At 44.6% G+C, this 260375-nt stretch overlaps 5 protein-coding genes and 1 pseudogene across 6 annotated transcripts; all 6 read right to left on the bottom strand.

Moving 5' to 3' along the window:
- Nucleotides 1–26720: 26720 nt before the first annotated feature.
- Nucleotides 26721–28605, bottom strand: LOC149301610 (uncharacterized). The gene has a single exon (XM_089484053.1). It carries the CDS (start codon nt 28530–28532, stop codon nt 27207–27209), a length of 1326 nt encoding a protein of 441 aa, XP_089340179.1. The 5' UTR covers nt 28533–28605; the 3' UTR covers nt 26721–27206.
- A 17563-nt stretch (nt 28606–46168) lies between these two features.
- Nucleotides 46169–51766, bottom strand: LOC149301611 (uncharacterized). The gene is made up of 2 exons (XM_089484054.1): nt 51638–51766; nt 46169–48155 (listed from the first exon to the last, which is right to left on the bottom strand). Exons 1-2 carry the CDS (start codon nt 51669–51671, stop codon nt 46918–46920), a joined length of 1272 nt encoding a protein of 423 aa, XP_089340180.1. The 5' UTR covers nt 51672–51766; the 3' UTR covers nt 46169–46917.
- A 13100-nt stretch (nt 51767–64866) lies between these two features.
- On the bottom strand, nt 64867–186986 carry LOC149301612 (uncharacterized; annotated as a pseudogene). The gene is made up of 4 exons (XR_016272215.1): nt 186791–186986; nt 87862–87982; nt 85110–85991; nt 64867–65468 (listed from the first exon to the last, which is right to left on the bottom strand). The product of XR_016272215.1 is annotated as an uncharacterized LOC149301612 (transcript).
- On the bottom strand, nt 148841–162890 carry LOC149301613 (uncharacterized). The gene is made up of 2 exons (XM_089484255.1): nt 162750–162890; nt 148841–150118 (listed from the first exon to the last, which is right to left on the bottom strand). Exons 1-2 carry the CDS (start codon nt 162888–162890, stop codon nt 148937–148939), a joined length of 1323 nt encoding a protein of 440 aa, XP_089340381.1. The 3' UTR covers nt 148841–148936.
- Nucleotides 183458–185936, bottom strand: LOC149301614 (uncharacterized). Its single transcript, XM_089484065.1, has 3 exons — nt 185928–185936; nt 185446–185566; nt 183458–184601 (listed from the first exon to the last, which is right to left on the bottom strand). The coding sequence occupies exons 2-3, from the start codon at nt 185492–185494 to the stop codon at nt 183616–183618; spliced, it is 1035 nt and encodes a 344-aa protein (XP_089340191.1). The 5' UTR covers nt 185495–185566; nt 185928–185936; the 3' UTR covers nt 183458–183615.
- Nucleotides 186987–198677: 11691 nt separating the features above from the next.
- Nucleotides 198678–203723, bottom strand: LOC149301615 (uncharacterized). Its single transcript, XM_089484321.1, has 4 exons — nt 203652–203723; nt 202725–202879; nt 198923–200410; nt 198678–198691 (listed from the first exon to the last, which is right to left on the bottom strand). The coding sequence occupies exons 2-4, from the start codon at nt 202771–202773 to the stop codon at nt 198678–198680; spliced, it is 1551 nt and encodes a 516-aa protein (XP_089340447.1). The 5' UTR covers nt 202774–202879; nt 203652–203723.
- Between the last annotated feature and the right edge of the window lie 56652 nt (nt 203724–260375).

Below are 260375 nucleotides of genomic sequence, written 5' to 3' on the forward strand. Positions count from 1 at the left end.
AAAGTGACCCGAAGGAGCTTTATTTTGACCTGTCTCTATTGGCTCTAAGTAAGATAGATTACAAAAGGAAAAATGGGCTAAAATTTGGGTGGAGAGGCTGAGAGGAGAATGTCTATCTCTGCAAGGTAGCCGGGGTATCGGTATCAATAACAGTGTCAGTGACAGTGAAAAGCCCTAATCTGGAAAGGCCTGCCGAAAGAGATCCATCTTAACAGCCTTTTTAAAGGATTCTAAGGTGGTGATGTGACTCATCTCTTCCAGAAGGTCATTCCAAAGCCTAGGAGAGGCAGAAGAAAAGGTCCTCTGGGTTGTTGTAGCCAATCTAATCTTCTTAGGCTTTAGGAGACTTTTTCCAGTGCGGGAGGATTGTGTGGAAGAAGGCTCTCCTGAAAGTAGTCTGGACCCAAGCCATGTAAGGCTTTAAGATTACAACCAACACCTTGTATCTTGCCCAGACACTAATGGGCAGCCAGTGGAGGGATTTAAGAACCGGTGTAATGTGGGCAGTTCTAGAAACTACAAATTCCATGATTTCACAAGATGTTGCTATAATAATTAAATTGGAACCAGTGTTGCCTGCAATGTAGCTTTCTAGAGCACTTGCCCCCATTCTATAGGAAGGGCAATGGGTCCTTACCCACAGAGGACACATTTTCATAGGTTTCCATCATCACCTCGTTGTACAGAAATTTCTGCTTTGGACTCAAGAGTGGCCATTCCTCCTCTGTGAAGAACACTGCCACATCTCAAAAGGTAATCTGCAATAGAAAACAGCCTTTGCTTAAAGACAGAGGATTGTAAATAACAGCCCCATTGCTTCCTAGTCAGTCAAATTCCCAATGGCTCCACCACAAAAAAGGAGGTCTGGGCACTAACCTGTCCGGAGATCTTCTTTCCTCCAGTTTCTTCCACAAAGGAGGAATTGAGGGTCCTTTCTCTTCTCTCCCTTCCTTTGGAAGCATCTTGGTTCTTTCCACACCTGCAGAAAATACAAAGTGTTTTTATGTGCACACATTTATGCACATTTCACAGACCACGGAAAGTACAATTCAACAGCGCTAAGGGCAAATCAAACCTGAATCTTCCCTAAATTCAAAATAAATCCTTTGGAAAGCAGGATATAAATTATTGATGATATTATTATTATTATTATTATTATTATTATTATTACTATTATTAGTCTCACCTCCAAACCCTCAGAGAGAGAATCTTGTCAATGCTGGAAGACTAAGACAGTTCACTGGGCCTTTCAAGGTGTAGAGACCAGCATCCTTAGCCGGCATGAGGGCGAAGATGGCGTCTGCACAGCGCACTCCCTGATTCTTCCCACATGCCAGTGTGACCCTGCACACTTCACCACATCGCAGGTGACGGCACGGCTTTCCTCTAGCACTACATCCAGATGACGCAGTGCCAAAAGAGTGTGGAAAAGCCACACCATTGGCAGATATGGCACTTTTTCCCCGGCGCAGAAAGGAGCTCCTTTTTGCACCACAGAAAGGCCAGATCAGGGCCACAGCGTAGCCTTATCATAGTGCAAAAAGGAGCTGCAAAAAGCAGCATGTTTGCCATGGTCCTGATCTGGTGCTAAAAGGGGCGGCCTGTACATCCCTTTAATTTCCAGAAAATGGGGCTAGGATTGGAGTCCTAGGGTTGGCCCCAGCCTTCCTCACTCCCAAAGAGGTCAATAGGAGGAGGGCTGGGTGGGACTCATGTGTCTGATTGATTTTAATGGGTCTATTTTTTTCTTCCGATAATCTACATAAAATCATAATGTATAGATGGACAGCAATAACAACAACAACCCAATAACAACAACCATAGCAATTGCAATAATTAAATGTCTATATTTAATGTTACCCATTGCCTTCCCCTAAGGCTGAGACAGTGTGAGCTGGGATTCAAACCCTGATCTCCAGAGTCCTAGTTCCACTATGCTCAAACCACTGGGCCACACTGGCTCCTACAACATGGACATCGTTTCACTGGGCCATTGTATGCCATGGACTTGGCCCAGCTTCCTCATCCATGGAGGGCATTTTAGAAGCCCCCTTCTCCTCCTCCATTTCCAGGCCCAACTCCTTCTGCATACCCTCCAACTCTCCCAGTTTGGCAGGGACCCTCCCCGGTTCATCCTCTGCCCTCCCATCTTTTCAGCTGCTCTTCAAAGGCCACAGTTTCCTCCTCCTCCTGCTGCCATTTCTCCCCTTCTCTTCAGCTCACTGCTATTGCTGCAAACTGAGTCCAAAGGGCAAAAGGAGTCTGCCCTCCATGAAGACAGCCAAGGAGAAAGGAGAAGAGGGGCCCTTCCCAGAGGCTCAGGCAAAAGCAAACAGCTGCAGCCTCTCCTAGTTTGCTTCTCTTTCCTCAGAAAGAACCTTGCAGTCTTGATCATATTCTGAGGTTGTTTAGTCCCAGCCTCCCTTTGATTCTCTTGGATCCCTCTCCAAAATCTCAGGGTCCCACAGAGACTCCCAAGAGAGGAGAGGAGGCCTGGCAGCCGGAGAAGAGGGGAGGAGGAGGGGGGCTTCCTTCCTTCCAGCCCCCAAAGGCTGCCTCCCTACAGAAGACCCTCCAGACCCCCATCCTTGGCTCCAAAATGGGGGCTCTTCCCCCTCAGCCATCCTTCTCACAGAAGAACCAAATTTGAGGGTCTCCCATTGCCATCTCGAGGCCCCCACCTTCCCTTTCCTGCCAAGGAAACCCAGAAGGAGCCCTTCTTCTTCCTAAGCAGCCAACGGTCAAAGCCACCAGCGTTCTAGAACCCTATTCAGGCTCCAAGCCAACCGCCAGCCTTTCCCAGAATTCCACACTCTCCCTCCTCCCAGCGGAGGAGACTGGGAGACGGAGCAATGGGTGCAAACGCCAGGGAAAGAGAGTTTATTGTCTTAAACTTGTAATTCCAGTTGTGTCCCTTTATGAGGGAGAATGGGATATTATTATTATTATTATTATTATTATTATCATCAACAATTATGGTAATTAGCTTCTTGTTCCCAAAACCACAGAGCCTTGTGAAATCTCAAAGACTGTGTTTATCACATGGAGGGGTTTTGCAGCTCTTTGCAGCTCAGATCCGAAGCCACTGCGGGTCCAACAATGCGAATTCAGGCGGCAACGTTTTGTGTTATCAAACGCAATTGCTTTCTATTGGGGCTCTTTCCGTGGGGCTTCCGCAGTGATTCCAAAGTGACCCCTCATTTTGGTGAAATCCGTAACAAGAGAATGCACAGAAACCGCTTCCAAGCTCACCCCGGTTCCACTCCGAATTGGTCTGGTGTGGAATGCAGCTTTGCTTCTGCTCTGTTGCAACACCGCAAACCCCTCAGTTGCAAATTTCCCATGATGCAGGGCTGCAATTCCCCCCCATTTCCTTCCAGTGGTCTTTTCACTTTCAGGGTAACCGAGGGGGGGGGGGGGGAATAGGCAGCCAATGGGAGCGGAGCAAGGTCTAGGGAAAGGGAAGGAGGCCACGGCCCCTCAGGAATGGGGAGCCAATGGGAAAATCACATTAGTCCCTATACACTTCGGTTTTATCAATAAAAAACATTCCTAATACAATGCCGCCCTCTTGTGGATACTCAGGGCACTGCAGCCTCCTTGGGCTTCTCACCAACTTCTATCCTGGAACGCCATCTGGTGGCCACTCTGGGCAATTCACTAATAGCAGTTAACCAAATTAAACAGTATATAAAACAAAAACATGAAACAATCTAGACAAGGTAACTGTTACATGGATTTGTAATTGGTTGACTGGCCAAACCGAAAGGGTGCTCAACAATTACTCCTTTTCATCCTGGAGAGAAGTGACCAAATGGGGTGTTCAACGGGGTTTTCTCCAGGGCCCAGTGTTATTCAACATCTTTATCAATGACTTGGACGACAGAATTGGTAGCATACGTATCAAATTTGCAGATGACACCAAATTATTAGGAGTAGCTAATACCCCAGAGGACAGGATCAAAATTCAAAATGACCTGAATAGACTAGAAAGCTGGGTCAAAGCTAACAAAATGAAATTCAACATGGAGAAATGTAAGATACTGCATTTAGGGTGGAAACATGAAATGCACAGATATAGGATGGGGGTCACCTGGATGAATGAAAGTACGTGTGAAAGGAATCTAGGAGTCCAAGTAGACCACAAGTGGAACATGAGTCCACAGTGCAATGCAGCAGCTAAAAAGGCAAATTCGATTGTAGGCTGCATCAATAGAAGTATAGTGTCTAGATCAAGGGAAGTAATAGTGCCACTCTATTCTGCTCTGGTCAGGCCTCACCTGGAATATTGTGTCCAGTTTGGGTGTCCCAATTCAAAAAGGATGTTGAGAAACTGGAGCAGGTCCAAAGGAGGGCAACTAAAATGGTGAAGGATTTGGAAACCGCAATGGGACAGTCTCAAAACTTCAGGCAAAGAGCATCAGACTGAAGTCACAATGGCACAGTCTCAATGCTTCAGGCAAGGAGCATCAGACTGAAGTCATAATGGCACAGTCTCAATGCTTCAGGCAAGGAGCATCAGACTGAAGTCACAATGGGACAGTCTCAATGCTTCAGGCAAGGAGCATCAGACTGAAGTCAAAATGGGACAGTCTCAATGCTTCAGGCAAGGAGCATCAGACTGAAGTCACAATGGGACAGTCTCAATGCTTCAGGCAAGGAGCATCAGACTGAAGTCAAAATGGGACAGTCTCAATGCTTCAGGCAAAGAACATCAGACTGAAGTCATAATGGGACAGTCTCAATGCTTCAGGCAAAGCGCATCAGACTGAAGTCACAATGGGACAGTCTCAATGCTTCAGGCAAGGAGCATCAGACTGAAGTCACAATGGGACAGTCTCAATGCTTCAGGTAAGGAGCATCAGACTGAAGTCACAATAGGACAGTCTCAATGCTTCATTCAAGGAGCATCAGCTGCCCTCAGTTCGCCTCTGACATCTTCCTCCTCCACATCTTTGTTATGCCCAAGTTTGTAAGGGAAACCTGTTTAACCTGAGAGCATGTAATGAAAATTTCTCTATCTGTGGACTTGTTCAGAGCAGGGCTAACACAGATAGTGAGACACCAAATTTGGGTTTAAACACTATACATGTAACATTTATTAAATCACAAAAATAATACAAGCATTGATTATCAAGAGCTCTTTCATTCACTCACAGATTCATACAATACTCTCACACACTTTCCTTCCACCGGACATAGATCATTTGTCCTCAAAGGCTGGGGATGACATTGTTGCCACACTTTTGGTGCCAACAAAATTAGGGTGAAAGCCAAGGATCCTTATACTTTTCTTCTCTCTCGTTTTTGGCTGCTGAAGTCTTGCAATATTGCAGCCCATTACTCAACTTCTTCTTTTCGGGAGGAGACAGCTGTTCAAAGGCAGGTCGTTCTGTTCAAATTAGTCCATTGTCCTGTCAGTTCCTCTTTATTGCGACTCAGGAGAAAAGGCACCTTCCAGGTCATAGTTCGACACACCTGAACAGCACCCAGCTTCAGCTTCCAAATTCCTCAGCCTTTCCTCGTCTCAGTTGCCAAATCCCTCCTTCACATCAATGCTCTGCGCAGAACCATCTTGTTTAGTTCTTTAGCTTGTTTTAAAACACCATTCCTTGGTTCTTTGGTTCTTCAGCTCTGGGTTTAAGTCAGAACTCACACATTTGTCTTACATCTTTAACTTTATTTCCTTTCTGTCTTCCTCCATTCAATAAACTTCTACCTGGGGTTCTTCTTTGCTGGGGTTCTTCTATCAAGCGACTCCCCCACTGCCAGGTCCCAGGCTGTCACTGTGCCCCCCCCACAGCCTTCCTTTCCCCAGTCTGGGGCCAGAAACCTAAATCCTCCAGTGGCGGCCTGGGTGCTGTGAGCTTCAGGAGGTTTCCCAGTCTTGGGCTTGGCCCTAGTTACTCTGAAGAAGGCACCTGCTCCTCCACCACCAGGATCTCCAGAACTTCCGGGTTCTCCAAGAACTCTTCTTGTTCCTGGGTCTCCATTGGACTCAAAACTGTGAGACTTTGCAAACGGTGAGATCTGGAGTCAGTCCTGTGCTCAAAAAATCAAACTCATTTGAAACAAAAGGAGCTTTATTGATGAATCCAGGCAGAAACATCCATTAACACCTTTTTGCAAAGTCTGAAGTCCAAAGGAACTTGCTCAACCCCTCCCTGAGCCAGCCCCCAATTCCCAAGCTAAAGCAACACAAGCGGAGGTTGCAGAGATACCAAGGTTGTCTATACTTCCCTTCCCTTCTCTCAGACAGCCTCACCTTGAAGAGCGGTGTTCCCAAGCCAGCTTCACTCCTCCTTGAGAACCAGTCTTCAGATGCAACCCCATCCCTCTCTCCAAACGCCCTCCTTCATCTAAAAGCCACTCTATCATTTTCCATGACATGCTTTCTATAACCCATCACTCTACACTACCTACTATGAACTACAACTTTAACTCCTACTTTAATAACCAAACCCTAATATTTTTACTCTTTATGACAGAACCCTTATATACTGTTTCTGACACACAATGAGCCAGTCCCTATCCTTCAGGTACATAGCACTAGTCTGAAGTGACAATTCTCTCGTCTCAATCTTTCAGGCAAGGAGCATCAGCCTGAGTTGCAATGGGCCAGTCTCAATCCTTGAAGTAAAGAGCACCACCCTGAAGTCACAATAGTACTGTCTCAGTCCTTCATCCAAGGAGCACCAACCTGAGGTTGCAATGGGCCAGTTTCATTCAGGTAAGTAGCACCAGCCTGAAGTCACAATATGTCATGAATACCTTTATTCATGCATTTATTCATTTAGGGATTCATGCCATAAAAATTATAGGTTTAGGTTTAGATTAGAGTTAAGATAGATGGGATTTATGGTGGGTTAAAATAATATGTTTTAATATGTGCTTTAATAGTACAAGCTTTTATTATTGACTTTCAAAGCCCTCCATGGGTTGGCCCCTCCTTACTTATCTGACCTTTTTTCTCCTTACATTCCTACTCGCACCCTCCGCTCTGGTAGACAGGGTCTCCTGTCACAGTGTAGGACTACCACTGCCCCCTCCCGAATTCGTCCCTTCTTGCTTGCTGCCCCTTACTCCTGGAACCTTCTTCCACCACATACATACCTCATCACTTCTCTACCCAGTTTCAAATCTGAATTAAAGACTATATTGTTTAGAGAAGCATTCCCAGAGTTGAGCCCCTCTCTGACCCAAGAAGCCTCCTTTTAACCATCCATTAAGAAGCCAAGCCCTTCCTCCAGTCCATCTGCCTTGGTCCAGGCCTCGGAGGTGGAGAAGATCTGCTGGACCTGATCCTATTCCCGACCACCATTCCCTTCTCCTTTTGTGTCGTGTCTTTTAGATTGTAAGCCTGAGGGCAGGGAACCGTCTGACTAAAAAATATATGTACAGCGCTGTGTAAATTTACAGCGCTTTATAAATAAAAGATAATAATAATAATAATAATAATAATAATAATAGAAGATGCTAGAAAGAGGTAGGGAGATCATGGCCAAAGAATGTGATTGTTTGCTAGGATTGGAATATGCAGGAATCATCCTTCTAACAGAGGCTTAGGTTTAAAAAACTGGTCTCTGTAAAAGGAGGGGGAACATAGAGAGTTATTGGTATTGTTATATTGTATTATGTTGTTACGTGTTTATGCTTATTATATTTTTATACAGTATCATATTAGATTGGGATTGATGGTGTGTGTGTGTGTGTGTATTATATATATAATAATAATAATAATAATAATAATAATATGATTTATTTGTATACCGCTTTTCCTACGATCAAAGCGGTTTACAGCATACATATGCAGATACAACAACAAAGAAAGTAACAAAAAAAAACCCAAAAAAAACCCTCTGCTTCTCTCCCCTCAAGATGGAGGTCGGGGGGAGGGCTCTTCAACTTGGCAGGCGGAGGCCTGTTGTTTCTTGCCCGCTTCTCTCCCCTCAAGATGGAGGTCGGGGGGAGGGCTCTTCAACTTGGCAGGCGGAGGCCTGTTGTTTCTTGCCCGCTTCTCTCCCCTCGAGATGGAGGTCGGGGGGAGGGCTCTTCAACTTGGCAGGCGGAGGCCTGTTGTTTCTTGCCCGCTTCTCTCCCCTCGAGATGGAGGTCGGGGGGAGGGCTCTTCAACTTGGCAGGCGGAGGCCTGTTGTTTCTTGCCCGCTTCTCTCCCCTCGAGATGGAGGTCGGGGGGAGGGCTCTTCAACTTGGCAGGCGGAGGCCTGTTGTTTCTTGCCCGCTTCTCTCCCCTCGAGATGGAGGTCGGGGGGAGGGCTCTTCAACTTGGCAGGCGGAGGCCTGTTGTTTCTTGCCCGCTTCTCTCCCCTCGAGATGGAGGTCGGGGGGAGGTCTCTTCAACTTGGCAGGCGGAGGCCTGTTGTTTCTTGCCCGCTTCTCTCCCCTCGAGATGGAGGTCGGGGGGAGGTCTCTTCAACTTGGCAGGCGGAGGCCTGTTGTTTCTTGCCCGCTTCTCTCCCCTCGAGATGGAGGTCAGAGGGAGGGCTCTTCAACTTGGTAGGCGGAGGCCTGTTGTTTCTTGCCCGCTTCTCTCCCCTCGAGATGGAGGTCGGGGGGAGGGCTCTTCAACTTGGCAGGCGGAGGCCTGTTGTTTCTTGCCCGCTTCTCTCCCCTCGAGATGGAGGTCAGAGGGAGGGCTCTTCAACTTGGTAGGCGGAGGCCTGTTGTTTCTTGCCCGCTTCTCTCCCCTCGAGATGGAGGTCGGGGGGAGGGCTCTTCAACTTGGCAGGCGGAGGCCTGTTGTTTCTTGCCCGCTTCTCTCCCCTCGAGATGGAGGTCGGGGGGAGGTCTCTTCAACTTGGCAGGCGGAGGCCTGTTGTTTCTTGCCCGCTTCTCTCCCCTCGAGATGGAGGTCGGGGGGAGGTCTCTTCAACTTGGCAGGCGGAGGCCTGTTGTTTCTTGCCCGCTTCTCTCCCCTCGAGATGGAGGTCGGGGGGAGGGCTCTTCAACTTGGCAGGCGGAGGCCTGTTGTTTCTTGCCCGCTTCTCTCCCCTCGAGATGGAGGTCAGAGGGAGGGCTCTTCAACTTGGTAGGCGGAGGCCTGTTGTTTCTTGCCCGCTTCTCTCCCCTCGAGATGGAGGTCGGGGGGAGGGCTCTTCAACTTGGCAGGCGGAGGCCTGTTGTTTCTTGCCTGCTTCTCTCCCCTCGAGATGGAGGTCAGAGGGAGGGCTCTTCAACTTGGCAGGCGGAGGCCTGTTGTTTCTTGCCCGCTTCTCTCCCCTCGAGATGGAGGTCGGGGGGAGGGCTCTTCAACTTGGCAGGCGGAGGCCTGTTGTTTCTTGCCCGCTTCTCTCCCCTCGAGATGGAGGTCGGGGGGAGGTCTCTTCAACTTGGCAGGCGGAGGCCTGTTGTTTCTTGCCCGCTTCTCTCCCCTCGAGATGGAGGTCGGGGGGAGGTCTCTTCAACTTGGCAGGCGGAGGCCTGTTGTTTCTTGCCCGCTTCTCTCCCCTCGAGATGGAGGTCGGGGGGAGGTCTCTTCAACTTGGCAGGCGGAGGCCTGTTGTTTCTTGCCCGCTTCTCTCCCCTCGAGATGGAGGTCGGGGGGAGGGCTCTTCAACTTGGCAGGCGGAGGCCTGTTGTTTCTTGCCCGCTTCTCTCCCCTCGAGATGGAGGTCGGGGGGAGGTCTCTTCAACTTGGCAGGCGGAGGCCTGTTGTTTCTTGCCCGCTTCTCTCCCCTCGAGATGGAGGTCGGGGGGAGGTCTCTTCAACTTGGCAGGCGGAGGCCTGTTGTTTCTTGCCCGCTTCTCTCCCCTCGAGATGGAGGTCGGGGGGAGGTCTCTTCAACTTGGCAGGCGGAGGCCTGTTGTTTCTTGCCCGCTTCTCTCCCCTCGAGATGGAGGTCGGGGGGAGGGCTCTTCAACTTGGCAGGCGGAGGCCTGTTGTTTCTTGCCCGCTTCTCTCCCCTCGAGATGGAGGTCGGGGGGAGGGCTCTTCAACTTGGCAGGCGGAGGCCTGTTGTTTCTTGCCCGCTTCTCTCCCCTCGAGATGGAGGTCGGGGGGAGGGCTCTTCAACTTGGCAGGCGGAGGCCTGTTGTTTCTTGCCCGCTTCTCTCCCCTCGAGATGGAGGTCAGAGGGAGGGCTCTTCAACTTGGCAGGCGGAGGCCTGTTGTTTCTTGCCCGCTTCTCTCCCCTCGAGATGGAGGTCAGAGGGAGGGCTCTTCAACTTGGCAGGCGGAGGCCTGTTGTTTCTTGCCCGCTTCTCTCCCCTCGAGATGGAGGTCGGGGGAGGGCTCTTCAACTTGGCAGGCGGAGGCCTGTTGTTTCTTGCCCGCTTCTCTCCCCTCGAGATGGAGGTCGGGGGGAGGGCTCTTCAACTTGGCAGGCGGAGGCCTGTTGTTTCTTGCCCGCTTCTCTCCCCTCGAGATGGAGGTCGGGGGGAGGGCTCTTCAACTTGGCAGGCGGAGGCCTGTTGTTTCTTGCCCGCTTCTCTCCCCTCGAGATGGAGGTCGGGGGGAGGGCTCTTCAACTTGGCAGGCGGAGGCCTGTTGTTTCTTGCCCGCTTCTCTCCCCTCGAGATGGAGGTCGGGGGGAGGGCTCTTCAACTTGGCAGGCGGAGGCCTGTTGTTTCTTGCCCGCTTCTCTCCCCTCGAGATGGAGGTCGGGGGGAGGGCTCTTCAACTTGGCAGGCGGAGGCCTGTTGTTTCTTGCCCGCTTCTCTCCCCTCGAGATGGAGGTCGGGGGGAGGGCTCTTCAACTTGGCAGGCGGAGGCCTGTTGTTTCTTGCCCGCTTCTCTCCCCTCGAGATGGAGGTCGGGGGGAGGGCTCTTCAACTTGGCAGGCGGAGGCCTGTTGTTTCTTGCCCGCTTCTCTCCCCTCGAGATGGAGGTCAGAGGGAGGGCTCTTCAACTTGGCAGGCGGAGGCCTGTTGTTTCTTGCCCGCTTCTCTCCCCTCGAGATGGAGGTCAGAGGGAGGGCTCTTCAACTTGGCAGGCGGAGGCCTGTTGTTTCTTGCCCGCTTCTCTCCCCTCGAGATGGAGGTCGGGGGGAGGGCTCTTCAACTTGGCAGGCGGAGGCCTGTTGTTTCTTGCCCGCTTCTCTCCCCTCGAGATGGAGGTCGGGGGGAGGGCTCTTCAACTTGGCAGGCGGAGGCCTGTTGTTTCTTGCCCGCTTCTCTCCCCTCGAGATGGAGGTCGGGCGGAGGGCTCTTCAACTTGGCAGGCGGAGGCCTGTTGTTTCTTGCCCGCTTCTCTCCCCTCGAGATGGAGGTCGGGGGGAGGTCTCTTCAACTTGGCAGGCGGAGGCCTGTTGTTTCTTGCCCGCTTCTCTCCCCTCGAGATGGAGGTCGGGGGGAGGTCTCTTCAACTTGGCAGGCGGAGGCCTGTTGTTTCTTGCCCGCTTCTCTCCCCTCGAGATGGAGGTCGGGGGGAGGTCTCTTCAACTTGGCAGGCGGAGGCCTGTTGTTTCTTGCCCGCTTCTCTCCCCTCGAGATGGAGGTCGGGGGGAGGTCTCTTCAACTTGGCAGGCGGAGGCCTGTTGTTTCTTGCCCGCTTCTCTCCCCTCGAGATGGAGGTCGGGGGGAGGTCTCTTCAACTTGGCAGGCGGAGGCCTGTTGTTTCTTGCCCGCTTCTCTCCCCTCGAGATGGAGGTCGGGGGGAGGTCTCTTCAACTTGGCAGGCGGAGGCCTGTTGTTTCTTGCCCGCTTCTCTCCCCTCGAGATGGAGGTCGGGGGGAGGTCTCTTCAACTTGGCAGGCGGAGGCCTGTTGTTTCTTGCCCGCTTCTCTCCCCTCGAGATGGAGGTCAGAGGGAGGTCTCTTCAACTTGGCAGGCGGAGGCCTGTTGTTTCTTGCCCGCTTCTCTCCCCTCGAGATGGAGGTCAGAGGGAGGGCTCTTCAACTTGGCAGGCGGAGGCCTGTTGTTTCTTGCCCGCTTCTCTCCCCTCGAGATGGAGGTCGGGGGGAGGGCTCTTCAACTTGGCAGGCGGAGGCCTGTTGTTTCTTGCCCGCTTCTCTCCCCTCGAGATGGAGGTCTGGGGGGAGGGCTCTTCAACTTGGCAGGCGGAGGCCTGTTGTTTCTTGCCCGCTTCTCTCCCCTCGAGATGGAGGTCGGGGGGAGGGCTCTTCAACTTGGCAGGCGGAGGCCTGTTGTTTCTTGCCCGCTTCTCTCCCCTCGAGATGGAGGTCGGGGGGAGGGCTCTTCAACTTGGCAGGCGGAGGCCTGTTGTTTCTTGCCCGCTTCTCTCCCCTCGAGATGGAGGTCGGGGGGAGGGCTCTTCAACTTGGCAGGCGGAGGCCTGTTGTTTCTTGCCCGCTTCTCTCCCCTCGAGATGGAGGTCGGGGGGAGGGCTCTTCAACTTGGCAGGCGGAGGCCTGTTGTTTCTTGCCCGCTTCTCTCCCCTCGAGATGGAGGTCGGGGGGAGGGCTCTTCAACTTGGCAGGCGGAGGCCTGTTGTTTCTTGCCCGCTTCTCTCCCCTCGAGATGGAGGTCGGGGGGAGGGCTCTTCAACTTGGCAGGCGGAGGCCTGTTGTTTCTTGCCCGCTTCTCTCCCCTCGAGATGGAGGTCGGGGGGAGGGCTCTTCAACTTGGCAGGCGGAGGCCTGTTGTTTCTTGCCCGCTTCTCTCCCCTCGAGATGGAGGTCGGGGGGAGGGCTCTTCAACTTGGCAGGCGGAGGCCTGTTGTTTCTTGCCCGCTTCTCTCCCCTCGAGATGGAGGTCGGGGGGAGGGCTCTTCAACTTGGCAGGCGGAGGCCTGTTGTTTCTTGCCCGCTTCTCTCCCCTCGAGATGGAGGTCGGGGGGAGGGCTCTTCAACTTGGCAGGCGGAGGCCTGTTGTTTCTTGCCCGCTTCTCTCCCCTCGAGATGGAGGTCGGGGGGAGGGCTCTTCAACTTGGCAGGCGGAGGCCTGTTGTTTCTTGCCCGCTTCTCTCCCCTCGAGATGGAGGTCGGGGGGAGGGCTCTTCAACTTGGCAGGCAGAGGCTTGTTGTGTGGCTGAGTTCTGTGGTCCAAGGCCAGAGGTGCAGTGGTTGAGAAAAGGCACATGAGAGCTTGTTTTTAGAAACGCTGCCAGAATCCCGGATGGAAGGACACTGCGTGGGAAAGGGCTATCTAATTAATTATCTTTATAGCCTAATGGGGTGGGGTTAATTGATATGGTTATAAAAGTGATATGTTTATGCTTTCTTTCATTCCTGACAAAAAAGTAACTTTTATTAGTAGGCCCTCGCCTTACGCGGGGATCCGTTCCGGATCCCGCCGTGTAAGGCAAATTCCGCCTATGCTCAAGCCCCATTGTTTCCAATGGGGCTCGTGCACGGCAGCGCGCGGGGCGTAACGGGTGCCCCCACCCACTCAATTGAATGGGACCCGCCGCCCCTTTCCGCCCCGCGTGCTCCCCTTGGCTTGAGCACGTATGCTCAAGCCGCGTATGGGGCGCCCACTTATGGTGCGGGCGCGCTGTACCTGTATCTTCTTCAATGAAAGCTGTTCCTTTTTCAAAGTACTGCCTTTTCTGTTGCAAGAAGGGCTGCAATTAGGAGCCTGGCAAATATCTCTCTCCCCTTCCATTCCCCCTGCTATTCCAAAAGGGCTGGAGAGCATACCAAACCAGCCACAGACCCTTTCCCTGCTCTTGTGTAATGCCAGGTCAGTCAAAAATACAACGCAGATAGTCCATGATCTCCTTCTGGACCAAGAGGCTGACCTGGCTTGTTTCACGGAGACCTGGCTGGGTGATGATAGCTCAGCCTCCTGGGCTCAGGCCTTACCAGCCGGGTTCTCCCTCAGTGAGCAGGTAAGGGGATGTCGCTTTGGTCCATAAAGACAATCTTGCCTTGAGCAGGATACCTATCCGTAAGATGGACCACATCGAATGTGTTTGCCTCAGCTTAAAGACTAGTCACAATTGCTTAACAGACTCCCCCTAGCAGAGCTGCTGCTGGAATCGCCTAGGCTTTTGGTCCTGGGCGACCGCAACATCTCCCTCGATGCCCCTCCTCAGCATGCGCAGGGATTGCCAGGGCCTAGATGCTGCTGCTTATTCTGCTGGTGCCCTTTGCGGGATAGGAAGGTATGCTCTGGGGGTTCAACGGACTCCCCTTCCTTCACTCATTTCTTCCTTTGAGGAGACCGCAATGGAGCCCAAGGTGCAGAGCTGGACTCAGGAAGGAAAGGCAGGAAAGGAAGGATCTAATTTGGAAATATAGCTGCCCCTGTGTATCCTGTATCTTTGTTTGTGAGTGTGTGTGTTTGCCTCTGCTGTTTTTATGGCTGGGAATGGAGCTGAGGACTGAGGAGAGAATAAAGGGTCAGTTTTGGGCAAATTCAGAACTTCTGTGCATCAAAGAGTCCAGTGTGTTGAAACAACAAATAATTTTAATGAGAACACATAGAAATTCAGTGTTCAAGCCAGAACTGCCCTCCCGAATTAAAAGAATATATTGAAACCCCAACACCTAAAACTCCTCCCTCTTCCAAACCTAGCCCCCACCTCCAATTCCCACAGTCTAAGCCCCACAGGAAACAAGGCCCCCTTTGCCATTCCCACAAACTAGCCCTTTCTGTCAATACCTGCCCCCAACTTTCTTCAGCCAACAACCCCCACATTGCAAAAGCTATCACTGCCATAACTATTCTAGACAGCTCTAACAAATCCCAGCCCCCCATCTACCTAACCTATACCACGACCCACAATCCCCACCCAAATTTACAAACCAAAGTAACTATATTATTAGCAATTAAAACCTAAAAATAACAAAATACAACTTTAAAACACAAACACAAACAGACATATCGACAGACAAAGCTTACAAACAAAATCACAACGGCCTTTTCTTAACCCCACTGGATTGAAAATATATTTTTTGTATTCATTATTGACAAAAATAATATTAGTTCACTATTGGGATTTGTGTGGCTTATCTCCTGTGTGGATTCTCTGATGTCTCACTAGGTCTGACTTCTGAGGAAAACATTTCCCACAATGCTGGCATTTGAATGGCTTCTCTCCTGTGTGGATTCTCTTGTGTGTTACTAGGTGTGACCACTGAGAAAAACCTTTCTCACAATGCTGGCATTTGTATGGCTTCTCTCCTGTGTGGACTCTCTGATGTGTCACTAGGTTTGACTTCAAAGAAAAACATTTCCCACAATGCTGGCATTTGTATGGCTTCTCTCCAGTGTGGACTTTCTGATGTTTCAGTAGGTATGATTTCCAAGAAAAACATTTCCCACAATGCTGGCATTTGTATGGCTTCTCTCCAGTGTGGACTTTCTGATGTTTCACTAGGTATGATTTCCAAGAAAAACATTTCCCACAATGCTGGCATTTGTGTGGCTTCTCTCCAGTGTGGACTCTCTGATGTGTCATTAGGTTTGACCTCCAAGAAAAACATTTCCCACAACCTTGGCATTTATGTGGCTTTTCTCCTGTGTGGACTCTCTGATGTTTCACTAGGCTAGATTTCAATGAAAAACATTTCCCACAATGTTGGCATTTGTATGGCTTTTCTCCTGTGTGGACTCTCTGATGTCTCACTAGGACTGACTTGTAAGCAAATTTTTTCCCACAATGCTGACATTTATGTGACTTCTTTCTTGTGCGGATTCTCTCATGACTGACAAGTGATTCTGTAAACAAGGAAAATGACAAACAAGACAATCTCAGTGTTAAGAGAAGATGTTATCCCAAGATTTAGCCCCACGTTCACCCCTCCCTATTTTAGATTAGATTAATAAAGTTGGTGTGAGTGGCCTGAGCATGACCCTGTTCTGGATGCCCCCAAATCCATATAATGATTGTATCTTTACTCATAGGAGCTACCAAAGAAGAGTTTGAGGGAACTTTGATGAGGGAATCAGTGGAAGCAGATAGTCAAAGGACTGTTGAAATAATATTCCATTAACCTTGTGAAAAAATACTTTGATTGACAGGTGGATTCATGTCCTGTGAGACTGCCATAGAGTACAGAGTCAGAGCCCAAGGCATGATGGAAGCTAACTGCAGAAGTCACTTCATGCTGTTTGGCTCCAGGAGATAACTCACAACCAGTATACAGCTCACATGCAGATTGTTGTGGATTGGATTGGAGTTGTGTGAGCAAGAGATGGTGAAGTTGATGAAAGTCAGAGTAGAGCTTGCAAATATTTGTATTATTTTGCAAATCAAGATAGAGAACTTCCAAGGATTTAAATGAAACCAATTGTGTTTCTGATTTATTTTTAAGTGAAAAGTGGTCAGTGCATTGCCAATATCTATATCTGGATATTTGTTTCCATATTTTGCTATGTTATTCTTGAGCTGCATCTGGGAGTATCACCCTCAGATTACGCTGTATATTGGCTTTTGAACGCAATAGGAATTCAGAGCCAAGAAGGACCCAAGAGCCAATGTGCTAATCCTTTTTGTCTGAGATATTTCCACCAAGCACCCATTGCATTCAGTTTGGTTTCAAACCATTCTCTCCCCCAGGAATCTTTCTAAAATGATATAAACCTTTCTGAACACTTGGTTTCTGACCTCAAGAAACAATTACAGTATAAATATCTGCCCTGACTGGCTGTTCTTTGACATCAGTCCAATTAAAGACAGACAGTCTGTCGGTTTACATTGCTAAACACCTCACTACACTCACCAGCCCCACTTGCCATGGATGTTACTGACTTCTCTCCCCTTTCTAGACCCTCAGCTATTGCAATCAAGATCCATCTAGGTAAAGTTTTACCATTAGCAAAGCCTCACACCTTTCACCCACCTTTGTTACTAGTTCTTGTGTGTGTGGGAACATCTATATCTGTACATGTGTGTATATTGCTTTTCCCCTAAATAAAACATAAAAACCTATTTCACATGCCTTTGGAGTTCTCTGTGCTTCCAGGCCTGGTAGAGTTGAGCTGAATCCCAAGGTTACTTTTGCCCCAACCAAACTATATGTCTACTTTCAGCTAAGTACCACATTCTCCTAAAAACATAGCTCTTGTGGGTGTCCTTCCCAGACTCCAGCATTTTGGGTAACAAAGGGCCTCTGGAATCAACCATGGAGCTAAGCTCAAGTTGGAAAAGAAAGATTAGAGGAAAAGCAGGTTTGTGTCCCCCTTTCCTCCCTTCATAGATATTACTCATAATTGCTTAATGGAACCCCTAAATATGTCTACAAACAAGGATTTGAGTCGATTCTCAGAAGTTCTCTCAAACCACTTCTTAAAATTTGTCAGGTTCGTGGCTGCCTCACAATCCCCAAGGCCCCTCTCCTTTGGTGTCTCTCCAATAGTGCCTCACTAAACTACAAATTCAAATATTCTACATGATGTTGCTATCACAATAAAACTATGCTTGAAAGGGATCTAGGACTCCAAGTAGATCACAAGTTGAACATGGGCCAACAGTGTGATGCGGCAGCTAAAACGGCCAATGTGATTCTAGACTGCATCAATACGAGTATAGTTTCTAGATCAAGGGAAGTAATAGTGCCACTCTATTCTGCTTTGGTCAGGCCTCACTTGGAATAATCCTGTGTCTGGTTCTGGGCTCCACAATTCAGTTGGAACATGCCCAGAGGAGGGCAACCAAAATGGTGAAGGATCTGGAAACCATCAAGCCCTATGAGAAGCACCTTAGAGAGCTGGGTATGTTTACCCTGGAGAAAAGAAAGTTAAGAGTGGATATGATATCCATGTTTAAATATTGGAAACGGTCATCATATTGAGGATTGAGCAACCTTGCTATCTGCTACTACAGAAAAAGGAGACACCACAGTGGATGCAAGCCACATAGAAAGAGGTTCCACCTAAACATTAGGAGGAAACTTGGGACAGTAAGATCTCTTCCACAGTGGAATATACTCCCTTAGAGTTTGGTGGAGTCCTCTTCTTTGGAGGTCTTTAAACAGAGGTGGATGGTGCTTGGAATGTGTATTCCTGCATGGAAGAAGTGGGTTGAACTGGATGGCCCTTGTGGTCTATTCCAACCCTATGATTCTATAATGCTAGTGGATTCCGGTTCCTTACCCACAGAGGCCACGTTCTCATAATTCTCCATCATTATATAATTATACATAAGCCTCTGCTTCTTTGTCAACAGTTGCCATTCGTCGTCGGTGAAATATACAGCCACATCCGCAAAGGTCACCTGCAACAGAAAATAGCCCTCATCCACAGAGTGACTAAGCAAAAGGGGAGGAAAGCACATGGTGCATCCAAATATTTATTTCATCACTTCAGAATTCAGTCCAGGAAATAAACTTTAAATGCTGTCCTCAAGAAAAAAGCTACTGCCTTTGAGATCCATTTTGTCTTGAATCCTTTCAATATAATATACAATATAATTTAGGCCATGGCTGGGATACTGAGGATGGATTAGGATACTGACTATCCCAACAGTTACAGTACACAAAAGAATTATGGTGCATTTAGCCATTTCTTGCCAAATTTTAGAACCAAATGTCATTATTAAAAAACATTTCTGGGAAGCAATCTGGACTTGAGGTCCACTGGGCCCACCCCCAATTTAGATCCAGAGATGTTTTTCCACATCCCCCAACTTTTCACAAATTGGAAAAGCAAGACACATGTGGACAAGTAATCCAGAAGGCGGTGGAGATGGCCAAAGTTATTTATGAGGAAGATCACACAAGCTAGGAAGGGCACAGCAGTTTGCTGTTGCTTCAGCTTCCTGGGAAGGGCAATACCCTGCCTCCGTCTTTCCTCTCTTCTCCCCACTTTTGAGTTGATGGGGGGCAAACTGAATGGCACTCAGGAACTGAAGTGAGCTGAGAAGGGGAAAGTGGGAGGAGGAGAGAGCAACCGGGACATTTTTAAAAGCCCCTGAAAAAGTGGGGTGACAGAGGATTAACCAGGACTGTCTCTGCTAAATTGGAAGAGTATGTTCTTCTCCTGCTTTCAAGAGCTGGCCCAGCAGTGACACAGATGAAACTAATAGTCAAGAACCTTGACTCACCAAAGCGTTCTTGTATCTCTGCATCCTCTTTCTCTTGGAGCCCAACTCCCTCCGCTTGGCCTCTGTGTTGGCCATTAGGTGGGCAGGGGTCCTGGTGGTCTTGCACTTGGGTCACTTCCAGCAAAAAGTGTCCCAAAGCTGTGTCCAAGGGTTCCTGCGATAAGACACCAGAGATTCAAAAAAGGACGCAAAATGGATCTCCTATAAAGAATTAATCCAAATAGACAGAACTGGTTATACAGTAAAGACACGAGAAGATCCTAATGATCAGGGTAATGATCTTTCATGGTTCTTTTACAGACAGTTAAGAAAGCTCTTCCTAACGGATAAAAAACAATATATTATTGGCAAATCAGACACTGATCTAGAACAGGAAATAATGTTGACTAAAGAGAAGAGCATCCTGTTTGTGACATACGCAGGTGACATATGCCTCCTTTGGGCCGATGCAGAGGTGGGTATCCCCTTCCTCCCTGTGCTTCAAAGCCCCCTGGACCTATCATAGATTCACTGCAGATCCCCTACACAGCAGATACTCCATGACTTATTAGAGTGGTGAAGGATGAGGGTATGGGGAATTGGAGAGGGCCCTGGTTATGTCCCTGTAGCTAGATGTGGAATGAGTGCATCATAAATAAACAAACAAATAAATAATCTGCTGAAACCTCCAGAGTTCCCCAGTGCTTTTCTCCATCATCAGCCCCTTTCCCAAGAAGGCTGCATCCACACTGCAGAAATAAGACACTTTGACACCGCTTTAAACACTCAGTGCTATGGAATCCTGGGCTTTTACCTTTAGAACTGGATTATTTCTGCAGTGCAGATACAGCCTGAGTTGGTTGTAAAAGGGCAGAAGCACCAAATACCGGTTTTCCTTTAAAAAAAAAAAAAGCAATCTGCTTATCTGTCTAATCCTTATTTTTGTTGTTCTTGTTTGTTTCTATGTTTATTTGGTCATATGAAATGGTCTGGTCGGTCAGCTTCCTTCTTGCCTGAAAATCTCTTAATAAGGAAACTGAGGAGACTTTTAAAACCTCCCAAAGGAGCTTCTTTTGGCCTTTTTTGGGGGACTAGCCTCCTCTTAGTAGCCAAACAAAGCCCAATGTTTGCAAACAATAACAAGGCTTCTATTAAAACTATCCTTTCCATTTCTGATCCCTTTTAAAACCCTTGTTCCCCAGAAGGAGCACAACTGTATGAGACACACAAAAGACACACAAAGGGACACACTTCCTTCCTTTTGGCCCAAGGAGCCTGGCCTCCTTCTGACTCTGGAGCCTCAGGAGAGAAAGAGAGGCCTCTGTTCAACTGAGGCCTCAGAGAAGGTTCTGGAACATTATTCCCCACAGTCTCACAAGCAGCACAAAATGGCTGCCAGAACACAAAATTGGATTCCATCCAATCAGGGCCAGGGATGATGGGAGGGACGAGGACTCCAGCCAATCAGGGCCAAGGATGATGGGAGGGACAGGGACTCCAGCCAATCAGGGCCAGGGATGGTGGGAGGGAGAGGATTCCAGCCAATGGCAGCCCTCAGAGTCTCCTCAGGAGTCAATCATGTGTAAAATATATATCATAAAACATCACAAAGTATAAATTTCCAATTACAGTAATTGCAGGGCAGTTATGCTGTTATGACTGGAAGTAAATGTATACACAGTTATGATTATATATACATGCTGATGTTGACCATAACATGGGGGGTGTATACATGCACAGGTGCATCCATGTGCATTCATATGTGCCCACATATTTCTCCATGCATTTGCTTATGTTTAAATTGTACACAAGTAGAAGAGTATATATAAATGTGTGTGTTTATTCTAGCCAGCTGCAACAAATCCCAATCCCCATCTACCTAACCCATACCATGACCCACAATCCCCAGCCAAATTTACAACCCAAAGCCATTATCTTTACTATTAGTAATTAAAACCTAATCTTAACAAAATACAACCTTAAAACATAAACAGACATATGGACAGAGAAACCTAACAAGCCAAATCAGAAGGGCCTTTTCTTAGCAACACTGGATTGAAAATATAATCTTTGCATTCCTTACTGACAAAAATAATGCTAGTTCACTACTGGGTTTTTTGTGGCTTCTCTCCTGTCTGGACTCTCTGATGTGTCAATAATAATAATAATAATAATAATAATAATAATTTTTATTTATAACCCACCTTTCTAAAAATAGATCAAAGCGGGGTACAGCAAAGGAAAAAAGTGTAGCACAATATGCAATATAAAAACATACAGTATAAAAAATCATAAAAATAACCCAATACTTTAAAACACTACAAAATCTACAACAAGCGTTAAAACCAAAGAAGACAAACTAGCTAGTTAGAACCATTGCATATCAGGGGAGAACAGCATGTAATCAGGGCACATGGGAAAAGCTTGTCGGAAGAGAAAGGTCTTTCATTCCTTCCTAGAAAGATCAAGGGAGGTGACGGAGCTTGACTTCATAGAAAAACATTCCCCACAATGCTGGCATTTGTATGGCTTCTCTCCCGTGTGGACTCTCTGATGCCTAACTAGGACTGACTTTGATAATATTATATGTACTTATATATTCTTCTATATATTATACTTATACAGTCTGCCCTTCTTAAACATGGATTTTTTATAGCATCCACGGCCAGAAAAAGTTCCACAACAGTATAAATATAAAATATCAAACCTTGATTTTCCACTTTTTATTACGGACTCCATTTTGCTCTCTCATTATAGTCAATGGGACTTGAGCATCCCCGTATTTTGTTATACAATGGGGATCTTGGAACCAAACCCCGGCCTACAACAAGGGTCCACTCTGTGTGTGTGTGTGTGTGTGTGTATTATCATCATATATAATCCATATATCTATATCTATATTTCACATTAAAACCGATCAATAGTTTTTCCAGCAAGCCTGGAGTTTTTGGCGCATGCGCAAAAGCCTCCTACAGCGCCATCTGCTGTCCAGCAAAAAGTTTGCGTGGGAAGGCCCTGTGGCGAATAGAGCCTCAAGCTGACCAATGAAAAGGCAGCTAGAGCTCAGCCAATCAGGTGCTGGATGACAAGAGGGAAAACCCAACCAGTGGCTGACAGTTGGAGAAGAGTCCAGTTGGGACTTTGGACTCTGAGGGGAAGGTTCTAGGCAAGGCAGTGTGAGGGCTTGGGTTGTTAGCAGTCCTCCTGAGGGACTGGAAACGGTGTTTTCCTTGAGTCCAAAGGAAAGGACTTGGGTCCCAAACTGACTCTAGAAAAGAGAGGGATGGGTTGCGTACCTTAACTGTGCGGATCGCCTATGGGGCTTGGGCCCTAGAAGGGAATGTGGTAGCACTAATTATTTATTCATATTGAACAAGCTTTGTTGACAGAGAAGTCTCAATGTCTCCCAAACACTCGCATTCCCAGGATTCCCTAGCACTGAGTTAAAGCAGTCTCAAAGTGGGTTATTATTCCTGCAGTCTGTGAGAGAGATATAAAAGCTAGGGATTGGAGTCATTCATTAACTCACAAAAGGAGGATGTCTGTGTCCAAAACACACTGCTTTGACTGCCAGGGCTCAGTGCTATGGAATCCTGGGAATTGGAGTCTATTGTGTCCTCAGAGCCATCTCTGACAGAGAAGCCTCAATGTCTCCCAAACACTAGCATTCCCAGGATTCCCTAGCACTGAGTTAAAGCAGTCTCAAAGTGGGTTATTACTCCTGCAGAGTGTTAGAGAGATAGAAAGGCTAGGGACTGGATTCATTCATTAACTCACAAAAGGAGGATATCTGTGTCCAAAACACATTGCTTTGACTGCCAGGGCTCAGTGCTATGGAATCCTGGGAATTGTAGTTTATTGTGGCACCAGAGCTCTCCAACAGAGAAGGCTAAAAATGCCTCACAGACACCAGACTTCCAGAGCATTGAGCCCTGGCAGTCAAAGTTAGAAAAAATACACAGGGGCAACATAAATATTGAAAATGGCCACACACCTCCTCCTCATCATCATCATCATCCTCATCATCCTCGCCTCGGTGCCAAAGGAAATGGCCCTCTCCCCCCTGCTGCCTTGCTGGGACCAAACAGAGGAGGAGCTCCTCTTCCTGAGTCTGGCAACCTCCAACAAGCGTCGAAGTCAATTCCCCAAACGTTTGGCCAAAACTCACCAAATCCCCCCATATCTCACCAAATATTCAGTCAAAATCCCTGAAAAGTCCCTGTAATGTTAATATGGCAATAAACCGTAGCCCTAATTGAATAAAAATAATTGGAACTTATTTCAACTCTCAAAATTGCCATTAAAACCAAGCACCAAAATCACACCAAAGGCTTTGAAAAGTACCCATTTTGGTGTGAAAGTCACCAGATTGGCAACAGACCGGGAGTCAAGGAGGAAACCGTGCAGGGACGCCCCCTAGTGGTGAAAAACCGGGAATGTCCCGCCGGCAGGAGGGTTATGGCAACCCTACTCATGGTGAGGTTAAAAACAGCAATGCTACCAATAGTTTAAAATCTTTGGTGTGCCTCACACATATTTTGGTGGCAGTGGTGGGATAACAAAAGTCCCAAGCACCTGCCACAATAGAAAGGTTGACCCTCACAGGCCCAAACTCCTGAGGTGAGTTTTGGGTCCTAAGGCTGGGAGTATTGGTAGTGTGCTTTGCTTTACTCTGCCCAGAGACAATGCCCAGAGAGTGGAATCGCTGGACAGATGGGGAGGTCCAGTACCTCTATCTGGAGAGGAATGTGGACCTGGACCTCATAATGGGGTCCACATCCCACCCTAAGAGGGCAAACTACTCAAAGATTGCCAGAAAGATGAGGAGAAGGGGTCTGAGAGGTCACAGAAGCAGGTGGCCTCCAAAGTGAAGGCGATGAGGACAGCCTTCTATCTTGCCATGCGCGAGCATGGCAACAGCTGTGCACCATGACACAAACCTCCAGTTTTTGATGAGATGTGGGATCTCTGGATGCTGGCTGGGGGTCCTATATTGGACCTCAATGCCACTGTGGGTGAGTCTTGCTTGTTGACATTTCCTGTATGGGGTGCTATGATTGGTTGTCTTGAGGCACCTGAGCTCATTTCTGCACTTGTGTCTCCTGTTCCTCTTTCCTCCACACAGAACACCTGGGGAGGCGACACAGGGCGGCCATGCGGAGTCCACCTCGCCCGGAGGAGGAAGACAATGGGGGTCCACCCCATCACCCTGAAGGTTGGCTTATGAATATATACAGTCAGCCCTCCTTATACACGGATTTATTATACACGGATTCAAGCATACACGGTTTGAAAATGTTCCAAAAAAGTATAAATTTCAAATATCAAACCTTGATTTTCCACTTTTTATAAGGGACACCATTTTGTTCTGCCATTATATTTAATGGGACTTGAGCATACACGGATTTTGTTATACACGGTGGATCTTGGAACCAAACCCCAGCGTATAACAAGGGTCCACTGTATATATATGTATACACACACACACACACAGAGAGTTAATATATATACATATATGATATATATATATATACACACACATTTATGTATATATAAAATATAATTCTATATACATACACATATGTATGTAAGTACGTGTGTGTGAAGATGCACACGTTCAGACAGATATCTATGGTTATGTATGCAAAGACATGTTCTATGCAAGATTTATGTTTAGAGACTTGCAACGGTTATGAGTTGCCTTCAGGCACTGGAGCTCATTTCTGCAGCCACTAGGTGTTCAGATTAAGGTATAAGTCTGAGTGCACTTAGATAGAGATGCCTCCACATATATACATATATGCACACATCCATCTATTGTTGTCCATTGTTCTGGTTCGTTGTTCCAGGTGATGCTGGAGAAGAGGCCCTGCCTCCAGCGGAACCAGAGGCTGCAGGCAATGAGCGAGAGGGACTCCTTGCCCAATGCATTGCTCACCTGGAGGACCAGCACCAGGAAGGTCAGTTCCCCACCTTCACAAAGGCCCCATTCCCACTTGGCCCTGTTTATTTGTTCCTTTCCATGATTTTCCCGTTCCTCTATAGTTATAGATTTATTTATATCACGTGCCCATCTTACCATGCTGTGTTTAATAATTTCATCTTCTAGATCTCTTTCTCTTAATAGTTTATAACATTTGGATATGTGTTTACCTTTTTGGTCCATCATAATTTTATCTATTTCATTGTTATCCATCGTTAACTCAAGAGCTTTATCTGCCTTAAAACGATTGTTTAATTAGTTGTATAAAAACCAATCCTTCATGTTTCCTCTTTCGTTAACTTCTTCCATAGATTTCATATTGTATTTTCCTTCTGGTGTTTTGTTTATTAAATCTCCATACCTTAGCCATGAAGTATCTTTGTCCTTTGTTCTATTGTAATAGGCTTCTTGCAGTGACACCCAAAATTGATGTCTTATTTTATACCATACTTTAAGCAATGATCTTCTTATAACATGATGGTTAAAAGCATTATTATATTTTGGTTTCGTATACCACATATATGCATGAATACCAATATTCAGGTTAGCTTTTTCTATATTCAATAAATTCTTGTTTTCTAATTTGAACCATTCTTCTAACCATTTGAGACAAGCTGCATAATAATACAGCTTAAAGTATGGTATGTTACATCCCACCTTGAAGCAAAGATCATTTACTAAGGCAACCATAACAGTTTCGACTCCGTATCCCATCCTGAGGCCAGTTTGAAATGGGTCCAGATAATCTGTTTCATCCAAGATCGCTTGGAGATGAAGAGCAACTGCCCTCAAAATTATGTTGGTTAGAAATGGAAGATGGGAGACCGGTCTGTAATTGTTCATGTCCAAGGGATCTAGGGAGGGCTTTTCCATAAACGGCCGTAGTGCCGCTTCTTTTAAGCATGATGGAAAATAGCCCTAACTAAGAGATGCATATATGATATATCTCAGGTGATATAAAAAGGGCAAGGGTCGGGAGGACAAGTTCTCCTCTTCACACTTACAAGGAGCTTGTTCATGTCCTCAGTACTCAGATTCAAATTGATCCAGTATGATCTTACTCATGGACACCTCACTTATAGCCTCCACAATAATGCTGATTTCCAATTTGGCTCTTATCTGAGAGATATTATCTGTGAAATAGTCATTTAAAGCATCAATGTGAGCTGTGGAAGGCTCTCATAATGGGTTCCGGGAGGAAGGCGCCTGAAACAGGTCCCATATCCGCCCCCCCCCCCCCCAACTTCAGCAGTCCTTTTATGCTTCTCTTCCCTTGGCACTTTCATTCCTTTATTCCTTCCTTCTCCTCTTTTTACATACATCGCTTCAAGGGGGTCCAAAGATCTTTCAGCATGGTCCCAGAACAGGGAGGTTCCCCCAAATGAATGCGGGCTCTCCCCACTTCCCTCCCTCAGAGCAGCATCAGGGGCTGAGAGTGTGCATGCACAGATGCCCCCAAGGACCCTCTTCAGCATGCGCAGGGATCATAAGGCCTTTGCTGCTGCTGCTGCTGCTGCTGCTGCTGTTTATTCCACTGTTGGCCTTTAGAAGAAGGGAAGGACTACGGCCTTTTTTCCTTCCTTCCGGAATGGAGCCCAAGCTGCAGAGCTGGACTAAGGAGGGAAAGGCTGGGAAGGCTCTCCTTTGTACATATAGCTCTGTCTCTCTGAGTATATATGTGTGTATGTGTGTTTGCCTCTGTTTTTATGGCTGGGAAAGGAGCTGAGGGCTACGAAGAGAAGAAAGGGTACATTTTGTGCAAATGCAGAATTTCTGTACACCAATGAGTCCAGTGTGTTGAAACAACAAAAACTTTATTGCAAACACATAATCAGAAATTCAGCGTTTAAATCAGAGCTGCCCTCCCCAAGCCAAACAATATATTAAAACCCCAAAACCTAAAACATCACCCTCTTCCAAACCTAGCCCCCCTCCAATTCTCACATTCTGTGCCACACAGGTAACAAGGCCCCCTTTGTCATTCCCAGAAAATAGCCCTTTCTGTTAATACCTGTCCTGAACTTTCTTCAGCCAACATCCCACACATTCCAAATGCTATAATTCCCATAACTGTTCTAACCAGCTGCAGCCAATCCCACCCCTCTGTTTAACTAACCTATTCCACCACCCATAATCCCCACTCAAATTTATAAACTAAAGCAATAATCTATAATAATAGCAATTAAAACCTCAACTCAACAAAAGATAACTGAAAAACATAAACAGACATATGGACACACAAACCTAACACACAAAATCACAAGGGCTTTTCCTTATCACCACAGGATTTAAAATATATTCTTTGTATTGCTTATTGACAAATATAATGTTAGTTCATTTCTGGGATCTGTGTGGCTTCTTTCCTGTGTGGACTCTGTGATGTCTCACTAGGCTTGACTTATCAGAAAAACATCTCCCACAATGCTGGCATTTGTATGGCTTCTCTCCTGTGTGGACTCTCTGATGTGTCACTAGGTCTGACCTCCGAGAAAAACATTTCCCACAATGCTGGCATTTGTATGGCTTCTCTCCTGTGTGGACTCTCTGATGTGTCACTAGGCTTGACTTACGAGAAAAACATTTCCCACAATGCTGGCATTTGTTTGGGTTCTCTCCTGTGTGGACTCTCTGATGTGACAATAGGTATGACTTTGAAGAAAAACATTTCTCACAATGCTGGCATTTGTATGGCTTCTCTCCTGTGTGGACTCTTCGATGTATCACTAGGTGTGCCTTTGAAGAAAAACATTTCTCATAATGCTGGCATTTGTATGGCTTCTCTCCTGTGTGGACTCTCTGATGTTTCACTAGGTTTGACTTTGAAGAAAAACATTTCTCACAATGCTGGCATTTGTATGGCTTCTCTCCTGTGTGGACTCTCTGATGTCTCACTAGGTCTGACTTCGAAGAAAAACATTTCCCACAATGCCGGCATGTGTATGGCTTCTCTCCTGTGTGGACTCTCTGATGCATCACCAGGGCTGACTTCCAAGAAAAACATTTCCCACAATGCTGACATTTGTTTGGGTTCTCTCCTGTGTGGCAACTTGCATGTGCCAATAGGTATGACTTTGAAGAAAAACCTTTCCCACAATGCTGGCATTTGTATGGCTTCTCTCCTGTGTGGACTCTCTGATGTATCACTAGGTGTGCCTTTAAAGAAAAACCTTTCCCACAATGCTGGCATTTGTATGGCTTCTCTCCTGTGTGGACTCTCTGATGGATCACTTGGACTGACTTCGAAGAAAAATATTTCCCACAATGCTGGCATTTGTATGGCTTCTCTCCTGTGTGGACTCTCTGATGTTTCACTAGGTTTGACTTCGAAGAAAAACATTTCCCACAATGCCGGCATTTGTATGGCTTCTCTCCTGTGTGGACTCTCTGATGCATCACCAGGGCTGACTTCCAAGAAAAACATTTCCCACAATGCTGACATTTGTTTGGGTTCTCTCCTGTGTGGCAACTTGCATGTGCCAATAGGTATGACTTTGAAGAAAAACCTTTCCCACAATGCTGGCATTTGTATGGCTTCTCTCCTGTGTGGACTCTCTGATGTATCACTAGGTGTGCCTTTAAAGAAAAACCTTTCCCACAATGCTGGCATTTGTATGGCTTCTCTCCTGTGTGGACTCTACGATGAATGACTAGGACTGACATGTAAGCAAAATATTTCCCACAATGCTGGCATTTATGTGACTTCTTTCTTGTGTGGTCTTTCTCGTGACTGACAAATTCTTCTGTAAAGGAGCACAATGACAGACAAGACTGAATCTTAGTGTTAAGAGAGGAAAGGGTTACCCCAACATTTAGCCCCCCCTTTCACACCTCCCTATTTGATATTAAATTAATAAAGTTGGTGTGAATGACCTGAGCCTGACCCTGTTCTAGATGCCCCCAAATCCATATAATGACTGTATTCTTACTCATAGGAGCTACCAAAGAAGTGATTGAAGGGGAACTGCCATGAGGAAATCAGTGGAAGGAGATAGTCAGGTCGTTGAAAAATATTCCATTAAATATATGTAAAACTATTTTAATTGAAAAGTGGCATCATTTCCTGTGAGACTGCCATAGAGTGTTGAGTCAGAGCAGATGGCATGATGCAAGCTAACTGCAGAAGATGCTTCATGCTGTGTGGCCCCAGGAGATGCCTCACAACCAATACAGTATACAGCTCACATGCGGATTGGAGATGAGTGTAGAAGAGATTGTGAAGTTGATGGAAGTCAGAGAGGAGAGCTGGTACATATTTGTTTTCTATTGCAACTCAAGCTAAAGAACCTCCAAGGACCTGGAGGAAATCAACTGTGTCTGTGAGTTATTTTTAAGTGTGGATAGTGGTTAGTGCATTGCCAATACCTATATCTGTTGATTTGCTTCTGTACTCTGCTATGTTATTGTTGAGCTCCAGGAGTGTCGCCTTCAGACTGTGCTATGTATTGGCTTGTGAATGGGACCAGAATTTAGAGCCAAGAAGGACCTGAGAGCCGGTGGGACAATCCTGTTTGGATGAAGTATTTCCACCAAGCACCCATTGCATTTATTTCAGTTTCATATAATTCTTTCCCCTCCCAGGAAACATCCTAAAGCAATTTAAACCTTTTCGAATGCTCGGTTTCTGCCCCCAAGCAACAATTTCAGTATAAATATCAGCCCCAACTGGCTGTTCTTCAGCGTCAGTCCAGTTGCAGACTTACACTCCATTGGTTTACATTGCTAAACACCTCACTACACTCGCCAGCCCCACTTGCTATAGCAGTTTCTGACTTCTCTCCCCTTTCTGGACCCTGAGCAATTGGGATCAAGATCGATCTAGGTAACGTATTACCATTAGCAAAGCCTCACACTATTCACCACTCCCACCTTTGTTACCCAATTCTTGTGTGTGTGCGTGAACACCTATATGTGTATATTTGTGTGTGTGTGTGTGTATTTTGCTATTCCCCCTAAATAAAACAAAAAAACCTATTTGAAATGCCTCTGGAGTTCTGTGTGCTTCTGGGCCTGGTATAATTGGGATGAATCCTGAGGTCACTGTTGCCTCAATCTCTCCTTTGAGCTAAGTATGAAATTCCCCTAAAAGCATAGCACTTGTGGGTGTCCTCCCCAGACTCCAGCATTTTGAGTGACAAAGGGCCTCTGGAATCAACCACGGAGGGAAGGCCTCTCCCTACACAATCCGCCCCACATTCTCAGAACATCTGGGAAGAATCTATTAGATTACCCAAAGGTCAGGCTATGAACAACTTCTCACAGAGCATACACAGCCATGGCCCCCAAGTTATGGAACAACTTGCCGGAGGAGATCTGTCTTATCACCACTTTGGATGCTTTCAAGAAAGCACTTAAGACTGATTCCTTCCGGCAGGCTTACCCACCCGACCTCTTCTAAAGAACTTAAGGAAAAATCCCACTTCTGATCGCAATTGTGCATTTTATACGATGTTTTTATTTGTCCCAAACTGAGTTTTAAGCAACTTGTTTTTTTACTGTGTGTAAATTGGATGCTATTATTGTTTTGTGGCTATTATACAGGTAAATACAAATAAAACCTATTATTATTATCTGTCCGGTTGGTGGCTGCCTCCCAATCCCCAAGACCCCTCTCCTTGCCCTTCCCAGAGGTCCCTGCCTCTCCGTACAGAGCTATGCAATCCTGGCTTTGCTCCTGCCTTCCCCTCCTGGCTCCCAGAGGCCGTATCCCCTTCCCTTTCTCCCTCCGCTCTCCAACCTTCCCTCTTGCCCATCTGCACTGCTTTACCTTTTCTCCTTCAGCATCTCTTTCCTGCCTTTCTGTTTTTCACATTGCCTCCATCGCTCGATCACAGACACACACCCACAGAGTGTGATGCATAAAAGGGACACTTTGAGGCTCATTTCTTGAGAAAGGCAGGGCCATCAATATACAACTAATGCATTAGGAAAGGCAGAACAAGGGGTCTGGTACCTGGTTTTTGATATTAGTGCGGGTCAAGTGCCAGGGTCCACCTTAAATGGGTCTAGATAATCTGTTTCATCTATGACCGCTTGGAGATGAAGAGCAACTGCCCTCAAAATTATGTTGGTTAGAAATGGAAGATGGGAGACTTTAAGACATCTCCAAGACTGGGATGGATTACTGTTGGGGTTTGGGGGGAGGGCATATTGGGCCCCAGGAGATCTCAGAGCGGAGGTGGGGGCCATTTTGCCACTTTTGTACCCTCTCTGATCCATTGCAGGGGCAAGGGAAGTCCTTTTCCCACAAAGCCTCTCCAGAGCCTCAAAAGGCTGGAAGAGGGGCCACAAAAGCCAGGAAACTTGCTCAGGAATGGGCTGAGGACCATTTAGGGGCAAAAAGCATTAATCTCCATGGCTCCTTCCCACAAAATTCCAGAACTGGCAATTTAGGATTGGAGATTTAGAATCCTTACGAAGTGGAGAACAATAGTGCCTCACTAAAATTAGAAATTCCAAGATTCCACAGGAAGTTGTTATGACAATTAAATTATGTGTGAAAGGGAACTAGGAATGGTAGTAGAGCACAAGATGAGCATGTGTCAACATTGTTATGCAGCAGCTAAAAAGGCCAATGTGATCCTAGGCTGTATCAATAGTATAGTGTCAACATCAAGGGAAGTAATAGTGCCACTCTATTCTTTGTTGGTCAGGGCTCTCTTGCAATAATCCTGTGTCCAGTTCTGGACACCACAATTCAAACAGATGTGGAGAAACTGGAGCATGTCCAGAGGAAGGAAACCAAAATGGTGAACAGTCTGGAAACCATGCTCTCTGAGGAATGACTTAGGGAGCTGGGTATGTTTAACTTGGAGAAGAGAAGGTTAAGAGTGGATATGACAGCCCTGTTCAAATATTTGAAGAGATGTCATATTCAGGATGGAGCAGGCTTGCTTTCTGCTACTCCAGAGAAAAGGACATGGAACAATGGATGCAAGCCACAGGGACAAGAGATTCCACTTAAACTTTAGGAGGAACTTCCTGACAGTAAGAGCTCTTCAACAGTGGAATATACTCCCTCAGAGTATGGTGAAGTCTCTTTCTTTGGAGGTCTTTAAACAGAGGGTGGATGGCCATCTCTTTGGGGTGCTTTAAATGTTTATTCCTGCATGGCAGAGAACTGAACTGGATGGTCCTTGTGGTCTGTTTCAACTCTTTGGTTCTATAATTCTAAAGTGGAATCACAACGCTCTGACAGTAAATTATGAAAGGGCCCTCAGTCTTCACAGGAAGGGCAATGGATTCAGGTTCCTTACCCACAGAGGCCACATTCTCATAATTCTCCATCATTACAGAACTGTACATAAGTTTCTGCTTCTTCGTCAACAGCTTCCATTCCTCCTCGGTGAAATATATCGCCACATCCGCAAAGGTCACCTGCAACAGAAAATAGAGTGACTAAACAAAAGGGGAAGAAAGCACATGGTGCATTGCAAATATTATTTCAACACTTCAGAATTCAGTCCAGGAAATAAACTTTAAATTCTGCAAGCAAGAAAAAGCTACAGCCTTTGAGATCCAGTTTGTCTCGAATCCTTTCAAAATAATATATACTATGATAAACAATATAATGTAGGCCATTTCTGGAATATTATTGATTGATTAGGATACTGACTATCACAACATGTATGAATTATAGTACATTTAGCCATATATCACCTAATTTCAGAGGCAAATTTTAAAAAACAGTTTAGGGAGTACTCAAACTTGAGGACCACTTGGCCTACCCTCAATTTAGGTACAGAGATATTTTTCCATCTCCCCCAGCATTTCACAGACTGGGAAAGGAAGACACATGTGGCTAAGCAACACCAGAAGGGGATCAAGATGGCCCAAGTTGTTAATGATAAAGATCACACAAGCGAGGAAGGGTGCAAAAGTTGGCTTTTGCCTCCGACTCCTGGCAAGGGCAAGACCCTGCGCCCTTCTTTCCTCCCCTCTCCCCTCTTTTGAGCGAATCAAATGCACACTCTTTTGAACTTGGAACACATTTTGCAGCAACTGAACTGACCTGAAAACAAGGGGGAAAGTGGGTGGAAGAGAATAAAATAGGACATTTTCAAAGTCCCTGAAAAAAATCAGGTTACAGAGGATTAATCAGGATTCCCTCTGCCAAACTGGGACAGTATGTTTCCCGCTTGCTTTCATGAGCCAGTCCAGACATAGATGAAAGTAATAATCAGGATGGTAACTTACCAAGGAGTTGTACTTCAGCAGCCTCTTTCTGTTGGAGCCCAGCTCCCTCGGCTTGGCCTCTGTGTCGGCCATCAGGTGGGAAGGGGTCCTGGTGGCCCTGCACTTGGTCACTTCCAGAAAGAGAGGCCCCAAAGCCGTGTACAAGGAGGCTGAGATGGAGTTCCTGAGAAAAGGGACCTGGATTAGGATTGACTTGGCAAGAAACCCTGCAGCACTCAAAGACACAGAGAACAGCATCCTGCTGGTGACACACGCAGATGACATATGCCTCATTTGGGCCGATGCAGAGGTGGGCATCCCCTTCCTCCCTCTGCTTCAAACAAAGCTTCCCAGACCTAGGATAGATTCACTGCAGCTCCCCTACACAACAGATACTCCATGCCTTCTTAGAGTGGTGGGGAATTGGAGAGGGCCCTGGTTATGTCCCCGTAGTTAGATGTGAAATGAGGGCATCATAAATAAATAATTCATCTGCTGAAACCTTCAGAGGTCCCCAGTGCTTTTCCCCAGCATCAGCCCCTTTCCCAAGAAGGCTGCATCCGCACTTAGAAATAAGGCACTTTCATACCACTTTAACCGCTCAATGCTATGGAATCCTGGGATTTTACCTTTGGACACATAGCCTTCTCTGCCAGAGAGCTCTCATGCCACAACAAACTACAAATCCCATGATTCCATAGGATGGAACCAGGAGAGTTAACACACTTTAGAACTGGATTATTTCTGCAGTGCAGATACAGCCTGAGTCAGCTTTAAAATAGTAGAAGCACCAAAGTCTTGTTTTTACCCCCCTAATAATGGTTTTTCTTTTTAAAAAAAGTAGTTTCTTTTAGTCTCTAATCCTTATTTTTCTTGTTGTTGTTTGTTTGTACGTTTGTTTGTTTCATTCTTGGTAATATGAGTTATTCTGGTCTGTCTCCTTCCTTCTTGCCTGAAAATCTATTAATAAGGAAACTGGGGAGACTATATTAAAAAACCCCAAAGGAGCTCCTTTTGGCCTTGTTTGGGGGACAAGCCTCCTCTTAGAAGCCAAAGCCCAATGTTTGTGAATAATAATAATAATAAGGCTTGTATTAAAACTATCCTCCCATTTCTGATCCCTTTTAAAACCCATGTTCCCTAGAAGGAGCAGAGCTGTGTAATAACAAAACCCTCTCAGAACAGAGACACAAAAGACCCACAAAGAGACACACTTCCTCCCTTTTGGCCCAAGGAGCCTGGCCTCCTTCTGACTCTGGAGCCTCAGAGAGAAAGAGAAGCCTCTGTTCAACTGAGGCCTCAGAGAAGGTTCTGGAACATTATTCCCCACAATCACAAGCAGTACAAAATGGCCACCAGAAGACAAAATGGCTACTGGAACACAAAATGTCTGCCTCTGCCTGAGCGCTTGGCAGTTTGAGGCCTTCAGGGAACCCAAAATGGAGGATGAAAGGGCTCCAAAGTCAGAAGGGACCCCAAACAGCATTTCCAAACCTTAACAACAGCTGAAATCTTTCCTGATGCTCTAATATAGAGACTCACTGAGATACTCTTTATAAATACGTCTTTCCATGTCTTGATAAATAAAGAAAATTTAATAATACTAATGCTACAAGTACTACTAATAATAGTAATAATAAGGTACAACCAGGAGCTTTCTCCCGGTGGCTTCTTCCCCAGAGGCCTCTGCGTATGCTCAGGAGCCCCTTCTTCTTCTCCTTCTTCTTCCTCTGCAGAATCCTCCAGAGGCCTCTCTGCTCTTCCTCCTCCTTTGGCTCTTCCTCTAAGCCTTCCTCCTCCTCCTCCTCCTCAGGACCTTCCTGTAAGCCCTTCCTCTTCCTCCTCCTTCTCCTCCTCCTCATCAGGCCCTCTAAGCCTTCCTCCTTCTCCTCCTCTTCCTCTAAGCCTTCCTCCTCCTCCAGCCCTTCCTCTAAGCCTTCCTCCTCCTTTTCCTCCCAGACTTTGGGGGGACAATTGTGTGCCTTCAATTCCTTTCTGGGGATCCTAAGGCAACACTGTCACAGGAGTCTCTTTATGGGTTTTGTCGAAGAGTGTTTACCATTGCCATCTTTTGAGGCTGAGAGAGTGTCCCTTGGGGGCTGGGGGTGTGCTGCTTGCCTTGAACTCATGTCTAGTGACCCTATTCCCAGGGTTTCCTTGCCTTCAGGTTTGCCTTCCACTTTGCCCTTTGTCTTCCTCTGAGGCTGAGAGAGTGCTGCCCAAGGTTCTCCCGCAGTGGGTTTCATGGCCCAGAATGAATGCCATTTTCATCATGTAGATGTGTGTTTGTGTGTGTGTGTTGTGTGCCTTCCAGTTGGCCATTGGTGTTCCTCTGAGGCTGAGAGAGTGTGACTTACCCAAGGTCACCCATTTTATATAATGGGACTTGAGCACCCATGGATTTTCTATCCAAACCAAATCCCAAAGGATACCGAGGGCCCATTGTTTTTCCATCTTTTTTTGCAAAGAGCAAAGCAGATCTTGCTTGCCTGATCTTTGCATGTTCAAGAGCAGTGTTGGGCAAATGCTAAGAGCTGCCTTGTGAGGTTAGGAAGAGGGTCCTGGAAAACAGTCCTCTTCTTCTGGACCCACAGACTCAGAAAGACATGGGGCCCCAATCAATGGGACCCCTTTCTTTGAGGCTGCTCTAGGTCCAGGAGGGTCTCTCAGGAGAGATTGGGAAAGTCAGCCTTTGAAGAGTTCTGGTCCTTAAAGGTTAATATCTCCAGGCTTTGCTGAGAGGGCAATATTTGGGATTTGGCCAGATCCAGGCTGCAGGGCTCTCTTCAGATCTGGTTCAAAGACACTGCAGAAATGATGATGATGATGATGATGATGATGATGATGATGATGAATCTTCCCTTCAAACCCACAGAGCCTTGTGGATGCTCAAATAGTAACAGAGGTCAAAAACACATTGCAGAAATAATCCAGTTTGCAGAAATAAACCACTTTAACTGCTCTAGTTCAGTACTCGGGAATCCTGGGAATTTTAGTTTATTATGGCATCTGAGTTGTCTGACAGAGAAGACTAAATATCTCACAAAACTACAGTTCCCAGAATTCCCTAGCATTCAGCCAGACAGCTAAAGCAGCCCTGAACTTGAACCATTGTTAGTGGTTGGCTTGGAGCCTGAATAGGGTTCTAGAAGGCTGGTGGGTTTGGTCGTTGGCTGCTTAGGAAGAAGGGCTCCTTCTGGGTTTCCTTGCCAGGAAAGGAAAGGAAAGGTGGGTGCCTCAAGATGCTGATGGGAGACCCCTAAATTTGGTTCCTTTGTGAGAATGCTGACTGAGGGGGAAGAGAAGGGAGATGGATTTGGTCCCCAGGGAGGCCCCAGGGCAGGCAGGGCAGGCCACATAACATTCGCTAACTCCCAAGTCAAATCCTGGTTTCCCTTCTTTTGCCCAGGACCTAAACCTGGACCAGAAAGGATCAGGTTTTATTTGCTTTCTTCTCCTGTAACAGGTGTTTTTCCTTGCCCTTTTTACACGTGGCAGTAAAGATATGATACAGCAGGGCCTGGCATTGAGCTTCCAGTTTTCATGCATGATCTTCAGACAGGAGATGAGGCTGCCTCTTCTCCATTTTGGAGGGAGCCCAATTCCAGGAAAGAGGAAAGGTCAGATGTGATGTGAGAGCAGTAGCTTATTATAATTTGCAAGGCTTAGTTCATTGGTTTCTTCAACTAGAAAAATTGCAGGGGTCTATGGATTGGTTTAGTTTCTTGCTTTCTCTCAGTTGTGGTGGTACAAGGGCTGACTACTATACTCTGCATTCGCCATCTGGCTAGAAAGAAGAGGCTAAATTAAATGCTTTTTATCCTTAGGTTTTTGTGGATTTTTTGGGCTATGTGGCCATGTTCTAGAAGAGTTTCTTCCTGACATTTCGTCAGCATCTGTGGCTGGAATCTCTGAAGATGCCAGACACAGATGCTGGCAAAACATCAGAAGAAATTCTTCTAGAACGTGGCCAAATAGCCTGAAAAACCCACAAAAAGCTATGGAAGCCGGCAATGAAAGCCTTTGACTTCACGTTTTTTTTCCTGTCTCTCCAGGCAAGTGAGAAAGAATAATTCTCTCATTTCCCCTTGATCTGGGAACAGACCTTTAAAAATTTTTCTGTTCATTTCTTCACAGGAAAGTATATTGAGTAGATTTGAATGACAAACTGTGAGCGACTGTGGTTAGTAATTTATGCATTAGGCTGAATGAGATCTCTAGAGGCCCTGCCCCATGTCCTAAGTTTTAGCTCACAAACCTCAGGACCTGAATTCACAGCCTTATAAGAGAGATGGAGGGACACCAGAAAGTAGGCAACCAAAGTCCTGTACATATTATCCAATTGTACCAGTTTGGTGCCATGCTACTGGCTGTGGATCCATCCTACAGAAACCTGGGAATGGGGTGTTTAGAATTGGATGCTTGGTAGAGAGCCCCAGTGCAGTCCTTCATGAGAGTTGCTATATAATTTTAAGTACTTCATGAAATAAGAAATCCCAGGATTCTGTTGGACAGAGTCCTTTAAGTTTCATGGTATCTAAGTGCTAGGTTTGGGCAATGGAGATACAACCCAGGTGCCAAAAATGACCCATAGCAATTCTGGACAGACTCATTCAGTCTCTGTGTCTATTGGTGGAGGGCTATTTACACCAAGAAACCAATGGATCTTCAAGGGATCTCCAGTTTATTTATTTTATTTATATACATCCATCCTTTCTCCCAATATAGGGACTCAGGGTGGCTAACAATAAATTTAATATGGTACAAATTCAAAACAAAGCAAAGGGATTAAAATTATAACTATTTTTTAAAATTAAACCATTTATATAATTACACCTTGAAAAAACCCATATACAATTTCACCTTGACCTCTGAATTGCACAGCAGTTCAAACCTTATCTCTGTTTTGCTTAGGATCCAGCCCTTGAGGCATCAGCATTTCCAGAAAGGAGAGAAAGTGGATGTGTGAAATACTTTTTGTTTGGAGGGAGAGTCTATCCAGATTCTGTCCTGTAAAACTATTAGAGCCCCTTTGATGCTGTTTTTGATTCAGAACATATGATTTTAAGGCATCTTGCACTTCTATCTCCATCCAATCAACCTTTGAACTCTTTCAAGCATTCTGTTTTCCTGGCTGCCCATCCCAAAAGTATGAAACATAGCACCAGTCATGGAGATTCAGTCTTTTTCTTGATGGGGATACAGAGCGAAGGCCACAGGATCCCCACTCCTGACATAACATTTTGCCCAGTTCATTGCAGATATTTCACATACTTAATGTTAGAGCCAGACTGAGAGTTTTGGGAGTCCCTGTCCCTCCAAAAGCAACTTTCCCAAGAGCAGTCTATGGCCTGTTACAGACTGCCAAAATAAAGCTGCTTCGGGTCTCTTTGGAGGTATGCTATTTAAATGACGCATGGGTCCTAAGAGTCGCAGCTTTGGTGCAGCTTCCGGATTCTTAGGGTGCATGCATCATTTAAACAGCATACCTTCAAAGAGACCCGAAGCAGCTTTATTTTGGCAGTCTGTAACAGGCCTATGTCTCCCTTCCAAAGAGCAGCAGTGGATGGAGAAGGAGGCCTTGGGGAAGCAGAGGAGAGCTTGGCTTGACTCCCAAAGACTCTCCCTTGAAGGTTTCCATCTCTCTAGGAAACAGAGGAGCCTGGGAGGGAGACTGAGGACTAGGGCATGCTGGGAAAAGCTTCAGCGGGAGCTTATGGGAGCAAATGTGGGACTTTGCTTTCTCCCCCCAACTACTTTCCTGCTCTCTTTTGACAGGCTTGAAGACAACACAAAGTAAGCTCAATGGTGGAAAAGACTGCAAAAGCCATCTTCCCTATACGTTCCATGCTCACCTCCATGGCACCTTAGGAGCAAGCAAGTCTCCACTGAGGGCAGCACAGTCAAGGAACAAAATCCAAAATGGGGAGTGGTCTTTGAGATCCTGATGGTCCTCTGAGAGGAAAATGCCAGCCCCTGAAACCAGTCCTGGCCAGCTTTTGGGAAAGGGCCCTCAAGGTTTGCCCTGATGGACTCTGAGCCCCTTGCAGACTGTCCCTTCCCTGAATTTTGCTCTCCTGGAGGCTCAGAGGAGATTCTGGGGGGGCCTGGGCACCTCCTCTTCTTAGGGACCCTGAGCCCCAAGTTCAGCTGACAAATGGTAATTCGCCCACGATGAACCCACCTTCCCCCCTCTGTCCTGGGACATGCCTTAGGAAACCTCTTCCATGGAAATTAGGGAGCTCCTAATCTTAGTGGAAATGGGAACCTCTGGAATTCTCCTCTTTTTCCCAGCTGGGAAGCAAGGCATCGTTGGAAATCTCTTCCAAGGACAAGAGGGGTTGTTGTTGTTTTAATAACATGGCTCCAGTCAATGGAGTTCTTCTTCAGGCAGTAAATGGAGGTTTATGCAAATGCAGAATGACATCACTGCTACGGAAGGCTCTCTTGACCAATCAGAGAGCAAGATAAAGGTTCTTCTGGAAGCTTCCGTGAGAAGGAGATATAAGGCCTGAGAGACCAAGAGACAGTTGGGGGAATTGTGTCGGTTGGAGATCGAGAGAGAGAGAGTTAAAGAGTAGATCTTGGAAGTTAGTCTCAGAATTGGACGCTTAGGTCTATTTTTTAATAGCTTGTATGAATTGAATATTATATACTTACAAATATTGCACCTGCAAGATTCTTAATATCTTGTATGACATATTTTACTTATATTTCGTTATCAATAATAAATACCTCCTTAGAGTATCTACTACTTGACACTCCTTTTACTCGTATTTTGGCTTTGTTAATGATTGTCAGAAGCAAGTCTAACAAAGTCTTCATCAACAAAGTCACATTTCAGAACAGGAGTCTAAACTCAAAACTTTGTTGAAAGAAAGAGATTGCATAAAAGGCACGGTTCATGGCCTTATAGTCAGATCTAAATAACAATAAAGATTTGACCATTTTATATCCCCAATTAACATCCCACCCCACATCAAGATCTATTGGGTATTTTATTCCTGCTAGAAATATAATTGACAAGTTAATTACCTCATCATCCAAAATCTCCCCCCAAATATGTTGTTTTGAGAACCACTGAATGGTGAGCAAGTTCCCAGCAAACCTCCCCAAAACAGTGAGATAATTCCCATCTGCTCCCACCATTTTGCAACCTTAAATTCAACCCAAGTACCAATAAACCCAGTCAAGCAATCTGGCCAAATAATATATATTAAAATTAACTCAAACCAACCCTTTCCCCTTCTCAGCTTTCCCATCAGGGGTGGGGGCGAGGAGGGGGCATGTGGGCGAGTGAGGCTTGGGTGCTTGCTATGGGTCCCATTCCTTTCCCTCCACATTATGTTCACTCCAGGAATCAATCCTTCCGCTATCCAGCTCCACAAACTCAATGAATTAACCTTCCCACCATCCAGTTCCACAAACTTCACTCAACCCCTTTTTCCAAATATATAACACCACTACCATTTTCTATAAACTATATAATTACATCCAGTTCGGATTCTTCCATTTTTCTCCAACAACAAATATGGAAGAATCCAATTATACACCAACATTTATGGAAGAATCCAAATTTCCCATCCTGGTTCTGACACCTGGTTCAACTGGTTCAAGTAATTGGTGTGAACCAGCTCAAGTCCTTGTTTTCCAACATTTTAAGGAGTTCCATTTAGCAACTGTGACTAATATCTATGATAGGAAGGAAAGGGGACACTGAAACTACTTTATCTCTCATCTATTTTCCTAGATGACCTTTGCTTAGCTCCATAGTAGATCCCAGGCGTCCCTCCTCTCTTAATGCTGATATGACTCTTCTCTGTCTTTGCCCTTTTTTATAGAAGAACCTGAGACTCATCAGAGAATAGAAACTGAGGAAAAATCAAAGAAATGTGTGAAATGCTTTGCTTTTATACCTTTAGAGGTATCCACTAGAGAGAAAGTGTAGAAATGTGAGCAGTTGAAAGTACGTTTTTGATTGTTTATAAATTTATTATTTGATAAGACTTAATTAAAAAAATTAAATAGGAAATATTTTTTGGAGAGGCAGCCTTCACACATTTTGTTGTACAGTTGTCACTCCCTTTTTGCGGACTTAGTATCCGCAGGCTCACTCCTCGCGGGAGCGACAGGCGACCATTAATAAAACGGCATGCTCCTGCATACACCTCCCCTCCTGGTGCCATAGGTGTACAGCCCATTATTTTCTATGGGACTTGAATATGTGAGAGTCATTACTTTCGCGAGGGGTCCGGAACGGATCCCTCATGAATTGGGAGGGGCTACTGTATTTTGTAAAGCTCTATTATAATCTTCATTTATGCTACTTCTGCTAAAAAGTTCTTGGTCTGAAAGTATCTTGTCTTTACAGAAACATTAAATAAACCTCTGCCCTATTTTGAGCATCCTGTATTCTATAATGAGTATATAGAATCTGAAGGACAGTGTCAATTACGGAAGCATCAGTTTTAGCATAAATGAGGTGTTTCTACAATTCAGCTGGTTGTGACTATGAGAAAGGATGCTGAAGATGAATTCCTGTCTCCTATCTAGCCCTATATCGACACGCACAACATGCACTGACTCCCAAGTCAAACTCTGATTTCCCTCCCTGTCCCCAGGATCTAAACCTGGGCTAGAAAGGATCAGGTTTTATTTGGGATCTTCTCCTGTAACCTGTGTTTTTCCTTGCCCTTTTTGCATGGAGCAGTAGGGGGGCTGTACATCAGGGCTTGGCATTGAGCTTCCAGTTTTCAGGGATCATTTTCAGGAAGGTGACGATTGTGCCTCTTTTCCATTTTTGGGGCTCCAGTCAAGAGGAAAGGGCTCTGCACTAATCTCCAGCTCATATGGAAGAGCAGTAGCTTAATAGAATTTGCAAGGTTTAATTCATTGGTTGCTTCAACTGGCAAAGATTGCAGTGGTCTATGGATTGGCTGTGGTGTTACAGGGGCTCACTACTCTGCATACATGTCTCTCTTCACTTCCATACAGAAAAGTATATGGAATATATTTGAATGACAAGATGTGAGCAATTCTAGTTGGTACTTTATGCATGAGCTGCCCCAGGACCTAGGTTTTAGCTCACAAACCATGGGACCTAAGACAATCCTGAATTCACAACCTTACTAGAGAGATGGAGGGACACCAGAAAGTTGGCAACCAAAGGCCTAGTCATACTTCCCAATCATAGCAGTTTGGTGCCATATTAACAGCTGTGCTTCCATCCTATATAATCCTGGGGATTGTAGTTTGGTGAATGGGGTGCTTAGAATTGGCTGCTAGGTAGAGAGCCCTAGTGCAGTTCTAGTGAGAACAAAGTTTGTGAGCTAACTTCTAGTGAGAGTTGTACCTCATGAAACAAGAAATCCCAGGATTGTGTTGGACCGAGAAAGTTTCGTGTTATCAAAGTGCTATGTTTGGCAAAAGAGATGTATCCTCAGTTGCCAAAATTGGCCCATAGGAATTCTGGAGAGACTCATCAAGTCTCTGAAGTCTCCGTCTCTGTTGGTGGAGGGGCTATCTAAACCAAGAAACTCTAAGATCTCCATAGGATCTCTAGTTTATTTAATTTAGTTATTTGTATCCAGCCTTTCTCCCAATATAGAGACTCAAGAAGGATAATAACAAATTTTAAACAGCAGAAATTCAAAACAATGCAAAGGCATTAAAACTATAACTATAACTATAACTATAACAACTATAACTATATATATATATATAACTCTCTCTCTCTCTTTCTCTCTCTCTCTCTCTCTCTATATATATATATATATATATATATATAAAACCATTTATAAAGTTGCACCTTGAAAATAATAGTTTATCAAAAAATAAAATAGAAACCTTGACCTTTGAATTATACAGCAGTTCAAACCTCATACCTTGTTTTGCTAACCTTTATAATCCAGCCCTTGAGGCATCAGCATATCCAGAAAGGAGAGAAAGTGGAAGTGTGAAATACTTTTTGTTTGGAGGGAGAGTCTATCTAGATTCTGTCCTGTCAAACTATTAGAGCCCTCTTTGATGCTGTCTTTGCTAGTTTTTAATAGTAAGTCTTCACCAGAGGACCTCAATGTGTGGGGCGGATTATATGGGAGAAGGCGATCCCGTAAATAAGCTGGACCGAAGCCATGAAGGGCTTTACAGGTTAGACCTTGTACTTTGCCTTTACTAAGATCTTGTACTTTGCCCAGAAATTAACAGACAGCCAGTGAAGAGATTTTAGTATAGGTTTAATATGGTCACCTCTAGATCTTCAAGTGACCACTCTGTCTGCCATATTTTGAATTAGATGAAGTTTCCAGACTTGGTGCAAGGGCAGTCCTTTGTAGACCGCATTGCAAAAGTCAAGACGTGAGGTTACCAGCGCCTTCAAGTTCCAGGAAGGGACACAGCTGGCGTATCAACCGAAGCTGATAACAGGCACTCCTGGCCATTTTATCTATCTGACCTGACATCTGGATGGACAGATCCAGGAGCACCTCCAAACTGCAAACACAATCGTTTAGGGGAAGTGTGATCCCATCCAGGACCGGTTGACAAACCTCCATACCCAGATTAGGACTTCCAACAGCAAGGACCTCTCTTTTACCTGGACTCAGTTTTAATCTGTTTTTCCTCATCCAACACATTACTGCCCCAAGACATTCATTCAGAGGGGAGATGCCTTCCTTAGTTGACACTGAGGCCTTGCGTATGAAGAGGTATAGTTGAGTATCTGATCAGTGTACTGATAATACCCCACTCCATGCCTCCAGATGATCTCTCCCAGTGGTTTCATGCAGATGTTAAACAGCATTGGTGACAGGATGCCGCCCTGATTTAAAAGCCAGATTTACACTCCCTTTTAGAGGAACAACTGTCCCCAAGCATCACCATCTGGAATCTGCTTGAGAGATAGGACTAGAACCACCACAATGCATTGCCCCCATCCTCAATTTCCTCAGACCTTTCTGGATGCCATGGTCGATGGTATCGAAAGTCGCTGAGAGATCCAAAAGCACCAGCAGGATCACATTTTCCCTGTTGATATTCAAGAGGAGATCAGCTACTAAGGCAATCATAACAGTTTCGACTCTGTATCCTGTCCTTAAGCCAGTTTGAAATGAGTCCAGATAATCTGTTTCATCCAAGACCGCTTGGAGTTGAAGAGCAACTGCCCTCTCAATCACCTTGTTTAGAAATGGAAGATGGGGGATCGGTCTGTAATTGCTCATGTCCAAGGGATCTAGGGAGGGCTTTTCCATAAATGGCCGTACCACCGCTTCTTTTAAGCAAGATGGACAATAGTTCTCCTTAAGAGAAGCATATCTCAGTTGAGTCCTAAGTGCATCTCCTCCTTGGATGACCAGCCATGAAGGGCAAGGGTCAAGAGGGCAAGTTGTCTTCTTCATACTTCCAAGGAGCTTGTCCATGTCTTTGGTACTTACAGATTCAAATAGACCCAGTATGATCTTATTCACTTATAGCCTCTGCAATAATGCCAATGTCCAATTCGGCTCTTATCTGAGAGATGTTCTCTGTGAAATAGTAATTTAAATTGTCAAAGTGAGCTGTGGAAGGCTCTAATAATGAGTTCGGGGGGGGGGGGGGGAGGTGCCTGAGTCAGGTCCCAGATGTCCCCCCCCTGACTTCAGCACTCCCTTTATGCTTTTCTCTCCTTGGCACTTTCACTCCATTCCTGCCTTTTCCTCCTTTAACATACATCCCTTCAAGGGAGTCCAAGGCCCTTTCAGCATGTTCCCAGAACCGGGGGGGGGGGGGGGCATTCTTTCTGGGGCTGAGGGTCTCTCTGCTGGTCCTCCTCCACAGGGTCGTTTTGAAGGAAAAGGTATGTATGTGGGGTGGGGGGGTGCCTAATCCGGATCCTGTGGACCTTTCAGCCTAGTTCCCAGGTTGCCGGGGGGTGTCAGTATCCCCAGAAGGGGCTTTGAGGTCCCTCCATCTCCCTCCTCTTGGCTTTGGCCTAGATTTGGGTCTTCTCCCCCCCCCCAGACAGAGCCCCATACCCCCAGAGAAAACTCCACCGCTCCCCCCCCCCAATAATGTTGCTTCCAATGTTATTGAAGTACCTCTGCCCCAAGGCCATGCCTCTCTCCAAAGATCCCCCCTGCCCACTTTTCTCATAATAACCCCCCAAGTACCTGGGCCCCAAGGAATCCCCTGAGGAGGGGGCAGGGAAGGGAGTGGGGGAAGAGGAGGACTGGCAGAGCCCCTGCCTTTCTTTGGGGTGAGGAGATCAGGGTTTCCTTCCTTCTTACAACCCCCAACTCTCCCCTCCAAAAGACCCTGCAGCCAAATCTTTGAACGAACGAGGGCTCCCCCCACTTCCCTCCTTCAGAGCAGGCTGTGAGGGCAGCAGGTTCAGGGGCTGAGACTGTGCATGCACATTTGCCACCAAAGGCCCCTCCTGACCATGCGCAGGGACCGCAAGGACCATGCTGCTGCTGCCGCTTACTCCACTGTTGGTCTTTGGAAGAAGGGAAGGAGTCCTGGTGTCGCAGTGTTTAAATGCCTGTACTGCAAAACCATAAGGTTGTGAGTTCAATACCTGTGAAAGGGTTCAAGCTTGACTCAGGCTTGCATCCTTCTGAGGTCGCTAAAATGAATACCCAGATTTTTTTGTTTTTTTTTGGGGGGGGGGATTAGCTTATAATTGGAAACTGCTTAGACACTGTTAGTTCAGTATGAAGCGGTATATAAATGAAGCTGTTTGTTTTCTTTTGTTCCGGAATGGGACCCAAGCTGCGGAGCTGGACTCAGGAGGGAAAGGCTGGGAAGGCTCTGCTTTGTACCTATAGCTCTGATGTCTGTCTGTCTGTCTGTCTGTCTGCCTATAAATATGTGTGTGTTTGCCTCTGTTCTTATGGCTGGGAATGGAGCTGAGGCCTGAGCAGAGAAGAAAGGGTCAATTTTGTGCAAATGCAGAACTTCTGTGCATCAATGAGTCCAGTGTGTCGAAACAACAAAGAACTTTATTAAGAACACATAGTCAGAAATTTGGTGTTTAAGCCAGTACTGCCCTCCCCAATCCAATGAATACATTACAACCCCCAAACCTAAAACTCCACCCTCTTCCAAACCTAGCCCCCACCTCCAATTCCCACAGTCTCTACCCCACAGGTAACAAGACCCCTTTGCCATTCCCAGAAACTAGCCCTTTCTCTTAATGCCGGCCTCAGACTTTCTTCAGCAAACATCCCACACATAGCAAAAGCTATCATTCCCATAACTATTCTAGACAGCTGCAACAAATCCCAGCCCCCCATCTAGCTAACCTATACCACAACCCATAATCCTTAGCCAAGTTTATAACCCAAAGCAATAATCTATACTAATAGCAATTAAAACATAAACTTAACAAAATATAACTTTAAAGCATAAACAGACATATGGACAGACAAACCTTACAAACAAAATCATAAAGGCCTTTTCACTGCTGCATTGAAAATATATTTACTTTTAAAAAAAATATTGAACATTCATTAAAAAGACCTACAAGAAAAAACATTAGTACACACTGAAACATATTTACACAATATACAAAGAATATATAAAAAGAAAAAAGCCAAGTTAGTTTCTGTATCTCTAAACTATGTATACTTCCTAGATGGTGTCTAAACTTCTTAAATTTTCATTTCTTCTAGTTTCCTGTTTTAATCTTTCAGCAAAGAAAAATAGAGCTAGATAAACAAAAAACCAATCTCCATTTTTACTTGGTTCTTGTTTCTACTCTTTAAGAGAAGAGGAGATTAATTCATCCTAATTTATATATGTTTTGATAGTTGATTTGAATTGAAAAATCAAGAAAAGAACCTTTTTTTCTGAAAATATATTTTCTGTATTCCTTCTTTACAAAAATAATATTAGTTCACTGCTGGGATTTTTTTGGCTTCTCTCCTGTGTGAACTCTCTGATGTCTCACTAGGTGTGACTTCGAAGTAAAACCTTTCCCACAATGCTGGCATTTGAATGGCTTCTCTCCTGTGTGGATCCTGCGATGTTCTAAAAGGTGTGACATCTGAGAAAAACCTTTCCTACAATGCTGACATTTGAATGGCTTCTCTCCTGTGTGAACTCTCTGATGTGTCACTAAGTGTGCCTTCTGAGAAAAACCTTTCCCACAATGCTGGCATTTGTATGGCTTCTCTCCTGTGTGGACTCTCTTGTGTGTTACTAGGTGTGACTGCCGAGAAAAACCTTTCCCACAATGCTGGCATTTGTATGGCTTCTCTCCTGTGTGGACTCTCTGATGTGTCACTAGGTTTGTCTTCTGAGGAAAAGATTTCCCACAATGCTGGCATTTGTATGGCTTCTCTCCTGTGTGGACTCTCTGATGCCTCACTTGGACTGACTTCGAAGAAAAACCTTTCCCACAATGCTGGCATTTGTATGGCTTCTCTCCTATTTGAACTCTCAGATGTGTCACTAAGTGTGACTTCGTAGAAAAACTTTTCCCACAATGCTGGCATTTGAATGGCTTCTCTCCTGTGTGGACTCTCTGATGTGTCACTAGGACTGACTTCTGAGAAAAACTTTTCCCACAATGCTGGCATTTGTATGGCTTCTCTCCTGTGTGGACTCTCTGATGTATCACTAGGTTGAATTTCAACAAAAAACCTTTCCCACAATGCTGGCATTTGTATGGCTTCTCTCCTGTGTGGACTCTCTGATGTGTCATTAGGACTGACTTCAAAGAAAAACATTTCCCACAATGCTGGCATTTGTATGGCTTCTCTCCTGTGTGGACTCTCTGATGTGTCATTAGGACTGACTTCTGAGAAAAACCTTTCCCACAACGCTGGCATTTGAATGGCTTCTCTCCTGTGTGGACTCTCTGGTGTATCACTAGGTATGACTTCCAAGAAAAACATTTCCCACAATGCTGGCATTTATATGGCTTCTCTCCTGTGTGGACTCTCTGATGTGTCATTAGGACTGACTTCAAAGAAAAACATTTCCCACAATGCTGGCATTTGTATGGCTTCTCTCCTATGTGAACTCTCAGATGTGTCACTAAGTGTGACTTCGTAGAAAAACTTTTCCCACAATGCTGGCATTTGAATGGCTTCTCTGCTGTGTGGACTCTCTCTTGACTCACAAGTTTTTCTGTAAAGAAGGACAATGACAGATAAGTGAAAATCAGAGTTAAGAGAGGAGGGTGTTACCCCCAGATTTAGCCCCCATTTACCCTTCCCTATTTGACAGTAAATTAATAAAGTTGGTGTGAGTGACCCGAGCATGATCCTGTTGCAGATACCCTAAATCCATGGAACGATTGTATTCTTACTTATAGCAGCTAGCAAAGAAGAGTCTGGATGGGGACTGCCTTGAGGGAATCAGTGGAAGCAGATAGTCAAAGGACTGGTGAGAAAATGTTCCATTAAAAATGTGCAAAAATACTTTGATTGACAGGTGGCATCATATACTCTGAGACTGCCATAGAGTACAGAGTCAGAGCCCAAGACATGATGCAAACCAACTGCAGAGGTCACCTCATGCTGTTTGGCTCCAGGAGATGACTCACAGCCAATACAGTATACAGCTCACATGCGAATCGGTGTGGATTGGACTGGTGTGAACAAGAGATGGTGAAGTTGATGGAAGTTGGAGAGGAGAACTTGCAAATATTTGCATTATTAGGAGCAGGTAACTGTTGAAGTTGCCAGATACTGTGCAGATGTGATTATTTGTCACAGAAATTTTTTGAAACTGATGCAGAAACAACCATGAAATATCGTCCAGTTAGTCTGACATCAATACCAGGAAAGATTCTAGAGCAGATCATTAAACAGAGAGTCTGTGAACATCTAGAAAGCAATGCCATCATCACAAAAAGTCAACATGGGTTTCAGAGAAAGAAGTCATGCCAGACAAACCTGATCTCTTTTTTGATAAAATTACCAGCTTGAAGATGAAGGGAATGCTGTGGATATAGTATATCCTGATTTCAGTAAGGCCTTTGACAAAGTTCCCCATGATATTCTTGCAAAGAAGCTTGTAAAATGTGGACTAGACAAGGCAACTGTTACATGGATTTGTATTTGGTTGACCGGCCGAACCCAAAGGGTGCTCAACAATGGCTCCTTTTCATCCTGGAGAGAAGTGACTAGTGGGGTGTCCAGTGGGGCTCTGTCCAGGGCCTAGTGCTATTCAACATCTTTATCAAGGACTTGGATGACAAAATTGGGAGCATACTTATCAAATTTGCAGATGACACCAAATTAGGAGGAGTAGCTAATACTTCAGAGGACAAGATGAAAATTCAAGATGACCTGAATAGACTAGAAAGCTGGGCCAAAGCTAATAAAATGAAATTCAACATGGAGAAATGTAAGGTATTGCACTTAGGGCAGAAAAATGAAATGCACAGATATAGGATGGGGGACACCTGGCTGAATGAAATTATGAGTGAAAGAGATCTAGGAATCCAAATAGACCACAAGTTGAAAATGAGTCAACAGTGCGACGCAGCAGCTAAAAAGGCCAACGCAATTTTAGGCTGCATCAATAAAAGTATAGTGTCTAGATCAAGGGAAGTAATAGTGACACTCTATTCTGCTTTGGTCAGGACCGACCTGGACTATTGTGTCCAGTTCTGGGCACCACAGTTTAAAAAGGATGTGGAGAAACTAGAGCATGTCCAAAGGACAGTGACTAAAATGGTGAAGGATCTGGAAGCCATGCCCTACGAGGAATGACTTAGGGAGCTGGGGATGTTTAGCCTAGAGAAGAGAAGGTTAAGTGGTGATATGATAGCCCTGTTTAATTATTTGAAGGGATGTCATGTTGAGGAGGGAGCAAGCTTGTTTTCTGCTGCTCCAGAGACAGGGACCCAGAGCAATGGATGCAAGCTACAGGAAAAGAGATTCCAACTCACCATTAGGAAGAACTTCCTGAGAGTAAGGGCTGTTCGACAGTGGAACAAACTCCCCTGGAGTGTAGGGGAGTCTCCCTCCTTGGAGGTCTTCAAGCAGAGGCTGGATGGCCATCTGCTGGGCATGCTTTGATTTGGATTTCCTGCATGGCAGGGGGTTAGACTCTTGCGGTCTCTTTCAACTCTATTATTCTATGATTGTATCTTGAAATAATTATGACATAGAGTCAGTCTACTGTTTTAAGTCTATATTTCTCAAAGTTATTTGGGACAATTTTTACTTGCAAGGTTTAGGATTTCATTTTATGAACTGATTTTACCCTTATTGCTAGGATGCAGTTTACTTATTGTGATTCTTTGTAATACTTGTTTTTACTTTGTTTTTTTAAGCTGGCCATGTGCCGTAATAAATTATTCATTTATTCATTTGTATTATTTTGTAACTCAAGATAAAGAACCCCCAAGGACTTGAATGAAATCTACTGTGTCTGTGACTTATTTTTAAGTGTGGAAAGTGGTCTGTGTATTGCCAATACCTATATCTAGATATTTGCTTCCATACTCTGCCATGTTATTGTTGAGCTGCATCTGGGAGCGTCACCCTCAGATTGTAGTGTACCTTGGATTGTGAACGCGATCGAAATTCAGAGCCAACAAGGACCTGAGAGGCGGTGTGGTAATCCCTTTTGTCTGAGGTATGTGCATCAAACACCCACTGCATGCAATTCGTGTTCACGCCATTCTTTCCCCACCCAGGAAATATTCTAAAGAGATATAAACCTTCCCAAACCCTCAGTTTCTGCCCAAGCACCAATTTCAGTATAAATGTCAGGCCCAACTTGCTGTTCTTCAGTGTCAGTCCAGATACAGACAGACACTCTGTTTGTTTTCTTGGCTAAGCACCTCAATGCACTCACCAACCCCAATTGTCGCAGGAACTACTGACCTCTCCCCATTCCAAATCCTCAACAATTGGGATAAAGCTCTGGATAGGTAATAGATACCTTTAACATCTATTCACCACTCCCACCTTTGTTACCTAGATCTTGAACACTTATATATATAGTATGTGTGTCTGTGTATTTTCCTTTCCCCCTAAATGAAACACAAAAACCTATTTCAAATGCCTCTGACATACTGTTTGATTCAGGACCTGCTATAGCTGGGCTGGATCCAGAGGTCACTGTTGCCCCAGTAAAACTATCTCGTTCTATTGAGCTAAGTACCAAATTCCCCTAAAAGCACAGCACTTGCGGGTGTCCTCCCCAGTCTCCAGCATTTTGGGTAACAAAGGGCCTCTTGAATCAATCATGGAGCTAAGCAAGCTCAGGATGGAAAAGAAACATTAGAGAAAAAGCAGATTTTTTGTTCCCCTTTCTTCCCTTCATAGACATTACTCATAACTGATCATAGAATCATAAAATCGTAGAGTTGGAAGAGACCACAAGGGTCATCCAGTCCAACTGACTGCCCTGCAGGAACTCTCAATCAAAGCATCGCCAAAAGATGGCGATTCAATCTCTGTTTAAAGACCTCCAAGGAGGGAGACTCCACTACACTTTGAGGAAAGAATGTGTTCCAATATCAAACAGCCCTTACTGTCAGGAAGTTGCTTTAATTCTATAATTCTAAAGTGGAACCAAAGCACTCTAACAGTGAATGATGAAAGGGCCCTCGGTCTTCACTGGAAGGGCAATGGATTCAGGTTCCTTACCCACAAAGGCCACATTCTCATAATTCTCCATCATCACAGAACTGTATGTAAGTTTCTGCTTCTTTGTCAACAGTTTCCATTCCTCCTCGGTGAAATATACTGCTACATCCGCAAAGGTCACCTGCAATAGAAAATAGCCTTATCCAGAGAGTAACTAAGCAAAAGGGGAGGAAAGCACATGGTGCATCGCAAATATTATTTCAACACTTCAGAAATCAGTCCAGGAAATAAACTTTAAATTCTGCAAGAAAGCAAAAAGCTACAGCCTTTGAGATCCAGTTTGTCTCGAATCCTTTCAATATAATATACAATATAATAAACAATAAATTTAGACCATTTCTGAGATATTATTGATTGATTGGGATACTGCTTACCCCAACATGTAAAGTATATTTAGTCACCAAGGAATTATAGTGAATTTAGCCATCTCTCTCCTAATTTCAAAAACAGTTCTGGGGAGTACTCTGGGCTTGAGGGCCACTGGGCCTATCCCCAATTTAGGTTCAGAGAAATTCTTCCACATCCCTCAGCATTTCACAGATGGGCAAAGCAAGACACATGTGGACAAGCAACAGCAGAAGGAGTTCAAGATGGCCAGAGTTGTTAATGATGAAGATCGCACAAGTGAGGAAGGGCACAGAAGTTTGCTTTTGCTTCTGACTCCTGGCAAGGGCAAGACCCTGCCCCTTTGTCTCCTCCCCTCTCCCTCTTTTAAGTTGATGGCCTGCACACGTCTTTTGAACTTGGAACACATTTTGCAGCAACTGAAGTGAACTGAGGAGAAGAGGGAAAGTGGGAGCAGGAGAGAGAAATGGGTCATTTTCAAAGCCCTTGAAAAAATGAGGTGACATTAAGCAGGACTCCCTCTGGCAAACTTGGACAGTTGTTCTCCGCTTGTTTCATGAGCCAGCCCAGCAGTGACCCAGATGAAACTAATAGTCAAGATGGCAATTTACCAAAGAGTTGTTGCACCTCGGCAGCCTCTTCTTCTTGGAGCTCAACTCCCTCCGCTTGGCCTCTGTGTCAGCCATCAGGTAGGCAGGGGGTTCCTGGTGGGCCTGCGCTTTGGTCACTTCCAGCAAAAGATACCGCAAAGCAGTGTACAAGGGGGCCAAGATGAAGTTCCTGAGAAAAGAGACCAGGGTTAGGCTTCGTTTGGAAAGAAACCTTGTAGCATTCAAAGCCACAAAGATAGAGTTCAAGCATCCTGCTGGTGACATACGCAGGTGACATATGCCTCCTTTGGGCCAATTGAGAGGTGGGCATCCCTTCCTCCCTCTGCACCAAACAAAGCCCCTTGGACCTAGCATAGACTCACAGCAGCTCCCCTACACAACAGTTACTCCATACCTTGTTAGATTAGCTGGGGAACAGGGGATGGGAAATTGGAAAAGGCCCTGGTTATGTCCCCATAGCTAGATGTGCAATGAGTTTATCATCTGCTGAAACCTGTAGAGTTCCCCAGTGGCCCTCAGAGGAAAATGTCTTCGTTTTGCTTCTGGCTACAGAAACACAGCTGGATTCATCTCCAATACCTCGCACCAAACACTCTCACCAGGCAAGAAATGGTCATGCGGGATGGCTTCCACAACTCCATGGTAATACCTGGGTCAGTGAATGGCCAGTTGTAGCCTGATTCCACCTGGAGCAACACTGGAGCATAGAGGGTTCTGCTGGGTCAGGCTGTCTGGCCTGGTGGCCCCTCATTCTCCCAGTGGCCAAACCAGTTGCCGTCCATCACCCAGGGAGGCCCCCGGTCAGACAGGGCAGGAAAGGAGCTCTCTCTTCTCTAGTTGTCCCATGGGATCCAGCCCTCCTCCCCAATTGCCATGGCAGCCTTCTGCATGCAGAGAAGTCACAATCCCGAGAGTGCCTTTGCCCACATAGAGATTGCCCATTTTCCACACTATTGCCTGGCCATGTTGGCTTGGGAATGTCCTGTTCTTGCCACATAGAATCATAGAATCATAGAGTTGGAAGAGACCCCAAGGGCCATCCAGTCCAACCCCATTCTGCCATGCAGGAACTCTCAATCAAAGCATCCCCGACAGATGGCCAGCCAGCCTCTGCTTGAAGACCAAGGAAGGAGACTCGACTGCACTCCGAGGAAGGAGTCTGTTCAACTGTCGAACAGCCCTTACTGTCAGGAAGTTTCTCCTAATGTTGAGGTGGAATCTTTTTTCCTGGAGCTTGCATCCATTGTTCCGGGTTCTAGTCTCTGGAGCAGCAGAAAACAAGCTTGCTCCCTCCTCTATATGACATCCCTTCAAAAATTTAAACAGGTCTATCATATCACCTCTTAACCTTCTCTTCTCCAGGCTAAACATCCCCACCTCCCTAAGCCATTCCTCATAAGGCATGGTTTCCAGACCCTTCACCATTTTAGTTGCCCTCTATGATTCTATGATGTATATCCCAGGTGGAGAAACTCTGGCCCCTGGGCTGGATAAGAGCTGTATTACTTTATGAATCTGATCCAAGACCTCCCCTCATTTCACCCCCTTTTTCATTTAGACACTGGTGAAAATAATCATTTCATTTTTCCAAAAGAGACAAATCTCTGAGTTTAACTGCTGTGTTAATAATAATAATAATAATAATAATAAATGTATGTATTTACCACCTTTCCAAAAAGATCTGAGCGGTTTAAAAATTGACAATTACAAAATGTGTGTGTTTGTGTGTGTCAGTCGTAGCAGTTGCATGAAGTATGCACCTCCTCCCTCTGCTTGCTAAAGCCACACAGAAATTGAGGCATGTACATTTGTGTGCATTGTTTCTGAACGGATCTATTGTCAATATCACAATTTCTTCACTTTTCCTTGTATATTTTTAAAAAATATGCACACTGCTGAATATGTTGCACTTATACAACAAAAATCTATAAATGTATAAGTTTATGAGTGAAGATTGCATCCTGGATTATGCTCATTTTGGGAAGTGAAGACATAAGTAAATTTATTATATAAACCCAGTGAAACAAATACCTCACAAAACTCTAGTAAACACCACATACACACACAGTCCGCATAAAACGGACTCGCTGGCGCACTGTGTCTCTGGGGTCTGGAAATTTCACTTCCACCTTTTGGAAAGACAATGCTGCCAGAGATTGAATTTGGGGCTTTATGCCTGCAAAGCATGGGCTCACTCTCTCAGCTGCAACCCTTCCACACAATCCTGGTCTAAAGCATTTAAACAAAGGCCCTCTTTCAGCTCCAGGAATAAAGGCCTATCTTCAACACAAGGACCCTGATTCCTGCAGCCCCAGAAAGGACTCTCCTGCAGTCCTTTATGGCCGGAGCTTCCCTGGGTCAGAGGCCGTCTCCTCAGCCGTAGAGAAGGGTTGCTCTGAGTGCGAAGGAGGAGGAGGTCCAAGGGCTGAGGGAGGGAAGGCAATGGGGAAAAGGTCAGTGCCAATGGCCATGGAGGGCAGAAGGTGACAATGCCTAGGAAACTCCTCTGAGTCCCAACCATTCTAGGAATGAGTGGCAGGAGTGAGTCCAGGGGGCTGAGGGGGTCTCCTTTCCCAAAGGGGGAGGCAAGGACCGGTGGGACCCTCCCCAGCTAGGGCCCAAAGGGAGGGTCTTTTTCCCACCTCTCTCCCAGCCCCCAAAGCCCAGCCTCCCCACTGGCCCTGAGTCCCTGCCTCCTCTTCCTCAGACCCCCACAGACCCCTTCCTTCCTTCCTTCCTTCCTTCCTTCCTTCCCTCCCTCCCTCCTTCCTTCCTTCCTTCCTTCCTTCCTTCCTTCCTTTCTCCCGAAATGGACGGCCAGAGGCACAAAGGGACACACTTCCTTCCTTTTGGCCCGAGGTGCCTGGCCTCCTTCTGACTCTGGAGCCTCAGGAGAGAAAGAGAAGCCTCTGTTCAACTGAGGCCTCAAAGAAGGTTCCGGAACAATATTCCCCACAGTTACAAGCAGCACAAAATGGCTGCCAGAAAACAAAATGGCTGCCTCTGCCTCAGCGCTTGGCAGTTAGCAGTTTGAGACCTTCAGTGAACCCAAATGGAGGATGAAAAGGCCCCAAAGTCAGAAGGGACCACAAACAGGATTTCTGATCCTAAAGAAAAGTTTTCCTGATGGCACCCGATGGCTGTGAGAACACAAAAAGTCCCCAAACAGGATTTCCAAACCTTAACAACACCTAAACATTTTCCTGATGCTATTGAAAGGAGGAACCTGATCCCCTCCTTAATTACCATCAATAGTGAGAGATATTAATATTGATATTAAGAGGGCCCATCGTCCACAACCCAGCTCCAGTCTTGACTGCTCAGGGAGGCCAGTCCAGCTGCAGGTGGACCTCCGTCCGTCCTCCTTTCCTTCTGCATTCATCCTCTTTTCCCCATCATCAGCCCCTTTCCCAAGAAGGCTGCATCCGCACTATAGAAATAAGGCACTTTGACCGCTTTAACCGCTCAGTGCTATGGAATCCTGGGATTTTACCTTTGGGACACTTAGCCCTCTCTGCCAGAGAGCTCTCATGCCACAACAAACTACAAATCCCAGGATTCCATAGGATGGAACCAGGAGAGTCAAAGTGGTTTCGAAGTGGATTATTTCTCTAGTGCAGATAAAGCCTAAGTCAGTTGTAAAAGGATAGAGACATCCAAGTCGAATTTTTATCCTGTTAAAAATGGTTTTGATTTTTAAAAATATAAGCAGGTTGTTTTTCTGACTAATCCTTATTCTTGTTGTTGTTTGTTTGTTTGTTTGTCTTGGTCATATGAGTTATTCTGGTCTGGCACCTTCCTTCTCCCCTGAAAATTTCTCAATAAGGAAACTGGGGAGGCTTTTAAAACCTCCCAAAGGAGCCACTTTTGGCCTTTTTTGGTGAACAAGCCTCCTCTTAGAAGCCAAAGCCTAATGTTTATGAAGAAGAAGAATAAGGCTTGTATTAAAACTATCCTCCCCATTTCTGATCCCTTTTAAAACCCATGTTCCCCAGAAGGAGCAGAGAAAAGAGACACAAAAGACACAGAAAGAGACACTCTTCCTCCCTTTTGGCCCAAGGAGCCTGGCCTCCTTCTGACTCTGGAGCCTCAGGAGAGAAAGAGAAGCCTCTGTTCAACTGAGGCCTCAGAGAAGGTTCCGGAACATTATTCCCCACAGTCACAAGCAGCACAAAATGGCCTCCGGAACACAAAATGGCTGGGTCTGCCTGAGTAGTAGATACTCTAAGGAGATGATTATAATAAATAACAAAATATAACTGAAATATAAGTCACACAAGATATTAAGAGTTTTTAAGGTACAATATTTGTAAGTAGATAATGTTCAATTCATACAAGCTAAAAAATAATAAATAGACCTAAACGTCCAATTCTGAGCCTAACTTCCAAGATCCGCTCTTTCACTCTCTCTCTCTCGATCTCCAACCGACACAATTCCCCCAACTGTTTCTTGGTCTCTCAGGCCTTATATCTCCTTCCAGAACCACCTTCATCTTGCTCTCTGATTGGTCAAGAGAGCCTTCCGTAGCAGTGATGTCATTCTGCATTTGCATAAACCTCCCTTTACTGCCTGAAGAAGACCTCCATTGACTGGAGCCCAGTCATTACACTTTCCCAAGGCAAGGCTTGCACCTATTTCCCAATGTTGTTCTTGGGGTCTGCCTTCCAGTTGTTTCCAGGTCTTATGGTGACCTTATGGGAGTCTCTGAAGGGGTTTTCTTGGCAGGTTTCTTCAGAGTGAGTTTCCCATGGCCATCCTCTGAGGCTGAGAGAGTGCAACTTACTATTATTATTATTATTATTATCATCATCATCATCATCATCATCATCATTTATTTCTATAGCGCTGTAAATGTACACAGTGCTGTACATACAAATGGTCAAGTCAATAAAAATAAAACCTGCCAATCTACAAAATATGTATAAAACAATAGGCAATAATATAAAATAGAATTGGTTAAAATAAGCAAGCAACAATTAGAAACATCAACATCAACATGAGGGACCTTTTCGCCATGCTTCTGGGAAGCAAGCAGAGGACACCTCATCTTATGGCGTTATATTGACCCAGGGGTCCCACAAAACATGGCGGAAATGCCCCTCACATCCCAAGATCACGAAAAGACCCCAGACATTTTTGACCGCTGTGGGTTACAGAGAAGTCCCTGATGCATGGAGCCGTGGGTCATGCTTTGCCCACCACATTTTAACCTGAAAGGGAAGCCCAGGCTGGGATGGGAGAATCCGGTGTCACTTTTAAGGCATGTATTACTTAAGCATGAGCTGTTGTACATTATTTCAAATGTGTATTTTTACTTCTTGCAACGTAGTAGGGCCCAGGGCAGTTCACCAATGCTCCCAGAGAGGGATTTCGGAGAGGACTGCTTTGGGTTCTTGGTGGGAAGAAGCCGTTGTATTCCATGGGCACAAAAGGAACGTCCCAGAAGGTCCAATGCTTCAGACAGCGACTCCTCCCCAACTGCAGAAGCCCTGCTCCTAGGTCTCTGGCCTCTCAGCCTGGAGAGACACAGCTTCTTTCCAGGGAGCTCTCCATTCGGCCTCCCTTTCTCCTCTCCCAAAATGGAGGACAAAAGAAGGTTCTGGCTACTAGGGTTGCCATGACTCTCTTCCACAAAACTCCAGACGCAAGTCTACAAAAGCATATGCTACAGCTTTTTTCACTCTGTTAGTCTCAAAGGTGCTACAAGATCCCTTAGGATACTGATATTCCTGAATAACATGGCTTATGGTTGAATCTGCACTGCAGAATTAATGCAGTTTGACATCACTTTAACTGCCATTTCTCAGTGCTATGGGATTCTGGGACTTGTAGTCTCTTTTCACACTAGAGCTCCCAAGAGAGGCTACATAGCTCACAAAACTACAGATCCCAGATCTCCATAGAATTGACCCATGGCTGTTAAAGCAGTGTTGAAATGCATGATTTCTGTAATGCAAATTGGACCTATGTCTTTGAATCCTAGCCCCTTGGAAGAGACCTTAGCAAAGGTAAGTACCCTTGACTTCTATGGGGCAGAGAGGGAGGGAGGGAGGGAGAAAAGCCCCAAACAGCCATGAGACGAAGAGGGATTCCTACTCTAGGGATCATATGCAGAGGTTGCCATGCTGCCCGGACCATACAGCAAACCACAATCACACCCACAATCCACAAAACAGGGAAACCTTTAGTGGCCAACCAAAATGCACAAAATAGTTAAAACAAGCTTTTGAAGCTCAACTGGGTTCTTCATTGGGAAAAAGCGTTAAACATCAAACAGGAGAAAGGTATCACTGTTTTGTGCATTTTGGAGGTTGTTGTTTGCAGTGTGGCCTAAATACCTTCTCCTGGATATGCTTTCTAGATTTCAGGATTCTGTACTTTTTTTAACTTTATTGGTAAAAGGGAAAAAAAACCTATGGGACCAACAACAATAACACAGATACAATTAAAAGACTTGACAAATACAAATATTCACAAGCGACAAAACTTGTAAAACATACTAAATTACATCCAAACTCACCATACATCCAACCTCAGATTCCACAACAAACTAAAAGACTTCCAGTGTATGTTCTTTGCTGTGTCTTTGTTTTCTTTTTATCCGTTTTATGCCCTTCAGTCTTCCTTTCTTTTTTGATATAGTCCAGCACTTTATCCCAGTCTTCTATCAATCTATACATTTTAGTTTTGTTTTGTTTCTGTAAGATCCTTGTGAGTTTATCTGCTTCCAATGCATCAAATAGTCCTAACAGCCTTCCTCTACTTCAAGAACTTTCCTTTGTCTCCATTCTTTTGCTAGGGTCATCCTTGCTGTTTTTGCTAGGGTCATCCTTGCTGTTGTGTCACACCTTTCCCCGTCAATCACTGGGCAGTGAATCCTATCTTTCCCATGGCTCCCCACATTTCTCCTAACCTGATCCCCATTCGGCCTCTCCCTGTCTCCCTGCTTCCCTTCCTCTGTTCCCTCTGGAACTGCCGCTCTGCTGCCCCTAAAGCAACAGCAATTCATGACCTTTTTCTCTCTAAATCCTTTAACCTCCTCGTTCTCACAGAAACCTGGCTCCCAGCCCATGACACTACAACCTCCGCTGCCCTTTCTTTTGGTGGTCTCTCCTTCACCCACTCCAGCCGCCCTGAGGGTCGAGGAGGAGGGGTTGGTATCTTGCTATCTAACTCCTGCCAGTTTCAAGTTCTATCTTCCCCACCAGCTATCATTCCTCTTCTTTTGAGTTTCATCCTATTAGACTCTTTTCTCCTCTACAGCTCCGTGTTGCAGTTATCTATCGCCCTCCTGGTTCTGCCACCCAGTTCCTCTCAGACTTCGAATCATAGCTGACATTCTTTCTTTCAGATTCAGTCCCCACTTTGATCCTAGGTGACTTTAATATCCACGTTGATGATTCCAATAACCCGACAACATCTCGCTTTAACTCTCTCCTGGCTTCTTTTGGCCTCCAACCACACTCCAATGCTTCAACTCATTCTCTTCGTCACTGTCTTGACCTGGTTCTTGCTGCAAACTGCGCCATTTCTGACTACCTGGCACCTGACTTTCCACTTTCTGACCATCATTTAATCTCCTTTCCTCTAGATGGATTAGGGGGGAAAATAGACAACTTAGCTAAAGAGATATCAGGAGTGAAAGTGGAGGTGGAGGAAGTATTAGAAAGAACGGAAAGTCTGGAAAAAAAACAGAAGAATTGGAAAAGGCTCAATTAAGGGAACAACAGAGTAATCTTCTGCAGCAGGTCAGATATAGGGAAAGGGCAATTAAAATTAGGGAAATTAAAGAAGAACAAGACGAAGAAATATATGACAAAATTATACCTATGCTGGCAAAATATGTGGATATTGAGGAGGATTTGATGGAGGCACAGATTGATAAGATATTTAGACTTAGCTCAAAGATAGCAAAGGAAAGGAAATTGGACAGAGACATTACGGTATGTTTTACAAGCTCAAGGATGAGAGAGCAAATATTGCAACGAAATTATGAGAAAAAATTGATTGTGGAAGATAGAATAGTGGAAATTTATAAGGATTTACCATTGCAAATAATTAGAAAGAGACAGGAATATAAATTCCTAACAATATTCTTTTGCAATAAGAATGAGATACTGTACAGATGGGATAAGATAGAAGGAGTGATCTTTCATTACCATCAGAGGAGATATAGGATAAGTACAATAGAACAAGCAACAGCCTTTTATGAGAGATTAAGCAGAGATAACAGAGAGCAAGAAGAAAGAAATAAAGAAAGGGACAAGAAGGAAGGAGAAAGTGTAAATAGACAAAGAGAAGAAAAGACCCAGAGAAAAGGGCAAGGAAGGAGAGATAATCTAGGGATTAAGGAGGTAAATACTGACAATTTGGGAAACAAAAGCTCAGAAGAGGGTTACTCAGGAGAGATAGGAAAGTCTACATAAAAGACATAAGAACCTCTCTAAAAGGAAAATGGGGCTTAAAATAGTTTCGTGGAATGTAAAAGGAATAAGCCAAGAGAGAAAGAGAAAGCATGTAATGCAGTATCTAGGGAAGAATAATTTTGATTTATTGTGTTTACAGGAAACAAAAATAAAAGATGGATATATAAAGAAGAAAGATAAAGACGGTAGATTCTTGTGTGTGGAGATTTTGATAGATAATGTTAAATATGTACTGATTAATGTTTATGGGCCATTAGAGAAGAAGGAAACCTTTTATAGAAATTTGGTGGAGGTTAAGAGAGAAGTTGATAATGACAAATTAATCTTGACAGGAGATTTCAATGGAGTTCTAAATCCAATTTGGGACAGGAAATCCCAGAAAAAAGTAATTAAGAAAACACAAGGAAAATTACCAAGAGGTTTTTTGTTTTAAAAGAGGAATTTAATTTGTTAGATGTTTGGTCACATTGTAATGGGAACAAAGGAGGGTATACCTTCTATTCAGATGCACATAAATCCTTCTCAAGGTTGGATATGTTTTTCGTGACGAAGCAACTGGTTACTAAAGAGAAAAAAATGGAAATTTGGCCAAGGACGATGTCGGATCATAATATGATAGAGCTGGAATTAAATATAAATTAGGACAAAAATATAGGATAGAGAATGAAAGAGGATGACGAAGAATTTGTAAATAAGGTAAAGAGAGAGTTAAAGATGGTTTTTAAAGGAAACAGTGGAAAGGAGGTAAAAATGAAGGTTGTATGGGATACTAGTAAGGCATTTGTAAGGGGTCTATTTATACAAAGAACAATGGAAATAAAAAATGAGAAAAGCAGAAAGAGGAAAAAATTAGGAATGAATTTAAAATTAGAGAACAATAACTACAACAAACAAAAGGGGATAAAAATAATGAATGAAATAAAACTATTAAAAGAACAATTATAGAAAAAAAATGACAGAGGAAATAGCTATAAATTTAAGAAGATCAAAGCAAAATCAATTTGAGAATGCTAATAAAATAAGCCGACGGATGGCTAATAGATTAAAGAATGAGAGAGAAAAGAAAATGATAACTAAAATTAAACAAAATAACACAATCATAACGGAACAAGGGAAAATTAAAAATACTTTCACTACATATTTTGAAAAATTATTTGAGGAAAAAGGTGAGCAGATATATTCAGAAAATCAGTTAATAGAAATAATTGATAAATATAATGAAATAAAATTAAGATCAGAACTATAGTTTTTAGGTCTTCAGCTTCCAGGACTGGGTGCAGTTAGCATATCAACTGAAGGAGATAATAGGCACTCCTCGCCGTCACATGTATCTGAGCTGACATCTGGAGTGATGGATCCAGGAGCATCCCCCAAACTACTAACATAGTCCTTTAGGGAAAGTGTGACCCCTTATACAGGTGGATCACACGTCTCAAACCTCCATACCTGGATTAGGATCTCCAGCATTACGCAGCTCTGTCTTATCTGGATTCAGCTTCATTCTGTTTTTTTCTCACCCAGCCCATTAATTCTTCAAGACATTCATTCAGAGGGGAGATGCCTTTCTTAGTTGATGCTGAAGTCCGGGACATGGAGAGATATATCTGGGATTCCTCAGCGTACTGATAACACCCCATGCCATGTCTCTCCCAGCAGCTTCATGTTTATGTGTCCTAAGGAACATCAGATTTAAGCTCCCTCTTAGAGGACCAACTATCCCCAAGAATCTCCATCTAGAATCTGCCCAAGAGATAGGACCAGAACCACTGCAATGCATTGCCTCCTCGTCCCCAATTCCTTCAGACGTTCAAGAAAGATGCCATGGTTGATGGTATCGAAGGACCCTGAGAGATCCAAAAGCACCAGCAGGGTTGCACTTCCCCTGCCCATACTCAAGCGGAGATAATCTACTAAGGCGACCATAACAGTCTCAACTCCGTATCCCATCCTGAAGCCAATTTGAAATGGGTCTAGATAATCTGTTTCATCCAAGACCACGTGGAGTTGAAGAGCAACAGCTTTCTCAATCACCTTGTTTAGAAATGGAAGATGGGAGACCGGTCTGTATTTGTTCATGTCCAAGGGATTTAGGGAGGGCTTTTTCAGAAGCGGCTGTACCACCGCTTCATTTATGGAAGATGGAAAATAGCCCTCCCTCAGAGATGCATCTATGATATATCTCAGGTGAGTCCTAAGTGCATCTCCTCCTTGGATGACTAGCCATGAAGGGCAAGGGTTGAGAGGGCAAGTTGTCTTCTTCACACTTCCAAGGAGCTTGTCCATGTCTTCAGTACTCACAGATTTAAATTGATCCAGGATGATCCCATTCACAGAGTCACTGGACAACTCACCTATAGCATCAGCAATAATGTCAGCATCCAAGTTGGCTCTTATCTGAGAGATTTTATTTGCAAAATGGTCATTTAAAGCATCACAGTGAGCTGTGGAAGGCTCTAATAATGGGTTCTGGGGGGGGGGGAGTGCCTGAGTCAGGTCCCAGATTCCCCCCTCCTCCCCCCAAGACCCCAGAGAAAACTCCCCCCCCCCCCAAATAATGTTGTTTCCAATGCTATTGAAGCCAAATCTTCTCCAAATGAGGCATCAGAAGGGAGGGACTCTCCTCTGCCCCACTTTCCAGGATGGAGGGGGCTTCTCAAAGCCCTTTTTATCTTTGGACCCCCCTCCATGGTCATGCCTCTCTCTAATGGTCTCCCCTGTCCTCTCTTCTCATGATAACCCCCAAGTACCAGGGCCCCAAGGAATCCCCTGAGGAAGGGGCAGGGAAGGAAAGAGGGAGAGGAGACCTGGCAGGCCCCCTGTGTTTTGGTTGGGGGGAGAAGAGGGGATTCCTTCTTCTTATAATCCCCAAGCCCCCCCCCAGAAGACATTCCAGCCATTCCTCTGAACGAACAACGGTTTCCCCCCATTTCCATCCTTCCTTCCCTCAGAACAGAGTGTGAGGGCAGCAATGGCTTTAGGGCTGAGACTGTGCATGCGCACATACATCCAAAGACCCCTTCTGATCATGCGCAGGGATCACCAGGGCTTTACTGCTCCTGCTGTTTATTCCACTGGCGGCCTTTGAGGGAAGGGAAGGAGTGTGCCGGGGGTTCAGCGACCTCCCCTTCCTTCCTTATTTTGAGGACACTTCGAAGAGGCCACAATGGAGCCCAGGAAAGGCAAGAAAGGAAGGCTCTGCATTGGAAATATAGTCTATGTATACTGTATGTATGTAGATATAATACACACACACACACACACAAATATATACATATATATAAATGTATGTGTGTTTGCCTCTGCTGTTCTTATAGCTGGGAATGGAGATGATGGCTGAGGAGAGAAGAAAGGGTAAATTTTGTGCAAATGCAGAACTTCTGTACACCAATGAGTCCAGTCTGTTGAAACAACAAAGAATTTTATTGAGAACACATAGTCAGAAATTCAGCGTTTACGTCAGAACTGCCCACTCCAATCCAAACAATACATTAAAAACCCCAAACCTAAAACTCCACCCTCTTAAAACCTAGCCCCCACCTTCAATTCCCACAGTCTATGCCCCACAGGTAACAAGCCCCCTTTTGCCAATCCCAGAAACTAGCCACCTTCCTGTTAATATCAGCCTCCACTTTCTTCAGCCAACATCCCACAAATTCCAAACGCTATCATTCCCAAAACTATTCTAACCAACTGCAACAAATCCCAGCCCCCCATTTAGCTAATTTATACCACGAACCACAATCCCCAGCCAAAGTTACAACCCGAAACAATTATCTATCCTATTAGCAATTAAAACCTAAATCTAACAAAATACAATTTTAAAACATAAACAGACAGAAAAACAAAATCAGAAAGGCCTTTTCTTAGCACAGCAGGATTGCAAATATATTTTTTGTATTCCTTATTTACAAAAATAATGTTAGTTCACTGCTGGCATTTTTATGGCTTCTGTCCAGTGTGGATTCTTTGATGTCTCACTTGGTGTGACTTTGAAGTAAAACATTTCTCACAATGCTGGCATTTGTATGGCTTCTCTCCTGTGTGGATTCTCTTGTGTGTCACTAGGTGTGACTGCTGAGAAAAACAGTTCCCACAATGCTGGCATTTGTATGGCTTCTCTCCTGTGTGGACTCTCTGATGTGACACTACGTGTGACTTACAAGAAAAACATTTCCCACAATGCTGGCATTTGTATGGCTTCTCTCCTGTGTGGACTCTCTGATGTTTCACTAGGTCTGACTTCATAGAAAAACATTTTCCACAATGCTGGCATTTGTATGGCTTCTCTCCAGTGTGGACTCTTTGATGTCTCACTAGGTCTGACTTCTGAGAAAAACATTTCCCACAATGCTGGCATTTGTATGGCTTCTCTCCTGTATGGACCCTTCGATGCATGACAAGGATTGACTTGTAAGCAAAATGTCTCCCACAATGCTGGCATTTATGTGACTTCTTTCCTGTGTGGATTCTCTCATGACTCAAATCTTTTTCTGTAAAGAAGCACAGTGACAGATAAGACTGGTTAAGAGAGGAGGGTGTTACCCATGATTTAGCCCTCATTAACCCCTCCTTATTAGAGATTAAATTAAGAGAGTTTCTGTTAGTAACCCAAGGATGACTGTACTACTTATGCCCCTAAATCCATGGAACAATTGTATCCTTATTTATAGGAGTTAACAAAGAAGAGATTGGAGGGGGACTTAAGGGAATCACTGGAAGCAGATAGTCAGAAAAAGGAATGTTGCAAAAATATTCTATTAAACATATGGAGAAATAGTTTGATTGGCAAGTGGCATTATATCCTGTGAGACTGCCATAAAGTCCTGAGTCAGAGACCAAGGCATGATGGAAGCTAACTGCAGAGGTCCCTTCATGCTGTGTGGCTCCAGGAGATGACTCACAACCAATACAGTATACAGCTCACATGTGGATTGGTGTGGATTAGAGTTGTGTGTACAAGGGATGGTGAAGTTGATGGAAGTCGGAGAGGAGAGCTTGCAAATAAATGTATTATTAGTAGCAGGTAACTGTTAAAGTTGCCAGATATTGGGCATCTGCGATTATTTGTAGCAGATTTTTTTTGGAACAGATGTAGAAACACCCATGTAATATCTTGAAATAATTACGACCAAGAGTCAGGCTATTACATTTTTATACAACTTCCATTTTGGAATTAATAGGATTGTATACGGTGTTTTCTGCACTATATCCATTTGACTGTTCTGTTTTATATGAATCATTTTAGAAGTTTGAAGTTAATGAGTGGGTTGCCACTATAAACACTATAAACACGCCATGTGCAGCTTGTATTCTGCTTGAAATGTTATATAACTCAGCTTGGGAGATACTCGATTAGCATACAACTTTCTAAGCAACCGTGCCAAAGCTACTATTTTAAGTCTATATTTCTCAAAGTTATTTGGGACAATTTTTACCTGCCAGGTTTAGGATTTCATTTTATGGATTGATGTTTACCCTTATTGCTACAATACAAATGACTTCTTGTGATGCTTTGTGTGTTTTTCAAGCTAGGCGATCCTGGCTTTGCTCCTGCCTTCCCCTCCTGGATCCCAGAGGCCTGGTCCCCTTCCTTTTCTCCCTCCGCTCTCCAACCCTGCCTCTTGCCCATCTGCACTGCTTTACCATTTGACCTTCAGCATCTCTTCCCTGCCTTTCTGTTTTTCACATTGCCTCCATCTCTCTATCACAGACACACACCCACAGAGTGTGATGCACAAAAGGGACACTTTGAGGCTCATTTTTTGAGAAAGGCAAGACAATCATTATACAACTAATGCATTAGGAAAGGCAGAACAAGGAGTCTGGGACCTGGTTTCTGATATTAGTAAGGGTCAAGTGTGAGGGATGAGCCTTAAAACAACCTTAAGGCATCTCTAAGACAGAGATGGCCTACTGTTCGGAAGTGGGGTGGTCACATTGGACCCCAGGGGATCTCAGGGGAAACCCCAAATTGTGTTGCCTAAAAATATGGTATAATGTTTTGCCCCTCAATATCCCACAGCATCCCTTTGTGGAAGTGGAGGCCATTTTGCCACTGTTGGGCCCTCTCTGATCCATTGCAGGGCCAAGGGAGGCCTTTTTCCCATGAAGCCTCTCCAGAGCCTCAAAAGGCTGGAAGAGGGGCCACAAAAGCCAGGAAACTTGCTCAGGAATGGGCTGAGGACCATTTAGGGGCAAAAAGCATTAATCTCCATGGCTCCTTCCCACAAAATTCCAGAATTGGCAGTTTAGGATTGGATATTGAGAATCCTTACAAAGTGGAGAACAATAGTGCCTCACTAAAACTAGAAATTCCAAGATTCCACAGGAAGTTGTTATGACAATTAAATTACGTGTGAAAGGGAACTAGGAATGGTAGTAGAGCACAAGTTGAACATGTGTCAACAGTGTGATGCAGCAGCTAAAAAGGCCAATGTGATCCTAGGCTGTATCAATAGGAGTATAGTGTCAAGATCAAGGGAAGTAATAGTTCCACTCTATTCTGTTTTGGTCAGGGCTCACTTGCAATGATCCTGTGTCCAGTTCTGGGCACCACAATTCAAACAGATGTTGAGAAGCTGGAGCATTTCCAGAGGAAGGAAACCAAAATGGTGAATGGTCTGGAAACCATGCTCTCTGAGGAATGACTTAGGGAGCTGGGTATGTTTAGCTTGGAGAAGAGAAGGTTAAGAGTGGATATGACAGCCCTGTTCAAGTATTTGAAGAGATACTGAGTATGGAGCAAGCTTGCTTTCTGCTGCTCTAGAACAAAGGACACAGAACAATGGACGCAACTGTTAGGAAGGATCGAATCAGGGGAATTTAATTAGCTCAAATTTACAAGAGGCGTGTCCTAACAACGCATGCAGCGGATTGGGTCCCTATGTGTATACCAGAGGTCATATAGTCCAACCCCAAGAAACAGAGACTGCAATGTCAATGAGTTGCAAATAAAATATAAACATTTATTAAAGCCACACAACCAAAAAGGGATCACACACGCACACGCACATTCAATGCTAAAGCAAGGGAGGGGAAGAGTTGGGGGTAAAGGAGAAAGGATAGAGGCACCGTTGAAATATTTACCTTAGGAGTCTTCTCCAAGCGACAGATGTGAGGGATGTTGGTAAGTGAACACGGCAGCGGGGAACAGAAAGCAAGCGGCAACCGCGATGGCTAGGAGCTAAGTTCCAGCGGGCTAAGCTAACAAGAGGCCCGAAAGAGACAGTGGGCTTTGGCTTGCCCAAGTGATTTCAGCAGGGTGCAGTGCCCAAGAGAGCTCCGGAGCGATTGCTCGACAGAGTTGAGGTTTGGAACTGTAGCTCAGAAAGCCCAAAGGAGGGCTGGAATCTGGGTCTTATTTATACTGCGAAACGTATCCTCAGGCTATAGCTACCTGCGGAACAAAGGTCTTCATGGCTATCTATTGACTAAGACTAAAGTTAAACAATGGATACACAAAAGGGTCTGCCACTTCTTTGGGAGAAGACTACTATGTAGATGGCTGGGTACTTAATACCATCAATAGGTGAGGCAAACTTCCTTTGTCCTCATTCATGTTGCCTGCGACAATGGCAACTCCCAGAACTGGTTTTAAAGGTTTAAATCTACCTTTCTGCTTTAGCCATGGCCTACTAGGCTTGTCTGGCTACGTAGTCAGCTCGCTTTTGGGATAATGGCGGCTGTGATGGGGTCAGTCAGGGGTCATGATTTTTGATCGCTTGGTACCCAAAATTTATATGAATCCAAACTCGATCACACAAGCCACAGGAAAAAAGGTTCCACCAAAATATTAGGAGGAACTTCCTGACAATAAGAGCTATTCAACAGTGGAATATACTCCATCAGAGCATGGTGGCATCGCATTATGGTTATTATTATTATTAATTTCAAATTAATGGACATGGAACAATGGATGCAAGCCACAGGGACAAGAGATTCCACTTAAACCTTAGGAGGAACTTCCTGATAGTAAGAGCTCTTCAAAAGTGGAATATACTCCCTCAGAGTTTGGTGGAGTCTCTTTCTTTGGAGGTCTTTAAACAGAGGCTGGATGGCCATCTCTCGGGGGTGCTTTGAATGTCTATTCCTGCATGGCAGAAGATTGAACTGGATGGTCCTTGTGGTCTATTTCAACTCTTTGATTTTATAATTCTAAAGTGGAATCATAGCACTCTGACAGTGAATTATGAAAGGGCCCTCAGTCTTCAAAGGAAGTGAAATGGATTCAGGTTCCTTACCCACAGAGGCTACATTTCCATAATTCTCCATCATCACATAACTGTACATCAGTCTCTGTTTCTTCGTTAACAGTTTCCATTCCTCCTCAGTGAAATATACAGCCACATCCGCAAAGGTCACCTGCAATAGAAAATAGCCCTGATCCAGAGAGTGACTAAACAAAAGGGGAGGAAAGCACATTGTGCATTGCAAATATTATTTCAACACTTCAGAATTCAGTCCAGGAAATAAACTTTAAATTCTGCAAGAAAGCAAAAAGCTACAGCCTTTGAGATCCAGTTTGTCTCGAATCCTTTCAATATACAATATGATAAACAATATAATTTCGGCCATTTCTGGAATATTATTGATTGATTAACATACTGGCTATTCCAACATGTATATTAGTTTTCATTTAGCCATTTTTCACCTAATTTCAGAGGCAAATTTCATTTTTAATAAACAGTTCTGGGGAGTACTCTGGGCTTGAGGGCCACTGGGCCAATCCTCAATTTAAGTCCAGAGATATTCTTCCATATCATCCAGCATTTCACAGATGGGGAAAGCAACACACATGTGGACAAGCAACACCAGAAGGGGGTCAAGATGGCCAAAGTTGTTAATGATAAAGATCACACAAGCGAGAAAGGGTACAGCATTTTCCTTTTGGCTCAGACTCCTGGCAAGGGCAAGACCCTGCCCCCTTCTCTCCTCCCCTCTCCCCTCTTTTGCATTGATGGGCTGTAGACTCTTTTGAACCTGGAATGCACTTTGCAGCAACTGTACTGACCTGAGGAGAAAGGAGGAAATGGGAGGAGGAGAGTGAAATAGGACATTTCCTAAGCCCCTGAAAAAATGAGGAGACAGAGGATTAACCAGGACTCTCTCTGCCAAACTGGGACAGTATCTTCTCCGCTTGCTTTCATGATCCAGCCCAGACACAGATGAAAATTAACAGTCAGGATGGCAACTTACCAAAGAGCTGTTAACCCTCGGCAGCCTCTTTCTGTTGGAGCCCAGCTCCGTCTGCTTGGCCTTTGTGTTGGCCATCAGGTGGGCAGGGGGATCCTGGTGGCCCTGCACTTTGGTCACTTCCAGCAAACAATGTCCCAACGCTGTGTACAAGGGGATTGTGATGAAGTTCCTGAGAAAAGAGACAAGGGTAAGGCTTGCAAGAAAGCCTGCAGCAGTCAAAGACACAGAGAACAGCATCCTGCTGATGACATACGCAGGTAACATATGCCTCCTTTGGGCCGATATAGAAGTGAGCATCCCCTTCCTCCCTCTGCACCAAACAAAACCCCCTGGACCTAGCACAGACTCACTGCAGCTCCCCTACACAACAGTTACTCCATGCCTTGTGAGAGTAGCTGGGGATCAGGGGATGGGGAATTGGAAAGGGTCCTGACTATGTCCTCATAGCTGGATGTGAAATGAGTGCATTATCTGCTGAAACCTGCAGAGGTCCACAATGCCCTCAGAGGAAGATTTCTTCATTTTGCTTCTGACTACAGAAACACAGCTGGATGCTTCTCTAATACCTCACACCAACACTCTCACCAGGCATGGAATGGCCATGTGGGATGCCTTCCACAACTGTATGGTAGGACCTGGGTCACTGAATGGCCAGTTGTAGTCTGATTCCACTCGGAGCAACACTGCAGCACAGAGGGTTGTGCTGGGTCAGGCTGTCTGGCCTGGTGGTTCCTCATTCTCCCAGTGGCCAAACCAGCAGAACTCTCTATGTTCCAGTGTTGCTCTAGGTGGAATGCGTCTAAAAATGGCCCTTCCCCAGGGAGGCCCTCCGTCAAGAAGGGCAGGAAAGGAGCTCTCTCTTCTCAGGTTGCTCCCCTTCAATGGGATCCAGCCCTTCTCCCAGGATCAGGGGGCACCAGAGGATTGAGCTGATGGAAAGGGAGCACCCAATTCCCATGGCAGCCTTCTGCATGCAGAGAAGTCACAATTCTGATAGTGTCTTTGCCCATGTGGAGAGTGCCCATTTTCCACATTGTTGCCTGTCCATCTTGTCTTGGGAATATCCTGTCCCAGCCACATGCAGACCTAAATCCTAGCCTCTATCTTGTGCCTAGTCCTGATCAGAGTAGAATCACTGAATCAGTGGGATTTATCTATAAGTTGACTCACCAGTCACTTATGGGTTCAGTGGGTCTGATCTCTAGGGTTAACCAACAGGATTCCGGATTCCTCAGATTTTTAAATTCAGGAATACAAATTTGTCATGCTGTGTCATCATCACTGATGAGAATTTGACTTCTCTTTCACACAGAGGAGGAGGGGGAGCACCTGCTCTATGTCCCAGGTGGAGAAGCTCTAGCTCTTGGGCTGGATGAGACATGAATTACCTTACAGATCTAATCCATGTCCTCCCATCATCATGGCCTCCTTCCCATTTAGACACTGGTCAAAATAATTACTTTATTTTTGCAGATGAGACTATTTTTCTAAGCTTAACTGCTGTGTTTCCTATGTCAGTCATAGCAGGAGCATGAAGTATGAACCTCCTCCCTCTTCTTGCTAAAGCCACATAGAAATTGAGGCATATACATTTGTGTGCATTGTTTCTGAATGGATCTATTGTTAAAATCACAATTTCTTCATTTTTCCTTGAATATTTTTTAAAAAGATGCAAAGTGCTGAATACGTTGCACTTGATATAACAAATATCTATAAATGTATAGGTTTATGACTTGAATATTGCACCCTGGATTATGCTCATTTGGGGTAAGTGAAGACGTATATAAATTCATTTTATAAACCCAGTGAAACGAATATCTCACAAAGTTCTAGTAAACAACACATACCCACACAATTCCCATAAAAAGGACTCACTTGCGCACTGTGTGTCTGAGGTCTGGAAATCTCCCTTCCACCTTCTGGGAAGACAATGCTGTTAGAGAGCGAATTTGGGGCTTTATTCCTGCAAAGCATGGTCTCACTCTCTCAGCTGCAACATTTCCATACAATTCTGGACTGAAACATTTAAACAAAGGTCATCTTTCAGCTCCAGGAATAAAAGCCTACCTTCAGTACAAAGACACTGACTTCTTCAGCCCCAGAAAGGCCTCTTCTGCAGTCCTTTATGGCCGGAGCTTCCCTGGGTCAGAGGCCGTCTCCTCAGCTGTAGAGAAGGGTTGCTGTGAGTGCGAAGGAGGAGGAGGTCCACAGGGCTGAGGGAGGGAAGGCAATGGGAAAAGGTCAGTGCCAATGGCCATGGAGGTCAGAAGGTGACAATGCCTAGGAAACTCCTCTGAGTCCCAGCCATTCTAGGAATGAGTGTCAGGAGTTAGTCCAGGGGCTGAGGGGGTCTCCTTTCCCAAAGGGGGAGGCAAGGACCGGTGGACCCTCCCCAGCTAGGGCCCAAAGGGAGGGTCTCTTTCCCCACCTCTCTCTCTCTCAGCCCCCAAAGCCCAGCCTCTCCACTGGTCCTGCCTCCCTTCCTCAGACCCCCACAGGCCCCTTCCTTCCTTCCTTCCTTCCTTCCTTCCTTCCTTCCTTCCTTCCCCCCAAAATGGAGGGTCAGAGGCACAAAGGGACACACAACCGTCTTTTTGGCCCAAGGAACCTGGCCTCCTTCTCGCTCTGGAGCCTCAGAGAGAGAAAGAGGAACCTCTGTTCTGTTGGGGCGTGTGGAAAGACGTGCTTTGTCCACCACGACCACCTGCTGAGTTGAACCACATCGACAGGACGCCAGGGAGAAGGAATCTGTGGAGATGTCTGCAAAGGTATTCTGGTCAAGAAGGAAATATTCCTTCACCATTGCAAACGGACATGAGCTCCAGGCTTGAGAAATAACCACAGAACAAGCCTTCACTCTTCATGAGGACTTTAATCTTCGTTTGCAATATTTACAAAATATATATATATATATATATATATATACACACACACAGTGTATTGGACAACCGTCTCTAATACACACTATTTACACCAACCAACAATAATAACACAACCTGTGACACAGCCACAGTAACACCATCCACAGAGAGGCAGTTGCTCTCACACACCAACTGTCTCATTCTGTCTCTCAGTGACAGTTAGGAAGGACAGTTGACAGTTGCATCAACATTCCAATGATGCACTGTTCGAATGCTGACACATATAACTGCCACTAGAGCTGTATATAACTTGCACAACAGCTCCACCTAGTGGCCACATCCATTTCATTTCCTGACATGTTCAACTGAGGCTTCAGAGAATGTTCCGGAACATTATTCCCCACAGTCACAAGCAGCACAAAATGGCCTCTGGAACACAAAATGGCTGACAAAAGCAAAAAAGGCCACCAGGACACAAAATTTCTCCTTCTGCCTCAGTGCTTGGCAGTTGGCAGTTTGAGGCCTTCAGGGAACACAAAACAGAGGATGAAAGGGCCCCAAAGTCGAAAGGGACCCCAAACAGGAATTCCAAATTTAAGAACACCTAAACATTTTCCTGATGCTATTGAAAGGAGGAACCTGATCCCCTCCTTAATTACAATCAATAATGAAAGCTATTAATATTAATATTAAGAGTGCCCATCATCCACAACCCAGCTCAGGTCTTGACCGCTCAGGGAGGCCAGTCCAGCTGCAGGTGGCCCTCAGTCCGTCCGTCCGTCCTCCTTTCCTTCTGCATTCCTCCTCTTTTCCCCAGCATCAGCCCCTTTTCCAAGAAGGCTGCATCCACACTATAGAAATAAGGCACTTTGGCACCGCTTTAACCGCTCAGTGTTATGGAATCCTGGAATTTTACCTTTGGACACTTAGCTTCTCTGCCAGAGAGCTCTCATGCCACAACAAACTACAAATCCCAGGATTCCATAGGATGGAAACAGGAGAGTTAAAGAAGTTTTGAACTGGATTATTTATGTAGTGCAGATACAGCCTGAGTCAGTTGTAAAAGCATCCAAGTCAAATCTTATCCTGTTAAAATGGTTTTCCTTTTTTAAAATATATGCAGTTTGCTTTTATGTCTAATCCTTCTTCTTCTTCTTCTTCTTCTTGTTTGTTTGTATGTTTGTTTGTTTCATTCTTGGTAATATGAGTTATTCTGGTCTGTCTCCTTCGCTCTTTCCTGAAAATCTATTAATAAGGAAACTGGGGAGACTTTTAAAACCTCCCAAAGGAGCCACTTTTGGCATTGTTTGGGGGACTAGCCTCCTCTTAGAAGCCAAAGCCTAATGTTTGTGAAGAAGAAGAATAAGGCTTGTATTACAACTATCCTCCCCATTTCTGATCCCTTTGAAAACCCATGTTCTCCAGAAGGAGCAGAGCTGTGTAATAAGAAAACCCTCTTAGAAAAGAGACACAAAAGACACACAAAGAGACACACTTCCTTCCTTTTGGCCCAAGAAGCCTAGCATCCTTCTGACACTGGAGCCCCAGGAGAGAAAGAGAAGCCTCTGTTCAACTGAGGCCTCAGAGAAGGTTCTGGAACAACATTCCTCACAGTCACAAGCAGCACAAAATGGCTGCCAGAATACAAAATGGCCACTGGGACACAAAATGGCTGCCTCTGCCTGAGCGCTTGGCAATTGGCAGTTTGAGGCCTTCCGGGAGAGAGAGAGACTGAGGGAAGAGAGGAAGTAGGTCCTGGAGGGAGGGGGCCTTGGGAGATATAGGGCCTTCCTGAGATATTCGGTGTTCGCTTCCTAACAAAGGGGTTTCTGGCCTCATAAAGGATTTGGGGCAAACTGGATCTGAAAGGCAGAAGTAGCCTTTTCTCTTTCCAATGAGATTTAAAGTGTATTTCCGGGACTCGATCTCCCAGCATCCACATGGCCAGAAAGAGGAGGGGCCCTGCCCTGCAGTAAGGGCCCTCCAATCCCCTCCAAACTAGGACTACACCTCCCACGTCTTCTTTCTTTCTTTCTTTCTTTCTTTCTTTCTTTCTTTCTTTCTTTCTCCCTAGCTGCCTTGTGTTAGTGGTGTTACTCCTCTTGTTGTCATTGTGTGCCTCCAAGTTGTTTCTGACTTATGGCAACCCTAAGGGACGCCCTTCGCAGGGTTTTCTTGCCAAGATTTGTCCAGAAGTGGTCTTGCAAGTGCCTCCCTCTGAGGCTGAGAGAGTGTGACTTCTTGCCTAAGGTCACTCAGTGGGTTTCCGTGGCCAAGAGGGCATTCGAACCCTGGTCTCCAGGGTCGTAGTCCAGTGCTCCAGCCACTGAACCACGCTGGCTCTTTCTTGAGGTTTTGTGGTTTTTTGTGGTGTGGCTCCAAGTCATTGTCTAGTTCTGGGGTTTTCTTGGCAAGAGTTGTTCACAGGAGGTTTGCCATTGCCTTCCCTGAGGCAGAGAGAGTGTGACTTCTTGCCCAAGGGACCCAGCTGGTTTCATGGAGGAGTGGGGCACTGGACCCGGGCCTCCAGAGTTGTAACCCAACACTCAAACCACTGCACCACACTGCCTCCCATTCCCATGTACAACCTGTGAAATAAGTGCAGACTTTTTTCTGCTCTTCATGTGTGTCTTCAAGTCGTTTCCAACTTATGGCAACCCTAAGGCAACCTTATCATGGGGTTTCCTTGGCAAGTTTCTTCAGAGAGGGGTTACCATTGCCATCCTCCGAGGCTGAGAGAGTGTGACTTGCCAAGGGTCCAAAACACATTGCAGCAATAATCCAATCTGAGACCGCTTTAGTGCTAGGGAATTCTGGGAAATGTAATTTTGTGAGACATTGAGCCTTCTCTGTCAGAGAGCTCTGGTGCCACAATAAACTCCATTTCCCAGGATTCCCTTGCACTGGGCCAGGGCAGTTAAAGCGCTCTCAAACTGGACTGTTTCTGCCGTGTGTTTTGGACCTTTCTTGGCCGCAAACTGTCCATAGCCTGCAATCCATCTCCTAATTCTGTTGGCAGTCCCTCCCTCCCAACACTTTCTCATTTCCCCCCAAAACCAGCGCAAAGATGGCAGATGGAAAGAGGTTTTAAAGCAGCATTTAAATCTGCCATATTTGTTTTTAAGAGACTAAATGTTCCAAATGCTATTATCAGTTTCGTAGCTATTATTACAGAAAGACGTAGAGTGCAAACTCCTCAAGTACCTTTATTTTCTGGAGTGAGATGGGCTTTTCCAACTGACTCACTGTGAAGATCTCCGGTGGTCCAAGCAGCCAAACTGCGGCCCTGTAATAATAATAATAATAATAATAATAATAATAATAGTAGTAGTAGTAGTTTTATATCCCTCTCTTCAGCCAAAAGGCTATCAGAGTGTCTTAAAAATGGTTAATTAGACATTTAGACATTATGGCTCTTAGTCCAGCAGACCCTTAAAGTCCTTAAATCCTGCTGCCATCATCCAGTGAAATATAAAAGGGTTTCCCTTAACCTACACTGGGACCAGTTAAGGAACCTTATTTCTACTTCTTTACTGATCTTCCCAAGCATCAACCGAGCAAAAACACGTGTAAAAGGAGTTTAGAGTAGTAGATACTCCAAGGAGATATTTACTATAAATAACAAAGTATAACTGAAATATAAGTCATACAAGATATTAAGAATCTTTCAGGTACAATATTTGTAAGTATATAATATTCAATTCATGGAAGCTTTTAAAACAAATAAATAGACCTAAGCATCCAATTCTGAGACTAACTTCCAAGATCCGCTCTTTAACTCTCTCTCTCGATCTCCAACCGACACAATTCCCCCAACTGTCTCTTGGTCTCTCAGGCCTTATATCTCCTTCTCACGGAAGCTTCCAGAAGAACCTTCATCTTGCTCTCTGATTGGTCAAGAGAGCCTTCCGTAGCAGTGATGTCATTCAATGTGGGATGTGGGAGGGACTGGGACTCCAGCCAATCAGGGCCAGGGATGGTGGGAGGGACTGGGATTCCAGCCAATGGCAGCCCTCAGAGTGTCCTCAGGAGGACATCTTCTGTTCCTAAAAGAGCATTGAACGCATGCCTTTGAGACAGGGCTTGATTCAGTGAGGCTCCTGGTGAAGGCAGCTGGTTTGGAGCCACCATGAAAGGAAGCCATTCCTAATGGCTGAATATGTGGTCTTCCTATTTCTATTGCCAGGGAAGGGAAGAAGGCCCCAGAGTGTTCTCTGCCTTTTGTGGCAAAAGAACTTGACCAAACAGACTGGAAATCAAATACATAAATAATAAAAATTGGATGATTGGGAGAGGCTGCCATAGACTTATATCAGTTTAGTGAAGCAGATTGTCAGGACCTTCATGGAAAACCTTTCATGTGCTTAAAAAAGTCTCCCATCACACAAGAAATCTAGATGATCAGGAACAAAGATTGCAGCCTTGTCTTTTCCCTCTCACCCCATTCTTGAAGATCCAGGGAGCTAAGGAAAAGAGAAGGGAGGATATCCCAATATTGATATCCTGAAGGGATCAAATCATATTTGGGATTCACCCTGTGCTTCCCTCCTTAATCGCTCTCTGGATGAGGGCTATTTTCTATTGCAGATCACCTTTTCAGATGCCACAGTGTTTTCTTCACAGAAGAGGAAAGGCCATGCTTCAGCCTGAAGCAGAAATATTTCATAGGATTTGGAACCCATTAAGCCCTATGAGGAAGGACTTAGGGAACTAGGGATGTTTACCATGGAGAAGAGAAGGTTAAGGGGTGATATGACAGCCCTGTTTAAATATTTGATGTCATATTGAGGATGGAGCAAGATTGTTTTCTGCTGCTCCAGGGACTATGGATGCAAAGTGCAGGAAAAGAGATTGCACCTCAACATTAGGAGGAACTTCCTGACAGAAAGGGCTGTTTGACAGTGGAACAAACTCCATCGGAGATTTTGGTGGAGTCTCCTTCCTTGGAGGTCTTGAAGCAGAGGCTGGATGGCCATCTGTCAGGGATGCCTTGATTGGGAGTTCCTGCATGGCAGAATGGGGTTGGACTGGATGGCCCTTGGGGTCTCTTCCAACTCTGAGTTGTAATTCATTTTGGTTGCATCTACACTGCAGAAATAGTCCACCTTTAAACTGCCATGGCTCTCAGTGATATTGAATTCTGGGATTTGTAGTTGTGTGACTGTACAGAGGCATTCCAGGGGGGAAAGTCACTGTGTGCTTAACAGACTATAGCAGTGTTTCCTAAACTTGTTACCAGGATTACAGCTCCCCCGTTTACTGACCAGTAAAGTCCAAACCACTTGGAAGACCAGAGTTTATGAAACACTGGTCATTATAGCAAAGCCTTTGACTGCATAGATCATGAAAGGCTATGGAAAGCCCTTAAAGGCATGGGAGTGCCAACACATCTGATAGTCCTGATGAGGAATCTGTTCTCAGGACAAGAGGCTTCTGTCAGAACAGAACATGGAGAAACAGAATATTTCTCAATTGGCAAAAGGCTGCATCTTATCACCCCAACTGTTCAATTTACATGCAGAAAATAAATGAACAGCTGGTTTGAAGAGGAGGAGGGAAGATAAGAGGAAGGAACATCAGCAATCTTAAGATACATGGACCATACTATACTACTATCGGAAAACACCACGGACTTGGAACAATGACTAAGGAAGGTCAAGGAAGAAATCTCAAAGGCAGCTTTGTTACGGAACATAAAGAAAACAAAAATAATGACTTGGGAAGATCTACATAAATCCAACCTAAATAATGAGGAAGTTAAAAGGTTTCTTGTATCTTGGAGCAAACATTGATCAGAATGGGAAACTGCAGTCAAGAAATCGAAACAAGACTATGAATGGGAAGGGTAGCCATGAAGGGACTGGGCAAGGTCCTAAAATCTAAAGATATACAACTGAGCACTAATGTCCAGTCCATTGTATCCTCTGTTGCCATGTTCGGCTGTGAGAGCTGGGCAGTAATGAAAATGGATGAGAAGAACATAAATTCATTTGAGATCTGGTGCTGGAGAAGAGGCTGAGGATACCGCAGACAGTCAAAAAGACAAACAAATGGGTCCGAGAACAGACCAAGCCTGAAATCTCCCCGGAAGCCAAAACGACTAAACTGAGTCTGTTGTATTTTGGCCACATGATGAGGAGGCATGAATAATTAAGAAGGAGAGTAATGCTAGGAAAGGTAGAAGGGAGTAGAAAGAGAGGAAGGCCGCATGCCAAATGGCTAGACATAATTTGGGAGGTTATGGGGCTGAATCAAGGGAACCTGAGCAGAACTTTTGTCCTTCTTTTGACTTTTGCAGATTTGATTATTTGAGGTTTCGATTGATATGTTCTCTCTAGGAATCTCTCGCATAACTCTGCCAGAAGTTGGCCATAGGTCTATTCCCCGCTTCTGGTTTTCTCTTTGCTGTTTTTCATCACTGTTTTGTTGAATCACTATTGTACTGTGTTTTGTATTTCCAGCAAATTCTATTCCATGCAGAGAATTGTGGTCAGTTGGTGACAGAGAATGAATGACTGTATTCTCAGAATAGTAATAAATGGTAGACGGAGAGTGATTTTCCACCCCCATCCCCTGGTGTTTCCTTTTAAAGTATTTGGTGGGATGTGGCTGTTCGTGTGTCAGTCATCTGCTGGACATTGCCCTTGTCATCAGTGGTCACAAATGATTTCAGTCCAAAGCTTGTGACATCTTCAGTACCCTATTTAAATAAACCTGTAACTCTCTTTGTGTAAGCATTTTCTTACTGTCCATGTGGGCTAATCTGATGCTGAAAAAGGGGTGTCCCTTCTTCACCTCCAAATCATGTATCTCCTGTTCTACAGGTTATAGGTCCTGGTATGTGTTTTTACCGTATTGCAAGAAAGGTGCTATAATGCACCAACAGAGTTCATGCTTTGTATGTAGGAGGTTCTGTGTTCAGTTTTTGTGTAGGATCTTATGTAGTAAGGAAGCTAAGGAAGATCTATCACTGTCCTTGAAAAGTCAGTCAGAGCTTTCCCCAATCTCCTAGATATTTTGAACAGTAACTTCTGTCTATCATTCCACTATAGGAACTGATAGGGATTTGTAGTCCAAAAATGCCAGGAGATTATCCCCAAGGGAAGTCTGTTACTGATATAGCTGACCAGAGATCTCCATATGAGGCAGTATATAAAATATTTATTATTATTATTCCACACTTGGTGACACTGACCTGCTCCATGCGACAGTTTTCCTTATATCTTCTGTGTGCTACTGAGTGTGTTTTTCAGCATTTGGTGCTTAAAGCCCTATCTAATGTACATATTGCCCTGGTATTATTGTAATGGGAAACCGTGGTTTCTTGTGGCATGAATAGTATTTGAGCCTTGAGCTCTCATACTCTGCCCTCTTCTTTTTGCTCGCTGGAGAAGGGGCTTGAAAGCATTTGCTTCCTTTTTTTTTAATTGAATAAACAAAATAACTTTATTGAAGACCATCAGGATAGAAGTGATCAGCAATGCATTTAGGTCAGATCTGAGGCTTCCCGCCTCCCCACCATAGTTTTAAGACTCAAACTAATTAGCTCCATCTACTCAGTTTTAAAGAATCCTTTGGAGAAGCCACAGCGTTGCTTTTATGAGTAAACTCTGGTTAAAACAAACCAAGATCTGATACCTTAGTTCATATTTGGTTGGCTTTCATCAAGTTGCGTTTAGGGAAATCACATGTCCATAGAAGGAATGACCCATCTCTTCTTCCAAGGTATGAAAAAGCAGGAGTGGAGATGGGAAACTGTGTGTGTGAGCATACAGCTTTTGTTTTTAATATTGGAAAGGTCGTATCTCTTGATATAAACCAAGGTGTGCATTGACATCTAAAGGGAGGGCTTCCTCACAGTCCCACCATCCTCACAGACAATCTTAGTAAGGATTCGGGAGAGAGCCTTATCCGTGGCTGCTCCCAAAAGGAGGACTTGGCTCCACAGAAAGTCCGGTTGGCTCCTTCCCTCCTGTCTTTCTTCTGGCAGATGGAGACATTTCTATTTGGGCAGGCTTTGGGATTTTAACTATGGAGCTGCAGTGTGTGACATGGTATGCTCTCTCTCTGTAGATATATATACATGAAAACTGTTTTAAATACGTTTTTGTTTTCAGTGTTTTAGTCATGTTTTCAATGCTGACGCCTAATTTCTTTATAGCTTTTGTAAATTAATGTTTTAGCTGAATATTTTAAAAATTATTGTAAGCCACCTTGTATCCCATTTTGGGAGAAAAGCAGGAATGTAAGTGCAGTAAACATATTAAAGAAAGAAAATGTGGCTCATTCATGTAATGGGGTTGAATTCTGTGTAAACCAGCTCACTCTCTGCTCTACAAAAGTTATAATGTGTGATGTCCTTATTGAGGATGTTACTTCTCATTACATACGCCTGAAATCTCCCACGTTTTGGGGGGGCAGTGGGCATATTAGCCATTTTTCAAATGGGTGCAGACATGCACTTAATGACTTGTGTGTATGAGAGGGAGGGATAAGTCTTAGAGAGTCAGGAACATAGGCCTGTTACAGACTTCCAAAATAAAGCTGCTTTGGGTTTCTTTGGAGGTATGCTATTTAAATGATGCATGGGTCCTAAAAGTCCGGAGGTCGCACCAAAGCCACACTCCATTCCTAAGCACTGGAGTGCAGGTTCCGGATTCTTGGAATGCATGCATCATTTAAATAGCATACCTCTAAAGAGACCCGAAGCAGCTTTATTTTGGCAGTCTGTAACAGGCCATAGTTTCTTTTTTCTCATACAAAAGGAAAACATGGAGGGAGAGGAGAGAGAGAAAGAGAGAAAGTGAAGTGGAAGGTTAATAGAGAGAAAAGCCGTGGGGATAGAAAGAGAAAAATCAGCAAGGAAGAAAAATTGTGAGAGAAACAGATCCTCACACACAAAGAAGCAAAACAGCAAAGGGATGAGGTGTGTGATGACATGTATGATGTGCCCATGAAACCACTGTGTGTGTTGTGATCAGTGGTGTGACACTGAAAGTCAGGCCTTTGCTTAGATGTTCGAGTAACTGTTTGTATATGATGTGAAAAGGGCTGATGTGAAAGTGTAAAGGCAGGATTACTGCTGAACATAAAGAAAACAAAAATAGTGACCATGGAGAAGCTGCATAAATTCAACTTAGACTGTGAGGAAATCGAAAGTTAGAGTTCCTTGGATCAAGCACTGATCAGAATGGAGACTGCAGTCAAGAAATCAGAGGAAGACTGGGAATGGGGAGGGCAGCGATGAAAGAACTAGACGAGATCCTAAAGAGAAACAACTGAGCACTAAAACTAGAACTGTCCAAGTCATGGGATTCCTCATCACTTTATACACATGTGAGAACTGGACAGTTAAGAAAGCCAGCAGGAAGAAAATCAACTCAATCGAGATGCGATGGTGGGGAAAAGTGCAAAGGATCCCCTGGACAGCCAAAAAGCCAAACAAATGGGTTCTAAAGCAGATCAAGACAGAACTCTCTCTGGAAGCCAAGATGACTAAATCGAGGCTGTCGTACTTTGGACACATCACAAGAAGGCATGACTCATTAGGAAGGACAACAATGCTAGGAAAAATAGAAGGTAGAGAAAACCGCGTGCCCAGTGGTTAGAGTCAATAATCGGACCTGAATTTGCAGGACCTAAACAGAGCAATGGAGGACAGGGGTCTTGGAGATGTCTCATCCACAGGGTCAGCATGAGTCGGGGGCCTCGGGACCAGTTCAAGGGCAGTTAGCAACATGTATATGATGTGAAAATGACAGATTGGAGTCTGTAAACAGTACGATATAATCTGATTTCCTTATTCAGCTTCTTCAGAATATTCCAACTGTCATATTTTGGAATTAAATGAAGTTTGCAGCAATATTATACTCTGGTTATTTGGCTTAAACGTCATACAACAAAGAAATACTACATTAGCCACACAAAGAAGAAAGTAAAGGGTATGTTGAATTGTCTAGACTAGAAGATTGTGGAGAACCTGGGGCACTGGTGGTGCAGTGGTTAAATGTCAGTGCTGCAGCCACGGTTGTGAGTTCGATTCCAGGCAAGGCTCCAAGGTCCACTCAGCCTTCCATCCTTTCGTAGGTCAGTCAAATGAGTATCCAGCTTGTTGAGGGCAATTGGCTTACATGTTGTAAGCCATTTAGGGAGTGCTGAGTGCACTGATAAGCGGTACAGAAATGTACATGCTATATTGCTAATGCTGTAACACAATAATTTGGGAATTGTTGCTTCTAAACTTAGAGTATTTATTCTTTTCTCTTCAGCCACAAAGGATCCCAAGGCAGCTTACAGATGGTTAATTACTCAATTCCCTGCCCCTCAGGCTTACAATCTAAAAAGACACGACACAAAAGAGAAGGGAATGGCAGTGGGGAAGGGGATCAAGTCAAGCAGGTACTGCTGGTTTTTCTCTCCCTTCAAGACCAGGGCCGTGGCATTTAGAATGAAGGGAGCACCTCTAAACCTAGTTCCCAGGTTACCAGGGGATTGCCAGAGTTTTGAGGTCCCCCTGTTTCGCTCCTCTTGGCTTTGGCCTAGACTTTGGCTTTTCTCTCCCCCCTCCCCCCCCCCCCCCGCGGAGCCCTCTCCCCTCAGGACTCCAGAGAAAACTTCTCCCCCAAAAAATGTTGCTTCCAATGCTATTGAACTCTGTCCTGTGTGATTCTCTCTATTTGGCACAAAACAATTCCCCAAATGACGCATCAGAAGGGAGAGTCTCTCCTCTGCCCCACTTTCCAGGAGGGAGAGGGCTGCTCAATACCCTTTTAATTTTTGGATCCTGATTCCCTCCATGGCCATGCCTCTCTCCAAGGGTCTTCCCTGCCCTCTTTTCTCATAATAATCCCCCAAGTACCTGGGCCCTAAGCAATCCCCCAAGGAGGGAGCAGGAAAGGAAAGAGGGAGAGGAGGCCTGGCAGGACCCCTGACTTTCTTTGGGGGGAGAAGAGGGGCTTCCTTCCTTCTTATAATCCCCACAAGTGCCCCCAAGAAGACCCTCCAGCCATTCCTCTGAATGAACGAAGGCTCTCCCCCTTCCCTCCCTCCTCAGAACAGACTGTGAGGGCATCAATGGCTTCAGGGGCTGTTAATGCACAGATGCCTCCGAAAGCCCCTCATCAGAAAGCACAGGGATTGCCAGGGCCTAGATGCTGCTTCTTATTCCGCTGGCAGCTTTTGCGAGAAAAAAAAGGAATGCGCTAGGGGTTCAGCGGCCTCCCCTTCCTTCCCCCCTTTCTTCCTTTGAGGAAACAGCAATGGAGCCCAAAGTAGAGAGCTGGACTCAGGAGGGAAAGTCAAGAAAGGAAGGCTCTGATTTGGAAATAAAGCTCTCTCTGTGTATCCTGTATATGTGTGCGTGTGCATGTATGTTTGCTTCTGCTGTTCTTATGGCTGGGAATGGAGCTGAGGACTGAAGAGAGAAGAAAGGTTCAGTTTGGGCAAATTCAGAACTTCTGTGCATCAAAGAGTCCAGTGTGTTGAAACAGCAAAGAACTTTATTGAGAACACATAGAAATTCAGTGTTTAAGCCAGAACTGCACACTCCAATACAAATAATACATTAAAACCCCAAAACGTAAAATATCACCCCCTTCCAAATATAGCCCCCAATTCCCATTCCTACAGTCTATGCCCCACAGGTAACAAGTCCCCTTTGCAATCCCACAAACTAGCCCTTTCTGTTAATACCTGTCCCCAACTTTCTTCAGCCAACATCCCACACATTGCAAAAGCTATCATTCCCTTAAGTATTCTATCCAGCTGCAACAAATCCCAGCTCCCCATCTAGCTAACCTATTTCACACCCGAAATCCCCAGCCAAATTTATAAACTAAAGCAATTATCTATACTAACAGCAATTACAATCTAAATTTAACAAAATACTACTTTAAAAGATAAACAGACATATGGACAGACAAACCTTACAGGCAAAATCACAAGGGCCTTTTCTTAGCACCACTGGATGGAAAATATATTTTTTGTATTTCTTATTGACAAAAATAGTATTAGTTCGCTACTGGGATTTGTGTGGCTTCTCTCCTGTGTGGACTCTCTGATGTCTCACTAGGTCTGACTTCTGATAAAAACATTTCCCACAATGCTGGCATTTGTATGGCTTCTCTCCTGTGTGGACCCTCTGATGTGTCACTAGGTGTGACTTCTGAGAAAAACATTTCCCACAATGCTGGCAATTGTATGGCTTCTCTCCTGTGTGGCCTCTCTGATGGGTCACTAGGTGTGACTTCCAAGAAAAACATTTCCCACAATGCTGGCATTTGTATGGCTTCTCTCCTGTGTGGCCTCTCTGATGTGTCACTAGGTGTGACTTCCAAGAAAAACATTTCCCACAATGCTGGCATTTGTATGGCTTCTCTCCTGTGTGGACTCTCTGATGTGTCACTAGGTGTGACTTCTGAGAAAAACATTTCCCACAATGCTGGCCTTTGTATGGCTTCTCTCCTGTGTGGACTCTCTGATGTCTCACTAGTTGTAACTTCCAAGAAAAACACTTCCCACAATGTTGGCATTTGTATGGCTTCTCTCCTGTGTGGACCCTCTGATGTATCACTAGGCATGACTTCTGATAAAAACATTTCCCACAATGCTGGCATTTGTATGGCTTCTCTCCTGTGTGGACTATCTGATGTCTCACTAGGTATGACTTCCAAGAAAAACATTTCCCACAATGCTGGCATTTGTATGGCTTCTCTCCTGTGTGGACCCTCTGATGTATCACTAGGCATGACTTCTGATAAAAACATTTCCCACAATGCTGGCATTTGTATGGCTTCTCTCCTGTGTGGACTATCTGATGTCTCACTAGGTATGACTTCCAAGAAAAACGTTTCCCACAATGCTGGCATTTGTATGGCTTTTCTCCTGTGTGGACTCTCTCATGACTCAAGTGTTCTTCTGTAAAGAAGAACAATGACAGATGAGACTAAAAATCAGAGTTAAGGGAAGAGAGTGTTACCCCATGATTTAGCCCACATTAACCCATCCTTATTAGAGATTAAATTAAGAAAGATTCTGTGAGTAACCCAAGCAACATCCTGCTGCTTATGCCCCTAAATCCATGGAACGATTGTATATTTACTTATAGGCGTTAACAAAGAAGAGATTGGAGGGGGCCTACCTTAGGGGAATCACTGGAAGGAGATATTCAGAGAAAGGACTGTTGAAAAAATATTCAATTAAACATGTGCAAAAATACTTTGATTGGCAGGCGGCATCATATCCTGTGAGACTGCCATGGAGTCCTGAGTCAGAGCACAAGACATGATGCAAGCTAACTGCAGATGCCACTTAATGCTGTTTGGCACCAGGAGATGACTCACAACAATACAGTATGCAGCTCACATGTGGATTCATGTGGATTGGATTGGAGTTGTGTGTACAAGGGATGTTGAACATGATGGAAGTTGGAGAGCATAGCTTGCAAATATTTGTATTATTTTGCAACTCAAGATAGAGAACCTCCAAGGATTACGATAAAATCAACTGTTTGTGACTTTTTAATAAGTGTGAAAAGTGGTCAGTGCATTGCCAAATATCTATATCTGGCTATTTACTTCATTACTCTGCTATGTTATTGCTGAGCTGCATCTGAGAGTGTCACCCTCAGATTGTAGTGTACACTGGCTTTTGAACGTAATCGAAATTCAGAGCCGAGAAGGACCTGAGAGCCAGTGTGATAATCCTTTTTGTCTGAGATATTTGCACCAAGCACCCATTGCATTCAATTTGGTTTCAGATCATTTCCCCTCCACAGGAAATATTCTAAAGTGACTTAAACCTTTTTGAACACTCAGTTACATGGATTTGTTACTGGTTGACTGCTGAACCCAATGGGTGCTCAATAATGGCTCCTTTTAATCCTGGAGAGAAGTGACTTGTGGGGTGCCACAGGGTTTTCTCCTGGGCCCAGTGCTATTCAACATTTTTATCAATGACTTGGATGACAGAATTGAGGGTATACTTATCAAATTTGCAAATTAGGAGTAGTAGTTAATACCCCTGAGGACTGGATCAAACTTCAGAATGACCTGAATAGACTAGAAAGCTGGGTCAAAGCTAAAAGAATGAATTTCAACACAGAGAAATGTAGGGTACTGTACTAAGGGCGGAAAAATGAAATGCACAGATATAGGATGGGTGACACCTGGCTGAACAAGACTACATGTGAAAGGGAGTCCAAGTAGACCACAAGTTGAACATGAGTCAACAGTGTGATGTGGCAGCTAAAAAGGCCAATGCAATTTTTGGCTGCATTAATAGAAGTATAGTGTCTAGAACAAGGGAAGTAATAGTACCACTCTATTTTGCGTTGGTCAGAGCCCACCTGGAATATTGTGTCCAGGTCTGGGCACCACAATTCAAAAAGGACAGAACAATGGAAGCAAGGCACAGGAAAAGAGGTTCAACCTAAACATTAGGAGGAACTTCCTGACAGTAAGAGCTATTCAACAATGGAATATTCTCCCTCAGAGCATGGTGGAATCTCATTATGGTTATTCTTCTTCTTATTATTAATTTCTAAATCACTCCTTCCTTGAAGGGTTTTAAAGGTCTTTGAAGGTCTATAAACAAAGGCTGGGTGGTATCTGGTGGAGATGCTTTCAATGTGTATTCCTGCATAGCAAGGGGTTGAACCAGATGGTCCTTGTGGTCTATTCCAGCTCTATGATTCAATGATTCTAAAGTTGAATCATAGTGCCATGATAATGTAGTATGAAAGGGACCTCAGTCTTCATAGGAAAGGCAATGAAGTCAGCTTCCTTACCCACAGAGGCCACATTCTCGTAATTCTCCATCATCACATAATTGTACATAAGTCGCTGCTTCTTCGTCAACAGATTCCATTCATCCTCGGTGAAATATACTGCCACATCCGCAAAGGTCACCTGGAACAGAAAATAGCCCTCATCCACAGACTGACTAAGCAAAGGGGGAGGAAAGTACATGGTGCATCCAAATATTATTTGATCACTTTAGAATTCAGTCCAGGAAATAAACTTTAAATTCTGTCAGCAAGAAAAAAGCTACTGCCTTTGAGATCCAGTTTGTCTCGAATCTTTTCAATATAATACACAATATAATTTAGGCCATGCCTGGGATATTGAAGATGGATTAGGATACCGACTATCCCAACACATACAGTACATTTAGCCACCAAAGAATTCTGGTGCATTTAGACATTTCTTGCCACATTTCAGAGGCAAACATCATTTTTAATAATAGTTCTGGGGAGCACTCTGGGCTTGAGGGCCACTGGGCCCACCCCATATTTAGATCCAGAGATGTTCTCCCATAGCCCCCAACATTTCACAGATTGGAAAAGCAAGATACATGTGGACAAGCAACCCAGAAGGCAGTAAAGATGGCCAAAGTTGTTTATGAGGAAGATCATACAAGCTAGGAAGGGCAAAGGAGTTTCCTTTTGCTTCAGCCTCCTGCAAAGGGCCATATCCTGTCTCCTTCTTTCCTCTTCTCTCCCCACTTTTGAGTTGATGGGCTGCAAACTCAATTGCACTCAGGAACTGAAGTGAACTGAGAGGGGAAAAGTGGGAGGAGGAGAAAGCAACCGGGACATTTTTAAAATCCCCTGAAAAAGAAGTTTGACAGAGGATTAACCAGGACTGTCTCTGTCAAACTTGGACAGTATTTTATTTACTTCCTTTCATAAATTGGCCCAGCAGTGGCACAGATGAAGCTATTAGGATAGTGACTCACCAAAGAGTTGTTGTACCTCGACATCCCCTTTCTGTTGGAGCCCAACTCCCTCCGCTTGGCCTCTGTGTCGGCCATCAGGTGGGCAGGGGTCCTGGTGGCCCTGCACTTGGTCACTTCTAGCAAGAGAGGCCCCAAAGCCGTGTCCAAGGAGGCCGAGATGAAGTTTTTGAGAAAAGGGACCAGGGTTAGGATTGAATTAGCAAGAAACCCTGCAGCACTCAAAGATACAGAGAACAGCATCCTGCTGGTGACATACACAGGTGACATATGCCTCCTTTGGGCCGATGTAGAGCTGGGTATCCCCTTCCTCCCTCTGCTTCAAACAAAGGCCCCTGGAGCTAGCATAGATTCACTCCAGCTCCCCTACACAACAGATACTCCATGCCTTCTTAGAGTGGTGGGGGATTAGGGGATGGGGAATTGGAGAGGGCCCTGGTTATGTCCCAGTAGCTAGATGTGAAATGAGTGCATCATTTGTTGACGCCTCCTGACCTCCCCAGTGGCCCTCAGAGGAAGATGTCTTCATTTTGCTTCTCACTACATAAACACAGCTGGATGCTTCCCTTAAACCTCACACCCAACACTCTCACTAAGCATGGAATGGCGATGTGGGATTGCTTCCACAATTCTTTGGTAGGACCTGTGTCAGTGAATGGCCAGTTTTAGCCTGATTCCACCTGGAGCAACAGTGGAGAATAGAGGGTTCTGCTGGTTCAGGCTGTCTGGCCGGGTGGTTCCTCATTCTCCCAATGGCTCAGTCTCTCAGCTGCAACCTTTCCACACAATCCTGGACTGAAACATTTAAAAAAAGGTCCTCTTCCAGCTCCAAGAATAAAGACCTACCTTCAATACAAGGACCCTGATTCCTGCAGCCCTAGAAAGGGCTCTTCTGCAGTCCTTTATGGCTGGAGCTTCCCTGGGTCAGAGTCCGTCTCCTCAGCCGTAGAGCAGGGTTGTTCTGAGTGCGAAGGAGGAGGAGGTCCAAGGGCTGAGGGAGGGAAGGCAATGGGGAAAAGGTCAGTGCCAATTGCCATGGAGGGCAGAAGGTGACAATGCCTAGGAAACTCATCTGAGTCCCAGCCCTACGAATGAGTGGCAGGAGTGAGTCCAGGGGGCTGAGGGGGTCTCCTTTCCCAAAGGGGAGGCAAGGACCGGTTATTATTATTTATTATTATTTCTATAATGCAGATAAAGTCTAAATTGGTTATAAAAGGATAGAAGCACCTAAGTCAAATTTTTATCCTTTTAAAAATGGTTTTGCTTTTTTAAAATATAAACAGTTTGTTTTTCAGTCTAATCCTTATTCTTCTTGTTGTTCATTGTTTGTATGTTTGTTTGTTTCGTTCTTGGTAATATGAGTTATTCTGGTCTGCCTCCTTCCTTCTTGCTTGAAAATCTATTAATAAGGAAACTGGGGAGACTTTTAAAACCTCCCAAAGGAGCCACTTTTAGCCTTTTTTGGGGGACTAGCTTAAAAGCCAAAGCCCAATGTTTGTGAAGAAGAAGAATAAGGCTTGTATTAAAACTATCCTCATCATTTCTGATCCCTTTTGAAACCCATGTTCCCCAGAAGGAGCAGAGCTGTGTAATAAGAAAACCCTCTCAGAAAAGAGACACAAAAGACACACAAAGAGACAGACTTCCTTCCTTTTGGCCCAAGGAGCCTGGCCTCCTTCTTGCTCTGGAGCCTCAGGTGAAAAAGAGAGGCCTCTGTTCAACTGAGGCTCAGAGAAGGTTCCGGAACATTATTACCCACAGTCACAAGCAGCACAAAATGGCCACCAGAACACAAAATGGCCACTGGAACACAAAATGGCCGCCAAAACACAAAATGGCCATCAGAACACAAAATGGCTGCCAGAACACAAAATGGCCACTGGAACACAAAATGGCTGCCAGAACACAAAATTGGCAGCTGAAACACAAAATGGCTTCCTCTGCCTGAGTGCTCAGCAGTTGACATTTGAGGCCTTCAGGGGAGAGAGAGAGACAGAGGGGAAGAGTGGAGGGAGGTCCTGGAGGGAGGGGGCCTTGGGAGATATAGGGCCTTCCTGAGATATTTGGTGTTTGCTTCCTAACAAAGGGGTTTCTGGCCTCATAAAGGATTTGGGGCAAACTGGATCTGAAAGGCAGTAGTAGCCTTGTCTCTTGCCAATGGGATTTAAAGTGTATTTCCTGGACTGGATCTCCCAGTATCCACAGGGCCAGAAAGAAGAGGGGTCCAGCCCTGCAGTAAGACCCCTTCAATCCCTCTGAAACAAGGACTACAACTCCCACATCTTTCTTTCTTTCTTTCTTTCTTTCTTTCTTTCTTTCTTTCTTTCTCCTTAGCTGCCTTGTGTTAGTGGTGTTACTTCTCTTGTTGTTGTTGTGTGCCTCCAAGTTGTTTCTGACTTATGGCGACCCTAACGGAAGCCCTTTGCAGGCTTTTCTTGTCCTGAAGTTGTTTTTCAAGTGCCTCCTTCTGAGGCTGAGAGAGTGTGACTTGCCTAAGGTCACTCAGTGGGTTTCCGTGGCCAAGAGGGCATTCAAACCCTGGTCTCCAGGGTCATAGTCCAATGCTCCAGCCACTAAACCACGCTGGCTCTTTCTTGAGGCTTTGTTGTTTTTTGTGCAGTGGCTCCAAGTCATTGTTGACTTCTGGGGAGCCTCTCCTGGGGTTTTCTTCACAAGAGTTGTTCAGAGGAGGTTTGTCATTGCCTTCCCTGAGGCTTGGAGAGTGTGACTTCTTGCCCAAGGGACCCAACTGGTTTCATGGTAGAGTGGGGCACTGACCTCCAGAGTTGTAACCCAACACTCAAACCACTGCACCACACTGCCTCCCGTTCCCATGTACAACCTGAGAAACAATCGCAGACTTTCTTCTGTTCTTCATTTGTGTCTTCAAGTAGTTTTCAACTTATGGCGACCCTAAGGCAACCTTATCACGGGGTTTCCTTGGCAGGTTTCTTCAGAGAGGGATTGCCATTGCCATCCTCTGAGGCTGAGAGAGAGTGACTTGCCAAGGGTCACCTAAGTCCAGAAGACACTGCAGCAATTATCCAATCTGAGACCACTTTAACTGCCCTGGCTCAGTGCTAGGGAATTCTGGGAAATGTAGTTTTGTGAGACATTGAGCCTTCTCTGCCAGAGAGCTCTGGTGCCATAATAAACTCCAGTTCCCAGGATTCCCTAGCACTGGACCAGGGCAGTTAAAGCGCTCTCAAACTGGACTATTGCTGCAGTGTATTTTGGACCTTTCTTTGCCACAAATTGTCCATAGCCTGCAATGCATCTCCTAATTCTGTTGGCAGTCCCTCCCTCCCAACACTTTCTCATTTCCCCGCAAAACCAGCACAAAGCTGGCAGATGGAAAGAGGTTTTAAAGCAGAATTTAAATCTGCACTATTTGTTTTTAAAAGACTAAATGTCCCAAATGCTATTATCAGTTTTGTAACTATTATTACAGAAAGACGTAGAGTACAAACTCCTCAAGTACCTTTATTTTCTGGAGTGAGATGGGCTTTTCCAACTGACTCACTGTGAAGATCTCCGGTGGTCCAAGCAGCCAAACTGCGGCCCTGTAATAATAATAATAATAATAATAATAATAATAATAATAATTTTATACCCCTCTCTTCAGTCAAAAGGCTATCAGAGTGGCTTACAAAGTGCTCATTAGACATTTAGACATTATGGCTCTTAGCCCAGCAGACCCTTAAATTCCTTAAATCATGCTGCCATCATCCAGTGAATTATAAAAGGGTTTCCCTTAACCTACACTGGGACCAGTTAAGGAACCTTATTTCTCCTTCTTTACTGATCTTCCCAAGCATCAACCAATCCAAGACACGTGTAAAAGGAGCGTTGAGTAGTAGATACTCTAAGGAGGTATGTATTATGAATAACAAAATGTATAACTGAAATATAAGTCATACAAGATATTAAGAATCTTGCAGGTACAATATTGGTAAGTATATAATATTCAATTCACACAAGCTATTAAAATAATAAATAGACCTAAACGTCCAATTCTGAGACTAACTTCCAAGACCCGCTCTTTAACTCTCTCTCTCGATCTCCAACCGACACAATTCTCCCAACTGTCTCTTAGTCTCTCAGGCCTTATATCTCCTTCTCACGGAAGCTTCCAGAAGGACCTTTATCTTGCTCTCTGATTGGTCAAGAGAGCCTTCTGTAGCAGTGATGTCACTCTGCATTTGCATAAACCTCCCTTTTCTGCCTGAAGAAGACCTCCATTGACTGGAGCCCAGTCATTGCACTTGCCCAAGGCAAGCCTTGCACCTATTTCCCAATGTTGCTCTGCCTTCCAGTTGTTTCCAGGTCTTATGGTGACCTTATGGGAATCTCTGAAGGGGTTTTCTTGGCAGGTTTCTTCAGAGTGGGTTTCCCATGGCCATCCTCTGAGGCTGAGAGAGTGAGACTTGCCCAAGGCTTCAGTTCTTTTGGAAGCCTTTTTGCTTTATCTTCTAGAAGGCAGCTGAGGAGTTGCTTCTTGCATTGAAGAATGAGAGGAACCTTCTTGCATCCAAAAGGCTAACATTGTCTGGAGTTATGTCTGATAATATGTATATATAGGATTGCATTACATGCTCATTTATTAAAAGGTTTATAGTGCACCCCATATCATAGGATCTCATAGATATGTCCCTTAATAGCAGTTAACCAAATTAAATAGTATATAAAACAAAAACATGAAACAAGCTAGACAAGAGGCCTCCAGGCTGCGCCTGGCCCTTTCGCGTTGGCGGCAGCAATGGAGCTGTGGCTGCAAGGAGGCCAAGCCTCAGACTCCTCTCCGCTGCCGCCTCTGCCTCTGAGTGAGGGCTGGGTGACTGGGCTGGGGGCTTCTTGGTCTCCAGCACACGAACCTGGCCCTTTTGTGCCAGCGGTGGCGGTGAGGAGGCTGAGGAGGCCTCTTATGTTGCTGCTCCGCCACCTTGGCCTCCTCGTTGCCAAGGCCAGGGGAAAGGCCAGGTGTTGCTGCTGGAGGCAAAGAGGCCTTTCCCCCGGAAGTGTGCTGGCAGTGGAGAGGAGGCCGAGGAGCAGTGACAGAGGCCTCCTTGGCCTCCTCTCCACCGCTGCCACGGCGCAAGGGCCGTGTGGGACTATTGGAGGCCAAGAGGCCTCCGGGTGACCACCCGGCCCTTCCGCGGTGGCGGCAGCGGGGGCATGCAGGCTGAGGTGGAGAGGAGGCCTCTGCCGCTGCTCCTCCGCCTCCTCTTCACTGCCACTGCCACAATCACTGCTACCTCCGCTGGCCTCCAACACTCCCACGTGGTCTTTCCGCCAACCGTGGCAGCGAGGAGGGAAAAAGTTGGGGAGGGGAGGAGAGGAGATGGACTTTTGTTCCCAATGTCGGTGCGCATGGACTTGAGCATACGCGGATTTTGGAATACGTGGGGGGTCCAGAAGGGATCCCCCGTGTATACCAGGGGCCCACTGTATTCGCAAGCAAAGGAGGGCCAAGAGAGCCCTGGAGAGCCTTGCCTTGGAGTGGCTCTGGATCTCTGGTGCCGCAAAAAACTACCAATCCCAGGATTCCACAGGAAGGAGCCAGGAGAGTTAAAGCAGTTTCGAACTGGAATATCTCTGCAGTGCAGATACAGCCTGAGCTGGATGTAAAAGGGCAGAAGCACCCAAGTCTGGTTTTTTTCCCTCTTAATAATGGTTTTACTTTAAAAAAATAAGCACTTTGTTTTTCTGTCTAATCCTTATTTTTCTTGTTGTTTGTTTGATTCATTCTTGGTAATATGAGATGGTCTGGTTTGTCAACTTCGTCCATGCGTAAAAATCTCTTAATTAGAAAACTGGGGAGACTTTTAAAACGTCCCAAAGGAGCTCCTTTTGGCCTTTTTGGGGGGGACTAGCCTCCTCTTAGAAGCCAAAGCCCAATGTTTGTGAAGAAGAAGAATAAGGCTTGTATTAAAACTATCTTCCTATTTCTGATCCCTTTTAAAACCCATCTTCCCCAGAAGGAGCAGAGCTGTGTAAAAAGAAAACCCTCTCAGAAAAGAGACACACTTTCTTCCTTTTGGCCCAAGGAGCCTGGCCTCCTTCTCGCTCTGGAGCCTCAGGAGAGAAAAAGGAGCCTATGTTCAACTGAGGCCTCAGAGAAGGTTCCGGAACATTATTCCCCACAGTCACAAGAAGCACAAGATGGCTGCCAGAACACAAAATGGCCAGGGACTGGGATTCCAGCCGATCAGGGCCAGGGATGGTGGGAGGGAGGGGACTCCAGCCAATGTCAGCCCTCAGAGTGTCCTCAGGAGGCAATCATATGTAAAATACATATCATAAAAACATCACAAAGTAGAAACATTTCAATTACAGTAATCGCAGGACAGTTATACTGTTATGACCGGAAGTAAACATATATACAATTATAATTACATATACCGTATTTTCCGGTGTATAAGACGATCCCCAACTTTTCCAGTTAAAATATAGAGTTTGGGATATACTCGCCGTATAAGACTGAGAGGGACATAAATATGGCTGAACTTATGCTTTCTGCTTCTGTACATGGCTTTGCAAAAGAATCAGTGGTTACAGTAGACTCATAGACTGAGCTACAGAGTAAAGTGTACATGGGCTATGATGGCCCCCTACCTTTTGCTCCTGTGTGTTTCCACTGTACACACTCACATCACACCCACACACTCACCCTCCCTTCGCCAGAGCTTTGAGAATACAATGCTCTCCCTTTGTTGTGGCCTTGAAGGGAACAGGATCATCCTAGCTAGTATCTCTTTGAATTCTAAACTCATAGCAAATGTAATAGCAAATGTAGAGCCAATAAGAAAATGCGTGACCATTGCATGGACAGTGAACGCAAACAATTATTTGTTGTTTAGACAATAGCCAATTAACTGCCTTTTGTATAATCATGTGTGTACTAAATAGCCAATTAGGCTAATGCTATGTAAACAATGAACTGTGTTTTACTATAAAAACTTTTGGAAATGGCTATTGGGTGCGACAGCAATTTTATCACCATCTGCTGGTGTGCTGTCGCCTTGGCCAAATAAAGTGCGTATTGCCTATGGAGATTTCGGGTTCTCGTGTCTCACTCAAGGACACTCCTTTCAAATGACCATATTGGGAATGTTTCCCTAACAGAACTATGACTCTGGAGTTCAGATTTGGAATCCCAGCTCTGCCATGGAAGCCCATTGGGGGACTTTGAGCAAGTCACACTCTCTCAGCCTCAGGGAAAGGCAATGGGAAAACTATTCAGAAGACATTTGCCAAGGAATCCCTGTGATAGGTCTGCCTTAGGGTCACCATAAATTCAAAACGACTTGGAGACACGCAATAATAACAACAACAAAAACAATGTCTATTATATAAAATGGCAAAAACAAGAGTTGCTCTTGGAATTTACATTGTGTTTCTATGTTTTGAAGCTTTGGATGGTTCAATCCATGGGTAAAGAAATCTGTAGATAGAGAGGTCCATCATCGTCCTCATCATCATCATCATGAAAAAATAGAGGGTCTTCTTTATCAGATTTTTATCAGGAGGGCGACTAAAATGGTGAAGGTTCTGGAAACCATGCCCTATGAGGAACGCCTTAGAGAGCTGGGGATGTTTAGCCTGGGGAAGAGAAAGTTAACAGGTGATATGATAGCCCTGTTTAAATACTTGAAAGGATGTCATATTGAGGAGGGAGCAAGCTTGTTTTCTGCTGCTCCAGAGACTAGGACCCGGAGCAATGGATACAAGCTACAGGAAAAGAGATTCCAGCTCAACATTAGGAGTAATGTCCTGACAGTAAGGGCTGTTTGACAGTGGAACAGACTCCTTCCTCGGAGTGCAGTCGAGTCTCTTTCCTTGGTCTTCAAGCAGAGGCTGGATGGACAGTGGAACCAATTCCCTCAGAGATTTCGGTGAGTCTTCCTCCTTGGAGGTCTTTAAGCAGAGGCTGGATGGCCATCTGTCGAGGATTCTTTGATTGAAAGTTCCTGCATGGCAGAATGGGGTTGGACTGGATGGCCCTTGAGGTCTCTTCCAATTCTGCGATTCTATGATTCTATGATCAAAAGTGTTAAAAATCAAACAGGAGAAAGGCATCACTGTTTTGTGCATTTTGGATGTTATTGTTTACAGTGTGGCCAAAACACCTTCTCCTGGATATGCTTTCTAGATTCCAGGATACTACATTTTTTTTTAACTTTGGTGCTAAAAGAAAAAAAAAACACATAGGACCAACAACAATAACACAGATTATTGAAGAGACTTGACAAATACAAATATTTACAAGCAACAAAACTTGTGAAACATACTAAGGCGGGGTACAGGCCGCCAGAAAGAGGCGCGTCCCCGGTGCCACTCTTTCCTCAGCAGAAGCGCCGCAACAACCAAATTGAGCAGCGCTGTTGCAGAGCAAAAAAATAGCGCACGGAAGCGGCTCCTTTTTGCGGCGCACTTCTGCCACCCCAAAGAGCCCGCGATGGCACGGGTACGTTGCAGTCGCACCGCCCCGTTTGGAGGTGGCACATCTGCAACATCACCATTATGCGCCGCATCTGGTGGGTGCGCTGCAGCTGCGGCACCCTCATCACTTGCAAGGGTTGCCATCTGTGTGGGCACTCCGCCTACCAGGCAACCCTCACACGTGACGAAGGTGCCTCAAAGGCTTCTAAAAACAGATCAAAGTGGCTAACAGTAAAAACACTGGTAAAACACAATAACAACTTGTCATTGTTGTGTCCCAAACCCTCCCAATTCCTCCCATCCACAATAAAATACAATTAAATTCTTAAACAATTATGAAAACAATTATTAAAAATAGGGCAGAAGCAGTTAGAGCAGTTGCTGAACAATTCAATTAATAAGAGATTGCTGGAATGCTAATCTGGAAAGAGATATGTCTTGATGAGCTTTTTAAAGCCTTAAAGACTGGTGATATATCGGATCTCTTCTGGAGGCTGTTCCATAACTTGGGAGAAGGTCCTTTGTGTAACTGCAGAGAGCCTTGTTATTGCTGGCTGCAGTAAGTTTTTACTAGAGGACCTCAAAGTGTGGGGCAGATTGTATGGGAGAAGGCGATCCCGTAAGTAAGATGGACCCAAGCCATGGAGGGCTTTAAAGGTTATAACCAAGACCTTGTACTGTCCCAGGAAATTAATGAGCAGCCATTATAGGTCTGATATGGACACCTCTAGATATTCCAGTGACCACTCTGGCTGCCATATTTTGGATTAGTTGGAGTTTCCGTACTAAGTGCAAGGATAGACCTATGTAGAGCTCATTGCGGAAGTCAAGGCATGAGGTTATCAGCGCATGCATCATAGTTTTCTTGTCCTCAGGTTCCAGGAAGAGACGCAGTTGGCGTATCAACCAAAGCTGATAACAGGCACTCCTTGCTGTCACATCTATCTGAGCTGACATCTGGAGCGACAGATTCAGGAGCACCCTCAAACACAGTCCTTTAGGGGAAGTGCAACCGCTTCCAGGACCAGTTGGCAAACCTCCATACCTGGATTAGGACCTCCAACAATCAGCACCTCCGTTTAATCTGGATTCAGTTTCAGTCTGTTTTTCCTCATCCAGCCCATTACTGCCCCAAGACATTCATTCAGAGGGGAGATGCTTTCCTTAGTTGATGCTGAGATATATCTTGGTGTCATGAGGATACTGATAGCATCCCGCCCCATGCCTCTGGATGATCTCTCGCAGCAATTTCATGTAGATGTTAAACAGCATTAAAAGAAAGCATCCTTAAAGTTGTGCATAGATGGTACCTGACACCATGACAACTTGCAGGCCTTACTAAGAGCCCCACCTCGTGCTTTCAGAGAGGATGTAATAATAGAGGTACCTTCCTGTACATTTGGTATGACTGTCCAAGTGTATTTACATTTTGGCATTCAGTAGTTAACTTAGTTTCAGAAATCAGTGATCAAATCATTGTCCCTTCTCCAGAACTTTTATTGCTTTCAATGTTTATTAATGAAAACAAGACATTACACAATAAAGATATTGTTGCATTTTTGTTGGCATTGGCCAGGATTGAAATTGCCAGGGCTGGGAAAACTGGAAAGGTCAATATGACTGATTGGTGGTCTCGATTTTGGGATTTTTGGTTTATGGAAAAGCTCACTGATCAATCTAGGAGGTTTTGCAGGGGGGAATCTTCCTCTGCCTTTTGAAGAACGATGGTCCCACTTATATCTGATCTCAAGCACATTGGAGCAGAAGTGGGTCTTCCTTTGTAATGGGATTCCCTTTCGAGGACTGAACTGGTGCAAAGAAGGTATCTATGGGCCCATACAGACAGGCCAAAATAAAGCTGCTTCGGGTCACTTTGGAGGTATGCTGTTTAAATGATGCATGCGTACTAAGAGTCCAGAAGCTGTGCCAAAGCCATGATCCAGTCCTAAAGACTAGAGCACAGGTTTGGCACAGCTTCCAGACTCTTAGTATGCATGCACCATTGAAACAGCATACCTCCAAAGTGACTCGAAGCAGCTTTATTTTGGCCTGTCTGTATGGGGCCCTATGTCTTCTGAGTCCATCCCTGTTTTTATGTAATGTTGCCCTTTTACATCCCATGTGACCTTGAATTTTTGAAGTTGGTTTTTAAGGTTTAAGAAAAAACAGAATTAGTGACAGGAAGACACCCCGAGGAACGCCAGATTTATGCTCCCTTTTAGAGGAGCAACTGCCCCCAAGCATCTCCATCTGGAATCTGCCTGAGAGATAGGACCAGAACCACTGCAACGCATTGCCCTTGATCCCCAATTCCCTCAGGCTTTCCATAAGGATGCCATGGTCGATGGTATCGAAAGCCTCTGTGAGATCCAAAAGCATCAACAGGGTCACACTTCACATGTCAATGCTCAAGCAAAGATCATCTACTAAGGTGGCCATAACAGTTTCGACTCTGTATCCCACCCTGAAGCCAGTTTGAAATGGGTCCAGATAATCCGTTTCATCCAAGACCGCTTGGAGTTGAAGAGCAACTGCCCTCTCAATCATGTTGTTTAGAAATAGAAGATGGGAGACCGGTCTGTAATTGTTCATCTCCAAGGGATCTAGGGAGGGCTTTTCCATAAACAGCCGTACCACCGCTTCTTTTAAGCAAGATGGAAAATAGCCCTCCCTAAGAGATGCATCTATGATATATCTCAGGTGAGTCCTAAGTGCATCTCCTCCTTGGAGGACGAGCCATGAAAGGCAAGGATCCAGAGGAAAAGTTGTCTTCTTCTCATTTCCAGGGAGCGTGACCACCTCCTTAGTACTCACAGATTCAAACTGAGCCAGTATGATCTTATTCACAGAGTCACTGGACACCTGACCTATGGCCTCTGCAATAATGCTGGCATCCAAGTCAGGTCTTATCATTTAAAGCAGGGGTCCTCAAACTCCGGCCCTCCAGATGTTTTGGACTTCAGCTCCCAGAATCTCAGATCATTGGCCAAGCTGTCAGGGAGGGCATTATGAGGTAGGAAGGAAATTTGCATGTGGATGGTGATTGGCTGAGGGACAAAGAGGAAGGAGGAGCCTTTGTGGGGCTCTGGAAGTCTATTCAGATTGACTGTAGACTACTGAGGTAGGAAGGAAATTTGCATGTGTGCGGTGATTGGCTGAGGCTTCTGGGAGATGAAGTCCAAAACCCCCTCCCCTCCATGGCCATGCCTCTCTCCAATGGTTCCCACGGCGTCTATTCTCATAATAACCCCCCAAGTACCTGGGACCCAAGGAATCCTCCTAGTAGGGGGCAGGGAACGAAAGAGGGAGAGAAGACCTGGCAGGCCCCCTGCCTTTCTTTGGGAGAAGAAGAGGGGTTTCCTTCCTTCTTATAATCCCCCAAGGGCCCCCCAGAAGACCCTCCAACCATTCCTCTGAATGAACAAGGGCTCTCCCCACTTCCCTCCCTCCCTAAGAACAGACTGTGAGGGCAGCCATGGCTTCAGGGGCTGAGACTGTGCATGCACACATGCGCCAAAAGGCACCCTCCTGAGCATGCGCAGGGATTGCCAGGTCCTAGATGCTGCTGCTTATTCTGCTGGCGGCCTTTGTGGGAAAGGAAGGTATGCGCCAGGGGTTCAGCAGCCTCCCCTTCCTTCCCTCATTTCTTCCTTTGAGGAGATCGCAATGGAGGCCAAGGTGCAGAGCTGGACTCAGGAGGGAAAGCCAGGAAAGGAAGGCACTAGTTTTGAAATATAGCTCTCTCTGTGTATCCTGTATGTTTGTGTGTTTCTGTGCACATATGTGTGTGTGTGCCCCTTCTGTTCTTATGGCTGGGAATGGAGCTGAGGACTGAGGAGAGAAGAAAGGCTCAGTTTTGGGCAAATTCAGAACTTCTGTGCATCAAAGAGTCCAGTGTGTTGAAATAGCAAATAACTTTATTGAGAACACACAGAAATCCAGTGTTTAAGCCAGAACTGCCCACTCCAATCCATACAATACACTAAAACCCCAATGTTCAACATCACCCTCTTCCAAACCTAGCCTCACCCCCAATTCCCACAGTCTATGCCCCACAGGTAAAAAGGCCCCCTTTGCCATTCCCACAAACTAGCCCTTTCTGTTAATACCCAAAAATTTTCTTCAGACAACATCTCACACTTTGCAAAAGATATCATTCCCATAACTATTCTATCCAGCTGCAACAAATCCCACCCCTCATCTACCTAATCTATACCACAATCCACGACAAATATACAACCCAAAGCAATTACCTATACTATTGCCAATTAAAACCTAATCTTAACAAAATATGACTTTAAAACATAAACAGACATATGGACAGACAAAGCTAATAAACAAAATCATAAGGGCTTTTTCTTATTACCACAGGATTAAAAATATATTCTTTGTACTCCTTCTTGACAAATATAATGTTAGTTCATTACCGGGATTTCTGTAGCTTCTCTCTTGTGTGGCCTCTCTCATGTTTCACGTGGGCTGACTTTTCCCACATTGCTGGCATTTGTATGGTTTCTCTCCTGTGTGGATTCTCTGATGTGTCACTATGTTTGACTTTGAAGAAAAACATTTCCCACAATGCTGGCATTTGTATGGCTTCTCTCCTGTGTGGACTCTCTGATGTGTCTCTAGGTGTGACTTTGAAGAAAAACATTTCACACAATGCCGGCATTTGTATGGCTTCTCTCCAGTGTGGACTCTCTGATGTGTCACTAGGTGTGACTTTGAAGAAAAACATTTCCCACAATGCTGGCATTTGTATGGCTTCTCTCCTGTGTGGATTCTCTGATGTTTCACTAGGTCTGATTTAGAAGAAAAACATTTCCCACAATGCTGGCATTTGTATGGCTTCTCTCCTGTGTGGACTCTCTGATGTGTCTCTAGGTGTGACTTTGAAGAAAAACATTTCACACAATGCCGGCATTTGTATGGCTTCTCTCCTGTGTGGACTCTCTGATGCATGTCAAGCATTGACTTGTAAGGAAAACATTTTCCACAATGCTGGCATTTATGTGACTTGTTTCGTGGCTGGACTCTCTCATGACTCAAATTTTTTTCTGTAAAGAAAGACAATGACAGATGAGACTGAAAATCAGAGTTAAGAAAGGAGGGTGTTACCCCATGATTTGCCCTCATTAACCCGTCCTTATTAGAGATTAAAGTAAGAAAGTTTATGTGAGTAACCCAAGCATGACCCTGCTACTTATGTCCCTAAATCCATGGTATGATTGAATCCTTACATATAGGAGCTAGCAAAGAATAGGGACTGCCTTGAGGGAATCAGTGGAAGCAGGTAGTCAAAGGACTGTTGAAAAAAATATTCCATTAACCATGTGCAAAAATACTTTGATTGACAGGTGAAATCATATCCTGTGAGACTCCCATAGAGTCCTGAGTCAGAGCCCAAGGCATGATGGAAGCTAACTGCAGAGGTCATTTCATGCTGTTTGGCACCAGGAGATGACTCACAACCAATATAGCATGCAGCTCACATGCAGATTGGTGTGGATTGGATTGGAGTTCTGTGTACAAGAGATGGTGAAGTTGATGGAAGTCGGAGAGGAGAGCTTGCAAATAGTTGTATCATTTTGCAACTCAAGAGAGAGAACCTCCAAGGATTTTGATGAAATCAACTGTGTCTGTCACTTATTTTTCACTGTGGAAAGTGGTCAGTGCATTGCCAATACACTGGTACCCCGGGTTACGAAATTAATTCGTTCCGCTATTCCTTTCGTAAGCCGAAAATTTCGTAACCCGAAGCGCTTTTCCCATTGAAAATAACTAATGCGTTCCATGACCTCAGACTGAACCTGCAAGTCAAAACAAAGTCACAATAGAGGCCTATTAAGCTAAGTACCCTACAATACAATGTAATACAAAGTTGCCTGAGGCACTAAAGAGCTTAACAATGACTGGCAGGTCCATTCTAAACTTTCTAAGGATCTTAACAATGACTGGCAGGTCCATTCTAAACTTTCTAATGATCTTAACAATGACTGACAGGTCCATTCTAAACTTTCTAATGATCTTAACAATGACTGACAGGTCCATTCTAAACTTTCTAAAGGATAAAGAAAAAAAGTTTTTTTCTCTCTTTGATGGTTCTGGCATCTCAGAGTCAGGCAGGAGGAGGAGGATGAGCTCTCAAATCATCACACCCATGACCAAAGCACCCCAAATCTAAAAAAGCAACCCCATGGTCACACTCTCTGGCCCAAACTTGCAAAAATCGATGCCCACACTTTGAAAACATCACAGCCATGACCAAACCACCCCAGAACCCAAACTCAAAGGCCAGAACCCCCAAATCTGAAAATGCCACCCCAAAGTCACACTCTCTGGCCCACATCAAATCAAGGCCAAACTTGCAAAAATCGATGCCCACACTTTGAAAACATCACAGCCATGACCAAACCACCCCAGAACCCAAACTCAAAGGCCAGAAACCCCAAATCTGAAAATGCCACCCCAAAGTCACACTCTCTGGCCCACATCAAATCAAGGCCAAACTTGCAAAAATCGATGCCCACACTTTGAAAACATCACAGCCATGACCAAACCACCCCAGAACCCAAACTCAAAGGCCAGAAACCCCAAATCTGAACATGCCACCCCAAGGTCACACTCTCTGGCCCACATCAAATCAAGGCCAAACACATCTCACACTTTGAAAACATCACACCCATGACCATGCCACCCCAGAACCCAAACTCAAAGGCCAGAAACCCCAAATCTGAACATGCCACCCCAAGGTCACACTCTCTGGCCCACATCAAATCAAGGCCAAACACATCTCACACTTTGAAAACATCACACCCATGACCATGCCACCCCAGAACCCAAACTCAAAGGCCAGAAACCCCAAATCTGAAAATGCCACCCCAAAGTCACACTCTCTGGCCCACATCAAATCAAGGCCAAACTTGCAAAAATCGATGCCCACACTTTGAAAACATCACAGCCATGACCAAACCACCCCAGAACCCAAACTCAAAGGCCAGAAACCCCAAATCTGAACATGCCACCCCAAGGTCACACTCTCTGGCCCACATCAAATCAAGGCCAAACACATCTCACACTTTGAAAACATCACACCCATGACCATGCCACCCCAGAACCCAAACTCAAAGGCCAGAAACCCCAAATCTGAACATGCCACCCCAAGGTCACACTCTCTGGCCCACATCAAATCAAGGCCAAACACATCTCACACTTTGAAAACATCACACCCATGACCATGCCACCCCAGAACCCAAACTCAAAGGCCAGAAACCCCAAATCTGAACATGCCACCCCAAGGTCACACTCTCTGGCCCACATCAAATCAAGGCCAAACACATCTCACACTTTGAAAACATCACACCCATGACCATGCCACCCCAGAACCCAAACTCAAAGGCCAGAAACCCCAAATCTGAAAATGCCACCCCAAAGTCACACTCTCTGGCCCACATCAAATCAAGGCCAAACTTGCAAAAATCGATGCCCACACTTTGAAAACATCACAGCCATGACCAAACCACCCCAGAACCCAAACTCAAAGGCCAGAAAACCCAAATCTGAACATGCCACCCCAAGGTCACACTCTCTGGCCCACATCAAATCAAGGCCAAACATGCAAACCTCACATCCCACACTCTCAAATCATCACACCCATGACCATACCACCCCAGAACCCAAACCCAAAGGCCAGAAACCCCAAATCTGAACATGCCACCCCAAGGTCACACTCTCTGGCCCACATCAAATCAAGGCCAAACATGCAAACCTCACATCCCACACTCTCAAATCATCACACCCATGACCATACCACCCCAGAACCCAAACTCAAAGGCCAGAAACCCCAAATCTGAACATGCCACCCCATGGTCACACTCTCTGGCCCACATCAAATCAAGGCCAAACACATCTCACACTTTGAAAACATCACACCCATGACCATGCCACCCCAGAACCCAAACTCAAAGGCCAGAAACCCCAAATCTGAACATGCCACCCCAAGGTCACACTCTCTGGCCCACATCAAATCAAGGCCAAACACATCTCACACTTTGAAAACATCACACCCATGACCATGCCACCCCAGAACCCAAACTCAAAGGCCAGAAACCCCAAATCTGAACATGCCACCCCAAGGTCACACTCTCTGGCCCACATCAAATCAAGGCCAAACATGCAAACCTCACATCCCACACTCTCAAATCATCACACCCATGACCATACCACCCCAGAACCCAAACTCAAAGGCCAGAAACCCCAAATCTGAACATGCCACCCCATCGTCACACTCTCTGGCCCACATCAAATCAAGGCCAAACTTGCAAAAATCGATGCCCACACTTTGAAAACATCACAGCCATGACCAAACCACCCCAGAACTCAAACCCAAAGGCCAGAAAACCCAAATCTGAACATGCATCCCCATGGTAAGGCCCATTCTAAAGGATAAAGAAAAAAAGTGTTGCTGGTCTTGGCATCTCAGAGTGAGGCAGGGGAAGGAGGAGGAGGAGCTGCTCTCAAATCATCACAGCCATGACCAAAGCAACCACAAATCTAAAAAAGGAACCCCATGGTCACACTCTCTGGCCCACATCAAATCAAGGCCAAACACATCTCACACTTTGAAAACATCACACCCATGACCATGCCACCCCAGAACCCAAACTCAAAGGCCAGAAACCCCAAATCTGAACATGCCACCCCATGGTCACACTCTCTGGCCCACATCAAATCAAGGCCAAACATGCAAACCTCACATCTCACACTCTCAAATCATCACACCCATGACCATGCCACCCCAGAACCCAAACCCAAAGGCCAGAAACCCCAAATCTGAACATGCCACCCCATGGTCACACTCTCTGGCCCACATCAAATCAAGGCCAAACATGCAAACCTCACATCCCACACTCTCAAATCATCACACCCATGACCATACAGTACAAAAGTGTTTTTCTTATCTTTGCTGGTCTTGGCATCTGGTCCTGGCATCTCGGAGTGAGGCAGGAGGAGGAGGAGGAGGAGAGGGGCAGCCCAAAAAGCCAAATTTAAACCAATTCAAGCAATTTAACCACTTCAGCCAATTCAAGCAATTTCACCACTTCAGCCAATTTAGCCAATTCAAGCAATTTAACAAATTCAGCCAATTTAGCCAATTCAAGCAATTTAACCAATTCAGCCAATTTAGCCAATGCCACCAATTTAACAAAGTTAACCATTTTTTTAAAAAGAATTTGGTGTTTTTTTTAAGGGTCACCTTTTTTTTAAGGGTCACCTTTTGCCTTCTTGGAAGACGGTTCTCCCGCTCTAGGGAAGAACTGGTCCAAGGATGTCTGCTTTTGCCGGCCCTTAAGCAGGTTCTTAAAATGGCTAAGGCAGACATTATCAAAATGGGCAATGGCATGGCTGGTGAGCACCTGCTCAGGGTGGTGCTTCTCCACAAAGGAAGCCACATTGTGGAATTGCCGCAAAATGTCTTTAATTTCTGCCGTTGGCAGAGATGCCCCCGCAGCCTCCTCCTCCTGGCCCCTGTCGAAATGGAGCACGTCTTCATCCACGGCCGAGTGTTGCATCGCCGCCAAGGCCTTCAGGTCCTCTGTTGTCAGGTCCTCGTTGTGCTCCTCGATGAGTTCCTCCACGTCCTCGTTGTCCACGTCGAGTCCCAGGGACCTCGCGATGGAGACGATCTCGTGCACCTCTTCCTCTTCACCTGGCTCAGCACCCTCGGACTGTGACCCTTCCAAGGAAGAAGCATCAGGCCACAGCTTCCTCCACGCAGCAATCAGGTTGCGCTTGGTGATCGCCTGCCAGGCCAAGTCCACCATCTTTAAGCACACCACGATGTCAAAATGCTGCTTCCAGAACTCACGAAGGGTCAGCTGTGTGCTCTCGGTCACATCGAAGCAACGCTTGAAGAGGTGCTTGGTGTACAGCTTCTTGAAGTTGGCGATCACCTGCTGGTCCATGGGTTGCAAGAGGGAGGTCGTGTTGGGTGGCAGAAACTGGACCTTGATGAAGGAGAACTCCGCGAGGATGTCCTTCTCCAGGCCATGCGGGTGCGCAGGAGCATTGTCCAAGAGGAGGAGGCACTTCAGGGGCAAATCTTCTTCCTCCAGGTACCGCTTCACTGTCGGGGCGAAGACACTGTTGATCCACTCGACGAAAAGGAGGCGTGTCACCCATGCGCGGCCATTGGAGCGCCACATCACTGGCAACCTGTCCTTCTGGATGTTGTGTGCCTTGAACGCCCTGGGATTCTCGGAGTGGTACACCAACAGGGGCTTGACCTTACAGTCCCCGCTGGCATTGGCACACAACGCAAGTGTGAAGCGGTCCTTCATTGGCTTGTGGCCTGGCTGTCTCCTCTCCTCCTGGGTGATGTAGGTGCGGCGAGGCATCTTCTTCCAGAAGAGGCCCGTCTCGTCGCAGTTGAAGACTTGCTGCGGGACGTAGCCTTCCTCCTCCACCATGGCCTTGAACGCGACGACGAATGCTTCAGCGGCCTGGTGGTCTGCGCTGGACGCCTCGCCGTGACGGACGACAGAGTGGATCCCGGTCCTCCTCTTGAACCTGTCGAACCAGCCACGTGATGCTTTGAAGTCCGGGGTGGCTGGCTCCTCCTGCGAAGAAGTTCCTTCGCCTGCCTCCTTGCTGGCCAGGTCTTCGTAGATGGCGGTGGCCTTCTCGCAGATGACCGAGGTGGTCACAGTATCCCCGACTCGCTCCTTTTCCTTGATCCAGAGGAGAAGCAGGCGCTCCATCTCCTCATGCTTCGGTGTCCTCTGCTTGGCGATGGTCGTCACGCCTTTCGCTGGAGCCACAACAGCTCTGATGGCCTCCTTCTGCTTGAGGACAGTGCCAATCGTCGATGGGTTGCGTCCATACTCCTTGGCAATGTCCACCAAGCGCACGCCCCTCTCGTGCTTGGCAATGATGTCCTTCTTGTCCTCCAAGGACAAGGGAGCCCTCTTCTTCTTCTCACCGCTTGGCTTGGGAGCCATACTGTACAGTAGCTCAAGCCTAAAAAGGACAAAAGGCACAGGCACTGAGCAAAAGCCACAATTGGAAACCACCCCCACCCCCATGGTCACACTCTCTGGCCCAAACTTGCAAAAGTCCCACCCCACACTCTCAAATCATCACAGCCATGGCCAAAGCACACAAGAACACAAGCCCATAGGCCAGAAACCCAAAATCTGAAAATGCAACCCTATGGTGAGAGTCTCTGGCCACATGTGACCATAGCCAAAGTGTTAAAAGTCTCACACCACACTTTGAAAACAGCACAGCCATGAAGAAATCAAAGCAGCAAATGAAGCCCATCATCCACACATGAGAGCATGTTACCCAAACAGCAAAAAACCCCCAAAAAAGCAACCCAGCAGCTCTAACCCATCATCCACACATCAGAGCATGCCACACTAACAGCAAAAAACCCCCAAAAAAGCAACCCAGCAGCTCTAACCCATCATCCACACATCAGAGCATGTTACCCAAACAGCAAAAAACCCCCAAAAAAGCAACCCAGCAGCTCTAACCCATCATCCACACATCAGAGCATGCCACACTAACAGCAAAAACCCCCCAAAAAAGCAACCCAGCAGCTCTAACCCATCATCCACACATCAGAGCATGCCACCCAAACAGCAAAAAACCCCCAAAAATGCAACCCAGCAGCTCTAACCCATCATCCACACATCAGAGCATGTTACCCAAACAGCAAAAACCCCCCAAAACAGCAACCCAGCAGCTCTAACCCATCATCCACACATCAGAGCATGTTACCCAAACAGCAAAAAACCCCCAAAAATGCAACCCAGCAGCTCTAACCCATCATCCACACATCAGAGCATGTTACCCAAACAGCAAAAACCCCCCAAAAAAGCAACCCAGCAGCTCTAACCCATCATCCACACATCAGAGCATGTTACCCAAACAGCAAAAAACCCCAAAAATGCAACCCAGCAGCTCTAACCCATCATCCACACATCAGAGCATGTTACCCAAACAGCAAAAAACCCCCAAAAAAGCAACCCAGCAGCTCTAACCCATCATCCACACATCAGAGCATGTTACCCAAACAGCAAAAAACCCCCAAAAATGCAACCCAGCAGCTCTAACCCATCATCCACACATCAGAGCATGTTACCCAAACAGCAAAAAACCCCCAAAAAAGCAACCCAGCAGCTCTAACCCATCATCCACACATCAGAGCATGTTACCCAAACAGCAAAAACCCCCCAAAAAAGCAACCCAGCAGCTCTAACCCATCATCCACACATCAGAGCATGTTACCCAAACAGCAAAAAAACCCCAAAAATGCAACCCAGCAGCTCTAACCCATCATCCACACATCAGAGCATGTTACCCAAACAGCAAAAAACCCCCAAAAAAGCAACCCAGCAGCTCTAACCCATCATCCACACATCAGAGCATGTTACCCAAACAGCAAAAAACCCCCAAAAATGCAACCCAGCAGCTCTAACCCATCATCCACACATCAGAGCATGTTACCCAAACAGCAAAAAACCCCCAAAAAAGCAACCCAGCAGCTCTAACCCATCATCCACACATCAGAGCATGTTACCCAAACAGCAAAAAACCCCCAAAAATGCAACCCAGCAGCTCTAGCCCATCATCCACAAATCTGAACATGCCAGTAGTGTAGCAAAACCCACAATCCACACTTTGAAAACACCAAAAAAATAAAAATAAAAAAAATAAAAATTAAAAAAAAATTAAAAAAATTTAAAAAAAAAAACAGCACCCCAGCACCCCAGAGCAAAAGCATGGTCACACTGTCTCAGCCCACCCCACCCCACAAGAAGAAGGTAAAAATCCATCAACCTACCTGTAGAGAAATTCCTGATGGCCGGTCTTGATCCGAAGATACACCTGGCAAAGGCAGAAAAAGTCCAAAGGCCAGGAAAAGTCCGAACCTCAAGTGGACCCAAGAGTCAGAGCTCAGAATATCAACTCTTCCTCACACAGTCCACAGGGCCAGACAAAGGAGCAGATCAATGGAAGCCGGCTTTTGTACCTCAAGCCAGGCCACCCCCCCCAATTTCGTTAGCCAATACAGTTGATCAGCTTGATTTCGCAAGCCAATCACTGCTGCTAACGAAATTCAAAATTCGCGCCAAAGCTAACCCCTAACCCAGCCCCCTGGGTTAGCCGTTAGCCCTTTAAATCCCTGGAAAGCCTATCGCTGCAGTTTGCATCTTTTGAATTTCGCGCCGAAAAGGATTGCGTAACCCGAAGAATCTTTCGTAACCCGGGACAGCTTTTTACAAGCCGCGTTTTTCGTATCCCGAATATTTCGTAACCCGGTCCTTTCGTATCCCGGGGTACCAGTGTATCTATATCTGGATATCTGCTTCTGTACTCTGCTATGTTATTATTGTGCTGCATCTGGGAGTATCACCCTCAGATTGTGCTGTATATTGGTTTTTCAACGCGACTGGAATTCAGAGCCAAGATGCACCTGAGAGCCAGTGTGCTAATCCTTTGTCTGTGATATTTGCACCAAGCACCCATTGCATTGAATTTGGTTTCAGACCATTCTTCCCCCCAGGAAACATTCTGAAGCGATTTAATCCTTGTTGAACACTCCGTTTCTTCCCCCAAGCAACAATTACAGTATAAATATCTGTCCTGGCTGGCTGTTCTTTGATGTCAGTCCAATTACAGACAGACAGTCTGTCGGTTTACATGGCTGAGCACCTCAATGCACTCGCCAACCCCACTTGTTGCAGGAGCTCCTGACTTCTCTTCCCATTTTGAACTCTCAGCAATTGGAATCCAGATCTGCCTAGGTAAAGTATTACCATTATGAAAGTCTTACATCTCTTGACCACTCCCACCTGATATCTAGTTGTTGTCCATGTGTGAACCCTTATGTGTCTGTGTGTTTTGCTTTTCCCCTGAATAAAACAAAAAACCTATTTCAAATGCCTTTGGAGTTCTGTGTGCTTCTGGGCCTGGTATAGTTGGGCTTGAATCCCGAGGTCATTATTGCCCCAACCAAACTATATCTCTCTTTTCAGCTAAGTACCAAATTCCCCTAAAAGCATCACACTTGCAAGTGCCCTTCCCAAACTCCAGCATTTTGGATAACAAAGGGCCTCTGGAATCAACCATGGAGCTAAACAAACTCAGGTTGGAGAAAAACATTAGAGAAAAAGGAATTTTTGTGTCACCTTTCCTCTCTTCATAGGCATTGCTTGATAACTGCTATATGGAGCCCCTTAATATCCCTGAAAACAAGGGCCTGAGCCATGTTCTCACCAGTTCACTCAATCCAGTTCTTAAAATCTGTCAGGTTGGTGGCTGCCTCCCAATCCCCAAAGCCCCTCTCCTGGCCCTTCCCAGAGGTCCCTTCCTCTCCACACAAAGCTAGGTGATTCTGGCTTTGCTCCTGCCTTCTCCTCCTGGCTCCCAGATGCCTGATCCCCTTCCTTTTCTCCCTCTGCTCCCCAACCTTCCCTCTTGCCATCTGCACTGCTTCAGCATTTCACCTTCAGCATCTCTTCCCTGCCTTTTTATTTTTCACATTCCTTCCATTTCTCTATCACAGACAGAAAAACACCCACAGAGAGTGTGTGATGCATAAAAGGGACACTTTGAGGCCCATTTGTTGAGAAAGGCAGTATAATCAATATACAAATAATTCATTGGGAAAGGCAGAGCAAATGGGTTTGGGACCTGGACTCCAATTTTGGTGAGGGTCAAGTGCCAGAGAGTAGCCATAAAACAGCCTTAAGACGTCTCTAAGGAGTTTATCGAACATGAGGAATTTCTCTTAATTTCGAATGAAAAGAAAGTAGGGCCAGAACGCATTCACATCAAGTTGCTAGTTTAGCGCAATTATGTGAATGTGTATTGTGTTCGAACTGGCTCCCCCTTGCCTGAAAATAGCATGCCATGGCCCGAATTTGCGTGTGGCAGTCTATCACGTAATAACGTGAAACCACATGATTGCATTCAGATTGCCATCGGAATATACTTCCAATTCCCCTTGTCTGATAAACTCCTAAGACAGGGATGGACTACTGTTGTTGATGGGGGAGGTGGTCATATTGGACCCCAGGGGATCTCAGGGCACCCCCACATGGTATTTCCTTGAGGGGGGGGATAAATAATATTTTGCCCCTCAATATCTGACAGCATTCCTTTGGGGAAGTGGTATCCATTTTGCCACTGTTCTCTGAGCCACTGCAGGGCCAAGGCATGCATTTTACCCAAGAAGCCTCTCCAGACTCTCAATAGGCGGGAATAGGGGCCAAAAAAGCGAGGAAACTTGGTCAGGGATAGGCTAAGGAGCATTTGGAGCCGAAAAGCATTTCTCTCCATGGTTCCTTCCCATAAAATCCTAGAATTGACAGTTTAAATTAGGATATTTAGAATCCTTAGATAGTGGAGAGCGATAGTGTCTCTCTAAATTACAAATTCCAAGATTTCACAAAAAGTTGCTATGACAGGTAAACTATGTGTGAAAGGGATGTAGGAGTCCTGGTAGACCACAACTCAAACATGCGTCAACAGTGTGATGCAGCAACTAAAAAGGCCAATGTGATCCTAGGCAACATCAATACGAGTATAGTGTTATGTCAGTGGGTTGGACTGGTTAGCTCTTCTAGTTTCTTTCAACTTTATGATTCTACGTCATTGATTAAGGGAATAGTGCAACTCTATTCTGCTTTCGTCAGGCCCTCACTTGGAATACTGTGTCCACTTCTGGTCACAATTCAAAACGGATGTTGATAAGCTGGAGTGTATCCAAAGGAGAGCAATGAAAATGGTGAAGGGTCTGGAAACCATCAAGCCCTATGAGGAGTGGTTTAGGGAGCTGGGAATGTTTAGCCTGGATACCTAGCTAATACCCCAGAGGACAGGATCATAATTCAAAATGACTTGAATAGACTAGAAAGCTGGGCCAAAGCTAACAAAATGAAATTCAATACGGAGAAAAATAAGTTATTGTACATAGGGCGGAAATATGAAATGCACAGATATAGGATGGGGAAAACCTGGCTGAATGAAACTACTTGTGAAAGGTATCTAGGAGTCCCAGTAGACCACAAGTTGAACATGAGTTAACAGTGCGATGCAGCAGCTAACAAGGCCAATGCAATTTTAGGCTGCATCAACAGAAGTATAGTGTCTAGATCAAGGGAAGTAATAGTGTCACTCTATTCTGCATTGGTCAGGCCTCACCTGGAATACCGTGTCCAGTTTTGGGCACCACAATTCAAAACGTATGTTGAGAAACTGGAACACATCCAAAGGAGGGCAACTAAAATGGCTGGATGGCCATCTGTCGGGGATGCTTTGATTTGGATTTCCTACATGGCAGGGGGTTGGAGTGGATGTCCCTTATGGTCCCTTCCAACTCTAAGATTCTATGACTCTATTCCAGCTCTGATTCTATAATTCTAAAGTGGAATCATAGTGCCATGATAATGTAGAATGAAAGGGCCCTCAGTCTTCATAGTAAGGGCAATGAATTCAGCTTCCTTACCCACAGAGGCCACATTTTCATAATTCTCAATCATCACATAATTGTACATAAGTCTCTGCTTCTTTGTCAACATTTTCCATTCATCCTCAGTGAAATATACTGCCACATCTGCAAAGGTCACCTGCAAAAGAAAATAGACTTCATTCACAGAATGACTAACAAAAAAAAGGGGGGGGGGGCACATGATGCATCACAAAATCATTTGATCACCTCAGAATTTAGTCCAGGAAAGAAACTTTAAATTCTGTTAGCAAGAAAAAAAGCTATTGCTTTTGAAATCCAGTTTGTCTCAAATTCTTTCAATATAACATACAATATAAGAAACAATATAATTTAGGCCATAGGTGGGATATTGATGATGGATTAGGATATTGATTATCCCGACACTTTTGTACATTGAGCCTCCAAAGATTATAGTGCATGTAGCCATTTGTTGCCAAATTTCAGAGGCAAATGTCATTTTTAAAAAGCTGTTCTGGGGAGCACTGTGGGCTTGAGGGCCATGGGGCCACCCCCACTTTATATCCAGAGACACTCTCCCATATCACCCAATGTTTCACAGCTGGGAAAAACAAGACACATGTGGGCAAGCAACACCAGAAAGTGGTGAAGATGGTAAAAGTTGTTTATGAGGAAGATCCCACAAGCGGGAAAGGGCACAGCAGTTTGCTTTTGCCTCAGACTCCTAGCAAAGCAAAGTCCCTGCCCCCTTCTTTCTTCTCCTCTCCCCACTTTTGAGTTGATGGGGTGCAAACTCCTTGGCATCCATTATGCAGAAACTGAAGTGAGCTGAAGGGGGAAAGTGGGTGGAAGAGAAAGAAACAAGGACTTTTTAAAAGCCCCCGAAATAATGGGGTGACAGAGGATTAACCAGGACTGTCTCTGCCAAAATTGAACATTATTTTATTTGCTTCCTTTCATAAATTGGCCCAGCAGTGACACAGATGAAGCTATAAGGATAGTGACTCACCAAAGAGTTGTTGTACCTCGGTAGCCTCTTTCTGTTGGAGCCCAACTCCCTCCGCTTGGCCTCTGTGTCAGCCATCAGGTGGGCAGGGGGTCCTGGTGGTCTTGCACTTGGTCACTTCCAGAAAAAGAGGCCCAAAGCTGTGTACAAGGAGGACGAGATGGAGTTCATGAGAAAAGGGACCAGGGTTAGGATTGGCTTGGCAAGAAACCCTGCAGCACTCAAAGACACAGAGAACAGCATCCTGCTGGTGACACACGCAGATGACATATGCCTCATTTGGGCCAATGCAGAGCTGGGCATCCCCTTCCTCCCTCTGCACCAAACAAAGCTCCCTATACCTAGCATAGATTCACTGCAGCTTCCCTACACAACAGATACTCCATGCCTTCTTAGAGTGGTGGGGGATTAGTGGATGGGGAATTGGAGAGGGCCCTGGTTATGTCCCCGTAGATAGATGTGAAACGAGTGCATCATAAATAAATAAACAAATAAATAACCTCCAGAGGTCCCCAATGCTTTTTCCCATCATCAGCCCCTTTCCCAGGAAGGCTGCATCTGCACTATAGAAATAAGGCACTTTGACACCGCTTTAACCGCTCAGTGCTATGGAATCCTGGGATTTTACCTTTGGACACTTAGCCTTCTCTGCCAGAGAGCTCTCATGCCACAACAAACTACAAATCCCAGGATTCTATAGGATGGAAATAGGAGAGTTAACAGACTTTAGAACTGGATTATTTCTGCAGTGCAGATGCAGCCTGAGTCGGTTTTAAAAGGGTAGAAGCACTCATGTCTTGTTTTTACCCTCCTAATAATGGTTTCCTTTAAAAAAAAATAAGTAGTTTGTTTTAGTCTCTAATTGTTATTCTTCTTGTTGTTTGTTTGTTTGTATGTTTGTTTGTTTCATTCTTGGTAATATGAGTTATTCTGGTCTGTCTCCTTCCTTCTTGCCTGAAAATCTATTAATAAGGAAACTGGGGAGACTTCTAAAAAGTCCCAAAGGAGCTACTTTTGGCCTTGTTTGGGGGACTAGCCTCCTCTTTGAAGCCAAAGCCCAATGTTTGTGAATAATAATAATAATAATAATAATAAGGCTTGCATTCAAACTATCCTCCCGATTTCTGATCCCTTTTAAAACCCATGTTCCCCAGAAGGAGCAGAGCTGTGTAATAAGAAAACCCTCTCAGAAAAGAGACACAAAAGACACACAAAGAGACACACTTCCTTCCTTTTGGCCCAAGGACCCTGGCCTCCTTCTGACTCTGGAGCCTCAGGAGAGAAAGAGAAGCCTCTGTTCAACTGAGGCTCAGAGAAGGTTCCGGAACATTATTCCCCACAGTCAGTGTTGCCAACAAGCCTCGGAGATAATTCCCGGAAATGCTTGTCCAAAACCCGCTGAATCCCCTCACATCACACTGAATTTTCAGTCACAATTCCCAGAAAATTCCCATAATGTTAAAATGGCGGATGTTTTGCAAATAAACGTAAATATAATTGAATAAAAATAATTGTAACTTATTTCAACTCTCAAAATCACCATTGAACCAAACAAAGAATCTTTCAGACCTTTTAAGATATTTATTTTGACATGAAGGGGGTTCAGGAAGCTTTGTGCCAAATAGAAACGTGTTCGGATGCAACCGCACTGCAGAAATAAATCCAGTTTGACACCCTTTTAATTGCCATGGCTCAGTGCTAGGGAATCCTGGGAATTCTAGTTTTCTGAGACATTTAACCTTCTCTCTCAGCAAACTCTGGTGTGACAACAAACTACAATTCCCAGGATTTCATAGCACTGGGCCATGGCAGTAAAAACAGTATGAAACTGGATTGTCTCTGGAGTCTGGAGTGAAGATCCAAGACACACAGAAGAAATAAACCAGTTTAAGACTGCTTTAACTGCCCTGGCTCAGTGCTAGAGAACCCTGGGAATTGTAGTTTTGTGAGAAAGAGCTCTGGTGCCACAATGAACTACAATTCCCATGCATCTGAGGAAATACGCTTAAGTCTAGGAAAGCTCATGCTGCCAACTTTTCTTTCAGTGAGTCTCAAAGGTGCTACAAGATCTCTCTATCATCATCACCATTATTATTATTATCATTATTATCATTATCAAATCCAAATGCAGCTTAAGAACTGGACTTAAATTGGCAACACTGAATCCTGTAGACTCATTCTCTGGGGCTGTGATATGGAAGTGTGCAGGCAATTCCCTTGTTCAACCAGGGAATCCTGGGAATTGTAGTTTGTTGTGACATGAGACACTGCTTTTACCGGCAGCCAGGGCTCCATGCATGAAATTCTGGGCTTGGTGGTTTGTTGTGCCCAGAATCCCATCATCGCAGGGAGCCTTGCAGTTAGAAGCAGTGCCAAACTGGATTATTTCTGCAGTATGGATGGCAATGGAAAAGAGAACGAAAAAGAGAGCCACAAAACAAACTTCTTGGGAAGACAGAGCAGGGATGCCAACTTACCAGGTGCTCTGCCCATGCTCAGAGGCATATTTAATCACTAACACACACACACAGTCTCAGGGACATCACATTCACATCACACAACTAACTAGTAGGGCAGCCCATGGAAGGGAGGGAAGATGGAGATAAACACATCCCTGATTATTCTACCCAGGTGCTCTGCCCATGCTCAGAAGCACCTTTCCACCTCTTTTTCTCCTCCATTCTTCTACTTTTTCCCTACTAGATTTTCCTCCCATCGACCCAAATGGTCCTCCTCACAGTACAACAACAACCCTGAGAGGTAGGCTTGGGGCACTCTGCCCAAGCTCAGGAATTCAGAAATTCAAATGTCACTCTCAGCAGGCACACACAGTAGTCCCAACATCAACCCATGATACCATTATCAACTATTGCCTTTGTGATTGTGTGCCTTAAAACTTATGGCTTACTTGGAAATTCAAGGCAATTGGGATTAAGCCAGCCAAATCCCTCACTCCTTCTGGGCAACACTTTGTGCCTGGGTTGGTTGCTTGCCCAATGCCTGCCTCTCTCTCTCTCCAGCAGCCGCTTTGCCTGGAGCGGAGCCTGAATGCCTGAGGGGGGGGGGGCAATCAATCACTGTCCTCCTCTCTCTCTGATTGGCTGAAAAAACTGTTAGTGTGATTCCAGAGTTGGTTGGTTTGCTCTTTGCTCCGTTCTGAACTTCTGGCTCTCAAAGGGAGTCGTTGGAGAGAGAGAGAGAGTGTGTTTTTTCTTCAGCCCTCTTTCTGATTGGCTGAAACTGTTACAATCCAAAGGGTTGGTTGCATGCTGCAGGCAGCTTTCAGGCTGGAGCTGAAAGTCGCCGAAAATGCACTGAAATAGAGGAGGGCACGGAAATCACACCAAAAGCTCTGAAAAGTCACCGTTTTCGTGTGAAAGTCGCGAAATTGGCAACACTGGAAATAAGGCACTTTGACACCGCTTTAACTGCTCAGTGCTATGGAATCCTGGGATTTTACCTTTAGGACACTTAGCCTTCTCTGCCAGAGAGTTCTCATGCCACAACAAACTGCAAATCCCAGGATTCTATAGAATGGAGCCAGGAGTTTCAAACTGGATTATTTCTGCAGTGCAGATACATCCTGAGTCGATTGTAAAAGGATAGAAGCACCCATGTCTTGTTTTTATCCTCCTAATAATGGTTTTCCTTTAAAAAATTAAGTAGTTTGTTTTAGTCTATAATCCTTATTTTTGTTGTTTGTTTTATGTTTCATTCTTGGTAATATGAGTTATTCTGGTCTGTCTCCTTCCTTCTTGCCTGAAAATCCATTAATAAGGAAACTGGGGAGACTTTTAAAACCTCCCAAAGGAGCCACTTTTGGCCTTTTTTGGGGGACTAACCTCCTCTTAGAAGCCAAAGCCCAGTGTTTGTAAAGAAGAAGAAGAAGGCTTGTATTAAAACTATCATATCCATTTCTAATCCCTTTTAAAACCCATGTTCCCCAGAAGGAGCAGAGCTGTGTAATAAGAAAACCCTCTCAGAAAAGAGACACAAAAGACACACTTGCTTTTGGCCCAAGGAGCCTGGCCTCCTTCTGACTCTGGAGCCTCAGGAGAGAAAGAGAGGACTCTGTTCAACTGAGGCCTCAGAGAAGGTTCCGGAATATTATTCCCCACAGTCACAAGCAGAACAAAATGGCTGCCAGAACACAAAATGGCTGCCAGAACACAAAATGGCCACCTCTGGCTCAGCACTTGGAGGCCTCAGTGCAGTAGTGAAACCTACCACTTCCAGGCCTTGTCCCTCTGCTCCCTCTCCCCTCTCTCTCTGCCTCCTTCCTTCCTCCTTGTCTCTCTCTCTCTCTCTCTCTCTCTCCTTCCTTCCTTCCTTCCTTCCTTCCTTCCTTCCTTCCTTCCCTCTCTCTGTCCCCTTCTCACTCACTCTTCCGCGCAGAGAGCTAAATAGAGAGGCAGAAGCTCCTCCCCTTCTTCAATCTGGCCAATGGGGACAGAGGAGCTGGAAGACCCCGCCCCCCTGCCCCACCCTCACAGGCTCCTCCTGCAGTTAATATGGAACAAGGCAGGAGGGACTGAGGGACCCTGGAGCCCCAGCCACACTGGCGGCCATTTTGTGTTCTGGCGGCCATTTTGTGTGCTGTTTGTGACTATGGAGTATGTTCTAGAACCTTCTCTGAGTCCTCAGTTGAACATGCATAAACACACACAGATACACAGAGAGAGAGAGAGAGAGAGAGACATACAGACACACATATACACACATTATATATACACACACACACACACAGACATATATACACATACATATACTGTATATATACATACATGTCACAACAAACTACAATTCCCAGGATTCCCTGATTTGACAAGGGAATTGCCTCCACGCTTCCAGATCACAGCCCCAGAGAAAGAGAATCTACAGTATATCAGCATTGCCAATTTAAGTCCACTTTTTCAGCTGCATTTGAATTTAATAATGATAATAATAATGGTGATGATGATGATAGATAGATAGATAGATAGATAGATAGATAGATAGATAGATAGATCGTGTAGCACATTTGAAACACACTAAAAGAAAAGTTGGCAGCATGAGCTTTCCTAGACTTAAGCGTACTTCCTCAGATGTATGGGAATTGTAGTTTATTTTGGCACCAGAGCTCTTTCTCACAAAACTACAATTCCCAGGGTTCCCTAGCACTGAGCCAGGGCAGCTAAAGTGGTCTTGAACTGGATTATTTCTGCAGTGTGTCTTGGAACCAACTCAGGCTGCATCTTCACTCCAGAGACAATCCAGTTTCATACCGTTTTAACTGCCATGGCCCAGTGCTATGAAGTCCCGGTAATTGTAGTTTGTTATCATACCAGAGTTTGCTGAGAGAGAAGGTTCAATGTCTCACAGAACTAGAATTCCCAGGATTCCATAGCACCGAGCCTGGGCAATTAAAGGGGTGTCAAACTGGATTATTTCTGCAGTGTGGTTGCAGCCAAACACGTTTCTATTTTGCATAAATCTTCCTGGCCCCCCTTCATGTCCAAATAAGTATCTTAAAGGTATTAGAAGGACTGAAAGATTCTTTGTTTGGTCCAATGGTAATTTTGAGAGTTGAAATAAGTTACAATTATTTTTATTCAATTAGGTTTACATTTATTTGCTAAAGATCCACCATATTAGTAAAAATATAAATAAATCCTATTATTATTATTATTATTATTATTATTATTATTATTATTAACATTACGGGAACTTTCAAGGGATTTTGACTGAATATTCCGTGTAATATGGGGTGGATTCCATGGATTTTGGTAAAACATGCCGGGAAATAAGTTCAAGGCTTCTTACCAACACTGGTCCTGCCCTGCAGTAAGGCCACTCCAATCCCTCTCAACAGGGGACTACAACTCCCAAGTCTTCTTTCTTTCTTTCTTTCTTTCTTTGTTACTTTCCTTCTTCCTTCCTTCCTTCTTTTCTCCCAAGCTGCCTTGTGTTAGTGCTTTTACTGCTCTTCTTGTCGTTGTGTGCTTCTAAGTTGTTTCTGACTTATGGTGACCCTAAGGGAAGTCCATTGAAGGCTTTTCTTGGCAAGATTTGTCCAGAAGTGGTTTAGCAAGTGCCTCCCTCTGAGGCTGAGAGAGTGTGACTTCTTGCCTAAGGTCACTCAGTGGATTTCTGTGGCCAAGAGGGCATTCGGACCCTGGGCTCCAGGGTCATAGTCCAATGCTCCAGCCACTAAACCACCGCTGGCTCTTTCTTGAGGCTTTGTAGTTTTTTGTGGAGTGGCTCTAAGTCATTGCCGACTTCTGGGGAGCCTTCCCTGGGGTTTTCTTGGCAAGAGTTGTTCAGAGGAGGTTTGCCATTGCCTTCCTCTGAGGCTGAGAGAGTGTGACTTCTTGCCCAAGGGACCCAGCTGGTTTCATGGAGGAGTGGAGCACTGCAGCCTGGACTCCAGAGTTGTAACCCAACACTCAAACCATTGCACCACACTGCCCCCCGTTCCCATGTACAACCTGAGAAATAATAGCAGACTTTTTTCTGTTCTTCATGTGTGTCTTCAAGTCTAATCCAATTTATGGCAAACCTAAGGCAAACTTATCATGGGGTTTCCTTGGCAGGTTTATTCAGCGAGGGGATGCCATTGCCATCCTCTGAGGCTGAGAGAGTGTGACTTGCCAAGGGTCACCTAAGTCCAAAACACACTGCAGCAATAATCCAATCTGAGATTGCTTTAACTGCCCTGGCTCAGTGCTAGGGTATTGTGGGAGATGTAGTTTTGTGACACATTGAGCCTTCTCTGTCAGAGGGCTCTGGTGCCACAATAAACTCCAGTTCCCAGGATTCCCTAGCACTGGGCCAGGGAAGTTAAAGCGCTCTCAAAATGGACTATTGCTGCCGTGTGTTTTGGACCTTACTTGGCCGCAAACTGTCCATATCCTGCAATGCATCTCCTAATTCTGTTGGCAGTCCCTCCCTCTCAACACTTTCTCATTTACCCCCAAAACCAGCACAAAGCTGGCAGATGGAAAGAAGTTTTAAAGCAGCATTTAAATCTGCCATATTTTATTAAAAGACTAAATGTCCCAAATGCTATTATCAGTTTTGTAGCTATTATTACAGAAAGAGATAGAGTGCAAACTCCTGAAGTACCTTTATTTTCTGGAGTGAGATGCGTTTTTGCAACTGACTCTCTGTGATGATCTCCGGTGGTCCAAGCAGCCAAACCGCGGCCCTGTAATAATAATAATAATAATAATAATAATAATAATAATAATAGTTTTATATCCCTCTCTTCAGCCAAAAGGCTATCAGAGTGGCTTACAAATTGTTAATTAGACATTTAGACATTATGGCTCTTAGCCCAGCAGACCCTTAAATTCCTTAAATCACGCTGCCATCATCCAGTGAATTATAAAAGGACTTCCCTTAACCTTCACTGGGACCAGTTAAGGAACCTTATTTATACTTCTTTACTGATCTTCCAAGCATCAACCGATCCAAGACACGTGTAAAAGGAGTTTAGAGTAGTAGATTCTCCAAGGAGATGTTTATTATAAATAACAAAATATAACTAAAATATAAGTGATACAAGATATTAAGAGTCTTTGAGGTACAATATTTGTAAGTATATAATATTCAATTCATACAAGCTATTAAAATAATAAATAGACCTAAACATCCAATTCTGAGACTAACTTCCAAGATCCGCTCTTTAACTCTCTCTGTCTGGATCTCCAACCGACACAATTCCCCCAACTGTCTCTTGGTCTCTCAGGCCTTATATCTCCTTCTCACGGAAGCTTCCAGAAGAACCTTCATCTTGCTCTCTGATTGGTCAAGAGAGCCTTCCGTAGCAGTGATGTCATTATGCATTTGCATAAACCTCCCTTTTCTGCCTGAAGAAGACCTCCATTGACTGGAGCCCAGTCATTACACTTTCCCAAGGCAAGGCTTGCACCTATTTCCCAATGTTGTTCTTGGGGTCTGTCTTCCAGTTGTTTCCAGGTCTTATGGTGACTTTATGGGAGTCTCTGAAGGGGTTTTCTAGGCAGGTTCCTTCAGAGTGGGTTTCTATGGCCATCCTCTGAGGCTGAGAGAGTGTGACTTGCCCAAGGCTTCAGTTCTTTTGGAAGCCTTTTTGCTTTCTCTTCTAGAAGGCAGCTGAGGAGTTGCTTCTTGCTCTGAAGAATGAGAGGGACATTATGGCATCCAAAAGGCTAACATTCTCTGGAGTTATGTCTGATAATATGGATATATAGAATTGAAATACCTGTTCATTTATTAAAATGTTTATAGTGCACCCCTTATCATAGACTCTCATAGATATGTCTCTTAATAGCAGTTAACCAAATTAAACAGTATATAAAACAAAAACATGAAACAAGCTGGACAAGGCAACTGTTACATGGATTTGTAATTGGTTGACTGGCCAAACCCAAAGGATATTCAACAGTGGCTCCTTTTCATCCTGGAGAGAAGTGACCAGTGGGGTGTCCAGTGGGGCTCTGTCCGGGGCCCAGTGCTATTCAACATCTATATCAATGACTTGGACGACAGAAATGGGGGAATACTTATCAAATTTGCAGATGAAACCAAATTACGAGGAGTAGCTAATACCCCAGAAGACAGGATCAAAATTCAAAATGTTCTGAATAGACTAGAAAGCTGGGCTAAAGCTAACAAAATGCAATTCGACACAGAGAAATGTTTGGTATTGCACTTAGGGTGGAAATAGGAAATGCAGAGATATAGGATGAGGTACACCTGGCTGAATGAAAATACTTATGAAATGTATCTAGGGGTCCAAGTAGACCACAAGTTTAACATGAGTCAACAGTGTGATGAGGCAGCTAACAAGGCCAATGCGATTTTAGGCTGCATCGATAGAAGTATAGTGTCTAGATCAAGGGAAGTAATAGTGCCACTATATTCTGCTCTGGTCAGGCCCCACCTGGAATATTGTGTCCAGTTCTGGGCCCCACAATTCAAAAAGGACATTGAGAAACTGCAGCGTGTCCAAAGGAGGGCGACTAAAATGGTGAAGGATCTGGAATCCATGCCCTATGAGGGAGTGGGAATGTTTATCCTGGAGAAGAGAAGGTGATATGAGAGCCCTGTTTAAATATTTGAAGGGATGTCATATTGAGGAGAGAGTCAGCTTGTTTTCTGCTGCTCCAGAGACTAGGACCCTGAACAATGGATGCAATCTACAGGAAAAGAGATTCCAGCTGAATATTAGGAGGAATTTCCTGACAGTGAGGGCTGTTCGACATTGGGAGACACGCCTTCCTCGGAGTGCAGTGATCCTTGGAGGTCTTTAAGCAGAGGCTGGATGGCCATCTGTCGGGGATGCTTTGATTGAGAGTTCCTGCATGGCAGAATGGGGTTGGACTGGATGGCCCTTGTACTCGCTTCCAACTCTATTATTCTAAGTGATCATGAAACATGTAATAAGAAAGTAATGCTATGTAATGAGAAGAAAAGGTATGTATACAAAGAACAATTACAATACACAAATCAGCTTCAATTTATCTACTCTGAATAACATACTGATGTAATGCAGAATAACATCTAAACAATGATAATGTAAAAACTAATTTCAGTTTATTACTATGAATAACCTACTAATGTAAGTAATACAGAATGACTGTATATAAACAAGGGCAATTGTGAGTACAGTTACACAAAGGCTTCAGTACGACAATACATATAATTAAGAATGGGCTACAACAAAACAACAAAAGGAACAATTACAAGACACAAACTCCCTCCAATATATCTGCTCTAGGTGACATGCTAAAATAGATGATATGAAACTAAGTAAAGTGCTGTTATCCCTGTCTTTGGGAATTGATGGAGCACATTTCAAGACAAAAGGTCTTCCTCAGCCGCAAGGGAGCAGGCTGTCATCTGAGATACTCTAGTACTTCCTCATTCAAGAAATGTGCCAGATATGTATTTTGCAACCAATCTTCCTCTACTCTCTTGCATGAAACCTGTCCTGGTTTTGGGATCTTCTGGGGAGGCCCTGGTTGCTGTCCCAGGAAACTCTCAGGTGCATTTGGGGGGAAGGCAGGAGAGGGCTGCTTGGGGGCTGCTCTCAGGATTTGGGACCCCTTCTTAGTCTTGCCATTTTCATTAATATTCTGCTCCCCCCGATTTGGGACACAAGGCAGGTTCTGACCCTTAAAACAACCGTTGTTTTTGTTGTGTGTCTTGAAGTGGTTTCTGACTTATGGCGACGCTATCCTGGGTTGTTCTTGGCAAGATTTGTTCAGAGGAGCTTTGCCATTGCCTTCCCTTGAGGCTGAGAGAGTGCAACTTCCCCAAGGTCACCCAGAAGGTTTCTTTTTTAAATCTTTATTGTATTAAAAGACATATTTTGTGACAGCAGCTAGAACAGAAATAGCTAAATTATGGAAATATGAAAAGATACCAACTTGGGAAACCTGGGAAAGTAAATGATTCCAGGGAATTGGATAGACTTTCATGTATATCCCAAAATCATGATAAAGGCAAAAGAAAGGAGGAGTGGAAGAAAGTTTTGATAAAGTGGGGAAAAGAATGGGAATTAAACTTGTCGCTAGTGGAGGACTAATCTAACTCCTCTCTTTTTACTGTTCTCAATGGATTTGGGAGAATGAAATTTAAGAACCTTTAAGAATATTATGCTATGCATGTTAAAAATTGAATATAAGAATATTCTGTTTCTCTTTGCTTTCTTATATAAATCCCAGGTCAACAAAGAATGATTGAATGACTCGCTGTGTATATTAAAAACAATAGAGAGAGATCCATACAATGAAATTGATGTAAACATCTGTATAAATATATATTTCTTCAGTTGTTGTTAACCTTACAAAATAGTAAGAGAAGTAGACAAAATTTCTTTGTAAAATCGAAAGAAAAAAATTGCAGTTTCTTTCTTTTTTTACTTAAATTGTAAAGGAATAATTCACAGCTAGACATCATTTTTCGGAGGGAGGTTTCAAGGCGAAGGACATTCAAATGGGCTCGAATTCAGAAGACGGAAAAGGAAGACTTAAGAGGGTCCCAAATGACCAGTCAAGACTCAGATTTGCTTTTACAAGCAATTTTTATTTGGATTATGTATTGGTCGTGTTTTATGTATTTGGAAACTTAAATAAAGATGAATTTTTTAAAAAAATACATATAACTTATAACAAACAAATGAACGACATTTAAATTACCAAACATACATAGGAATACCATATATACATATAATTCTAAATGCAAAATACATTAGAATAAACTTCCAAACCTAAAGGGTCAGCTAGCTCCTTCCTTTAAATAATCCTCTTTCATCTCTGGCTAATTAGTTTTTACATCTTTTCTTGTTCTTAGCTGCCCTCAAGTCGATTTAGACTCATGGCGACTCTATGGATGAGAGTCCATAATTCTCTATTTGTCTTCATACTTAACCTATACCAGTTTTATTTTGAACTGGAATTATTCCCTCCCCTTTTCAATGTAAATCCTTTGTACATATTCCCCCAGATATTGCCATTTCTTTCCACAATACATAGTAATCTTCATTACAAATTTGACGTTTATATAATCTTTATTATTTTCTGAGTCATAAAAATAGAAAACGAACTATACAAACACAGTATCCATAACATCACTGTCACAAATCTTTCCGTTTCCTTGGACCCACTTTCTGCTTTCTGTCTTCTTGGCCTTTCAAAGAGCTCACTTTCATCATATTATAACCGAACCCTGCTTTTAAACACACATTTTATGCACAACTCTAAAACGTATGAACACAATACAGTGGTACCCCGGGTTACGAAATTAATTCGTTCCGCCGCCGCTTTCGTAACCCGGAAACTTTCGCTAGCCGAAAAGCCCATAGGCGCTAATAGCGAAAGCCGCGATTCCGTGTGAAATCGCGCCGAAAAGCACCAAATTTTTCTTCGTAACCCGAAATAACCTTCGTAACCCGGAAATGTTTTTTTCAATGGATTTTTTTCGTAACCCGGAAATTTCGTAAGGCGGCGCATTCGTATCCCGGGGTACCACTGTATATCCCAATTGCTTATTGATAATATCAGTTTCCATTTATGTTCTTATCTATTGTCAAAATAACGTATGCATAACTTCGCAGTATTCGATTCCTTCTTTATAGTGCTTTACTTTAAGCAGGAGACTCAAACTTTCTTCCACTGAACTTTAATTAATCAGGAAATAAAAATACACATTTAAACCTATTTTTGAAGAACAGACTTTGTAGATTCAATTCCAGTTAATTCAGACCTCAATGAGCTTCAGATTTAAGTTCCATCCTTTTCCCATTCCTCTTCTCTTTTTCCATATCCTAATTCTGAGACCTACAAGAGAGTTTGTCCAGTTCCCTGCAATCATTAACTCTCTGCATCCAATTTTCTCGTCTTGGAGTCTCATCTGACTTCCATAACTTTGCTATTTCAATTCTAGCGGCTGTTACAAGATATAATATAATCCTCCAATATTGTCTTTCGTCCTGTGGGCCTAAAATTGAAGTTATATTGAGTAAGTACAACTTAGGGCTCATTGGGAATTTTATTCCCAATATCTGCTGTATTGAGTCATGTACTTTCTTCCAAAATGTCTGAATTTCCCTGCATTGCCACCATATATGATAGATGTTTCCCTTTTCACAATCACACCCCCAACAATTCCCCTGTGCTAATTTATAAGGTTTGTTTAGCTTCCATGGGGTGTAATATCACCTGTTCCTTATTTTCATGTGATTCTCTTTTAGATCCTGCGCTACTGTAAATTTACTTGTTCTATTCCAGGCGTTTTGCCATTCTTCCATTTCAATTTTGCATCCCATATCCTGCGCCCATTTCCCCATATACTCTTTTACAGTCTCCTGTTCCATATTCCTGCTCAACAGTAGTTTGTGTCATTTGGATATCTTTTTCTTATCAGGTTGCCAGAACAAATCATCCAATCCGTTTAGTCTAGCTTCGATCCCTATTGTTTTGTTGTCTACCAGAAATCTTTGTTTTAGCTGGTAGAAATTAAACCACTGTCTATTATGTCCATCCTTGTTAATATCTTCCCTAGATCTTATTGACCAATTCCCTGATCGATCCTTCTTAAGCCAATGTTTGTAAGTGAGCCAATGACTGATGCTTATCCATCTACCGAAGAGTGCCTTCTGGGCCGATGCCCAAAGTGGTAACTTAAAATAAAATGTCTTGTTAATCTTGTTCCAAGTGAGTAGTAAAGATTTCCTCATTGGATGATTAATGAAATCTTTATTCATCCCCAACTTCTCATGACATAAGAAGGCGTGCCAACCAAATATTAGCTGCACATCCTCTAGATCAAGCATTTCTTTGTCCTCTAATTTAATCCAGTTTTGGATCCAAATTAGATTACATGCCCAGTAATATAATCTGAAGTCTGGGAGCGAATAGCCCCTCTCTCTGAAGCATCTTTGAGCTCCTCCCATTTAATCCGAGGTTTGTGTCCTTTCCATATGAATTATTTTAGCTCGGCTTCCCAACCTTTAAATATCTTATCCTTAATCTCTACTGGCAAATTTTGTAGCAGAAACATAATCTTCTGTAGAAGTGCCATTTTGATGATGGCAATTCTGCCTAGTAGTGAAAGATTTAACCAGCTCCATCTCCTTAAATTTTCTCTTATGTCTTTCCATACCCCTAAATAATTATTGTCTTTAGAAATCCAAATTCCTAAGCACCTCAGTTTCTTTCCTACTTGGAAGCCCGGTTTCCTCTTTCATTCCTCTACCTCTTCTCCAGTCATATTTTTAGTTATCAACACTGTCTTGTCTTTATTGATTTTCAGTCCTGTGAATTTGCTGAATTTGTAGCAGCAGTTCTCTGCCCCGATTTGGGTCCTCCAAAACTGTTTCCACGTCATCAGCAAACGCTCTTATCTTGGTTTCATTTCCTTTCCTGTTAATCCCTTTTATATTTGGATTACCTTTAACAGAGGAAATCAAGATTTCTATCACTTCTAAGAATAAGAGCAATGATATCGGGCATCCTTGCCTTGTGCCCTTACTGATCATACATTCTTGGGAACTTTCTTCGTTGATAATTAAGCTCTTTGCCGATTATATATTTGCCTTATTGTCTCCCATTTCCATACTTTTTACCACTTCTATCAAAAAATCCCATCTCACGCTGTCCAAGGCTTTCTCTGTGTCAATAGCAATTATGTCACAGTTTTTCTCATTATTTACCTGGTAAAATTCAAGACAATTTATACTCGTTCTGATATTGTTCCTAATCTTTTTGCCCGGTAAAAATCCGTTTTGCTCCTTCCCAATTGTTGAATTCAAAATTCCCTTCAGTCTGCTGGCAAGTATTTGTGTGAATATCTTATAATCAGTGTTCAGCAAACTTATTGGTCTATAATTAGTCATTAACAAGCTGTCCTTTCCTTCTTTAGGAATTAAAGTGATACTCACTAGCTCCCATGAGTCTGGAATCCCCTCTGCATTATTAGAATCAAACCATTTATATAGTGGATCCACTGGTTCCCCTTGAAATATTTTATAATATCCGTCCACTCCAGGGGATTTCCCCTCTTTATTATCTTATCTTCCCTCCATCTTTGGGGCCTGCAAAGGGAGGGGCCTTCCTTTCCTGGGGAGGGCATGGTCTAGATCTTCCCTGTCTATGGGGCTTCAAAAGAAGGCTCCAGGGCAGAGGAGAATGTGGCCCAATAGAGGGACCCTAACATTTCCCCAAATGAGCACATTCTCCGTCTCTCTGTCCAGAGGCAGAGCCCTCTTTCCCAAAATGTCAGCTGAGGGGGTCCTATCCAAATGCCCCCTGTCTTTCAGCAGCCCCCTTTATGCCATCTCTTCCCTTGGCACTTTCCTTCTTTCCTTCCTTTAACCTCCATCCCTTCAATGAAGGGGACTTTCAGGCAAAGAACTAACAATGGTTTCCATGTCCTTTCTGCTTGTTCCCAGAGGAGGATCACTGAGCTTTGCAGGGTTGTTGTGAAGGGTAACTAAAGGATGTGTGTGTGTGTGTGGGGGGGGGGACTAATTCAGATTCTGTGGGCCTCTAAGCCTAGTTGCCGGGGGGGGGGGGTATCCCTCTCCCCAGAAGGGGCTTTGAGCTCCCTCTGTCTGCCTGTTCTTGGCTTTGGCCTAAATCTGGGCTCTTCTCTCCCCCACAGACAGAGCCCCCTTCCCCCAGAGAAAACCCCTTCCCCCCAGAAAGCTGTTGTTTCCAATGCTATTGAAGCCTATGCTATCTGATGCTTTTTATTTGTCACAAAAGTCTTTTGACTGGGAGCCTCCTCTCTTCCCAGAGATGAAGAGGGTGCCCCCATTGGAAGACCAAAGAGGGGGGCTTGCCAGCCCTTATCTCCCCCCAAATGAGGAGGAAGGAAGGGAGAGTCTTTCCTCTGCCCCACTTTCCAGGAGGAAGGGGCTCCTCAAAGCCCTTTTTACATCTTAAGGACCCTGCCCCTCCCCCCATGGGCATGCCTCTCCTGAAGTGCCCCCTGCCCCCTTTTTCTCATACATTTCTCTCCCCCACTTCCATCTCTGTCTCCTTCTGAACAGACTGTGAGGGCAGTAATGGCTTCAGGGCCTGAGACTGAGCATGTGCACATGCCCCAAAGGCCCCTCCTGAGCATGCGCAGGGATCACCAGGGCCTTGCTGCTGCTGCTGAGGCTTATTCTGTTGACAGCCTTTGCGGAAAGGGAAGGAGTGCACCCTTCCTTCCTTCCTTCCTTTCTTCCTTCCTTTGAGGAGACTTGGAGGATGCCAGAATGGAGCCCAAGGAGGAGCTGGACTCAGGAGGGAAAGGGAAGGAAGGAAGGCTCTGCTTTGTACATAGAGCTCTATCTGTCTGTTTGGTATGTGTTTGTGTGTGTTTGCCTCTTTTCTGCTTATAGCTGGGAATGGAGCTGAGGACTGATGAGAGAAAAAAGTGTATTTTGTGCAAATTCAGAACTTCTGTACAACAAAGAGTCCAACACATTGAAACAACAAATAACTTTATTGAGAAAACATCAGAAATTCAGTGTTTAAACCAGAACTGCCCTCCCCAAGACAAAGAATACATTGAAACCCCAACACCTAAAACCCACCCTCTTCCAATCCTAGCCTCCACCACCACAGCCGCACAGTCTATGCCCCAAAGGGAACAAGGCCCCCTTTGCCATTCCCAGAAATTAGACCCCTTTCTGTTAATACCTGCCCCCACCTTTCTTCAGACAACATCCCACACTTTCCAAAAGCTATCATTCTCATAACTATTCTAGCCAGTTGTAAAAAAAAATCCCAGCACCCCCTATCTAGCTGACCTATGCCATGACCCATAATCCCCAGCCAAGTTTATAACCTGAAGCAATTATCTATACTAATAGCAATTAAACTTAACTATAACTTTAAAACAGAAACAGACATATAGACAGACAAACGTAACACACAAAATCACAAGGGCATTTCTTTGCATTATTGGATTGAAAATATCCTTTTTGTATTTCTTATTGACAAAAACAATGTTAGTTTACTGCTGAGATTGGAGTGGCTTCTCTCCTGTGTGGACTCTCTGATGTCTCACTAAGATTGCCTTCAAAGAAAAACATTTCCCACAATGCTGGCATTTGTATGGCTTCTCTCCTGTGTGGACTCTCTGATGTTTCACTAGGTCTGACTTTGAAGAAGAACATTTCCCACAATGCTGGCATTTGTATGGCTTCTCTCCTGTGTGGACTCTCTGATGTGTCACTAGGTGTGACTTCTCAGAAAAACATTTCCCACAACGCTGGCATTTGTATGGCTTCTCTCCTGTGTGGACTCTCTGATGTATCACTAGATTTGACTTTGACGAAAAACATTTCTCACAACGCTGGCATTTGTATGGCTTCTCTCCTGTGTGGACTCTTTGATGTTTAACTAGGCTTGACTTCTCAGAAAAACATTTCCCACAACGCTGGCATTTGTATGGCTTCTCTCCTGTGTGGACTCTCTGATGTGTCACTAGGTGTGGCTGCTGAGAAAAACATTTCCCACAATGCTGGCATTTGTATGGCTTCTCTCCTGTGTGGACTCTCTGATGTATCACTAGGTGTGACTTTGAAGAAAAACCTTTCTTACAATGCTGGCATTTGTATGGTTTCTCTCCTGTGTGGACTCTCTCATGACTCACAAGTTCTTCTGTAAAGAAGGACAATCACAGTCAAGAATGAATATCAGAATTAAGAGAGGAGGGTGTTACCCCAATTTTTAACCCTTGCTGAACCCTCCCTATTTGATATTAAATTAATAAAGTTGCTGAGAGTGACCCGAGCATGACACTATTGCAGATGTCCCGAAATCCATGAAACAATTGTATCCCTACTGACAGGAGCAAAGAAGAGATTGTAGTAGAACTCCCTTAAGGGAATTGGTCGAAGCAGATAGTCAAAGGACTGTTGAAAAAATATTCCATTAAACATGATTTAAAATATTTTGATTGACAAGTGGCATCATTTCCTATGAGACTGCCATAGTTTCCTGAGTCAGAGCCCAAAGCATGATGCAATCTAACTGCAGAGGTCACTTCATGCTCTTTTGCCCCAGATGACTCGCAACCAATACACTATACAACTCATCTGCAGATTGGTGTAGACTGGATTGGAGTTGTGTGTACAAGAGATTGTGAAGTTGATGGAAGTCAGAGAGCTTGCAAAGATTTGTATTATTTTGCAACTCAGGATAGAGAACCTCCAAGGACTTGGGTGAAATCAACTGTGTCTGTGAGTTACTTTTAAGTGTGGACAGTAGTCAGTGCATTGCCAAAGCCTATATCTGGATATTTGTTTCCATACTCTGCTATGTTATTGTTGAGCTGCATCTGGAAGTGTTGCTTTCAGATTGCGCTGTACATTGGCTTATGAACAGGACTGGAATTCAGAGCCAAGAAGGACCTGAGAGCCGGTGTGCTAATCCCTTGTGTCTGAGGTATTTGCATCAAGCATCCGTTGCATTCAGTTTGGATTCAGACAATTCTTTCCCCACCCAGGAAACATACTAAAGCGATTTAAACCATTTTGAACACTCAGTCTCTGTCCGAACGCAACGATTTCAGTATAAATGTCCGCCCTGATATTTACTGTTCTTTGGCGTCAGTCCCGTTGCAGAGAGACACTCTGTTGGTTTACATGGCTAAGCGCCTCAATATACTCAACAAACCCACTTTCTGTTCCCTTGCAGGACCCTCAGCAATTGGAATCAAGAACATTCTAGGAAATGTATTACCATTAGTATAGCTTTACATTATTCACCAATCCCACCTTTTTTACTTACCTCTTGTGTGTATGAATGAAAGCTTGTGTGTGTGTGTGTGTGTGCACGCGCACACCGTGTGGGTGCATGTATTTTGCCTTTTCCCTAAATAAAACATAAAAACCCATTTGAAATGCCTCTGGAGTTATGTGAGATTGCGTGCCTGGTATAGTTGGGCTGACCTCCGAGGTCACTGTTGCCTGACGAAAATTATGTCTCTTCTTAGGGCTAAGTACCAAATACCCCCCCCCCCCCCAAAGCATAGCACTTGCAAGTGTCCTCCCCAGACTCCAGCATTTTGGGTAACAAAGGGCCTCTGGAACCAAAAAGGCAGCTAAGCAAGCTCAAGTTGGAAAATAAAAGTGCTTTTTCTCTAATTGTGTCCTCCTTTCCTTCCTTCCGAAATATTACTCATAATTGCTAAATAAAACTACTTAATATGTCTGAAAACAAGGACCTGATCCGGTTCTCATTAGTTCACTGAAACCAGTTCTGAAAATTTGTCAGAACTGCCTCCCAATCCCCAAGGCCCCTCTCCTGGCCCTTCACAGGGGTCCCTTCCTCTCTGCACAGAGCTGGGCGATCCTGGCTTGGCTCCTGCCTTCCCCTCCTGGCTCCCAGAGGCCTGATCCCCTTCACTTTCACCCTCTGCTCTCTAACCTTCTTTCTTGCTCATCAGCATCTCTTTTTCAGCATCTCTTCCCTGCCTTTCACTTTTTCACTTTCCGTCCGTCTCTTTATCACAGACATATACCCACAGAGTGTGATGCATAAAAGGGACACTTTGAGGCCCATTTCTTGAGAAAGGCAGGATAATCAATATACAAATAATTCATTGGCAAAGGCAGAGCAAAGGAGCTGGGACCTGGACTCCAATTTTGGTGAGGGTGAAGTGCCAGGGAGCAGTCTTAAAACAGCCTTAAAACATCTATAAGACAGGCATGGACTACTGATGGGGTTTGGAGGAGATCTCAGGGGCAACCCCACATTGTATTGCTGGGGGGGGGGGGGGGGCGGAATGAAATAATATTTTGCCCCTCAGCATCCCACAGCATCCCTTTGGGGAAGTGGAGGCCATTTTACCACGGTTGAGCTCTCTCTGAGCCACTGCAGGCCCAAGAGAGGTCTTTCCCCCAAGAAGACTCTCCAGAGCTTTAAAAGGATGGAAGAGGCACCATAAAAAGTAGGAAACTTGCCCAGGGATGTGCTGAGTACAATTTGGGTGTGAAAAGCATTAATCTCTATGGCTTTTCCCCACAAAATCCTAGAATAGGAAGTTTAGGATGGAGTATTTAGAATCCTTAGAAACTGGAGAGCAATAGTGCCTCACTGAACTACAAATTCAGATATTCTACAGGATGTTGCTATCACAATTAAACTATGCTTTAAAGGGCTCTAGGATTCCAAGGAGACCACAAGTTGAACATGGGCCAACAGTGTGATGCAGCAGCTACAACGGCCCATGTGATTCTAGGGTGCATCATTACAAGAATAGTTTCTAGATCAAGAGAAGTAATAGTGCCACTCTATTCTGCTTTGGTCAGGCCTCCCTTGGAATAATCCTGTGTCCAGTTCTGGGCCCCACAATTCAAAAAGGATGTTGACAAATTGGAGCATGTCCAAAGGAGGGCAACCGAAGTGGTGAAGGGTCTGGAAAACATCAGGCTCTATGAGGAGCAGCTTAGAGAGCTGGTTATGTTTGGCCTGGGTAAAAGAAGATAACGAGTGGATATGATAGCCATTGTTCAATATTTGAAAGGGTGTCATTTTGCGCAAGGAAAAGGCTTGCTTTCTGCTGCTACAGAGAAAGGGAGACACCACAATGGATGCAAGCCACAGGGAAAGAGGTTCCACCTAAACATTAGCAGGAACTTTGTGACAGTAAGAGCTCTTTGACAGTGGAATATACTCCCTTAGAGTTTGGTGGAGTCCTCTTTTTTGGAGGTCTTTCAAGAGGCTGGATGGCCATCTCTTGGGGGTGATTTGAATGTGTATTCCTGCAGGGCAGAAGGAGGTTCAACTGGATGGCCCTTGTGGTCTATTCCTCTTCTATGATACTATAATTCTAATGGAACCATAGCAACATGATAATATAGTATGAAAGGGCCCTCAGTCTTTATAAAAAGAGCAATGGGTTCAGGTTCCTTACCTACAGAAGCCACATTCTCATAATTGTCCATCATTACAGAATTGTACAAAAGTTTCTGTTTCTTTGTCAACAGATTCCATTCTTCTTCAGAGAAATATACTGCCACATCTGCAAAGGTCACCTGAAATAGAAAATAGCCCTCATCCAGAGAGTGACTAAGCAAAAGGGGAGGAAAGAACATGGTGCATCCAAATATTATTTGATCGCTTCAGAATTCAGTCCAGGAAATAAACTTTAAATGCCGTCAGCCAGAAAAAAGCTACTGCCTTTGAGATGTTTCTCCTGAATCCTTTCAATATAATCTACAATATAATAAAAAATATAATTTAGGCCATGGTTCAGCTATTGAGGATGGATTAGGATACTGACTATCCAAACACATACATTATATTTAGCCACAAAAGAATTATGGTGCATTTAGCCATTTCTTGCCAAATTTCAGAGGCAAATGTCATTTTAAAAAACAGTTCTGGGGAGCACTCTGGACTTGAGGGCCACTGGGCCCATCCTCAGTTTAGATCCAGAGATGGTCTCCCATATCCCCAACATTTCACAGACCGAAAAAGCAAGGCACATGTGGACAAGCAACACCAGAAGGTGGTGAGTATGGCCAAAGTTGTTTATTGGGAAGATCACACAAGCTATGAAGGGCACAGCAGTTTGCTTTTGCCTCAGCCTCCTGGCAAGGGAAGACCCTGGCAACTTATCTCCTCTCCTCTCCCCCCTTTTGAGTTGATGGGGTGCAAACTCATTGGAAGTCATTTTGCAGCAACTGAAATGAGTTGAGGAGAAGGAGGAAAGTGGCTGGAGGAGAGAGAAAACGGGATATTTTTGAAAGCATCTGAAAAAGTAGGGTGACAGAGGATTAACCTGAACTTTCTCTGCCAAACTGGTACAATATGTTCTCCACTTGCTTTCATGAGCTGGCCCAACAATGACACAAATGAAACTAATAGTAAGGATGGCAACTCACCAAAGAGTTGTTGTACTTCAACCGCCTCTTTCTCTTGGAGCCCAACTTCCTCTGCTTGGCCTCTGTGTTAGCCATTAGGTGGGTAAGGGGGAGGGTGTCCTGGTGGCCCTGCAGTTGGGTCTCTTCCAGCAAAATATGCCCCAAAGCTGTGTACAAGGAGACCGATATGAAGTTCCTGAGAAAAGAGACTAGGGTTAGGCTTGGTTTGTCAAGGAACCCTGCATCACCCAAAGACACAGAGAACAGCATGGTGCTAGTGAGATATGCAGGTGACATATGCCTCCTTTGGGCCAATGCAGAGATGGGTATCCCCTTCCTCCCTCTTCACCAAAGCCCCCTGGACCTAGCATAGATTCACTGCAGCTCCCCTACACAACAGATACTCCATGTTAAAATGCTTTTGACATTGCTATGTTGCGCAGCACGTGAGGCAACATGTTAACGTATGGCACCAGATTCTCCACCTTGACTGTAGTCAGTAGATTGTGAACTGAAGAAACACCTGTCGCTTTCTCAATGAGCAGAGAGACACTGTAATCTTCTCTCAGATGAGGCTTTTATTCATATAAGAAGTTCCACTGTGTACAACACTATATACATCGACACCCTCCACCATCCACACCAGTAACAACCCACTCTGAGGCACACACTCTCTGACTCTTCCTCAGTGACAGTTGAGAATTACAGTTGACAGTTGCATCAACATTCCAATGATGCACTGTTTAAATGCTGAGACATCTAACTGCCACTAGAGCTGTCAATGACTTCCACAACAGCTCCACCTAGTGGCCACATGCATGTCATTTCCTCAGACCTGTTCACCATGGTCCTGACACTCCATGCCTTGTGAGAGTGGAGGGGGGTCAGGGGATGGGGAATTGGAGAGGACCCTGGCTATGTCCCTGTAGCGAGATGTGAAATGAGCGCATCATCTGCTGAAACCTCCTGACCTCCCCAGTGGCCCTCAGAGGAGAATGCCTTCCTTTGGCTTCTGGCTAGAGAGACACAGCTGGAGGCTTCTCCAATGCCTCGCACCCAAGACTCTCATCAGGCATGGAATGACCATGGAGCATGGCTTCCACAATTCCCATTTTTCATTTTGTATTCCTTCTAATTTCACATCTATTTTAAACCTCTCCCTCATTTGATGATAAAGATACCAGTGACAATCTAGGCCAGATTCTTTAAGTTCTTCTTGTGTTTTGATCTCTAGTTTCCCTTGCGATTCTTTCAGTACATCCTTGTATCTTAACCAGTTAGTTTTATGGATACCTTTCCTCCCGAAAAGAGCCTCATGCGGTGAACACCATAAAGGTATTTTTGGACATATTCTACACTTGTTTCCCCCAGATCTTCAATAGAGCTTTTCTTACGAAATGATTTGTGCTTTCTTTATGGACTTTCTCTTTACCGTAAATTAGGTATCCATGCCACCCAAATCTTAAATGTTCACCCTCCAGACATAACAACTGTTCATTCTCTGACATAAACCATTCTCTAGTCCAAACTAAACAACAAGCAGCATAATAAAGTTTTGAGTTTGGTAAACCCAGCCCTCCTCTTCTTTTGTCATCACAAAGTATTTTCGTTTCTATCCTGGCTCTTTTTTTATTCCAAGTAAATTTTGAGATTTCCTTTTGCCATAGATTCAATGGTTTTTCATTCTGGATGATGGGTATCGCTTGGAACAGAAACAGTATTTCAGGAAGGAAACTCATTTGGATCAGTGATATTGTTCCTAATAGTGATAAGTGTAATTTCCCCCATTTTTCTAGGTCTTTTCTGATCTCATTCCATGTGTCTCATAGTTATTGTGAAATGGATATGAGTTTTTATTTGTTAAATTTATTCCTTGATATTTAACTTTCTTTCCCACTTAAATCCACTATTTTCTTCCAGGATTTGTTCTTCCTTTTCCCCATATTTTTTGTTATTATTGCTGTTTTGTCTCTGTTTGTTTTTAGTCCTGAAACGTATTTGAAACCCACTATTACATCCATCAATTCTCTTGTGCTTTTTTCTGGGTTCTCCAGGGAATACAAATGTCATCTGAGAAGACTCTCATTTTAAACTCAATGTATTTTAATGTTTAATCCATTGATCTTATTTTCTAATCTTATCCCATTATTCAGTGTTTGTAGGATCAGAATGAACAAAAAGGGTGATAGTGGGAAAGCTTGCCATTTACCTTTAGAAATCATAAACTCTTCTGGTTTTTATAGTTAATAATTAGTCTTTGATCTTTATACATTGTCTTTATCCATCTTAAATAAGAAGCTCCTATTTCCATTTTTCAAGTGCCACAAATAACATATCCCATCCTATGTTATTTAAGGCCTTTTCTAAAAAGATAAGTGTTTTTTCGTTGTGCCTTTGAAAATATTCAATTATATTTCAGACGCTTTGAATGTTATCACTGACTTGTCCTTATGAATCCAGCCTTTAAGACCTTTTTTGAGTCTATGAGCCAAAATCATAGAAAATAATTTATAATCCATATCTAATAAGGAAATTAGCCTATAGCTCTTTACCTCAATTGCATCTCTATCTTCTTTTAACAGCAAAGTTAAATTAGCTTGTTTCCATGTTTCAGGATAATGGTTTTCTTTGATGGCATTTTCTTTGATGGCATTTACAGGAAGAAATACCTTTAAACCCTTTGATCTTTTTGCTCAATATGACATGTAAACTGGAAAAGGAAGTAGCTAAAAGATTTCCCAGACTAATTTTGTAGATGGTCACTCACAGTATTGGAAAAACATCCAAATTCCTAAAATAGAGGAGTGGATAATTAAACTAAGAGAAGCAAAGGGATTGGACATTTTAGCTGCAATCATGAGGGATAAACCAGTTGAGAAAATTGAAGAGGACTGGTCATGCTTTGATTTATTTTGTAATAGTAATTTTTAATTTACAATCCCAGATTTCATATGGAAAGTCTACATGAACATTAGAGGTTTAACACATATTGATACCTTGTAGGAATTTAAGTAAATTAAATAAAAGGGTCATCTTAGCTTAACTGGGAAGTAACTTAATAGTACATTTCTGACAGGTTGTATATCAGGATGTTATTTATTGCATGTTGTATGTCTATGTTATAGGTATTTGTACTTTTTTGGTGTTGTAGCTGTATTTGTTATGCAAATGTCTTGGTATGTTGATTTCATTTTTGTTTGCAAAGGATTGTTTATAAATAAATTACAAAAGAAAAGAAAAGCAGTTTCGAACCAGATTATTTCTGTAATACAGTCTAAGTCGGTTATAAAGGATAGAAGCACCCAATTCGTACTTTTATCCTGTTAAAAATGGTTTTGCTTTTTTTAAATATAAGCAGTTTGTTTTTCTGTCTAATCCTTATTTTTCTTGTTCTTGTTTGTTTGTATGTTTGTTTGTTTCATTCTTGGTAATATGAGTTATTCTGGTCTGTCTTCTTTCTTCTTCCCTGAAAATCTATTAATAATAAAATTGGGGAGACCTTTAAAATCTCCCAAAGGAGCCACTTTTGGCCTTTTTGGGGGGAGTAGCCTCCTCTTAGAAGCCAAAGCCCAATGTTTAGGAAGAATAAAAATAAGGCTTGTATTAAAAATATCCTCCCCATTTGTGATCCCTTTTAAAACCCATGTTCCCCAGAAGGAGCAGAGCTGTGTAATAACAAAACCCTCTCAGAAAAGACACACAAAGGGACACACTTCCTTCCTTTTGGCCCAAGGAGCCTGGCCTCCTTCTTTCTCTAGAGCCTCAGGAGAGAAAGAGAGGCCTCTGTTCAACTGAGGCTCAGAGAAGGTTCCGGAACATTATTCCCCACAGTCACAAGCAGAACAAAATGGCCTCCAGAACACAAAATGGCTGCCTCTGCCTGAGCGCTTGGCAGTTTGAGGCCTTCATTGAACCAAAAATGGAGGATGAAAGGGCTCCAAAGTCAGAAGCATTTCCAAACCTTAACAACAGCTAAAATCTTTCCTGATGCTCTAATATAGAGACTCACTGAGATACTCTTTATTAATACGTCTTTCCATGTCTTTATAAATAAATAAAACTTAATAATACTAATGGTACTACTAATAATAGTAATAATAAGTTACAACCAGGAGATTTCTCCCTCTGGCTTCTCCCCAGAGGCCTCTGCGTATGCTCCGGAGCCCCTTCTTCTTCTCCTTCTTCTTCCTCTGCAAAATCCTCCAGAGGTCTCTCTGTTCCTCCTCCTCCTCCTTAGGATCTTCCTCTAATCCTTCCTCCTCCTTTTCCTCCCAGACTTTGGGGGAGTGTTGTGTGCCTTCAATTCCTTTCTGGGGATCCTAAGGCAACACTGTCACAGGAGTCTCTTTGTAGGTTTTGTTGTAGAGGGTTTGCCATTGCTATCCTTTGAGGCTGAGAGAGTGTGCCTTGGGGGCTTGGGGATGTGCTGCGTGCCTTGAACTCGTGTCTAGTGACCCTATTCCCAGGGTTTCCTTGCCTTCAGGTTTGCCTTCCACTTTGCCCTTTGTCTTCCTCTGAGGCTGAGAGAGTGTCTGCTGCCCAAGGTTCCCTCACAGTGGGTTTCATGGCCCAGAATGAATGCCATTTCCATCATGTAGATGTGTGTGTGTTTGTTTTGCATCTTCCAGCTGGCCATTGGTCTTCCTCTGAGGCTGAGAGAGTGTGACTTACCCAAGGTCACCCATTTTATATAATGGGACTTGAGCACCCATGGATTTTGCTATCCAAACCAAACCCCAAACGATACCAAGGGCCTATTGTTTTTCCATCTTTTTTTGCAAACAGCAAAGCAGATCTTGCTTGCCTGATCTTTGCATGTTCAAGAGCAGTGTTGGGCAAATGCTAAGAGCTGCCTTGTGAGGTTAGGAAGAGCGTCCTGGAAAACATCTTCCTCTGGACCCCCAGACTCAGAAAGACATGGGCCCCCCATTCAATGGGACCCCTTTCTTTGAGGCTGCTCTAGGTCCAGGAGGGTCTCTCAGGAGAGATTGGGAAAGTCAGCCTTTGAGGAATTCTGGTCCATAAAGGTTAATATCTCTAGGCTTTGCTGAGAGGGCAATATTTGGGATTTGGGCAGATCCAGGCTGCAGGGCTCTCTCAGATCTGGTTCAAAAACACTGCAGAAATTATGATGATGATAATGATGATGATGATGAATCTTCCCTTCAAACCCACAGGGCCTTGTGGACGGTCAAATAGTAACAGAGGTCAAAAACACATTGCAAAAATAATCCAGTTTGTAGAAATAAACCACTTTAACTGCCCTAGTTCAGTACTCGGGAATCCTGGGAATTTTAGTTTATTATGGCATCTGAGTTGTCTGACAGAGAAGACTAAATATCTCACAAAACTACAGTTCCCAGAATTCCCTAGCATTCAGCCAGACAGTTAAAGCAGCCCTGAAGTTGGACCATTGTTAGCGGTTGGCTTGGGGCCTGAATAGGGTTCTAGAAGGCTGGTGGGTTTGGTCGTTGGCTGCTTAGGAAGAAGGGCTCCTTCTGGGTTTCCTTGGCAGGAAAGGAAAGGTGGGTGCCTCAAGATGCCAATGGGAGACCCCTAAATTTGGTTCCTTTGTGAGAATGCTGACTGAGGGGGAAGGGAAGGGAGATGGATTTGGTCCCCAGGGAGGCCCCAGGGCAGGCAGGGCAGGCCACACAACATTCGCTTACTCCCAAGTCAAATCCTGGTTTCCCTTCTTTTGCCCAGGACCTAAACCTGGACCAGAAAGGATCAGGTTTTATTTGCTTTCTTCTCCTGTAACAGGTCTTTTTCCTTGCCCTTTTTACACGTGGCAGTAAAGATACGATACATCAGGGCCTGGCATTGAGCTTCCAGTTTTCATGCATGATCTTCAGACAGGAGATGAGGCTGCCTCTTCTCCATTTTGGAGGGAGCCCAATTCCAAGAAAGAGGAAAGGTCAGATGTGATGTGAGAGCAGTAGCTTATTATAATTTGCGAGCCTTGGTTAATTGGTTTCTTCAACTAGGAAAATTGCGGGGGTCTATGGATTGGTTTAGTTTCTTGCTTTCTCTCAGTTGTGTTGGTACAAGGGCTCACTGCTATACTCTGCATTCGCCATCTGGCTAGAAAGAAGGAGGCTAAATTAAATGCTTTTTCTCCTTAGTTTTTTGTGGGGTTTTTTGGGCTATGTGGCCATGTTCTAGAAGAGTTTCTTCCTGACGTTTCATCAGCATCTGTGGCTGGAATCTCTGAAGATGCCAGACACAGATGCTGGCCAAACATCAGAAGAAACTCTTCTAGAACGTGACCACATAGCCCGAAAAACCCACAAAAAGCTATGGAAGCCGGCCATGAAAGCCTTCGACTTTACGCTTTTTATCCTGTCTCTCAAAACAAGTGAGAAAGAATAATTCTCTCATCTCCCCTTGATCTGGGAACAGACCTTTAAAATTTTCTCTCTTCATTTCTACACAGGAAAGTATATGGAGTAGATTTGAATGACAAACTGTGAGCGACTGTGGTTTGTAATTTATGCATTAGGCTGAATGAGTTCGCTAGAGGTCCTCAGGACCTGAATTCACAACCCTATAAGAGAGATGGAGATACACCAGAAAGTAGGCAACCAAAGTCCTATACATATTATCCAGTTGTACCAGTTTGGTGCCATGTTAACGGTTGTGGATCCACCCCAGAGAAACCTGGGAATGGGGTGCTTAGAACTGGATGCTTGGTAGAGAGCCCCAGTGCAGTCCTTCATGAGTTGCTATATAATTCTAAGTACCTGAAAGATGAAATCCCAGGATTCTGTGGGACAGAGTCCTAGAAGTTTCATGGTATCAAAGTGCTAGGTTTGGGCAATGGAGATACAACCCAGGTGCCAAAAATGACCCCTAGCAATTCTGGACAGACTCATTCCGACTCTGTCTCTGTTGGTGGAGAGCTATTTACACCAAGAAACCCATGGATCTTCAAGGGATCTCCAGTTTATTTATTTTATTTATATACATCCATCCTTTCTCCCAATATAGGGACTCAGGGTGGCTAACAATACATTTAATACAGTACAAATTCAAAACAATGCAAAGGCATTTTTAAAAAAATTAAATCATTTATACAGTTGGACCTTGAAAATAGTAAATTGCATCAAAAACCACATAGAAACCTTGACCTCTGAATTGCAGTTCAAACCTTATATCTGTTTTGCTTCGGATCCAGCCCTTGAGGCATCAGCATTTCCAGAAAGGAGAGAAAGTGGAAGTGCGAAATAGTTTTTCTTTGGAGGAAGTGTCTATCCAGATTCTGTCCTGTAAAACTATCAGAGCCCCCTTTGATGCTGTCTTTGATTCAGAACATATGATTTTAAGGCATCTTACACTTCTATCTCCATCCAATAAACCTTTGAATTCTTTGAAGCATTCTGTTTTCCTGGCTGCCCATCCCAAGAGTATGAAATATAGCACCAGTCATGGAGATTCAGTCTTTTTCTTAATGGGGATACAGAGCAAGGGCCAGAGGATCCCCACTCCTGGCGTAAGACCTGGCCCAGTTCATTGCAGAGATTTTACGTACTTAATGTTAGAGCCAGACTGAGAGGTTTTGGGAGTCCCTGTCCCTCCAAAAGTAACTTTCCCAAGAGCAGTCTAGGTCTCCCTTACAAAGACCAGCAGTGGATGGAGAAGGAGGCCTTGGGGAAGCAGAGGAGAGCTTGGCTTGACCTCCAAGGACTTTCCCTTGAAGGTTTCCATCGCTCTAGGAAACGGTGGAGCCTGGGAGGGAGACTGAGGACTAGGGCATGCTGGGAAAAGCTTCAGGGAAGCTTATGAGAGCTAATGTGGGGCTTTGATTTCTCCCCCCGACTACTTTCCTGCTCTCTTTTGACAGGCTTGAAGACAACACAAGGTAAGCTCAATGGTGGAAAAGACTGCAAAAGCCATCTTCCCTATATGTTCCATGCTCACCTCCATGGCACCTTAGGAGCAAGCAAGTCTCCACTGAGGGCAGCACAGTCAAAAATCAAAATCCAAAATGGGGAGTGGTCTCTGAGATCCTAATGGTCCTCTGAGAGGAAAATGCCAGCCCCTGAAAACAATCCTGGACAGCTTTTGGAAAAGTACCATCAAGGTTTGGTCCAAGCAACGTTCTGCCCCTGGCAGACTGTCCCTTCCCTGAGTCTTGTTCTCCTGGAGGCTCAGAGGAGATTCTGGGGGCCTGAGCACCTCCTCTTTTTAGGGACCCTGAGCCCCACGTCCAGCTGACAGACAGTAATCCGCCCATGAGGAACCCCCCATTCCCCGCTCTGTCCTGGCACATGCCTTAGGAAACCTCTTCCATGGAAATTTGGGAGCTCCTAATCTTAATGGAAATGGAAACCTCTGGAATCCTCCTATTTTTCCTAACCGGGAAACAAGGTATAGTTGTGAATCTCTTCCAATGAAAAGAGGGGTTGTTGTTGTTGTTGTTGTTGTTGTTGTAATAACAGGGCTCCAGTCAATTGAGATCTTCTTCAGGCAGTAAAGGGAGGTTTATGCAAATGCAGAATGACATCACTGCTATGGAAGACTCACTTGACCAATCAGAGAGCAAGATGAAGGTTCTTCTGGAAGCTTCCATGAGAAGGAGATATAAGGCCTGAGAGACCAAGAGACAGTTGGGGGAATTGTGTCGGTTGGAGATCGAGAGAGAGAGAGTTAAAGAGCGGATCTTGGAAGTTAGTCTCAGAATTGGACGTTTAGGTTTATTTATTTGTTTTAATCCCTTGTATGAAATATCTTGCATGATTTATAATTTAGTTATATTTATTATTTATAATACATATCTCCTTGGAGTATCTACTACTCAACGCTCCTTTTACACGTGTTTTTGCTCGGTTGATGCTTGGGAAGATCAGTAAAGCAGTAGAAATAAGGTTCCTTAACCGGTCCCAGTGTAGTTTAAGGGAAATCCTTTTATAATTCACTGTGTGAAGGCAGCGTGATTTAAGGAATTTAAGGGTCTGCTGGGCTAAGAGCCATAACAGGGCTGTGGTTTGGCTGCTTGGACCCCAGGAGATCATCACAATCTCTGATCCCACGCATTGTGCAGGTCATACTCTCGATGTGGTCTTCTGTACGGAACAGGCACATCCGTGGGTGGAGATAGTCCATATCTCTGCATTGCCATGGACCATGGATCGTTTCCTGGTCAAGGTTGGGCTGAAGGTCACTATTCCCTCCGTTGGGGCAGAGGACCTATTAAAATGGCCCCACATAGAAGCTAGTAGAGCAATGGCTGTGAGATCTATTGGAGCAATCCTTAGATCCTACAACCAGGCAGGGGGTCATCTGGTCGCACCAGCTCTAAAAATATTTCAGAGTAACGTTATAGTTCAGATCCTATATGGCGCTCTGTGTGGGGATGGGATGATTCCCAATTGGTGAAACTGGAGGCCATCCAGAATACATCTTTCAAGAAATTGCTTCTACTTTCACCTGAAACACCTGCAGCTTTGGTTTGGGCTGAGATCTTCCTCCCTTCCATCAGAGCTTGTATTCAATTTGCTTTATTTAACTACTGAAGATCTGTAATAGGTTCTCTGGTTAAGGTTTTTCCTAAATTGTGTTTCCAACATTTACCAAGCTGCAAAGTCTGGAGTTTAAGATACAATAGGTTGCATGAATCATATCCTGCTCTAACTGAAAATCCTTCTACCTGGAATTCAAGAGAGAAGCTTCATGAATACATTTTTAACCATGATGTGTATCTGGATAGACTGGCTATTAACAATTCGACATTTTCCAAATGGTTTAGATGATATAAATTGGACCATCAGATGGCTGTTTACCTAAGGAAGCTTACATTCCCAAAGCGTAGGCAGGCTTTTACAGCTCTTCATTTCCAAACAATGCCTTCAGCCACGATCGATGGTAGATATTCACACACACCTACAGATCCCCATTTATGTATTTGTGGAGCTCCAGAAATCAAGGACTTGCCTCATTATCTGCTTTTTTGCTCACTATATACTGATCCAAGAACTAAATTTATGGGATCTATTCTGTCCAATTTACAGTCTAATACCACATCTTAAAAGATTTTTTTCTCCTGTCTGATATTGATTCTCAGGTAACTTATAAGGTTTCACTGTTTGCCTCAGCAGCAATCAAAATTCAGGCAAAGGTTAATAGCGGACATAGCAGTTGATTGTCATGGGGAAGATCTTATCTAAACTTTGAAGTTCTTTTTAATGTTGTTTTATTTAAATGTCTGGAATTTTATTATGTTTTATACAATTTGGGTGTTAGTTATTTGATGGAGCATTTTATAATTCTGAATTTCTGTCATTGGTTTTACATTTTAATCATGCGAATAGCCTTTGGCTTAAGCATTAATAAAAAAATTGATTTATCTAATGCTATTGAAGACTCTGCTGTGTGATGTTCTTTATTTGGCACAAAAATCTCCCCCAAATGAGGCATCAGAAGAGAGGGTCTCTCCTCTGCCTCATTTTCCAGGAGGAAGGGGGCTCCTCAAACCCCTTTTTACCTTCAGATCTCCCTCCCCTCCATGGCCATGCCTCTCTCCAAGGGTCCCCCCTGCCCTCTTTTCTCATAATAACCTCCCAAGTACCTGGGCCCCAAGGACCCCCGAAGGAGGGGGCAGGGAAGGAAAGAGGGAGAGGCGGACTGGCAGTTCCCCTGCCTTTCTTTGGGGGGAGATTGGGGTTTCATTCCTTCTTACCCCAACCCCTCCCACCAGAAGACCCTCCAGCCAATCCTTCAAACCAACAAGGGCTCTCCTCCACTTCCCTCCCTCAGAGCAGGCTGTGAGGGCAGCAATGGCTTCAGAGGCTGAAACTCTGCATGCACATTAGCAACCAAAGGCCACTCCTGAGTATGCGCAGGGATTGCATGGCCCTTGCTGCTGCTGCTGCTGCTGCTTATTCCACTCTTGGCCTTTGGAAGAAAGGAAGTAGTACGCCCTTCCTTCCTTCCTTCCTTCCTTCCTTCCTTCCTTCCTTCCTTCCTTCTTTCCTTCCTTCCAGAATGGACCCCAACCAGTGGAGCTGGACTCAGGAGAGAAAGGATGGGAAGGCTCTGCTTTGTACATATAGCTCTGTTTCTCTGAGTGTGAGTTTGTGTGTGTGTGTGTGTGTGTGTTTGCCTCTGTTCTTATGGCTGGGAATGGAGCTGAGGACTGAGGAGAGAAGAAAGTGTCAGTTTTGTGCAAATTCACAACTTCTATCCATCAATGACAAGGTTTCCCATGACATTCTTGCAAATAAGCTTGTAAAATGTGGACTAGACAAGGTAACTGTTACATGGATTTGTAACTGGTTGACTGGCCGAACCCAAAGGCTGCTCAACAATGGCTCCTTTTCATCCTGGAGAGAAGTGACCAGTGGGGTCCCACAGGGCTCTGTCCTGGGCCCAGTGCTATTCAACATCTTTATCAATGACCTGGATGACAGAATTAGGAGCATACTTATCAAATTTGCAGATGACACCAAATTAGGAGGAATAGCTAATACCTCAGAGGATCAAGATTCAAAATGACCCGAATAGACTAGAAAGCTGGGCCAAAGCTAACAAAATGAAATTCAACACGGAGAAATGTAAGGTATTGCACTTAGGGCAGAAAAATAAAATGCACAGATATAGGATGGGTGACACCTGGCTGAATGAAACTACGTGTGAAAGGGATCTAGGAGTCCAAGTAGACCACAAGTTGAACATGAGTGAACAGTGTGATGCGGCAGCTAAAAAGGCCAATGCAATTTTAGGCTGCATCAATAAAAGTATAGTGTCTAGATCAAGAGAAGTAATAGTGCCACTGTATTCTGCTTTGGTCAGGCCCCACCTAGAATATTGTGTCCAGTTCTGGGCGCCACAATTCAGAAAGGACATTGAGAAACTGGAGCGTGTCCAAAGGAGGGCGACAAAAATGGTGAAGGGTCTGGAAACCATGCCCTATGAGGAATGACTTAGGGAGCTTGGGATGTTTAGCCTGGAGAAAAGAAGGTTAAGAGGTGATATGATAGCCCTGTTTAAATATTTGAAAGGATGTCATATTGAAGAGGGAGCAAGCTTGATTTCTGCTGCTTCAGAGAACATGACTCGGAACAATGGATGCAAGCTGCAGGAAAAGAGATTCCACCTCAACATTAGGAGGAACTTCCTGACAGTAAGGGCTGTTCGACAGTGGAATGCACTTCCTCGGAGGGTGATAGAGTCTCCTTCCTTAGAGGTCTTTAAACAGAGGCTGGATGGCCATCTGTCAGGGATGCTTTGAATTGGATTTCCTGCATGGCAGGGGGTTGGACTGGATGGCCCTAGTGGTCTCTTCCAACTCTACAATTCTATGATTCTACGAATGAGTCCAGTGTGTTGAAACAGCAAAGAACTTTATTAAGAACACATAGTGAGAAATTCAGCTTTCAAATCAGAGCTGCCCTCCCCAAGCCAAAGATTACATTAAATCCCTAAAACCAAAAACTCCAACCTCTTCCAAACCTAGCCCCCACCTCCAATTCCCACAGTCTACGCCTCATAGGTAAAAAAGCACCCTTTGCCATGCCCAGAAACTAGCCCTCTTTATGTTAATACTCACTGCCAACTTTCTTCATCCAACATCCCACGAATTCTAAAAGCTATCATTCCCTTAACTATTCTAGCCAGCTGCAACAAATCCCACCCCTCTATCTAGCTAACCTATTCCACAGCCCATAATCCCCAGCCAAATTTATAAACTAAAGCAAAGAAATATACTAATAGCAATTAAAACCAAACCTTAACAAAATATAACTTTAAAACTTAAACAGACATATCGACAGACAAACCTAACACACAAAATCACAGGGGCCTTTTTTTATCACCAGTGGATTGAAAATGTATTCTTTGTATTCCTTCTTGAGAAAAATAATGTCATTTCACTTCTCGGATTTGCGTGGCTTCTCTCCAATGTGGACTCTCTGATGTATCACTAGGTTTGACCTGTGAGAAAAACATTTCCCACAATGCTGGCATTTGTATGGCTTCTCTCCAGTGTGGCCTCTCTGATGTATCACTAGGTTTGACCTCTGAGAAAAACATTTCCCACAATGCTGGCATTTGTACAGATTCTCTCCAGTGTGACCTGTCTGATGTATCACTAGAATTGATTTACGAGAAAAACATTTCCCACAATGCTGGCATTTGTATGGTTTCTCTCCTGTGTGGACTCTCTCATGTATCACTAGGTATGATTTTGACGAAAAACCTTTCCCACACTGCTGGCATTTGTATGGCTTCTCTCCTGTGTGGACTCTCTGATGTATCACTAGGTAAGATTTCGACAAAAAACATTTCTCACAATGCTGGCATTTGTACGGATTCTCTCCAGTGTGGCCTCTCTGATGTATCACTAGGTAATATTTCGACGAAAAACATTTCCCACAATGCTGGCATTTGTACGGATTCTCTCCAGTGTGGCCTCTCTGATGTATCACTAGGTAATATTTCGACGAAAAACATTTCCCACAATGCTGGCATTTGTACGGATTCTCTCCAGTGTGGCCTCTCTGATGTATCACTAGGTAATATTTCGACAAAAAACATTTCTCACAATGCTGGCATTTGTACGGATTCTCTCCAGTGTGGCCTCTCTGATGTATCACTAGGCTTGACCTCTGAGAAAAACATTTCCCACAATGCTGGCATTTGTATGGCTTCTCTCCAGTGTGGCCTCTCTGATGTATCACTAGGTTTGACCTCTGAGAAAAACATTTCCCACAATGCTGGCATTTGTACAGATTCTCTCCAGTGTGACCTGTCTGATGTATCACTAGAATTGATTTACGAGAAAAACATTTCCCACAATGCTGGCATTTGTATGGTTTCTCTCCAGTGTGGACTCTCTGATGTATCACTAGGTAAGATTTCGATGAAAAACATTTCCCACAATGTTGGCATTTGTAAGGCTTTGCTCCTGTGTGGATTCTCTGATGTATGACAAGGATTGACTTGTAAGCAAAACATTTCCCACAATGGTGGCATTTATGTGACTTCTTTGCTGTGTGGACTCTCTGATGACTCAAATGTTCTTCTGTAAAGAAGGACAATGACAGATAAGACTGAAAATCAGAGTTAAGAGAGGAGGGTGTTACCCCATGATTTAGCCCTCATTAACCCCTCCTTATTTGAGATTAAATTAATAAATTTGCTGTGAGTAACCCAACCATGACCCTTCTGCTTATGCCCCTAAATCCATGGAACGATTGTATCCTTACTCATAGGAGCTACCAAGGAAGAGCCTGTATGGGGACTGCCTTGAGGGAATCCGTGGAAGCAGATAGTCAAAGGCCTGTTGAAACAATATTCCATGAAACATGTGCCAAAATACTTTGATTGACAGGTGGCATCATATTCTGTGAGACTGCCATAGAGTGCTGAGTCAGAGCCCAAGGCATGATGCAAGCTAACAGCAGAGGTCACTTCATGCTGTTTGGCACCAGGATGTGACTCACAACCAATACAGTATACAGCTCACATGCGGATTGGTGTGGATTGGATTGGAGTTGTGTGTACAAGAGATGGTGAAGTTGAAGGAACTCGGAGAGGAGAGCTTGCAAATATTTCTATTATTTTGTAACTCAAGATAGATTTTTAGTGTAAAAAGTGGTCAGTGCATTGCAAATATCTATATCTGGATATTTGCTTCCGTACTCTGCTATGTTATTGTTGAGCTGCATCTGGGAGTGTCACCCTCAGATTGTGGTGTATATTGGCTTGTGAACACGATAGGAATTCAGAGCCAAGAAGGACCGAGAGCCAGTGTGCTAATCCTTTTTGTCTGATTTATTTGCTCCAAGCACCCATTGCATTCAATTTGGTTTCAGACCATTCTTCCCCCCAGGACATATCCTAAAGCGATTTAAACCCTTTTGAACACTCGGTTTCTGCCCCCAAGCAACAATTACCATCTAAATATCTGCCCTGGGTGGCTGTTCTTTGACTTCAGTCCAATTACAGACAGACAGTCTGTGGGTTTACTTGGCTAAGCACCTCAATGAAGCCGCCAACCCCACTTGTCGCATGAGCTCCTGACTTCTCTTCCCATTTCGAACCCTCAGCAATTGGAATCAAGATCCGCCTAGGTAAAGTATTACCATTAAGAAAGTCTTACATCTCTTGACCACTCTGACCTGTTATCTAGTTCTTGTGCGTGTGTGTGAACACTTACGTGTGTGTGTGTATTATGCTTTTCCGCTCAATAAAACAAACAAAAAAAAAACCCTATTTCAAATGCCTTTGGAGTTCTGTGTGCTTCCAGGCCTGGTATAGTTAAGCTGAATCCCACGGTCGCTCTTGCCCCAACCAAACTTTATATCTCCTTTCAACTAAGTACCTAATTCCCCTAAAAGCATAGCACTTGCGGCTGTCCTCCCCAGACTCCAGCATTCTGGGTAACAAAGGGCCTCTTGAATCAACCATGGAACTAAGCAAGCTCAGGCAGGAAAAGAAACATTAGAGAACATTGCCATTGTTCTCTAAGCCATTGCAGGGCCAACAGAGGGATTTTACCCAAGAAGTCTCTCCAGAGTCTCAAAAGGCTTGAAGAGGGGCCAAAAAAGCCAGGAATCTTGGTCAGGGATGGGCTGATGAGCATTTGGAATCAAAAAGCATTTATCTCCATGGTTCCTTCCCACAAAATCCTAGAATTGACAGTTTAGGATAGGATATTTAGAATCCTTAGAAAGTGGAGAGCAATAATGACTCACTAAACTACAAATTCCAAGATTTCACAGAAAGCTGCTACGACAAACTATGTGTGAAAGGGATCTATGAGTCCTGGTAGACCACAACTTAAACCTGGGTCAACAGTTTGATGCAGCAGCTAAAAAGGCCAATGTGATTCAAGGCTGCATAAATATGGGTATAGTGTTATGGCAGGGGGTTGGACTGGATGGCCTTTCTAGTTTCTTTCAACTCTTTGATTCTGTGTTATGGATTAAGGGAAGTAATAGTGCAATTCTGTTCTACTTTGGTCAGACCCTCACTTGGAATACTGTGTCCATTTCTGGTCACCACAATTCAAAAAGGATGTTGAGAAGCTGGAGTTTATCCAAAGGAGGGCAATAAAAATGGTGAAGGGTTTAGAAACCATCAAGCCCTATGAGGAGTGGTTTAGGGATCTGGGAATGTTTAGCCTGGAGAAGAGAAGGTTAAGAGTGGATAGCCCTGTTCAAATATTTGAAGAGATACTGCTGCTCTAGAGCAAAGGACATAGAACAATGGAAGCAAGGCACAGGAAAAGAGGTTCCACCAAAACATTAGGAAGAACTTCCTGACAGTAAGAGCTATTCAACAGTGGAATATACTCCCTCAGAGCATGGTGGCGTCTCATTATTGTTGTTGTTGTTGTTGTTATTATTATTATTATTAATTTCTAAAGTGCTCCTTCTTTGAAGGTCTTTAAAGGTGTTTGAAGGTCTTTAAACAAAGGCTAGGTGGCCATCTGCTGGTGATGCTTTCAATGTGTATTCCTGCATGGCAAGGGGTTGAATTAGATGGTCCTTGTTATCTGTTTAAGGTCTTTGATTCTATAATTCTAAAGTGGAATCATAGTGCCATGATAATGTAGAATGAAAGGGCCCTCAGTCTTCATAGTAAGGGCAATGAATTCAGCTTCCTTACCCACAGAGGCCACATTCTCGTAATTCTCCATCATCACATCCTTGTACATAAGTCTCTGCTTCTTCGTCAGCAGTTTCCATTCATCCTCAGTGAAATATACCGCCACATCCGCAAAGGTCACCTGCAATAGAAAATAGCCCTCATCCAGAGAATGACTAATAAAAGGAGAGGGAGAAGCACATGATGCATCCCAAAAATTATTTGATCACCTCAGAATTTAGTCCAGGAAATAAATTTTAATTGCTGTTAGCAAGAAAAAAGCTACTGCCTTTGAGATCCAGTTTGTCTCAAATTCTTCCAATACAATATACAATATAATAAAAAATATAATTTAAGCCATGGCTGGGATATTGAGGATGGATTAGGATACTGACTATACCAAAATGTATCGTACATTTAGCCTCCAAAGATTATAGTGCATTTAGCCATTTGTTGCCAAATTTCAGAGGCGAATGTCATTTTTAAAAAGCAACAGCAGAAAGTGGTGAAGATGGACAAAGTTGTTTATGAAGAAGATCACACAAGTGGGAAAGGGCACAACACTTTGTTTTTGCCTCAGACTCCTAGCAAGGGCAAGTCCCTGCCCCCTTCTTTCTTCTCCAACCCCCACTATTGAGTTGATGGGCTGCAAACTCCTTGGCAATCATTATGCAGAAATTGAAATGAGCTGAAGAATTGGTAAAGTGGGAGAAGAAGAGAGAAACCAGGACATTTTAAAAGCCCTCGAAATATTGGGATGACAGAGGATTAACCAGGACTGTCTCTGCCAAACTCAGACAGTACTTTATTTGCTTCCTTTCATAAATTGGCCCAGCAGTGACCCAGATGAAGCGAATAGAATAGTGACTCACCAAAGAGTTGTTGTACCTCGGCAGCCTCCTTCTCTTGGAGCCCAACTCCCTTCGATTGGCCTCTCTGTTGGCCATCAGGTGGGCAGGGGTTCTGGTGGTCCTGCACTTGGGTGACTTCCAGAAAGAGAGGCCCCAAAGCCGTGTACAAGGAGGCCGAGATGAAGGTCCTGAGAAAAGGGCCCAGAGTTAGGATTGGTTTGGCAAGAAACCCTGCAGCACTCAAAGAGACAGAGAACAGCATCCTGCTGGTGACACACGCAGATGACATATGCCTCCTTTGGGCCAATGCAGAGGTGGGCATTTGCTTCCTAGCCTGATTCCACAGGGAGCAACACTGGAGCATAGAGGGTTCTGCTGGGTCAGGCTTTCTGGCCTAGTGGCCTCCCATTCTCCCATTGGCCAAAGCAGTTGCCCTCCATCCCCCAGGGAATTCCCCAGTCAAGCAGGGCAGGAAAGGAGCTCTCTAGTTGCCCCCCTTCCATAGGATCCAGCCCTCCTCCCAGGATCGGGGGGGGGGGGCACCAGAGGATTGAGCTGATGTGAAGGGAACAACCAATTCCCATGGCAGTCTTCTGCATGCAGAGAAGTCACAATTCTGAGAGTGACTCTGCCCATGTGGAAAGTGCCTATTTTCCACACTATTGCCTGGCCATCTTGGCTTGGGAATGTCCTGTTCTAGCCACAAGTAGGACTAAATCTTAGCCTGTATCCAATCCTATACTTAGTCCTGATCAGAGTAGAATCACTCAGTCTCTTGGATTTACCTATAGATTAACTCACCAGTCAACATCTTGGACTGCCTGAAGGAAGAGGCCCCTCCCTCCTCAACTGTCATCTCGGCCTCAGAGGGAGCCATCAGGCAGACCAGCAACATCTTGGACTGCCTGAAGGAAGAGGCCCCTCCCTCCTCAACTGTCATCTCGGCCTCAGAGGGAGCCATCAGGCAGACCAGCAACATCTTGGACTGCCTGAAGGATGAGACTTCTCCCTCCTTTAACTGTATTTTGTATTGTATTACGATTTTACTGTACACCGCTATGATCATCGTGGAATAGCGGTCTATAAATAAAACATATTATTATTATTATTATTAATTACGGGTTGAGTCGGTCTACGCTAGGTTTAACCAACAGGATTCAGGCCTCCTCAGACTTTAAATTCCGATAAGTTGCAATAGAATGTAGAAAATATATATACATAATTATGCATTGTATAAAATTCATTGTATGTACTTTAGTTTCAATAAAAATTATTTTTAAAAAAGACTTTAAAGGCAGGAATGTTAATTTTTCCATTCTGCGTCATCATCACTGATGAGAATTTGATTTCTCTTTCATGCAGAGGAAGAGGAGGAGGACCACCTTCTTTATGGAAAGATTAAAGAGCAGATCATTAAACAGAGAGTCTGTGAACATCTAGAAAGCAATGCCATAATCACAAAAAGTCAATATCAGTTTAAGAGAAAGAAGTCATGCCTGACAAATCTAATCTCGGTACATGATCCTGGTAGATGAAGATAATGCTATGGATATAGTATATCTTGATTTCAGTAATGCCTTGGTAGATGAAGGGAATGCTATGGATATAGTATATCTTGATTTCAGTAAGGTTCCCCATGTCATTCTTGCAAAGAAGAGATTTTGGGCTGCATCAATAGAAGCATAATGTCTAGATCAAGGGAAGTAATAGTGCCACTCTATTCGGCTCTGGTCAGGTCCCACCTGGAACATTTTGTCCGGTTCTGGGCACCACAATTCAAAAAGGATGTTTAGAAACTGGAGTGTGTCTAAAGGAGGGCAACTAAAGTGGTGCAGGATTTGGAAACCATGACCTATGAGGAATGACTTAGGGAGCTGGGGATGTTTAGCCTGGAGAAGATAAAGTTAACAGGTGATATGATAGCTCTCTTTAAATTTTTGAAGGGATGTCATATTAAGGAGGGAGCAAGCTTGTTTTCTGCTGCTCCAGAGAACAGGACCCAGAACAATGGATGCAAGCTACAGGAAAAGAGATTCCAGCTCAACATTAGGAGGAACTTCCTGATAGTAAGGGCTGTTCGAGAGTGGAACACACTTCTTCCTTGAAGTGCAGTGGAGTCTCCTTCCTTTGAGGTCTTTAAGCAGAGGCTGGGTGGCCATCTGTCAGGGATGCTTTGATTGAGAGTTCCTGCATGGCAAAATGGGGTTGGACTGGATGGCCCTTGAGGTCTCTCTCAACTCTATGATTCTTTGATTCTATTATTTATATTCCAGGTGGAGAAACACTGGCCCCTGGCCTGGATAAGACCTGTATTTTTTCAATGATCTGATCAATGGCCTCCCCTTATCATGCCCCCTTCCCCATTTAGACACTGGTGAAAATAATCATTTCATTTTTGCAAATGAGAAAAATCTCTGAGTTTAACTGCTGTGTTAATAATAATAATAATAATAATAATAAAAATTATGTGTATACCACCTTTCCAAAAAGATCAAAGCAGTTTACAAATGTGCAATTACAAGATTTGTGTGTTTGTGTGTGTCAGTCATAGCAGGAGCATGAGGTATGTACCTCCTCCCTCTGTTTGCTAAAGCCACACAGAAATTGAGGCATGTACATTTGTGTGCAGTGTTTCTGAAAGGATCTATTGTCAAAATCACAATTTCTTCACTTTTCCTTGTATATTTTTTAAAAAGATGCACACTGCTGAATATGTTGCACTTATACAACAAAAATCTATAAATGTATAGGTTTATGAGTGAAGATTGCATCCTGGATTATGCTCATTTTTGGGAAGTGAAGACCTATGTAAATTCATTTTATAAACCCAGAGGAAAAAAATACCTCACAAAGTTCTAGTAAACAACACGTACACACAGTCCCCATAAAAAGGACTCACTGACGCACTGTGTCTTTGGGGTCTGGAATCTCACTTCCACATTCTGGGAAGACAATGCTGCCAGAAGCTGAATTTGGGACTTTATGCCTGCAAAGCATGGGCTCACTGTCTCAGCTGCAGCCCTTCCACACAATCCTGGACTGAAGCATTTAAACAAAGGACCTCTTCCAGCTCCAGGAATAAAGGCCTACCTTCAGTACAAAGACCCTGATTCCTGCAGCCCCAGAAAGGCCTCTTCTGCAGTCCTTTAAGGCCGGAGCTTCCCTGGGTCAGAGGCAGTCTCCTCAGCCGTAGAGAAGGGTTGCTCTGAATGCGAAGGAGGAGGAGGTCCAAGGGCTGAGGGAGGGAAGGCAATGGGGAAAAGGTCAGTGCCAATGGCCATGGAGGGCAGAAGGTGACAATGCCTAGGAAACTCCTCTGAGTCCCAGCCCTAGGAATGAGTGGCAGGAGTGAGTCCAGGGGGCTGAGGGGGTCTCCTTTCCCAAAGGGGGGGGGGCAAGGACAGGTGGACCCTCCCCAGCTAGGGTCCAAAGGGAGGGTCTCTTGCTCTACCTCTTTCTCCCAGCCCCCAAAGCCCAGCCTCCGCACTGGCCCTGGGTCCCCTGCCTCCCCTTTCTCAGACCCCTTCCTTCCTTCCTTCCTTCCTTCCTTCCTTCCTTCCTTCCTTCTTCCCTTCCTTCTCCCCAAAATGGAGGGCCAGAGGCAGAAAGGGACACACTGCCTTCCTTTTGGCCCAAGGAGCCTCGCCTCCTTCTCACTCTGGAGCCTCAGGGAGGGAAAGAGGAGCCTCTTGGTTCAACTGAGGAGGCCTCAGAGAAGGTTCCGGAACATTATACCCCATAGTCACAAGTCACATTATTTAGTCACAAGCAGCACAAAATGGCTGCCAGAACCCAAAACGGTTGCTTCTGCGTCAGTGCGTGGCAGATGGCAGTTTGAGGCCTTCAGGGAACCCAAAATGGAGGATGAAAGGGCCACAAAGTCGGAAGGGACCCCAAACAGGATTTCTGAACCTAAACAACACAGAAAGGTTTTCCTGATCGCACCCGATGGCTGTGAGAACACAAAAAGTCCCCAAACAGGATTTCTGAACGTTAACAACAGCTAAATATTTTCCTGATGCTATTGAAAGGAGGAACCTGATCCCCTCCTTAATTACAATCAATAGTGAAAGATATTGATATTAATATCAAGAGAGCCCATCATCCACAACCCAGCTCAGGTCTTGACCGCTCAGGGAGGCCAGTCCAGCTGCAGGACTGGGACCACTTTAGCTGCCCTGGCTCAGTGCTAGGGAATTCTGGGAAATGTAGTTTTGTGAAACATTGAGCCTTCTTTTTCAGAGACCTCTGGTGCCACAATAAACTCCATTTCCCAGGATTCCCTAGCACTGGACCAGGGCAGTTAAAGCACACTCAAACTGGACTATTGCTGCCGTGTGTTTTGGACCTTTCTTGGCCGCAAACTGTCCATAGCCTGCAATGCATCTCCAAATTCTGTTGGCAGTCCCTCCCTCCCAACACTTTCTCATTTCCCCCCAAAACCAGAGCAATGCTGGCAGATGGAAAGAGGTTTTAAAGCAGCATTTAAATCTGCCATATTTGTTTTTAAAAGGCTAAATGTCCCAAATGCTATCATCAGTTTTGTAGCTATTATTACAGAAAGAAGTAGAGTGCAAACTCTTCAAGTACCTTTGTTTTCTGGAGTGAGATGGGCTTTTCCAACTGACTCACTGTGATGATCTCCGGTGGTCCAAGAAGCCAAACTGCAGCCCTGTAATAATAATAATAATAATAATAATAATAATAATACTTTTATACCGCTCTTTCTTCAGCCAAAAGGCTATCAAAGTGGCTTACAAATTGTTAAATTCCTTAAATCACGCTGCCACCTCCCAGTGATTTATTTTTTTAATTTTTAAAAATATTTTATTATTAAAACATATATACAAACACACATATATCAATCTTCATATACAAACACACACATACATACATATATATATATATATATATATATACACACACATACCTACTTATGCATTTCTATTTTACATATTCATCTTTCATCCTTTATTTATACTAACAAAAATATTCTAAAGAGGGGTCACTTTTCTCTTGCCTCAGCTCTTACTCTAACCTTTATCTCTCCACTTTAATCCTTTCCAAAACACACACACTCTCTCTCTCTCTCTCTCCACCTCCCAGTGAAATATAAAAGGATTTCCCTTAACCTACACTGGGACCAGTTAAGGAGACTTATTTCTATTTTTTTACTGATCTTCCCAAGCATCAACCGAGCCAAATCATGTGTAAAAGGAGTGTTGAGTAGTAGATACTCCAAGGAGATATTTACTATAATTAACAAAATATAACTGAAATATAAGTCATACAAGATATTAAGAGTCTTGCAGGTACAATATTTGTATGTATATAATATTCAATTCATACAAGCTATTATAATAATAAATAAACCTAAACATCCAATTCTGAGACTAACTTCCAAGATCAACTCTCTCTCTCTCGATCTCCAACTGACACAATTCCCCCAACTGTCTCTTGGTCTCTCAGGCCTTATATCTCCTTCTCACGGAAGCTTCCAGAAGAACCTTTATCTTGCTCTCTGATTGGTCAAGAGAGCCTTCCATAGCAGTGATGTCACTCTGCATTTGCATAAACCTCCCTTTTCTGCCTGAAGAAGACCTCCATTGACTGGAGCCCAGTCATTACACTTTCCCAAGGCAAGGCCCTTGACCCTATTTCCCAATGTTGTTCTTGGGGTCTGCCTCCCAGTTGTTTCCAGGTCTTATGGTGACCTTATGGGAGTCTCTGAAGGGGTTTTCTTGGCAGGTTCCTTGAGCATGGGTTTCCCATGGCCATCCTCTGAGGCTGAGAGAGTGAGACTTGCCCAAGGCTTCAGTTCTTTTGGAAGCCTTTTTGCTTTATCTTCTAGAAGGTAGCTGAAGTGTTGCTTCTTGCATTGAGGAATGAGAGGAACCTTGTGGCATCCAAAAGACTAACATTCTCTGGAGTTATGTCTGATTATATATATATATATATATATATATATATATAGGATTGCAATCCCTGTTCATTTATTAAAAGGTTTATAGTGCACCCCATATCATAGAATCTCATAGATATGTCCCTTAATAGCATTTAACCAAATTAAACAGTACTGTATATAAAACAAAAACATGAAACAAGCTGGACAAGAGGCCTCCAGGCTGCACCTGGCCCTTTCGCATTGGGGGCGGCAGTGGAGCTGCGACTGCAAGGAGGCCAAGCCTCAGACTCCTCTCCGCCGTCGCCGCCGGCACCTCCTGTGTTGGTGATGGTGGCAGTGGAAAGGAGGCCAAGGAGAATGCCAGAGGCCGCCTCTTTGCCGCCACCTCTGTCTCTGTGCAAGGGCCATGTGGGGCTATTGGAGGCCAAGAGGCCTCCAAGTCACCACCCGGCCCTTCTGCGGTGGCAGCATCGGGGGCATGCAGGCCGAGATGGAGAGGAGGCCTCTGGCGCTGCTCCTCCGCCTCCTGTTCGCTGCCACCGCCACAATCACTGCCACCTCTGCGGAAGGACCAGATGGTGGGCTGGAGGCCCCCATGCGACCTTTCCCCCGACCGTGGCGGCGGGGAGGGAAAAAGTTGGGGAGGGGAGGGGAGGAGAGGAGAGGGACTTTTGTCCCAAATGTCTGCACGCATGGACTTGAGCATACGCGGATTTTGGTATACGCTCCAGGGGCCCACTGAATTCGCAAGCAAAGGAGAGCCAAGAGAGCCCTGGAGAGCCTTGCCTTGGGTGGCTCTGGATCTCTGATACCGCAACAAACTATAAATCCCAGGATTCCACAGGATGGAGCCAGGAGAGTTAAAGCGGTTTCGATCTGAATTATTTCTTCAGTGCAGATACGGCCTGAGTCAGTTGTAAAAGTGTAGAAGCACCAAAGGCTGATTTTTACCCTTAAAAATGGTTCTACTTTTTAAAAGATAAGCAGTTTGTTTTTCTGTCTAATCCTTATTTTTGTTCTTCTTGTTTTGTTTGTTTGTTTCATTCTTGGTAATATGAGATGGTCTGGTCTGCCTCCTTCCTTCTTGCCTGCAAATCTCTTAATAAAAAAGGGGAGGAGATTTTTTAAACCTCCCAAAGGAACTACTTTTGGCCTCCTCTTAGAAGCCAAAGCCCAATATTTGTGAAGAATAACAAGGCTTCTATTAAAACCATCCTCCCCATTTCTGTATAAGAAACCCCTCTCTGGAAAGAGACACAAAAGACACACCAAGAAACACACTGACTCCCTTTTGGCCCAAGGAGCCTGGCCTCCTTCTCTCTCTGGAGCCTCAGGAGAGAAAGAGGAGGCTCTATTCAACTGAGGCTTCAGAGGTTCTGGAATATTATTCCCCACAGTCACAAACAGCAGAAAATGGCTGCCGTAACACAAAATGGCTGCCTCTGCCTCAGCACTTGGCACTTGGCAGGTGGAGGCCTTTAGGGAATCCCTAATGCAAGATGAAAGGGCTGCAAAGTCAGAAGGGACCCCAAAGAGGGTGGCCAGAGGCCTGGACTGCAAAGGACCTCCCTTCTTAACCACTTCTGAGCCTAGAATAAGATGGAGGCTTTTAAGTTCTGCAGAGTTCTTTTGGTCTAGAGAGGCTGAAGTGGGGAAGGCAAGGGCCGAAAGTCCCAAATGGGGTTAGGACACACTGCTTTAATTAGTGCCAACTGAGTTTGAAGCAAAGTCATTTGTCCTCTATAAAATGGGAAGAGAAGAAAATCTGAGAGCCCTAGAATTGGAAATGATCCCCCAAGGGCCATCCAGTCCAGCCCCCTTCTGCCATGCAGGAATACACAGACTCCTAGACCCCCAAGGGCCATCCAGTCCAGCCTCCTTCTGCCATGCAGGAATACACAGAATCCTAGACCCCCAAGGGCCATCCAGTCCAGCCTCCTTCTGCCATGCAGGAATACACAGAATCCTAGACCCCAAGGGCCATCCAGTCCATCCCCTTGTGCTATGCAGGAATACCCAAAATCCTAGACCACGAAGAGCCATGCAGTCCAGCATCCTTCTGCTATGCAGGAATACACAGAATCCCAGACCCCCAAGGGCCATCCAGTCCAGCCTCCTTCTGCCATGCAGGAATACACAGAATCCCAGACCTCCAAGGGCCATCCAGTCCAGCCTCCTTCTTCCATGCAAGAATACACAGAATCCCAGACCTAGAAGGGCCATCCAGTCCAGCCTCCTTCTTCCATGCAGGAATACACAGAATCCCAGACCTCCAAGGGCCATCCAGTCCATCCCCCTTCTGCCATGCAGGAATACACAGAATCCCAGAACTCCAATGGCCATCCAGTCCAGCCTCCTTCTTCCATGCAGGAATACACAGAATCCCAGACCTAGAAGGGCCATCCAGTCCAGCCTCCTTCTTCCATGCAGGAATACACAGAATCCCAGACCTCCAAGGGCCATCCAGTCCAGCCTCCTTCTGCCATGCAGGAATACACAGACTCCTAGACCCCCAAGGGCCATCCAGTCCAGCCTCCTTCTGCCATGCAGGAATACACAGAATCCTAGAGTTGGGGGGAGATCCTGGCAGGGAGGGCAGTGAAAAGAGATCCTTAGAAGGAGGGAGGATTGAGAGATATAGTTCTGGAAATCACGTTGTTAAAGACTCCTTGGTTTTTTGCCTTTGCCACCCTCTGAAGCTAAGCAAACGAGATCTGAACTCTGGTCTCCAGAGTCTTAGTCCAGCAACAAAAGGCTTCCTCTGAACACTGTATTTCCAGGAAACCAAATCATGTCCTGGGTGACTCTGGAGCCCAGGGTTCGAGTACAGGCTTGGCTGTATAAACCCACTGGATGAACTGGGGCAATAAGCCACACTCTCTCAGCCGTCAGTGGATGGATACGATGGCAAAACCACTCTGAAGAATTCCTGCCAAGGCACACTGCAATAACAGCAACAACAACAACAACATGCTTGTCCTGACCTCAGTGAGTCTTGCTTGTGAATAGACAGGTGCAGTCTTGTTCTGAACGTGTGCATATGTGGATCCACTGGTACTATTGAATCCTTATATCCACAGATTTATAGCAGGATCTAACCTATCTCCTCACCAAGGACTCTGACTGAGATCAGTGTTTACGTTTAGCCTGTTGGCCTTAAAATGGATCCTAGATCCAAAATAGTCCCTCCAGAAAAGGGGCAGATGTCACTTGCCCATCCTGTCCTTGGATCAATTCTTAAATTCCAAGATTTAGGCTGGGGAGGAGGTCTGTCCCTGCCCTCTTCTGAGGCTGAGAGAGTGTGACTTCTTCAGGGAAGAAATGAATCCTAACCTTCCCGTCAGCTTCGGGCTTAATGGCTGGGATCAAGGGAGCCGCCATGGGCTTGAGCCTCTGCCCAACCGTTGCCTCCGCCAAGAAGGCAGTGGCTGGTGGCTGGGGCACTGTTGACCTTTCCACCATCAAGTGCTCCATGGCTGCTGCAGTGTGAAAGACTGGGGGCACCCTTGGCTGAGCGATTCCTGTCACTACTGTGCTCTGAGGCTGAGAGAGTGTGACTTGCACAGGGCAAGACTTGCACCTATTTCCCATTATTGTGACTGGTGTGTGTGTGCCTTCCAGTTGTTTCCAGGTCTTATGGTGACCTTATGGGAGTCTCTGAAGGCGTTTTCTTGGCAGGTTTCTTCAGAGTGGGTTTCCCATGGCCATCCTCTGAGGCTGAGAGAGTGTGACTTGTCCAAGGCTTCAGTCCTTTTGGAAGCCTTTTTGCTTTATCTTCTAGAAGGCAGCTGAGGTGTTGCTTCTTGCACTGAAGAATGAGAGGAACCTTCTGGCATCCAAAAGGCTAACACTCTCTGGAGTTATGTCTGATAATATGTATAGATAGGATTGAACTCTGAAAAGACACACAAAAGTCACACAAAGAAACACACTTCCTTCCTTTTGGCCCAAGGAGCTGGGCCTCCTTCTCACTCTAAAGCCTCAGGGAGAGAAAGAGAAGCCAATGGTCTGTTCAACTGAGGCCTCAGAGAAGGTTCTGGAACATTATTCCCCACAGTCACAAGCAGCAGACAAAATGGCTGCCAGAACACAGAATGGACGCCGGAACACAAAATATGAGTCTGGGGCAGGGGGCGGGGTCTTCCAGCTGCTCTGCCCCCATTGGCCAGCCTCAAAAAGAGGCGGAGCTTCTGCTTCTCTATATAGCTCTGCGCGTGGAAGAGAGAGAGTGAGGAGAAAGGAGCAGAGTTTTAGAGGGAGAACAGACAGAGAGGAAGGAGTGGAGAGAGCAGAGAGACAAGGCCTGGGACCACTAGGCTTCACTGCTGCACTGAAGTCTGGCTGGGCCTGGCTTGGTTCTACTACTTCTGCTGCTTTCCTTTGGCCACTGCCATTAAGGAGGGGAGGAAGGAGGCCCAGCAGTCCTTCTAGGCAAGGCCCACTCTCTCTGAAGGTGGGAGACTGGGACTCCCCAAAGGGATTTCAATGCTTTTAATGGTGGCTCTCACGCAGTAGCAATGGTGCTGGAGGTGGTGATGATGATGATATTATCAGGCCTGCGGGGGAGAGGATGGAGCTGCTGCCAGACCTTAATAATCATAAATGCCACCCCCCCCCCCCCCAGTCATTCTGAGGCAGAGGCATCCAGTTTGTGTTCCGGCAGCCATTTTGTTTTAAAGCAGCCATTTTGTGTTCCGATGGCCATTTATTTTTCTGGCAGCCATTTTGTGCTGCTTCTGACTGTTGGGAATAATGTTCCAGAACCTTCTCTGAGGCCTGAGTTGAACAGAGGCTTCTCTTTCTCTCCTGAGGCTCCAGAGTCAGAAGGATGCTAGGCTCCTTGGGCCAAAAGGAAGGAAGTGTGTCCCTTTGTGTGTCTTTTGTGTCTCTTTTCTGAGAGGGTTTTCTTATAACACAGCTCTGCTCCTTCTGGGGAACAAGGGTTTTAAGAGGGATCAGAAATGGGGAGGATAGTTTTAATACAAGCCTTATTCTTCTTCTTCACAAACATTGGGCTTTGGCTTCTAAGAGGAGGACTGCCCCCCAAACAATGCCAAAAGGAGCTCCTTTGGAAGGTTTTAAAAGTCTCCCCAGTTTCCTTATTAAGAGACTTTAAGGGAAGAAGGAAGGAGGCAGAACAGACAATCTCATATTATGACCAAATAAACATAGAAACAAACAATAACAACAAAAATAAGGATTAGACAGAAAAACAAACTGCTTCTTTTTTTAAATGAAATCCATTATTAGGAAGGTAAAAGCAAGACTTGGGTGCTTCTGCCCTTTTACAACCAACTCAGGCTGTATCTGCACTGCAGAAATAATCCAGTTCAAAACCACTTTAACTCTCCTGGCTCCATCCTGTGGAATCCTGGGATTTGTAGTTCATTGTGGCACCAGAGCTCTCTGGCAGAGAAGGCTAAGTGTCCAAAGGCAAAATCCCAGGATTCCATAGCACTGACGGTTAAAGACAAACCTATTACATTTACCATCTGCTGCTTCCAAACTACCAGACTAACTTTTATTTCTATCTCATTCGTTTTTAATTATCTGTTAATAAGTAAAAAGTAAATATATATTGTTCTACTTATCCTTATCCTTACAAATCATTTATTTTCTCTTTCAGGCCTCATTTAAATTGTAAAACAGTTGATACAAAATCACTCTCATTAGATTAAACTCAACATCATTGGGCTTTTAACCTCCCAACATACTTCTGTTTTACCGATGTTATATTTCTTTGAATAAATTAAAACACTTCAAATTAAATTAGTCTTGTCTCTAAAGTAACATTTTCCCTCCATGCTTCTGGAGATATTCAGTTATATTATTCCAGTCTCCTTTATATAAATTTGACGGTTAATTTCTAATTCCTCTTGAGAGTTTGTCCATTTCCATCATGTCCAGAAGCTTAAATATCCAATCTTCTTTTGAAGGAATTTCTTTACTTTTCTATCTCTGAGCAAACACTATTCTTGCAGATGACAACATATAAAATAATAATAAACCATTTTCCCCCTATGGATTGTTCTATTATATTAAGCAAAAAAATTCAGGCACGAATTTAAAAGATAGTTACAACTTTCTTAATTTCAAAATAAATCAACTTCCACTATTGTATCACTTTCCCAAAGTCCACCACAAATGACAGATTGAGCCCTTCTCCTTTTCACATTTCCAATACAAATTACTGCAATCCTTTTTTTTTAGTATAATCTTTATTAGGCATTAAAAACACATAAAGATACACATAACAATATATAAGGTGAACGACATATACAACATTACATCTTAAATAAATGTATTAGTTATAAACTATACACAATATACAGTATTCTAATCTAAAAATAAAGCAAGATTAAGTAAGACTTCCAAGAGAAAGATGGGACACGATTATGCCAAATTATAGCCCTTAATGCAATCAGATCTAAACAAATAGAATTAATCCATGCACAATTTAAATATAGTAAAAAAAAAGTCATATATCATATATTATACTTATGTTTTTGCTTCTGTGCCTAATCTCATATCCTTCCCGATAAGATAAATCAAAAATCATAGCTACCATATAAAATTAGGGGCTAGGCCTTCCTTCTTAATAAACAACATAAAAGGATGCCGTACTTTCTTTGTTATTTCCCAGTCAAGGTTTTCCATGTAGCAAGTGAGTTTCTCCAATTCCATATAATCCAATAGTTTCATCGTCCAGTCCTTCCACAAGGGCTGCCCTGACCCTTTCCAACAAGAAGCATACACCAATCTGGCCGCTGAAATCATATAAAACAGTAATTTTCCATGCATATTCTCAAGTTTAACATCCATAACCATATTCAACAAAAACATTCTCGGGTCAAACGGGGATTTATAATTAAGAATCATTTGCATCTTCTGATGAATCACTTTCCAGTATTTCTTGGCATGCTGACATTGCCACCACATATGTACCAGGGATCCTGGGGAGTTACCACACTTCCAGCAGTCCAAATTTTGGTTTTTGTAAATTTTGGAGAGCTTTAAAGGAGTTAGATGCCACCTATTCTGCATCTTGTAATAATTTTCTCTGATTGCTATACAATGTCTTTAAATCAGGAAGTCCCAAGCCCCCGTTTTTACATCATCCTGCATTATCCGAAAGCGGACTCTAGGCTTCTTGCCTCCCCACAAAAACTTGCTAATATCTCGATTCCACGTTACAAATGGTACTTCATTAGTTAAGATTGGGATAGTTTGAAACAAGAAAATCATTCTAGGTAAAACTAACATTTTAATAGCAGCCACTTTACCCAACCAGGATAAGCCGATTTTATTCCAACGGGATAAATCTGCTTTAATTTTAAGCCAAGTTTTACAGTAATTATTCTCATACAGTTCCAAATTTTTAGTGGAGAGCCAAACCCCCAGGTATTTAACTGTATCAAATTACTGCAATTCTTATACATCTTGCTTATTCTCTCTGGTGTTAAATACCACCAAAAATGTTTTATAATAACTCTCTTTGATGTTTTGGCTGCAAGTATAGTTCAATCTTTGTTTCCAAGTGTACTCCCACTAGTCTAATTCAATTGCAAAACCAAAGTTTTGAGACCATCTAACCATATTTTATTTAATAACTTCCTCTTCTGTACAGATTTTTTAAGAATACAATTATAAAGTCTTGCTAATAAGGCATCTTTATTCAACATTTTTTCCTGTTCTAGATCAGAGTCTGATTTGCAAATACCAGATTGTTTTTTATCCATTAGGAAGAGCTCTCTAATTGTCTGTAAAAGAACCATGAAAGATCATAACCCTGATCATTAGGATCTTTTCATGTCTTTATTCTATAACCAGTTCTATCTATTTGCATTAATTCTTTATAGGAGATCCAATTTGCGTCCTTTTTTGAATCTCTGGTCTCCTTTCTCAGGAACTTCATCTCGGCCCCCTTAGACACATCTTTGGGGCACCTTTTGCTGGAAGTGACCCAAGTGCAAGACCACCAGGACCCCTGCCCACCTGATGTCCGACACAGAGGCCAAGCGCAGGGAGTTGGGCCCCAAGAGAAAGAGGATGAAGAGGTACAAGAACTCTTTGGTGAGTCGAGGTTCTTGACTATTAGTTTCATCTGTGTCAGTGATGGGCCAGTTCATGAAAGCAAGCAGACAACATACTCTCCCAATTTACCAGAGACAGTCCTTTGGTAAGTCACTATCCTATTAGCTTCATCTGTGTCACTGCTGGGCCAATTTATGAAAGGAAGCAAATCACATACTGTCTGAGTTTTGCAAAGACAGTCCTGGTTAATCCTCTGTCAACCCACTTTTTCAGGGGCTTTTAAAAATGTCCCGGTTGCTCTCTCCTCCTCCCACTTTCCCCCTTCTCAGCTTACTTCAGTTTCTGAGTGCCATTCAGTTTGCACCCCATCAACTCAAAAGTGGGGAGAGGAGAGGAAAGAAAGAGGCAGGATATTGCCCTTCCCAGGAGGCTGAAGCAAAAGCAAACTGTTGTGCCCTTCCTAGCTTGTGTGACCTCGGAGGGTGATAGAGTCTCCTTCCTTGGAGGTCTTTAAACAGAGGCTGGATGGCCATCTGTCAGGGATGCTTTGATTTGGATTTCCTGCATGGCAGGGGGTTGGACTGGATGGCCCTAGTGGTCTCTTCCAACTCTACGATTCTATGATTCTATCTTTCTCATAAACAACTTTGTCCATCTTGACCACCTTTTGGTGTTGCTTTTCCACATATGTATTGCTTTTCCCGTCTGTGAAATGGGGGATATGGGAGACCATCTCTGGATCTAAATATGGGGTGGGCCCATTGGCCCTCAAGCCCACATTGCTCCCCAGAACAGTTTTTTAAAATTAACTTTTGCCTCTGAAAAGTGGCAAGAAATGTCTAAATGCACTATAATTCTTTGGTGGCTAAATGTACTGTATGTGTTGGGATAGTGAGTATCCTAATCCATCCTCTATATCCCAGCCATGGCCTAAATTATATTAGTTATTATATTGTATATTATATTGAAAGGATTCGAGACAAACTGGATCTCGAAGGCAGTAGTTGTTTTTTCCCTTTGCTGACAGAATTTAAAGTTAATTTCCTGGATTGAATATTGAAGTGATGAAATAATATTTGGGATGAACCATGTGCTTTCCTCCCCTTTTGCTTAGTCACTCTCTGGATGAGAGCTATTTTCTGTTGCAGGTGACCTTTGCGGATGTGGCAGTATATTTCACCGAGGATGAATGGAAACTGTTGACGAAGAAACAGAGACTGATCTACAGTTATGTGATGATGGAGAATTATCAGAATGTGGCCTCTGTGGGTAAGGAACCGTAATCCATTCTCCTTTCTATGAAGACTGAGTTCCCTTTTTTGCTAAATTATCATTGTGCTATGATTCCACTAGAATTATAGAATCATAGAGTTTGAATAGACCACAAGGGCCATCCAGTTCAACCCCCTTCTGCCATGCAGGAATACACATTCCAAGCCTCTTTAAAGACCTCCAAAGAAGAGGACTCCACCAAGCTCTAAGGGAGTATATTGCACTGTCGAAGAGCTCTTACTGTCCCAAAGTCCCTAATAATGTCTAGATGGAACCTCTTTCTATGTGGCTTGCATCCATTGTAGTGTCTCCTTTTCTCTGTAGCAGCAGAAAGCAAGCTTGTTCCATCATAAATACGAACCTTTCCGATATTTAAACATGGATATCGTATCCACTCTTAACTTTCTTTTCTCAAGGCTAAACATACCCAGCTCTCTAAGCCATTCCTCATAGGGCTGCATGGTTTCCAAATCCTTCACCACTTTGGATGCCCTCCTCTGGGCATGTTCAAACTTTTCAACATCCTTTTGAATTGTGGGGCTCAGAACTGGACACAGGATTATTCCAAGGGAGGCCTGACCAAAGCAGAAGAGAGTGGCACTATTACTTCCCTTGATCAAGAAACTATACTCATATTGATGCAGGCTAGAATGACATTGGCCTTTTTAGCTGCCGCATCACACTGTTGGCCCATGTTCAACTTGCGGTCTACTGGGAGTCCTAGATCCCTTTCAAGTGTAGTTTAATTGAGATAGCAACATCCTGTAGAATATTTGAATTTGTGATTTAGTGAGGTACTATTGCTCCCCACTTTATAAGGATACTAAATACCCCATCGTAAACTGCCAATTGTCAGAACCAGCTACTGTGGTTCATCCAGAATGGTCTTGAGGTTTAGGGGGGAGTTGTTAGTAGTTTAAATGTTAGTAGTTTTAAGTCGTTGGTAAGTATAATGGGGCCTAGAACGGCTTGGGGGAAGGGAATCAGTTGCGGAGGCTATTAACTGACTGGTTTGTGAGATTTGGGTGGCAGGCATGCCCCAGGGGGAGAGGGGTATGAGAACGGTGGAAGAAGAAGGCAAGAGGTACCTTGGCAGCTGGGTTGGTTAGGGGCTGAAGGGCCGGGAAACACACAGAACTCCAGAGGCATTTCAAATAGGTTTTTGTGGGTTTTTTAGGGGGAAAGTAAAACACACATACACATACATATACGTGTTCACGTGCGCGCACACACACACACACAAACTAGGTAACAAAGGTGGGAGTGGTGAATACTGGGAGGCTTTGGTAATGGTAATACATTACCTAGATCAGTGATGGTGAACCTTTTAGAGGCCGAGTCCCCAAACTGCAACCCAAAAGCCACTTATTTATTGCAAATTGCCGTGTCCCTCTGGCTTTCTAGTAACAAACTCTGGCAAAATCTGTGCTGGGGTGATGGCACATGTGCCCACAGAGAGGGCTCTGAGTGCCACCTCTGGCACATGTGCCATAGTTTCGCCATCACTGACGTACATGGATCTCGAATCCAATTGCTGCGGGTCCAGAATGGGGAGAGAAGACAGTAATTTAAATGGCAAGTGGGGCTGGCGAGTGTAGAGAGGTGTTTAGCAATGTAAATCAACAGAGGGTCTGTCTGCAACTGGACTGACACTGAAGAACAGCCAGTTGGGGCTGATATTTGTACTGAAATTGTTGCTTGGGGGCAGAAACCGAGCATTCGAAAAGGTTTAAATTGTTTTAGAAAGTTTTTTGTGTGGGGAAAGAATTGTCTGAAACTGAATTAAATGAAATGGGTGCTTGGTGGAAATACTTGAGCCAAAAAGGATTATCACACCAGCTCTCAGGTCCTTCTTGGCTCTGAATTCTGGTCCCATTCAAAGCCAATGTATAGCACAGTCTGAAGGCGACACTCCCAGAGCTCAATAATAACACAGCAAGAACAGAAGCAAATCTCCAGATATAGGTATTGGCAATGCACTAACCACTTTCCACACTTAAAAATAACTCACAGACACAGTTGATTTCCTCCAAGTCCTTGGAGGTTCTTTAGCTTGAGTTGCAATAGAAAACAAATATGTACCAGCTCTCCTCCCTGACTTTCATCAACTTCACAATATCTTGTACACACAACTCCAACCCACATCAATCCACATGTGAGCTGTATACTGTATTGGTTATGAGTCATCTTCTGGTGCCACACAGCATGAAGCATCCTCTGCAGTTAGCTTGCATCATGCCATGTGCTCTGACTCAACACTCTATGGCAGTCTCACAGGAAATGATGCCACTTTTCAATCAAAGTATTTTTACATATATTTATTGGAATATTTTCCAACTGTCTGACTATCTGCTTCCACTGATTTCCTCATGGCAGTTCCCCTACAATCTCTTCTTTGCTAGCTCCTACGAGTAAGGATACAATCATTATATGGATTTGGGGCATCCAGAACAGGGTTATGCTCGGGTCACTCACACCAACTATGGCGCGTTACAGATGGCCTGAAAGCGGTGGTTTGCCGGTGCTGCCTGTTGCTGTGTCCAGGAACCGCAGTGGCCAAACCGCGTAGTTTCCAGACACAGCAAAAAAGAAGCTTGAGAATGGCGCTTCTTTTCTGCACCCCAGAAGTGGCGCCGAGGGGCGCTAGTCGCACACTTGCAGAGTCACTTCTGCCGGGCAACATCTGGACGCTATGCGTCCGTGACATCAAAATGGTGGCGCCTGTGTGGAACGGTGTCAATTTGTACGCTCTCTGCGCATACTAGAGTTCAGGGGTGTCTAGAATAGACCCCCCCTTTCTAACCCTAGTACGCCCCTTCCTAACCCTAGTATGTGCGGAGCGCGTACTTTCGGCGCATGTGTAACATGCCCAAATTAATTTAATCTCACATAGGGAGGGGTTAACGTGGGGCTAAATCTTGGGGTAACACCTTCCTCTCTTAATGCTGAGATTCAGTCTTGTCTGTCATTGTCATTGTTTACAGAAGAACATGTCAGTCATGAGAGAGTCCACTCAAGAAAGAAATCACATAAATGCCAGCATTGTAGGAAATGTTTTGCCTACAAGTCAGTCCTTGTTATGCATCGCAGAATCCACACAGGAGAGAAGCCATACAAATGCCAGCATTGTGGGAAATGTTTTCCTTTTAAGTCACACCTAGTAACACATCAGAGAGTCTACACAGGAGAGAAGCCATACAAATGCCAGCATTGTGGGAAATGTTTTTCTCAGAAGGCACACCTAGTGACACATCAGAGAGTCCACACAGGAGAGAAGCCATACAAATGCCAGCATTGTTGGAAATGTTTTTCTTCGAAGTCAAACCTAGTGACACATCAGAGAGTCCACACAGGAGAGAAGCCATACAAATGCCAGCATTGTGGGAAAGGTTTTTCTTCAAAGTCATACCTAGTGTTACATCAGAGAGTCCACACAGGAGAGAAGCCATACAAATGCCAGCATTGTGGGAAATGTTTTCCTTTAAAGTCACACCTAGTAACACATCAGAGAGTCCACACAGGAGAGAAGCCATACAAATGCCAACATTGTGGGAAATGTTTTTCTCAGAAGGCACACCTAGTGAAACATCAGAGAGTCCACACAGGAGAGAAGCCATACAAATGCCAACATTGTGGGAAATGTTTTTCTTGGAAGCCTGACCTAGTGACACATCAGAGAGTCCACACAGGAGAGAAGCCATACAAATGCCAGCATTGTGGGAAATGTTTTTCTTTGAAGGGAGACTTAGTGAAACATCAGAGAGTCCACACAGGAGAGAAGCCACACAAATGCCAGCATTGTGGACAATGTTTTGCTCAGAAGTCAAACCTAGTAAGACATCAGAAAGGCCACACAGGAAAGAAGCCACAAAAATCCCAGAAATGAACTAACATTATTTTTGTGGAGAAGGAATACAAAGAATATATTTTTCTTCCTTTGGTGATAAGAAAATGCCCTTGTGATTTGTGTGTTAGGTTTGTCTCTCCATATGTCTTTATGTTTTAAAGTTATATTTTCTGAATTTTAGCTATTAATTGTTATTAGAGTAGATCATTGCTTTAGTTTATAAATTTGACTGGGGATTATGGGTTGTGGAATGGTTAGCTAGATAGAGGGTGGGATTTGTTGCAGCTGGCTAGAATAGTTGTTTGATTGATAGCCTTTGGAATGTGTGGGATGTTAGCTTAGGAAAGTTGGGGGGAAGGTATTAACAGAAAGGGGACTAGTTTCTGGGAATGACAAAGGTAGCCTTGTAACCTGTGGGCCATTGACTGTGGGAATTGGAGGTGGTGGCTAGGTTTGGAAGAGGGTGGAGTTCTAGGTTTGGGGGTTTTAATGTATTATTTGGCTTGGGGTGGGCAGTTCTGATTTAAATGCTAACTTAAATGCTGGCCTGATTTAAATGGGCCTTTGCGCAGCCCCCGTCACATGCTAGGGGTTGGCCGAGAACGTAGTGTCCATACCGACCTCACTCCTAGCACGTGATGGGGGCGTCAAAATGGCGGCGCCCTGTACACACAGGCGCTGCCATTTTGATGCAACGGATGCGTAGCGTATGCACGTCCCGGCCCCTTTGTGACACTGCAAGTGCGCCATTGGTGCCTTGCGGCGTCACAAAGGCACCACAACAAGAACCTGCTTTTTGTGGGTTCTTTTTATTTGGCGATGGATCCGCACAGTTTGTTCACTTTGGCTCCCTTGCGGAGCAAACCAGGGTGGCGAGAGACTGCCATTTTTTGCTCGGTCTGTATCCCGCCATTGTGTTCTTAATAAAGTTCTTTGTTATTTCAACACAATGGACGCATTGATGCATATAAGTTCTGAAGTTGCACAAAACTGACCCTTTCGCTCTTCTCAGTCCTCAGCTCCATTCCCAGCCATATGAGTAGCAGAGGCAAGCACACACACACACACATACACACTTGTGCGTATACACACATACACACACACACAGAGAGAGAGAGAGAGAGAGAGAGAGAGATCTGTATGTACAAGGCAGAGTCTTCACAGCCTTTCCCTCCTGAGTCCAGCTCCGCAGCTTGGGCTCCATTCCGGAAGGAAGGAAGGAAAAAGGAAGGAAGGAAGGGTGTAGTCCTTCCCTTCTTTCAAATGTCGACAATGGAATAAACAGCAGCAGCTAGGGCTTTGCGATCCCTGCGCATGCTCAAGAGGGGCCTTTGGTGGCAAATGTGAATGCACAGTCTCAGACCCTGAATCTGCCGCCCTCACAGCCTGCTCTGAGGGAGGGAAGTGGGGAGAGCCCTCATTCATTCAGAATGGCTGGAGGATCTTCTGGGGAGGGGTGATGTAAGAAGGACGGAAACCCCGATCTCCTCCCCACAAAGAAAGGCAGGGAGCCTGCCAGGCCTCCTCTCCCTTCCCTGCCCCCTCCTCTGGGGATTCCTTGGGACCCAGGTACTTGGGGGGTTATTTTGAGAAAAGAGGAAAGGGGGGACCCTTGGAGAGAGGCATGGCCATGAAGGGGAGGGGGATTCAAGGGTAGAAAGGATTTTGGGGAGCCCTCTCCCTCCTGGAAAGTGGGGCAGAGGAGAGACCCTCCCTTCTGATGCCTCATTTGGTGAAGAGTTTTGTGCCAAATACAAAGCATCACACAGGATAGGGTTCAATAGCATTGGAAACAACAGTGTTTTTTTTTTTTTTTGGGGGGGGGAGACATTTTCTCTGGGGTCCTGGAGTGAGGAGGCTCTGTCTGGGTGGGGGAAAGAGGCAAAATCTAGGCCAAATCCAAGAGGAGGGAGATGGAGGGACCCCAAAGCCCCGTCTGGGGAGACTGACACTTCCCTGGCAACCTGGGAACTAGGCTTAAAGGCCCACAGGATCCATATTAGGCATCCCCCACAACTACATACCTTTCCCTTCACAACAACCCTGCGGAGGAGGACCAACAGAGAGACCCTCAGCCCCAAAAAGAACACCCTCCTCCCGGTTTTGGGAACACGCTGAAAAGGCCTTGGACCCCCTTGAAAGGATGTAGGTAAAAGGAGTAGAAAGAAGGAATAAAGGAATGAAAACACCAAGGGAAGAGAAGCATAAAGGGACGGCTTAAGTGGGAGAGGGGGAGATCTGTAACCTGATCCAGGCACCTGCCCCCCAGAACCCATGATTAGAGCCTACCACAGATCACCGTGATGCTTTAAATGACTATTTCACAGATAATATCTCTCAGAGAAGAGCTGACTTGGATGCCAGCATTATTGCAGAGGCTATAGGTGAGGTGTCCAGTGACTCTGTGAATAAGATCACACTGGATCAAATTGAATCTGTGAGTACTGAGGATGTAGACAAGCTCCTTAGAAGTGTAAAGAAGACAACTTGCCCCCTTGACTCTTGCCCTTCATGGCTGGTCCTCCAAGGAGGAGATGCACTTAGGACTCACCTGAGCTATATCACAGATGCATCTCTTAGAGAGGGCTATTTTCCATCTTGCTTAAAAGAAGCGGTGGTACGGCCGCTTCTGAAAAAGTCCTCCCTAGATCCCTTGGACATGAACAATTACAGACCGGTCCCCCATCTTCAATTTCTAAGCAAGGTGATTGAGAGGGCAGTTGCTCTTCAAGTCCAAGTGGTCTTGGATGAATCAGATTATCTAGACCCTTTTCAAATTGGCTTCAGGACGGGATACAGAGTCAAGATTGCTATGGTCTCCTTAGATGATCTCCACTTGAGCATCGACAGGGGAAGTATGACCTTGTCGGTACTTTTGGACCTCTCAGTGGCTTTCGATACCGTCAACTATGGTATCCTTCTGGAAAGCCTGAGGGAATTGGGGGCACTGCGTTGCAGTGGTTTTGGTCCTATCTCAGAAGCAGATTCCAGATGGTGATCCCAAAAGGGATCTTAAATTTGGCATCCTTCGTCGCATCATCCTGTCCCTAATGCTATTTAACATCTACATGAAACCGCCTGGAGAGATCATCCGGAGGTATGGGATGGGGTTTTATCAGTATGTTTATGACATCCAATATCTCTCCATGCCCCAGACTTCAGTGTCAACTAAGGAAGGCATCTCCCCTCTGAATGAATGTCTTGAGGGAGTAATGGGCAAGATGAGGAAATCAGATTGAAAGTGAATCCATTGAAGACAGAAGTACTTGTTGTTGGAGCCTCTAACCCAGGTATGGAGGTTTGTCTACCGCTCCTGGACGGGGTCACAGTTCCCCTAAAGGACTATCTTTGCAGTTTGGGGGTGCTCCTGGTTCCTTTGCTCCAGATGTCAGCTCAGATAGATGCGACGGCCAAGAGTGCCTGGTATCAGCTTCGGTTGATACGCCAGCTGTGCCCTTTCCTGGAACATGGAGACCCAGAAACTATGGTTCATGCACTGGTAAGCTCACATCTTGACTTCTGCAATGCGCTCTACATAGGGCTACCCTTGCAGTAAGTCTGGAAACTTCAACTAATTTAAAATATGGCAGCTCACTGTGACTTTATTTATTTATTTGTTTAGGTTCAGGTGAGCTTTATTTATAAATTCACATACACTTATACATTTGCAATTGTACTTTCCAGTTATTGATAACTTCTGCCAGCATCTCTTGAACATACACAATATTTACAGATTGATCATATTTACAACTTCTAATACCTTCCAATACATGTTTTATTTATTATCTTGGCATAACCTATATATTCTGTACTGATATTTTGCTCTTCCCTGTATTTTCTCCTTACATTAGAAAAGAGGTAGAGAGCAAACTCTTCAAGTATCTTTATTTTATTTTCTGGAGTGAGATGGGCTTTTCCAACTGACTCACTTATAATTAGTATTATTAATAAGTCCTTCTTTCTGGGAATGGCTCAAGCCCTTAAAGGCTCAGGCCCCTTCCTCCTCCTCCAGTTTCTCCTCTGGAGGGACTGAGCATGCTCAGTGGCAGCCAGGGCAGCCATCTTACTTCAGGGCAGAGGGGCTTCAGTGGCTGCTACTGAGCATGCCCAGATCTCTTGAGGACCATGCTCCGTACTCTCCCTCCCTCCCTTGGTGTTTCCATGGTGACAACAGACTCTGCCTGGCAACAGTGAAGGAGGCGGCCATTCTCAGAGACACAAAGACACTCCTCTGGGGGGATGACATCACTGGTGGGCAACCGTCCAATCAGAGGGCAGCTGTTGGGGAAGAAGCTTCTAGAAGGTGGCTGCTGAGACTAGAGAGGCCTGAATGGGGTCCTAGGAGGCTGTGGCTTTGACCATTGGCTGCTTAGGAAGAAGAAGGGCCCCTTCTGGGTCTCCTTGGCAGGGAAGGGAAAGTGGGGCCTCCATGGGGCACTCCCCAGTTTGGTTCCTCTGTGAGAATGAGGACTGGAGGGGAAGAGCCCCATTTTGGAGCCAGTGATGGGGGATGGAGGGCCTTCTGTAGGGAGGCAGCTTTGGGGCTGGAAGCAAGGAAGGCCCTTCTCCTCCTCCTCCTCCAAAGGCTCCTCTGGCTGCCAGGCCTCCTCTTCCTTCTTGGGGGTCTCTGTGGGTCTATGAGATTTCAGAGGGGAATCAAAGGGTGTCTCTGGGTGAATATATACATCTGCTTCTGTTCAGGCAAAAGAGGACCATCTCTGGTGTTGAAGCTCTTTCCAGACTCCTCTCCAAAGGCTGGATCCTGGAGGGAGAGGGCTCTGGCTCTGTTTCCTTCATTGCAAACTGTTGGTCTTCTTTCAACTGGGATGGACATCCTATCGCCCACCAGATGTTGACAGACTACATCTCCCATCATCCCCTTGGAGAGCATAACAAATAAAAGAAGGATACTGGGAGTTGTAGTACACTGACACCTGGAGGCCAAAAGAAATCCCATCCCTAGTTTAGGACTAAGCCTTGTGCGTAATCCCAGCTAGAGGGGTTTGGGGTTGGTTTTCTTAATGAAGAAAGAAGGAACCCAAGACAAGAGCCTTTTCCTGTTCCTTCATCTGTTCAGTTGGCTTCACTCTGGAGCAACCCTAAGAAGGAGGGAACTCAAAAGACCTTGTTATTAACTGACTGAACAAGGTCTTGCAAGCTGAAAGTCTTCCTTTCCTTGACTCAGTCCACCTCCAGCCACTCTTTCTCTTTCCTGATGCCTTCCACTTTACTGACCATCCTCCTTTTTTCCAGGGAGTCATGTCATCTAACTATCTGCCCAAAGTACAATAGCTTCACTGATTTGTTTGATCTTCTAGGAAAGGTTGAGGCTTGCTTTGCTCTGAGAGCCATTGAATTCTATCTTTGGTGGTCCATGGAAGACTGCACAAGTGTTGCACATGTAAAACACCTCCATTTGTACTTTCTGCAGGTGTGCAAAGAACCAAGATGGCTTTCAAAGGAAGGAAGAGAGGAGAAACTACCCTCAGTTCCTCCTTCGAGGAAGAAAATGGAGGAAAGAAGACCTTGGGACAGTAAATGTTCAGCCTTCCTTTTTTGAAGTGGAGCCATTGGGAATTTGAGAGACTGGGATGCAATGGGGGTCAGTTATGTACAATCCTCTGTCTTTCAGTGATTAGTTGATTCGTGGTTCCTGCCATCTTGCCCTTGCTTCCCCTCCCAGCCAATCAGGGCCAAGGATAGATTGAGGGATTGGGATTCCAGCCAACCAGAGCCAAGGATGGAGGGAGGGACTGGGATTCCAGCCAATGATGGCCACTCAGAGTGTCCTCAGGAGGACTTCTTCTGTTCCTGCCTTTGTCCTTCTGTGGAAAATTGATTAAGGGAGAAAAAGATGACAAATGCAATGAACTATAAGGGAAGGTTATTGTTGGGGTATCTTTCCCCTTTTTGTTGATTTGTTTTTAGTGGTTTTAATTCTGTGGAGAGTTTGTTTAATTGGGTTTTAGGAATAACCTTTTGAGGTCTTATGTTTTTGCATATTCTTTGGTCAGCATTGGTTTTAATTCTTGTTAGCCACTCCTGCAGTCCCAGGGCTGGGGAAAAGACAGAAGGTGGGTGGGTGGAAGAATGATGATGAAAGCAGAGGAGGAGAAGGATCCACTCTTCCCAGAGCCACCTCCAGCTCTGTCCTGTTTTGCCCCTGCAAGGCTAGCCAACCCTCAGTCAAGAATCTCAGTGTTTCAAGCACTGAGTGAAAGGGAGAAGGGATGGTTGTCTCACCAAGTCCTGTGTAGCAAAAGCAGTGGTGGTATAATCCAGTCCACGTTCATCACGAGGCTTCAGTCATTCCAGTCCATCAGGTTCAAAGGGGAAATCTGAGAGTCCTCCAGGTCCGAGCAGAATTCCAGGCAACAGGCATTCAGCCAACATTCAAGGCAAGAGCAAGGTGTCTCCCAAGCACCACGGATGGTTCTCAACCATGCTGGACTGAGGGGGTTGCTGGGATGTTTCTAACCCATCTGGGTCTCGCATGTTCTAGCTGTTGGCTTCCTACTTAGCCACAGAGAATGTCCTTGTCTCTCTTTTTCTTGGGGTCTCTCTGTGGGAGTAGGCCCCAGTCAATCTGGCTCAGGAGGAGGGAAAAATGGCTGCTGGGAACCTGACCCTGGGACTGGCTGCAGGCTTACCTCCAGAGGATCTGGACAGTGGCTGCAGCCCTGGCTTGTCCCTGGGATCTCAGCCTCCACCTCAGACTCAGAGAACAGGCCTGGCTCCTGGTGGCAGGGCATGGCAAGCCCTCACCTGGAGCGCCACCTTCATTTCAAACCCCAAAGGGGGAAAGTTCCCAGAGACCTTCCCTGCAGAGTCTTGTGGGGCCAATTGGCTGTGAGGTTTGAGGTGCTTCTGGTGAGATGCAGTTGTAGGGCAACACATTTGGAAGGCACCCATTTGGGGAAGAGGAAGTGAGAGGGAGGAGCCGGAATCACCTGGTCCTTTGGATAGAACTGGATTGCAGCTCCCAGCAGCTTCTAGCAAGCATGGCCATTGGTGAGGGAGAGTGGGAGTTGCAGTCCATCAACATCTGAAAATCTACCTGGAAAGGCTGGGTTGCTTTTAAGGAGTTTGTGGGGGTGGCTTGCCCCCAAATTTGTTGTGCAATCAGCTCAGGACTGACATCTCTGCCAGGATGATGTTCCTGCCACCCTCACGCTTGACCTTGCCTGAGCCAGGGAAGAGCTGCCACACTCAGAGGCATTCCTAGTATATTTGTCCAAATCATTCATCAATCACCCCTCTCTTCCACAGCCTTTTCGGGTCCAGCGGAGCTGCTGGACAAGCAGAAGAGGGCGAGGCTCGCTTTCTTTTGCCAGACCCATAACTTCAGCACCCCTTCCCAGCAGCGCACTAGGTGATGCCCCCTGCACCCTCCTGGCAATGCCCTTGGCCATCTTTGTGGCCTGGGCCAGTCAGGCTCTGGGCCGTCTCCCTTGCTGATCTCTCACACCAAGTTATAGCCGGTGCCCTGACTGAGGTGCTCTGGACAGTGCTAGAGGAAATGCTTGCCTTTGCGTGGAATGGGAATCTCTGGCTTCAATAATCTTATTCAAGAAGAATATGCGAAGATTCTGAGGAAGTCAGTGAGCATGTGAAATAAAAGTACTGTCAGTCCTCGGTATACGCTGGGGTTTGGTTCCAGGACCCACGGTGGATGCCAGAACCCATGCATTCTCAAGTTACAGTGGACCCTTGTTATACGCTGGGGTTTGGTTCCACGATCCCCTGTGTATTACAAAATCTGTGTATGCTCAAGTGCCATTCAATACAATGACATAGCAAAATGGTGTCCCTTATAAAAATGGAAAATGAAGGTCTGATATTTGAAATTTATACTTCTTTTAAACATTTTAAAACCGTGTAGGCTTCAATCTGTGTATAAAATAATCCATGTATAAGAAGGGCCGACTGTACCTTAAATACAAGGGCATACTAAAATAGTATCCCTTAAATAAAATAAAATAAAAAGAGTTACTTTTTGGAACTGATAAATTTTGAAAATATTTTCAATGTCTGGATGCTTGAATCTATGGACAAACATCCGTGGAAATTAGCTGAGAAACAAAGCAGTCCCAGATTGCAAGCAGACCTCTAGAGATTCCCTCTGGCATCCCAGGGAGCCTCCACAGCTGGTCCAGAAACAGTCTAATTGTATGTTATCTAAGCAGAAAGGCAGACTAGTCCATCTTCTGGGATTAAGCTGGAGCCATGTCTAGCCAGCAAGAAAGGTCTGAAAGCGAAACAGCGTGGTGCCATGGACTGAGGGCTGGACTAGGACCGGGAGACCAGGGTTCGAATCCTCACTCAGTCTTGGAAATCCATGGGTGAGCTTGCATATATCACACTCTCTCAGCCTCAAAGGAAGGCTCTTCTGAATAAATATGGACATAAAAGAGACCCCTGCGACTAAGTATTATGCAGTGGTTTGAGTATTGGCCTAGTACTCTGAGAAACCAAAGTTTAAATCCCTACTCAGCCATAGAAACTCACTGGCTGCCCTTGGACAAGTTACACTTTCTCAGTCTCAGAAGAAGGCAATGGTAGCAAGGTTTTTACCAGAGGACCTCAATGTGTGGGGCGGATTGTATGGGAGAAGGCGATCCCGTAAGTAAGGTTATAACCAAGACCTTGTACTGTGCCCTGAAATTAATAGGCAGCCAATTAAGAGATTTTAATATAGGTGTGATATGGTCACCTCTAGATCTTCCAGTGGCCACTCTGGCAGCCATATTTTGGATCAGTTGAATTTTCCAGACTTGGTACAAGGGTAGCTTAGGTAGAGCGCATTACAGAAGTCAAGACATGAGGTTACCAGAGCATGCATGATAGTTTTCGGGTCTACAGGTTCTAGGAAGGGGCACAGTTGGCATATCAACCAAAGCTGATAACAGGCACTCCTGGCCATCGCATCTATCTGAACTGACATCTGGAGCAACCCCAAACTGCAAACACAGTCTTTTAGGGGAAGTGTGACCCCATTCAGGACCGGTTGACAAACCTCCACACCTGGATTAGGATCTCCATCAAGTACCTCTGTCTTATCTGGATTCAGTTTTAATCTGTTTCTCCTCATCCAGCACATTACTGCCCCAAGACATTCATTCCTTAGTTGATGCAGAGGTCTGGGGCATAAAGAGATATAGTTGGGTGTCATCAGTGTACTGATAGCACTCCACTCCATATCTCCAGATGATCTCTCCCAGCAGTTTCATGTAGATGTTAAACAGTATTAGTGACAGGATGATGTCCTGAAGAATGCCAAATTTAAACTCTCTTTTAAAGGAACAACTGTCCCCAAGCATCTCTGGAATCTGTTTGAGAGATAGGACCGGACCCATTGCAATGCATTGCCCCCGATCCCCAATTCCCTCAGGCTTTCCAGAAGGATACCATGGTCGAAGGTATTGAAAGCCACTGAGAGATCCAAAAGCTTCAACAGGGTCACACTTCATCTGTCGGTGTTCAAGCAAAGATCATCTACTAAGGCGACTATAGCATTCTCGGCTCCGCATCCCGTCTTGAAGCCAGTTTGAAATGGGTCTAGATAATCTGATTCTTCCAAGAATGCTTGGAGTTGAAGAGCAACTTCCTTCTCAATCACCTTGCTTAGAAATGGAAGATGGGAGACGGATCTGTAATTGTTCATGTCCAAGGGATCTAGGGAGGGCTTTTTCAGAAGCGGCCATGCCTCTGCTTCTTTTAAGCAAGATGGAAAAAAGCCCTCCCTAAGAGATGCATCTATGACACATCTCAGGTGAGTGCTAAGTGCATCTCCTCCTTGGAGGACCAGCCGTGAAGGACAAGGGTTGAGAGGGCAAGTTGTCTTCTTCACACTTCCAAGGAGCTTGTCCACATCCTCAGTACTCACAGATTCAAATTAATCCAGTATGATCTTATTCACTGAGTTACTGGACACCTCACCTATAGCCTCTATAATAATGTCGGCCTCTGGAAGAAGGGAAGGAGTACACCCTTCCTTCCTTCCTTCCTTCCTTCCTTCCTTCCTTCCTTCCTTCCTTCCATCTTTCCTTCCGGAATGGAGCCCAAGCTGCAGAACTGGACTCAGGAGAGAAAGGCTGGGAAGACTCTGCTTTGTACATATAGCTCTTTCTCTTTCTGTGTGTGTGTGTGTGTGTGTGTTTGCCTCTGCTGTTCTTATGGCTGTGAATGGAGGTGAGGACTGGGGAGAGAAGAAAGTGTCAATTTTGTGCAAATGCAGAACTTCTGTGCATCAAGAAGTCCAGTGTGTTGAAATAGCAAAGAACTTTATTGAGAACACATAGAAGGAATTCAGTGTTTAAGCCAGAACTGCCCCTTCCAAGCCAAACAATACATTAAAACCCAAAACCTAAAACACCACCCTCTTCCCAACCTAGCCCCCATCTCCAATTCCTACAGTCTATGCCCCACAGGTAACAAGGCCCCCTTTGTCACCCCCAGAAACTAACCCCCTTTCTGTTAATATCGGCCCCCAACTTTCTTCAGCCAACATCTCACCCATTGCAAAAACTAACATTCCCATAACTATTTGAGCCAGCTGCAACAAATCCCACCCCTCTATTTCGCTAACCTATACTACAATCTACAGTCAAATTTATAAACTATGATCTATACTAACAGCAATGAAAACCTAAACTTAACAAAATATAACTTTAAAACATAAACAGAGGCCTGTTACAGACTGCCAAAATAAAGCTGCTTTGGGTCTCTTTGGAGCTATCCTGTTTAAATGATGCATGCATCCTAAGAATCCGGAAGCTGCACCAAAGCTGCACTCCAGTGCTTAGGAATGGAGTGTGGCTTTGGTGCGACCTCCGGACTCTTAGGACCCATGCATCATTTAAATAGCATACCTCCAAAGAGACCCGAAGCAGCTTTATTTTGGCAGTCTGGAACAGGCCAGACTTATCCACAGACAAACCACAGACATATGGATAGACAACCCTTACAAACAAAACCATAAGGGCCTTTTCACTGCTGGATTGAAAATATATTTTCTATATTAATTCTTGAAAAAATAATGTTAGTTCACTTCTGGGATTTGTGTGGCTTCTCTCCTGTGTGGCCTCTCTGATGTTTCACTAGGTATGACTTTGATGAAAAACATTTCCCACAATGTTGGCATTTGTATGGCTTCTCTCCTGTGTGGATTCTCTTGTGTGTTACTAAGTGTGACCTCTGAGAATAACAGTTTCCACAATGCTGGCATTTGTATGGCTTCTCTCCTGTGTGGACTCTCTGATGGGTCATTAGGACTGACTTCTGAGAAAAACATTTCCCACAAAGCGGGCATTTATATGGCTTGTCTCCTGTGTGGACTCTCTGATGTGTCACCAGGTGTGACTTCTGATAAAAACCTTTTCCACAATGCTGGCATTTATATGGATTCTCTCCTGTGTGGACTCTCTGATGCCTCACTTGGACTGACTTCGAAGAAAAACCTTTCCCACAATGCTGGCATTTGTATGGCTTCTCTTCTGTGTGGAATCTCTGGTGTGTCATTAGGACTGATTTCCAAGAGAAACATTTCCCACAATGCTGGCATTTGTAAGGCTTCTCTCCAGTGTGGACTCTCTGATGTTTCACTAGGCTTGGCTTCTGAGAAAAACCTTTCCCACAATGCTGGCATTTGTATGGCTTCTCTCCTGTGTGGACTCTCTGATGTTTCACTAGGCTTGGCTTCTGAGAAAAACCTTTCCCACAATGCTGGCATTTGTATGGCTTCTCTCCAGTGTGGACTCTCTGATGTTTCACTAGGCTTGGCTTCTGAGAAAAACCTTTCCCACAATGCTGGCATTTGTATGGCTTCTCCCCTGTGTGGACTCTCTGATGTGTCACTAGGTATGACTTCAAAGAAAAACATTTCCCACAATGCTGGCATTTGTATGGCTTCTCTCCTGTGTGGACTCTCTGATGCTTGACAAGGACTGACTTGTAGGCAATTTTTTTTCCACAATGCTGACATTTATGTGACTTCTTTCTTGTGTGGACTCTCTCATGACTGACAAGTTCTTCTGTAAACAAGGACAATGACAGACAAGACTGAATCTCAGCATTAAGAGAGGAAGGTGTTACCCCAAGATTTAGCCCTACGTTCACGCCTCCCTATTTCATGTTAAATTAATAAAATTGGTGTGAGTGACCTGAGCATGACACTGTTCTGGATGCCCCCAAAACCATATAATGATTGTATCCTTACTCATAGGAGCTAGCAAACAAGAAATTGTAGGGGAACTGCCATGAGGAAATCAGTGGAAGCAGATAATCTGGCAGTTGAAAAATATTCCAATTAATATGTGTAAAAATACTTTGATTGAAAAGTGGCATCATTTCCTGTGAGACTGCCATAGAGTGTTGAGTCAGAGCACATGGCATGATGCAAGCTAACTGCAGAGGATGCTTAATGCTGTGTGGCACCAGGAGAAGACTCACAACCAATACAGTATACAGCTAAAAAGGCCAATGTCATTCTAGGTTGCATCAATACAAGTAAAGTTTCAAGATCAAGGAATGTAATAGTGCTACTCTATTCTGCTTTAGTCAGAATAATCCTGTGTCCAGTTCAGGGCCCCACAATTTAAAAAGGATGTTGTCAAGTTGGAACATGCCCAGAGGAAGGCAGCCAAAGTGGTGAAGGATCTTGAAACCATCAAGCCCTTTGAGGAACGACAGTAAGACCTCTTTGACAGTGCAACTCCCTTAGTTTTGTGGAGTCCTCTTCCTTGGAGGTCTTTAAACAGAGGCTGGATGGTGTTTGGAAATGATTCTATAATTCTAGTGGAATCATAGCACCATGATCATTTAGCACAAAAGGGACCTCAGTCTTCATAGAAAGGACAATGGATTCTGGTTCCTTACCCACAAAGGCCACATTCTCATAATTCTCCATCATTACACAATTGTACATAAGTCTCTGCTTCTCCGTCAATAGTTTCCATTCGTCCTCAGTGAAATACACTGCCACATCCGCAAAGGTTACCTGCAACAGAAAATAGCCCTCATCCAGAGAGTGACTAAGGCAAAGGGGAGGAAATCAGACGATGCATCCCAAATATTATTTCATCACTTCAGAATTCAGTGCAGGAAATAAAATTTAAATTATGTTAGCAAGCAAAAACCTGCTGCCTTTAAATATAGTTTGTCTCAAATCCTTTCAATATAATATACTTAGGGAGCTGGACATGTTTAGCCTGGAGAAGGCAAGGTTAAGAGGTGATATGATAGCCCTGTTTAAATACTTGAAGGGATGTCATATTGAGGAGGGAGCAAGCTTGTTTTCTGCTGCTCCAGAGACTAGAACATGGAACAATGGATGCAAACTCCAGGAAAAGAGATTCCACCTGAACATTAGGAGGAACGTCCTGACAGTAAGAGCTGTTCGACAGTGGAACACACTCCTTCCTCAGAATGCAGTGGCGTCTCCTTCATTGGAGGTCTTTAAGATGAGGCTGAATGGCCATCTGATGTGTATGCTTTGATTGAGAGTTCGTGCATGGCAGGGGGTTTGGACTGGATGGCCCTTGTGGTCTCTTCCAACTCTTTGATTCTAATATCATAAACAATATAATTTAGGCTATTGCTGGGATATTGAAGATATATTAGGATACTAACTATCCCAAAACATACAGAACATTTAGGCACCAAAGAATTATTGTGCATTTAGACATTTCTTGCCACATTTCAGAGGCAAACATCATGTTTTAATAACAGTTTTGGGGAGCACACTGGGATTGAGGGCCACTGGGGCTACCACATGTTTAGATCCAGAGATGTTCCCCCATATCCTCCAACATTGCAGAGATGGGAAAAGCAAGACACATGTGGACAAGCAATCCAGAAGGCAGTGAAAATGGCCAAAGTTGTTTATGAGGAAGGTCACACAAACGGGGAAGGGCACAGCAGTTTGCTTTTTCTTCAGCATCCTGGGAAGGGCAATATCCTGTCTCCTTGTTTCCTCTCTTCTCCCCACTTTTGAGTTGATGGGCTGCAAACTCAATTGTACTCAGGAACTGAAGTGAGCTGAGAAGGGGGAAAGTGGGAGGAGGAGAGAGCAACTGGGCCATTTTTTAAAATCCCTGAAAAAGTGCGGTGACAGAGGACTAACCAGGAGTGTTTCTGCCAAATGTGGACAGTATTTCCTTTGCTTCCATTCATACATTGACCCAGAAGTGACACAGATGAAGCTAAAAGGATAGGGACTCACCGAAGTTTTGTGGTACCTTGGCATCCTCTTTCTGCTGGAGCCCAACTCCCTCCGCTTGGCCTCTGCACTTGGGTCACTTTCAGCAAGAGAGGTCCCAAAGCCGTGTACAAGGAGGCTGAGATGAGGTTCCTGAGAAAAGGGACCAGGGTTAGGATGGCTTAGCAATAAACCCTGCAGCACTCAAAGACAAAGAACAGCAAAATAAATAAATAACCTACAGAGTCCCCAGTGCTTTTCCCCATCATCAGCCCCTTTCCCAAGAAGGCTGCATCCACACTGCAGAAATAAGGCACCTTGACACTGCTTTAACCACTCACTGCTATGGAATCTGGGGGTTTTCCCTTTGGGACACTTAGCCTTCTCTGCCAGAGAGCTCTCATGCCACAACAAACTACAAATCCCAGGATTCCATAGGATGGATCCAGGAGAGTTAAAGCGTTTTCAAAGCGGATTATTTTTGCAATGCAGATACAGCCTAAGACAGTTGTAAAAGGTTAGAAGCGGCCATGTCTTGTTTTTAATAGCAACAATAATAATATTAATAACATTTTTTATTTGTATACCGCTTTTCCTTCAGATCAAAGCAGTTCACAACATACAAGCTACATGTCACATGGTATAGCACAAAGCAATATAATACATCAACAGCAATCTCATACAATTCAACATTCCTCAAAAACCATGCACAAAGCAGTCAAAGCCATCAGTTGAGGCTTGTTGTCGCTGGCCTGACTCTCTCCCCCTGAAGATGGTGATCGGAAAGAGGGCTCTTTTTCTTTCAGGCCTCCTAATAATGGCTTTCCTTTTAAAAAAATAAGCACTTTGTTTTAGTCTCTAATCCTTATTTTTGTTGTTCTTGTTTGTTTGTATCTTTGTTTGTTTCATTCTTGGTAATATGAGTTATTCTGGTCTGTCTCCTTCCTTCTTGCCTGAAAATCTATTAATAAGGAAACTGGGGAGACTGTTAAAACCTCCCAAAGGAGCCACTTTTGGCCTTTTTTGGGGGATTAGCCTCCTCTTAGAAGCCAAAGCCCAATGTTTGTGAAGAAGAAGAAGGAAGAAGGCTTGTATTAAAACTATGATCCCCATTTCTGATCCCTTTTAAAACCCATCTTCCCCAGAAGGAGCAGAGCTGTGTAATAGGAAAGCCCTCTAAGAAAAGAGACACACTTCCTTCCTTTTGGCCCAAGGAGCCTGGCCTCCTTCTGACTCTGGAGCCTCAGGAGAGAAAGAGAGGCCTCTGTTCAACTGAGGCCTCAGAGAAGGTTCCGGAACATTATTCCCCACAGTCACAAGCAGCACAAAATGGCCCCTAGAACACAAAATGGCCTCCTCTTCCTCAGCACTTGGCAGTTGACAGTTTGAGGCCTTCAGGGAACCCAAAATGGAGGAGGAAAGGGCCCCAAAGTCAGAAGGGACCCCAAACTGCATTTTCAAACCTTAATAACTCCTAAAATCTTTCCTGATGATATAATATAGGGACTCACTGAGATACTCTTTATAAATACGTCTTTCCATGTCTTTATAAATAAATAAAATAATACTAATGCTACTACTAATAATAGTAATAATAAGTTACAACCAGGAGATTTCTCCCTGTGGCTTCTCCCCCAGAGGCCTCTGCGTATGCTCAGGAGCCCCTTCTTCTTCTCCTTCTTCTTCCTCTGCAGAATCCTCCAGAGGTCTCTCTGCTCCTCCTCCTCCTCTTCCTCCTCAGGTCCTTCTTCTAAGCCTTCCTCCTCTTCCTCAGGGCCTTCCTCTAAGCCTTCCTCCTTTACCTCAGGCCCTTCCTGTAAGGCCTTCCTCTTCCTCCACCTCCTCCTCAGGCCCTTCCTCCAGACCTTCCTCCTCCTCCTCCTCCTCAGGCCCTTCCTCTAAGCCTTTCTCCTCCTCCTCTTCCTCCTCAGGTCCTTCTTCTAAGCCTTCCTCCTCCTCCTCAGGCCCTTCCTCCAAGCCTTCCTCCTCCTCCTCCTCCCCTTCCTCCTCCTCCTCCTCCTCTGGACCTTCCTCTAAGCCTTCCTCCTCCTTTTCCTCCCAGACTTTGGGAGGAGAATTGTGTGCCTTCAATTCCTTTCTGGGGATCCTAAGGCAACACTGTCACAGGAGTCTCTTTGTAGGTTTTGTCAAAGGGGCTTTGCCATTGCCATCTTTTGGGGCTGAGAGAGTGTGCCTTGGGGGCTTGGGGTGTGCTGCGTGCCTTGAACTCGTGTCTAATGACCCTATTCCCAGGGTTTTCTTGCCTTCAGGTTTGCCTTCCACTTTGCCCTTTGTCTTCCTCTTAGGCTGAGAGAGTGTCTGCTGCCCAAGGTTCCCCCGCAGTGGGTTTCATGGCCCAGAATGAATGCCATTTCCTTCATGTAGGTGTGTGTGTGTGTGTGTGTGTGTTGTATGCCTTTCAGCTGGCCATTGGTCTTCCTCTGAGCTGAGAGAGTGTGACTTACCCAAGGTCACTCATATTATATAATGGGACTTTAGCACCCATGGATTTTGCTATCCAAACCAAATCCCAAAGTATACCAAGGGCCTATTGTTTTTCCATCTTTTTTTGCAAACAGCAAAGCAGATCTTGCTTGCCTGATCTTTGCATGTTCAAGAGCAGTGTTGGGCAAATGCTAAGAGCTGCCTTGTGAGGTTAGGAAGAGGGTCCTGGAAAACAGTCCTCTTCCTCTGGACCCACAGACTCAGAAAGACATGGGCCCCCATTCAATGGGACCCCTTTCTTTGAGGCTGCCCTAGGTCCAGGAGGGTCTCTCAGGAGAGATTGGGAAAGTCAGCCTTTGAGGAGCTCTGGTCCTTAAAGGTTAATATCTCCAGGCTTTGCTGAGAGGGCAATATTTGGGATTTGGGCAGATCCAGGCTCAGATCTGGTTCAAAAACACTGCAGAAATTATGATGATGATAATGATGATGGTGATGAATCTTCCCTTCAAACCCACAGAGCCTTGTGGACGCTCAAATAGTAACAGAGGTCAAAAACACATTGCAGAAATAATCCAGTTTGCAGAAATAAACCACTTCAACTGCCCTAGTTCAGTACTCGGGAATCCTGGGAATTTTCGTTTATTATGGCATCTGAGTTGTCTGACAGAGAAGACTAAATATCTCACAAAACTACAGTTCCCAGAATTCCCTAGCATTCAGACAGACAAATAAAGCAGCCCTGAACTTGGGCCATTGTTAGTGGTTGACTTGGAGCCTGAATAGGGTTCTAGAAGGCTGGTGGCTTTGGTCGTTGGCTGCTTAGGAAGAAGGGTTCCTTCTGGGTTTCCTTGGCAGGAAAGGAAAGGAAAGGTGGGTGCCTCAAGATGCCTTTGGGAGACCCCTAAATTTGGTTCCTTTGTGAGAATGCTGACTGAGGGGGAAGAGAAGGGTGATGGATTTGGTCCCCAGGGAGGCCCCCGGTCAGGCAGGGCACACAATATTTGTTCACTCCCAAGTCAAATCCTGGTTTCCCTTCTTTTGCCCAGGACCTAAACCTGGACCAGAAAGGATCAGGTTTTATTTGCTTTCTTCTCCTGTAACAGGTGTTTTTCCTTGCCCTTTTTACACGTGGCAGTAAAGATACGATACAGCAGGGCCTGGCATTGAGCTTCCAGATTTCATGCATGATCTTCAGACAGGAGATGAGGCTGCCTCTTCTCCATTTTGGAGGGAGCCCAATTCCAGGGAAGAGGAAAGGGCTCTATGCAAACATCCAGATCAGATGTGAGAGCAGTAGCTTATTATAATTTGCGAGGCTTGGTTAATTGGTTTCTACAACTAGAAAAATTGCAGGGGTCTATGGATTGGTTTAGTTTCTTGCTTTCTCTCAGTTGTGGTGGTACAAGGGCTCACTACTATACTCTGTATTCGCCATCTGGCAAGAAAGAAGGAGGCTAAATTAAATGCTTTTTATCCTTAGATTTTTGTGGATTTTTGGGGCTATGTGGCCACGTTCTAGAAGAGTTTCTTCCTGACATTTTGTCAGTATCTGTGACTGGAATCTCTGAAAATGCCAGACACAGATGCTGGCGAAACATCAGAAGAAACTCTTCTAGAACGTGACCACATAGCCTGAAAAACCCACAAAAAGCTATGAAAGCCGGCCATGAAAGCCTTCGACTTCACGCATTTTATCCTGTCTCTCCAAGCAAGTGAGAAAGAATAATTCTCTCATTTCCCCTTGATCTGAGAACAGACCTTTAAAAAATTCTCTCTTCATTTCTACACAGGAAAGTATCTTGAGTAGATTTGAATGACAAACTGTGAGCGACTGTGTTTTGTAATTTATGCATTGGGCTGAATGAGATCGCTAGAGGTCCACAAACCTCAGGACCTGGCACAATCCTGAATTCACAACCCTACAAGAGAGATGGAGGGACACCAGAAAGGATGCAACCAAAGTCCTATACATAGTACCCAACTGTAGCAGTTTGGTGCCATGTTAACAGCTGTGGATCCATCCTACAGAAACCTGGGAATGGGGTGCTTAGAATTGGCTGCTTGGTAGAAGAGCCCCAGTGCAATCATTCATGAAAGTTGCTATATAATTCTAAGTACCTGAAAGATGAAATGCCAGGATTCTGTTGGACAGAGTCCTAGAAGTTTCATGTTATCAAAGTGCTAGGTTTGGGTAATGGAGACACAACCCAGGTGCCAAAAATGACCCCTAGCAATTCTGGACAGACTTGTTCAGTCTCTGTCTCTATGGGTGGAGGGCTATTTACACCAAGAAACCCATGGATCCTCAAGGGATCTCCAGTTAATTTATTTTATTTACATACATCCATCCTTTCTCCCAATATAGGGACTCAGGGTGGCTAACAGCAAATTTAATACAGTACAAATTCAAAACAATGCAAAGGCATTAAAATTATAAGTTGGACCTTGAAAATAGTAAATTGCATCAGAAACCACATACAAACCTTGACCTCTGAATTGCAGTTCAAACCGCATCTCTGTTTTCCTTAGGATCCAGCCCTTGAGGCATCAGCATTTCCAGAAAGGAGAGAAAGTGGAAGTGTGAAATACTTTTTGTTTGGAGGAAGTGTCTTTCCAGATTCTGTCCTGTAAAACTATTAGAGCCCCCTTTGATGCTGTCTTTGATTCAGATCATATGATTTTAAGGCATCTTACACTTCTATCTCCATCCAATAAACCTTTGAATTCTTTGAAGCATTCTGTTTTCCTGGCTGCCCATCATAAGAGTATGAAACTTAGCACCAGTCGTGGAGATTCAGTCTTTTTCTTAATGGGATACAGAGCGAGAGCCCCAGGATCCCCACTCCTGACGCAAGACCTGGCCCAGTTCATTGCAGATATTTGACATACTTAATGTTAGAACCAGACTAGGAGGATTTGGGAGTCCCTGTGGCCTGTTACAGACAGCCAAAATAAAGCTGCTTCGAGTCACAGTGGAGGTATGGTATTTCAATGATGCATGCGTCCTAAGAGTCCAGAAGTCGTACCAAAGCCACGCTCCAGCCTGGAGCGTGGCTTTGGTGCGGCTTCTGGACTCTTAGGACATATGCATCATTGAAATACCATACCTCCACTGTGACTCGAAGCAGCTTTATTTTGGCTGTCTGTAACAGGCCTGAATCTCCAAAATTAACTTTCCCAAGAGCAGTCTATGTCTCCTTTCCAAAGACCAGCAGTGGATGGAGAAGGAGGCCTTGGGGAAGCAGAGGAGAGCTTGGCTTGACCCCCAAGGACTCTCCCTTGAAGGTTTCCATCTCTTTAGGAAACGGAGGAGCCTGGGAGGGAGACTGAGGACTAGGGCATGCTGGAAAAAGCTTCAGGGGGAGCTTATGGGAGCAAATGTGGGACTTTGCTTTCTCCCCCCGATTACTTTCCTGCTCTCTTTTGACAAGGTAAGCTCAATGGTGGAAAAGACTGCAAAAGCCACCTTCCCTGTACGTTCCATGCTCACCTCCATGGCACCTTAGGAGTAAGTAAGTCTCCACTGAGGGCAGCACAGTCAAAAAACAAAATCCAAAATGGGGAGTAGTCTTTGAGATCCTGATGGTCCTCTGAGAGGAAAATGCCAGCCCCTGAAACCAATCCTGGCCAGCTTTTGGGAAAGTGCCCTCAAGGTTTGGTCCAAGCGGCTCTCAGCCCATTACAGACTGTCCCTTCCCTGAGTCTTGCTCTCCTGGAGGCTCAGAGGAGATTCTGGGGGGCCTGGGCACCTCCCCTTCTTAGGGACCTTGAGCCTCAAGTTCAACTGACAAACGGCCATTCACCCATGAGGAGCCCCCCGTTCCCCGCTCTGTCCTGGCACATGCCTTAGGAAACCTCTTCCATGGGAATTTGGGAGCTCCTAATCTTAGTGGAAATGGGAACCTCTGGAATCCTCCTATTCTTCCCAGCAGGGAAACAAGGTATAGTTGTGAATCTCTTCCAAGGAAAAGAGGGGTTGTTGTTGTTGTTGTTGTTGTTGTAATAACAGGGCTCCAGTCAATGGAGGTTTTCTTCAGGCAGTAAAGGGAGGTTTATGCAAATGCAGAATGACATCACTGCGGAAGGCTCTCTTGACCAATCAGAGACCAGGATAAAGGCCCTTCTGGAAGCTTCCGTGAGAAGGAGATATAAGGCCTGAGAGACCAAGAGACAGTTGGGGGAATTGTGTCGGTTGGAGATCGAGAGAGATAGAGTTAAAGAGAGGATCTTGGAAGTTACTCTCAGAACTGGACGTTTAGGTCTATTTATTATTTTAATAGCTTTTATGAATTGAATAATATATACTTACAGATATTGTACCTGCACCATTTTGAAACCTTAAATTAAACCAAACAAGGTCCCAATAAACCCAGTCAAGCAATCTCACCAAGTTAACATACATTAAACTTATCTCCAACCAACCCTTTCACCTTCTCAGCTTTCGCATCGGGGGTGGGGGGTGAGGAGGGGGCATGTGGGCGAGTGAGGCTTGGGTGCTTGCTATGGTTCCCATTCCTTTCTCTCCACATTATGTTCACTCCAGGAATTAACCCTTCCGTTAGCCAGCTCCACAAACTCAATGAATTAACCTTCCCACCATCCAGTTGCAGTAACTTCACTCAACCCTTTTTTCCAAATATATAAGACCACTACCACTTTCTATAAACTATATAATTACATTCAGTTTGGATTCTTCCATATCTCTCCAACAACAAATATGGAAGAATCCAATTATACATCAACATTTATGGAAGAATCCAAATTTTACTGGTTCAACTGGTTCAAGTAATTGGTGTGAACCAGCTCAAGTCCTTGTTTTCCAACATTTTAAGGAGTTCCATTTAGCAACTGTGACTAATATGAAGGAAAGGGGACACAGAAACTACTTTATCTCTCCAGTTTTTTTGCCTAGATGACCTTTGCTTAGCTCCATAGTAGATCCCAGGCGTCTCTCCTCTCTTAATGCTGATATGACTCTTCTCTGTCTTTGCCCTTCTTTATAGAAGAACTTGAAACTCGTCAGAGAATCGAAACTGAGGAGAAATCAAACAAATGCCAGCAGTGTGCGAAATGCTTTGCTTTTAAGTCAAAGCTTTTCAGGCATCAGAAAGTCCACAGTGGAGAAAAACACACAAATGTCAGCAGTGTGGGAAATGCTTTGTTCAGAAGTCAACCCTTTTGAGGCATCAGAGAGTCCACACAGGGGAGAAGCCATACAAATGCCAGGAGTATGGCAAGCCTTTTACTTTAGGTACCAACCTTACTCGCCACCATAGCATTCACACAGGAGAGAAGCATAGTAATGTAAGGCTTTGGAAAGCATTTTTTTTCTCAGAATTTATACCTTTAGAGGTATCCACTAGAGAGAAAGTGTAGAAATATGAGCAGTTGAAAGTACGTTTTTGATGGTTTATAAGTTTATTATTTGATAAGACTTAATTAACAAAAACTAAATAGGAATATTTTTTTTTGGAGAAGCAGCCTTCACACATTTTGTTGTACAGTTGTCACTCCCTTTTTGAGGACTTGGTATCCGCAACCTCACTCCTCGTGGGAGGACAGGTGACCATTAATAAAACGGCGTGCTCCTGCATACGCCTCCCCTCCCGGTGCCATGGGTGTGCAGCCCATTATTTTCTATGGGACTCGAGTATGTGAGAGTCATCATTTTTGTGAGGGGTCCGGAATGGATCCCCCGTGAATTGGGAGGGCTACTGTATTTTGTAAAGCTCTATTATAATCATCATTTATGCTACTTCTGCTACAAAGTTCTTGGTCTGAAAGTATCTTGTCCTTACAGAAACATTCAAATAAACCTCTGCCCTATTTTGAGCATCCTGTATTCTTCACTGAGAATCTGAAGGACAGTGTCAATTACGGAAGCATCACTTTTAGCATAAATGAGGTGTTGCTACAATTCAATTGGTTGTGACTATGAGAAAGGATGCTGAAGATGAATTTCTGTCTCCTATCTAGCCCTATATCGACACACACAATATGCACTGACTCCCGAGTCAAACTCAGTTTTCCCTCTCTGTCCCCAGGATCTAAACCTGGGCTAGAAAGGATCAGGTTTTATTTGGGATCTTCTACTGTAACATGTGTTTTTCCTTGTCCTTTTTACATGGAGCAGTAGGGGTGTAGCCAAGGGTCCGTTAGGGGAATTTTATTATTGTTGTTATTAGCTCAAATATTGCAAGAGGGGGCCTGCTACGACGGTCCCTCCCAGGATCGCCCTCCCGATATTTATACCAAGAGACCAGGGTATCCCAATAACTGAAGCTGAGACAGATTGCAATAACTAAATGTTTACTCTATTGAAAACAAGGGGGAACACACTCAATGCACACACTCACACACACACATTCAAGGCTCAGGAAGGTAGGTTGGAAATATGGAAAAGATGTTTTAGGCTTTGCTAATGGTATACTCACCAAGATGTAGTCTTCCTCCGAGAAGCGAATGGGATGTGGGACAGTGGGACAAGTCTGCTCCGCAACCTGGGTTTGAGCAGAAATGCCGGCTACCAGAACAGAGGTCTAACTGACGTGGAGTAAGTAGACCTTTGGGATGGCGCTGAGCAACAAAAGTTGGGACTTTTTATAGGCGAAATCTCGCCTGAGGCAAAGAGGCTGGCTTGGCCGAAACAAAGGTGTTTAATTGTTTTCTTTTCACCTGGATGTCTGAATCTGATAGTATCACTGACTTAAGTTGTTCGGACAACAGACTTGAGGAGGGGGTGATAGCTTCAGGGAAGGCAAACATTTCACTCCTTCTGACTCAAGATAATCCCTTCATGCGACTTCCCAGACCTTCTAAGATGTTAATGTGGCTGCTCCCCTCAGGGGAGGTGTACATGTCCTCTCGCTTTGCCACTAATGGTGGACAGGCTTGGAGTCTGGCCAGGGGTCATCCAAGGGTTATCATTGATTCCAAAATTTATATAAAGCAGCATAGGTAACAGGGGGGCTGTACATCAGGGCTTGGCATTGAACTTCCAGTTTTCTGGGATCATTTTCAGGAAGGTGACGATTGTGCCTCTTTTCCATTGGGGGGGGAGGGGCAACTCAAGAGGAAAGGACTCTGCACTAATATCCAGCTCATATGGAAGAGCTGTAGCTTATTGGAATAGGGAAGGCTTAATTCATTGGTTGCTTCAACTGGCAAAGATTCTACACTACCTACTATGAACTACAACTATAACTCCTACTTTAATAACCAAACCCTAATATTTTTACTCTTTATGACAGAACCCTTATACACTGTTTCTGACACGCAATGGGCCAGTCCCAATACTTCAGGTATACAGCACCAGTCTGAAGTCACAATTCTCCCAACTCAATCTTTCAGGCAAGGAGCATCAGCCTGAGGTTGCAATGGGCCAGTCTCAGTTTTTCAGGCAAGGAGCATCAGCGTGAAGTCATAATGAGCCTGAGTTCAAATTGGACCAGTCTGAATCTTTCAGGTAAAGAGCTCCATCCTGAAGTCACAATAGTACCATCTCAATTCTTCAGGCAAGGAACCTCAGGCTGAGATCACAATGGTCCAGTTGTAATCCTTCAGGAAAGGAGCATCAGCCTGAGGTTGCAATGGGCCAGTCTCAATCCTTCAGGTAAAGAGCACCACCCTGAAGTCACAATCCTTCATCCAAGGAGCATAAGACTGAAGTCACAATGGGCCAGTCTCAATCTCTCAGGCAACGAGAATCAGCCTGAGGTTGCAATGGGCCAGACTCAATTTTCAGGCAAGAAGCATCAGCCTGAGGTTGCAATGGGCCAGTCTCATTCAGGTAAGGAGCACCAGCCTGAAGTCACAATATGTCATGAATACCTTTATTCATGCATTTATTCATTTAGGGATTCATGCCATAAGAATTATAGGTTTAGGTTTAGAATAGAGTTAAGATAGATAGGATTTATGGTGGGTTAAAATAATATGTTTTAATATGTGCTTTAATAGAAGATACTAGAAAGAGGTAGGGAGATCATGGCTAAAAAATGTGATTGTTTGCTAGCATTGGAATGTGTGGGAATTATCCTTCTAACAGAGGCTTGAGTTTAAAAGACTGCTCTGTAAAAGGAGGAGGAACATAGAGAGTTATTGGTATTTTTATATTGTATTATGTTGTTATGGGTCTATTATATTTTCATATGGTATCATATTAGATTGGGATTGATGGGGTTTCAATATATATACACACACACACACACACACACACACACACATATAGTTAAGACATAATGTTAATGAAAATTGTTGTGTGGCTGAGTTCTGTGGTCCAAGGCCACAGGTGCAGTGATTGTGAGAAGGCACATGAGAGCTTAATTGTTTTTAGAAACGCTGCCACAATCCCAGATGGGAGGACACTGCGCAGGAAAGGGCTATCCAATTAATTATCTTTATAGCCTAATTGGGTGGGGTAAATTGATATGGTTATAAAAATGATATGTTTATACTTTCTTTCATTCATGACATAAAAAAGTCACTTCTATTACATGTATCTTCTTCAATACAAGCTGTTCCTTTTTCAAAGTACTGCTTTTTGTGTTGCAAGAGGGGCTGCAATTAGGAGCCTGACAAATATCTATCTCCCTTCCATTCACCCTCCTATCCCAAAAGGGCTGGAGAGCATACCAAACCAACCACAGAACCTTTCCCTGCTCTTGTGTAACGCCAGGTCAGTCCAAAATACAACGCACATAGTCTATGATCTCCTACTGGACGAAGAGGCTGACCTGGGATGTTTCACGGAGACCTGGCTGGGTGATGATAGCTCAGCCACCTGGGCTCAGGCCTTACCAGCCGGGTTCTCCGTCAGTGAGCTGGTAAGAGGACGTCGCTTTGGTCCATGAAGACAATCTTGCTTTGGTCAGGATACCTATCCATAAGATGGACCACATCTTGGAGCCCAAAATGCAGAGCTGGACTCAGGAGGGAAAGGCAGGAAAGGAAGGCTCTAGTTAGTCTCTGTGTGTATGTATTTTCCTCTGCTGTTCTTATGGCTGGGAATGGAGCTGAGGACTAAGGAGAGAAGAAAGGGTCAATTTTGGGCAAATTCAGAACTTCTGTGCATCAAAGAGTCCAGTGTGTTGAAATAGCAAAGAACTTTATTGAAAATACATAGAAGGAATTCAGTGTTTAAACTAGAACTACCCTCCCGAATCCAAAGAATATATTGAAACCCCAACACCTAAAACTCCTCCCTCTTCCAAACCGAGCCTCACCTCCAATTCCCACAGTCTATGCCCCACAGGAAACAAGGCCCCCTTTGCCATTCCCACAAACTAGCCCTTTCTGTCAATACCTGCCCCCAACTTTCTTCAGCCAACATCCAACACATTGCAAAGCTATAATTCCATAACTATTCTAGACAGCTCTAACAAATCCCAGCCCCCCATCTACCGAACCTATACTTCGATCCACAATCCCCACCCAAATTTACAAGCTAAAGAAATTAACTATACTATTAGCAATTAAAACCTAAAAATAACAAAATACAACTTTAGAACACAAACAGACATATCGACAGACAAAGCTTACAAACAAAATCACAAGGGCCTTTTCTTAGCACCACTGGATTGAAAATATATTTTTTGTATTCATTATTGACAATAATAATGTTAGTTCACTATTGGGATTTGTGTGGCTTCTCTCCTGTGTGGCCTCTCTGATGTGACACTAGGATTGACTTCAAATAAAAACCTTTCCCACAATGCTGGCATTTGTATGGCTTCGCTCCTGTGTGGACTCTCTGATGCCTCACTAGGTTTGACTTCTGAGAGAAACATTTCCCACAATGCTGGCATTTGTATGGCTTCGCTCCTGTGTGGACTCTCTGATGTGTCACTATGTTTGACTTCAAAGAAAAACATTTCCCACAATGCTGGCATTTGTATGGCTTCTCTCCTGTGTGGACTCTCTGATGAGTCACTAGGTCTGACTTCTGAGGAAAACATTTGCCACAATGCTGGCATTTGTATGGCTTCTCTCTTGTGTGGACTCTCTGATGCCTCACTAGGTTTGACTTCTGAGAGAAACATTTCCCACAATGCTGGCATTTGTATGGCTTCGCTCCTGTGTGGACTCTCTGATGTGTCACTATGTTTGACTTCAAAGAAAAACATTTCCCACAATGCTGGCATTTGTATGGCTTCTCTCCTGTGTGGACTCTCTGATGGATCACTAGGTCTGACTTTGTAGAAAAACATTTCCCACAATGCTGGCATTTGTATGGCTTCTCTCCTGTGTGGATTCTCTGATGGATCACTAGGTCTGACTTCGAAGAAAAACCTTTCCCACAATGCTGACATTTGTTTGGCTTCTCTCCTGTGTGGACTCTCTGATGTCTCACTAGGTGTGACTTTGTAGAAAAACCTTTCCCACAATGCTGGCATTTGTATGGCTTCTCTCTTGTGTGGACTCTCTGATGCCTCACTAGGTTTGACTTCTGAGAGAAACATTTCCCACAATGCTGGCATTTGTATGGCTTCGCTCCTGTGTGGACTCTCTGATGTGTCAGAAGGCTTGACTTCCGAGAAAAACATTTCCCACAATGCTGGCATTTGTATGGCTTCTCTCCTGTGTGGACTCTTTGATGTAACACTAGGATTGACTTCAAATAAAAACATTTCCCACAATGCTGGCATTTGTATGGCTTCTCTCCTGTGTGGACTCTTTGATGTAACACTAGGATTGACTTCAAATAAAAACATTTCCCACAATGCTGGCATTTGTATGGCTTCTCTCCTGTGTGGACTCTCTGATGGATCACTAGGTCTGACTTCGAAGAAAAACCTTTCCCACAAGGCTGACATTTGTTTGGCTTCTCTCCTGTGTGGACTCTCTGATGTGCCAATAGGTATGACTTTGAAGAAAAACATTTCCCACAACGCTGGCATTTGAATGGCTTCTCTCCTGTGTGGACTCTCTGATGTCTCACTAGGTGTGACTTTGTAGAAAAACCTTTCCCACAATGCTGGCATTTGTATGGCTTCTCTCCTGTGTGGATTCTCTGATGTGTCACTAGGAGTGACTTCAAATAAAAACATTTCCCACAATGCTGGCATTTGTATGGCTTCTCTCCCGTGTGGAGTCTCTGATGCATGACTAAGATTGACTTGTAAGCAAATTTTCCCCCACAATGCTGACATTTATGTGACTTCTTTCTTGTGTGGATTCTCTCATGACTGACAAGTGATTCTGTAAACAAGGAAAATGACAGACAAGACTAATCTCAGCATTAAGAGAGGAAGATGTTACCCCAAGATTTAGCCCCACGTTCACCCCTGCCTATTTCAAATTAGATTAATAAAGTTGGTGTGAGTGACCCGGGCATGACCCTGTTCTGGATGCCCCCAAATCCATATAATGATTGTATCCTTACTCATCGGAGCTACCAAAGAAGAGACCGTATGGGGACTGCCTTGAGGGAATCAGTGGAAGCAGATAGTCAAAGGACTGTTGGAAAAAATATTCCATTAAAAACGTGCAAAAATACTTTGATTGACAGGTGGCATAATATCCTGTGAGAGTGCCATAGAGTCCTGAGTCAAAAGCTAACTGCAGGGGTCCCTCCATGGTGTTTGGCACTAGGAGATGACTCACAAACAATACAGTATACAGCTGATTGGTGTGGATTAGATTGGAGTTGTGTGTACAAGAGATGGTGAAGTTGATGGAAGTCAGAGAGGAGAGCTTGCAAATATTTGTATTATTATTTGTATGAAACCAATTGTGTTTCTGATTTATTTTTAATTGAAAAGTGGTCAGTGAATTGCCAATATCTGTATCTGGATATTTGTTTCCATACTCTGCTATATTATTCTTGAGCTGCATCTAGGAGTGTCACCCTCAGATTACGCTGTATATTGGCTTGTGAGCACAATAGGAATTCAGAGCCAAGAAGGACCAAGAGCCAGTGTGCTAATCCTTTTTGTCTGAGATATTTCCACCAAGCACCCATTGAATTTAATTTGGATTCAAACCATTCTCTCCCCCAGGAATCTTTCTAAATTGATATAAACCTTTTTGAACACTCGGTTTCTGACCCCAAGAAACAATTACAGTATAAATATCTGCCCTGACTGGCCGTTCTTCGACGTCAGTCCAATTACAGACAGAGAGTCTGTCGGTTTACATGGCTAAGCACCTCAATGCACTCACCAACCCCACTTGCCATGGAACTTACTGACTTCTCTCACCATTCTGGACCCTGAACAATTCCAATCAAAATCCACCTAGGTCAAGTTTTACCATTAGCAAAGGTTCACACTGTTCACCACTCCCACCTTTGTTACTAGTCTTTGCGTGTGTGTGTGAACACCTATATCTGTATATGCGTGTATATGTGTATATATTGCTTTTCCCCTAAATAAAACATAAAAACCTATTTCAAAAGCCTTTGGAGTTCTCTGTGCTTCCGGGCCTGGTATAGTTGAACTGAATCCCAAGGTTGCTTTTGCCCCAACCAAACTATATGTCTACTTTCAGCTGAGTACCCCATTCCCCTAAAAGCATAGCACTTGGGAGTATCCTTCCCAGACTCCAGCATTTTGGGTAACAAAGGGCCTCTGGAATCAACCAAGGAACTAAGCAAGCTCAGGTAGGAAAAGAAACATTAGAAGACAAGCAGGTTTGTGTCCCCCTTTCCTCCCTTCATAGATTTTACTCATAATTGGTAAATGGAACCCCTAAAAATATCTACAAACAAGGATTTGATCCAATTCTCAGAAGTTCTCTCAAACCAGTTCTTAAAATCTGTCAAGTTCATGGCTGCCTCCCAATCCCCAAGGCCCCTCTCCTTTGGTGTCTCTCCAATAGTGCCTCACTAAACTACAAATTCAGATATTCTACAGGATGTTGCTATCACAATTAAACTGCGCTTGAAAGGGATCTAGGACTCCTAAAGGCCAATGTGATTCTAGGCTGCATTAATACGAGTATAGTTTTGAGATCAAGGGAAGTAATAGTGCCACTCTATTGTGCTTTGGTCAGGCCTCACTTGGAATAATCCTCACTTGGAATAATTCTGAGCTCCACAATTCAGTTAGAACATGCCCAGATGAGGGCAACCAAAATGGTGAAGGATCTGGAAACCATCAAGTCCTATGAGGAGCAGCTTAGAGAGCTGGGTATGTTTACCCTGGAGAAAAGAAATTTAAGAGTGGATATGATATCCATGTTTAAATATTGGAAAGGGTCATCGTATTGAGGATGGAGCAAGCTTGCTTTCTGCTACTACAGAAAAAAGGAGACACCACTGTGGATGCAAGCCACAGGGAAAGAGGTTCCACCTGAACATTAGGAGGAACTTTGGGACAGTAAGAGCTCTTCCACAGTGGAATATACTCCCTTAGAGCTTGGTGCAGTCCTCTTCTTTGGAGGCCTTTAAACAGAGGCTGGATGGTGCTTGGAATGTGTATTCCTCCATGGCAGAAGTGGGTTGAACTGTATGGCCCTTGTGGTCTATTCCAACTCTATGATTCTATAATGCTAATGGATTCCGGTTCCTTACCCACTGAGGCCACATTCTTATAAGTCTCCATCATTATATAATTGTACATAAGCCGCTGCTTCTTCGTCAAGAGTTTCCATTCGTCCTCGGTAAAATATACAGCCACATCCGCAAAGGTCACCTGCAACAGAAAATAGCCCTCATCCAGAGAGTGACTAAGCAAAAGGGGAGGAAAACACATGGTGCATCCAAATATTATTTCATCACTTCACAATTCAGTACAGGAAATAAACTTTAAATTCTGTCAGCAAGAAAAACAAACTCCTGCCTTCGAGATCCAGTTTGTCTTGAATCCTTTCAATATAATATACAATATAATAAACAACATAATTTAGGCCATGGCTGGGATATAGACGATGGATTATGATACTCACTATCCCAACACATACAGTAAATTTGGCCACCAAAGAATTATAGTGCATTTAGACATTTCTTGCCACATTTTAGAACGAAATGTCATTATTAAAAAACATTTCTGGGGAGCACTGTGGGCTTGAGGGCCACTGGACCCACCCCATATTTAGATCCAGAGATGTTCTCCCATAGCGCCCAATATTTGACAGATTGGAAAAGCAGGGCACATGTGGACAAGCAACCCAGAAGGCGGTGAAGATGGCCAAAGTTGATTATGAGAAAGATCCCACAAGCTATACCTTGCTTCCTTCTTTCCTCTTCTTTCCCCACTTTTGAGTTGATAGGGTGCAAACTGAATGGCACTCAGGAACTGAAGTGAGCTGAGAAGGGGGAAAGTGGGAGGATAAGAGAGCAACCGGGACATTTTAAAAAGCCCCTGAAAAAGTGACAGTCCTGATAGAGGATTAACCAGGACTGTCTCTGCTAAATAGGGAGAGTATGTTCTCCGCTTGCTTTCATGAACTGGCCCAGCAGTGACACAGATGGAACTAATAGTCAAGAACCTCGACTCACCAAGGAGTTCTTGTAGGTTTGCATCCTCTTTGTCTTGGAGCCCAACTCCCTCCGTTTGGCCTCTGTGTCGGCCATCAGGTGGGCTGGGGTCCTGGTGGTCTTGCACTTGGGTCACTTCCAGCAAAAGGTGCCCCAAAACTGTGTCCAAGGGGGCCGAGATGAAGTTCCTGAGAGAAGAGACCAGAGATTCATAAAAAGACGCAAATTGGATCTCCTATAAAGAATTAATCCAAATAAATAGAACTGGTTATAGAATAAAGACATGAGAAGATCCTAATGATCAGGGTTATGATCTTTCATGGTTCTTTGACAGACAATTAAGAAAGCTCTTTCTAATGGATAAAAACAATACGGTATTTGCAAATCAGACTCTGATCTAGAACAGGAAATAATGTGGAATAAAGATAACAGCATCCTCCTGGTGACACACACAAGTGACATATGCCTCCTTTGGGCCAATACAGAGGTGGGCATCCCCTTCCTCCCTCTGCTTCAAACAAAGCCCCCTGGACCTAGCATAGATTCACTGCAGATCCCCTACACAACAGATACTCCATGCCTTATTAGTGTGGTGGGGGATTAGGGGATGGGGAATTGGAGAGGGCCCTGGTTATGTCCCCGTAGATAGATGTGAAATGAGGGCATCATAAATACATAAATAAATAAATCATCTGCTGAAACCTCCAGAGTTGCCCAGTGCTTTCCCCCATCATCTGCCCCTTTCCCAAGAAGGCTGCGTCCACACTGCAGAAATAAGATACTTTGACACGTCTTTAACTGCTCAGTGCTATGGAATCCTGGGCTTTTTCCTTTGGGACACTTAGCCTTCTCTGCCAGAGAGCTCTGGTGCCACAACAGACTAGAAATCCCAGGATTCCACAGGATGGAGCCAGGAGAGTTAACAAACTTTAGAACTGGATTATTTCTGCATTGCAGATACAGCCAGAGTCGGTTGTAAAAGGGCAGAAGCACCCAAGTCTTGTTTTCACCTTCCTAATAACGGTTTTCCTTTAAAAGAAATAAGTAGTGTGCTTTTCTGTCTAATCCTTATTTTTGTTGTTCTTGTTTGTTTCTATGTTTATTTGGTAATAATATGAGATGGTCTGGTCTGCCTCCTTCCTTCTTCCCTCAAAATCTCTTAATATGAAAACTGGGGAGACTTTTAAAACCACCCAAAGGAGCTACTTTTGGCCTTTTCTGGAGGACTAGCCTCCTCTTAGAAGCCAAAGTCCAATGTTTGTGAAGAAGAAGAATAAGGCTTGTATTAAAACTCTCCTCCCGATTTCTGATCCCTTTTAAAACCCATGTTCCCCAGAAGGAGCAGAGCTGTGTAATAAGAAAACCCTCTCAGAAAAGAGACACAAAAGACACACAAAGGGACACACTTTCTTCCTTTTGGCCCAAGGAGCCTGGCCTCCTTCTGACTCTGGAGCCTCAGGAGAGAAAGAGAGGCCTCTGTTCAACTGAGGCTCAGAGAAGGTTCCGGAACTTTATTCCCCACAGTCACAAGCAAAACAAAATGGCCACCACCTCAGCACTTGGCAGTTGGAGGCCTCAGCACAGCAGTGAAGCCTACCTCTTCCAGGCCTTGTCCCTCCCCTCTCCTTTCCTTTCCTTTCCTCTCCTCTCCCCTCCTTCCTTCCTTCCCTCCTTGTCTTTATCTCTCTCCTTCCTTTCCTCTCTCTGTCCCCTTCTCACTCTCTGCTCCTCACTCTCTCTTCCCCTCACAGAGCTAAATAGAGAGGCAGAAGCTCCGCCCCTTCTTCAGTCTGGCCAATGAGGGCAAAGGAGCTGGAAGACCCCGCCCCCTGCCCCACCCTCACAGGCTCCTCCTGCAGTTAATATGGAATAATAATAATAATAATACGTTTTATTTATAGACCGCTATTCCGCAATGATCATAGCGGTGTACAGTGAAAATTGAATATAATACAAATACAATGTGACAATTAAAGCAGGGAGAAGTCTCGTCCTTCAGACAGTCCCTGATGTTGCTGGGTCTGCCTGATGGCTCCCTCTGAGGCCGAGATGACAGTTGAGGAGGGAGGGGCCTCTTCCTTCAGACAGTCCCTGATGTTGTGGGGAAGAAGGCAGGAGGGACTGAGGGACCCTGGAGCCCCAGCCACACGGACACTGGCCAAAGGCACACATTCCCAAAGCCTAAGACCCATGAGATGGCAGCCCTATGCAGGGCAGGGCCCTCCTCTCTCTGGCCATGTGGATGCTGGGAGATCCAGTCCAGGGAATACACTCTAAATCCCATTGGCAAGAGAAAAGGCTACTACTACTCTCTGATATCTCACTAGGTGTCAGAACCTGTTATTAAGATCAGTTGTAAGGTTATATCTTTTCAGTTCATGTACATTCACTTGATTTTAAAACCTCCCAAAGGAGCTACTTTTGGTGTAGTTTGGGGGACAATCGTCGTCTCAGTGGCCCTCCTATTAGAGACCCCTCCTCTTTTGACCCAAATCCTTTATGAGGCCAAAAACCCCTTTGTTAGGAAGCGAACACCGAATATCTCAGGAAGGCTCTATATCTGTGAGGTTTGGAATCCTCTGATCAATGGCCCACAACCAAACGTATACCAAAAGTAGAAGGTCTATTGTGAGAGCATTGCAGTAGTGATCTGTAACACTTCTTTGCAGAGTCTGAGGCTTCAGAGAAAAATGTACACTTTTAAAATTATTATTATTAACCTTTATTTATAAAGCGCTGTAAATTTACACAGCCTTGTACATACAAAAATTTCCCCTCTTTTCTCCCCTCTGCTAGTTCCCCACCCCAGACACACTTAGCCAGGTCCCCATCACAACCTAGAATCACTCAAGACATTTGCAACATTGCCAGCTAGTTGTCTAAAACAACACTCCAAAGCAGTTAATAGGGCCCCACTTAGAAACTAACACCGACTTTAATATTCTTCCCATATACTCTCCACCCCCCACCCACCCCCCCAACATCTTAGCTAACAGAACAATATAGATCAGATATCTCAAAACATACATGAAGTGATTATACATGAACTGAATATATACAGCATTATAACTGATCTCAATAACACGTTCTGACAATATCTCCCAAGGCCCCCTCCCTCTAGGACCCCCTTCCACTCTTCCTCTCAGTCTCTCTCTCTCCTCTGAAGGCCTCAAACTGCCAACTGCCAAGCGCTCAGACAGAGGCAGCCATTTTGTGTTCTGGGGGCCATTTTGTGTTCTGGGGGCCATTTTGTGCTGTTTGTGACTATGGAGAATGTTCCAGAACCTTCTCTTAGGCCCCAGTTGAACAGAGGTATCGCTTTCTCTCCTGAGGCTCCAGAAAGAGAAGGAGGCCTGGCTCCTTGGGCCAAAAGGAAGGAAGTGTGTCTCTTTGTGTGTCTAGTCCTCTCCTTTCTTGGGAGACTCTGTGGGGCCATGAGATTTTTTTTTGGGGGGGGGGGATCCCAGAGAATCAAAGGGACGCTGGGACCATGGAACCTCAGAGTATGATCAAGATTACAAGGTTATTTCTGAGGAAGGAGAGGCAAACTAGGAGAGGCTGCAGCTGTTTGCTTTTGCCTGAGCCTCTGGGAAGGGCCCCTCTTCTCCTTTCTCCTTGGCTGTCTTCATGGAGGGCAGACTCCTTTTGCCCTTTGGACTCAGTTTGCAGCAATGGCAGTGAGCTCAAGAGAAGGGGAGAAATGGCAGGAGGAGGAGGAAACTGTGGCATTTGAAGAGCATCTGAAAAGGTGGGAGGGCAGAGGATGAACAAGGGGAGGGTCCCTGCCAAACTGGGAGAGTTGGGGGGCATTCAGAAGGAGCTGGGCCTGGAAATGGAGGAGGAGAAGGGGGCTTGCAAAATGATTTCCATGGATGAGAAAGCTGGGCCTAGTCCATGAAATGAAATGGCCCAGTGAAATGGTGTCCATAATATAGGAGCCAGTGTGTGGTTTGAGCATAGCTGAACTATGACTCTGCAGATCAGATTGGGAATCCCATGGAAGCCCATTGGAGGACACTCTCTCAGCCTCAGGGAAAGGCAATGGGAAAGCTATTCTGAAGACATTTGCCAAGGAAACCCTGTGATAGGTCTGCCTTAGGGTCACCATAAATTCAAAATGACTTGTAGACACGCAATAACAACAACAACAACAAAAGCAACGTCTGTTATATAAAATGGCAAAAACAAGAGTTGCTCTTGGAATTTACATTGTTTTTCTATGTTTTCAAGCTTTGGATGGTTCAATCCATGGGTAAAGAAATCTGTAGACAGAGAGGTCCATCATCATCATCATGAAAAAATAGAGGGTCTTCTTTATCAGATTTTTATCAGGAGGGCGACTAAAATGGTGAAGGGTCTGGAAACCATGAAACCCTATGAGGAAGGCCTTAGGGAGCTTGGGATGTTTAGCCTGGGGAAGAGAAAGTTAAGAGGTGATATGATAGCCCTGTTTAAATACTTGAAGGGATGTCATATTGAGGAGGGAGCAAGCTTGTTTTCTGCTGCTCCAGAGACTAGGACCCGGAGCAATGGATGAATGCAAAAGAAAAGAGATTCCAGTTCAACATTAGGAGGGACTTTCTGACAGTAAGGGCTGTTCGACAGTGGAGCAAACTCCCTCAGAGATTTTGGTGGAGTCTTCCTCCTTGGAGGTCTTTAAACAGAGGTTGGATGGCCATCTGTCAGGGATGCTTTGATTGAAAGTTCCTGCATGGCAGAATGGGGTTGGACTGGATGGCCCCTGCGGTCTCTTCCAACTCTACAGTTCTATGATCAAAAGTGTTAAAAATCAAACGGGAGAAAGGCACCACTGTTTTGTGCATTTTGGATGTTATTGTTTACAGTGTGGCCAAAACACCTTCTCCTGGATATGCTTTCTAGATTCCAGGATACTACATTTTTTTTAACTTTGGTGCTAAAAGAAAAAAACCCACATAGGACCAACAACAATAACACAGATACAATGAAGAGACTTGACAAATACAAATATTTACAAGCAACAAAACTTGTGAAACATACTAAGGCGGGGTACAGGCCGCCTGAAAGAGGTGCATCCCCGGCGTCACTCTTTCCTCTGCAGAAGCGCCGCAACAACCAAATTGAGCAGCGCTGTTGCAGAGCAAAAAAGGAGCGCACGGAAGCGGCTCCTTTTTGTGGTGCACTTCTGTCACACTGTTAGAATCCTGTTAGTATTCTACCAGATAGTGGTTGGTGTTGTAGTATAGTAGTTGGGGATGATGGGGCTTTAGTTGCAGTTAGAAATGTAGATAGTGATGTTTAGTGCATAGCAGGGCCAGGTGTCTTATCGGGTGGCCTTGAGGGCCTGGCTCTCTGAGCGGGGAATGTGCTTTCAGTTCTGTGGGAACCAGGAGGGGCTTCGCTTGGCGGGTTTCTGCATGGGAGGGGATTTTGGCTTTTGGGAATTCTGTTACTTTGTCTGTGGGAGGGGTGTGGTTAGTCTCAGCTAAGAAGCTGAGTGAGGCACATGTCTGATTCTGGATCTATCAATAAAGTGCTGTTGATTATATCAATCAAACTGACTGGTTGATTGTCTGGGATTCTGGGTGCTAACTCTGACAGTTAGCTGAGACTCCTTACACCAACTTCTGCAATAACCATGACGGACCAGGAGGCCAAGGAGGAAACTGCATCCTCCAAGGAAAGCCAAGCGACCGAGGCCGTGGAGGACACTCAGACGGAGGCCCGAGGAACCGGGGCCGTGCCAAGGGCGGTGAGGCAGCAGTTGCCGCAGACCCCACTGGCACCTGGGCAGTGGTTTGGCCTGCCAGTGGCGCCACCCCGAACGAAGGAGCGAAGGCGTGCTGCACGCTGGTCGGACTGGAACACAGGCTTCACGCAGCCGCTGCAACTGCCTCCTAGGGAAGAAGCCGACTTGGAAACGCAGGTACAACAGCTGACGGTGGACATGGAGGGGGTCCAGGGCACCCTGGCCACGATCCTAGAGGTCCTCCAACGGCTCACGGGTGAAGGAGGAGGGGGAGCAGGAGCAGGTGCAGGACCGGCCCCTGCCCCAGCAGTGCTGCCCCCAGGGGCTGGAGCTGGCGCGGGAGCTGGGGAGGAAGAGGCTTTGCCCCAGGGTCTCCCACCGGCGGCACCCCCCCAAGACAGAGCGCAGGAGGCCCAAGCCAGGAGGCTGGGAGTCAAGTTTGATGGGGATCCCCATACACTGCCTTACTTCCTATCGCAAGTGGCAGACCACATGGAGGAGTGGGGACCCACCTTCCCCAACGAGACAGCCAAAGTAAAGTGTGTGGCTAGACACCTCAAGGGGGAGGCTGCGAACTGGCTGGTGCAGCTATACGACTGCCAGGCCGCTGAGCTGAGAAGCCTAGCAGAGTTTATGAGAGCTCTAAGGGCCAGATTTGAAGATCCCTTTCGGGCTAGCATTGCCCTGGCTGAACTTAAGGCTTTGGATCAGGGATCCAGGCCGGTGTCTGAATATGCAATGGAGTTCAGGAGATTAGTGGCCCAAGTGCCTGACTGCACAGAGGGCATGAAGATTCAGTATTTTAAAGAGGGACTGTGTCCTGAGATTGTGAGATGGGCTCTCACCAGAGGCAACCCCCCCACCGCAATGGAGTGGATTAGATTGGCTGGAGAGGCCAAGGCCATTCAGCAGGAGGTCAAGATGCTGTCTCAGAGGAGAGTAAAAGATTCCAAAGGGAAGGGAAACAGGGCCCCAGCACCGAAAGCTAACGGGCAAGGAAGCTCTGCGGAGAGCGAGTGGGAGAGAAGGCGTAGGCTGGGCCTGTGTCTGAAGTGTGGCAATAAAGGCCACTTAATTGCAGCCTGTCCTGACAAAGGCCAAGAGAGGAAACCCAACCCCCCGCAGACCCCCCCCCTGGCAAAGCGGCGAAAGGGGGAAAAGGCAAGCCAGAGAAGAAGACCCCAGCTGATCGCAGCCTGCAAGCAGCAGAGGAAGGGGAATTAGAAGTCTGGACAGACAGTGGAAGTTCGGAGCCTGAGGAGGGGCCTTTAAACTACCAGAGCCTGCCTTAGAAAGCGGCGAAAGGCGGGCTGATGGAACTGAGAGCCGCGTGCGAATGGTGAGTGGGGGTGTCCCCCTATTTTCATTGACTGTGACTTTGATGGTGGGGCCAAAGAAAAAGGCCATGCAACTAATTGCGGCCATTGACTGTGGGTGCACCAGGTGCTTAATAAACCCTGCTGTGGTCAGCAGTTTGGACATTGCAACTCACCCCTTGCAGGAGCCCATACCCTTCACGCAGATGGATGGGTCTTTGATGGGTGGGCAAGCAGCTGAGAGGAAAACCGCCCCTGTGTGGCTTGGGGTGGCAGACCATTGGGAACAACTCCAACTGGTGGTGGGGCCCACCTACAACTACCATTTGATGCTGGGAATTGACTGGTTGCATCACCACAACCCCTCTTTAAGATGGAGGGACAGACAATTAATTTTTGATGATCCAGTCTGCAGAGAGCATTGCCTTGACCAGGCTATTGTGCTTCCTCCTCTCCTCCCACCGGTGCCATGTCCGGGATTGACTCCAAAGGAGGTGGCTGCCCATTTAGAGACTGTACAAGGAGATGGAATAATAGACTGTGTTGGGGAGGGAGCAGTTTCCTTCCCTCAGTGCTATCAAGATTTGCAGGGGGTTTTTGAAGCTAAGGAGTGTGATGTGCTGCCTCCACATAGAGAGACGGATTGCGCCATTGAAATAGAGCCGGGGGCGCCGCTGCCTAAGCCTAAGTTGTACTCGATGACCCCAAGGGAACTTACCACCTTAAAGGAGTTTATTGAGAAGAACTTGGCCCGGGGGTTCATTAGGCCATCCACTTCGACGTTTGCTGCCCCTGTCTTTTTCAGGGAAAAGAAGGATGGCTCTTTACGGTTGGTCACAGACTATCGTAACTTGAATGGGATTTGTAGTACCAACAAATACCCCTTGCCTTTGATGAAAGACATGCTGGGACGGTTGGTCACAGGCAAGATTTTTACCAAGCTGGATTTGAGGGATGCTTACTACCGTGTTCGCATCAAAGAGGGGGATGAATACAAGACTGCATTTAATTGCCCCCTGGGGGCATTTGAGTACCTGGTTCTTCCTTTTGGTTTATCGGGGGCCCCTGGGATTTTCATGAGGCATATTAACGAGGTACTACATGACCTATTGTTCGAGGGGGTCCTAGTATATCTGGATGATGTGCTTATTTACTCCAAAGACTTGGATAGCCACATTAAGTTGGTCCGAGAGGTACTTAAGAGACTTTTGGATAATCAACTGTATGTAAAACTGTCTAAATGTCATTTCCACACAGAAAGACTGGACTTTTTGGGGTATAGAGTTTCTAACCAGGGCATAGAAATGGATCCTGCTAAAGTGCAAACTGTATTGGACTGGGCGCCACCAAGGAACCGCAAAGATGTTCAAAAGTTTTTGGGCTTTGCCAACTTTTACAGGCAATTCATTCCTGATTTTGCCAAAATTGCCTTGCCCATAACTGACCTGCTTAAAACTAAGTCTTTGGAGAAGAAAGGGGGGGAGGTGGCGCCAAAAGGAGGCAAAGTGCCCAAACCTTCTACTCCAATTCTGTGGTCTGAGGAGTGCCAGCGGGCCTTTGACCAGTTAAAGCTGTTGTTCAGTACTGAACCCATTTTGCTTCACCCAGACCCAGATAAACCTTTTGTTGTACAAGTAGATGCCAGTGACTTTGCTATGGGCGCTGTATTGTTGCAAAGGGACAATGAGGACAAACTTAGGCCATGTGCTTACCTGTCTAGGAGGTTCCAGAAGGCTGAAATAACTTGGCCTTGTTGGGAGAAGGAGGCCTATGCCATTAAACACGCCTTAGAAAGTTGGTGACAATTCTTAGAGGGGGCGCCACAACCTTTCAAAGTGTGGACTGACCACAGGAACCTGGAGGCATTGCAAACTCCTTGAAAGCTGACCCCCAAACAGAGGAGGTGGGCCAAGGACTTTTATAAATACAAGTTCAAGCTGAAATTCTTCCCTGGGTGCCAAAACATTTTGGCTGATGCACTGTCTAGATTGCCACAACATGAGGGGAAGGATGCAATCCCGCTGGAAACTATCTTTTCCCCTGAACAGTTGGGCTTGGCTGTGATTACTCGCAGCAAAGCCAAAGCTTCGATTTCTCCTCCTACACAGGCTAAGTCTGATGTTCAGTTGGATGACATGCTGCTACGAATCCAGCAGGTGGCAGATGCCGATGACTGGCTACTGCACCACAAGGACTTGTTGTCTCGTAATGCTCAGGGCCTGTGGGTGAAAGGTTCTAAGGTCTATGTCCCAGCTTCCATGAGAGAAGACATTTTGAAGCTGTGCCATAATTCTAAAGCTGCTGGACATTGGGGTTATCTAAAAACTTGGCACAAGCTGCGCAACACCTATTGGTGGGAGGGTGTGCGTGCTGATGTTGAAGCTTATGTAAAGAGTTGCCCTGTTTGTGCTAGGGCCAAGCCTGTGGTGGGCAAGCCTAGAGGTTTGCTTCACCCTTTGCCCACGCCTGATACACCATGGAAACACATTGCTATGGACTTTATAACTGATTTGCCACCAAGTAAAGGCAGAGACACCATTTGGGTGGTGGTGGACTTATTTTCTAAACAGACGCATTATGTGGCTTGTAAAGGGATGCCCTCGGCTTATAAACTGGCTGACCTGTTTATTTCTCATATATACAAATATCACGGTTTGCCGGATAGAATAATCTCAGATAGAGGCAGTACCTTCACCTCTAAGTTTTGGAGGGTGTTACAGAAGAAACTGGGGGTACAGTTAGCGCTTAGCACAGCCTATCACCCCGAGACTGATGGACAATGTGAGAAAACGAACATGGCGCTTGAGAGGTACCTTCGGTCTTACACTAATTACTTGCAGGACGATTGGTATGACTTACTCCCTCATGCTGAGGTGGCTTTTAACAGTGCTGTGCATAGAAGTACTGGACAATCTCCTTTTTTGATTAACTATGGGTTTGAGCCAAAGCTGCTGCCTGCGTTGCCTGCTGAAAAGTCTGACCCTGTTTCAGTGACTCAATGGTCTGAGAAAGTCAAGGGGGCCTGGCCTATGATTACTAAGGCATTGCATGACGCCAAGCGTCAATACAAAAAATATGCGGACAGGAAAAGGTCAGACGGTTGGGACATTAAGCCTGGGGACATGGTGTACCTGTCCACTAAGAATTTAAAGTCCAGGTTTCCCTCTAAGAAGTTGGGTCCCAAATTCATTGGGCCTTTTCCTGTTAAGAGACTGGTAAATGATGTCACTGCTGAGGTCATTCTTCCCAAGTCCTACCGTCATCTTCACCCCGTTTTTCATTTTAGGTTGTTGAAACCAGATCGGAGCACGGGTCCTTGGAAGACTACTGACTCTCAGCCTTTGCCTATAATGATTGATGGGCAACAACATTTCGAAGTCGCTAAAGTTCTGGACTCTAGAGTGCATAAGGGCAAACTTCAGTATCTTATCCGCTGGAAGCATTTTCCTGTTGATCATGATGAATGGGTTTCTGTTGCTCATGTTAATGCGCCTGATTTGGTGGCTCATTTTCATGCACAGTACCCTAACAAGCCTTCTCTTTCCTCTGTGACTTGATTTCTTGCTTTCCTATGCTTCTGCCATTGGGGGGAGGGGTTTTTTTTTTCCAGGGGGGCTGACTGTTAGAATCCTGTTAGTATTCTACCAGATAGTGGTTGGTGTTGTAGTATAGTAGTTGGGGATGATGGGGCTTTAGTTGCAGTTAGAAATGTAGATAGTGATGTTTAGTGCATAGCAGGGCCAGGTGTCTTATCGGGTGGCCTTGAGGGCCTGGGAACCAGGAGGGGCTTCGCTTGGCGGGTTTCTGCATGGGAGGGGATTTTGGCTTTTGGGAATTCTGTTACTTTGTCTGTGGGAGGGGTGGGGTTAGTCTCAGCTAAGAAGCTGAGTGAGGCACATGTCTGATTCTGGATCTATCAATAAAGTGCTGTTGATTATATCAATCAAACTGACTGGTTGATTGTCTGGGATTCTGGGTGCTAACTCTGACACCTATTGTGACTTCAACCTGATGCTCCTTACCTGAAGGATGCAGGCTGTCCTCTTGTGACTTCAATCTGATGCTCCTTACCTGAAGGATGCAGGCTGTCCTCTTGTGACTTCAATCTGATGCTCCTTACCTGAAGGATGGAGTCTGTCCTCTTGTGACTTCAATCTGATGCTCCTTACCTGAAGGATGGAGACTGTCCTCTTGTGACTTCAACCTGATGCTCCTTACCTGAAGGATGGAGGCTGTCCTATTGTGACTTCCAACCTGAGACTCCTTACCTGAAGGATGGAGGCTGTCCTCTTGTGACTTCAACCTGATGCTCCTTACCTGAAGGATGGAGGCTGTCCTCTTGTGACTTCAATCTGATGCTCCTTACCTGAAGGATGGAGGCTGTCCTCTTGTGACTTCAACCTGATGCTCCTTACCTGAAGGATGGAGGCTGTCCTCTTGTGACTTCAATCTGATGCTCCTTACCTGAAGGATGCAGGCTGTCCTCTTGTGACTTCAACCTGATGCTCCTTACCTGAAGGATGGAGGCTGTCCTCTTGTGACTTCAATCTGATGCTCCTTACCTGAAGGATGGAGGCTGTCCTCTTGTGACTTCAACCTGATGCTCCTTACCTGAAGGATGGAGGCTGTCCTCTTGTGACTTCAATCTGATGCTCCTTACCTGAAGGATGCAGGCTGTCCTCTTGTGACTTCAACCTGATGCTCCTTACCTGAAGGATGGAGACTGTCCTATTGTGATTTCAACCTGAGACTCCTTACCTGAAGGATGGAGGCTGTCCTCTTGTGACTTCAACCTGATGCTCCTTACCTGAAGGATGGAGACTGTCCTATTGTGATTTCAACCTGAGACTCCTTACCTGAAGGATGGAGGCTGTCCTCTTGTGACTTCATCCTGATGCTCCTTACCTGAAGGATGGAGGCTGTCCTCTTGTGACTTCAACCTGATGCTCCTTACCTGAAGGATGGAGACTGTCCTATTGTGATTTCAACCTGATGCTCCTTACCTGAAGGATGCAGGCTGTCTTCTTGTGACTTCAACCTGATGCTCCTTACCTGAAGGATGGAGGCTGTCCTCTTGTGACTTCAATATGATGCGTCTTATCTGAAGGATGGAGTCTGTCCTCTTGTGACTTCAACCTGATGCTCCTTACCTGAAGGATGGAGGCTGTCCTCTTGTGACTTCAACCTGATGCTCCTTACCTGAAGGATGCAGGCTGTCCTCTTGTGACTTCAATCTGATGCTCCTCAACAACAAGTTATATACATTGATATTTTGCCTCTAATAGCCTATGGTTCTGCATTTAATCCAATACGGCAACAGGTACACTACATTATTAATTCTTTTAATTAATTGCTTGATGCTTATCTTATGTACTGTAATACTTTGCCTTGAATCTTAAAATTCTCATTTCCATAATTTATTTACTTTTCCCCATTTCTTCCTGAATTGTTGTTCCATTTTCCCATTTATAACTTTAGTTTCTTTGTCAATTATAGATAAAATCATGAAATTCTTTCCTTCAAGTGTCTCGCGTCTATCAAGGGAGCTGCGGTGACTAGGTACAAAACGATGCCTTCCTCTTCTTGGTTCAATTTGCTTTTTATGTCTTCCGTAATATTTAGTAGAAATAATTTTGGATTAAATTCAATATCCTTTTGCATAATGTCCTGAATTTTAGCATGTATCGCCTTCCAGATTGGGTCGCGTCAGTACACTCCCCCCACATATGATCATATCTGGTGTTAGGTTGTTTGCATTTCCAGCCATCGCTGTCCTTACTTCCCCAATCTTGGCTGTTTTGGATGAAGATATGTGCCATCTATAGAATAATCTATAATAAATGTCTATTAAAAGGGCACTTTTGGTAAGTTTTAGGTTTTTCATCCCTATTTTCTCCCAACTCTCTAGTGTCATTTGGTAGCCTGTATCCTGCATCCATTTTACCATAATTAACTGATTCTTCCGTCAATTCTATATCTAAGAGTATGTTATTTATTTTGCTTATCGTTTCTTTTTTGTTGCCTTGGGATAGAATTTTATCTAACTCATTTGTTTCCTTTTCAGTTCCTACAACCTTAATATCCTTTCTAAATCTTTCATTGATTTGGTGGTGCTTTAAGCAGCATAATTCTATTTCTTCTTTCTTTCATTCTTTTATTCTTTTCACCCTTTCATCTTCCCCATCATTAATTAAATTATCTTTATAGGTGATCCATTTCCCTTTCTTCCATTTCTCTTCTTTATGGAAGACTTCTAGTACAGAACTCCATCTTGTTATTTTGTGTGTGTGTGTGTGTGTGTGTGTGTGTGCGCGCGCACACACACACACACACACAGACACAGACATAATTTTTGTGCCAATTTTTTTAATAATGCTTTTCTTATTAGATGTTTATTGAATTTTTTATAGTTTGTGACACCTTAGTAACTGAAATATGCATGCCATCCTCTTTCCAGACCATCTCTTTCTAAAACTAGTAGTCTTTTTTCTCTTAAATTTACCCAGTCCTTAATCCCTGAAAATGCGCTTGCATTATAATTAGTTTGCAAGTTTGGAAGACCTATTCCTCATTTTTCTTTCAAATTTTGGAGTGCTCCCATTTTTATCCTGGGCTTTCTGCCTTGCAAAATAAATTATTGCCAATCTTTAGACCAGACTTTAAAGGGTTTGTTTGTTGAAATTATAGGGATGGTCTGAAATAAAAATAACCTTTGCCTGAAGGACTGAGACTGGCCCATTGTGACTTCAGGCTGATTCTGTTTGACTGAAGGACTGAGACGGGACTTTAGGCTGTTGCTCCTTTCCTCAATCCTTCTGGATTGAGATGGGACTATTGTGAGTTCAGACTTGTGCTCCATACCTGAAGCATTGAGACTGTCCCATTGTGTTCTCAGAATCATAGAATCATAGAGTTGGAAGAGACCACTAGGACCACCCAGTCCAACCCCATTCTGCCAAGGAAGGAGTGTGTTCCACTGTCAAACAGCCCTTAGTGTCAGGAAGTTCTTCCTAATGTTGAACTGGAATCTCTTTTCCTGGAGCTTGCATCCATTGTTCCAGGTCCTGTTCTCTGGAGCAGCAGAAAACAAGCTTGCTCCCTCCACAATATGACATCCCTTCAAATATTTAAACAGGGCTATCATATCACCTCTTAACCTTATCTTCTCCAGGCTAAAGATACTCAGCTCCCTAAGTCATTCCTCATAGGGCATGATTTCCAAATCCTTCACCATTTCATTCGGACTCCTTTGGACATGCTCCAGTTTCTCAACGTCCTTTTTAAATTGTGGTCCCAGAACTGAACACAATATTCCAGATGGGGCCTGACCAGAGCAGAATAGAGTGGCACTATTACTTCCCTTGATCTAGACACTATACTTTTATTGATGTAGCATGAAACCGCATTGGCCTTTTTAGCTGCCACATCACACTGTTGACTCATGTTCAACTTGTGGTCTACTTGGACTCCCAGATCCCGTTCTCTTGTAGTTTGATTCATCCAGGTGTCCTCCATCCTAAATCTGTGCATTTCATTCTTCCGCCCTAAGTGCAGTACCTTACATTTCTCTGTGTTGAAATTCATTTTGTTACATTTGGCCAAGCTTTCGAATCTATTCAGATTGTTTTGAATTTTGATCCTGTCCTGTGGGGTATTAGCTACTCCTCCTAATTTGGTGTCATCTTCTGATATGATAAATATGCCCCCAATCCTGTCATCGAAGTAATAGATAAAGATGTTGAATAGCACTGGGCCCTGGATAGAACCCCACTGGACACCCCAATGGTCACTTCTCTCCAGGATAAAAAAGAGCCATTGTTGAATATCCTTTGGGTTTGGCCAGTCAACCAATTACAAATCCATGTAACAGGTACCTTGTCTAGTTTGTTTCATGTTTTTGTTTTATATAATGTTTAATTTGGTTAACTGCTATTAAGGGACATAGCTATGAGATTCTATGATATGGGGTGCACTATAAAACTAATAAATGAACAGGTGTTGAAATCCTATATATATATATTATCAGACATAACTCCAGAGAATGTTAGCCTTTTGGATGCCAGAAGGTTCCTCTCATTCTTCAGAGCAAGAAGCAACACTTCAGCTGCCTTCTAGAAGATAAAGCAAAAAGGCTTCCAAAAGAACTGAAGTTTTGGGCAAGTCACACTCTCTCAGCCTCAGAGGATGGCCATGGGAAACCCACTCTGAAGAAACCTGCCAAGAAAAGCCCTTTAGAGACTCCCATAAGGTCACCATAAGACCTGGAAACAACTGGAAGGCAGACACCAAGAACAACATTGGGAAATAGGTGCAAGCCTTGCCTTGGGAAAGTGTAATGACTGGGCTCCAGTCAATGGAGGTCTTCTTCAGGCAGAAAAGGAAGGTTTATGCAAATGCAGAGTGACATCACTGCTACAGAAGGCTCTCTTGATCAATCAGAGACCAGGATAAAGGTTCTTCTGGATGCTTCCGTGAGAAGGAGATATAAGGCCTGAGAGACCAAGAGACAGTTGGGGGAATTGTGTCGGTTGGAGATCGAGAGAGAGAGTTAAAGAGCGGATCTTGGAAGTTAGTCTCAGAATTGGATACTTAGGTATATTTAAGAGCTTGTATGAATTGAACATTATATACTTACAAATATTGTACCTGCAAGATTCTTAACATCTTGTAGGACTTATATTTCAGTTATATTTTGTTATTTATAATGAATACCTCCTTGGAGTATCTACTACTCAACGCTCCTTTTACACGTATCTTGGATCAGTTGATGCTTGGAAGATCAGTAAAAAAGGCAAAATAAGGTTCCTTAACTGGTCCCAGTGTAGGTTAAGGGAAACCCTTTTATAATTCACTGGGTGGAGGCAGCGGGATTTAAGGAATTTGAGGGTCTGCTGGGCTAAGACCCATAATGTCTAAATGGCAAATTAACAATTTGTAATCCACTCTGATAGCCTTTTGGCTGAAGAGAGGGGTATAAAACTATTATTATTATTATTATTATTATTATTATTATTATCATCATCATCATCATCATTGTTATTATTCCAGGGCTGCAGTTTGGCTGCTTGGACCACCGGAGATCATCACAGTGAGTCAGTTGGAAAAGCCCATCTCACTCCAGAAAATAAAGGTACTTGAGGAGTTTGCACTCTACGTCTTTCTGTAATAATAGCTACAAAACTGATGATAGCATTTGGGACATTTAGTCTTTTAAAAACAAATATTGCAGATTCAAATGCTGCTTGAAAACCTCTTTCCATCTGCCAGCTTTGCGCTGGTTTTGGGGGAAATGAGAAAGTGTTGGGAGGGAGGGACTGCCAACGGAATTAGGAGATGCATTGCAGGCTATGGACAATTTGCAGCCAAGTAAGATCCAAAAGACACGGCAGCAATAGTCCAGTTTGAGAGCGCGTTAACTGCCCTGGCCCAGTGCTAGGGAATCCTGGGAATTGGAGTTTATTGTGGCCCCAGAGCTCTCTGACAGAGAAGGCTCAATGTCTCAGAAAACTACATTTCCCAGAATTCACTAGCACTGAGCCAGGGCAGTTAAAGCAATCTCAGATTGGATAATTGCTGCAGTGTGTTTGGGACTTAGGTGACCCTTGGCAAGTCACACTCTCTCAGCCTCAGAGGATGGCAATGGCAACCCCTCTCTGAAGAAACCTGCCAAGGAAACCCCATCATAAGGTTGCCTTAGGGTCGCCATAAGTTGAAAACGACTTGAAGACAGGGCCGGCTCTAGATATTTGACCTTCCTAGGCAAGAAATATTTTGGCACCCAAAGGGCACAATGTAGAACAAAATGTAGGACGTTCAAGAAAACTGGAGGACACGACCAACTAAAAGCCAACAACGTTAATAAGAAACAATATAAATGCATGTTTCTCAGTCATGCTCAAAATGGAGGACATTTTGACATGCCTATCAGCAAAACTCCAAGACCCAAGTTCAAAACTACTAATTCACTGGGATGAGGAGGAGCAGAGAGGCCTCTGGAGGATTCTGTATAGGAAGAAGAAGAAGAAGGGGCTCCTGAGCATGTGCAGAGGCCAGTCAGGGGGAGAAGCCACCGGGAGAAAAAGCTCCTGGTTGTACCTTATTATTACTATTATATGTTATAAGTATTATTAAATTTTATTTATTTATAAAGACATATAAAGGCAGATTTATACAGAGTGTTTCAGGGAGTCTCTATATTATAGCATCAGGAAAACTTGTAGGTGTTATTAAGGTTGGCAAATCCGGTTTGGGGTCCTTTCCAACTTTTGAGCCCTTTCATCCTCCATTTTGGGTTCCCTGAAGGCCTCAAACTGCCAAGTGCTGAGCCAGTGGCAGCCATTTTGTATTCCAGTGGCCATTTTGTGCTGCTTGTGACTGTGGGGAATAATGTTCCAGAACCTTCTCTGAGGCCTCAGTTGAACAGAGGCTCCTCTTTCTCTCCTGAGGCTCCAGAGTCAGAAGGAGGCCAGGCTCCTTGGGCCAAAAGGAAGGAAGTGTGTCTCTTTTCTGAGAGGGTTTTCTTATTACACAGCTCTGCTCCTTCTGGGGAACATGGGTTTTAAAAGGGATCAGAAATGGGGAGGATAGTTTTAATACAAGGCTTAGTATTATTGTTCTTCACAGACATTGGGCTTTCGCTTCTAAGAGGAGGATTGTCCCCCAAAAAAGGCCAAAAGTGGCTCCTTTGGGAGGTTTTAAAAGTCTCCCCAGTTTCCTTATTAAGAGATTTTGAGGCAAGAAGGAAGGAGACAGACCAAAATAACTCATATTACCAAGAATGAAACAAACAAACATACAAACAAACAACAAGAAGAACAAGGATTAGACAGAAAAACAAACTGCTTATATTTTAAAAAAGCAAAACCATTTTTAACAGGATAAAATTTTGACTTGGGTGCTTCTATCCTTTTACAACCAATTTAGGCGGTATCTGCACTACAGAAATAATCCAGTTCAAAACCGCTTTAAGTCTCCTGGTTCCATCCTATGGAATACTGGGATTTGTAGTTTTTTGTGGCATGAGAGCTTTCTGGCAGAGAAGGCTAAGACCTGTTACAGACAGCCAAAATAAAGCTGCTTCGAGTCACAGTGGAGGTATGGTGTTTCAATGATGCCTGTGTCCTAAGAGTCCAGAAATCGCACCAAAGTCACACTCCAGACTGGAGCGTGGCTTTGGTGTGGCTTCTGGACTCTTAGGACGCATGCATCATTAAAACACCATACCTCCACAGTGACTCGAAGCAGCTTTATTTTGGCTGTCTGTAGCAGGCCTAAGTTTCCCAAAGGTAAAATCCCAGGATTCCATAGGAATGAGCGGTTAAAGTGGTGTCAAAGTGCCTTATTTCTATAGTGCAGATGCAGCCTTCTTGGGAAAGGAGCTGATGATGGGGAAAAGAGGAGGAATGCAGAAGGAAAAGAGGACGGATGGACGGACGGAGGGCCACCTGCAGCTGGACTGGCCTCCCTGAGCGGTCAAGACCTGAGCTGGGTTGTGGACAATGGGCACTCTTAATATTAATAGTAATATCATTCACTATTGGTTGTAATTAAGGAGGGGATCAGGTTCCTCCTTTCAATAGCATCAGGAAAATGTTTAGGTGTTGTTAAGGTTTGGAAATACTGTTTGGGGACTTTTTGTGTTCTCACAGCCATCGGGTGCCATCAGGAAATCTTTTCATTTGGATCAGAAATCCTGTTTGGGGTCCCTTCCGACTTTGGGGACCTTTCATCCTCCATTTTGGGTTCCCTGAAGGCCTCAAACTGCCAACAGCCAAGCGCTGAGGCAGAGACGGCCATTTTGTGTTCTGGCAGCCATTTTTTTTCCTTCTTATGATGGTGGGGAATAATGTTCTGGAACTTTCTCTGAGGCCTCCTCTGTTGAACAGAGGCTCCTCTTTCTCTCCTGAGGCTCCAGAGTCAGAAGGAGGCCAGACTCCTTGGGCCAAAAGGAAGGAAGTGTGTCCCTTTGTGCTTCTGGCCCTCCATTTTGGGGCAAAGGAATGAACGAAAGAAGGAAGGAAGGAAGGAAGGAAGGAAGGAAGGAAGGAAGGAAGGAAGGGGCCTGTGGGGGTCTGAAGAAGGGAGGCAGGGACTCAGGGCTAGTGGGGAGGCTGGGCTTTGGGGACTGGGAGAGAGAAGTGGGAATGAGACCCTCCTTTGGGCCCTAGCTGTGGAGGAGCCACCGGTCCTTGCCTCCCCCTTTGGGAAAGGAGACCCCCTCAGCCCCCTGGACTCACTCCTGCCACTTATTCCTAGAATGGCTGGGACTCAGAGGAGTTTCCTAGGCATTGTCACCTTCTGCCCTCCATGGCCATTGGCACTGACCTTTCCCCATTGCCTTCCCTCCCTCAGCCCTGTGGACCTCCTCCTCCTTCGCACTCAGAGCAACCCTTCTCTACGGCTGAGGAGACGGCCTCTGACCCAGGGAAGCTCCGGCCATAAAGGACTGCAGAAGAAGCCTTTCTGGGGCTGTAGGAATCAGGGTCTTTGTACTGAAGGTAGGCCTTTATTCCTGGAACTGAAAGAGGACCTTTGTGTAAATGCTTCAGTCCAGGATTGTGTGGAAGGGCTGCAGCTGAGAGTGTGAGCCCATGCTTTGCAGGGATAAAGCCCCAAATTCAGTCTCTGGCAGCACTGACTTCCCAGAAGGTGGAAGTGAGATTTCCAGACCCCAGACACACAGTGCGCCAGTGAGTCCTTTGTGTGGGGACTGTGTGTGTACGTGTTGTTTACTAGAACTTTGTAAGATATTTGTTTGACTGGGTTTATATAATGAATTTCCATAGGTCTTCATATCCCAAAAATTAGCATGGTACAGGATACAATCTTCACTCATAAACCTATACAGAAGAAGCAATGGAAATACAGAATAAACTTAGATATCTGAAACAAAGAAATTTTTAACAAGCTAACAAGCCAGGAAGATGTCTTGCCAATAAAATAAGGAAGGTAAAAGAACAAAACAACATTACAGAAATAAATAAAGATTGAACATTAACATCTGGCCAAAATAAAATTAAGAAGACCTTTCAAGAATTCTATGCTAAATTGTATAAAGGATCTCAAACATCTAGAGCCAAAATAGAGGAGTTTTGGGGAAAAGCTGACTTAAAGCCACTTTCAGACCAACATAGAAATATATTAAATGGACCGATCACAACAGCAGAAATCATGGAAGTAATAAGAAAAAGTTTTTAAAAAGGGAAAACACCAGGACTGATGGCTTCACCGCCAGTTATTATAAAGTATTTGAGGATCAGTTAATGTAGGACAATTAATGATAAATGCCATCAAAGAAAACCATTACCTTGAAACATGGAAACAAGCTAATATAACTTTGCTGTTAAATGAAGATAGAGATGCAACTGATGTAAAGAGCTATAGGCTTATTAAATATGGATTATAAAATATTTTCTATGATTTTGGCCAATAGACTCAAAAAAGTTCTTAAAGACTGGATTCAAAAGGACCAATCGGGATTTCTCCCTCACAGAAAACTCAGGGATAACATACGAAACATCTTAAATATAATTGAATATTTTGAAAGGCACAACAAATAAAACCTTGCCCTTATCTTTGTCGATTTAGAAAAGGCCTTCGATAACATAGGACAGGATATGTTATTTGCGACACTTGAAAAATGGAAATAGGACCTTCTTATTTAAGATGGATAAAGGCAATGTATAAAGATCAAAGAGCCAAACTAATAGTTAACTATAAAAAACAGAGGAATTTAAGGTTTCTAAAGGTACAAGGCAAGCTTTCCCACTTTCACCCCTTTTGTTCATTCTGATCCTTGAAGCACTGAATAATAGGATAACATTAGAAAATAAGATTAATGGAATAAAAATTAAAAACAACTGAGTTTAAAATGAGAGTCTTCTCAGACGACATTTGTATTCCCTGGAGAACCAAGAAAAGAGCACAAGACAATTGATGGATGTAATAGTGGGATTAGAATACGTTTCAGAACTAAAATTAAACAGAGACAAAACAATATTAATAACAAAAAATATAGGTAAAAGGAAGAACAAATCCTGGAAGAAATTAGTGGATTAAAAGTGGGAAAGAAAGTTAAATATCTAGGAATAAATTTAACAAATAAAGGCCTGTTACAGACTGCCAAAATAAAGCTGCTTGGGGTCTCTTTGGAGGCATGCTGTTTAAATGATGCATGCATCCTAAGAATCCGGAAGCTGCACCAAAGCTGCACTCCAGTGCTTAGGAATGGATTGTGGCTTTGGCGCGACCTCCGGACTCTTAGGGCCCATGCATCATTTAAATAGCATACCTCCAAAGAGACCCGAAGCAGCTTTATTTTGGCAGTCTGTAACAGGCCAAAAACTCAGATCTATTTCACAATAACTATGAGACACATGGAAGGAAATCAGAAAAGACCTAGAAAAATGGGGGAAATTACACCTATCGCTATTAGGAAAAATATCACTGATCCAAATGAGTTTACTTCCTGAAATACTGTTTCTGTTTCAAGCAATAACCATCATCCAGAATGAAAAACCATTGAGTCTATGGTAAAAGGAAATCTCAAAATTTATTTGGAATAAAAAAAAAGAGCCAGGATAAAAACAAAAATACTTTGTGATGAGAAAAGTAGAGGAGGGCTGGGTTTACCAAACTTAAAACTTTATTATGCTGCTTGTTGTTTAGTTTGGATTAGAGAATGAGTTATTGGGAATTGTGGAAGCCATGCTCCATGTTCATTCCATGCCTGATGAGAGTGTTGGGTGTGAGGCATTGGAGAAGCCTCCAGCTGTGTTTCTCTAGCCAGAAGCCAAAGGAAGGCATTCTCCTCTGAGGGCCACTGGGGAGGTCAGGAGGTTTCAGCAGATGATGCGCTCATTTCACATCTAGCTACAGGGACATAGCCAGGGTCCTCTCCAATTCCCCATCCCCTGACCCCCCTCCACTCTCACAAGGCATGGAGTGTCAGGACCATGGTGAACAGGCCTGAGGAAATGACATGCATGTGGCCACTAGGTGGAGCTGTTGTGGAAGTCATTGACAGCTCTAGTGGCAGTTATATGTCTCAGCATTTAAACAGAGCATCACTGGAATGTTGATGCAACGGTCAACTGTCATTCTCAACTGTCACTGAGGAAGAGTCAGACAGTGTGTGCCTCAGAGTGGGTTGTTACTGGTGTGGATGGTGGAGGGTGTTGATGTATATAGTGTTGTACACAGTGGAACTTCTTATATGAATAAAAGCCTCATCTGAGAGAAGATTACAGTGTCTCTTTGCTCACTGAGAAAGCTACAGGTGTTTCTTCAGCTCACAATCTACTGACTACAGTCAAGGTGGAGAATCTGGCACCATACGTTAACGTGTTGCCTCATGTGCTGCGCAACATAGCAATGTCAAAAGCGTTTTAACAAAAGCGTTATGTAGGGGAGCTGCAGTGAATCTATGCTAGGTCCAGGGGACTTTTTTTGGTGAAGAGGGAGGAAGGGGATGCCCACCTCTGCATTGACCCAAAGGAGGCATATGTCACCTACGTATCTCACTAGCAGCATTCTCTTTGTCTTTGAGTGGTGCAGGATTTCTTGACAAACCAAGCCTAACCCTAGTCTCTTTTCTCAGGAACTTCATCTCGGCCTCCTTGTACACAGCTAAGGGGCATATTTTGCTGGAAGAGACCCAAGTGCAGGGCCACCAGGAACACCCCCCCCACCCGCCCACCCACCTAATGGCAAACACAGAGGCCAAGCAGAGGGAGTTGGGCTCCAAGAGAAAGAGGCTGTCGAAGTACAAGAACTCTTTGGTGAGTTGCCATCCTGACTATTAGCTTCATTTGTGTCACTGCTGGGGCAGCTCATGAAAGCAAGTGGAGAACATATTGTCCTAGTTTGGCAGAGAAAGTCCTGGTTAATCCTCGGTCACCCCACTTTTCAGAGGCTTTCAAAAGTGTAGGTTTCTCTCTCCTCCCACTTTCCCCCTTCTCCTCAGCTGTCTTGGGTTGCTGCAAAATGACTTCCAAGCAGTTTCCACCCCATCAACTCAAAAGGGGAGAAAGGAGAGGAGATAAGTTGCCAGGGTCTTCCTTCTGGTGTTGCTTGTCCACATGTGCCTTGCTTTTCCTGTCTGTGAAATGTTGGGGATATGGGAGACCATCTCTGGATCTAAATTGGGGGTGGGCCCAGTGGCCCTCAAGTCCAGAGTGCTCCCCAGAACTGTTGTTTAAAAATGACATTTGCCTCTGAAATTTGGTAAGAAATGGCTAAGTGCACCATAATTCTTTTGTGGATAAATGTTCTATATGTGTTGGGAATGTCAGTATCCTAATCCATCTTCAATATCCCAGCCATGGCCTAAATTATACTGTTTATTATATTGTATATTATGTTGAAAATATCTGAGATAAACTGGATCTCAAAGGCAGTACCTTTTTTGCATATGTATGATGGGTATGATGGGCACAAACGGGACAAAGTCTTTAATGAACATCCATTGAGGAAACCTTTCATTAATAACTGGCTAACTGTGAAAAAATGCTTTACATTGGACTTTCACTTTGGGTTTCCCCACAGGATGCTTTTTTAGGCCAATGGAGAAAAGATCAGAAATGGATAAGGTATAGAGACATATTAACTCATGATAATGAAGGAAATGTTATATTAAGGTTAAAGGAAGAAATCATAACTAAAATAGGCCATATTAATTGGTTGAATTATATTCAACTTAAAGAAGGAATCATAGAATCATAGGGTTGGAAGAGACCACAAGGGCCATCAAGTCCAACCCCCTGCCATGCAGGAATTCACAATCAAAGCATGCCCAACAGTATGCAAAGGAATCTTGTAGCACCTTGAAATCAACTAAAAGGAAAAGATTGGCAACATGAACCTTCATGGCCTTGTGCCCAATTCATCATGCGCATGATAGACCTTGTCACAATAGGTCTACCAAGCCAGATTTACAAAGGATAAGAGTTTATTTGGTTTTGAGAAAGAAGATAACAAATATTAATGAAAGAAGATGAAAAAGATATATTATGTAAAATATATAACTTCTTACTGAAAAGATCCCTTCAAGAAGTGGAAATTAAAGATTCTATGATAAAATGGGCAAAAGAGTTGAGATACAATTTAGACTTGGAAAAATGGGGGAAAGCTAGATTAAAAACAAAAAAAATTACTGTTGCACAAAAAAGAAAAGAAAATTATTTTAAAATTGTAAATAGATGGTATCAAACTCAATTATAAATTAAAGGATAACTGGTGTTGGAGATGCCAAAAAGAAATGGGTACATATTTGCATATGTGGTGGCAATGCACATATATAAAGTCTTTTTGGGTGAAGATTCATTTGGAAATAAAGTTAATATTAAAAATAGATTTTGAGTTTGGACCAGAACTATATCTGTTAAACAAGACCTCATTACTAGACCCAGAGGAAATATGGAAAAATATTATTATACTTAATATCGGCTGCAAGAAGGATAATAGCATAGAACTGGAAATTACCTATAATAACCCCACAAATAGAGACTTGGCAAAACGAAAAACAGGAATTGAAAGATCTAGACCAGGGGTAGGCAACCTTTTTGAGCTGGGAGCCAGGTTGCTGTCCCTCAGACAACTGGGGGGCCGGAGCCAAAAAATAAATAATTAAATATTTTTTTAAAAATTAAATAAATAAATAAACCGGGACAAATGTAGGACAAATTTTTCAAATGGAGGACACTTTTTTAAAAAAAAAATTGAGGTCATGCAAAAAAATTGCTGATTTTTTTAAAAAATGTTAGTATAAATGCATGTTTCTGAGGCTTCTATAGACAATTGCCCCCGCTTGCCCCCCCTTGCCCGCCTCCTCCTGATAGGCCAAAGGCCCCACACCCTCACGCGAGAGGCCAAAGGCTCCAGCGGCAATCGGAGGCAGGACCGGGCTGGGGCTGGTCCCAAGGCCTTGCTGGGCCGCATCCGGCCCGCGGGCCGCAGGTTGCCTACCCCTGATCTAGACAGATTAACAGCATTAATAAACAAGAAAAATATGGTTAAAAGGGAAAGGATTGGGAAGCTATAAGACTTTATTTAGTGGCTGCTCACTAAGGAGAGCTACAAGAAACAAAACCTTTTTATTCATACCTAGCGATAAGGGAATAAGATTTTGTATTAAAAGATAAAATTATACAGTTTCTTGTGGAGAGTTATCAGGTAAAAGCCTAATATATAACAGATTTATAGCTTGTTGATATATGTTTTTGTTTATCTTGTTGTAAAAATGCAAGCTTTGTAAATATATATATATATATATATATATATATATATAAAAAATCATAAAATGAAAAAAAAAGGCAGTAGCTGTTTTCTTGCCAACAGAATTTAAAGTTTATTTCCTGCACTGAATTCTGAAGTGATGAAATAATATTTGGATGCACCATGTGCTTTCCTCCCCTTTTGCTTAGTCACTCTGAGGGCTATTTTCTATTTCAGGTGACCTTTGCAGATGTGGCAATATATTTCACTGAGGAGGAATGGAAACTGTTGACAAAGAAACAGAAACTTTTGTACAATTATGTAATGATGGACAATTATGAGAATGTGGCTTCTGTAGGTAAGGAACCTGAATCCATTGCTCTTTCTATAAAGACTGAGGGCCCTTTCATACTATATTATCATGTCGCTATGGTTCCACTAGAATTGTAGAATCATAGAGTTGGAATAGACCACAAGCACCATCCAGTTCAACCCCCTTCTGCCATGCAGGAATACACATTCAAATCACCCCCATGAGATGGCCACCCAGCCTCTCTTTAAAGACCTCCAAAGAAGAGGACTCCGTCAAACTCTAAGGGAGTATATTCCACTGTCAAAGAGCTCTTACTGTCACAAAGTTCCTACTAATGTTTAGGTGGAACCTCTTTCCCTGTGGCTTGCATCCATTGTGGTGTCTTTTTCTCTGTAGCTGAAAAAAAGCAAGGCTGCTCCTTGCACAACATGACACCCTTTCAACTATTTAAACATAGATATCATATCCACTCTTTATCTTCTTTTCTCCAGGCTAAACATAACCAGCTCTATAAGCTGCTCCTAATAGAGCCTGATGTTTTCTAGACCCTTCACCACTTTGGTTGCCCTCCTTTGGACATGCTCCAATTTGTCAACATCCTTTTTGAATTTTGGGGCCTAGAACTGGACACAGGATTATTCCAAGTGAGGTCTGACCAAAGCAGAACAGAGTGGCACTATTACTTCCCTTGATCTAGAAACTATTCTTGTACAGTGGAACCTCGCCATACACGGGGGATCCGTTCCGGATCCCGCCGCGTATGGCAATTTCCGCCTATGCTCGAGCCCCATTGTAAACAATGGGGCTCATGCACGGCGGCACGGAGATGCGCGGGGCGCAACGGGCATGCGCACCCATTCAACTGAATGGGACGCGCCGCCCCTTCCGCCCTGCGCGCGCACTGCGGCTTGAGCACATATGCTCAAGGCCGTGTATGGCACGCCCACCTATGGCAAGGTTCCACTGTATTGATGCAGCCTAGAATTACATGGGCCTTTTTAGCTGCCGCATCACACTGTTGGCCCATGTTCAACTTGCGGTCTACTCGGAGTCCTAGATCCCTTTCAAGCCTAGTTTAATTGTGATAGCAACATCCTGTAGAATATCTGAATCTGTATTTCAGTGAGGCACTATTGCTCTCCAGTTTCTAAGGATTCTAAAAACTCCATCCTAAACTGCCAATTCTAGGATTTTGTGGGAAGGAAGCATGGACATTAATGCTTTTCTCACCCAAATGGTATTCAGCACATCCCTGAGCAAGATTCCTACCTTTTTTTGACCCCTCTTCCATCCTTTTAATGCTCTGTAGAGTCTTCCTGGGGGAAAGACCTCCTTGGGCCTGCAATGGCTCAGAGAGGGCCCAGTAGTGGCAAAATGGCCTCCACTTCCCCAAAGGGATTCTGGGATGTTGAAGGGCAAAATATTATTTCATTGCCCCCAGGCAATACAATGTGGGGTTGCCCCTGAGGTCTCCTCCAAACCCCATCAGTAGTCCATGCATGTCTTATATATGTTTTAAGGCTGTTTTAAGGCTGCTCCCTGGCACTTGACCCTCACCAAAATTGGAGTCCAGGTCCCAGCCCCCTTACTCTGCCTTTGCCAATGAGTTATTGGAATGTGACTCCAACTTACTTTAATATCAATTAGGGAGGAGTAAACATAGGGCTAAATCTTGGGCTAACACTTTCCTCTGTTAACTCTGATATTCAGTATTATCTGTCATTATCCTTCTTTACAGAAGAACTTGTCAGTCATGGGAGAGTCCACACACCAGAAAAGCCATACAAATGCCAGCATTGTGGGAACTGTTTTTCTTTTAAGTCGAACCTACTGACACACCAGAGAATCCACACAGGAGAGAAGCCATACAAATGCCAGCATTGTGGGAAAGGTTTTTCTCAGAAGGCACACCTAGTGATACATCAGAGAGTCCATACAGGAGAGAAGACATACAAATGCCAGCATTGTGGGAAATGTTTTTCTCAGAAGTCAAGCCTAGTGACACATGAGAGAGTCCACACCGGAGAGAAGCCATACAAATGCCAGCATTGTGGGAAAGGTTTTCCTCGGAGGTCACACCTAGTGAGACACCAGAGAATCCACACAGGAGAGAAGCCATACAAATGCCAGCATTGTGGGAAATGTTTTTCTCTACAGTCACACCTAGTGATACACAAGAGAATCCACACAGGAGAGAAGCCATACAAATGTCAGCATTGTGGGAAAGGTTTTTCTTTTAAGTCGAACCTAGTGAGACACCAGAGAATCCACACAGGAGAGAAGCCATACAAATGCCAGCATTGTGGGAAATGTTTTTCTCTGCAGTCACACCTAGTGATACACAAGAGAATCCACACAGGAGAGAAGCCATACAAATGCCAGCATTGTGGGAAATGTTTTTCTTGGAGGTCAGGCCTATTCAGTCACCAGAGAAGCCACACAGGAGAGAAGCCACACAAACCCAAGCAGTGAACAAACAATATTTTTGTAAATAAGAAATACAAAAATATTTATTCAATCCAGCGGTGCTAAAAGGCCCTTATGATTTTATATCTACAAGTTTTCTGTCCATACGCCTGTGTATGTTTTAAAGTTATGTTTTGTTAACTTTAGTTTTTAATTGCTACTAGTAAAGATAATTGCTTTGGGTTATAAAATTGGCAGGGGATTGTGGGTCGTGGTTTAGGTTAGTTAGATGGGGTGCTGGGATTTGTTGCAGCTAACTAGAATACCAATGATAGCATTCAAAATTTGTGGGATGTTGGCCGACAAAAGTTGGGGACCGGTAGTAACACAAAGGGAGCAAGCTTCTTCGAATGTCTGGGGCAGGGAGAGATTGTGCGTGTGAGAAGGATGGCAAAGTGGGGCTGGTAAATAGTGGAGGATAGATGGTGGGAATTGTAGGTGGGGGCTAGGTTTGGTAGAAGGTTGAGTTCTAGGTTTAGGGTTTTCAATATATTCTTTGGCTTGGGGAGGGCACTTCTGGCTTAAAAAGTGAATTTCTGACTATGTGTTTTCAATAAAGTTCTTTGCTATTTCAACACACTGGACTTGTGAATTTGCACAAAACTGACCCTTTCTTCTGTCCTCAGTTGTCAGCTCCATTCCCAACCATAAGAACAGAGGAGGCAAACACACATACATCTATATATATCTATATATATCTATATACCTACAGTATACACAGAGAGACTATTTCCAAAGCAGAACCTTTCTTTCCTGCCTTTCCTGGACTCCACTGCGGCCTCTTCAAAATCTCTTCGAAGGAAGGAAGAAAAAAAGGAAGGAAGGAAGGAAGGAAGGAAGGAGGGGCTGCTGAACCCCTGGCTCATTCCCTTCCCTCAAAAGCCGACAGTGGAATAAACAGCAGCATCAGGAATTATTTGATAAATAAGCAAGGCCTTTTTAGCTGCTGTATCACACTGTCGACTCATGTTCAATTTGTTGTCTACTTGGAATCCTAGATCTGACCTGACTTGTACAGTGGTACCCCGGGTTACGAAATTAATTCGTTCCGCCGCCGCTTTCGTAACCCGGAAACTTTCGCTAGCCGAAAAGCCCATAGGCTTTAATAGCGAAAGCCGCGATTTCGTGTGAAATCGCGCCGAAAAGCACCAAAAATTTTCTTCGTAACCCGGAATAACCTTCGTAACCCGGAAACATTTAATTACATGGATTTTTTTCGTAACCCGGAAATTTCGTAAGGCGGCGCATTCGTATCCCGGGGTACCACTGTATTGTAAAATTCATTGCATGGCTCTCACTAAAGACAAAGGTCTGTGTCCCATTGTATCCAGCCTCCTTAGTGGCTTCCATTCTAGTGGGACAGTGAATTCATGTTGGTTTTAATTTGACTGTCCAAGGCATTGAATTTATTGGGGGGAAGAGAGTTCAGTAAAAAGTTTGCGGTGGATTTACTGTTCCCCTGCCCTGACCTCTGTGACTCTCCTTGCAAGACAGCCAGATGCGAACATGCTGCCCAACTCTAAAACACATGGAAAGTGCATGAGGCTTCTTCTGTACCTTTTCAGTTAGTTCCAGGTCATCCTCTGATTCTATGACATCCATGTTCCTGTAGCCATGCCAGTAAGATCCCAGCGGCAAATGTGAGTCATCCTCCAATCCGCATTCAACATCCAAATGGGCTCTTTGACTCCGTAGGTCAGAGAAAACCTGTCCATTTGAACAAAGAGTAGAAAGATGAGCTGGTGCCCCTTTTCCATATTGCGGCTTTTCTCCTAAGGCCAAGAACCTATTGCATAAAAGTGTCCCAGACTCACTTGGCTCCCTTCTTCTGGGTCAGAAAGAATTGTCTAGTTCACGATCGCCATCTCTTCTTCATTTCGCATGATGCCTTTGTCATTCATCTTAAGGCCAGAAAATTTTGTGGAGGGACCTTTCTCCTTTTGTCTGGGGAACTTTATAAGAACAGTCTAACAAATAAATACAATTTTACCTGAGCAAATTAAGTGAACCTCAGAAGAAGCATCATAGGCTATATCAGGGAGAACTCTCTTCATCATGTAAACCTTTAACAGGTTCGCTAGTGGTCAAGTTGAAGGCAGTTCTTCATTTGTCTGTGTTCAAAGGAGGTTTGTCATAGGCCACCTCCACCATAAAACTGTGGATGAAAAAGCCCACCAGCCTCTATGCCTAGAAAAGAAATTGAGGGCACCTTCCTGGTAGGATTTTTCTTGAACTGCCTCCCAAATAATATGTCTTCTGTGAAAGATTACAAGCCTTGTGTTTTTTAAGGAGCAAAGCTGTGTCTAAGCATGGCCATGAAAGAGGTTCATACATTTCTAAATGGGGTTGAGAAAGTGGAAGGAGACACAGTGTTCTCCTTCTCTCTTCTTGCTTGATCTTGGGGTCATTTAGTGGAGATGGGAAATTCGGGACAGACAACAGCAAAACAAAAACCACATTTCACACAGTTCATGTAAACTTTGACAGACTGGGTCTTCCATATTATTGGGGCATTGAATTTCCTCCAGGTTTTCATCCATGGGGCTGGAGCCCATTTCCAAAATAGAGTCAGCACCAGAGAGAGCTCAGACTAAAAGACAGAGCAGATTCACCAACTACTGTCTATGTGATATAACTCCAAGCCATTGTCCTCCAATGTCCTCTTTCCCTCTCAGTTAACATTTGTAGATTATCCCTTGCAGATCTTGGAGAATGAACTTCCAACCGAAGGAATAGCAGTATCCTTATTTTACTAGTATGTGTTCATTTTTAAGAAATGCTTTTGTTCATTCTATATTTTGTATCCTAAGCCACCTTGAGAGCCACCCATGGGAGAACAGTGGGATGAAATGCAATCAATAACACAACCATACAGTTCAAAGAATGTACAATAGGAATGAATGAATAAGAAGGATGCTTTCAGGTGAGATGAACCAGTCCAACTTGTGATGCCTTCAAAAAGCAGGAGTAGGTTCCTCTGTAAGAAAGACAGTACTCAAAACACTAACATAAAATAGGAAACAGGCAAACTAACCCAGAGAAATGCTCTTGTCCTGAGGTCTCTCCTCCTTCTCTCAGCCTCAACTGACTCAACTCCAACCTTGGCCAAGATTCTCAGTTCTTTCCAGGGAAACCAACCAAAGACACACATTCTCCTTGGTTCCATCTGACCACTTCTCCATGAGTCCAATGACATGGGTTACATTTCTCTTAATAGGATGATTTCAACTGCATTTTAACATTTCACAGTCAGCACTCAGGATCCACAGATTCTGCATCTCAATATATCCCCCAAAAGCCAACCTTGATTTTGCCATTTTATTTAAGGCACATCATACTGCAACCCCATTGTTTGTAATAGGACTTGAACATCCAGGGATTTTGGTTAGTAAGTGGGGTCCTGAAACCAAACCTCAGCAGATACTGAGGTCAAACTGTAAATAATGTTCAAATTCCTTTTATTTTCAGAATAAACAACCATTCAATCAATAAAATTACAATTCAAACATACATCACACTTGTTCTTGTTATTACCATCTACTTCTTCCATCTACATCTTTCTCCTTCCTACCTCCTCTATTCTTTAAACTGCATGTCATCCTACTTTCCTACTACCTTCTTTCTCATTCTTTCTGCCTCTCTCCTCTTTTCTCTCTCTCTCCTTCATAACTGTACCACTCTCTTTCTCATCACTCCACTCTACCCAACTGTAACCTCTAACTTCTACACTTACACATACCTTCAACTACATACCTAACTCTCTTTTTACCACTTCTATCTTCTTTCTCCCTTTCTTTCTCACTTCTAGAAGAATACTGAAGAAGATCTTATTTCAACTTCCTCACTTCTGATTTATTCTATACTTTACCATGTATCATAACTTTCCTTTCTTTCTATATTTCATATTTACTTTACTACTACATTTCTATCCTGTTATTCAATTTACATTCTTCTACTCTATCCAAAGTTCAGTTAATACACAGAAAAGAATCTACAATGTCATCTCCTTCTATCTCCTTTGAAGGCTGACTGATGCATTTCTGCATCATTAGATACAACAGTGATGACTCCACTCCACTCTTATGCCCTCTAACTGTGGGATATGTGTAAAATATACATTTAAAATAATAGCCAAACCCTAACCCTCCCTCCCGCACCCCAGTCCCAATTATAAAAGTAAATTATGGGCCTGAACAGAAAGGCCAAAATAAAGCTGCTTTGGGTCACTTTGGAGGTATGCTGTTCAGATGACACATGCATCTTAAGAGGACAGAAGCTGCACCAAAGCTGTACCCCAGTCCTTAGGACTGTAGCATTGCTTTATCATGGCTTCTGGCCTCTTAGGACACATGCATCATTTAAATAGCATACCTCCAAAGTGACCCAAAGGAGCTTTATTTTGGCCTGTCTCTATGGGCTCTAAGTAAGATAAATTACAACACAGATAGGAAAAAGAAAAAAGGGGCTAAAATTAGGATGGTGATGTGACGGATCACTTCCAGCAGCTCATTCCAAAGCCTAGGAGTGGCAAAAGAAAAGGTCCTCTGGGTTGTTGTAGCCAATCTGGTCTTCTTAGGCTTTAGGAGGTTTTTTCCAGTGCAGGGAGGATTGTGTGGAAGAAGGCACTCCTGCAAGTAGTCAGGACCCAAACCATGTAAGGCCTTAAAGGTTACAACCAACACCTTGTATCTGGCCCAGACACTAATGGGAAGCCAGTGGAGGGATTTAAGAACCGGTGTAATGTGGGCAGTTCTAGAAACTACAAACTACAAATTCCATGATTTCACAGGATGTTGCTATAAAAATTAAACTGGAACCAGTGTCCCATGCAATGTAGCTTTCTAGAGCACTTGCCCCCATTCTATAGGAAGGGCAATGGGTCCTTACCCACAGAGGACACATTTCCATAGGTTTCCATCATCACCTCGTTGTACAGAAATTTCTGCGTTGGACTCAAGAGTGGCCATTCCTCCTCTGTGAAGAACACAGCCACATCTCAAAAGGTAATCTGCAATAGAAAATAGCCTTTGCTGAAAGACAGAGGATTGTAAATAACAGCCCCATTGCATCCTAGTCAGTCAAATTCCCAATGGCTCCACCACGAAAAAGGAGGTCTGGACACTAACCTGTCTGGAGATCTTCTTTCTTCCAGTTTCTTCCACAAAGGAGGAATTGAGGGTCGTTTCTCTTCTCTCCCTTCCTTTGGAAGCATCTTGGTTCTTTCCACACCTGCAGAAAATACAAAGTGTTTTTATGTGCACACATTTATGCAATCTTTCACAGACCACCCAAAATACAATTCAACAGCGCTAAGGTACAGACCAGCATCCTTAGCCGGCATGAGGGCGAAGATGGCATCTGCACAGTGCACTCCCTGACTCTTCACGCATGCCGGTGTGATGCTGCACACTGCACCACATCGCAGGTGACGACACGGCGTTCCTCTGGCACTACATCCAGATGACGCAGTGCCAAAGGAGTGCAGAAAAGTCGCACCACTGGCAGATATGGCACTTTTTCCCCGGCACAGAAAGGAGCTCCTTTTTGCACCACGGAAAGGCCAGATCAGGGCCACGGTGTAACCTTATCATAGTGCAAAAAGGAGCTGCAAAAAGCAGTGTGTTTCCCATGGCCCTGATCTGGCGCTAAAAGGGGCAGCCTGTACATCCCCTTAATTTCCAGAAAATGGGCCTAGGATTGGAGTCCTAGGGTTGGCCCCAGACTTCCTCACTCCAAAGATGTCAATAGGAGGAGGGCTGGGTAGGACTCATGTCTCTGATTGATTTTAATGGGTCTATTTTTTAATTTTTTCTTCCAATAATCTACATAAAATCATAATGTATAGCTAGACAGGAATAACAATAACAACAATCCAGTAACAACAACCATAGCAACTGCAATATTTAAATGTATATATTTATTGTTTCCCATTGCCTTCCCCTAAGGCTGAGAGAGTGTGACTTGTCCAGTCACCCAGAGAGTTTCTATGTTGGAGCTGGGATTCAAACCCTGATCTCCAGAGTCGTAGTTCCTCTATGCTCAAACCACTAGGCCACACTGGCTCCTATAACATGGACATCGTTTCACTGGGCCATTGTATGTCATGGACTTGATGAAGGTTCCTCATCCATGGAGGTCATTTTATAAGCCCCTTCTCCTCCTCCATTTCCAGGCCCAGCTCCTTCTGAATGCCCCCCAACTCTCCCAGTTTGGCAGGGACCCTCCCCTTGTTCATCCTCTGCCCTCCCACCTTTTCAGCTGCTCTTCAAAGGCCACAGTTTCCTCCTCCTCCTGCCATTTCTCCCCTTCTCTTCAGCTCACTGCCATTGCTGCAAACTGAGTCCAAAGGGCAAAAGGAGTCTGCCCTCCATGAAGACAGCCAAGGAGAAAGGAGAAGAGGGGCCCTTCCCAGAGGCTCAGGCAAAAGCAAACAGCTGCAGCCTCTCCTAGTTTGCCTCTCCTTCCTCAGAAAGAACCTTGCAATCTTGATCATATTCTGAGGTTGTTTGGTCCCAGCCTCCCTTTGATTCTCTTGGATCCCTCTCCAAAATCTCATGGCCCCACAGAGACTCCCAAGAGAGGAGAAGAGGCCTGGCACCCGGAGAAGAGGGGAGGAGGAGAGGGCTTCCTTGCTTCCAGCCCCCAAAGCTGCCTCCCTACAGAAGACCCTCCAGACCCCCATCCTTGCCTCCAAAATGGGGGCTCTTCCCCCTCAGCCATCCTTCTCACAAAGGAACCAAATTTGGGGGTCCCCCATTGCCATCTCGAGGCCCCCACCTTCCCTTTTCTGCCAAGGAAACCCAGAAGGAGCCCTTCTTCTTCCTAAGCAGCCAACGGTCAAAGCCACCAGCCTTCTAGAACCCTATTCAGGCTCCAAGCCAACCAACAGCCTTTCCCAGAATTCCACGTTCTCCCTCCTCCCAGCGGAGGAGACCGGGAGACGGAGCAATGGGTGCAAACTCCAGGGAAAGAGAGTTTGTTAAAGGTTAAAGAGATCATTACTTTTCTCTCTCTGAAAACATGCTGGAAGAAATCTACTGGTTTACTTTGTTGTTGGAACGGTTTACCCTTTACTATAATTCTGAATTTGGTGAAAATAGCTATTCTTCAAGACTGGGCTGCTCTTTCGATCTCCATTTCTTTGCCTACAGGATCCTGGCGATAGAAACCATATACATTAAGGTTTTCTCATGTTTCCTATCCAGATTACCTTCAAACATCCCTAATATCATAGCTTCAGGGGATAATGGAAGTAGGAACCTATAGCTTTGTTACATTTCCAGCATACATTATTTGTATTTTTATATGTTTTAGCCACTTTTGCTGGTGCTAGATGCCATCTGAAATGCATCTTGTACCAATGTTCCCTAAGGTTTTGGGCCGCTGTCAATTTAATGCTTTGATTCCATGCTTTTCCCCATTGAATTAAATTGATAGTGTGACCACAATCTTTGGCCCATTTTATCATTGATTCCCTGATTATTTCGTGCTCTGAGTCCCAGTTTAGCAACACCTTTTATATTTTACCCATCAGACCTTTTTGATATCCTTTGTTCAATAAAGGTTTTTCTAGCTCTGAACTATAATCCTTTTTCTCCCATGATTTTAGGTCTTGCTGCATTTTAGAGTATATTTGTTGATATTCAAACCAATTCAGATTAAAACCTTGTAAGTTTAAATGTTTTTGTGTTTTAATTTCTATTTCTTCACCCTTAAACTTTAAGAGATCGTCATAAATAATCCAATTCCCTTCTCTCTCCATTTTCGTTCTGTAAATGGCTTCTAAGGCGAGGCCCATTTTGGGAATCCCATAACTATCCGACCTTTATACTTGTTCCAAATCCTAAACAATGCATGTCTAATACAATGATTGTTAATCGAGGGATCTGCTTTTTCTTTGTCATATAAGAGAAAAGCGTGCCTTCCAAATTTAAGGCCTTCGCCTTCCAATTCTCATGATTCTTTATCCTGCAAATTAATCCAATGTTTAATTAGCCTCATCATATAATTTAATATTTGGAACCATTAAGCCTCCTCTTTCCTTTGCGTCTTGTAAGACCTTTAGTTTTACTCCAGGGTTTTCCTTCCCAAATGAAGTCTGTTAAATCCCTTTCCCAATTCTTAAGCATTTTCTCTGGGATTATAATAGGGAGAGTTTGAAATAAAAAGAGGGTTTTAGGGAATATGTTCATTTTAATGGCAGCTATGTTACCTAAGAAGGATAACTGCAGTTTATTCCAATTATTAATTTCATTGTAATTGTTTTTCCACAGAGAGCCATAGTTATTCCCAAAGAGTTCATTTGTTTTATTTGAAATAATTAATCCTAAATATCTAATTTTCCCTTTAACTTCAATTCCAGTCCATCCGGTTACTTTGGACATTTGTTCTTTATTCATATTTTTCGTTAAAATCGTGGATTTTGGTAAATTCACTCTGAAACCACTAAAGTCTCCAATGTTTTTTAGAGCCTTGTTAAGCTTATCTGCATTATCTAAGGGCTCCTCTAGATCTATAAACAAATCATCCGCATAGGCTTTTATTTCATATGTATGTTTGTTAATTGTTACTCCCTTCAAATCAATATCCAATTTTACCTTCCTAATTAAGATCTCAATCACAACTAAGAAGAGAAGGGAAGATAAGGGGCATCCTTGACGCGTTCCCTTTTTAATTGGAAAGGAGGGGGTTTTCTCTCCGTTTCTTAAAATATTAGCCTTTTGATCTGAATACAATCTCTCTATCCGTCTACGAAAATGATCTCCTATATTCATCGCCTCTAAGATTTTAAAGATTGTGTTCCAATTTACAGAATCGGATGCTTTTTGTAGGTCTAAAAGAAATAAACCTGGCTGCTTGCCATTATGTCTATGATAGTCCTCCGAAATATTCAAGGCATGCCGTGTGTCCTCTTTTAGTTGTCTTCCAGGGAGAAAACCTTTCTGATCCACATCAATAATTTTACTTAAGATCTTTTAAAATCTTTTAGCCAAAATTGCTGTGTATATTTTGTAGTCGGACTTTAATAACGAGAGAGGCCTATAATTAGCGGGTCATCATCTGCTTTGCTTTCTTTCAAGATTAAGGTAACATTTGCTTCTTTTCATGTATCTGGTATTTTGCCAGTAAGAGCTTCTTTGGAAACTTGGTATAAGGGGTGGCATAACTCTTCTTTAAATGCTTTATACAAATCTAAGGGAAAGCCATCTGGGGTTTTATGGGCTTTCCCTTCCTCTATTGCTTCCAAAATTTCATCAATAGTTATATCTGGCTCTAAGAAATTTCTTTGTCCTTCGTCTAGTTTCACTCTTTCTTCTATGTTACGCCAATCGAGTAAGTTTTCCAACCTGAGATTTTCACTTCCATATAAGTTTTTGAAGTATTCAAAGAAGGTCTGTTTAATATCCTCTTGTCTTGATAATATTTTCCCATCTTTCTTGATTTTTAAGATTTGGTTTCTATTTCTCTTCTCTTTTAATTTAAGGGCTAACCATCTCTCTACCTTCTTGGCATGATCAAAATAGTCTAATTGGGGGCTCCTTCCGTGGGGCTTCCGCAGTGATTCCAAAGTGACCCCTCAATTTGGTGAAATAGGTAAGAAGCGAATGGACAGAAATCCCTGATAACAGGCACTCTTGGCCGTCGCATCTATCTGAGCTGACATCTGGAGCAAAGGAACCAGGAGCACCCCCAAACTGCAAACATAGTCTTTTAGGGGAACTGTGACCCTGTCCAGGAGTGGTAGACAAACCTCCATACCTGGGTTAGAGGCTCCAACAACAAGTACTTCTGTCTTAACTGGATTCACTTTCAATCTGATTTCCTCATCTTGCCCATTACTCCCGCAAGACATTCATTCAGAGGGGGGATGCCTTCGTTAGTTGACGCTGAAGTCTGCAGCATGGAGAGATATTGGATGTCATAAGTGTACTGATAAAAACCCATCCAATACCTCCGGATGATCTCTCCGGATGGTTTCATGTAGCTGTTAAATAGCATTCAGGACAGGATGATGCGACGAAGGATGCCAAATTTAAGATCCGTTTTGGAGGAGCAACTGTCCCCAAGCATCACCATCTGGAATCTGCTTCTGAGATAGGACCAAAACCACCGCAACGCAGTGCCCCCGATCCCCAATTCCCTCAGGCTTTCCAGAAGGATACCATGGTTGATGGTATCGAAAGCCACTGAGAGGTCCAAAAGCACTGACAGGGTCATACTTCCCCTGTCGATGCTCAAGCAGAGATCATCTAAGGAGACTTGACTCTGTATCCCGTCCTGAAGCCAATTTGAAAAGGGTCTAGATAGTCTGTTTCATCCAAGACCACTTGGACTTGAAGAGCAACTGCCCTTTCAATCACCTTGCTTAGAAATGGAAGATGGGGGACCAGTCTGTAATTATTCATGTCCAAGGGATCTAGGGAGGGCTTTTTCAGAAGCGGCCGTACCACCACTTCTTTTAAGCAAGATGGAAAATAGCCCTCCCTAAGAGATGCATCTATGATATAGCTCAGGTGAGTCCTAAGTGCATCTCCTCCTTGGAGGACCAGCCATGAAGGGCAAGGGTTGAGAGGGCAAGTTGTCTTCTTTACACTTCTAAGGAGCTTGTCTACGTCCTCAGTACTCACAGATTCAATTTGATCCAGTATGATCTTATTCACAGAGTCACTGGACACCTCACCTATAGCCTCTGCAATAATGCTGGCATCCAAGTCAGCTCTTATCTGAGAGATGTTATCTGTGAAATAGTCATTTAAAGCATCACAGTGATCTGTGCTAGGCTCTAATGATGGGTTCTGGGGGGCAGGTGCCTGGATCAGGTTCCCAATCCCCCCCCCCCCACTTAAGCCGTCCCTTTATGCTTCTCTTCCCTTGGCATTTTCACTCCTTTATTCCTTCCTTCTACTCCATTTACCTACATCCTTTCAAGGGGGTCCAAGGCTTGTTCAGCATGTTGCCAAAACTGGGAGGAGGGTGTTCTTTTTGGGGCTGAGGGTCTCTCTGTTGGTCCTCCTCCTCAGGGTTGTTGTGAAGGGAAAGGTATGTATGTGTGGGGGATGCCTAATTTGGATCCTGTGGGCCTTTAAGCCTAGTTCCCAGGTTGCCAGGGAAGTGGCAGTCTCTCCTGATGGGGCTTTGGGGTCCCTCCATCTCTCTCCTCTTGGATCTGGCCTAGATTTTGGCTCTTTCCTCCCACCCAGACAGAGCCCCCTCCCCCCAGAGAAAACGTCTCCCCCCCCCATGTTGTTTCCAATGCTCTTGAACCCTATCCTGTGTGATGCTTTGTATTTGGCACAAAACTCTTCCCCAAATGAGTCATCAGAAGGGAGGGTCTCTCCTCTGCCCCACTTTCCAGGAGGGAGGGGGCTCCTCAAAGGCCTTTTTACCTTTGAATCCCCCTCCCCTCCATGTCCACACCTCTCTCCAAGGGTCCCCCCTTTCCTCTTTTCTCAAAACAACCCCCCAAGTACCTGGGCCCCAAGGAATCCCCAGAGGAGGGGGCAGGGAAGAGAGAGAAGGGAGAGGAGGTCTGGCAGGCTCCCTGCCTTTCTTTGCGGGGAGGAGATCAGGGTTTCCGTCCTTCTTACATCACCCCTCCCCCAGAAGATCCTCCAGCCATTCTGAATGAAGGAGGGCTCTCCCCACTTCCCTCCCTCACAGCAGGCTGTGAGGGCGGCACATTCAGGGGCTGAGACTGTGCATGCACATTTGCCACCAAAGGCCCCTCTTGAGCATGCGCAAGGGATGGCAAAGCCCTAGCTGCTGCTGCTTATTCCATTGTCGGCATTTGGAAGAAGGGAAGGACTACACCATTCCTTCCTTCCTTCCGGAATGGAGCCCAAGCTGCGGAGCTGGACTCAGGAGGGAAAGGCTGTGAAGACTCTGCTTTGTACATACAGATCAGTCTCTCTGAGTGTGTGTTTGTGTGTGTGTGTGTGTGTGTGTGTGTTTGCCTCTGCTGCTCATATGGCTGGGAATGGAGCTGAGGACTGAGAAGAGAAGAAAGGGTCAGTTTTGTGCAAATTCAGAACTTATATGCATCAATGAGTCCATTGTGTTGAAATAACAAAGAACTTTATTAAGAACACAATGGCGGGATACAGAACGCCCAAAAAGGGAGGTCTCCCGCCAACCTGGTTTGCTCCGCAAGGGAGCCAAAGTGAACAAACCACGTGGCTCCAACGTGGAACAAAAAGAACCAAGAAAAAGCAGGTTCTTCTTGTGGCACCTTTGTGATGCCACAAGGCGCCAATGGTGCACTTGCCATGTCACAAAGGCACCGGGAAGTGCATACGCTACGCATCTGTCACGTCAAAATGGCAGCACCCGTGTGTACAGGGCACTGCCATTTTGACGCCACCATCACATGCTAGGAGTGAGGCTGGTATGGACGCTACGTTCTCGGCCAACCTCTAGCACGTGACGGGGGTTGCGCAAAGGCCCATTTAAATCAGGCCAGAGTCAGAAATTCAGCATTTAAGTCAGAACTGCCCACCCCAAGCCAAATAACACATTAAAACCCCAAAACCTAACACTCCACCCTCTTTCAAACCTAGCCCCCACGTCCAATTCCCACAGTCAATGGCCCACAGGTAACAAGGCTACCTTTGCCATTCCCAGAAACTAGTCCCCTTTCTGTTAATACCTCCCCCCCAACTTTCTTCAGCCACCATTCCACACATTCCAAAGGCTATCGGTCAAATAACTATTCTAGCCAGCTGCAACAAATCCCACCCTCTATCTAGCTAACCTATTCCACAACCCATAATCCCCAGTCAATTTGTAAACTAAAGCATCTACACTAATAGCTATTAAAAGCTAAAATTAAGAAAATAGAACTTTAAAACATAAAGACATATGGACAGACAAACCTAACACACAAATCACAAGGGCATTTTCTTATCACCACAGGAATAAAAATATATTCTTTGTATTCCTTCTTCACAAAAATAATGTTAGTTCATTTCTGGGATTTTTGTGGCTTCTCTCCTGTGTGGACTCTCTGATGTCTTACGAGGTGTGACTTCCAGGAAAAACATTTCCCACAATGCTGGCATTTGTATGGCTTCTCTCCTGTGTGGATTCTCTGATGTAACACAAGGTATGACTTCCAAGAAAAACATTTCCCACAATGCTGGCATTTGTATGGCTTCTCTCCTGTGTGGACTCTCTGATGTGTCACTAGGTGTGACTGCCGAGAAAAACTTTTCCCACAATGATGGCATTTGTATGGCTTCGCTCCTGTGTGGACTCTCTGATGTGTCACTAGGTGTGACTGCCGAGAAAAACTCTTCCCACAATGATGGCATTTGTATGGCTTCTCTCCTGTGTGGACTCTCTGATGTATCACTAGGTATGACTTTGAAGAAAAACCTTTCCCACAATGATGGCATTTGTATGGCTTCGCTCCTGTGTGGACTCTCTGATGTGTCACTAGGTGTGACTGCCGAGAAAAACTTTTCCCACAATGACGGCATTTGTATGGCTTCTCTCCGGTGTGGACTCCTTGATGTTTCACTAGGTGTGACTGCCGAGAAAAACATTTCCCACAATGCTGGCATTTGTATGGCTTCGCTGCTGTGTGAACTCTCTGATGTTTCACTAGGTGTGCCTTCTGAGAAAAACATTTCCCACAATGCTGGCATTTGTAAGGCTTCTGTCCTGTGTGGATTCTCTGATGTATCACTAGTTTTGACTTCCAAGAAAAACTTTTCCCACAATGCTGGCATTTGTAAGGCTTCTGTCCTGTGTGGACTCTCTGATGTATCACTAGGTTTGACTTCAAAGAAAAACATTTCCCACAATGCTGGCATTTGTATGGCTTCTCTCCTGTGTGGACTCTCAGATGCTTGACAAGGACTGACTTGTAAGCAAAATGTTTCCCACAGTGCTGGCATTTATGTGACTTCTTTCTTGTGTGGATTCTCTCAAGACTGACAAGTTCTTCTGTAAACAATGACAATGACAGAGAAGACTGAATCTCAGCATTAAGAGAGGAAGGTGTTACCCCAAGATTTAGCCCCATGTTCACCCCTCCCTATGTGAGAGTAAATTAATTTGAGCGCGTTACACACATGCTGAAAGTACGCGCTCCGCACGTACTAGGGTTAGTAAGGGGCGTACTAGGGTTAGAAACCTAGTACGCAAGGAGCGTGTACAAAATGGCGGTGCCCTTCCACACGGGCACCGCCATTTTGATGTCGTAGACGCATAGCGTCCAGACATTGCACGGTGGAAGTGACACCGCGAGTGCACGACTAGCATCTCGCAGCGCCACTTCCGGGGTGCAGAAAGAAGCGCCATTTTCGGGCTTCTTTTTTGCTGCATCCAGGTTTGGCCGCTGCTGTTCCTGGACGCAGCAACCGGCAGTGCCGGCAAACCACCGCTTTCAGGTGGTCTCTAACGCGCCATAGTTGGTGTGAGTGACCCAAGCATAACCCTGTTCTGGATGCCCCCAAATCCATATAATAATTGTATCCTTACTCCTAGGAGCTAGCAAAGAAGAGATTGTAGGTGAACTGCCATAAGGAAATCAGTGGAAGAAGACAGTGAGACACTTGAAAAATATTCCAATAAATATATGTAAATATACTTTGAATGAAAAGTGGCATCATTTCCTGTGAGACTGCCACAGAGTGTTGAGTCAGAGCACATGGCATGATGCAAGCTGACTGCAGAGGATGCTTCATGCTGTGTGTCACCAGAAGATGACTCACAACCAATACAGTATACAGCTCACATGCTGATTGATGTGGGTTGGAGTTGTGTGTACAAGATATTGTGAAGTTGATGAAAGTCAGGGAGGAGAGCTGGTACATATTTGTTTTCTATTGCAACTCAAGCTAAAGAACCTCCAAGGACTTGGAGGAAATCAACTGTGTCTGTGAGTTATTTTTAAGTGTGAAAAGTGGTTAGTGCATTGCCAATACCTATATCTGGAGATTTGCTTCTGTTCTGGCTGTGTTATTATTGAGCTCTGGGAGTGTCGCCTTCAGACTGTGCTATACATTGGCTTTGAATGGGACCAGAATTCAGAGCCAAGAAGGACCTAAGAGCCGGTGTGATAATCCTTTTTGGCTGAAGGATTTCCACCAAGCACCCATTTCATTTAATTCAGTTTCAGACAATTCTTTCCCCACCCAGGAAACATCCTAAAGCAATTTAAACCTTTTTGAATGCTCGGTTTCTGCCCCCAAGCAACAATTTCAGTATCAATATCAGCCCCAACTGGCTGTTCTTCAGCGTCAGTCCAGTTGCAGACAGACCCTCTGTTGATTTACATTGCTAAACACCTCTCTACACTTGCCAGCCCCACTTGCCACTGAAGTTACTGTCTTCTCTCCCCATTCTGGACCCGCAGCAATTGGATTCAAGATCCATCTAAGTCAGTGATGGCGAAACTATGGTATGTGTGCCAGAGGTGGCACTCAGAGCCCTCTCTGCGGGCACATGTGCCATCACCCCAGCAAGGATTTTGCCAGAGTTTGTTACTAGAAAGCCAGAGGGACATGGCAATTTGCAATAAATAAGTGGCTTTGGGGTTGCAGTTTGGGCACTCGGCCTCTAAAAGGTTCACCATCACTGATCTAGATAATGTATTACCTTTAGCAAAGCCTCACACTATTCACCACTCCCACCTTTGTTACCTAGTTTGTGTGTGTGTGTGTGTGTGCACATGAACACATATATGTATGTTTGTGTGTGTTTTACTTTCCACCTAAATGAAACACAAAAACCTATTTGAAATGCCTCTGGAGTTCTGTGTGTTTCCCAGCCTGGTAAAGTTGGGATGAATCCTGAGGTCACTGTTGCCCTAATCTCTCCTTTGAGCTAAGTATGAATTTCCCCTAAAATCATAGCACAATGATGGCGAACCTGTTTAGGTTCATGTGCCAGGGGGCAGGGCTTCTGGTCCCTCGGGATGGGGCTGCGTGTTGGGGCGGGGCTTCTGGCCCAAGGAATGTGGCTTCCACCCTCCATGGGCGGGGCTTCCACCCTCTAGGTGGGGCTTCCCCTCGCCTTTTTCCTGGCCCCCACTGTCTCTCAGAGACAGCTGGGGGTCAGCAAAGGCCCATGAGGGGGTGGAGCTATGGGCACAGCCCCAGTCCTCCTCTTCCCGGACCTTTCTTCACCCCAAGGGGCTCTCTGCAGCCCTTTGGGGGTGAGGAAAGGCAAAAGGGGAAGAAGAGGAATGGGCAGGCCCCCTCTCTTCCTCACCACAGACCTTTCCCTGCCCTCCAAGTGCCCCGTTTGGGACACCTGGAGGGCAGGAAGGGTAAGTGGAGAGATAGGTGGCTGGGGAGTCCCCCTGCCATCCTCCCCACAGTCCTTTCCCTGCCCTCCAAGTGCCCCACTTGGGACACTTAGAGGACAGGAAGAGTAAGTGGAGAGGAAGGGGGCTGGGCAGCCCCCCTGCCATCCTCTCCACAGACTTTTCGCTGCTCTCCAAGTGCCTCGTTTGGGACACTTGGAGGGCAGGAAGTGTAAGTGGAGAAGAAGGGGGCTGGGCAGCCCCCCTCCCATCCTCCCCACAGACCTTTCCCTGCCCTCCAAGTGCCCCGTTTGGGATACTTGGAGGGCAGGAAGGATAAGTGGGGAGGAAGAGGGCTGGGCAAAGTGCCACTTCTGGCATGCATGGCATAGGTTCACCCTCACTGTCATAGCACTTGTGAGTTTCCTCCCCAGACTCCAGAATTTTGAGTGACAAAGATCCTCTGGAATCAACCTAAGCAAGCTCAGGTTGGAAAAGAAACATTAGTGAAAAAGGAATTTATGTGTTGCCATTTCTTCTCTTCATAGACATTGCTTATAATTGCTAAATTGAACCCCTCAATATGTCTGAAAACAAGGGTCTGAGCCGGTTCTCACCAGTTCAGTTCTTAAAATCTGTCAGGTTGGTGACTGCCTCCCAATTCCCAAGGCATCTCTCCTGGCCCTTCCCAGAGGTCCCTTCCTCTCCACACAGAGCTAGGCGATCCTGGCTTTGCTCCTGGCTTTGCTCCTGCCTTCCCCTCCTTGCTCCCAGAGGCCTGATCCCCTTCCCTTTCTCCCTCCACTCTCCAACCTTCCCTCTTGCCCATCTGCACTGCTTCCGTATTTCACCTTCATCATCTGTTCCCTGCCTTTCTGTTTTTCACATTCCCTCCTTCTCTCTACCACAGACACACACCCACAGAGTGTGATGCATAAAAGGGACACTTCGAGGCCCATTTGTTGAGAATGGATGGATAATCAATATACAAGGGATTCATTGGGAAAGGCAGAGCAAGGGGGCTGGGAACTGGACTCGAATTTTGGTGAGGATCAAGCACCAGAGACCAGCCTTAAAAAAGCCTAGAGATATCTCTAAGACAGGGATGGACGACTGTCACATGGGGGGGTCATATTGGCTCTCAGGAGATCTCATGGGCACCCCCACATTGTATTGCCAAAAAATATGGAATAATGTTTTGCCCCTCAGTATCCCATTGCATCCCTTTGGGGAAGTGGAGTCCATTTTACCACTTTTGAGCCCTCTCTGATCCATTGCATGGCCAAGGGAGATATTTTCCCCAAGAACCCTCTCCAGAGCCTCAAAAGGATGGAAGAGGGACCAAAAAGGGTAGGAAACTTGCTCAGCGATGTGCTAAGTACCATTTGGGTGAGAAAAGCATTAATCTCCATGCTTTCTTCCCACAAAATCCTAAATTTCAGAATTAAAAAGTCCTGTCCTTGAACCAAAAGGTTTATTGAGAAACTCCAGCAGAACCATCCATTAACCCGTCTAACCAGTCTCTGAAGAGTCGAAATCTTTCCCCTCCGTCGTTTACTGTCTCCACACTCCTCCCTTTCCTCCCCCTTCAGCCCCTAACCAACCCAGCTGCCAAGGTACCTCTTGCCTTCTTCTTCCACCGTTCTCATATGCCTCTCCCCCTGGGGCATGCCTGCCACCCAAATCTCACAAACCAGTCAGTTAATAGCCTCCACAACTGATTCCCTTCCCCCAAGCCGTTCTGGGCCCCATTATACTTACCAACGACTTAAAACTACTAAGATTTAAACTACTAACAATTCCCCCCTAAACTGCAATACCATTTTGGATGAACCACAGAAGCTGGTTCTGACGATTGGCAGTTTACGATGGGGTATTTAGTATCCTTATAAAGTGGGGAGCAATAGTGCCTCACTAAACTACAAATTCAAATATTCTACAGGATGTTGCTATCCTAATTAAACTACACTTGAAAGGGATCTAGGACTCCCAGTAGACCACAAGTTGAACATGGGCCAACAGTGTGATGCGGCAGCTAAAAAGGCCAATATCATTCTAGGCTGCATCAATATGAGTATAGTTTCTTGATCAAGGGAAGTAATAGTGCCACTCTCTTCTGATTTGGTCAGGCCTCCCTTGGAATAATCCTGTGTCCAGTTCTGAGCCCCACAATTCAAAAGGATGTTGAAAAGTTTCAACATGCCCAGAAGAGGGCAACCAAACTGGTGAAGGATCTGGAAACCATCAAGCTCTATGAGGAATGGCTTAGAGAGCTGGGCACGTTTAGCGTGGAGAAAATAAAGTTAAGAGTGGATATGATATCCATGTTTAAATATTGGAAAGGGTCGTATTGATGATGGAGCAAGCTTGCTTTCTGCTGCTACAGCGAAAAGGAAACACCACAATGGATGCAAGCCACATAGAAAGAGGTTCCATTTGAACATTAGGAGGAACTTTGGGACAGTAAGAGCTCTTCGACAGTGGAATATACTCCCTTAGAGCTTGGTGGAGTCCTCTTCTTTGGAGGGCTTTAAACAGAGGCTGGATGGTGCTTGGAATGTGTATTCCTGCATGGCAGAGGAGGGTTGAACTGGATGGCCCTTGTGGTCTATTACAACTCTATGATTCTATAATTCTAGTGGAATCATAGCACCATGATAATTTAGCATAAAAGGGACCTCATTCTTCATAGAAAGGAGAATGGATTACGGTTCCTTACCCACAGAGGCCACATTCTGATAATTCTCCATCATCACATAACTGTACATCATTCTCTGTTTCTTCGTTAACAGTTTCCATTCCTCCTCAGTGAAATATACTGCCACATCGGCAAAGGTCACCTGCAACAGAAAATAGCCCTCATCCAGAGAGTGACTAAACAAAAGGGGAGGAAAGCACATGGTTCATCCCAAATATTAATTCATCACTTCACAATTCAGTCCAGGAAAAAAACTTTAAATTCTGTCAGGAGGGGAGGAAAAACTACTGCCTTCGAGATCCAGTTTGTCTCGAATCCTTTCAATATAATATACAATATAATATACAATATAATTTAGGCCATGTCTGGGATATAGAGGATGGATTATGATACTCACTATCCCAACACATACAGTACATTTAGCCACCAAAGAATTATAGTGCATTTAGACATTTCTTGCCACATTTCAGAGGCAAAAGTTAATTTTAAAAAACTGTTCTGGGGAGCAATGTGGGTTTGAGGGCCACTGGGCCCACCCCATATTTAGATCCAGAGATGTTCTCCCATATCCCCCAACATTTCACAGATGGGAAAAACAATACACAAGTGGACAAGCAACACCAAAAGGTGGTCAAGATGGCCAAAGTTGTTTATGAGGAAGATCACACAAGCTGGGAAGGCCACAGCAGTTTGCTTTTGCTTCAGGTTCCTGGGAAGGACAATACCCTGCCTTCTTCTTTCCTCTCCTCACTTTTGAGTTGATGGGGGGCAAACTGAATGGCACTCAGGAACTGAAGTGAGCTGAGAAGAGGGAAAGTGGGAGGATGAGAGAGCAACCAGGACATTTTTAAAAGCCCCTGGAAAAATGGGGTGACAGAGGATTAACCAGGGCTGTCTCTGCTAAATTGGGAGAGTATGTTCTCTGCTTGCTTTCAAGAGCTGGCCCAGCAGTGACACAGATGAAACTAATAGTCCAGAACCTAGACTCACCAAAGAGTTCTTGTACCTCTGCATCCTCTTTCTCTTGGAGCCCAACTCCCTCCACTTGGCCTCTGTGTCGGCCATCAGGTGGGCAGGGGTCCTGGTGGTCTTGCTCTTGGGTCACTTCCAGCAAAAGGTGCTCCAAAGCTGTGTCCAATGGGGCCGAGATGAAGTTCCTGCAAGAAGAGTGCAGATTCAAAAAAGGATGCAAATTGGATCTCCTATAAAGAATCAATGCAAATAGATAGAACTGGTTATAGAATAAAGACATGAGAAGATCCTAATGATCAGAGTTATGATCTTTCATGGTTCTTTTACAGACAATTACGAGAGCTCTTCCTAATGGATAAAAAACAATCTGGTATTTGCAAATCAGACTCTGATCTAGAACAGGAAATAATGTTGAATAAAGATGCCTTATTAGCAAGACTTTATAATAGTATTCTTTAAAAATCTCTACAGAAGAGGAAGTTATTGAAGAAAATATGATCAGATGGCCTCAAAACTTTGGTTTTGCAACTGAATTAGACCAGAGTGAACTATACTTTTGCGGGAGACAAAACTCCTCTTAGAAGCCAAAGACTGATGTTTTTGAAAAATCAGAATAAGGCTTGTACTAAAACTATCCTCCCCATTTCTGATCCTTTTTAAAACCCATGTTCCCAAGAAGGAGCAGAGCTGTGTAATATGAAAACCCTCTCAGAAAAGAGACACAAAAGACACACAAAGAGACACACTTCCTTCCTTTTGGCCCACGGAGCCTGGCCTCCTTCTCTCTCTGGAGCCTCAGGAGAGAAAGAGAGGACTCTGTTCAACTGAGACTCAGAGAAGGTTCTGGAACATTATTCCCCACAGTCACAAGCAGCACAAAATGGCCACTGGAACACAAAATGGTCGCCAGAACACAAAATGGCTTGGCAGTTTGAGGCCTTCAGGGAAGCCAAAATGGAGGATGAAAGGGCCTCAAAGTCGGAAGGGGCCCCAAACAGGATTTCCAAACCTTACCAACGCCTAAAATGCCCAGGAAGGTGGCATTGATGATGATTAAGGTCTGGCAGCAGCTCTATCCTCCCCCCCTCCAGGCCTGATAATATCATCATCATCATCATCATGTTTGCTACAGCATGAGAGCCGCCATTAAAAGCATTGAAATCACCTTTGGGGAGTCCCAGTCTCCCACCGTCAGAGAGAAGGACCGCCATGCCTAGAAGGACCTCCTTCCTCCCCACCTTAATGGCAGTAGCCAAAGGAAATCAGCAGCAGCAGCACTAGACCCAAGACAGGCCCAGCCAGACCTCAGTGCAGCAGTGAAGCCTAGTGCTTCCAGGCCTTGTCTCTCTGCTATCACTTCACTTCACTTCACTTCACTTCACTTCACTTCACTTCACTTCACCTCTCTCTCTCTCTCTCTCTCTCTCTCTCTCTCTCTCTCTCTCCTTCCTCTCTATCTGTCTCCTTCTCCTCACTCTCTCTTCTGTGCGCAGAGCTAAATAGAGAAGCAGAAGCTCCGCCTCTTTTTGAGCCTGGCCAATGGGGGCAGAGCAGCTGGAAGACCCCACCCCCTGCCCCAGACTCACATTTTGTCTTCTGGTGGCCATTTTGTATTCTGGTGGTCATTTTGTATTGTGGCAGCCATTTTGTGTTCTGGCAGCCATTTTGTGCTGCTTGTGACTGTGGGGAATAATGTTCCAGAACCTTCTCTGAGTCTCAGTTGAACAGAGGCTTCTCTTTCTCTCCTGAGGCTCCAGAGTCAGAAGGAGGCCAGGCTCCTTGGGCCAAAAGGAAGGAAGTGTGTCTCTTTGTGTGTCTTTTGTGTCTCTTTTCTGAGAGGGTTTTCTTATTACTCAGCTCTGCTCCTTCTGGGGAACATGGGTTTTAAAAGGGATTCGAAATGGAGAGGATAGTTTTAATACAAGCCTTATTCTTCTTCTTCACAAACATTGGGCTTTGGCTTCTAAGAGGAGGCTTGACCCCCCAAAAAAGCCAAAAGTGGCTCATTTGGGAGGTTTTAAAAGTCTCCCCAGTTTCCTTATTAAGAGATGTTTATGCATGGAGGAAGTTGACAAACCAGACCATATCATATGACCAAGAATAAAACAAACAAATATAGAAACAAACAAACAACAACAAAAATAACGATTAGACAGAAAAACAAAGTGCTTGGTTTTTGAAAACCAAAACCATTATTAAGAGGGTAAAAACCAGACTTGGGTGCTTCAACCCTTTTACAACCAGCTCAGGCTGTATCTGCACTGCAGAAATATTCCAGTTCGAAACTATGTTAACTCTCCTGGCTCCATTCTGTGGAATCCTGGGATTTGTAGTTTGTTGGGCACCAGAGATCCAGAGCCACTCAAGGCAAGGCTCTCCAGGGCTCTCTTGGCCCTCCTTTGCTTGCGAATACAGTGGGCCCCTGGTATACGAGGGGGATCCGTTCCGGACATATACCAAAATCCGCGTATGCTCAAGTCCATGCGTGCCGACATTGGGGACAAAAGTCCCTCTCCTGTCCTCCCCTCCCCAACTTTTTCCCTCCTTGCTGCCACGGTGAGGGGAAAGGCCACGTGGGGGTGTTGGAGGCCTCTTGGCCTTTCCCTTGGCCTTGGCAACAAGGAGGCCGAGGTAGCAGAGGAGCAACACCAGAGGCCTCCTCAGCCTCCTCGCCATCACCGCCGGCACAAAAGGGCCAGGTTCGGGTGTTGGAGGCCAAGAAGCCTCCAGCCTGGCACCTGGCCCTCACGCAGAGGCAGAAGCGGCAGCGGAGAGGGGGCCTCTGGCACTCTCCTCAGCCTCCTCTAAGCCGCCACCATCACCACCACAGGAGGTGCCAGCGCCAACGGTGGAGAGGAGACTGAGGGTTGGCCTCCTTGCAGCCGCAGCTCCACTGCCACCGCCAATGCAAAAGGGCCAGGTGCAGCATAGAGGCCTCTTGTCTAGCTTATTTCATGTTTTTGTTTAATTTGGTTAACGGCTATTAAGGGACATAGCTATGAGATTCTATGATATGGGGTGCACTAAAAACCTTTTAATAAATGAACATGTATTTCAATCCTATATATACATATTAACAGACATAACTCCAGAGAATGTTAGCCTTTTGGATGCCACAAGGTTCCTCTCATTCTTCAATGTAAGAAGCAACACTTCAGATGCCTTCTAGAAGATAAAGCAAAAAGGCTTCCAAAAGAACTGAAGCCTTGGGCAAGTCACACTCTCTCAGCCTCAGAGGATGGCCATGGGAAACCCACTCTGAAGACACCTGCCAAGAAAACCCCTTCAGAGACTCCCATAAGGTCACCATAAGACCTGGAAACAACTGGAAGGCAGACACCAAGAACAACATTGGGAAATAGGTGCAAGCCTTGCCTTGGGAAAGTGTAATGACTGGGCTCCAGTCATTGGAGGTCTTCTTCAGGCAGAAAAGGGAGGTTTATGCAAATGCAGAATGACATCACTGCTACGGAAGGCTCTCTTGACCAATCAGAGAGCAAGATGAAGGTTCTTCTGGAAGCTTCCGTGAGAAGGAGATATAAGGCCTGAGAGACCAAGAGACAGTTGGGGGAATTGTGTCGGTTGGAGATCCAGAGAGAGAGTTAAAGAGCGGATCTTGGAAGTTAGTCTCAGAATTGGACGCTTAGGTTTATTTAATAGCTTGTATGAACTGAATATTATATACTTACAAATATTGTACCTGCAAGATTCTTAATATCTTGTATGACTTATGTTTTACTTATATTTTGTTAGCTATAATAAATACCTCCTTAGAGTATCTACTACTTGATGTTCTTTTTACACGTGTCTTGGATCGGTTGATGCTTGGGAAGATCAGTAAAGAAGGAGAAATAAGGTTCCTTAACTGGTCCCAGTGTAGGTTAAGGGAAGTCCTTTTATGATTCACTGGGAGGTGGAGAGAGAGAGAGAGAGAGTTTTGGAAAGGATTAAAGTAGAGAGATAAAGGTTAGAGTAAGAGTTGAGGCAAGAGAAAAGTGACCCCTCTTTAGAATATTTTTGTTAGAATATATTAATAAATGGTGAAAGATGAATATGTAAGATAGAAATGCATAAGTAGGTGTGTGTGTGTGTGTGTCTGTGTATGTTTGAATATGAAGATTAATATATGTTTGTTTGTATATATGTTTTAATAATAAAATATTTTTAAAAATTTTAAAAAATTATTCACTGGGTGGAGGCAGAGAGATTGAAGGAAGTTAAGGGTCTGCTGGGCTAAGAGCCATCATGTCTAAATGTCTAATTACCAATTTGTAAGCCACTCTGATAGCCTTTTGGCTGAAGAGAGGGTTATAAAACTATTATTATTATTATTATTATTATTATTATTATTACAGGGCCGCGGTTTGGCTGCTTGGACCACCGGAGATAATCACAGTGAGTCAGTTGGAAAAGCCCATCTCACTCCAGAAAATAAAGGTACTTGAGGAGTTTGCACTCTACGTCTTTCTGTAATAATAGCTACAAAACTGATAATAGCATTTGGGACATTTAGTCTTTTAAAAACAAATATGGCAGATTTAAATACTGCTTTAAAACCTCTTTCCATCTGCCAGCTTTGTGCTGGTTTTGGGGGAAATGAGAAAGTGTTGGGAGGGAGGGACGGCCAACAGAATTAGGAGATGCATTGCAGGCTATGGACAATTTACGGTCAAGTAAGGTACAAAACACACGGCAGCAATAGTCCAGTTTGAGAGCGCTTTAACTGCCCTGTCCCAGTGCTAGGGAATCCTGGCAACTGGAGTTTATTGTTGCACCAGAGCTCTCTGACAGAGAAGGCTCAATGTCTCACAAAACTACATTTCCCAGAATTCCCTAGCACTGAGCCAGGGCAGTTAAAATGGTCCCAGTCCTGCAGCTGGACTGGCCTCCCTGAGCGGTCAAGACCTGAGCTGGGTTGTAGACTATGGGCACTCTTAATATTAATATCAATATCTTTCACTATTGATTGTAATTAAGGAGGGGATCAGGTTCCTCCTTTCAATAGCATCAGGAAAATGTTTGGGTGTTGTTAAGGTTTGGAAATCCTATTTGGGGACTTTTTGTGTTCTCACAGCCATCGGATGCCATCAGGAAAACCTTTCTGTGTTGTTTAGGGTCAGAAATCCTGTTGGGGTCCCTTCCGACTTTGGGGCCCTTTCATCCTCCATTTTGGGTTCCCTGAAATCCTCAAACTGCCATCTGCCAAGCACTGACGCAGAAGCAACCATTTTACATTCTGGCGGCCATGTTGTGCTGCTTGTGACTGTGGGGAATAACGTTCCGGAACCTTCTCTGAGGCCTCCTCAGTTGAACCGAGAGGCTCCTCTTTCTCTCCCTGAGCCTCCAGAGTGAGAAGGAGGCCAGGCTCCTTGGGCCAGAAGGAAGGCAGTGTGTCCCTTTCTGCCTCTGGCCCTCCATTTTGGGGAGAAGGACGGAAGGAAAGAAGAAAGGAAGGAAAGAAGGAAGGGGTCTGTGGGGGTCTGAGGAAGGGAGGCAGGGCCAGTGGGGAGGCTGGGCTTTGGGGGCTGGGGGAGAGAGGTGGGTAAAGAAACCATCCCTTTGGGCCCTAGCTAGGGAGGGTCCACCGGTCCTGGCCTCCCCCTTTGGGAAAGGAGACCCCCTCAGCCCCCTGGACTCACTCCTGCCACTCATTCCTAGGGCTGGGACTCAGAGGAGTTTCCTAGGCATTGTCACCTTCTGCCCTCCATGGCCATTGGATTGACCTTTTCCCCATTGCCTTCCCTCCCTCAGCCCTTGGACCTCCTCCTCCTTCGCACTCAGAGCAACCCTTCTCTACGGCTGAGGAGACGGCCTCTGACCCAGGGAAGCTCCGGCCATAAAGGACTGAAGGAGAGCCCTTTCTGGGGCTGCAGGAATCAGGGTCTTTGTACTGAAGGTAGGCCTTTATTCCTGGAGCTGAAAGAGGACCTTTGTTTAAATGTTTCAGTCCAGGATTGTTTGGAAGGGCTGCAGCTGAGAGACTGAGCCCATGCTTTGCAGACATAAAGTCCCAAATTCAGTCTGTGGCAGCTTTGTCTTCCCAGAAGGTGGACGTAAGATTTCCAGACCCCAGACACACAGTGCGCCAGTGAGTCCTTTGTGTGGGGACTGTGTGTGTCCATGTTGTTTACTAGAGCTTTGTGAGGTATTTGTTTCACTGGGTTTATAAAATGAATTTCCATAGGTCTTCACTTCCCAAAAATGAGCGTAATCCAGGATGCAATCTTCACTCATAAACCTATACATTTATAGATTTTTGTTGTATAAGTGCAACATATTCAGCAGTGTGCATCTTTTAAAAAATATACAAGGAGAAGTGAAGAAATTGTGATTTGACAATAGATCTGTTCAGAAACAATGCACACAAATGTACGTGCCTCAATTTCTGTGTGGCTTTAGCAAGCAGAGGAAGGAGGTACATACCTCATGCTCCTGCTATGACTGATGCACACAAACACACAAATCTTGCAATTGTCAATTTGTAAACTGCTTTGATCTTTTTGGAAAGGTGTTATATAAATAAATGTATTATTATTATATTATTATATTATAAACACAGCAGTTAAGCTCAGAGATTTTTCTCATTTGTAAAAATGAAATGATTATTTCCACCATTGTCTAAATGGGGAAGGGGCATGATGATCAGATCATTGAAGAAATACAGGTCTTATCCAGCCCAGGGGCCAGAGTTTCTCCACCTGTGATATAAATAATAGAATCATAGAATCATAGAGTTGGAAGAGACTTCAAGGGCCATCCAGTCCAACCCCATTCTGCCATGCAGGAACTCTCAATCAAAGCATCCCTGACAGATGGCCACCCAGCCTCTGCTTAAAGACCTCAAAGGAAGGAGACTCCACTGCACTTCAAGGAAGGAGTCTTTTCCACTCTCAAACAGCCCTTACTATCAGGAAGTTCCTCCTAATGTTTAGGTGGAATTTCTTTCCTGTAGCTTGCATCCATTGTTCTGGGTCCTGTTCTCTGGAGCAGCAGAAAACAAGCTTGCTCCCTCCTCAATACGACATCCCTTCAAAAATTTAAACAGAGCTATCATATCACCTGTTAACTTTCTCTTCTCCAGGCTAAACATCTCCCGCTCCCTAAGTCATTCCTCAAAGGGCATGGTTTCCAAATCCTGCACCACTTTAGTTGCCCTCCTTTGGACACACTCCAGTTTCTCAACATCCTTTTTGAATTGTGGTGCCCAGAACCGGACAAAATGTTCCAGGTGTTCCATGATCAGAGCAGAATAGAGAGACACTATTACTTCCCTTGATCTAGACATTATGCTTCTATTGATGCAGCCCAAAATCGCTTCTTTGCAAGAATGACATGGGGAACCTTACTGAAATCAAGATATACAATATCCATAGCATTATCTTCATCTACCAGGATGATCTATCGAGATTAGATTTGTCAGGCATGACTTCTTTCTCTGAAACTGATATTGACTTTTCGTGATTATGGCATTGCTTTCTAGATGTTCACAGACTCTCTGTTTAATGATCTGCTCTTTAATCTTTCCATAAAGAAGGTGGTCCTCCTCCTCCTCCTCTTCCTCTTCCTCTCCATGAAAGAGAAATCAAATTCTCATCAGTGATGATGATGCAGCATGGAAAAATTAACATTCCTGCCTTTAAAGTCTTTTTTAAAAATAATTTTTATTGAAACTAAAGTCCATACATTGAATTTTATACAATGCATAATTATGTATATATATTTTCTACATTCTATTGCAACTTATCGGAATTTAAAGTCTGAGGAGGCCTGAATCCTGTTGGTTAAACCTAGCGTAGACCGACTTAACCCATAATTGACTGGTGAGTCAATCTATAGGTAAATCCAAGAGAATGAGTGATTCTACTTTGATCAGGACTAAGTATAGGATAGGATACAGGCTAGGATTTAGTCCTGCATGTGGCTAGAACAAGGCATTCCCAAGCCAAGATGGCCAGGCAACAGTGTGGAAAATAGGCACTCTCCACATGGGCAGAGACACTCTCAGAATTGTGACTTCTCTGCATGCCATGGGTGCCATGGGAATTGGTTGTTCCCTTCCCATCAGCTCAATCCTCTGGTGCCCCCCCCTCCCTGATCCTGGGAGGAGGGCTGGATCCCATGGAAGGGGGGCAACCAGAGAAGAGAGAACTCCTTTCCTTTCCTGCCCTGTTTGACCGGGCAACTCCCTGGGGGATGGAGGGCAACTGCTTTGGCCAATGGTAGAATGGGAGGCCACTAGGCCAGAAAGCCTGACCCAGCAGAACCCTCTATGCTCCAGTGTTGCTCCATGTGGAATCGGGTTAGGAAGCAAATGCCCACCTCTGCATTGGCCCAATGGAGGCATATGTCATTGGCGTGTGTCACCAGCAGGACGCTGTTCTCTGTCTCTGAGTGCTGCAGGGTGTCTTGCCAAGCCAATCCTAACCCTGGGCCCTTTTCTCAGGACCTTCAACTCGGCCTCCTTGTACACGGCTTTGGGGCCTCTCTTTCTGGAAGTGACCCAAGTGCAGGACCACCAGGACCCCTGCCCACCTGATGGCCAACACCGAGGCCAACCGGAGGGAGTCGGGCTCCAAGAGAAGGAGGCTGCCGAGGTACAACAACTCTTTGGTGAGTCACTATTCTATTAGCTTCATCAGTGTCACTGCTGGGCCAATTTATGAAAGGAAGCAAATAAAGTACTGTCCGAGTTTGGCAGAGACAGTCCTGGTTAATCCTCTGTCATCCCAATATTTCAAGGGCTTTTAAAATGTCCTGGTTTCTCTCTTCTCCTCCCACTTTCCCAAT

The sequence above is a fragment of the Sceloporus occidentalis genome, unplaced genomic scaffold, assembly GCF_023333645.1.
Source record: "Sceloporus occidentalis isolate IW3139 unplaced genomic scaffold, rSceOcc1.0.p SCAF_21, whole genome shotgun sequence".
NCBI lineage: Eukaryota > Metazoa > Chordata > Lepidosauria > Squamata > Phrynosomatidae > Sceloporus > Sceloporus occidentalis.

Bases quoted from the DNA above. Each gene is read 5' to 3' on its own strand.
- LOC149301610 (XM_089484053.1), bottom strand. From the start codon at position 28,532: ATGTCAGTCCTAGTCATTCATCGTAGAGTCCACACAGGAGAGAAGCCA.
- LOC149301615 (XM_089484321.1), bottom strand. From the start codon at position 202,773: ATGTACAATTATATAATGATGGAGACTTATAAGAATGTGGCCTCAGTG. The intron at 200,411-202,724 runs GTAAGGAACCGG...CCTTGTTTACAG, and splicing joins TAAGAATGTGGCCTCAGTGG to AATCACTTGTCAGTCATGAG.
- LOC149301614 (XM_089484065.1), bottom strand. From the start codon at position 185,494: ATGTACAATTGTGTAATGATGGAGAATTATGAGAATGTGGCCTTTGTG. The intron at 184,602-185,445 runs GTAAGGAACCAG...CCTTGTTTACAG, and splicing joins TGAGAATGTGGCCTTTGTGG to AAGAACTTGTCAGTCATGAG.
- LOC149301613 (XM_089484255.1), bottom strand. From the start codon at position 162,890: ATGGAGCACTTGATGGTGGAAAGGTCAACAGTGCCCCAGCCACCAGCC. The intron at 150,119-162,749 runs GTTAGGATTCAT...TCTGATTTTCAG, and splicing joins AGCCCGAAGCTGACGGGAAG to TCTTATCTGTCATTGTCCTT.
- LOC149301611 (XM_089484054.1), bottom strand. From the start codon at position 51,671: ATGATGGAGAATTATGAGAATGTGGCCTTTGTGG. The intron at 48,156-51,637 runs GTAAGGAACCTG...CCTTCTTTACAG, and splicing joins TGAGAATGTGGCCTTTGTGG to AAAAACTTGTGAGTCAAGAG.